This window comes from Caretta caretta, chromosome 6 (assembly GCF_965140235.1).
Source record: "Caretta caretta isolate rCarCar2 chromosome 6, rCarCar1.hap1, whole genome shotgun sequence".
Classification (NCBI taxonomy): Eukaryota; Metazoa; Chordata; order Testudines; family Cheloniidae; genus Caretta; species Caretta caretta.
The window spans coordinates 13,939,313-14,216,721 of record NC_134211.1 but is presented as its reverse complement, the minus strand read 5'-3'; the positions used below and the strand labels follow the sequence as shown (position 1 = coordinate 14,216,721).

Below are 277,409 nucleotides of genomic sequence, written 5' to 3'. Positions count from 1 at the left end.
GGGTTTTGCCATCCAGCAGGGTCCTGACATGGCCGATCTCCTGGGACGGGCACCAGTAAGGGGTTAAATCAACAGGCAGAAGGAACTTGAAATGAGGGGTTGGGGAATGATTCCCAGAGCCCAGGAGAGGGCGGAAGATTTGCCCCATCCTACACAAGGAAAAAATCTCCTTCTCAGCCCGTACTAATATCAGGGCTCAACTGGGCAAAGGCTGGATACAATCTCATAGAGTGGCAAACCTGCTGGCACCACTGGTGGATAGGACCTCAGAACTGCCATGATCCGTGTTACTCTGTGTAATGCTAAATGGGCTCTGATGGGGAGAGGGCAGCGGTGGTGGGTTGTGCCTGGCTGTTCTCTGGGGGTTGGTCCAAGTGTAGGTGTTTGTAAAGATGGAATTTTAGAGCGTGGGGGCTTTAATTTATTCTGGGGGGAGAGGGAGTTAGATAAAGGTGCTCCAAGCCACCAGCACCCGGTGGAAAAGACAGAGGGGTGAATGCAATGGCCCTTAAGTGCCCAGCCAGTATCTATTTACAATTTTATGACGCGTGAAAATAATGCAGGGAAAAGCACAGCAGAACTCAAAGCAAAAAAGTGTTCCTGTAAAAAAACAACACTCCACTGGAAAGAGATTTCTGTAAACGAACAAGACTTGCCCCTGGAGCCTTTGCAACCCACACACTGTGGGAGATACTGAAACGGAATGGCCTGTTATCAAGGATGGGGATTGCAGTTCATGGCAAGGGTCCACTTCCGAACAGTCTATAAGGGGTTGATACGTGATGGCTGGCTGTTCTAAGCAGTTTAAAAATATGACCAGTGTGTGCCAGAGCTGCTCTTGAGCACATCAGCAGAAGGTACTAGAGCTGGTTAAGTGGCTAGTAAGATTATTATGAGTACTGCCGTGTGCCGTTGCAGATGCAGAACAAGGTGCTGGTCCCTCCTCACCTCACCTAAGTCAAAGACAACAGACAGCTGGAGGAGCACCAGGAAACAATGAGGCAATATTGCTCAGTGGTCTCAGTGCACCAGTTGGCAAGTTTGTGGTAGGCAGCCCGGCAGAGCAGAGTTTGACAGGAGGATAAAGCAGATAGTTATGACGAGTAGCAGCCTGGGAGAGAGCACAAAGGTGCTTGTTTGAAAATTGACCAAGTGGGCGATTGCTGCTGGCACCACTGGCAGAGTGGCACGGGACAGAATGGACTAATGATCTATAACAAATTAATAGGGCTGTCAATTAATTGCAGTTAACTCAAGCAATTAACTCAAAACAATTAACTCAATTAAAAAAATGTGATTCATCACAATTTTAATCACACTGTTAATTGAATACCCGTTGAAATTATATTTTTGCATGTTCTTCTACATTTTCAAATCTATTGATTTCAATTACAACACAGAATACAAAGTGTACAGTGCTCTCTTTAGATTATTTTTGATTATCTTTTTTACAGTGCAAATATTTTTAAACAATAAGTAATATTTTTCAATTCACCTCATACAAGTACTGTTGTGCAATCTCTTCATGGTGAAAGTGCAGTTTTCAAATATAGATTTTTTTGTTACATAGCTGCACTCAAAACAGCTTAAAACTTTAGAGCTTGCAAGTCCACTCAGTCCTACTTCTTGTTCAGCCAATCGCTAAGACAAACAAGTTTGTTTACATTTATGGGCAATAATGCTGCCCACTTCTTATTTACAATTAAAACGAGAACAGATGTTCACATGGCATTTTTGTAGCCGGCATTGCAAGGTATTTACGTGCCAGATGTGCAAAACCAGTGGTTGGCAACCTATGGCCCATGTGCCAAAGGCGGCATGCAAGCTGATTTTCAGTGGCACTCACACTGCTCGGGTCCTAGCCACCGGTCCAGGGGGCTCTGCATTTTAATTTAATTTTAAATGAAGCTTTTTAAACATTTTAAAAACCTTATTTACTTTACATAAAATAATAGTTTAGTTATATATTATAGACTTATAGAAAGAGACCTTCTAAAAACGTTAAAATGTATTCCTGGCACACGAAACCTTAAATTAGAGTGAATAAATGAAGACTCAGCACACCACTTCTGAAAGGTTGCCGACCCCTGTGCTAAACATTTGTATGCCCCTTTGTGCTTTAGCCACCATTCCAGAGGACATGCTTCCAAGACTGATTGGACTTGTAGGCTCTAAAGTGTTACATTTTTTTATTTTTGAGTGCAGTTATGTAAAAAAAATAAATAACTCTACATTTGTAAGTTGCACTTTCAAAGAGATGGCACTACCGTACTTGTATGAGGTGAATTGAAATACAATTTCTTTTCTTTTTTACTATGCAGATATAGGTAACCAAAAATAATAATCTAAAGTGAGCATTGTACACTTTGTATTCTGTGTCTGGTGGCACCTTAAAGACTAACAGATTTATTTCAGCATAAGCTTTCGTGGGTAAAAACCCCACTTCTTCGATGCAGGAGTGAAAATGCATCATACCATGCATTTGAAGAAGTGGGTTTTTTACCCACAAAAGCTTATGCCCAAATAAATCTGTTAGTCTTTAAGGTGCCATCAGACTCCTTGTTTTTGTGGATACCGACTAACAGGGCTTCCCCCCGATATTTGTATTCTGTGTTGTAATTGAAATCAATATATTTGAAAATGTAGAAAACATCCAAAAATATTTAAATAAACGCGATTTAAAACTGTGATTAATCGTGATTTTTTTATCTCACAATAAATTTTTTTATTCATTTGCCAGCCCTACAAATTAACCATTTATCCAAGTGTCTCAGCACTCAGCTCCGTTTGTAAATGGAAACTTCAGAGCAAGGTTTATAAATCTCTCCCATTTGGGATCCCCGCATAGAGGAAGGCTCAGGGAGGGAGCCATGCTGCTACTTTTCTTGACAATGGAAAATCTAATTATAATCGATCTGATGGGCTGGGCTGTTAAAAAGGCTGAAGCTGCTGGCAGTGGGGAGGGGAGGCTGGGACCGCAGGGAGAGGGGAGCCCTGTGGCCTGGCCCAGGCCCTGAAGGAAACTTTCCCTTTTCGATGAAGGCTGTTTTTAAAAAGGTCTGTTCTCACTGTGCGGCTGTGAATCTAGTGCACGCATATTCCTGCTGACCTCACACGCAGCACGTTACTCTGTTCATGGAGGACACCTCTCACCTCTTCGAGCCTCCAGCATGGGGCTGGTGTTAAGCCACCGTCATGCTCCCTGCATTCTTGGGCTGTGCCTGGCCCAGGGATAGCTTAGAGCAGCCCCAGGGCTGCTCTGATTTATGAGCTGCTTCCTATGGCAAGCAGGTAACAGTCACAGTGAATGCAATCCAGTCACGCCCCTGATCCACCTCGCCCCGATCCACCTCGTTTGCTGGGGGCTGGTAGATAGGCCCTTCTCCCAATTCTTTACCAGCTGGGAAGGCCCCTCAGTGCAGGGGGTATTCTCAAGGGGCCATCCCCCATTCCCCTCTACAGTCCAGTGGAAGAATGGCCTACGCTGGCAGATGGGGCCAGAGAATGAGGCCGAGAGACTGGAGAAGTTTGATAGCAGAGGGAGCCTGCAGCTGGTCATCTCCTCCTTCCACCCAGGGGGTGCTCTGAGTACAAAGGCAGGGAGGGATGGAACAGGTCCCCCCATTCACCCAGGGGCTGGGTATTTGTTTTTAAATACTTTATTTTTGTAACAACATAAGAATTAAAAATCTTCCATAAATAAAGGACCCGTCGTGGCAGCCTCCCGACGCTACAGGTATAAAATGCCAGAGATCGTACAAAACGAACGCACGGCCAGGGTGAAAGGGGCCGGCTGGTGCCCCCTGGGAGGGGGCCCACCCCTGAATGGTGGGCAGGTTGGGGGGATATCCCAAGGGTCAGACCACAGGAAGGACACTCGCCATGAAAACCATCACAATCAACACAACATTGCAATGAGAGCCAAAGCAAAATTGGAATCCGGCCCCGGCTCGCCCCTCAATGGGTTGGAGATCAGCGGGGAAAGCACCCCCAGAACCTGGGCGATAACCAGGACACCTGGGTTCCAAGTTCGGGAGGTCAAACTCCCTCCAGTGAGAGGGAAAGAGGGGCCTCAGCTGGGATCAAGATAGAAACTGACGGAGCACAGGCTGGATCCCCAGGACAGAGACAAAGAGTCAGAGATAATTCTATAGGATGCAGCCCTGCATCTCAGTGATCCAGGGGCCTACAACTCATCCCTAGTGGGTAGAGCCCTGACCCCTGGCAGCAACCCCAGGGGACAGTGCTCTCCTCCTAACACTGACTGGGAGGGAGCAGGTTTGGACAGAGAATGCCCAGTGGATCCCAGGACAGATCCCTGGGAGGGTGGCCAATGGGAGCGGGGGCTGGTCCCTTACTGCTTTGCCCTGCACGGTGTCAGTGGGGTGCAGGGGCCCCGAGGTCAGGAGCTGCCCCGGATCCTCTCCATGTAGCTCCTCAGCTCGTCGGGGTCCCGCAGCCCCATGTCCTCGCATACCCAGCGGATGTCGTCCTCGCTGGCCACCAGGATGGACTGGATGGTGGGGGCAGAGGAGGGTGGGGGGGACGCGGCACCCTCAGGGGCCCGGGGTGAGGCAAAGGTCACAAACTCCACCCGCTTACGCCTGCCCCCTGGCGCAGCCACCTCCTTCCGGGACAAGGTGCTGGGGGGTGCTGGGCTCCCCAGAGCCGCAGGGAGGAAAGTGCAGGAGGAGACCCCCCCGTCGGGCCCTGTGATCTCAGGGGCACCAGCCTCCCCTTTGCCCCCCTCCATGCCCGGGGGAGTCCCGCAGCAGCAGCAGCTGCCATCTTTGGCAGCGGCGGAGGGGTCGGGGGAGGGATTGGGGCTGAGCTCTTGGTGCTGGCTGCGGCGATCCAGCTGGCGGCTCAGCTCCTCCTGGTCGGTGCCCAGCCACACCCAGTTGTGGGGCTGCTGGGTGGAGGGGGCTGGGCCGGGCCCAGCGTCGGGGGGCTCCTTGCGCTGGTAGCGCAGCACAAAGACAATGCAGTTGACGAGGAAGATGAAGATGGCCAAGCAGAAGACGCCCAGGAGAACGTACATCCCGATCTCCAGGTCCGTCACCCGCTCCGGGGCCTTCACCATCTCATCCTCCTCCTCTTCCTCCTCAGGCCAGCCATCCTCAGAGAAGGTGCCACCCTCGGGCCTCTCAGACTTGGTCAGGTTGGGTCCCACCCCGGCTGGGGCCCGCTTCCGGGGCCCCACCATGGTCTCCGTAGCTGCCGCCGTCACCGCCTCCCCCGACATGGCCCCCTCGGCCCGCTGGAAGGGGGACTCGGGGTGGGGATTGCGGGGCCGTGGGCTACCGGGGGTTGGGGGCCGTCGGCTGATGCCAACCTCCAGCCAGGAAGTGCCAGTGGCAAGCGGCGCCCGGTGCTTGCCTTTGCGGCAGGAGTCTGCGGTGTGCAGGCCCAGCTGCAGGAGGGGTCCCCGGCCCGGCCCCTCAGCTACGATCAGCGGGCGAGCTAGCTCCTCGTCCGGCCGCACCCAGGCCACGCCAGGGTCCAGGGAGGAGACAGAGAGTGCCACGTCCCGCCAGCCATAGAGCTCCACGGGGGCCAGGGTGTGGTCGGTGAATGCCAGCCAGACACTGAGTGCTGCTTCCTGGAGGGGGGACATCCGGGGCCACAGGGATCAGGCAACAAGAGTGTAGTGTTGGGGAGGGCGGGGAAAGGGGGGACAGGACACAGACGGGCAGGGGGGTGGGTGTAAACGGAGGGTGCGAGAAGAGACACACCCGTGATCCCTATGCTGCTGCCCTCCCCGCTTTGTGTGGGGGCCACAGCTGCAGCAGGCCCCACTTCCCAACTCCCCCAAGCAATGTGCGCTTGACTCCCTCCTCCCACCCGTGCTGCAGCAAGGAGAGACACTGGGCAAGGCCCAAACCCATGGGTTCTAGGGCTCTGCCGAAAGCCAGGGTCCCCACCCTCATCTGCCACCAGAGAGGTCTGGATCGCATGCCAAGGCCCAGCACTGGAGGGGCAGAAGCTGCAGCTTTAAAGGCCCGGTATAGCCAGGCTTGCTCAGCTCCAGGAGCCTGGGATGTCCCCAGGAATCACCTGGCTACACCCCGTGTTCCCAGCCCTGCGCTCTGCCTCCCAGGCCCCACGGACCGCCCCTCTCACCTGCTTTGGGGAGTGCAGGGCTGAGAGTGCCTGGCAGGTGGCGGTGAGGACATCGGGGTGTTGTGGCTCCGTGCTCAGTGCCAGCGAGAGGCCCGACACCAGCTGGGCCTGCAGCTCCAACACGGCCACCTTCTCATCCGACACCACCAGGGTCTGCTCGCCCAGGATGGAATCCGAGACAGGGGAGCGCACCTGCACCGGCGGGAGAGCAGGGGATACAGGCACTAGCAGCAGCTCTGGTCTGGACAGAAAACCTCCACAAAGCCTCCCACAATCTCCCACACTCCCTCCTGTGCCCCCAATCTCCCATGTCCCCCATCTCCCATGCTTCCCCCTCTCCCAGCCACCCCTCATCTCCCACGCTACCCCCGTGCCCCCGCAGCCACCGCCACTCACCTCTTGTGCCTCCCCCAGCCTCAGCCACCCCTCCCATCTCCCACACTTCCCCCTCCCCCCAGCCAACCCCACACCCATCCTCTGTTCCTCTCCCCTCAACCTCCCTGGTGCCCCCCACTCCATCCCTCTGCTCAGCTGTCCCCCCACACCATCCCCCTGCACCTCTCCCACACGATTCCCTGCTACTACATGCATCCCCCAGCTCACCCCACACCATCCCTCGTGCCCCTCCCCCAGCTCACCCCCCCCGCCTCCCACCTCCCTGGGCACCCTCCAGTCACCCCAGTCCCTACCTCCACTGACGTCACTCCCGGCTCGCGGCCTATCACCACGCTCCCGCCCTCCAGAGTGGCCACGCGGGGGTCCTGCACCTTGGCTTGCCCGCCCACCAGGTGGGAGACGTCCAGGAGCCAGTCAGAGCTCGGCATGTAGGTCAGGTGCCGTCCACCGTCCAGTGGGTGAGCCACGAAGTGCGCCAGGAAGCGGACACCAGCACGCTGGTACTGGAGCCGACAGCCGCGAGCTCGCCTCTCTGCCTCCTCCCCAGCCTCCTCGGGCTCCACCAGGCCACTGCTCGCAGAGGAGAGCGCCACGGTCTCAGCAGGGAGCGGCCAGGCATGGGGCTCTAACCCCACATGGTGCAGGTGGCCGAGAGCCACCTCATCCCGGTGCCATGGCCTCCAGGACCCCACGCTGCCAGCCTCTGCACTGACATGGAGAGCCTGCTCTCTGTTCATCTGCCCTATCAGAGACACTGGGACCCCCCCCGGCCTCTGCCCAATCAGCAACTCTGGGACTCCCTGTTATGAAGTGGGAATTTTTTGTATGAAGACTAGGTGTGCCTCAATTTCCCCCGTGTTACCTAGGGAGTGGAAAAGGGCTGTTTGCTCTCAGGGCAGGTGAAGAGACATAGACATGGGTGTCACCTAGCTGTCTGGATCTTGGTCCCCATACCAGTGGAGCCTCTGAGGGTATGCCCACACTGCAATTAGATGCCTGTGTCTGGCCCATGCCAGCTGACTCAGGTTTGTGGGGCTGGTTAATTGGCTCAGGCTGCTGCCCAGGCTCTGGGACCCTCCCACCTCGCAGGGTCCTAGTGCCCAGGCTCCAGCCGAAGGAGGCCAGACGGACAGAGACACACAGCTTGAAACCTGGAGGTCACTACAGCTTAGCTCGGCTATTTCATTCCTCTGTGCTAACCTAAGGCCTTCCTATGCCGCGTTCCCACTGACTAATAAACCCAGCTGTTCTGACAACACCGTTTGGTGTCACTGCTCATGCTGGGTGAGGTGCATTAATCCCTGAAGGGTGGACAGGTCTCTGCCAGGAGTCTGTCTGCATGGGACTCGCTGAACAGAGCTCACGGTGTGACGCAGGAGTGCGGAAAGCCCAGAGGTTCAGGCTGAGGACATGGTGACACCATGTGGCTTGCCCTGGAGGAAAAGTGAGACCCCTCGGGGGTCTGGCCCACTGAGAGGTTCCTCCTAGAGACTGTTCCAAAGCTGGGGCCCAGCACCAATCCTGTGGATCTGTGACACCCCACCGCAGGTCCCCCTTCCCCATCACAGAGACACCGTCTCTTCCCCGCCAGCTTCTGGCCCCCACCCCTAACTGCCTGCGCCCCGAGTGCAGAGCCTTTCACTCAGCCAGCCACTAGAGACTCTGGGCTCCTCACTCAACCGACCTGCCCGCTCCAAGGGGAAGTCTCCCCTGGGCCCCTTCTCCGCTCTAGTCCGGCCAGGTTCTTAGACTGCGCCCATCACTGTGGCATCTGAGCTGCCCCAAAGCGTACACTGGAGTCTGGACATGGCCCTGGTGCCAGCCCTGCCTGCTTCCTTCATGTCCCCACCTCCCCTATCTCCAACACATCCTTCCCATGCACCAGGCCCCAATGCCCTCTCTGCCTGCCAGGCCCTGCCCATCCTCCCACTGGACAGGCCCTGGTGTCCTCCCAACACACCATGCCCTGGCACTCTCCCTGCCCACCCACAAGGCCCCGGCACCCTTCCGGCAGCCCCAATCCCTGCTCCAGGTTGGGAGCCAGAGGGACTGACCTGTCTGGAGCGGCGCCAGGCACCCTCCAGCCGCGCACCTGCTCCAGCATGGTGTCGGTCAGCTCGATGCGCAGCGGCAGTAGTGGTACCCAGACGGTGAAGAGCAGCGAGGCGTGGAGCCGCCGGAACCAGAAATCCACTCGCGCCCCGCGGGCGCCCCGGTTCTCCTTGCCCCCCACATAGACGGAGTTGCATGTGTCCGTCACCTGGGGGCCAGGAGGACATGAAGAATGGCACATATGTGGACAAATGTCCAGACACCTTCACCCCTGCCCCGCCCCCCAAACCTCCAAGCCTGCCACTCGGGACACTCCACGGAACCAGGGAGAGGGTGTGGGGAGTAGCTTGCAAAGAGGAAACAGAGCAGAAGGGAACCAGCGAGCCCTGGCTACAGGGTGAGAGGCGGTGGGGATGGGAACCACATAGGGGCTGAGCCCCAAGCGGTAGGAGGGGGCCAAGGACATGTGGCTATGGAGCTGAAGGTGGAGAGGGCAGGGGCTGGGCCATTGGGGAGGGAACAGGAGGTGCCTGGCAGAGATGTTGAGTTGTGGAATGGGGGTGAGGGGAACCTGGGGGGCTGAAAGCCTGAAGGGGGAGCAGTGGGGAAGCCCAGACCTTCCAGATGGAAGAGGTGGTCCCACTACCGACCAGGCTGAACTATGACCTGGGGAGTGGTCACACCGGACTCCCATGTAACCTCTGCTCCTGCCCTAGCCTGAGGGGTCAGGGGAGATCTGGCATTGCAGAGGGTGAGGATGGGGATGATGGCCCAAGAGGGCACCTGAGGATGGTGAGAGGGGATCTGGTGTCTCAGAGGGCGAGGAGGGCACTTAAGGGTGATGGTGGGGGATCTGGCATTGCAGAGGGCAAGGACAGGGTATGATGGCCCAGGAGGGCACCTGAGGATGGTGAGAGGGGAGCTGGTGTCTCAGAGGGCAGAGCTAGAGAATGATGCTCTGGGAGGCAACTGACAGTGAGAGGGGGAAAAATCTGGGTCTCAGAGGGCCAGGATGAGGAATGATGGCCCAGGAGGGCACTTCCCTATGGGTCAGTGGGTGGTTCATTTGTTTCTCACCTTCAGGACCTGCTTGTTGGCAGACTCACACCCCATCTGCTCGGTGACCTCGAACACAGCTCCCCCCATCTCCACAGCGACCAGCTTCACCGGCACTGCCAGGGGGATCCCCGTCAGGGGGGCGGTGTTCACAATCTCTTGCTCCTGGGGAGACCAAAAGGGTACACAGATTGAGACCCTGCCTCTGGGGGGCTGCCTGGCGCGGGAACAGAACCACAAGGCCTTACCTTCACCAGTGGGACCAGCGCCCTGACGTCGCGCTCCGTCACCTGGATCTCCCACACCATCTTGTCCTTCTCAGCTTCAGGGTCCTGGCCAGGGTACTCCACCTGCCAGGTGACGGGGCGCGTGGAGGCCAGGCCGCTCGTGCCGTTCTCCACCGCCAAGTCCAGGTAGAGGAACTCGGGGAAATCCGCTGCCCTAGATGGAGGCAGGAGGGAAGTGAGGGGGCAGTGAAGCAGAGGACGGATACTGCGCCCCCAGGGGCTGTGGCATCTCACCCCTGCTCCATCACGAGCCACACAAATTTCACCTTCAAGCACAACCGGGAGGTGACCAGAGAGAGGGACTGTCCTGTTCAGCGGCCCATGGTTCCCTCCCTCCGATCTGATTGGTCAGTATGTGGTGGAGTAGCAACAGCCATCCCATCCCCAGGCCAACGGCATCAGACCTACAGTCTGATTGGCTGGGTCCTGGGAGAACAGCTACATTATCACTGCTCCCCCGCGTCACATGGCCTCCTGTCCCCACTGGCTGATGCCCAGGAGAATACAGGTATCAGCCCAGCCCCCCGCAGGAGTCACATGGTTCCCTACATCCTGCCCAATTGGCCAATACCCAGGAGAATAAGCGTGTCAGCCCTGTCCCCTTCAGGAGTCACGTGGTTACTACCTCCAGGCCAACTGGCGAGCGTCCAGCCGGCGACAAGTGACCACAGCGGTGTGGTGCTTTGAACCCTTGAACTTGTCCAGCTTGGCCGTCCATGCCTCGGGGACGGCAGGGCGGGCAGCTAGGACCTGCAGCCCCTTCTTCACCTTGATCCTGAAAGAAGCACGGCTCAGAGTCAGAGCATGGACTCCTGAAGAGACGTCACCCAAAGCAGAGACCCTCTGAACCCTACAGAGTCCTTGGCTGGATCCCTGGATCCCCTTGGATCCCTGGATCACCTGAGGGTCAGCAGGCCAGGGTAGGGTCCCTGAGTCTCAGGGTAGGTTCCTGGGTCCCCCGGATCTCACCTGAAGGTCAGGTAGGGTCCCCCATATCTCAGGGTGGGCCCCTCGATCTCACCTGAGGGACAGCAAGTTAGGGTAGGGTCCCCGTGCCTCAGGCTGTGTCCCTGGGTCCCCCTGGATCTCACCTCAGGGTCAGCAGGTTGGCGGTGAAGTTCTGCTGGAGGATCAGGGTGGCCGTGAAGAGCTGCCCTGGCCGGAGTGCCATGTCGGGGACCCGGATGAGCACGTTGTCATCCAGCCGCACCTCCTGGCGCCGAGGCGGGTCCGTGCCTCGCAGCTCCACAGCGCCGACATAGTGCAATCTCTCCTTGGTGCCCTCAGCACCCGGCCGGTGCCTCTCCTGGGGCCCCGCATAGCTGCACTCTGCAGACGTTTCCACAGTCCCCAGGCTGTAGTACAGCTCGGCTCGCTCGGGGGGCCGGGCGGGCTCTGCAGCTCTGCGCCGGCTGTGTGCGGAGGGGTGTGTGGCAGAGAACCAGCGTGGGGGGAACTCCAGCTCCACCACGCACACTCCCAGGGGTGCCTGAGTGGGAAGAGCAGGGAGTGGGCTCAGAGAGCATGAGTCTACCCCAACCTCATTGACCACCCACCTCTAGGGTGGGCCCTGAAGTCTCCATCACCCACCCCAGGGGGAAACCAACTCCTGCTCCAGCCCGACCTACACTGCACTGCTGTCCCCAGCACAGAGCACCCCTCTTTCCCCAAATCTAAGATCACTTAGACCCCAAGCTCAACCCCTGGAGAAGAGCTAGCCTTGTCCCAGGGAGCCCCCCAACCCCAGCTGCCCCTGCAGCCTTGCTATGGGGGACACACAACCTTCATCTTCTCCATGGTGACCCCGACACACCACGATCTGGTGCCAGGAAGGGGCGCAACGTACCCAACCAGAGGGACTTTCAGCTCCCACTGCCCCTCCCCCTTCCCCCACTCCTCCAAGGATGTCTGGGTGCTGGACCCTCTATCTCCTGGGAGGGCAGATGTTGGCGGGTCACGTACTGACCTGGAGGCGGCAGGCTCCATGCACAGCCCGTGTCTGGTGGAAAGCATGCAGGGAGACACAGGGCAGGTCATGCCGTCCCGGCAGCCAGTCCTGCCCCTTGAGGTGGAAGAGAACCCTGGCATACGGCTCAGCTGGAGACACTGTACCCTCAATGGACACGGCTCGGACGTCCCAAGCCGCGGAGCCGTACCTGTGGTGGGGATCGGCTGCTGGCACCACCTGGAGAAAGAGACACAGATTGAGACCGGGAGAGATGGGTCAGATGGGGCACCGAGATGCCCAGCTGAGCCCAGAGTGGAGGCACTGCTGGATGGGCAGGGTTACCTGTTGGGCAGTGAAGGGCAGGTAGGTGGCTTGGATGACAGGCTTTGCCGTGGGCCGGCGATGGAGGAGGAGGTAAGTCTCAGAGCGGGAGCCCAGGGAAGCATTTCCCGGCAGGTACCGATCCACCCGCTGCAGCCGGAAATGTTCTGGAATGTCCAGCACCTTGAGTTCGGCCGGCAGGTACACCAGGTCGTGGGGGTCCGATTCTCCACTCACTGCAGGGAGAAGAAAAACCAGGTCTGCGGCCGGCAGTCATGTGCCCCCTACCCTACACACTTACCAGAGCACGTGTCCTCCCCCTCACCCAACCCCTCCTGAGAGAAGGAGATGCCAGGACGTCAGCTGGAGTGGAGCGTCACTGTTCCTGAGCTATTCAAGGGGGTGGACCAAGCCTGCCTCCTGCTGGAGAAAAGGGAGCTAAATTATTTGTATTACAGCAGCATCTAGAGGTCCTGGCTGAGATCAGGGCCCTGTTGTGCCAGGCACTGCCCAGACACATAGGGAGAAAGGCCCAGCCCCAAAGAGTTCACATCTACATAAAATTATTATTTCTCCCACGTTACAGGTGGGAAACTGAGGCACAGATTTTTTTAAGTGACTCCCCCAGGGAGTCTGTGGCATAAATGGGGTTGAACCCAAACCTCCAGAGTCCCTGTCCAGTGCTTTAAATAAAAGACCAGCCTTTCTCACAACCAAGGCTCCATGGCCTATGTGATGCAGATCAGACAGGACGAGAACAGTACAGTCTGGGTGAAATCCTGGCAGCACTGAAATCAGTGGGAAATTTGACATGGGCTTCAACAGGGTCAGGATTTCACTTTCTGAATCTAAGCAAACCTTTGGCAAGCCACTTATGGCCAGATTGTCTACGGCTCAGCAACGAAGCTTACGTTCAATCTGCCAGAGTTCAGCTCTCATTCAGCATCCAAATTAGAGTCGGGTTATCAAAAGTGCTCAGCAGAGGGCTGAGCTCTTGAAAACACTGGCCTAAGCTCCCTTTACCTCAGTTCTCCATTTGGCAAATGATCCCTCTCCCCCTCCCCACCGCTTTCTCTATTGAGCTTGCTAGCTCTGCCGGGCAGGGACTGTTTCTTCCGTCTACACGTGCAGCACCTAGCACAACGGAGTCCCACTATCTCCGTTGTGGGGAGTAGGTGCAATTGTAATACAAACAGGCTTGTGCTCGCCTGCTTCTTTGTGATGTACAGAGCCAGTGGAAATTCAGATGTTGTTTCCCCAGGGTTTCCACAGACACTTGGAGATTCAGTGGGACTTTGACATGACGAGGCAGGAAGGCCAAAGCTGAGTGACAGAGAGGAAGGGGCCGTTAGCCTGACTGTTAATCATGTGCTGGTCTTTGCTTCTGTTAACATCTGAACTTAGTGGGTTCAAAAGCGTTTGAGATTGTTGCTCTCTGGGGCACGGGCTGTGTTTTTGTCCTGGGTCTGTACAGAACCTAAGCACACAAATGACACAACTGAACACACAACAACATGGCATTCTGGTGGAGCTGATTCACTTTTTCTTTTTATAAAAAAAAAAAAAAAGACACCCCCCATACCCCTCCAAACCCCACAAAAATGATGAAAATCATTGAGATTTTTCACCCACTGGGTTTCCGATAACAAAAAAAGGTCGATACCATTTTCAGTAAAAAACCCCCACCAATTTCCCCCCCGACTAATTAAAAAACAATACAAAAACGATTTCAACATGGTTTGCAAAAATGGTTATTTTATTCTTCACCCAGCCCTAGAGTTGACACAATTTGTCAAAGAGTCAATACTTTGATGGCAATGGAACCAGCCATTTGGGAGATCTCAGAAATCAGTTGATTTCAGTGTTTTTTAAGAGTCTTGGGTGTGCATTACTCTGGAATTTCCCTGCCTCTTAAAGAGAGGGCAGTTCCAAAAATAATAACCCAACCTGCTCTGATGGTCAGAAATGGGCTGATCTTTACTTAACAGCCGCAACTCAATGTTAGCACCATCTCGACCTGCAGATAGGATGCAGAGCGGGTCACTGCATGGAGCTTGAAAGCCACTTCCCTTACTGGGCCAGGACTAGCAGGAATCTCGCCTGGGCTAGCACCTTTCAGCTTGCACAGGAGCCATTTTCAAAAATGAGAAGTCTTTAGTCTTTAGCAAGTTCCCCAACTGTGCCCGATCTACAGAGGATTTGCGTCTGTTACAACCCTGGTAGTAGCAGCTCCTGCTTTTTAGCTCTGGAGGTCCCAGGTTCAATCCCCAGCATCAGCGAAGATAGGAGCCGGGGCCTAAGCAGACTAAACAATTGCTTAAGGCCCCAAGCAGCTCAAGGGGGTCCCCATTAATTATTAATATGTGCTATTCCTGTTTAGGGCCCTAATGGGCTACCATCAGCACTGGACAAGATGGTACCTGTCACAGACCGTGGGACTGGGGAGGTCACACATATGGGGTAAGAGGCTCTATGACGGTTCTGCCAGAAAAGCCAGCTCCTTCCACACAGAGGGATGGAGATCACCAAACCTTCCTCCCCAGCATGTCCAGGGCTATGATCCCCCTGCCCCACCAGCCAGCCCATTAAATTTGATTTCCCCACCGTTGTGATCTCTTATCACGCCTGCCCCAGTCCCTGACCCCCGGGGAGGGAGCAGGTGGCTGAGAGATACTGTGACATCCCCCTCTGGGTCACTACATCCCAAGATCCAGGGGATGGGAGTTGGTGGGGGGGGGGAGAAACAGGTGGGTTCTTTACAAGCCTGGTATCTGCCTCCCACAGGCAGTGACCTCTGCCATCTCCCCTCTCCCTGCTTGATTGGCCTGCTAATTACATTGCACTCTCATCTATTTCCCCTCATCATCCTGACAGCTCCAGCCTACCTCCTGCCTCCCATATCGCCCCCTCTCCTGCTGGGGGTATGGCTCCCTACCTCTCTTCCCAGACCCCTCTCCAAACCCTCCTACTCAGCCCAGGGACCCTTCTCTCTCCTATGGCCCAAGCCCCTTCTCCATTTGTCCCTGCCGAGGTCAGGATTCACCATGAAATGTCACAATCCCACCACAGGCACCAGCCCCGTGGGACAGAACAAACCCCGCAGAGATGGCTTGCTCTGAACCACAGCTCCGGTGGTGCCTTGAGATCCCAGAAGTTCCCCATCACGCTTGGGACCTAGAGGACCAGGAACGGACCCTGTAGAATCACAAGCAGGTGATTTTGCTACCAATGCAACACAGAATCGATTGGGTTTGGTGACCCCATGGAGCACAGATGGGGAAACTGACACACCTGCTCCATCAGGTCCAACCCATCCCGTCCCAGCCTGTAGGGCCACCAAGCCCTGCACAGTTCTGCTCCCATTGCCCCTAGAGCACTGGGGGCTAAACATCTCAGAGCAGGAAAGATTTTGGGGGGGAGGTGGCAGAAAGGATGTGGGGGGGCCCGGCAGGAGGGAGTAACTAGAGCTGAGAACAGTCAACATACCCAGGAGGGAGGAGGCCCCTTCAGGCTAACAGACAGCGGCTGGGACAGAAGAGGTAAGGACTGGCTAAGCTGGGAGCGTTTGCTAACAGAGAGATGCATTAACCTGGGGAGCAGCCTCCCAAGAGATGGGGGTCAGCCCCATGGCTTGAGACCTTCACAACTAAACTGCCTTGGGGAGTGCCTGCAAGGGCCCGACCTGCCCTGCAGTCAGGGCTAGCCACATCAGGAGCATTGCATGCCCCAGGGAAGATTGATTGGCCTCTTTCTAGGGGGAGTCCTGCTGTCACGGGGGCTCCAGCCTGGGCTGTGTCATGAGCAGGGGATGCAGGAAGGTGCGGATACGGCGGCTCAGGAACAGATCAGAGGAGCTGGGGAGAACTCTGGGGATCTTGTTAGCGCCTGAGGCGGACCTGGGGTTCCACCAGGACCAGACCATAAAGGGAATGTGGGGAAGCCTGTGGGGTTCCCTGCTGTGACCTAAGAGGAAAGACAAGGGGCCCTGCTAGCTCTGGACCACAGGGCATGAGGGAAACCACAGGAGTGAGATGTTGGTTCTTATGGATATTAGGAGAGGGTGCAAGTTCTGTGGGGTCCAATGGGGCTCAGAGCCAGGTCCCAGTAGCAGGAGTCACCACTAGATCCCATGGGGGTGTGGGAAGTATATGGGTCCTGCAGGATCCAATGGGGCTCAGAGTTGGGTCATTGGGGCCAGGGTACCCATTGGATCCTGGGGGGAGCCCATGGGTTCAATGGAGCTCAGAGCCAGGTACTGCAACTAGGGTCCCCACTGGATCCCATGGGGGGTGTTGCACGGGTCCTTTGGGGCTCAGAACTGAGTCACTGGGACGGGGTCCCCACTAGATACCACGGGAGGAGGGGGGGGCTCAAGGGTCCAATGGGGCTCAGACCTAGGTGATTGGGGCCGGGGCCGCACAGGTCTTATGCGGCTCAAAACCGGGTCACTGGGGCAGGGGTCCCCCCTGCATCCCACGGGGGCGGGGCGCGCAGGGCGCACGGCTCCTGCGGGGTCCGACGGAGGTCGGCGGGCCGGGGGAAGCCCGGCGCGGAGGGGTCTCAGCGGCGCTGCCGGGGTGTCCGTGGGGCGCCAAGCGAGGGGCGCACCCCGAGCCCGCACACTCACCTCTCGCCGTCTGCAGGGCCAGCAGTGCGGCCAGCAGGACAAGGCAGCCGCGTCCGGAGGCCAGGGGGGCAGCGAGCCGTGGGGGGCCCATCCCTGCCCGCCCTGGGGCCATGGGGCTGGCGCGGGACTCAGATCCCCCCGCCCGCGCCCTGCACCCGCAGCATGCCCCGGCCCCCGAGCGTCGCGCCCGCTCTGTCCGTGCGCCCGGGCCGCGCCTCCGTCTGCAGCCGGCAGCTCGGGGCTGCCGCTCCCAGACAATAGAGGGATGGGGAGGGAGGGAGCACATGGGCTGCTCGCCTGGCGCCCCGGCCGGGTCCTAAACCCCTCCTTTTCCAGCCGGCATCCTAGTGCCGCCCCCGGTACAGCGCCTAGCACTGCAGGGGGCCTGGAAAAGCGGGTAAAGTAATGCGAATCCCAGAGTAACAGCAATACACGGGGCCTAGGTGGAGCCAGAGGCAGGAGGGAAGCAGCCAGAGAGGGAGAGAAAGAGGTCGAGATGGAAAGAACAAGGCAGGGAGCAGTAGAGAGGGACAGAGGGTGAGGGAGAGATGGGAGAATGGAGAGAGCGAGATAATGGCAGAAAATGAACAAGAGAAGGTGTGAGCAAGGAAATGAAGGAGGGGAAAGAGGAAGGGGATGAGTGAGAAGCTATAGAAGGATGAAGAGACAAATGGAATGACTGCGAGCGCTGGAGACGGCCAAGCAAGGTGCAGAAGGAGCCGAGGATGGACAGGGCAAGCCAGTGAGGGGGGAGGGGACAGGCTGTGTCAGTTGGAGGCAGGATTGGTGCTTCCCTGTGCATGGGAGATTGGAAGCTGCTTGGGGCTGGGGCTGGGGCTGGCTCCCGTGCTGTGTGCACAGAGCCTGGCGCCATGGCTCCTGAAACACTGATTCGGGCTCGGGGCTCCAGTATCATACAGGCTATAACAGGGACGGGATGGATCAAGGGAGCAACAGGAGAGGAAGTGCAAAGGAGAGAGAACGTGAGCAGTAGGTAAAAACAGGCAGAAGGAGAAAGAGTAAAAGAGAGCAAGAGGCAGCAAGGAAGAGTGGTAGGAAAGAGAGTGAGGGAAGGTGAAAGGGACAGACAGGCAGACAGCAAGAGACCCACATGGACAGATAGGCAGGCAGACACAGGGCTGGATTTCCAATTAGACACAGTAGACATGTGCCTAGGGGCACCAGCATTCTAGGGGTGCCCTTCTCTCTCTAAAATTGTGTGCAACACAAAGATCAGCTGCGGGGGGAGCGCTGAAGATGTAAATCTGGCCCTGGGCAGACAGCTAGAGAGAGCCACAGGGACAGACAGAGGTGGGGACAGCTCAGCCCACAGCTCAGCCCCCTGGTGACTGGTGCTTTGTAAATAACCAGACAGCCGGGACAGAGCAAGTGGATTCTTGAGAGTGCCATAAGCCTGTTGCCCTGCGGCTCCCCCAGCCCAGCTGCAGCAGGGCCTGCGCCGAGGTCTGCAGCCTGCCAGAGCCCCCGGGCACCGGAGGAGTGCTGGGAGCCACTGAGAGCTCACACCCAGTGCTCTTGCTCTGACATGCTTCCCCCCACCGAGAGGAGCCAGCCAGCAGCAAGGAGCTGCAGCTGGTTGGCTCTGCCCTCAGGCTCTGGGAGAGCACAGGCTGCCATGGACCCTACTTCACCCGCACCCTGCCAGGGCAGAAATAAACCTGCCCAGGCACTGAAGGGTTAAAAAGGCCAAAAAGCAAGAGCTTGGAGTCTTCAGCCTGTATCATATAACAGCTGGAGACCCAGACAGGGCATGGGGAGGAATTGGAAGCTTCAGATACAGGGATAGAGAGGATAAGCAAACAAGGGACATGGGAGAGAGGTGGGGTGAGGGTGATACTGAGTCCACACAGCCTAGCCAGACGCAGCCCCCAGGACCCCACCCCTTTCCGCTCTGTGACTGTACAGTGCCTAGTGTAACGGGGCCCTGGGCCACAAGTGGGGCTGCCAGAGTCCTAGAGTTTAAGGCCACAAAGATACATCAGGTCAGCTAGCCTGACCTCCTGCACGCCACAGGCCTGCACACCACACCACCACCACCCAGCACCCACCTGCTAAACCCAACCAGCAAAGTATTACAGCCTGCAGGAGACCTGGCCAGTGTGTGCCAGAGGCAGAGACCAGGAGAGAACGAGGTGCGCCAATGTCCGAGACCCCTGGAGCAGCAGGGAATTGAGAGGCACTGATCAGCCTGCAGGGGCGAGGGGATGGGACCCCACGCAGCTGCTGGGCTATCCCAGTGCTCCATTCACATCCAAAGAGGGGGAGAGCTCTGGGGCTCCAGCCCCTTCTTGCTCCTACCCTGCTGGATGGTATCCCCACTCCCCCCTGGCATGTCCTGAACTCCCAGCCCCTGGGGGACTGTAACCCAGCAGGGGAACCGGCCCTTCTCCTACCGAGCACAGTGAGGGATGGCAGCACAACTCCTCTCCCCTGTCCTGCTACACACCCCTGTTCATCCCTGGGGTTTCTGGGGGCTCCAGGTGGTGAGGGATGAGCACAGACAGCTTCATGGACTTTAATCCTCCCTCCCTAAGACACCAGAGCTTGTTGCCTAAAACCCAACTGTAATATAAGAAGCTCTGGGAATCCCTATCCTGACAGCTGGGCACAGAGAGGAGAGGAAAGGGCTTAGCCAGGGTGTTGGCAAAGACTCCCTTCCACAAGGCTTGCAGCAGCTGTCCTTGCCTAGCAGCACCTCCCACACCATCCATCTCCCAGCAGCCAGGGCACCACTCTCTACAGCTCTACTTCCCCTCAGCGCTCCTGCCCCACTCCTTGCTGGCAGAGGCTGGGACCAGAGTAGCACATTGTTCACCCCACAGCCAGTACTCCTGTGTGCTAGTCCCCCAGCTGGGAAAGACTGGGACTGGGGTGCTGTCATTCCCTGCAGCGCCACCTGCTGGGAGTGGCAGAAGAAAGAAACCCAAACTTGCCCATGGGCTGGACAGAGTGTGGTTAAATAGATTTTATTTCGAACCTGGTAACAAAATGTCCTGTTTGTTTAAAATAGACAGAACTTTCAAAACACAGACTGGCAACTATCAGCCAACAACACATGCCCAGTCCTAGCCCCGGCCACACTGGCCTCCTCTCCAGCTCCTAGCTGGCGGGGCAGGAGAGACAACAGCTGAGCTCATTGTGGTCATGACAGGATGGGGCTACGAATCCCTGCAGCTCAGAGATGCTCGCCCTAGTTCTCATGGAGTTAGCACAGTAAAAACAGCAGCGTAGCTGGGGTAGCAGGAGCTGCAGAGAATGGTAGAAGGGTCTAGCCAGGCCGAGTCTGCACCCACGGGGTTCAGGAGGGTTTGTACTTGGCCAGGCTGTGTACACTACTGTTTTCAGCACGCTAGCGGAATGAGAGCTAGCACAAATGTCTACACAAGCTGGGAATCACACCCCTTGCTCCAAGTGTAGACGTTCCCTAGGGGCACATAGGAGGATGAACAGAAATTGCTACGTACCCCTCCTTTCTGATCAATCGTGGCCCGCTCCACCACGATCCTGGGGCAGGATTAACACGAAGGCCACCTGCCATGCTTGAGGTGGCACCAAAAGACAACTCCCACCCCAGCTGTGAGAAATGTAGGAGGAACTTCCATGTGCCCACTTCCATGTGCTGTGTGTCTTTGGCTTGGATGATGTTGGAGGGTTCTTAAAAAGAACCTGTAAACATCTTCCCATATCCACATATCCCAGTTTCCCCTCCCGCCCTACAACAAACACCATCCACTCTTAGCAAAAGAAGGCACCATTGGCTTGGATGAAGGCACTTGGGGAAACCCTTCCCCTGTACACACCCTCCCTGATCAGAGATCCCCCAGGGGTACACTACCCCCTCCTGCAATGGGATACAATGCACCTGCTCCCAGTTTATCTACCCAGCATCTGATTTCTAAAACCACTGAGCAACCCCCAGCTCCAGCTGAAGTCAATGGGAGCGGCAAGAGCTCAGAACCTCTGTGCATCAAGACCTTAGGACCCAGCCTTCTTAGTGAGACTGGTCTGGGGCTAGGTAAGGGGGTGGAGAAATGAGGATGGGGTGGTGGTGGGGAAAGGATCAGGCAGAGGTAGAGGGTGGAGGGAAAGGCCAGGAACCCCGGCGGCAGCTGTAGGGCAGCACGGGAAGGGGACAAGAGGGAGACAGCAGGGAAATAAGAAGGGGCGGAATTCAGCATCTTAGCACCCAAGACCAAACATCACTTCGTCCCACACTTCACCAACATCAAAGCAGCCCTTTTAAGCCCCAGCACGATGAGCTCCATGGCAGCAAATCTATGGGAGATGGCAGGGGTGGGGGCAGGCAGCTGAGGGAGCACCTCCCATCCCCAGTCCATGGGACCAGGGCAGGCTGGGGAAAAAAATCACACCACCTCCCACTGGTTCATTCCTCCACTCCAGAGAGCTCCCTTTTGGCTTTGTTTGTCTGTGGGGTGGGTGTGGGGGACAGAATGCAAGTGCCCTGGGGAATAGAGGTGTGGGTAAATTAATGCATGGGAGTGGGGCCTGCGAGTCCCTGAGGTGGGTAGTGTCTGTCAGTTTGTACAATGGGGAGGCACCTCAGGAGGACCATGGGGCTGGTGGGGCCTGTGAGTGTGCACAGAGGGGAGGGGCTGTGAGTACCCGAGGGTGGAGATGCCCCCATGAGCACGTGCAGAGGACCAGGGTAGCTGTGAATGGTGGAGTGAGAGTCCGTAGTGTGCTGGGAGGGGCCACCTCCTGCCCCTCACTCGTCCTGCTCCAGGTTCCTGGGGGATACCCGCCTCTGCCGGCGCCGCAGCTCCTCCACCTGCCACTCCAGGTTGCGCACCTTGGCCTCCAGTTGGCTCCCGGAGCGGCGCGCCCCGCTCAGCCTCCCCAGCAGGGCATACAGGGTGACCAGGCACAGCAGCAGCAAGGCCTGCACCGAGGGGTTGGGCGCCGCCGAGACGATCAGCAGGAAGCAGCCCAGGAAGACCACCACCTTCAGCCCCCACAGGACACGTCCCAGGATGGACAGCAACAGGCCCAGCAGCTGTGAGAGCAGCCAATAGCCCACCACAGCAGCCAGGCCCCACAGCAGCAGGGTCTGTACCTGGGCAGGGCCCAGCTTAAGGGGCTGGACCACGTGATCACCTGGAAAGGGAAGGAGGAGGAAAGTGGTTAGACACATGTGAGACGTGATGCTGTGCTGACCTTCTGTGGGGCTGGGATAACCCCCATGTGCAGGCAGGAGGATCCTCACCCTAGTGGGGCTGGGACAGGCTGGGGGAGGTGGTGGGGGGGTTAATCCCTGTGCTGGAAGGAGGATCCCCACCCCTGTAGGGCTGGGACAGGCTGCTCCTGGAGAGAAGGGCATGATGGGGAAGGAGGTGATGGTTGCAGGAGTAACCCCTCCTGCCCTGGAAGGAGAAACCATGTTGTCTCCTGATCTCCCCACACAGGCTCAGACATCCTGAGGTGGGGTACTAGGGGCTGCATGTGTGAAGTAACCCCCCTGCACTGGAAGGAGAGATCCCCTTGAGAGACACAAACCTTCACCATCAGACTGGGAGGCCCCTCTTTCCTCAGGGGAAGGACCATTTTTAACCCATCAAGTGCTGGAAGGGAAGAAGCACCATACAGTGATACAGGCACCAACTGCGGGTTGGACAAACCCCTCTTTGCTGTGGAGGGTGGGACTGGGTCCCTCGTGCTCCATTTAGAGACAATGATGAAACGGATCCTCCCTGCCAGGTAGGTGAATGAGAAACACATGCTCTCCTCCATCACATGCAGGTGAGGAATATGCCCCGATGGCTCACAAAGGCAGTGTCAAACAGGGGATCAGACACTGAACCGGGACTCAGGAGAACTGGGTTTTATTCCCAGCTCTATCACTGGCCTGATGGGCCAGCTTCCTCACACTCTTTGTGCCTCAGTTTCCCCTCCCACCCTGTGTCTATTTGATCTGTTTAGACTGTAAACTCTTTGGGGCAGGGGCTGTCTCTCACTGTGTGTCTGTGCAGCGCTTGGCACAATGGGACCCTGATCTCAGCAGAGGCAGGGACTATCTCTTACTATCTGTGCAGCGCCTGGCACAACAGGGCCTTGATCTCAGCTGGGGCAGGGACGGTCTCTCCCTGTGTGTCTGTGCAGCGCCTGGCACAATGAGGACCTGATCTCAGCTGGGGTCTCTAGGTGACACTGGTAAATAACAAACAACTTACCATTCACTCCGAAGGCGCTTAGGATCTGCCCTGTGATTCCGGACAGGATGATCAGACCTGCCGAGATGCCGGAGGACACAATCCAGAACCCGGCAGAGACATTCTGCAGGGAAGAGAGCGTGAGAATGCTTTTCTCAGTTGGCTTGGAGGTACCCAAGAGGGTGAGAGGAGACAGGGCCAGGGAGGAAAATAAGGGGAGAATGGGGGAGCACCCCACTCCTTCGTGTCTGCTAAAGGCACCGGGACAGAGCCTCGTCCCTGACTTGAGCCAAGCTCCAATTTTCTGGCTGGGCAGGTAAATTCACATGAGATTCTCAACAGGAGCTGGTGCCTGGCTGGGTGAGTACAGCCTTCCCTGCCAGTAAGGGGAGCAGCATCTGGCATGGGAGATTTGTCCAAGCTGCCTCCTACAAGGAGCCCTGTGCCCCTGCTGTGCCCCCCTCTGCTCCAGGGTGAAAGGGAGACCTTGCCATTGCTTGCCCTGTGTAGAAGCCAGGGCAAGCAGAAAAGCCCCAGCAGGTCCCTCTCCCCAGCTGCAAAGGAAGGAGGGATGGCTGGGCTGTGCTTAAAGTGCTGGCTTAGGACTCATTCTTGGCTCCAAGTTAGACCCCCCCGTGTGACCTGCAAGTCACTGCATCTCTGCAGAGCTCTGCTGCCCAGCTGTAAGATGGGGAGAACAAAGGCTATTTCTTCACATTGGCTTTGGGCCTGTCTGGAGACATGGCTGCTTTAAGATCTACCACTCCCTTGCCTTCAAGATCATAGAAACGTAGGGCTGGAAGAGCCTGGGGAATTCCCCTGGCATAGGGAGAGTCTCTGGAGAGCCTAAAGCGAGCTCTAACTACATTGGGAGCTGTTGGTGGACAGTGCTACGGTCTTCCTTGGGGAAGGGGTGGCATGGCCTGAGTGTCATTGTGCTCTGGCTATTCCTGACTGCAAGGGTAGCCTCTTGGGGCCTTGGGCAGCCTCTGAAGCTGTCCTAACTTTACCAGGGGCTGAGTCAGCCTCATCATAGGAAAACCACAAAGCTGGTGTGGAGTCCGTTTTCCCACCACCCCTGAGGCCTGGTGCCAAGCTCAGCTGGGCTGCAATCAGGGTGGATTGATTTAAATCAAGGCGATTTACATCAGTGATTTAAATCACCAAGTGAAAAGCCTCAATTTTAAATCAATTTTAATTAATGGTTTCATTTCACTAGGAGGGTGGTGAAACACTGGAATGCGTTGCCTAGGGAGGTGGTGGAATCTCCTTCCTTAGAAGTTTTTAAGGTCAGGCTTGACAAAGCCCTGGCTGGGATGATTTAATTGGGGATTGGTCCTGCTTTTGAGCAGGGGGTTGGACTAGATGACCTCCTGAGGTCCCTTCCAACCCTGATATTCTATGATTCTATGATTTGTACTTCAGTTATTTTCTAAAGAAAAGTGTTCTCATTGGTTGATCTAATCTTAGAACATGCTGATCTACAGCTAAATAGAGCCTTGACACTAGATTTGGTACATCTTTTTGCTTCCTAGTGATAAGACACATGGTAGCGGCTCCTAGAGTCGGAGGCCAGATCCCAGTGCCCATGATGACTAGATCAGTCTTGTGCGTGCAGTAGCCCAGCCCCCATGTCCCCTCTTAATACAGGACATGACCTGTTGTGCCATATGTAGAAAGCATGACCTCAAAAGTGAGATGTTTTACCCCTTATTCTTTATCTAGTAAAGCAGCCTTTAACTCACAGTTTTTGATAGAGGCTCAGGGATTTTTTTATTTAAATGTTCTAAGAGATTAATAAATGCAGGCCTTAACATATTTTGATTAAATTCAGGATTTCATTTTAGACAGGTTTATTTTTTAAAAGAAACTGATTTAAATAATTTAAAAAAATCCAATTTAAAAACAAAAGAAAAATACCCACAAATTTTTATCCATCCTGGCTGCAATCCAGCCCAGAGCAAACAGACTCCACTCAGCTCTTGCATCCAAGCGAATGCATACAAGAGGCACAAGTATTTAGGGAACGTATCCCAAACCTTCAGCTAATCGGGTGCCAATGCTGCTATTTTCAAAGCCGGCTGGCTGGTTTCCCCGGTGACAGAGACACAGCCAGTTTCCCCAACACACAAGTCAGCCTGGGTGCTTGAATCTCACTCACTTAATAAGCCTTAATGCTCTGAAGTGCTGCTGAACCAGCCAGCTCGCTCCACCACCCCGGACGAAAAACACAGGGGCTCCTTCTCTCTAACACACTTTTACAGCCCCGTTTACAGCCCCTTTATCTGAGCACCTCACAATCTTTAATGTATTTATCCTCACAGCACAGACAGGAAAGGGCTGTTGTCCCCCCATTTACAGATGGGAAGCTGAGACACAGAGAGGCTAACGGACTTGACCAGGAAAGCTAGGGCAGAGGAGGAAATTCGATCCAGGTCCCCCAGTCTCAGGCTACTGCCCTAATGATGGACCATCCTTCTGCTATAACCATTTCTGTGCACTTAACGATCCTTAATAAACCAAGGCCTAACACCCCCTACCTTGGGAGGCAATTGTCACTTGACAGATCAGGTAAGAGGTTGCAGGGGGTTGCCAGCAGAGGAGCTAGGAATAGAACCAATTGAGAGTCCCAAGACTTTGGCACACCCTGCCTTCTGCCAGAGTAGATGGCTGAGTTGATCTAAACTTCCCTGCTCTGAAATCCCTGGGGGGACATACCAAGCTACTGGAAATGGGTAAGCTGGGTTTTGGCCAATAGAGGCTGCACCGGAAATGTATTGTACCAGACTTCCTAGCCTATCGCAATGTGCTTCAGGTGGCACATGAACAGGATTTACCACCAAATTTGGTTCGCTGGTTGGATCATTAGCTTCCCCAGCTCAGGCCGGGTACTGATGGGGGAGTGTGATGTGAGCACTGATTCATGCCCCCCCTGCAGCAGTTATTTTGCCTAATGTAGATAATAAAATAATGCTACCACCACCTAGCTCATATCTATCACTTGTCATCACTAGATCTCAATATACCTTACAGTAGCTTTTGCTTCATTTTATAGATGGGGAAACTGAGGCATACCCAAGGTCACCTTGCCCAGCTGGGAATGGAACCCTGATCTGCTGAGTCCCGGTGGCTGCTCAATCCACTAGGCTATGCTGCCTCCCTCCATAGGCCTCTTTTTACAGCTCTGGCAATGCTTATAAAGTTATTTCAATGGAACTGACAGAGGAGGTGAACCTTGATCCTAGAGAGAAGTCAAGCACACCGCACAAATACATGGAGCCCCAACCCCTTTTCCTGACTTAGCTAGGATTCCTCTGTATTTTCCACTGAATGCATCCGATGAAGTGAGCTGTAGCTCACGAAAGCTTATGCTCAAATAAATTTGTTAGTCTCTAAGGTGCCAGAAGTACTCCTTTTCTTTCTGCGAATACAGACTAACACGGCTGCTACTCTGAAACCTGCCTTACCTCTGTCACTAGCTGAAGTGTGTCCCGGCCAATCCACTCCTCCAGGGTCTCCCTCATGCCCTGAGCCAGCTGGGACAGGAAGTCAGCCCGGACAGCCGCCTCTCTCCAAGCTTCCCTGTGATAGTGCTGAGTGCTCGCCACGGCTACAGGAAGGAAAGCGACTGACATCAGGATAGCCACGGCACGTTGGAGCAGGGCTTGGCGGCAGCACCAGACCGTAGGATCCCACCCAGTCATCTCTCCAGCTCTCCTCTCAGCCCCAGGAATCTCTGCCGAGAGAAAGGGCAAAAGGCACAGATCATAATGAAGTTATAGGAGCCATGTAATTTTGCTGGCCCCAGGCCAGAACTGCAATGTCAGGAATGCGGAGTAGGCAAATAACATCCTAGCAACCCCAGGGCAATTGCAATCTCTCCTTTTAGTTGAGAATCAGCCACTTACCAGTCCTCACTTATAGGCTTTGTGACCTCTCCCCAGCCCCCCCCCCACACTCATTTCCCTTTGAGCTGCATAGCCCCATGGAAAAGGAAAAGATGACTCATGTTTCAGCCTGTGAGCTGTGATGATGCAGACTGGCAGGGCACCAAGCCAGTCAGAGGAAGTCATTTGACACCCAAGTACCACCCTCTGGACCCCAAGCATTCACAGCACATGGGAATGAGGTCAAAGGTCAAACCTGCACCCATCTTAGGTAGTGACTGCATCACACAGCCCCTGCTGAGCAAGTTCACAGTAGCTCAGTACTTGGATGGGAGAAATTGAAAGAACAGCTGGGTGTTGCAGGCGGGCTGACTCAAAAGGAGGTGCTCTCTCTGCACTGGGACCAGCAATGACTCAGCAGCCAGAGGTGCCATCTTTAGGAGGTTTCAGAGTAGCAGCCGTGTTAGTCTGTATCCGCAAAAAGAAAAGGAGGACTTGTGGCACCTTAGAGAATAACCAATTTATTTGAGCATAAGCTTTCGTGAGCTACAGCTCACTTCATCGTGTAGCTCACAAAAGCTTATGCTCAAATAAATTGGTTAGTCTCTAAGGTGCCACAAGTCCTCCTCCTCTTGGGAAGAATCATCTAGGCCAGGTCCAGGACCACTCCTGACCTGACGCCAAGGCCCCACGTAGCAGCGTGTTGCAAAGCCGCAGCGTGGCACACAACAAGAGGGAACCAGCGCAGCACCACTCGCTGGCTCCAATCACTGCGTGCAGGTGGCCCAAGCTCCCCTGTGTCATTGTGAGCTCCCCCCTCCTGTCCCCTATTAGGTCAGCTGCCAGCCCGGAGCTGGTGCCGCGGCGATGCCCCAGGGCTGGCTGCCCTCCGGGCGACGGCAGAGCCAGCACAGCACGTGACACGGGGGCGCGTCGCCCCGGCGGGAGCAACGAGCGTCGTGGGGGCTGCAGGCTTCGCACGTCAGCGCCAGGCCCGTGACTCCCAGGAAACGCCCCTGGCCCAGCCGCGCGTCTCACCCTCGGAGGGCGGGGCAGCCTGGGCCTGGCCGGCTCCTGGCAGGGCGGGCCCGAGGGGAGGCTGCCCGGCTGGGGCTGCTGCTAGGAGTGAAAGTCAAATCCGGCACCGGGCCCGGGCTCGCTGGGAACTGTAGTCCCAGGGGCTGGGGGCGGGCCGGGAGGCGTCGGCCCAGTGCATTCTGGGAATTGCAGTCTCCAGTAAGAGGTGCATGCCGGGAGCGGCAGTTCCAGCCAGGCTCGTTCCCCCCTCCGGAAACGCCCGAGCGCTAGCCGGAAGATCCCGATCTATGCAGCGAGCCGGCCCGGGGCATGCCGGGAAGAGTAAAGTTCCGTTTCCGGTGGGGGCGGGACTCAGGGTCTCCCGCGCGCGCTGGGGCCCCGCGTGAGCGAGTGGACGCGGAACGGGGCTGCCCTCGGTTGGGCACGGAGAGGGGACACCCTGCCCCGGAAGCGGAGCCCGTGACCTGGAAGCAGAACCAGGAGCCGTCGGGGAGACGCCGCTATGTCCCTCATCTGCTCGAGTGAGTGACGGGCTGGGGGCTTGCGGGGGGACTTCCCCAGCCGGCCCCAGTTACGGGCCGAGCCGCACGCCCCGTGGAGCTGGTACCCCCCCCCCCACCCGCCGGCCCTGGTGTCTCCCCAGCTCAAGGAGCCCCACGAGGAAACTCTAAAAGCTGCCCCCCCCCAACGTGCCGCCCGCTCGGGGGGGCCTCGAACTCGGCTCCTCTGCAAAGCCAGTGACCCCACCCCTTCCCCCCCGCAGGGACCCGAGTCTGCGCCTGCATCCATCCCTCTGCATGGCCGCTTCTGCCTGGCGCGCTGGGGCCAGTCGCTCCCCCGCCGGCGCCGTGTGGTTCTTGAGAAAGGAGCCGTGTCTGGGTTGGGAAGGGTCAAGGACAGACAAACAGATTCCCGCCCCCCTACCTCAAGGTGTTAGGGCAAGGGAATTTCATAGCCAACACAGTGATGGGGCCGGCATCACCCGCCTTTGCCTGCCCAAGGGATCAGGTACTAATTTTGCAGCTTGGGTGAATTGAAGGTGGCCTTCCAGAGTGAGATCGAGTGGGACTCGAACTCACAACCTTCAGTATTGTGGTAGAGCACCGTAACCCCTTGGCCACTGTGCTGCTAAATAAATAAATGTGGGGAGAATCAGTGGAGCTAAAATATCAGTAGAAACATTTTAGATGTTTGGGTGGAAATCTGCATGTGCAGTTTTCAATGGTGCCAAGCTCCTACCAGTTCATGCAGAAATGAGCTCAGAGAGCTTTCCATGGTAGCTCCTTCCCCTTATGCATGTGCACCATAACAATTAAACCTCTGAGTATTTCTCACATTTTATACCTGTACAAATGTTGCATGTAGCATTGGTCTGTACACCTCTGAAAGCTTGTGATATATAAAAGCAAGTCAAGGTTTTGCAGCCTACGCTATGGATTACATGTAACAGCACAGAAGAATAGCCATGGTGTTTGTAGTTATGTTAGATTCATCATTAACTGCCTGATCTGCCCCTGAGGAAGACTGAGCTGCTGGTTGAAAGGGAAATGTGTAGCACAAAGGAACTAACAGCATTATTAGAATGCAGACCTTGGGGAGAAGGACTGAGCACAGAAGTGTAAGTCGCTAAAAATAAACTAGGCCGTGGTGTCAGTAGCGTACATAGAAAACCTGGTGACAATGCTGTACACGTAGAGGCTATAGGAAAAATTGGTCTGTGTCTTGGGGCTTCTCTGTCCTCTGGTAAGTATGGGGTACGGGTGGGGATTTAGGCTCTGTTTGTCCACTTGTCACCCCTGCAGTCTCTGTCTCTTTGCAGTCTCAAATGAAGTGCCAGAGCACCCGTGCGTGTCTCCGGTCTCAAACCACGTCTATGAGCGAAGACTGATTGAAAAATACATTGCGGAAAATGGGACTGACCCAGTGAACAACCAGCCGCTGTCTGAAGAGCAACTGATTGACATCAAAGGTATCAAGCAGATGGGAGCAGAGCTAGAGGTGTGACCTGGTAGATTCTCACCAGCTCCAGGGAGCTGGGCAGACCATTGCTACCCTGATTGCCTGAGCTCCCACAGCTCACCAAGCAATTGCCAGGTGGGCCTGACCATCACAGAAAGGGTTGGGGAAGGAAGGACACCAAGAGAATCTAGGAACCCTTATAAAAGGGGTGAATCAGTATTCATTTTATCATCACCGACACCCAAAATCTTTAGGATTTCCCCATAGTCCTTTTACTTGCCAGGCAAATCCAAAGTTTCCTGGGGAGGCAGGCCCACTCTCACCAAACTCTGTACCTTTCCCCCAAGGAGTTTGGCTCTCCTCTGGCTCCTTTCTGGAGATGCTTTTTCTCTTGACATGCCTTCAGCCTTTTTGAATGCTGCCTCTTCTTCCTCTCCCCTGTTGGAATGAGCTGGGTTTGGCTTGTATAGGCCAGAGTCCTCCCACTCCCAGCAGCCTCTGAGAGGACTGGTTAATTGGAGTCAGCTGCTTGGGGATTTCTGTTCCTCTCCATCCCATTGACAGTTCACAGTATCACAAGAATTGCATCACTGGGATTTGGGGGGGTCTCTGCTGTACCTGATACTGGCCACCATCCTAGGCAGACTATTGGGCTAGCTGGGCTACTAGCCTGATCTGGTGTGGTAGTAGTTGAGACACCAGCTTAGCTGCTGTGACCCAGTATGATGACTGCAGAGATATGGTAACAGCCTCATTTTGCAATGGGATTCTTCCACCAACAACTGATGTAGGCATAAAGTAGAGAATGAAGTGAGGGTGCAAATGGATCTGGATAAAGGGGTGAGTGAGCGGGTGTGTTTGAGGGTGGGCAGTGGGATGGAGAAGTAGGGATGCAGGAGACAGGGAAAGGGATTAATCCTCGCTGCTGAGGCTAACACCCCCATGTGTCTCATTCACAGTTGCCCACCCGATCCGGCCCAAGCCACCCTCGGCCACCAGCATCCCGGCCATTCTGAAAGCCCTTCAGGATGAGTGGGTAAGGGCTGTCATGGGGACAGTGTTGGGGGCCATTGAAGTGGGCAGCTGATGGGATGGATGCTGGGGCAGCGGAAAGAACAGGGTTCTGCTCTGATTGGGTGGGGGGACCCGCCCTCTTTTGTTGCTGAGGTTGGGTGGAGCCATTCACTCTACGTACCCAGGTGGGCGGAGCTTGCTGAGCTGGGGTGGGCAGAGCATTGAACCCTGGCTGTCTCCCTCACATTGCGGGTCCTTCCATAGGATGCTGTCATGCTGCACAGCTTCACACTCCGCCAGCAGCTGCAGACCACCCGCCAGGAGCTGTCGCACGCACTGTACCAGCATGACGCTGCCTGCCGCGTCATCGCCCGTCTCACCAAAGAGGTCACTGCTGCCAGAGAAGGTAAATCGGTGGGGGCAGGGGGTCTGACTGAGGAAAAGGCTGCAGCACCATGGGGACAGTCAGTCCAGGGAGGGATTCTGACTCTAATGCCCTGGGAGCAGGAGGGGGAGGAGCAGCTTGCGCCTCTGGAGCAGGCAGGGGTCAGTACTGATGGAAAAAGGTAGCTGTAACAAAACCTCTGTGGCACTCCTGTGAGCCTGCAGTTGGCTCCCATTTTAACCCATCGAGCTGCTGTTTGTGTCTCCGCAGCGTTGGCGACTCTGAAACCCCAGGCTGGCCTCATAGTCCCCCAGGCCATGCCGTCTTCCCAGCCCAACATCACGGTGAGTCCTCCCTGCACAGCTCTTTCTGTGTGTCTCCTGACTGTGCTCTCTCTCCTCCTCCTGGACTCATGGGCCTCTTCTTTCCCTGATCCAGGGTGCTGGCGAGCCGATGGATCTGGGAGAGTTGGCAGGCATGACCCCCGAGATCATCCAGAAGGTAAGGAGTCATCCGTCCCAGATTCACCCTTTGCTCTGCTGCAGGAGTGACTCTCATTCCTGCTTCCCATGAGGTCACTCCTTTTCCATCTCCCTGACCCATCTGTTGTGCCCTGGTGCTTGCATGGCGCAGGCAGTCAGATAGCTGCCCTCCTGTGCTAGCCTTTCGACTATTAGCGTCACATTTCCTGAGTTCACTTTCCTGTTTTCCAGCTTCAAGACAAAGCCACGGTGCTGACCACGGAGCGTAAGAAGGTGAGAGCCTGCTCCCTGAATCCCCTTCCTTCCTTGTGATGGGGGGCAGGATCTGGGGGGGCTTGAGTTGGGAGGGGACTCTCCATTGGAGCAGGGGTAAAGAAGCAGGGAGGTGAGCTCAGCGGTTTTGGAGGTCTCTATGGAGGGAATCTGTCCTGTAAGGAGGAGGATCTCTCCGCTCCCTGGGTGGGGGAGGCTGGGTGGGGGAAAGGCAGGGTGCTGGGTGCTCTCCCAGAAGCATAGTCATTTCTCTTTGGGTGCTCTTCCTTCTGCAGAGAGGCAAGACGGTTCCAGAGGAGTTGGTGAAGCCGGAGGAGCTCAGCAAATATCGACAGGTGGCCTCACATGTGGTGAGTTCGCTGATGCAGAGGGTTGAAGGTTAACTTGGGGTCTCAAACCTTACTGCTGGCAGTGAATGCCTTCCCTGGATGGCACAGTCCCTTATGCAACTACACTGGGCTGGGCTGTCCCCCTTCAGAACCTGGGCACGCTTTGTCACCACCCTGACATGGCAGCAGGGGGCGCTGTGCTGCTAGGGGATGGTCGCTGCTTCTCCCTCTTGGTCCACTGAGGCTCTGGAGTCTCCTCTCAGTAGGTGGGCCGTTAGCCCTGGTGCATCTCTTGGCACCTGGACCCTGAGCTGTCTCCTGCTTGCTTCTCCCATCATTGTTGGCCATTAACACTGCTGCTAATGATCGGAGCCGAGCAAGTGCTGGCTCGCAAGCACTGCAGGGGGGATATAACAGGGTGCGGAACAGATCTGGGTGGGAACAAAGAGCCCTGGTTATGGAATCTGTTTCCAGAGCTCTTTGTTAGGGTCCCTCCCTGTCTTGAGGGGCTCTTCCTGCTTGGCAGTGGTTCTGTCTGATCCCCTTCTCTTTGTACAGGGCTTGCACAGCGCCAGCATCCCAGGGATCCTCGCTCTGGACCTTTGTCCTTCCGACACCAACAAGATCCTCACAGGTAAGGCAACCGCCTCGGCGCCAGCTTCTCCCACTGGGCTGCCGGGGATTGTGGCCTCTGGGACCTACTGCTGATGTTCGCCAGAGGGCGGGGATATGGGTTAAAAGTCTCCCTGCTTCCTGGGGACACCCCTCTTCCGGCTGCGGGCTGGTGGGGATGAGGTAGAGGGCAGTAAGGACCTCTCTACTCACAGCTGCCGGGGATTGTGGGTCTCGTTCAGTTCCAAGGTGGTGGATGTTGAGGGGAGTCAGATCTGCACACCTCTGGGCCCCATCCCCTCTGTTTGTGTTCCAGGCGGGGCGGATAAAAACGTCATTGTCTTTGACAAGAGCTCGGAGCAGATCCTGGCGACTCTCAAAGGGCACGCCAAGAAGGTCACCAGCGTAGTGTTCCATCCATCCCAGGTAAGGGCCAGGGCCAACTCCCCATCTTCGTTATGGCCATGCCATGCCAGGGGAGGGATTGTGGGGCCACCTCTTGGGGGTCTCCAGGCCCATATCGCAGTCTGGTCCCCTCCTACAATGTGCCTTGGTATTAACCCCTTCTCGCCCCTCCCAACACTGGTGCTCTAACCCCCAGGCATGTTCTCTCCCCACACATCTAGGAGCTGGTGTTCTCTGCTTCTCCTGATGCCACTATCCGGATCTGGTCGGTCCCAAGCGCCACTTGTGTGCAGGTTGTCCGGGCCCATGAGAGCGCTGTGACGGGGCTGAGTTTGCATGCCACGGGCGACTATCTCCTGAGCTCCTCTGATGACCAGGTGAGACTCAGGTCGCCCCGGCCCCTCCTTCCCCCCATGTCGATCAGCATGTGTGGGGAAGGTGTCGATCAGCAGGTGTGGGCAGGAGGCAGCGGAGGGCTGGCAACCGTGGGATGCACTCACGCCTTGTTCCTCTCTTTCAGTACTGGGCTTTCTCTGATATCCAGACAGGCCGTGTGCTCACCAAGGTCACAGATGAGACCTCTGGCTGCGGTAAGGATTGGGTATTGAGGACCCCTGGCTCGCAGGGTCATTGTGCTCCATTTTATTTTAGCTGGATGATTTTCTAGAGCATAAGATGAGGAGCTTGTTAAGAACATCTGTTTCAGAAATAGACTGTAGAACATGGTCACTATTAACCTTGGATTACATGTTCTCACTTCTTGCATGTTAATCTAGTGTACAGTTTAAGTGGAGTCCAACATCAAAATCAGATAAAGTTGCTTTCTGTAACATTTTTAGCAGGACCTTTTAAAGAAGCTATTTTATATGTTAAAAAAATATTTTCTCCTAGATAATTTTTCCATACTCTTGCTGGGGAAGAGGCTGCAGGAAGGGCTGTATTATGTGTCACGCGAGTCCTTCAGAACCCTGTCATGGGGAAGGCTGGGAGAGGGCCTTGCTTTCTGCTGTGTCCTTTCGTTCTCCAAGTGAGATGTCCCCTCTGGCAGCGTCCCTGAATCTTTCTGTGTCTCTCTGTCTCTGCAGCTCTCACCTGTGCTCAGTTCCACCCTGATGGGCTCATTTTTGGGACGGGGACTATGGACTCGCAAATCAAGATCTGGGACTTGAAGGTAGGGCTGGCTGACTGGGTGTGCCCGATGGCTGCGGAGCCTGGTGCTGGAGGATGCTGGCATTTTGGCACCTCCAGCCTCATGGCTAGGAGTGCATTCAGACTAAGGCCTGGTCTCTATATACTTTCTAGAGCATGGGGCCATCAGGCTAGCTATGGCCTCCTCCCTGGCATACTAGGATCTCTGCTTTCATTTAAAGAAAGATGTTTCTAGCTCTTACCTTGTTGTCACAACCATTCTCCACGTGACTGGTGTGTGAGTGAGGCAGCAGTGGCTTCCTGAGTTTGCAGACAGCCTGAAACAGTGGGGGCGAAGTGCTCCATTCAGCTCAGTGATGTTAGCGCTGCAATGTAACAATGCTGTACATTAACAAAGACTGTGTTCAGCGCTGTTTGAAGCATGCAGGAAAAGAGAGGCTGATGGAGGTGCCATTGTTCTGATGAGCTCAGTGATATTAGCTCTGCAATGTAAGGGGTGCGGAGAAGGCTCCTGTCCCCTGGACCAAGCTCTCTTTGTGGGAAGAGAAGATCCAGCCTACCTGCTGCCCCCATCTTTTCCCAGCTGGCCCAGGCTCGACTCAGCGCCTGCCTTTCAGCGACGGGCGACTAACTGTCTGTCTGTCTCAGGAACGCACCAATGTGGCGAACTTCCCAGGGCACTCCGGTCCCATCACCAGCATCGCGTTCTCAGAGAATGGCTACTACCTGGCCACGGCTGCTGATGACTCCTCCGTGAAACTCTGGGATCTGCGCAAGCTCAAGAACTTCAAGACGCTGCAGCTGGACAATAACTTTGAGGTGCGTGTGACCCTCCTGCTCTGTCGAGCCCCGTGCCTGCTCTCCCACCCTGTCCCTGATATGATGAGCCAGCTGAGCGGTGTGACCTGGGGGCTTTTCCTCTACGTCCTTGTGCATCCTAGTTTGACTGGGCTTCTCCCTGCATCAGGGAGCCAGTGCCTAGTATGGGGTCTGTGCGTGCGTGTGTGGTGGGGGTCCTCTCTCTCCCCAGGTACCCAGGGTGGGTATATGGGGAGAGGTGTCCCTCTGGGAGCCAGGTGTATGGTAGCAGTAGGTGAGTGTGTGGGGGAGGGGGTTGCCCAGTATATGTGTGTGTGGGAGTACCTGGCAGCCTGGAACAGCTTCCCCCCTCCCCCCGCTCAGATATCTCTCTTCTCTGTAGGTGAAGTCCCTCATATTTGACCAGAGTGGTACCTACTTGGCCCTGGGTGGCACGGACGTCCAGATCTACATCTGCAAGCAGTGGACGGAAATCCTCCACTTCACAGGTGAGGTGCTCAGCTGGGAGAGTCATGTGCCTGTGCTGGGCTCATCGAGTGGATGAGCAAGCTGCTCCTCTCCCTGTGTTCCTGAGATCCCATTCCCGTGGAGTGCGCTATGTGAGGTGGCCTTGGGGTGGAGGGCAAGGTCTAGTAGTATGAGTTCCAAATTAACCATGTGGTGTCTCTCCCCACAGAGCACAGTGGCCTGACTACGGGTGTGGCCTTTGGCCACCATGCTAAATTCATCGCTTCCACAGGCATGGACAGGAGCCTGAAGTTCTACAGTCTGTAGCCTCTTTTCCTAGGATCTGGGGGGATGGGCTGTGTCCTTCACTGTAGTGTTGGGGTTATTGGAGGGAGGTAACGTGGGTGGGGTTATCATTGCTTTACTTTGAGGTATCGGGGCAGGCCAACCTAGCGCGCTCCCTCCCCTGTGCTCAAAGGCTTTGTTTTTCCAGTTTTGTGTTTGTCTTTCCAGCTTAATTCTGTTCTGTGATTGTAACAAACAAAATAGAACCAAACCCATCCACTGACAGACAGCTGTGAATGAGAGGCTGGGTGGGGGAAAGAAGCGGGTGATATAGGAATGGGAGAGAAGGGGGGATGAGGAAATGTGCATTTTTTTTTTTTTGTAAGCAGCTATCTACTTTCATTAAAAAAAAAAATAAAGAATGTTGAACCCTCTCAGGCTGTTTGAGTTGCATGTACCTTTTCCCAGATGAGCTGTGGGGTAGAGCATGGAGGGAAAAGAGCCCCTAGGCCTTGGGCAAGGGGATCTAAGGGTAAGAGATACTATCCACATCATCTGAGTCCCTTCTAAGTGCTCCCAGTGCTGTTTGTGTAGTGATGACAGGAAGAGAGGTTGGGGCCTGCATAAGGTCAGTATGCCCTGGCCCCATCTCCTTGCAGTTCTCAGCTGATGAGTAAAGTCCTGGTACCTGGGTGAGTTGTAAAATTATCCACCTCCTTTGAGTTTGTGGGATAGCACTGGACTTGCTGTCGTTTGTTGAACAAACAAGCACTTGCTGTTTCTCCTGTGCCCCTCAGCTAGTGATCTCCAAACCCTTTAAGGATATGAATCCTCCCCAGTCCTCTGCAAAGTAGGTATGGAACGTATCACAATTCCATGTTACAGCAAGGGCAGTGAACGTGGCAGAGGTCACATAGCAGGGCTGGGAATACCAGACTGCAGGCCTGAAGCCCTAGTCCTTGGTCTAACCACCAGATCAGGCCTCCCACAGCAATTCACAGATCCACAGAATTTAGTTTTGTTGCAGTTTGAACCACTAAAGATGAAATGGGTCATTTTAGTGGGGTTTGAAAGGGATTTGTCAAAGGGTGGCCCTGCTTGGAGGCCAGGACTAGTATGCCTGCCTCAGTTTCCCCTTCAGATTTCCCCAGAAATAGTCCTTAAAGACTTTCCAAATGTGCATAACCCTTGCAGGGTTAATTTATTACAAGAAACCACCCCAGGAAGCCAGAATTCCCCCAGCACAGTCCAAATTGTATCTGCAACACACCAAGTATAGTGCTGGCCTCTCCATGCTCAGACTCTCCAGGACAGCTCTTGTGTCTCATCACACCTCATGCCCAGCCTTGAGCCCTGTCTGGCTCTGAGTAAGCCAGCTTATCCTGTTGCTGCCTTCAGCCTTCTCCAGCGCAGGAAGGGCAGCAGGCCCAGCCCCTCCATTGGCTTCTTGACACTTCCTTCCCCCTCTCCAAGGAGGGTCTGTTGTGAGCATTTCCTGATTGGTTGCTCACAACGCATGTAACCAGGTGCACTGTATTTTGAAGGTTATACTGAAATGGCTGAACTGCAAGCCTTCTGCTGAGGAGAAGTCAGGCTGTGCTTGTGTTAGATCTTCAGTTGGTATCTAGAATGTGCTCGCTTCTGGTATTTAGGTCCTTAGAGAGAGTGATCTGGTGCTGGTAAAACAGTGCCTCACATCCTGCCTGCTCTACAGATAAAATAGATCAGATTTGCTTGTAGCAGGCCTCCAGCTGGTCCTGCAGGCCTCCAGCTGAGAGGGGTAACAGGCAGATGCACTACAGGAAATGTACACCTGAAAGCCACAAGGTAGGAGCTAGTTAGATCTGGCCAGGGCTGCCTAATGCACTGAGCCAGGTGCTGTGAGGTCCTACTTCCTAGGGGAAGCCTCATGTGTAGCATGGTTGGGGAAGGAGATAAGGAGAGTTTACCCTGCAGATAATGGTCCTAGGTTAGACAGGCCCCTAGCACTGAGTTTGAGGAGTTTCCATTACTGTGGTGATCAGTGTTTAGGAGATCCTTCCCATGGACCTCCAGCCACTGTAGGATGGAACAAATATGCTAGTGGACATCAGATCTACTCCACTAGAGGCCAGAAAGGTTTGAGAGTTACCCACAATGTTTCTGTTCAGAGGAACCAGCCTCAGTGGTGACAGAAGAGCCATGCTGCAGTGAGAGGGCACAAGGAGACCCTTACTCAGGTTACCAGCTATGCCTCAGGTTAGCTATTTGCTGGGCATCCAACAGCTAGGTGCTGCACTAGAGCATGCAGCAGGAGTGTGGGGGAAGAAATGTCTCATTGACTCAGGTAGCTAGTTTACCTTCCCCTCCTGCAGGGAAACCAGGGGTCTTCCCCCTGATAGAGGAGGAAGGGGTTCTATCCCATCACCACCCCACAAACAAGTTCCAGCAGAGTAGATAGTGCCTAGAGCCAGGGCTGCTCAGGAAGTCAATCCCAGCCTGGAGCATGGTAGGAATGACTCCTTTAGTTAGATTTCCAGCTCCTCCCTTTCCAGTCCATCAAGTGCCACCTGGGAGGCAGAGTCCACAAAGCAGCTGCTGGCTCCAGCCTCCCTCCAGACACAACGTGCGCCACAAGCCGCTGGTGCAGTTCAGCAGTTTTTATTTTCCACCCTTGTTTGACAGTGAGCCCCTAGAGAGCCTTTGGGATCTTGTCATCCAGCTCTTTCTCCTGCAGAGCAGGGTCACAACAATGAGGGAGGCCACAGCCACCAGAGACAGTACAGCCAGAAGCACAGGAGTCAGGTCCAGTCTGGAGACAGGGTCCAGAGGAGGAGGAAGAGGGTGTTAAGGCAATATTGGGTGTGTGACCTGCATTTGCACACTAAGACTAACACCCCTGCCCGTGTGATGCTGTTGCTACCCATTAACAGTGGGTTGGCCTTCACCACATCCATTTGAGGTTACACCTGATCAACTCAGTGTACCAGGCAAGCATCTGCATTAAGTCATCACCCATCTCTTCCTAGCAGGGGAGACTGATTCTTTGCAGGCTCCAGTCAGTCAATAAAGAAAGTTCATGGGGATAAATTCCATCCAGCAGAGGTCAGTGCTGATACCAGCCCAGTGCATTGTAGGCACAGTCTCCCTGGCTTGCAAGTCACCATCAAGGGGTTATTCACGCCCCACTGAGGTCTGCCTTGCTTTGAATGATGGGTTGGTTGTCCCTCACCACAGCAGGGAGGTAGTGGTGTTCTACTCCTGGGAGTCATACTATAGCAATCAACATAAGCTTAGATATTAAGATGATCACTTCTTGCTCATCCATGTGTGGCCCCAGGAACGTTTAGGACACATGGAGTAGTACCCACATTAGAGGCAGCATTGACTTGCAGGTCTCAGGCTATTATGCGAGACACCAGTTAACCATAATGGCAGGACAACTCACCTGTGTTCTCATAGACTTGCTCTCTGTGTGGCCCAGGACTCTCCTGGAAGATCACAGGTCCGTGAGAACTCACTAGGTCCTGGGGCTCTCCTGTCCCATTTCCAATATACAGAAACCGGCGGCCTCCTGGAAGATGGAAAGGGGAGAGTTGGAGAGCTCTCTGGAGACAACTCCCTAATGCTGTCCAAGGTTAGGTGGAGAGTGCAGTATTTGATGAGGCAGAGGCCACTGTAGACCCATCTGCCCAGATAAGTGGCTTCTGCTCAGTATGCCCAAAGAGCTCCTCCTGAGTTGGTCATTGGGGGTTTGGATCAGGTGGGAAGAGGCAATTTTAGCAGTAGCAGCCCACATTAGAAATCTGCTCTGGGGATCCCAGTGGCCCATTACAGTTCCTACATACTAAGGGTGTAGTTACAGAGTAGACCATAGTACCATCTAGCCTGGGTACTTGCCTCCAAATCCACAATACACCTAGCTAGTTTGGCAGGTCACATGTAGGAGATCTGGCTGAGTTCATATTGCAGTGACTACATAATGGGACAATTAGAGCTCTAGCTGTTATGCCCGAGGATATCCTCATATATTTGTTTGAGGCAGTGGGGCTGGGTGCTCTCAAACCCACATGGATGGCAGACCTTGCCACTGGTACACAGTGGAAGCTATGGAGACATACCTATAGCAGCCCCTGATGGGCACATGGTCCTGCAGAGCTCCAGCTGGGAGGGACAACAGGCAAAGGTACTACAGAAGAGGTACACCTGAAATCCACACAAATGGAAATGGAGTTAATAAGTAGCTCCGACCCAGCAGGTAGCAATTCTATTGTGACCAGCTTCCCTGCACTTAGACAGCACCAAGGGAGGGAATTTGGTCCCTTCAGCTCCAGAACAACTAGCTGCTATCACATGGCCTAAATGGAGGACCCATTTAGCTGCAGTAGGGCTTTCTTCTTTGCTGGACTCTGGTCATTGGAAAGATGCTTACCTGAACAGAGTCTATCCAGCAGGGGGCAGTACCAGCCCCAGTGCATTACACAACAAGGAAGTTCTGTTGGACTAAGCCCCATGAGAACTCTGGTTTGGTACCTTCACTGTGTACATGAAGTGTGTCTTGAGGTGTAGCAATGCCATGGAGGCTGTTGACACCTGATGTTGGTAAGTGAATATTCTCTCCAACGCAAGAGAAATCCTGGGGAGCATTATCCACTAGCCAGCTGGAGTTAGGATATTAAACAGCAGAGATGCAGAGACTCCCAGCTGGTCACTGTTCTTATACAACCTGGATCACATGTAATTCAAGGGACTGTGTCTCTAAAGCAGCTATCATTTTGGGAGTAATGGCTGTAAGTGCCAGACTCAAGCAAGGTGTTAATTTAGGAGCATCATAGGCCAGTCGGGTGACCAGATGTCCCAATTTTATAGGGACAGTCCTGATTTTGGGGTCTTTTTCTTATATGGGCTTCCATTACTTCCCCCCCCCCCATCCTGATTTTTGACACTTGCTGTCTGGTCACCCTATAGGCCAGTGAGATCAAGGGAACCAATTCCTCCAGCTTGGGGGGGGGGTGAGGCGAGGAGGAGGAAGAGAAGAGGTTTTTTTAAAGGCACACCTTCCCACTTGGCTATGGCCTCATCTAGAGGCAAGCTTCACAAAAGATGGGGACATTGCTCTTTGCTCTTTGTGAGAGGAGCGCAGAGGGCACAGGTCCCTGCCTGACCAAGAAAGGACCCTTTCCACCCCTGAGTGGATTCAGGCCATCCTTACCTCTCCATCAAGTGCTATCTGGGAGGCTGAGTCCACAAAGGCAAAGGTGGAGAGGACAAAGCGCTGGTGGTGAGTTGGGAAGGGCAGCTCAGAGCCCACGGGCACAAGCTGGGCTCTGTAGTTGTCTCCCAAGAATGGCACAAGCTGGGCTCTGTAGTTGTCTCCCAAGAATGGACACCTGAGAGCAAAAGGGACACTGTTCAGTTTTGACCAAGTACTATTCTTTCCTCCACTAATAGCCACTAGGATGCCTGTACCTCACTCACCCGTCCACCAGGATGGGCCACTGTGGCTGCTGCAGGGGGTTAGCACTTGGGTGGCCCAGCACTGGTGCAGAACCAGAACCAGGGACAGGTCTGTTCTCTGCAGGATGCGAACCTCCATGTAGACAGGGTCCCTGAGCACCTTCACCCAGGGTAGTCTCTCTCTGTGAGATAGGATCTGTAGCTCAGGTCTGTGGGAGAGAGAGCAGGAGGAGAGCAGAGCTGAGATGCCTGTGGCCCTTCAGGGGGATGGGATCTCTGTGCTGGAGTCAAAGGGGCTGCCTACCTGTGGCGATGTGCAGCTCAAGCCGGAGGGGTCCTGCCTGGGTGACTTGAGCAGGTGTGGGGGGCAAGAAGACCTCGACCTGGACTGGCAGGAAGTCACTGGCATTGTAGATGCAGCGAGCATGGAGGCTGTACAGGAGAGAGCAGAGGGAAGAGACCGGGGGGAGGTGGGGGGGGGGGGGGCGTGCTCAATGAAGTCAGATTGAGCTAATACTGCTTCTGGCAGTGACCTTATTAGTGCTTGAGACAAGCAGGGTCAGGTCCTATCAGTACTTGGATGGGAGACATCCAAGGATGCCAGCACATCAACCCTTCCAGCAACTCGTATGTTCTTCCTTACAACTCAGGGTCTCAGCAGGAGTGTCTGAGCACGGCCACATGGGGGCCTTCTCAGACAGGCTAGAAGCACCTGCTCACCTGTAGTCAAATCTCATTCCTGGCATACCGAGTGCCATGAACAGAGGGTACCTCTGGTCTGCCTCCCTAGATGAGCCCATTACAGCAGTTGTTTCTATATGCTGTTAGGTAGGTGGTGCACTGCATCTCAGAAAAGGGTTAGCTCACTTCAGAAGATGGCTTCGACTGCAAGATGCTTGGGAAACCTTCTGGATAGGAGAAGCTGTTGAAGTGGGGAATGGTGGGATCACAGTATCTCACTAGTCAGTGAGGCAGCCTATTCCCTTCCCCTTGGGAAATGGGAAGGTTGGAGTTATTTCTCCAACACCATCCCTTCAAGCAGGGAGCAGGACAACTTACACGAAGAGGCTGTCCCAGATGATGGAACCATCTGGCCCAGTCTGAATGTCAATGCCTGAGATCAGCTCGTTCTCATAGATCAGTTTGTCCCCAGTCACCTGGCAGAGTTGAAACATAAGGTGGGTTAGTCCCCGAAGACCCTGAGCAGAACACTCACCCTGGCTTCCACAGAGAGTGTCCTCACCGGGACTGTGGTGCCACACTGCATGAGAGGGAAGTGGAAAATCACAAAAGCCTCTGTCATCCTGATGGGATCACACCTCATCTGGGCATAGGCTAGCCGGACACTGTCTAGGATGATGGGGTGATCAGACATGTCCCTGGAGACCACCAGAATGAAGTGACCATCCACGAGGCACTGAACAGTGACTAACACAAGGGAGCAGGTTAAGTACAGAGGCCTTAGAGAAATAGATTTGGAACACGATGGGGCAGGAGTCCTGGATCCCACCCTGGTTTATATAGTGATTGTTGTTAAGCATCAGTATTTCATATTCCTTGTAGGGCAGCAGCTTGTATCTGTCAAGAATCAGCAGAGCTCTCGAAACAGGTTCCAGGCCATACTAACTCACAATGCATGGAGCTAGAAAATGGGGTTCCTCTGCTAGTAAGGTAGCAGCAGAATGTGTGTTGCGTAGGATCTATATACACACTGGCTATTTCTCAGCCTCAACTCTGTGGATGCCAGGCTGTGCTCCCTGGCTGCTCTCTTCTGCCACACACATTTGGTGGTGTTAGTCTTGCTTTACTCAAGACAGATCTGAAGAGCAGATAAGCGAGACCATGATCTGGGAAGTAACTCATTCTGCATGTGACTGGCACTCACTGCAACCCTCAGTAAGAGGTACATGACAGTAGTTTCCACTTGGGACAGCAGTCCTAGAGCAGCAGCTAAATCCGAGCCTAGTTCACCACATTAATAGGTGGTGACCAATCAAATCTGAGAGTGTATTGCTAGGCTTCTCAGGACAGAGAAGGTTTCCATGAGTCAACACAAGGCCAGGCCTCCTACCTGTGTTGCCATAGTAGCAGGGAGTGGTGAGGTCAGTCTCATCATAACAGCAGCCAGCCTGGAAGCAAGGAGCTTGGCCTGGGGCATCTGCACAAGGAATCTTCCCAGCCACCACATGGCACTGCTCCTGTGTGAGATGAGCCCCTAGAACAGCAGGGTGTGGATTAAGGAGAGCTGGAGATCCTCTGAAGGGATTGCACTTGGGGAGCTGCCTGCTGCTTGGGAGGGGCCGGGTGAAAAGTGCAAAGCTTAGGGTGAAAAGTCCCATGGTAACTGATGTTTTATTTCAAGCCCCATCTCCTGGAAACAAGGAACTAGCTGAGAACCTCAGTGTGCATTCAAAAGAAAAGTAAGTTTCTTGCCCTCACAGTTGCAGAGAAAAGCTTGAAAACAGGGCTCAAGCACACCCCAAGTACCCCAAAAATCAGAAGGCCAAGTTGCCTGGATAACAGCTGGTGAAACAGAGACACTTGTTCTCAGGGGATAGGTCTGAGACTCCCCCATTGAGGGGATGGATGTCCCAGGCACGTGAATAGATCACCTGGGAGAGTATCAGTCCTGGAATCGAGGGGTCTACTCAGTGTATCCTTCTGGGATCGGATGATTTAATTGGGGATTGGTCCTGCTCTGAGCAGGGGTTGGACTTGATGACCTCCTGAGGTCCCTTCCAAGCCTGATATTCTATGATTCGAAGTGGGCGGGCAGGCACAAGGTCGAGTCAGTGTGCAGGTGGCCATGGTATTGAATGAGGCCTTTTTCTTTCTTGTTCTGTGGGATTAGGTTATTGAAAAACGGAAGTAGATACAGAGAAGAGTCACAAATGCAATTTGCCGTCTGGAAGAAGTGCCGGCTAGCAAGAGACTTACAGAACTCAGTCAGTTTAGCTTATCGAAAAGGAGATCAAGAAGTGGCTCAAGTACAGTGCCCAAGTACATTCATAGGGAAAAAAGACTGCTATTAAAGGGCTCTTTAATCGAGTGGAGAAGGGTAGAACAAGATCCAGCGGTTGGAAGTAGGAGCCAGACAAATCCATGGACGGTGCGTACAATAGCCTGGGGAGGCTGTACCTCTGCAAAGAGCCCGCTCTGCCCAAGGCCTCCTCCTTCTGCTGCTGGTAGTTGGCCCCAGGCCAGGCAAGCAGCCTGCTCCTCTTCCGGGAAGCCTGCTGGGCTGGGGCTGGGGCTAGGGCGGCTAGGACTTGGGGTGGCTGGGGCCGCACCACCCAGTTCTCCAGGGCTGGGGGGAAAGGGAGGGCTGCCCGACGCCCACCCGTGGTCTGGTGCTGGGGGGCAGCCCACCCACCCAGTACTGCGGGGCTGGGGGGGCAGCCTGCCTGGTGCTCTGGAGCTTCAAGAAAAGCACAAAGTATTGCATCACTCCCAATAGCATGATGAGAGTTGGTAACTCTGTCTCTGCTTCTTCCCCACTTCCCTGTTGTGTTGTGAACACTGGGGTGGGGGGAGGAATGTAAAACTCATTCAAAGATGCTTTATCTTTGTGGCAGGCAAGGTGTGTAGAGAAACTGCTCCTGTGACTGGGGAATGGAGAACGGGCCCCTGAGCCTGATGCTAACAGATGCCAAACACGCCTCCCCCACAGCTCTGCTAGTACTCTTAACTCTGACCTACACACATGCTGTTAGTCTGGTCTTCTGTCCCACTGCTCTGCACCCCCTTGCCCTGTATGTCAATCTCTGGCTTGCAATTTTAACTGCTCCTGCTTGGGCCCACACTGAGATTTAAACTCCATGATCTTCAGAGCAAAGACCAGGCGATTTTGAACGAAAAGGACTAACCATCTCTAGGGAGTGGCTGTAGCACACTCATTAACATCCATGTGAACCAGCCCCTAGAGAGCAACAGATCCCCAAGCTCCCCTCATGCGGGTGACATCGTCATCTCCGTACAGGTGTAGTCCTGGCCCCTAGTCACCCTGGTGCTTTAGCCCATCACCAACCCCATAAGGGACACCTGCTGAGACCTAACATTACATGTCATACCTTTGGAAGGATCAGGCCTGAGTAGGGGGATCTATGGGCAAAACCCAGGAGGTCCAGAAAACAGTGGTGTTAATTCACTAGGAGTCACTGCGTTCTGTCTGAGTCAGTGTTGGAACAGGGCTCTGGCGTGGTGCCAGGGGCTGATGGAGGTGCCATTGTTCTGATGAGGTGTGGAACTGAGGCCCATGATTGTTAATGATTTTATAGCTCTTTTAAAATAAGATTAAGGGGGTTAGCCCTAGTGGCCTGTGCAGAGTCCAAGTTAGGGGTGAAACTAGTCATAAATTAGGGAGGCCTCATACCAGGCCTTGAAGAAACCTAACCTGGCCAAGTATGGAGCTCCACAGACCGAGGCAGGCCTCAGCCTGAGCTGTGTGAAACCTGAGGATGCGCTGCAAGGACACCTCAATAGGCTTAGGCCTCTTGAGCGTCTCTTTGCTGGTGATTTTCCTCGGCGCCCTCTGTCTTTTTCTCATGGCACTGCTACCCCTCAGTACATCGGCAGTATGAAATTATTTCGAAATTATTCTATTCGAATTTTCGGAAGCTATTTTATACGTTCGGTCTTCTGTGTTCCCACTAAAGCAGGTGAATTTGGCAGATTGCGTCCACAGTACCAAGGCTGGCATCAAATGTCAGAGCGGTGCACTGTGGGTAGCTATCCCACAGTTCCCACAATCCCTGCCGCCCATTGGAATTCTCTGGTAAGCTCCCAGTTAAGCATGATGGGGCAAAAACATTCTGGCGGGTGTTTCTGGGTGTGTGTCACCAGAAAGCTACGGCAGACAATCGTTTCGCCCCTTTTTGGCATGCAGACGCCATACTGCTTTCAGCAGACGGTGCACCGCTGCTCTCCTGCTACGATGAATCCACCTCTCCAACTCAACTCTGCTCGGCCATTGTGAATCGAGCAACACAGCTTCTGCCGCCAACTCTGCTCTCCCGCTATTGCCACGCTTGCGAGCTTCTCCATGTTGTCTGTCCTGGGCTCCCACCTCTGTGAAAGCCACAGAAGACAACCATTGTCAGTCTTTGTTCGGCTACCGTGACCCAAACAGCACAGCTTCCGCTGCCACTCTGCTCTCCTGCGTTTCGCACCCCTTTTCCAGGATTACCCGTGCAAGTGCCATAGCCATGGAGCCCGATCAGATCTCTGCTGCATTTTGACCATTGTAAATACCTCATGCATTATGCAGCAGTATGTGCAGTACCTGCAAGACTGGGCAAGGAAGTGATGACAGCGCGATTACTATACTGATGAGGACATGGACACAGACGGTACGGCATGTGGTGATTGGGAGATCATGGTGCTGTTGGGCCAGGTTCATGCGGTGGAATGCCGATTCTGGGCCCAGGAAACAAGCACAGACTGGTAGGACCGCATAGTCTTTCAGGTATGGGAAAGATTCCCAGTGGGTGCGAAACTTTCGTATCCGTAAGGCCACTTTCATGGTACTTTGTGACTTGCTGTCCCCTGCCCTGAAGCGGAAAGACACCAAAATGAGAGCAGCCCTCACAGTTGACAAGCGAGTGGCCATAGCCCTGTGGAAGCTTGCAATGCCCAACCGCTACCGGTCAGTCGGGAATCAGTTTGGAGTGGGGAAATCTACTGTTGGGGCTGCTGTACTGCAAGTAGCCAATGCAATCATTGACCAGCTGCCACTCCCACTCATCAAGGGGAGTGACTTTGGGAAACGTGCAGACCATTGTGGATGGCTTTAATGCACTGGGATTCCCTAATTGCGGCGGGCAATAGATGGAACACATATCCCCATCTTGGCCCTGGAACACCGGGGCAGCCAGTACATAAACTGCAAAGGGTACTTTTCCATGGTGCTGCATTTCACCGACATCAATGTGGGACGACCTGGAAAGGTGCATGACGCTCACATCTTGAGGAACTCTGGTCTGTTTGAACAGCTGCAGGAAGGAACTTACTTCCCAGACCAGAAAATTACTAATTGGGGATGTTGAAATGTCTATAGTTATCCTGGGGGACCCAGACTACCCCTAAATGCCATGGCTCATGAAGCCGTACATAGGCACCCTGGACAATAGTAAGGATCAGTTCAACTCTAGGCTGAGCAAATGCAGAAAGGTGGTAGAATGTGCATTTGGATGTTTGAAAGCACGCTGGTGTAGTTTAGTGACTTGGTTAGATCTCAGCACAACCAATATTCCAATTGTAATTGGTGCTTGATGTGTGCTCCACAATATCTGTGAGAGTAAGGGGGAGACATTTATGGCGGTGTGGGAGGTTGCGGCAACTTGCCTGGCAGCCAGTTTCACACAGCCAGACAACAGGGCGATTAGAAGAGCACAGCAGGGCGTGCTGCAGATCAGAGAAGCTTTGAAAGCCAGTTTCATGACTGGCCCGGGTACGCTGTGAGAGGAGTTGTTGTTTCTCTTAAAGTTACCTACCCCCCCCCCCCATACATATATATGAAAGGAAATAAAGTCAAAATTGTTTAAAAACCGTTCTTTATTAGGTGTTGCACAAAACATTGAGAGAAATCAGAAGCTAGAGGGGCTATTGGGTTACAGGGGCGGAGGAGGAGGAGGGAAGGACTAGTCCAGAAACGAAATCAAAATTTAGGATATGCCAGCTTTCTGCTGCTTGTGCAATCCTCTGGGGTTGACTGTGTTGGTCCTCGCAGCCTCCCCCTGGCCATGTACTTGGGTGTTTGGGTGAGGAGGCTATCGAACTTGGGGAGGAGGGAGGGCGGTTATTCAGGGGCTGCAGTGGCAGGCTGTGGTCTTGCTGCCTTTCCCGCATTGGATCCACTATACAGCGGAGCATGTCAGTGTGCTCCCCCATGAGCTTGAGAGCAGGCAGGATGCTATGGTCATCGCCCACGTCCTTCCTCTCTTCATATTCATGTAACGCTTTACACGACTCTGCAATTGTTTGCCTCCATACATTCAACTGGGCCCTATCAATGCGGGAGGACTGCAAGAGCTCAGCAATCGTTGTCCCAAGTTCATTTTTTCCACCTTCTAATCTGGACCAGCCTCTGGGATGGAGTAGATAGGGGCTGCATTGAAACATTTGCACCTGCTCCAGGAGAAGAAAAAGGGAGGGTAGTATTTTTAAAAGATACAGTTTAGAGAACAAAGGGGATGCTGTTTCTCAGTGAAACAGGCAATTCATAATACACAGCACGTGTTCTTTCTGTACAAGGTCTCATTTTGCCTCTCATACTGAAGTGCCTGCCACTTTGGTGTGAGTAAGGCATCACATGCGGCCGGGCAGCAGAATTCAGCTTGCAGCTCCTTGATTTTTTGTACAACACTGTTCTGTGGCCCTGGAGTATTCTCTTTCCGTCATGGCAGTGGAGAGTTTAATGAACGTATTTGCGTTCCTTTTTTTGGAACATAGTTGTGCCAGAAGAGATTCGTCTCCCTAACACGCAATGAGATCCAGTACCTCCCGTTCGGACCAAGCTGGAGCTCGTCTGCGAATCCGGGACTGCGTGGTCTCTTGAGATGGTGGACTCTGCACGGTCTCCTGTGATGGTGGACTGTGCTGATGGTGACCATACAGGAAATTTAAAAGTTGGAGAGGGAAGGCTTAGCTAACTGCAGTCCTGGAAAACACACTGCCCCCCCCATCACTGCCCATCAGCCAGTACTGACCCCCAGTTTTGCATCATTTAAATACACCATTGGGTTGTTGGAGGAAATAGCTTATTACTATTGTTCTATCCTGGCACAGATCAGTGCTGGCAATCCTGATGCAAAAATTGTAGCTTGCACCACTCCCTATGGATTGTTTCTGGTACCCTAAGGCAATCATGTGTCTTACTTCTGTGCTAAGATGATACCAAGTCTTTCATGTGCACACAGGCACACATCCAGTTGCATGCAACTTGTATCTCCAGTGTTGCGTTATAGCTTATAGTTGGCTGTCCACTGCCATTGTTGAGCTTTCAGGGAACCCCCTCTTTTCTGTCACAGACTTTAAGGCCAGAAGGGACCATCATGGTCATCTAGTCTGACCTCCTGCGCATTACAGGCTACAGAACCTCACCCACCCACTCCTGCAATAGACCCATGACCTCTGTCTGAGTTAGTGATGTCCTCAAATAATGATATAAAGACAAAACTAAACAGAACCCCCACGTTTACATTAGTTTAAACCTGCAAGTGACCCGTGACCTGTGCTGGAGAGGACAGCAAACTCCCACCCACAGGGTCTCTGACATGGGGGAAATTCCTTCCCAATCCCCAAAATGGTGATCAGTGAGACCCTGAACATGTGAGCAAGACCCACCAGCTAGATACCTTGGAGAAAGAATTCTCTATAGTAACTCAGAGCCCTCCCCATCTAGTGTCCTGTAACCAGCCATTGGAGAGATTTGCAGCTAGTAGTCACAGATCAGCCGTGTGCCATTGTAGGCAGTCTCATCCTACCATCCCCTTCATAAACTGATGAAGCTCAGTCTTGAGGCCAGTTATGCTTTTTACCCCCCCTCCCCAACTGCTCCCTTTCAAAGGTTGCTCCAGAACCTCACTCCTCTGATGGAGAGGAGCTTTTGTCTAATCTAAAGCCTAAACTTGTTTATGGCCAGTTTATATCTATTTGTTCTTGTGTCTACATTGCCGCTTTTGTTAATTCCTCTGTAATAGTTATCCCTCTGATGCAGTTAGAGAGAGCAGTCATCTCTCTCTCCTCAGCCTTCTTTTGGTTAGGCTAAATGAAAGTATTTCAGTCTCCTCTCCTAAGTGAGGTTTGTTAGGGGGCTTATTCCTTCACCCACTTACTTCCCTGATCCTTCTCGCATGAACAGCGAGCAACAATACCCAAAGTCCAAAGGTGCAAATAATTGGATGTTTATTGGGGGGGAACTTCCAGCAAGCATAATTCCAGTTCCATTCCTTAGTATCCTCCTTCCCAGCTCTGACACCACAGAGCCTTATACCTGTGTCCCATTCCTGCCCTTAGCCAAACATGATTCCAATTTCCTTACTTCCATTCCCCCTGCCCCACACACCCACCCACCCCCATTTCCCCCACACACACCTGCCACCCACCCACACCCTGACTGACTGCAGACTATATAGTCAAACTTGAGTTCTGCTGAGCTATACCTTAACCAATCATTTTACTTAAATTTAACTACCCAATCCTAACATATTGGTACATGATTAGCCAACCAATTATATCCCACCACCTTAATGAGTTTACACCCAGCAAAATTAATTATACAGCAGACAGAAACAATCACAGAACCAGACAGAGATTATACAGACAAACAATAGTTCTTGCCAGGCAGGATGCTATCAAACTAAGTTTCCTTTTACATTTGCTAGGCCCAATAGCACCTTATTTCAAGGTGACTAGTTTGGAATGTGAGGATGTGACTGGCTGCTTCCCAGCTTATGACTGCTTCGCCAGAGGCCTTGGCCTAAGAACAGGGCCTCAGATTGTCACAGTAAGAGAAGGACCTTACACTGGCAGACAAAGGTATAAAAGAGCATCAAAATCACTATAACTAGCTTAGTGATAAGAATACACCTAAATTCTTAAAGTACAGGCCTTTGCAGACAGGCCTGAATATCTATATCCTAACAAGGTTATCCATTTCTCTGGATATACTAGTAGCCCTTCTCCATATCTGGTCCAGTTTGAATTCATCTTACACATGGGAGACCAGAACTGCACACAGTATTCCAGATGAGGTCCCACCAGTGCCTTGTATAATGGTACTAGCACTTCCCGGTCTCTACTGGATATACCTCACCCGAGTATCCCATGACTGGGTGAGCCTTGTTCCCAGCTGCATCAGAGTGAAATCTCAGAGTCATCCTGTGATCAAGCAATACACCCAAGTCTCTCTCCTTCTCGGTTGCTTCTAGCAGATAAGTGCCCAGCTTTCAGCAATAATTCTCATGGTTAGTCCTCACGTACATGATTTAAGCACAGAAGCAACGGCCTTTACAACTACAGCACGATCTTTATGCTACTTTGAAATTTTAGCAAATGGCAAATTCATTGCCTTGTGCCTATAAGCCACCAGGCTTCCATTCATTATTGTGCCAAGCCATCACACAATGCTTTCTGGAGAAAGTAACAAAAAGCATGATCCCTGCTGCCATCTTCTTACAGTCCAAGACTCTGACCTTGCAACACTCCATTTTGGGATGCAGGAGTACACAGGTGCACCCAGTCAGGCAGAGCAGGGACTCAAACCCATGTCTCCTAGATCTCAGGTGAGTGCGCATGCATTTCCATGAAGGGTTTTGAGGCATTGGTTTTGCCTACTGCAGAATGAACATTGACATTTAATGAACAGTTTGTGTTGCTTGGCCAGCCCTCAGCACGTGCTTAACTCCATGCATGCGTGACGTCCCCATGAAGTCATTACCACATGCACATTAAGTATCTGCAGGATCCGGTCCCACAGTAGGCTACCCTAGAAGGTGCTCATAGAGGGGTTAGAACAGTTACACCACGTTAGCGTGACAGTCCCTGTGGGTTCTACAGTAGGTGGAGGGTGTTGACGTGGTAGGAGCAGTGGGAGAGAGGATTTTAGCTGTTGGAAGGGGATTTGGAGAGGAGCTGGAGGGCTGTAGTTTCCCCAGGCGAGATAGAAAGAAACTAATGCAAATGGAGAAGGGTAGATTGCCGTGTAGACAGAGGCGAGTGCGTAGATGTAGCTGAGGTAGCTTTGGCCTCGCCAGATCAAGCAGTAGAGCAACAGCAGCACAGGCTACCCACTGGAGTACGACCCAGAGTCCCAGCGAGTCTTGTATAGGCCATGCTTCTACTACCGTTATTTCAACTAGCTTGATGAAAGCTAGCTCACTTGGGTCTGTGTGTGCGCACTACAGCCACGCTTTGGAGTGCCCCATAGATATAGCTTAAGGAGAAGAAGCAGGAGATACCAGTTATGGGGCAGATCCCAGCTGTCAGGCAGGATGCTTAAGGTCTTGAAGCATCAGGTTTCCCAGTCACTAACACAATGGGGAAATCTTCTCCACCTCCTGTAAGCTAGGGGCTGGCCACAGCCCCCACAGAAGACACAAGGGTTTCTAGTTACCAGACTTAGGCTTGTCCCCCAGCTGGCTCACATGGACTTCATGTGAGACTGGCAAGCGCCAGTAGTTCTTATTGCGTGCCCAGTGGAGTTAGAATCCAGCTATTCACAGTAAAGTTAATCAAAAAGTCTCTAGTTCGGCTGAGTGGCTTCCCCTCCCCCCAGATAGGACCCCAGGAGTGAGAGAAAGCCATTTGATTTACCTTGTCTAGTGCTAGCTTGCAGTCTTCTTCCTGTCCTCTATGCCACATCCTATTCTGGTGTCTATCCCTGCAGAGAGGTCTGTTCTGCTGCTGAATGGGGAAGAGCTACAAGGCCAGTAGTAGACCCCTGGCCTCAACAACTGCTGTTCCCTCCCCCAGCGGGACACACGCTACCACAAGACATTAGTGCACTCCACAGATTTTATTTCTGCTCCTCTCCCTTATTTTACAGTCATCTGCCATGGAAGATTTGGGACCTTGTCATCCAGCTGCTTCTCCTATGGAGTAGTGTCACAGTAACGAGAGAAGCCACAACCACCAATGAAAGCATGGCCAGAAGCACCAGGGTCAGGTCCAGTCTGGAGACAGGGTCTGAAGGAGGAGGAGGAGGGGAGGTTAAGACAATCCAGATTTCTGTAGGGTCTAAAGTGTGGAGATGACACCTAGACTTCCCTGCCCCAGTGGTGCTCCCCCTACCGCTTAGGCCAGCCTTCATCAGAAAGATACTTGAATTGTCAACTCACTTTTTAGACTGAGCCAGCACCACCATCCCATTGATGGCCATCCAATAGAGGGCAGAGGCAATGCTAGCCCCAGTGCATTGAGTGCCACAGAGGCTCAGGGCATACAAGTCACCATTGAGGTGCCATAGTGTCCCCCCCGCCTCCCCCAAGTTTGCTGGTTTTTGAGACATCCTATGAATGTCCATAGGATAAGGATATAACCCAACATTGGCCCACTCATAGGAAGCACTCACAGGTATGGTGTCAGCCAGCATTAGCTTACAGATGGATCATCAAGGAGTGACTTCTGCATGTAGCCCGCCTCCCCCCCATGAACATTTATATTAGAACCCCCTAGACAGCATTGACTTGCTGTATTCCAGGTTACTGTGCAAGATGCCAGTTGTCCTACTAGGGTTTAACAGAAACCTCACCCTTGTTCTCATAGACGTGCTCTCTCCACGGCTCAGGGCTCTCCTGGAAGATCACAGGGCCAGGAGAACTCACCAGGTCCTGGGGCTCTCCTGTCCCATTGTTGATATCCAGGAACCGGCGGCCTCCTGGCAGATGGAATGGAGAGTTAGGGAGCTGTCTGTCCAGCGCACTCACAACCAGAGGGCCCATCGTGATGAAATGCAGCGTCACCATGGACTCAACCATGAGCCCTTACAGGCCTCCTGACAGGTTGTGGTACCAGGTATTAGATCTTCCTGAATTGCTTATTTGAAGTGTGGGAGAAGTTGGGAAGAAAGGCCATTTCATCAGGAGCAGCAGACACTCCACTCTCCAGAGGCAATTTCTAGTATTGTCTCCTACATAGGGCAGTTGTAGGAGATTAGGCCATTTACCTCTTCGTGTTAGCCCATCATACCCTAGCTAGCGCTACAGGACATGGTAGAGGTACAGAACGAGCTGGGCTGAACGCCTTGCAGTCAGTGTATAGCACAGGGCTGGGCAAACTTTTTGGCCTGAGGGCCACATTAGCACTGTAAAACTATATGGAGGGCCAGGTAGGGAAGGCTGTGCCTCCCCAAAGAGCCTGGCTCCCTCCCAATTCCTGCCCCCTGACTGCCCACCTCAGAAACCCCCTCTGCCCCCCAACTCCTTGTCTCCTGACTGCCCCCTCCCAGGACCCCTGCCCCTAACTGCCCCCTGGGACCACACCCATATCCAACCTCCTGCTCCCTGAGAGCCCCTGCTGGACTCCAATGACTATCCAATGCCCCCTGACTGCTCCCCCGAACCTCTGCCCAATCCAACCAGCCCGTCCCGACTGCCCTCTGGCACCCTCTGCCCCTTTTCCAATCCCAACCCCCTTATGATGCTGCTCAGAGCAGTGGGAGCTCACAGCTCCTACCGGAGCAGAGTGCTGGAGGTGTGCTGAGGCTGCGAGGGAGAGGGACAGCACAGGAGGGGCTGGGGGCTTGCCTCCCCGGCCGGAAACTCAGGGGCTGGGCATGATTGTCCTGCGGGTGGTAGTTTGCCCACCTCTGATATAGCAGGACAGGCAGATCTCTGTTCACTATGAGTCCTCTGGTATTTGGGATGGGAGCTTGTAGAAACCCACATGGATTTCAGACCACTCCGACTTACTTGTAGCAGCTCCTGATGGGCACAGGGTCCTGCAGGGCTCCAGCCGGGAGGGGTAGCAAGCTGAGGCGCTACAGTAAATGTACACCTAAAATCCACACAAGTGAGAATGGAGTTAGTGAGTGACTGGCCAGTGCTGGTAGGAGCCAGGAAGTAGATCCACAGCTATCGGTTTGGTTCTGCATGTGCAGCGCCTCAGCAGAGACTGAGGAGGTCAGGACCTGACTAAAATAGGAGCTCCTGCCCCTGCACTCCGACTTCGCCCTCCTCACCCGCTTTATATGTGGGCCCCTTCTCACCTCTCCCTCAAGTGCCACCTGGGAGGCGGAGTCCACAAAGGCAAAAGTGGAGAGGACGAAGCGCTGGTGGTGAGTCGGGAAGGGCAGCTCAGATGAGGCAGGGCCCACGGGCACAAGCTGGGTTCTGTAGTTGTCTCCCAGGAACGGGCACCTGGGAGCAAGACATGAGAGAAGGGTGGACCAAGGAAACCGCCTTCCTCCTCCCCAAGCCATGCTCCCCCTCCATCCCAGCCACTCACCCGTCCACCAGGATGGGCCACTGCGGCTGCTGCAGGGGGTTAGCGCTTGGGGTGGCCCAGCACTGGTGCAGAACCAGAACCAGGGACGGGTCTGTTCTGTGCAGGATGCGAACCTCCATGTAGACAGGGTCCCTGAGCACCTTCACCACAGGGTAGTCTCTCTCTGTGAGATAGGATCTGTAGCTCGGGTCTGTGGGGGAGAGGGTAGGAGGAGAGCAGAGCTGAGACACCCGTGGTCCTTCAGGGGGATGGGATCTCCGTGCTGGAGTGAGGGGTCACCTACCTGTGGCGATGCGCAGCTCAAGCCGGAGGGGTCCTGCCTGGGTGACTGGAGCAGGGGTGGGGGGCAAGAAGACCTCGACCTGGACTGGCAGAAAGTCACTGGCATTGTAGATGCAGCGAGCATGGAGGCTGCACAGGAGAGAGCAGAGGGAGGAGACAGGGGCTGATGCTCTGTGACTTCAGATTGAGGCCATGTGGTTTCTGGCAGTGACCTTATTAGTGCTTGAGACAAGCAGGATCAGGCCCTATCAGTACTTGGATGGGAGACATCCAAGGATGCTAGTGGATCAACCCTTTTAGTAACTCAGATGTTCTTCCCTCCAACTCAGGGACTCAGCAGGAGTGTCTGAGCACGGCCACATGGGGGCCTTCTCAGACAGGCTAGAAGCACCTGCTTACTTGTCCTCACATCTCTTTTGGCAGCATTCTCAATGTAAGCAGGGGAATAGTCCTGCTCTTGTGGGGAACTTTCCTGGCTTCTGCACTACCCCAGTGAAGTGGGCTAGCGAAAGGATCCGAGTCCTCGCTCCCACTTCCTTTACCCAGTGGCCTCCCTGCCCTTCAGGGCTCCCCTCCACTCTCCTGTCTGGCAGAGTCCTTGTAACCCCAACAAGGCTAGGCCCAGGATTCTGGGGGGGGGGCTCGACCCCCAACCCTGCTGTGGTCACCTAGGACAGGGGCTAGGGTGTCCCCACTCTGGGGTACTCTCTCTGCACTGGGCACTTCTGACCCATGACCATTACATACAAGCATTGGCCTCTCCGCATTGTTCCTGGGGACTGTCACTCTCAGGGTCCTGATTTCCCATAGATCCTTCCCCTTTTAGGACTGGGAGCTAGCCAACCAGTACACCCCACTGAATGTTAGTAAGGGGGCAACAGTCCTTACATCAAGCTTTCTTTCTACCAACCCTGTAGGCAGTTATTAGTCCCTCAGGGTGGCCCCATGGAGCCCTTCTCGGGTCAGGCTGGCTGTGCCTACTTGTCATTGGAGATCGCACAGCAAGTGGCATTTACAATCATAAGATTAGGATTGGAAGAGCCCTCAGGTGGTCAGCTAGTCCAACCTGCTGCTCAAAACGGGACCAACCCCAACTAAATCATCCCAGCCAGGGCTTGGTCAAACCAGGTATTCAGAACCTCTAAGGATGGAGATTCTGCCACTTCCCTAGGTAACCCATTCCAGTGCTTCACCATCCTCCTAGAGGGATAGTCCCGTCCTCAATAGCCATCCTAGACCTCCCCCACTGCAGCTTGAGACCATTGCTCCTTGTTCGGTCATCTGCCATCACCGAGAACAGCCAAGCTCCATCCTCCTTGGAACCCCTTCAGGTAGGGGAAGGCTGCTATCAAATCCCCCCTCACTTGTCTCTTCTGCAGACTAAATAAGCCCAGGTCCCTCAGCCTCTCCTCATAAATTGTGTGCCCCAGCCCCCTAATCATTTTTGTTGCCCTCTGCTGGGCTATCTCCAAATTTTTCCACATCCTTTCTGTTGGTGAGGGCCCAAAACTGGACACAGTACTCCAGATGGGCTTCACCACTGCTGGTGAGAGGGGAATCATCACTTCCCTCCATCTGCTGGCAATGCTCCTACTAATGCACCCCAATATACCAGTAGCTTTCTTGGCAAGAAGGGCCCACTATTCATTCGTAGCCAGCTGCTCGTACACTGTAATCCCCAGGTCCTTGTCTGTAGAACTGCTGCTTAGCCAGTCGGTCCTCAGCCTGTACCAGTGAATGGGATTCTTCCCTCCTAAGTGCAGGACTCTGCACTTGTCCTTATTGAAGCTCAGATTTCTTTTAGCCCAATTTTCCATTTTTCTAGATCTCTCCCCCCAACTTAGTGTTATCCATTAACTTACACCCTCAGCAAGCCATCCCATCATCCAGATCATTAATGATAATGAACAAAACCAACCCCAGGACAGACGCCTGGGGCATGCTGCTTGATACCAGCTGCCAACTAGACAGAGCTGTTGATTGCTACCCGTTGACCTTGATGATCTAGCCAGCTTTCGAGCCACCTTTAATTCATTCATCCAGCCCCTACTTCTTTAACTTGCTGTCAAGAACACTGTGGGAGACTGTAACAAACTTTGTTAGAGTCAAGGTATATCATGTCCACCGCTTTCCCCACATGCACAGAGCCAGTTCTCATCATAGAAAGCAATCAGGTTGGTCAGGCATGACTTGCCCTTGGTGAATCCATTTTGGCTGGTCCTGATCACCTTCCTCTCCTCCGAGAGGTTCAGAATGGATTCCTTGACAACCTGCTGCAGGATTTTTCCAGGGACTGAGGTGAGGCTGACCAATGTTGGCATTTGATCAGACAACGTAAAACCCTGACTCTTGGACAGTCAGCTGCACAGAGTGTCCTTCCCTTCACAAAGCAAGATTTTGCACCGTGCCCCATTAGGGATCAGGTGCATTGCCCCACTCAGAAAAGGGGATGTCTCTGACTGCAGGGAATCCCCTAAGTCCTTTGGTGGTCAGGAGAGGCTGCTGGAAAATTGATGGATCAGATCTTTGCCAGGGGAAAGGATCTGGCCTCACGCTTCCACTGTGGAAGGGCTGAAGACTGCTCACCATCACTTCCTTGCTAGTCAACAGAGCAGGCCAACTTACATGAAGGTGCTGTCCCGGGTGATGGAGCCATCCGGCCCAGTCCGGATGTCGATGCCAGAGATCAGCTGGTTCTCATAGATCAGTTTGTCATGGATCACCTGGAAGAGTGGAGACATGGGGCAGGTTAGTCCCCCAAGCCCCTGAGCAGAGCACTCACCCTGGCTTCCCGTGGGTGTCCCCTCACCTGGACTGTGGTGCCGCACTGCATGAGGGGGAAGCGGAAGATCACAAAAGCCTCAGTCATCCTGATGGGGTCACACCCTGCCTGGGCATAGGCTAGCCGGACACTCTCCAGGATGATGGGGTGATCAGACATGTCCCTGGAGACCACCAGAACAAAGTGACCATCCAGGAGGCACTGAACAGTGACTGCAACACAAAGGAGCAGGATTAAGTATAGGTGTTCCTGGTAGAGGAATTGGGCAAGAGTTCCATGCCACACTCAGGATGATAGATTGGAGAAGAGCCATGAGAAATATTAGAAAACAGGCCTTGTAGTGACCAAATTCTGTCTCTTTAGACAGAGAGAAGGTTAAGGGGTGACTTGATTACAGTCCAAGTATTTAAATAAGGTGTAGATCTGAGAGCGAGGGTAGTTAACTCTTGGAATGGTTTGTCCAGGGTCATGGTGGATTCTCCATCACTGATAAGGCAAGACTGGATGTCTGCTAAGAGATCTGCTGGAGGAATTATTTCAGGGAAATCCTATAGCTTGTGTTATACAGGAAGTCGGACTAGTGATCACAATGGTCCCTTCTGGCTTTGGAATCTATCAAATGAAGCCCCATGGGGGTAAGTGGGTTTGTCTGAGACAGCATGATTGCAGCTCATGTTGTGCAGGAACGGGACACAAGCCGGCAGAGTTATCCATCGATCTGATGATGGAGCACCAGCCTGTACCGTCTGATGGGTCTTCCTCTGCCACCACACATTTGGTGTTGGCTCTCAAGATCTGCCAGGCATTGGGCAACTGAGGAGAGACCGTGATGTAGGAAGGAATCCCTTTGCACACAACCGATGCCAGCTGCAGCCTAGGGTGAGAGTTACAAAGACATTGCATCCAAGTCTAGTTCACCATGCTAGTAGGTGGTGACCAAACTCATCTGAGACGTACGGTGTGTCACCAAGCTTCCCAGGACAGAGATGACAAAAGGCTCCATAAGCTGACATGAGGGCAGGTCTACCTGTGTTGCCATAGTAGCAGGGAGTGGTGAGGTCAGTCTCATCATAACAGCAGCCAGCCTGGAAGCAAGGAGCTTGGCCTGGGGCATCCGCACAGGGCATCTTCCCAGCCACCACACGGCACTGCTCCTCTGTGAGATGCGCCCCTAGAACAGCAGGGTGTGGATTAAGGAGAGCAAGAGATCCTCTAAAGGGATCGCAAGAGACCCTTCCCCAGAGACTAAGATCTGTAGTGACCTCTGGAAAAGTGGCTGACCTCAACACCAGTCCAACCCTCCTCCCCTTCCCCAAAGGGCTGCAAGAGCTCCCACAGTGGTCCTCCATCCCAACTCACCCTGCCCCCCACAACCATAACCTCAAACCACATACCACCTCAGACAGCATTGTGCTCAGATCCCCACCCCTGTCCTCCAGATGTAGGATATTGCCCTTCTCTGATAGCAGGCTTAACATGTCACTTGGAAATTCAGGCTCCTGATCTGCTGCTGTGTCAGAGGAGAGCCCCCCCCCACACCCTACAGCCCCCTCAACACAGCCAGCAGTGTGGTCAACTCTAATTTATCACTTAGCAGTTCTGGGGTGGGTTTCTCTAGCCATCTCATGAAATAGTGAGCAGACGCCTGCTCTATGAATTTTTCCTTTATTGAAGTCACCGTCTCCCTTTACGGACGATGGGGCAGAAGCTAGCAGGTTGGCTACCATTTCCCCATAGCCGATCAGAGGAAAGTGTCCCTCATAAACATGGCTGCGAATTTCTTTCATGAGACTGAAGCTGTACCTACAGGCAAAGTGGATGCCACTCTGGTTTAGGGGGAGGCCTAGACAGGACTCTAGGAGAGTGAGGGACTAAGAGCTGTGAAGAGCCTGTGTGAGACACATGGGGGGGGCGGGGGGGGGGGAGACAGATTGCAAGCAGATGTGGGGGTGAGATATGAAGGGATACAACATCAGATCCCAAACCCTGGGATACTGGAGGAACAGGGGAAGCCCCTCTGAGCAGCCAATGGCAAGGACACATTGGTGTATGTGTGACTGGATTTTGCACCAATGAAGCTCACAGACTTTGGAAGCAAGTGCCTTCCCGCTAAAGCTTTGAAAAACCAGAAGGCAAATAGCCACCCCTTCCCCTTCAAATAAACTGGGGGCGGGTGGGGGAACAGCATGATTTCTAAACGAATCTCATTTTTGATCATGGCTTACAACACTGTCAACACCAGCTCTAACATGGCAGCCACAAGCAAGAGACAAGGTTCAGCTCCTCTGAAGACCACCACAGGAGTCAGAAGTGGACCATGAAACCTTCCATTAGAGGGGACCCCCATGCACTCAAACCAGTTAGAGGTCACAGACACCCCCACACACCTATGTTGCTTGGTGGAGGATATATTTGGGGCACCGGGCGCACCAGGCCCGGCTGCGGCTGGGGCACCGGGCGCACCAGGCCCGGCTGCGGCTGGGGCACCGGGCGCACCAGGCCCGGCTGCGGCTGGGGCACCGGGCGCACCAGGCCCGGCTGCGGCTGGGGCACCGGGCGCACCAGGCCCGGCTGCGGCTGGGGCACCGGGCGCACCAGGCCCGGCTGCGGCTGGGGCACCGGGCGCACCAGGCCCGGCTGCGGCTGGGGCACCGGGCGCACCAGGCCCGGCTGCGGCTGGGGCACCGGGCGCACCAGGCCCGGCTGCGGCTGGGGCACCGGGCGCACCAGGCCCGGCTGCGGCTGGGGCACCGGGCGCACCAGGCCCGGCTGCGGCTGGGGCACCGGGCGCACCAGGCCCGGCTGCGGCTGGGGCACCGGGCGCACCAGGCCCGGCTGCGGCTGGGGCACCGGGCGCACCAGGCCCGGCTGCGGCTGGGGCACCGGGCGCACCAGGCCCGGCTGCGGCTGGGGCACGTAGCGCATGGTCTCCTCTGGGGTTAAGTCACGTTCAGTGGGCTTGGGGCAGGTCATGTTCACATCATAGGTGGCAGCGACGGCCCTGGCGCTCAGCAGTTCCTCCACTCGGACTTGCAGGTGGTTACGCCCATCCTGCAATGAAGAGACACCAATCAGTCAGTACTGTGGCCTAACAGACTCTCTGTAGGCGCTAAGCACAGCGCCTCCCAGCTGCACAGGCTGCTGTGACTGCAGGTATGGACCCATCTCCAGCTTCTGTTGTTGCTCAGGTACACTGGGGTGAGGCGTGCCAACCCCCCTCACCTTCTTCTGCACATGACAGCCATTGTAGCCAGCTGAGAAGATCATCGCTCCTTGCTCGCCAGATGTGACCCAATGGAGACAAATGGAGCAGTTGGTAACTTCGAAGGGTGTCCCAAACTCATCTGTGGAGAGAGTCATACAGGTCGTGGGTAAGGAAGAGTTCAAGCCCTTGATGAAGCTTAGCCAAGTAGCCATGTTTGGAACAGTGACTGTGGTTTGTCACATCCTTCAGTTTAGTGGAGTTTAGCATGGTGGGAAGCAGCTCCAAAGATACAGGACGGCCGTCATTTACCAAGTCTGACCTAGAGCCAGGAGTGTTAGGATATAGATGTTCAGGCCTGTCTGTAAAGGCCTATACTCTCAGAATTTAGGTGTATTCTTATCACTTGGCTAGTTCTAGAGGTATAAGAGAAAGAATCAAAATCACTGTCTGCTGGTGTAAGGGCCTTCTCTTACTGTGACAGTCTGAGGCCCTGTTCTTAGGCTAAGGCCTTTGGCTAAGCAACAGAGGCAGCCATAAGCTGGGAAGCGAACGGTCACATCCTCACATTCCAAACTAGTCACATTGAAATAAGGTGCTATTGGGTTGTTAGGCACTATCAGGACAGGATTGAATTCCTATCCCCTCCAGAGAAAGGGAAGTGCCTAGCAAATGTAAAAGGAAACTTAGTTTGATAGCATCCTGCCTGGCAAGAACTCACTCATCAAGAGCTGGGATGTGAAATCCTCACTTCTGTATTGTTTTGTCATTTATAGTTCCCACTTTGCTATTGTTTGTCTGTCTGTATAATCTCTGTCTGGTTCTGTGATTGTTTCTGTCTGCTGTATAATTAATTTTGCTGGGTGTAAACTCATTAAGGTGGTGGGATATAATTGGGTACATAATCATGTACCAATATGTTAGGATTGGTTAGTTACATTTCAGGAAATTGATTGGTTAAGGTATAGTTAAGCAGAACTCAAGTTTTACTATATAATCTGTAGTCAATAAGGAAGTGAGTGGGCGTGGGTGGGAGGGGATGGGAACAGGGGTGCGGAAATTGGAATCATGTTTTGCTAAAGGGGGAAATGGGAACAGGGGTAAGGAAATTGGAATAATATTTGGCTATGGGCAGGAATGGGAACAGGGACACAGGTGTAAGGCTCTGTGGTGTCAGAGCTGGGAAGGAGGACACTAAGGAAGGAAACTGGAATCATGCTTGCTGGAAGTTCCCCCCAATAAACTTTGAATTGTTTGCATCTTTGGACTTCGGGTATTGTTGCTCTCTGTTCATGCAAGAAGGACCAGGGAAGTAAGTGGGTGAAGGAATAAGCCCCCTAACAAGGAGGGCTGAGAGTGGCCAAGCCAGGCCAGGCCAGGCCAGGCCATCCCATCCTTGGGCATGACAACAGGGAGGTAATCGCCCACAGAGGGCACAGGATCCAGGTGTCTGGAGCTCAAAGGGCCAAGTTACACCACAGCTTGGGATACCCAGCCACATTTTGGTATGTCCTTTTACAGTCTCTCCCCAGCAGGGTTCCCTCTTTACCCTCGGCTATTTTGTGGGTCACAGTCAGCAGGCGGTTGTGAGGAAAGACTTTGCTACCTGGATTCAACCGTTAGGGCTATCTCCAGTCTTTTCTCCAGGGGACAGAAGCCACAGACTCTCACTTCAGGAGACCAGGGTACTCAAGATTTGAGGGTAACAGCCAGGCCACCAAGAAGCACTAGAGTAGGACCTTCTTGTTCCCTTCCTAAAGCTCTCATTACATACTGTAGAAGTAAGAGGTTTCCACAGGAGACCCATAAAACCCTCCTGCATGTCTAAGAGGGCAGACGAGCAGGAGGCTTCTTAGCTTTCTTATGAAGCAGCCAGGCAGCTACTTACCCACAACTTTGAAGCGGACGGTGCGGCCCTGGCTGGGAAAGACCAGCAGCTGCATCCCATAGTCTCCACAGTCATACTCATGTTGCAAGACAGAGAAACTGACCCTGTGGAAGTCCCCCTGCCCAAGGGCTATCCTTAGGGACCAGAGCAGCACTAAGCCCACAAAATACCTACAGCCCAGCCCCATAGCTGAAGATGCTAAGAAAGAAGCCCTGTCTAGCAGCCACTTCTCATAAGGGGAGAGGCTGTGGGACCCGGGCTTTGTAGGGTGAGTGAGTGGTGGGGAGGGGGCGGGGTGTGAATCAGATGAGCAGAGAGGCAGCACCTGGGGAGCTGCCTGGTGCTGGGGAGGGGCTGGGTGAAAAGTGCAAAGTTCAGGGTGAAAGGGAAACATAACCATCGAACCCTTCAGCCCTAAGACCCCCCTCCCATTGAAGCCTCCTGTTACGCTACCTTTTCAGTGTTGCCAGCTCTCAGGATTTTATTGCAAGTCCCATGGTAACTGATGTTTTATTTCAAGCCCCATCTCCTGGAAACAAGGAACTAGCTGAGAACCTCAGTGTGCATTCAAAAGAAAAGTAAGTTTCTTGCCTGCACAGTTGCAGAGAAAAGCTTAAAAACAGGGCTCAAGCACACCCCAAGTGCCCCAAAAATCAGAAGGCCAAGTTGCCTGGAATCGAGGGGTCTAGTCAGTGTATCCTTCTGGGATCGGATGATTTAGTTGGGGATTGGTCCTCCTTTGAGCAGGGGGTTGGACTAGATGACCTCTTGAGGTCCCTTCCAAGCCTGATATTCTATGATTCGAAGCGGGCGGGCAGGCACAAGGTCGAGTCAGTGTGTAGGTGGCCATGGTATTGAATGAGGCCTTTTTCTTTCTTGTTCTGTGGGATTAGGTTATTGAAAAACTGGAGTGGATACAGAGAAGAGTCACAAATGCAATTTGCCGGCTGGAAGAAGTGCCGGCTAGCAAGAGACTGGTGCTCAGTGCTCAGTCAGTTTAGGTTATCGAAAAGGAAATCAAGAAGTAGCTCAAGTACAGTGCCCAAGTACATTCATAGGGCGGAAAGACTGGCTATTAAAGGGCTCTTTAATCGAGTGGAGAAGGGTAGAACAAGATCCAGCGGTTGGAAGTTGGAGCCAGCCAAATCCATGGACGATGCGTACAATAGCCTGGGGAGGCTGTACCTCCGCAAAGAGCCCCGCGTGGCCCTGCCCATGCTCCGCCCAAGGCCCCCTCCTTCTGCTGCTGGTAGTTGGCCCCAGGCCAGGCAAGCAGCCTGCTCCTCTTCCGGGAAGCCTGCTGGGCTGGGGCTGGGGCTAGGGCGGCTAGGACTTGGGGTGGCTGGGGCCGCACCACCCAGTTCTCCAGGGCTGGGGGGAAAAGGAGGGCTGCCCGACGCCCACCCAGTGGTCTGGTGCTGGGGAGCAGCCCACCCACCCAGTGCTGCGGGGCTGATGGGGCAGCCTGTCTGGTGCTCTGGGTGTGTGTGTGTGCCCTGACGCTTTGGGGCTGGTGGTGCTTGGGCAACCCGGGATTGGAAGGGGGGGCTGGTAGCCGTGGGAGGGAGGGATTCTGGGCTTTGGGGTGGGGCCTCAGGCTGAAGGGTGGGCCGGGCCAGGGGCTAGCCTCCCCAAGCCTGTGGTTCACCCACCATCCATGGCCAAATCTAAGGTAGACATAAGGCACATATTTTGAAGGGTGACTAACCCTTGGAACAGACGACCACTGGAAGTGATGGATTCTCAGTCAGGCTATGTCTACACAGCTGCAGTGCTGCCCTGTAGTGCTGAGACATACTGCAGCAACGCTGTCGTAAATCCACCGCTCCGAGAGGTAGGACGATGGCAGAGTTCTTCCAGTGAGCTCATGGCATCTACCCTGGGAGAGAGGTTGGATTAACTACGTCTCTCAGGAGGGTGAATTTTTCACAGCCCTGAGGGACACACCTGGGTCAACCTAACTTTCTAGTGTAGACCAGCCCACAGGCGGCCTGTCTGGAAGACGCTTTACTCAGACACAAGTTATCGGGCTCCATGAATAAGTAACAGGGTGACATTCTCTGGTGCGTGCTCTGCTGGAGGTCAGATTGGTTGATCTAAGGGTCCCTTCTGGCCTGAAAATCCACGAAGCTATGAAAAAACCCCTCAAGTGTATTTTTTGTGTGAAAAATCTCATGATTTTTGCAGCAATCTCTTGATTTTTGGCTCTTTGGGGTTGGGGCTCCCTGTCTCATCTCCCTCGCTCTTTCTGCCCTTCTCACTGCTGAGAATATCGCCAACCCTGAGCCTTCAAAAATCATGAGTACCCCCCAAACTCCTGAGCTTCCCTTAAAAATCATGAGATTTTAAAAGTAACAAATTTGTGACTATTTTAAAATGCTTTTCTGGCTTTTGAATCTGCGGAGGTCATGCTTTGAAGCTTCTCTGTCTCTACAGTTATTATGTATTTGTATTCCTGCAGTGCTTAAGAGCTCCGGTCATGGAGCAGGACCCCATTGGGCCAGGCACCATACAAACATAAAACAAAAAGATGAGGCTCGAAACCCGTTTTTTAAAAGGAAAGCTGATGTTCTGGTATGTTCACCTGACTCCAGGAGCTGGAGCTTTAAGAAAAGCACAAAGTATTGCATCACTCACAATAACATGATGAGAGTTGGTAACTCCGTCTCTGCTTCCTCTCTACTTCCCTGTTGTGTTGTGAACACTGGGGCGGGGGGGGGGGGCATCGGGGGAAGAATGTAAAACTCACTCAAAGATGCTTTATCTTTGCGGCAGGGCAAGCAAGGTGTGTAGAGAAACTGCTCCTGTGACTGGGGAATGGAGAACGGGCCCCTGAGCCTGATGCTAACAGCTGCCAAACACGCCTCCCCCACAGCTCTGCTAGTACTCTTAACTCTGACCTACACACATGCTGCTAGTCTGGTCTTCTGTCCCACTGCTCTGCACCCCCTTGCCCTGTATGTCAATCTCTGGCTTGCAATTTTAACTGCTCCTGCTTGGGCCCACACTGAGATTTAAACTCCATGATCTTCAGAGCAAAGACCAGGCGATTTTGAACGAAAAGGACTAACCATCTCTAGGGAGTGGCTGTAGCACACTCATTAACATCCATGTGAACCAGCCCCTAGAGAGCAACAGATCCCCAAGCTCCCCTCATGTGGGTGACATCGTCATCTCCGTACAGGTGTAGTCCTGGCCCCTAGTCACCCTGGTGCTTTATCCCATCACCAACCCCATAAGGGACACCAGCTGAGACCTAACATTACATGCCATACCTTTGGAAGGATCAGGCCTGCTCAGTGCTGAGTAGGGAGATCTGTGGGCAAAACCCAGGAGGTCCAGAAAACAGTGGTGTTAATTCACTAGGAGTCACTGCGTTCTGTCTGAGTCAGTGTTGGAACAGGGCTCTGGCGTGGTGCCAGGGGCTGATGGAGGTGCCATTGTTCTGATGAGGTGTGGAAGTGAGGCCCATAATTGTTAATGATTTTACATCCCTTTTAAAATAAGACTAAGGGGATGGCACGGCATGTGGCGATTGGGAGATCATGGTGCTCTTGGGTCAGATTCATGCTGTGGAACACTGATTCTGGGCCCGGGAAACAAGCACAGACTGGTGGGACTGCATAGTGTTGCAGGTATGGGATGATTCCCAGTGGCTGCGAAACTTTCATATGCCTAGGGCCACTTTCATGGAACTTTGTGACTTGCTGTCCCCTGCCCTGAAGCAGAAAGACACCAAAATGAGAGCAGCCCTCACAGTTGAGAAGCAAGTGCCCATAGCCCTGTGGAAGCTTTCAACGCATATCCCCATCTTCGCACCGGAACACTGGGGTGGCCAGTAAATAAACCGCAAGGGGTATTTTTCCCTGGTGCTGCAAGCACTTGTTGATCACAAGAGACGTTTCACTCATATCAACGTGGGATGGCCGGGAAAGGTGCATGACGCTCGCATCTTCAGGAACTATGGTCTGTTTGAACAGCTGCAGGAAGGAACTAACTTACTTCCCAGACCAGAAAATTACTGTTGGGGATGTTGAAATGCCTATAGTTATCCTCGGGGACCCAGCCTACGCCTTAATGCCATGGCTCATGAAGCCGTACACAGGCACCCTGGACAGTAGTAAGGAGCAGTTCAACTCTAGGCTAAGGAAGTGCAGAAAGGTGGTAGAAGGTGCATTTCGATGTTTGAAAGTGCGCTGGCGCAGTTTACTGTCTCGGTTAGATCTCAGCACAACCAATATTCCAATTGTAATTGCTGCTTGTTGTGTGCTCCACAATATCTGTGAGAGTAAGAGGGAGATATTTATGGTGGGGTGGGAGGTTGCAGCAACTTGCCTGGCAGCCAGTTTCACACAGCCAGACAACAGGGCGATTAGAAGAGCGCAGGAGGGCGCGCTGCATATCAGAGAAGCTTTGAAAGCCAGTTTCATGACTGGCCAGGGTACGGTGTGAGAGTTGTGATTGTTTCTCTTAAAGTTACCCGCCCCCTATATGTGTGTGTATATATATATATATATATATGAAAGGAAATAAAGTCACAATTGTTTAAAAACCGTTCTTTATTATTGGTTGCACAAAACATTGAGAGAAATCAGAAGCTAGAGGGAAGTAGTTGCTCCATTTTGGCAGTCTGTGGTCTTGCTACCTTTCCCGCATTAGATCCACCATATAGCGGAGCATGTCAGTTTGCTCCCCCATGAGCTTGACTATAGCATCCTGCCTGCTCTCATCACCCACATTCCTCCTCTCTTTGTATTCATGTAATGCTTTACACGACTCAAACTTGTTCTTCTGCTGCCACCCTATTGTTTTGGCTCCAGGGTAGTTCGGTTAGCTAAGCCTTCCCTCTCCATCGCTGCAGTCCTGGAAAGCATACTGCCCCCCCATCACTGCCCATCAGCCAGTATTGATCCCCAGTTTTGCATCACTTAAATAAACCATTGGGTTGTTGGAGGAAACAGCTTATTACTATTGTTCTATCCTGGCACAGATCAGTGCTGGCAATCCTGATGCAAAAATTGTAGCTTGCACCACTCCCTGTGGATTGTTTCTGGTACCCTAAGGCAATCATGTGTCTTACTTCTGTGCCAAGATGATACCAAGTCTTTCATGTGCACACAGGCACACATCCAGTTGCATGCAACTTGTAGCTCCAGTGGTGCGTTATTCCTTATAGTTGGCTGTCTGCTGCCATTGTTGAGCTTTCAGGGAACCCCCTCTCTTCTGTCACAGACTTTAAGGCCCCAAGGGACCATCATGGTCATCTAGTCTGACCTCCTGCGCATTACAGGCTACAGAACCTCACCCACCCACTCCTGCAATAGACCCATGACCTCTGTCTGAGTTAGTGATGTCCTCAAATAATGATATAAAGACAAAACTAAACAGAATCCCCACATTTACATTAGTTTAAACCTGCAAGTGACCCATGCCCTGTGCTGGAGAGGATGGCAAACTCCAACCCACAGGGTCTCTGACATGGGGGAAATTCCTTCCCAATCCCCAAAATTGTGATCAGTTGTGGGCAAGACCCACCAGCTAGATAGCTTGGGGAAAGAATTCTCTATAGTAACTCAGAGCCCTCCCCCTCTAGTGTCCCATCCCCAGCCATTGGAGATATTTGCAGCTAGCAGTCATAGATCAGTCGTGTGCCACTGTAGGCAGTCTCATCCTACCATCCCCTCCATAAGCTTATCAAGCTCAGTCTTAAAGCCAGTTATGGCTTTTGCCCCTGCCCCCCCCAGCACCTGGCTCCCTTTGAAAGGTTGCTCCAGAACCTCACTCCTCAGATGGAGAGAAACTTTTGTCTAATCTAAAGCCTAAACTTGTTTATGGCCAACTTATATCCATTTGTTCTTGTGTGCATGTTGGTGCTTATGTTAAGTCCTCTGTGATTGTTCTCTCTAAATGCATCAGAGAGATAACTATCATCTCTCTCTCTCTGCCCTCAGCCTTCTTTTGGTTACACTAAAGAAAAGTATTTCAGTCTCCTCTCATACGTGAGGTTATCCATTTCTCTGGACATCCTAGTAGCCCTTCTCCATATCTGGTCCAGTTTGAATTCATCTTACACATGGGAGACCAGAATTGCACACAGCATTCCAGATGAGGTCTCACCAGTGCCTTGTATAATGGTACTAGCACTTCCCTGTCTCTACTGGAAATACTTCACCCGAGTATCCCATGACTGGGTTAGCCTTGTTCCTAGCTGCCTCAGAGTGAAATCTCAGTGTCATCCTGTGATCAAGCAATACACCCAAGTCTCTCTCCTTCTCGGTTGCTTCTAGCAGATAAGTGCCCAGCTTTCAGCAATAATTCTCATGGTTAGTCCCCCAGTACATGACTTAAGCACAGAAGCAACGGCCTTTACAACTACAGCACGATCTTTATGCTACTTTGAAATTTTAGCAAATGGCAAATTCATTGCCTTGTGCCTCCCTATAAACCACCAGGCTTCCATTCATTATTGTGCCAAGCCATCACACAATGCTTTTTGCAGAGAGTAACAAAAAGCATGATCCCTGCTGCCATCCTCCTACAGTCCAAGACTCTGACCTTGCAACACTCCATTTTGGGATGCAGGAGTACACAGGTGTACCCAGTCAGGTAGAGCAGGGACTCAAACCCATGTCTCCTAGATCTCAGGCGAGTGCCCATGCATTTCTAGGATACACATGCCTTTCTGCTTTTTCCATGAAAGGTTTTGAGGCATTGGTTTTGCCTACTGCAGAATGAACATTGACATTTAAATGAACAGCGTGACAGTCCCTGTGGGTTCTACAGCAGGTGGAGGGTGTTGACGTGGTAGGAGCAGTGGGAGAGAGGATTTTAGCTGTTGGAAGGGGATTTGGAGAGGAGCTGGAGGGCTGTAGTTTCCCCAGGCGAGATAGAAAGAAACTAATGCAAATGGAGAAGGGTAGATTGCCGTGTAGACAGAGGCGAGTGCGTAGATGTAGCTGAGGTAGCTTTGGCCTAGCCAGATCAAGCAGTAGAGCAACAGCAGCACAGGCTACCCACTGGAGTACGACCCAGAGTCCCAGCTAGTCTTGTATAGGCCATGCTTCCACTACCATTATTTCAACTAGCTTGATGAAAGCAAGCTCACTTGGGTCTGTGTGTGCGCACTACAGCCACGCTTTGGAGTGCCCCATAGATATAGCTTAAGGGTCAAGAAGCAGGAGATACCAGTTATGGGGCAGATCCCAGCTGTCAGGCAGGATGCTTAAGGTCTTGAAGCATCAGGTTTCCCAGTCACTAACACAATGGGGAAATCTTCTCCACCTCCTGTAAGCTAGGGGCTGGCCACAGCCCCCACAGAAGACACAAGGGTTTCTAGTTACCAGACTTAGGCTTGTCCCCCAGCTGGCTCACATGGACTTCATGTGAGACTGGCAAGCGCCAGTAGTTCTTATTGCGTGCCCAGTGGAGTTAGAATCCAGCTATTCACAGTAAAGTTAATCAAAAAGTCTCTAGTTCGGCTGAGTGGCTTCCCCTCCCCCCAGATAGGACCCCAGGAGTGAGAGAAAGCCATTTGATTTACCTTGTCTAGTGCTAGCTTGCAGTCTTCTTCCTGTCCTCTATGCCACATCCTATTCTGGTGTCTATCCCTGCAGAGAGGTCTGTTCTGCTGCTGAATGGGGAAGAGCTACAAGGCCAGTAGTAGACCCCTGGCCTCAACAACTGCTGTTCCCTCCCCCAGAGGGACACACGCTACCACAAGACATTAGTGCACTCCACAGATTTTATTTCTGCTCCTCTCCCTTATTTTACAGTCATCTGCCATGGAAGATTTGGGACCTTGTCATCCAGCTGCTTCTCCTATGGAGTAGTGTCACAGTAACGAGAGAAGCCACAACCACCAATGAAAGCATGGCCAGAAGCACCAGGGTCAGGTCCAGTCTGGAGACAGGGTCTGAAGGAGGAGGAGGAGGGGAGGTTAAAACAATCCAGATTTCTGTAGGGTCTAAAGTGTGGAGATGACACCTAGACTTCCCTGCCCCAGTGGTGCTCCCCCTACCGCTTAGGCCAGCCTTCATCAGAAAGATACTTGAATTGTCAACTCACTTTTTAGACTGTGAGCCAGCACCACCATCCCATTGATGGCCATCCAATAGAGGGCAGAGGCAATGCTAGCCCCAGTGCATTGAGTGCCACAGAGGCTCAGGGCATACAAGTCACCATTGAGGTGCCATAGTGTCCCCCCCGCCTCCCCCAAGTTTGCTGGTTTTTGAGACATCCTATGAATGTCCATAGGATAAGGATATAACCCAACATTGGCCCACTCATAGGAAGCACTCACAGGTATGGTGTCAGCCAGCATTAGCTTACAGATGGATCATCAAGGAGTGACTTCTGCATGTAGCCCGCCTCCCCCCCATGAACATTTATATTAGAACCCCCTAGACAGCATTGACTTGCTGTATTCCAGGTTACTGTGCAAGATGCCAGTTGTCCTACTAGGGTTTAACAGAAACCTCACCCTTGTTCTCATAGACGTGCTCTCTCCACGGCTCAGGGCTCTCCTGGAAGATCACAGGGCCAGGAGAACTCACCAGGTCCTGGGGCTCTCCTGTCCCATTGTTGATATCCAGGAACCGGCGGCCTCCTGGCAGATGGAATGGAGAGTTAGGGAGCTGTCTGTCCAGCGCACTCACAACCAGAGGGCCCATCGTGATGAAATGCAGCGTCACCATGGACTCAACCATGAGCCCTTACAGGCCTCCTGACAGGTTGTGGTACCAGGTATTAGATCTTCCTGAATTGCTTATTTGAAGTGTGGGAGAAGTTGGGAAGAAAGGCCATTTCATCAGGAGCAGCAGACACTCCACTCTCCAGAGGCAATTTCTAGTATTGTCTCCTACATAGGGCAGTTGTAGGAGATTAGGCCATTTACCTCTTCGTGTTAGCCCATCATACCCTAGCTAGCGCTACAGGACATGGTAGAGGTACAGAACGAGCTGGGCTGAACGCCTTGCAGTCAGTGTATAGCACAGGGCTGGGCAAACTTTTTGGCCTGAGGGCCACATTAGCACTGTAAAACTATATGGAGGGCCAGGTAGGGAAGGCTGTGCCTCCCCAAAGAGCCTGGCTCCCTCCCAATTCCTGCCCCCTGACTGCCCACCTCAGAAACCCCCTCTGCCCCCCAACTCCTTGTCTCCTGACTGCCCCCTCCCAGGACCCCTGCCCCTAACTGCCCCCTGGGACCACACCCCTATCCAACCTCCCGCTCCCTGACAGCCCCCGCTGGACTCCAATGACTATCCAATGCCCCCGACTGCTCCCCCGAACCTCTGCCCAATCCAACCAGCCCGTCCCGACTGCCCTCTGGCACCCTCTGCCCCTTTTCCAATCCCAACCCCCTTATGATGCTGCTCAGAGCAGTGGGAGCTCACAGCTCCTACCGGAGCAGAGTGCTGGAGGTGTGCTGAGGCTGCGAGGGAGAGGGACAGCACAGGAGGGGCTGGGGGCTTGCCTCCCCGGCCGGGAACTCAGGGGCTGGGCAGGATGGTCCTGCGGGTGGTAGTTTGCCCACCTCTGATATAGCAGGACAGGCAGATCTCTGTTCACTATGAGTCCTCTGGTATTTGGGATGGGATCTTGTAGAAACCCACATGGATTTCAGACCACTCCGACTTACTTGTAGCAGCTCCTGATGGGCACAGGGTCCTGCAGGGCTCCAGCCGGGAGGGGTAGCAAGCTGAGGCGCTACAGTAAATGTACACCTAAAATCCACACAAGTGAGAATGGAGTTAGTGAGTGACTGGCCAGTGCTGGTAGGAGCCAGGAAGTAGATCCACAGCTATCGGTTTGGTTCTGCATGTGCAGCGCCTCAGCAGAGACTGAGGAGGTCAGGACCTGACTAAAATAGGAGCTCCTGCCCCTGCACTCCGACTTCGCCCTCCTCACCCGCTTTATATGTGGGCCCCTTCTCACCTCTCCCTCAAGTGCCACCTGGGAGGCGGAGTCCACAAAGGCAAAAGTGGAGAGGACGAAGCGCTGGTGGTGAGTCGGGAAGGGCAGCTCAGATGAGGCAGGGCCCACGGGCACAAGCTGGGTTCTGTAGTTGTCTCCCAGGAACGGGCACCTGGGAGCAAGACATGAGAGAAGGGTGGACCAAGGAAACCGCCTTCCTCCTCCCCAAGCCATGCTCCCCCTCCATCCCAGCCACTCACCCGTCCACCAGGATGGGCCACTGCGGCTGCTGCAGGGGGTTAGCGCTTGGGGTGGCCCAGCACTGGTGCAGAACCAGAACCAGGGACGGGTCTGTTCTGTGCAGGATGCGAACCTCCATGTAGACAGGGTCCCTGAGCACCTTCACCACAGGGTAGTCTCTCTCTGTGAGATAGGATCTGTAGCTCGGGTCTGTGGGGGAGAGGGTAGGAGGAGAGCAGAGCTGAGACACCCGTGGTCCTTCAGGGGGATGGGATCTCCGTGCTGGAGTGAGGGGTCACCTACCTGTGGCGATGCGCAGCTCAAGCCGGAGGGGTCCTGCCTGGGTGACTGGAGCAGGGGTGGGGGGCAAGAAGACCTCGACCTGGACTGGCAGAAAGTCACTGGCATTGTAGATGCAGCGAGCATGGAGGCTGCACAGGAGAGAGCAGAGGGAGGAGACAGGGGCTGATGCTCTGTGACTTCAGATTGAGGCCATGTGGTTTCTGGCAGTGACCTTATTAGTGCTTGAGACAAGCAGGATCAGGCCCTATCAGTACTTGGATGGGAGACATCCAAGGATGCTAGTGGATCAACCCTTTTAGTAACTCAGATGTTCTTCCCTCCAACTCAGGGACTCAGCAGGAGTGTCTGAGCACGGCCACATGGGGGCCTTCTCAGACAGGCTAGAAGCACCTGCTTACTTGTCCTCACATCTCTTTTGGCAGCATTCTCAATGTAAGCAGGGGAATAGTCCTGCTCTTGTGGGGAACTTTCCTGGCTTCTGCACTACCCCAGTGAAGTGGGCTAGCGAAAGGATCCGAGTCCTCGCTCCCACTTCCTTTACCCAGTGGCCTCCCTGCCCTTCAGGGCTCCCCTCCACTCTCCTGTCTGGCAGAGTCCTTGTAACCCCAACAAGGCTAGGCCCAGGATTCTGGGGGGGGGGCTCGACCCCCAACCCTGCTGTGGTCACCTAGGACAGGGGCTAGGGTGTCCCCACTCTGGGGTACTCTCTCTGCACTGGGCACTTCTGACCCATGACCATTACATACAAGCATTGGCCTCTCCGCATTGTTCCTGGGGACTGTCACTCTCAGGGTCCTGATTTCCCATAGATGCTTCCCCTTTTAGGACTGGGAGCTAGCCAACCAGTACACCCCACTGAATGTTAGTAAGGGGGCAACAGTCCTTACATCAAGCTTTCTTTCTACCAACCCTGTAGGCAGTTATTAGTCCCTCAGGGTGGCCCCATGGAGCCCTTCTCGGGTCAGGCTGGCTGTGCCTACTTGTCATTGGAGATCGCACAGCAAGTGGCATTTACAATCATAAGATTAGGATTGGAAGAGCCCTCAGGTGGTCAGCTAGTCCAACCTGCTGCTCAAAACGGGACCAACCCCAACTAAATCATCCCAGCCAGGGCTTGGTCAAACCAGGTATTCAGAACCTCTAAGGATGGAGATTCTGCCACTTCCCTAGGTAACCCATTCCAGTGCTTCACCATCCTCCTAGAGGGATAGTCCCGTCCTCAATAGCCATCCTAGACCTCCCCCACTGCAGCTTGAGACCATTGCTCCTTGTTCGGTCATCTGCCATCACCGAGAACAACCAAGCTCCATCCTCCTTGGAACCCCTTCAGGTAGGGGAAGGCTGCTATCAAATCCCCCCTCACTTGTCTCTTCTGCAGACTAAATAAGCCCAGGTCCCTCAGCCTCTCCTCATAAATTGTGTGCCCCAGCCCCCTAATCATTTTTGTTGCCCTCTGCTGGGCTATCTCCAAATTTTTCCACATCCTTTCTGTTGGTGAGGGCCCAAAACTGGACACAGTACTCCAGATGGGCTTCACCACTGCTGGTGAGAGGGGAATCATCACTTCCCTCCATCTGCTGGCAATGCTCCTACTAATGCACCCCAATATACCAGTAGCTTTCTTGGCAAGAAGGGCCCACTATTCATTCGTAGCCAGCTGCTCGTACACTGTAATCCCCAGGTCCTTGTCTGTAGAACTGCTGCTTAGCCAGTCGGTCCTCAGCCTGTACCAGTGAATGGGATTCTTCCCTCCTAAGTGCAGGACTCTGCACTTGTCCTTATTGAAGCTCAGATTTCTTTTAGCCCAATTTTCCATTTTTCTAGATCTCTCCCCCCAACTTAGTGTTATCCATTAACTTACACCCTCAGCAAGCCATCCCATCATCCAGATCATTAATGATAATGAACAAAACCAACCCCAGGACAGACGCCTGGGGCATGCCGCTTGATACCAGCTGCCAACTAGACAGAGCTGTTGATTGCTACCCGTTGACCTTGATGATCTAGCCAGCTTTCGAGCCACCTTTAATTCATTCATCCAGCCCCTACTTCTTTAACTTGCTGTCAAGAACACTGTGGGAGACTGTAACAAACTTTGTTAGAGTCAAGGTATATCATGTCCACCGCTTTCCCCACATGCACAGAGCCAGTTCTCATCATAGAAAGCAATCAGGTTGGTCAGGCATGACTTGCCCTTGGTGAATCCATTTTGGCTGGTCCTGATCACCTTCCTCTCCTCCGAGAGGTTCAGAATGGATTCCTTGACAACCTGCTGCAGGATTTTTCCAGGGACTGAGGTGAGGCTGACCAATGTTGGCATTTGATCAGACAACGTAAAACCCTGACTCTTGGACAGTCAGCTGCACAGAGTGTCCTTCCCTTCACAAAGCAAGATTTTGCACCGTGCCCCATTAGGGATCAGGTGCATTGCCCCACTCAGAAAAGGGGATGTCTCTGACTGCAGGGAATCCCCTAAGTCCTTTGGTGGTCAGGAGAGGCTGCTGGAAAATTGATGGATCAGATCTTTGCCAGGGGAAAGGATCTGGCCTCACGCTTCCACTGTGGAAGGGCTGAAGACTGCTCACCATCACTTCCTTGCTAGTCAACAGAGCAGGCCAACTTACATGAAGGTGCTGTCCCGGGTGATGGAGCCATCCGGCCCAGTCCGGATGTCGATGCCAGAGATCAGCTGGTTCTCATAGATCAGTTTGTCATGGATCACCTGGAAGAGTGGAGACATGGGGCAGGTTAGTCCCCCAAGCCCCTGAGCAGAGCACTCACCCTGGCTTCCCGTGGGTGTCCCCTCACCTGGACTGTGGTGCCGCACTGCATGAGGGGGAAGCGGAAGATCACAAAAGCCTCAGTCATCCTGATGGGGTCACACCCTGCCTGGGCATAGGCTAGCCGGACACTCTCCAGGATGATGGGGTGATCAGACATGTCCCTGGAGACCACCAGAACAAAGTGACCATCCAGGAGGCACTGAACAGTGACTGCAACACAAAGGAGCAGGATTAAGTATAGGTGTTCCTGGTAGAGGAATTGGGCAAGAGTTCCATGCCACACTCAGGATGATAGATTGGAGAAGAGCCATGAGAAATATTAGAAAACAGGCCTTGTAGTGACCAAATTCTGTCTCTTTAGACAGAGAGAAGGTTAAGGGGTGACTTGATTACAGTCCAAGTATTTAAATAAGGTGTAGATCTGAGAGCGAGGGTAGTTAACTCTTGGAATGGTTTGTCCAGGGTCATGGTGGATTCTCCATCACTGATAAGGCAAGACTGGATGTCTGCTAAGAGATCTGCTGGAGGAATTATTTCAGGGAAATCCTATAGCTTGTGTTATACAGGAAGTCGGACTAGTGATCACAATGGTCCCTTCTGGCTTTGGAATCTATCAAATGAAGCCCCATGGGGGTAAGTGGGTTTGTCTGAGACAGCATGATTGCAGCTCATGTTGTGCAGGAACGAGACACAAGCCGGCAGAGTTATCCATCGATCTGATGATGGAGCACCAGCCTGTACCGTCTGATGGGTCTTCCTCTGCCACCACACATTTGGTGTTGGCTCTCAAGATCTGCCAGGCATTGGGCAACTGAGGAGAGACCGTGATGTAGGAAGGAATCCCTTTGCACACAACCGATGCCAGCTGCAGCCTAGGGTGAGAGTTACAAAGACATTGCATCCAAGTCTAGTTCACCATGCTAGTAGGTGGTGACCAAACTCATCTGAGACGTACGGTGTGTCACCAAGCTTCCCAGGACAGAGATGACAAAAGGCTCCATAAGCTGACATGAGGGCAGGTCTACCTGTGTTGCCATAGTAGCAGGGAGTGGTGAGGTCAGTCTCATCATAACAGCAGCCAGCCTGGAAGCAAGGAGCTTGGCCTGGGGCATCCGCACAGGGCATCTTCCCAGCCACCACACGGCACTGCTCCTCTGTGAGATGCGCCCCTAGAACAGCAGGGTGTGGATTAAGGAGAGCAAGAGATCCTCTAAAGGGATCGCAAGAGACCCTTCCCCAGAGACTAAGATCTGTAGTGACCTCTGGACAAGTGGCTGACCTCAACACCAGTCCAACCCTCCTCCCCTTCCCCAAAGGGCTGCAAGAGCTCCCACAGTGGTCCTCCATCCCAACTCACCCTGCCCCCCACAACCATAACCTCAAACCACATACCACCTCAGACAGCATTGTGCTCAGATCCCCACCCCTGTCCTCCAGATGTAGGATATTGCCCTTCTCTGATAGCAGGCTTAACATGTCAGCCTCACTTCAGTCCCTGGAAAAATCATGGAGCAGGTCCTCAAAGAATCAATCCTGAAGCACTTGCATGAGAGGAAAGTGATCAGGAACAGCCAGCATGGATTCACCAAGGGAAGGTCATGCCTGACTAATCTAATCGCCTTCTATGATGAGATTACTGGTTCTGTGGATGAAGGGAAAGCAGTGGATGTATTGTTTCTTGACTTTAGCAAAGCTTTTGACACGGTCTCCCACAGTATTCTTGTCAGCAAGTTAAGGAAGTATGGGCTGGATGAATGCACTACAAGGTGGGTAGAAAGCTGGCTAGATTGTCGGGCTCAACGGGTAGTGATCAATGGCTCCATGTCTAGTTGGCAGCCGGTATCAAGTGGAGTGCCCCAAGGGTCGGTCCTGGGGCCGGTTTTGTTCAATATCTTCATAAATGATCTGGAGGATGGTGTGGATTGCACTCTCAGCAAATTTGCTGATGATACTAAACTGGGAGGAGTGGTAGATACGCTGGACGGGAGGGATAGGATACAGAAGGACCTAGACAAATTGGAGGATTGGGCCAAAAGAAATCTGATGAGGTTCAATAAGGATAAGTGCAGGGTCCTGCACTTAGGACGGAAGAACCCAATGCACAGCTACAGACTAGGGACCGAATGGCTAGGCAGCAGTTCTGCGGAAAAGGACCTAGGGGTGACAGTGGACGAGAAGCTGGATATGAGTCAGCAGTGTGCCCTTGTTGCCAAGAAGGCCAATGGCATTTTGGGATGTATAAGTAGGGGCATAGCGAGCAGATCGAGGGACGTGATCGTTCCCCTCTATTCGACATTGGTGAGGCTTCATCTGGAGTACTGTGTCCAGTTTTGGGCCCCACACTTCAAGAAGGATGTGGATAAATTGGAGAGAGTCCAGCGAAGGGCAACAAAAATGATGAGGGGTCTGGAACACATGAGTTATGAGGAGAGGCTGAGGGAGCTGGGATTGTTTAGCCTGCAGAAGAGAAGAATGAGGGGGGATTTGATAGCTGTTTTCAACTACCTGAAAGGGGGTTCCAAAGAGGATGGCTCTAGACTGTTCTCAATGGTATCAGATGACAGAACGAGGAGTAATGGTCTCAAGCTGCAGTGGGGGAGGTTTAGATTGGATATTAGGAAAAACTTTTTCACTATGAGGGTGGTGAAACACTGGAATGCGTTACCTAGGGAGGTGGTAGAATCTCCTTCCTTGGAGGTTTTTAAGGTCAGGCTTGACAAAGCCCTGGCTGGGATGATTTAACTGGGAATTGGTCCTGCTTTGAGCAGGGGGTTGGACTAGATGACCTTCTGGGGTCCCTTCCAACCCTTATATTCTATGATTCTATGTCACTTGGAAATTCAGGCTCCTGATCTGCTGCTGTGTCAGAGGAGAGCCCCCCCCCACACCCTACAGCCCCCTCAACACAGCCAGCAGTGTGGTCAACTCTAATTTATCACTTAGCAGTTCTGGGGTGGGTTTCTCTAGCCATCTCATGAAATAGTGATCAGACGCCTGCTCTATGCATTTTTCCTTTATTGAAGTCACCATCTCCCTTTACGGACGATGGGGCAGAAGCTAGCAGGTTGGCCACCATTTCCCCATAGCCGATCAGAGGAAAGTGTCCCTCATAAACATGGCTGCGAATTTCTTTCATGAGACTGAAGCTGTACCTACAGGCAAAGTGGATGCCACTCTGGTTTAGGGGGAGGCCTAGGCAGGACTCTAGGAGAGTGAGGGACTAAGAGCTGTGAAGAGCCTGTGAGAGACACATGGGGGGGGGGGGGGGAGAGACAGATTGCAAGCAGATGTGGGGGTGAGATATGAAGGGATACAACATCAGATCCCAAACCCTGGGATACTGGAGGAACAGGGGAAGCCCCTCTGAGCAGCCAATGGCAAGGACACATTGGTGCATGTGTGACTGGATTTTGCGCCAAAGCTCAGACTTTGGAAGGAAGTGCCTTCCCGCTAAAGCTTTGAAAAACCAGAAGGCAAATAGCCACCCCTTCCCCTTCAAATAAACTGGGGGCGGGTGGGGGAACAGCATGATTTCTAAACGAATCTCATTTTTGATCATGGCTTACAACACTGTCAACACCAGCTCTAACATGGCAGCCACAAGCAAGAGACAAGGTTCAGCTCCTCTGAAGACCACCACAGGAGTCAGAAGTGGACCATGAAACCTTCCATTAGAGGGGACCCACATGCACTCAAACCAGTTAGAGGTCACAGACACCCCCACACACCTATGTTGCTTGGTGGAGGATATATTTGGGGCACCGGGCGCACCAGGCCCGGCTGCGGCTGGGGCACCGGGCGCACCAGGCCCGGCTGCGGCTGGGGCACCGGGCGCACCAGGCCCGGCTGCGGCTGGGGCACCGGGCGCACCAGGCCCGGCTGCGGCTGGGGCACCGGGCGCACCAGGCCCGGCTGCGGCTGGGGCACCGGGCGCACCAGGCCCGGCTGCGGCTGGGGCACCGGGCGCACCAGGCCCGGCTGCGGCTGGGGCACCGGGCGCACCAGGCCCGGCTGCGGCTGGGGCACCGGGCGCACCAGGCCCGGCTGCGGCTGGGGCACCGGGCGCACCAGGCCCGGCTGCGGCTGGGGCACCGGGCGCACCAGGCCCGGCTGCGGCTGGGGCACCGGGCGCACCAGGCCCGGCTGCGGCTGGGGCACCGGGCGCACCAGGCCCGGCTGCGGCTGGGGCACCGGGCGCACCAGGCCCGGCTGCGGCTGGGGCACGTAGCGCATGGTCTCCTCTGGGGTTAAGTCACGTTCAGTGGGCTTGGGGCAGGTCATGTTCACATCATAGGTGGCAGCGACGGCCCTGGCGCTCAGCAGTTCCTCCACTCGGACTTGCAGGTGGTTACGCCCATCCTGCAATGAAGAGACACCAATCAGTCAGTACTGTGGCCTAACAGACTCTCTGTAGGCGCTAAGCACAGCGCCTCCCAGCTGCACAGGCTGCTGTGACTGCAGGTATGGACCCCTCTCCAGCTTCTGTTGTTGCTCAGGTACACTGGGGTGAGGCGTGCCAACCCCCCTCACCTTCTTCTGCACATGACAGCCATTGTAGCCAGCTGAGAAGATCATCGCTCCTTGCTCGCCAGATGTGACCCAATGGAGACAAATGGAGCAGTTGGTAACTTCGAAGGGTGTCCCAAACTCATCTGTGGAGAGAGTCATACAGGTCGTGGGTAAGGAAGAGTTCAAGCCCTTGATGAAGCTTAGCCAAGTAGCCATGTTTGGAACAGTGACTGTGGTTTGTCACATCCTTCAGTTTAGTGGAGTTTAGCATGGTGGGAAGCAGCTCCGAAGATACAGGACGGCCGTCATTTACCAAGTCTGACCTAGAGCCAGGAGTGTTAGGATATAGATGTTCAGGCCTGTCTGTAAAGGCCTATACTCTCAGAATTTAGGTGTATTCTTATCACTTGGCTAGTTCTAGAGGTATAAGAGAAAGAATCAAAATCACTGTCTGCTGGTGTAAGGGCCTTCTCTTACTGTGACAGTCTGAGGCCGTGTTCTTAGGCTAAGGCCTTTGGCTAAGCAACAGAGGCAGCCATAAGCTGGGAAGCGAACGGTCACATCCTCACATTCCAAACTAGTCACATTGAAATAAGGTGCTATTGGGTTGTTCGGCACTATCAGGACAGGATTGTATTCCTATCACCTCCAGAGAAAGGGAAGTGCCTAGCAAATGTAAAAGGAAACTTAGTTTGATAGCATCCTGTCTGGCAAGAACTCACTCATCAAGAGCTGGGATGTGAAATCCTCACTTCTGTATTGTTTTGTCATTTATAGTTCCCACTTTGCTATTGTTTGTCTGTATAATCTCTGTCTGGTTCTGTGACTGTTTCTGTCTGCTGTATAATTAATTTCGCTGGGTGTAAACTCATTAAGGTGGTGGGATATAATTGGGCACATAATCATGTACCAATATGTTAGGATTGGTTAGTTACATTTCAGGAAAATGATTGGTTAAGGTATAGCTAAACAGAACTCAAGTTTTACTATATCATAGAATCATAGAATATCAGGGTTGGAAGGGACCCCAAAAGGTCATCTAGTCCAACCCCCTCCTCAAAGCAGGACCAATTCCCAGTTAAATCATCCCAGCCAGGGCTTTGTCAAGCCTGACCTTAGAAACCTCTAAGGAAGGAGATTCTACCACCTCCCTAGGTAACGCATTCCAGTGTTTCACCACCCTCTTAGTGAAAAAGTTTTTCCTAATATCCAATCTAAACCTCCCCCACTGCAACTTGAGACCATTACTCCTCGTTCTGTCATCTGCTACCATTGAGAACAGTCTAGAGCCATCCTCTTTGGAACCCCCTTTCAGGTAGTTGAAAGCAGCTATCAAATCCCCCCTCATTCTTCTCTTCTGCAGGCTAAACAATCCCAGCTCCCTCAGCCTCTCCTCATAACTCATGTGTTCCAGTCCCCTAATCATTTTTGTTGCCCTTCGCTGGACTCTCTCGAATTTATCCACATCCTTCTTGAAGTGTGGGGCCCAAAACTGGACACAGTACTCCAGATGAAGCCTCACCAATGTCGAATAGAGGGGAACGATCACGTCCCTCGATCTGCTTGCTATGCCCCTACTTATACATCCCAAAATGCCATTGGCCTTCTTGGCAACAAGGGCACACTGCTGACTCATATCCAGCTTCTCGTCCACTGTCACCCCTAGGTCCTTTTCCGCAGAACTGCTGCCTAGCCATTCGGTCCCTAGTCTGTAGCGGTGCATTGGGTTCTTCCGTCCTAAGTGCGGAACCCTGCACTTATCCTTATTGAACCTCATCAGATTTCTTTTGGCCCAATCCTCCAATTTGTCTAGGTCTTTCTGTATCCTATCCCTCCCCTCCAGCGTATCTACCACTCCTCCCAGTTTAGTATCATCCGCAAATTTGCTGAGAGTGCAATCCACACCATCCTCCAGATCATTTATGAAGATATTGAACCAAACCGGCCCCAGGACCGACCCTTGGGGTACTCCACTTGATACCGGCTGCCAACTAGATATGGAGCCATTTATCACTACCCGTTGAGCCCGACAATCTAGCCAGCTTTCTACCCACCTTGTAGTGCATTCATCCAGCCCATACTTCCTTAACTTGCTGACAAGAATACTGTGGGAGACCGTGTCAAAAGCTTTGCTAAAGTCAAGAAACAATACATCCACTGCTTTCCCTTCATCCACAGAACCAGTAATCTCATCATAAAAGGCGATTAGATTAGTCAGGCATGACCTTCCCTTGGTGAATCCATGCTGGCTGTTCCTGGTCACTTTCCTCTCATGCTATATAATCTGTAGTCAATAAGGAAGTGAGTGGGCATGGGTGGGAGGGGATGGGAACAGGGGTGCGGAAATTGGAATCATGTTTGGCTATGGGCAGGAATGGGAACAGGGACAGAGGTGTAAGGCTCTGTGGTGTCAGAGCTGGGAAGGAGGACACTAAGGAAGGAAACTGGAATCATGCTTGCTGGAAGTTGCCCCCAATAAACTTCGAATTGTTTGCATCTTTGGACTTCGGGTATTGTTGCTCTCTGTTCATGCAAGAAGGACCAGGGAAGTAAGTGGGTGAAGGAATAAGCCCCCTAACAAGGAGGGGGGAGAGTGGCCGAGCCAGGCCAGGCCATCCCATCCCATCCTTGGGCATGACAACAGGGAGGTGATCGCCCACAGAGGGCGCAGGATCCAGGCGTCTGGAGCTCAAAGGGCCGAGTTACACCAGAGCTTGGGATACCCAGCCACATTTTGGTATGTCCTTTTACAGTCTCCCCCCAGCAGGGTTCCCTCTTTACCCTCTGCTATTTGTGGGTCACGGTCAGCAGGCTGTTGTGAGGAAAGACTTTGCTACCTGGATTCAACCGTTAGGGCTATCTCCAGTCTTTTCTCCAGGGGACTGGAGCCACAGACTCTCACTTCAGGAGACCAGGGTACTCAAGATTTGAGGGTAACAGCCAGGCCACCAAGAGACACTAGAGTAGGACCTTCTTGTTCCCTTCTTAAAGCTCTCATTACATACTGTAGAAGTAAGAGGTTTCCACAAGAGACCCATAAAACCCTCCTGCATGTCTAAGAGGGCAGACGAGCAGGAGGCTTCTTAGCTTTCTCATGAAGCAGCCAGGCAGCTACTTACCCACAACTTTGAAGCGGACGGTGCGGCCCTGGCTGGGAAAGACCAGCAGCTGCATCCCATAGTCTCCACAGTTATACTCATGTTGCAGGACAGAGAAACTGACCCTGTGGAAGTCCCCCTGCCCAAGGGCTATCCTTAGGGACCAGAGCAGCACTAAGCCCACAAAATACCTACAGCCCAGCCCCATAGCTGAAGATGCTAAGAAAGAAGCCCGTCTAGCACCACTTCTCATAAGGGGAGAAGCTGTGGGACCGGGGCTTTGTAGGGTGAGTGGTGGGGAGGGGGCGGGGTGTGAATCAGATGAGCAGAGAGGCAGCACCTGGGGAGCTGCCTGGTGCTGGGGAGGGGCCGGGTGAAAAGTGCAAAGCTCAGGGTGAAAGGGAAACATAACCATCGAACCCTTCAGCCCTAAGACCCCCCTCCCATTGAAGCCTCCTGTTACGCTACCTTTTCAGTGTTGCCAGCTCTCAGGATTTTATTGCAAGTCCCATGGTAACTGATGTTTTATTTCAAGCCCCATCTCCTGGAAACAAGGAACTAGCTGAGAACCTCAGTGTGCATTCAAAAGAAAAGTAAGTTTCTTGCCCGCACAGTTGCAGAGAAAAGCTTAAAAACAGGGCTCAAGCACACCCCAAGTGCCCCAAAAATCAGAAGGCCAAGTTGCCTGGAATCGAGGGGTCTAGTCAGTGTATCCTTCTGGGATCGGATGATTTAGTTGGGGATTGGTCCTGCTCTGAGCAGGGGGTTGGACTAGATGACCTCTTGAGGTCCCTTCCAAGCCTGATATTCTATGATTCGAAGCGGGCGGGCAGGCACAAGGTCGAGTCAGTGTGTAGGTGGCCATGGTATTGAATGAGGCCTTTTTCTTTCTTGTTCTGTGGGATTAGGTTATTGAAAAACTGGAGTGGATACAGAAGAGTCACAAATGCAATTTGCCGGCTGGAAGAAGTGCCGGCTAGCAAGAGATTCTCAGTGCTCAGTCAGTTTAGGTTATCGAAAAGGAAATCAAGAAGTAGCTCAAGTACAGTGCCCAAGTACATTCATAGGGCGAAAAGACTGGCTAATAAAGGGCTCTTTAATCGAGTGGAGAAGGGTAGAACAAGATCCAGCGGTTGGAAGTTGGAGCCAGCCAAATCCATGGACGATGCGTACAATAGCCTGGGGAGGCTGTACCTCCGCAAAGAGCCCCGCGTGGCCCTGCCCATGCTCCGCCCAAGGCCCCCTCCTTCTGCTGCTGGTAGTTGGCCCCAGGCCAGGCAAGCAGCCTGCTCCGCTTCCGGGAAGCCTGCTGGGCTGGGGCTGGGACTAGGGCGGCTAGGACTTGGGGTGGCTGGGGCCGCACCACCCAGTTCTCCAGGGCTGGGGGGAAAAGGAGGGCTGCCCGACGCCCACCCAGTGGTCTGGTGCTGGGGAGCAGCCCACCCACCCAGTGCTGCGGGGCTGATGGGGCAGCCTGTCTGGTGCTCTGGGTGTGTGTGTGTGCCCTGACGCTTTGGGGCTGGTGGTGCTTGGGCAACCCGGGATTGGAAGGGGGGGGCTGGTAGCCGTGGGAGGGAGGGATTCTGGGCTTTGGGGTGGGGCCTCAGGCTGAAGGGTGGGCTGGGCCAGGGGCCAGCCTCCCCAAGCCTGTGGTTCACCCACCGTCCATGGCCAAATCTAAGGTAGACGTAAGGCACATATTTTGAAGGGTGACTAACCCTTGGAACAGACGACCACTGGAAGTGATGGATTCTCAGTCAGGCTATGTCTACACAGCTGCAGTGCTGCCCTGTAGTGCTGAGACATACTGCAGCAACGCTGTCGTAAATCCACCGCTCCGAGAGGTAGGACGATGGCAGAGTTCTTCCAGTGAGCTCATGGCATCTACCCTGGGAGAGAGGTTGGATTAACCACGTCTCTCAGGAGGGTGAACTTTTCACAGCCCTGAGGGACACACCTGGGTCAACCTAACTTTCTAGTGTAGACCAGCCCACAGGCGGCCTGTCTGGAAGACGCTTTACTCAGACACAAGTTATCGGGCTCCATGAATAAGTAACAGGGTGACATTCTCTGGTGCGTGCTCTGCTGGAGGTCAGATTGGTTGATCTAAGGGTCCCTTCTGGCCTGAAAATCCACGAACCTATGAAAAAACCCCTCAAGTGTATTTTTTGTGTGAAAAATCTCTTTGGGGTTGGGGCTCCCTGTCTCATCTCCCTCGCTCTTTCTGCCCTTCTCACTGCTGAGAATATCGCCAACCCTGAGCCTTCAAAAATCATGAGTACCCCCCAAACTCCTGAGCTTCCCTTAAAAATCATGAGATTTTAAAAGTAACAAATTTGTGGCTATTTTAAAATGCTTTTCTGGCTTTTGAATCTGCGGAGGTCATGCTTTGAAGCTTCTCTGTCTCTACAGTTATTATGTATTTGTATTCCTGCAGTGCTTAAGAGCTCCGGTCATGGAGCAGGACCCCATTGGGCCAGGCACCATACAAACATAAAAAGATGAGGCTCAAAACCCTTTTTTTAAAAGGAAAGCTGATGTTCTGGTATGTTCACCTGACTCCAGGAGCTGGAGCTTTAAGAAAAGCACAAAGTATTGCATCACTCACAATAACATGATGAGAGTTGGTAACTCCGTCTCTGCTTCCTCTCTACTTCCCTGTTGTGTTGTGAACACTGGGGCGGGGGGGGGGCATCGGGGGAAGAATGTAAAACTCACTCAAAGATGCTTTATCTTTGCGGCAGGGCAAGCAAGGTGTGTAGAGAAACTGCTCCTGTGACTGGGGAATGGAGAACGGGCCCCTGAGCCTGATGCTAACAGCTGCCAAACACGCCTCCCTCACAGCTCTGCTAGTACTCTTAACTCTGACCTACACACATGCTGCTAGTCTGGTCTTCTGTCCCACTGCTCTGCACCCCCTTGCCCTGTATGTCAATCTCTGGCTTGCAATTTTAACTGCTCCTGCTTGGGCCCACACTGAGATTTAAACTCCATGATCTTCAGAGCAAAGACCAGGCGATTTTGAACGAAAAGGACTAACCATCTCTAGGGAGTGGCTGTAGCACACTCATTAACATCCATGTGAACCAGCCCCTAGAGAGCAACAGATCCCCAAGCTCCCCTCATGTGGGTGACATCGTCATCTCCGTACAGGTGTAGTCCTGGCCCCTAGTCACCCTGGTGCTTTATCCCATCACCAACCCCATAAGGGACACCAGCTGAGACCTAACATTACATGCCATACCTTTGGAAGGATCAGGCCTGCTCAGTGCTGAGTAGGGAGATCTTTGGGCAAAACCCAGGAGGTCCAGAAAACAGTGGTGTTAATTCACTAGGAGTCACTGCGTTCTGTCTGAGTCAGTGTTGGAACAGGGCTCTGGCGTGGTGCCAGGGGCTGATGGAGGTGCCGTTGTTCTGATGAGGTGTGGAAGTGAGGCCCATAATTGTTAATGATTTTACATCTCTTTTAAAATAAGATTAAGGGGGTGGCACGGCATGTGGCGATTGGGAGATCATGGTGCTCTTGGGTCAGATTCATGCTGTGGAACACTGATTCTGGGCCCGGGAAACAAGCACAGACTGGTGGGACCGCATAGTGTTGCAGGTATGGGATGATTCCCAGTGGCTGCGAAACTTTCATATGCCTAGGGCCACTTTCATGGAACTTTGTGACTTGCTGTCCCCTGCCCTGAAGCAGAAAGACACCAAAATGAGAGCAGCCCTCACAGTTGAGAAGCAAGTGCCCATAGCCCTGTGGAAGCTTTCAACGCATATCCCCATCTTCGCACCGGAACACTGGGGTGGCCAGTAAATAAACTGCAAGGGGTATTTTTCCATGGTGCTGCAAGCACTTGTTGATCACAAGAGACGTTTCACTCATATCAACGTGGGATGGCCGGGAAAGGTGCATGACGCTCGCATCTTCAGGAACTCTGGTCTGTTTGAACAGCTGCAGGAAGGAACTAACTTACTTCCCAGACCAGAAAATTACTGTTGGGGATGTTGAAATGCCTATAGTTATCCTCGGGGACCCAGCCTACGCCTTAATGCCATGGCTCATGAAGCCGTACACAGGCACCCTGGACAGTAGTAAGGAGCAGTTCAACTCTAGGCTAAGGAAGTGCAGAAAGGTGGTAGAAGGTGCATTTCGATGTTTGAAAGTGCGCTGGCGCAGTTTACTGTCTCGGTTAGATCTCAGCACAACCAATATTCCAATTGTAATTGCTGCTTGTTGTGTGCTCCACAATATCTGTGAGAGTAAGAGGGAGATATTTATGGTGGGGTGGGAGGTTGCAGCAACTTGCCTGGCAGCCAGTTTCACACAGCCAGACAACAGGGCGATTAGAAGAGCGCAGGAGGGCGCGCTGCATATCAGAGAAGCTTTGAAAGCCAGTTTCATGACTGGCCAGGGTACGGTGTGAGAGTTGTGATTGTTTCTCTTAAAGTTACCCGCCCCCTGTATGTGTGTGTATATATATATATATATATATATGAAAGGAAATAAAGTCACAATTGTTTAAAAACCGTTCTTTATTATTGGTTGCACAAAACATTGAGAGAAATCAGAAGCTAGAGGGAAGTAGTTGCTCCATTTTGGCAGTCTGTGGTCTTGCTACCTTTCCCGCATTAGATCCACCATATAGCGGAGCATGTCAGTTTGCTCCCCCATGAGCTTGACTATAGCATCCTGCCTGCTCTCATCACCCACGTCCCTCCTCTCTTTGTATTCGTGTAATGCTTTACACGACTCAAACTTGTTCTTCTGCTGCCACCCTATTGTTTTGGCTCCAGGGTAGTCCGGTTAGCTCAGCCTTCCCTCTCCATCGCTGCAGTCCTGGAAAGCATACTGCCCCCCCATCACTGCCCATCAGCCAGTATTGATCCCCAGTTTTGCATCACTTAAATAAACCATTGGGTTGTTGGAGGAAACAGCTTATTACTATTGTTCTATCCTGGCACAGATCAGTGCTGGCAATCCTGATGCAAAAATTGTAGCTTGCACCACTCCCTATGGATTGTTTCTGGTACCCTAAGGCAATCATGTGTCTTACTTCTGTGCCAAGATGATACCAAGTCTTTCATGTGCACACAGGCACACATCCAGTTGCATGCAACTTGTAGCTCCAGTGTTGCGTTATTGCTTATAGTTGGCTGTCCGCTGCCATTGTTGAGCTTTCAGGGAACCCCCTCTTTTCTGTCACAGACTTTAAGGCCAGAAGGGACCATCATGATCATCTAGTCTGACCTCCTGCGCATTACAGGCTACAGAACCTCACCCACCCACTCCTGCAATAGACCCATGACCTCTGTCTGAGTTAGTGATGTCCTCAAATAATGATATAAAGACAAAACTAAACAGAACCCCCACATTTACATTAGCTTAAACCTGTAAGTGACCCGTGCCCTGTGCTGGAGAGGACGGCAAACTCCCACCCACAGGGTCTCTGACATGGGGGAAATTCCTTCCCAATCCCCAAAATGGTGATCAGTGAGACCCTGAACATGTGGGCAAGACCCACCAGCTAGATACTCTAGAGAATTCTTTATCCAAGGTAAATCAGAGCCCTCCCCATCTAGTGTCCTGTAACCAGCCATGGGAGAGATTTGCAGCTAGCAGTCACAGATCAGCCGTGTGCCATTGTAGGCAGTCTCATCCTACCATCCCCTTCATAAACTTATGAAGCTCAGTCTTGAGGCCAGTTATGCTTTTTACCCCCCCGCCCCAACTGCTCCCTTTCAAAGGTTGCTCCAGAACCTCACTCCGCTGATGGAGAGGAGCTTTTGTCTAATCTAAAGCCTAAACTTGTTTATGGCCAGTTTATATCTATTTGTTCTTGTGTCTACATTGCTGCTTTTGTTAATTCCTCTGTAATAGTTATCCCTCTGATGCAGTTAGAGAGAGCAGTCATCTCTCTCTCCTCAGCCTTCTTTTGGTTAGGCTAAATGAAAGTATTTCAGTCTCCTCTCCGAAGTGAGGTTTGTTAGGGGGCTTATTCCTTTACCCACTTACTTCCCTGGTCCTTCTCGCATGAACAGCGAGCAACAATACCCAAAGTCCAAAGGTGCATACAAGTCGATGTTTATTGGGGTGAACTTCCAGCAAGCATGATTCCAGTTCCCTTCCTTAGTATCCTCCTTCCCAGCTCTGACACCACAGAGCCTTACACCTGTGTCCCGTTCCTGCCCTTAGCCAAACATGATTCCAATTTCCTTACTCCCATTCCCCTTGCCCCACACACCCACCCACCCCCATTCCCATTTTCCCCCACACACCTGCCACCCACCCACCCCCTGATTGACTGCAGACTATATAGTCAAACTTGAGTTCTGCTTAGCTATACCTTAACCAATCATTTTACTTAAATTTAACTACCCAATCCTAACATATTGTAACATGATTAGCCAACCAATTATATCCCACCACCTTAAGTAGTTGACCCCCAGCAAAATTAATTATACAGCAGACAGAAACAATCACAGAACCAGACAGAGATTATACAGACAGACAAACAATAGCAAAGTGGGAACTATAAATGACAAAACAATACAGAAGTGAGGATTTCACATCCCAGCTATTGATAAGTGAGTTCTTGCCAGGCAGAGGATGCTATCAAACTAAGTTTCCTTTTACATTTTCTAGGCACTTCCCTTTCTCTGGAGGTGATAGGAATACAATCCTGTCCTGATAGTGCCTAACAGCCCAATAGCACCTTATTTCAATGTGACTAGTTTGGAATGTGAGGATGTGACTGTTCGCTTCCCAGCTTATGGCTGCCTCTGCTGCTTAGCCAAAGGCCTAAGCCTAAGCACAGGGCCACAAACTGTCACAGTAAGAGAAGGCCCTTACACTCGCAGACAGTGGTTTTGATTCTTTCTTTTATACCTCTGGAACTAGCCAAGTGATAAGAATACACCTAAATTCTTAAAGTATAGGCCTTTGCAGACAGGCCTGAATATCTATATCCTAACAGTATTCTTATCACTAAGCTAGTTAGAGAGGTATAAAAGAGAGCATCAAAATCACTGTCTGCCAGTGTAAGGTCCTTCTCTTACTGTGACAATCTGAGGCCCTGTTCTTAGGCCAAGGCCTCTGGCGAAGCAGCCATAAGCTAGGAAGCAAACAGTCACATCCTCACATTCCAAACTAGTCACATTGAAATAAGGTGCTATTGGGCTGTTAGGCACTATCAGGACAGGATTGTATTCCTATCACCTCCAGAGAAAGGGAAGTGCCTAGAAAATGTAAAAGGAAACTTAGTTTGATAGCATCCTCTGCCTGGCAAGAACTCACTTATCAATAGCTGGGATGTGAAATCCTCGCTTCTGTGTTGTCTTGTCATTGTAGTTCCCACTTCGCTATTGTTTGTCTGTATAATCTCTGTCTGGTTCTGTGATTGTTCCTGTCTGCTGTATAATTAATTTTGCTGGGTGTAAACTAATTAAGGTGGTTGGATATAATTGGTTACATAATCATGTACCAATATGTTAGGATTGGTTAGTTAAATTTCAGGAAAATGATTGGTTAAGGTATAGCTAAGCAGAACTCAAGTTTTACTATATAATCTGTAGTCAATAAGGAAGTGACTGGGTGTGGGTGGGCATGGGCATGTGGATGTGGGAAATGGGAGCAGGGAATGGGGGTAAGAAAATTGGAATCATGTTTGGCTCAGGGTAGGAATGGGAACAGGGACACAGGTGTAAGGCTCTGTGGTGTCAGAGCTGGGAGGGAGGATACTAAGGAAGGAAACTGGAATCATGCTTGCTGGAAGTTCACCCCAATAAACATCGAATTGTTTGCACCTTTGGACTTCGGGTATTGTTGCTCTCTGTTCATGCGAGAAGGACCAGGGAAGTAAGTGGGTGAAGGAATAAGCCCCCTAACAAATACACCTAAATTCTTAAAGTACAGGCCTTTGCAGACAGGCCTGAATATCTATATCCTAACAAGGTTATCCATTTCTCTGGATATATTAGTAGCCCTTCTCCATATCTGGTCCAGTTTGAATTCATCTTACACATGGGAGACCAGAATTGCACACAGAATTCCAGATGAGGTCTCACCAGTGCCTTGTATAACGGTACAAGCACTTCCCGATCTCCACTGGAAATACCTCACCCGAGTATCCCATGACAGGGTTAGCCTTGTTCCCAGCTGCATCAGAGTGAAATCTCAGAGTCATCCTGTGATCAAGCAATACACTCAAGTCTCTCTCCTTCTCTATTGCTTCTAGCAGATAAGTGCCCAGCTTTCAGCAATAATTCTCATGGTTAGTCCCCAAGTACATGATTTAAGCACAGAAGCAACGGCCTTTACAACTACAGCACGATCTTTATGCTACTTTGAAATTTTAGCAAATGGCAAATTCATTGCCTTGTGCCTCCCTATAAACCACCAGGCTTCCCTTCATTATTGTGCCAAGCCATCACACAATGCTTTTTGCAGAGAGTAACAAAAAGCATGATCCCTGCTGCCATCTTCTTACAGTCCAAGACTCTGACCTTGCAACACTCCATTTTGGGATGCAGGAGTACACAGGTGCACCCAGTCAGGCAGAGCAGGGACTCAAACCCATGTCTCCTAGATCTCAGGCGAGTGCCCATGCATTTCTAGGATACACATGCCTTTCTGCTTTTTCCATGAAGAGTTTTGAGGCATTGGTTTTGCCTACTGCAGGATGAACATTGACATTTAATGAACAGTTTGTGTTGCTTGGCCAGCCCTCAGCACGTGCTTAACTCCATGCATGCGTGAAGTCCCCATGAAGTCATTACCACATGCACATTAAGTGTCTGCAGGATCCGGTCCCACAGTAGGCTACCCTAGAAGATGGTAGTAGAGGGGTTAGAACAGTTACACCACGTTAGTGTGACAGTCCCTGTGGGTTCTACAGTAGGTGGAGGGTGTTGACGTAGTAGGAGAGAGGATTTTAGCTGTTGGAAGGGGATTTGGAGAGGAGCTGGAGGGCTGTAGTTTCCCCAGGCGAGATAGAAGGAAACTAATGCAAATGGAGAAGGGTAGATTGCCGTGTAGTCAGAGGTGAGTGCGTAGATGTAGCTGAGGTAGCTTTGGCCTAGCCAGATCAAGCAATAGAGCAACAGCAGCACAGGCTACCCACTGGAGTACGACCCAGAGTCCCAGCTAGTCTTGTATAGGCCATGCTTCCACTACCGTTATTTCAACTAGCTTGATGAAAGCTAGCTCACTTGGGTCTGTGTGTGCGCACTACAGCCACGCTTTGGAGTGCCCCATAGATATAGCTTAAGGGTCAAGAAGCAGGAGATACCAGTTATGGGGCAGATCCCAGCTGTCAGGGAGGATCCTTACGGTCTTGAAGCATCAGGTTTCCCAGTCACTAACACAATGGGGAAATCTTCTCCACCTCCTGTAAGCTAGGGGCTGGCCACAGCCCCCACAGAAGACACAAGGGTTTCTAGTTACCAGACTTAGGCTTGTCCCCCAGCTGGCTCACATGGACTTCATGTGAGACTGGCAAGCGCCAGTAGTTCTTATTGCGTGCCCAGTGGAGTTAGAATCCAGCTATTCACAGTAAAGTTAATCAAAAAGTCTCTAGTTCGGCTGAGTGGCTTCCCCTCCCCCCAGATAGGACCCCAGGAGTGAGAGAAAGCCATTTGATTTACCTTGTCTAGTGCTAGCTTGCAGTCTTCTTCCTGTCCTCTATGCCACATCCTATTCTGGTGTCTATCCCTGCAGAGAGGTCTGTTCTGCTGCTGAATGGGGAAGAGCTACAAGGCCAGTAGTAGACCCCTGGCCTCAACAACTGCTGTTCCCTCCCCCAGAGGGACACATGCTACCACAAGACATTAGTGCACTCCACAGATTTTATTTCTGCTCCTCTCCCTTATTTTACAGTCATCTGCCATGGAAGATTTGGGACCTTGTCATCCAGCTGCTTCTCCTATGGAGTAGTGTCACAGTAACGAGAGAAGCCACAACCACCAATGAAAGCATGGCCAGAAGCACCAGGGTCAGGTCCAGTCTGGAGACAGGGTCTGAAGGAGGAGGAGGAGGGGAGGTTAAGACAATCCAGATTTCTGTAGGGTCTAAAGTGTGGAGATGACACCTAGACTTCCCTGCCCCAGTGGTGCTCCCCCTACCGCTTAGGCCAGCCTTCATCAGAAAGATACTTGAATTGTCAACTCACTTTTTAGACTGTGAGCCAGCACCACCATCCCATTGATGGCCATCCAATAGAGGGCAGAGGCAATGCTAGCCCCAGTGCATTGAGTGCCACAGAGGCTCAGGGCATACAAGTCACCATTGAGGTGCCATAGTGTCCCCCCCGCCTCCCCCAAGTTTGCTGGTTTTTGAGACATCCTATGAATGTCCATAGGATAAGGATATAACCCAACATTGGCCCACTCATAGGAAGCACTCACAGGTATGGTGTCAGCCAGCATTAGCTTACAGATGGATCATCAAGGAGTGACTTCTGCATGTAGCCCGCCTCCCCCCCATGAACATTTATATTAGAACCCCCTAGACAGCATTGACTTGCTGTATTCCAGGTTACTGTGCAAGATGCCAGTTGTCCTACTAGGGTTTAACAGAAACCTCACCCTTGTTCTCATAGACGTGCTCTCTCCACGGCTCAGGGCTCTCCTGGAAGATCACAGGGCCAGGAGAACTCACCAGGTCCTGGGGCTCTCCTGTCCCATTGTTGATATCCAGGAACCGGCGGCCTCCTGGCAGATGGAATGGAGAGTTAGGGAGCTGTCTGTCCAGCGCACTCACAACCAGAGGGCCCATCGTGATGAAATGCAGCGTCACCATGGACTCAACCATGAGCCCTTACAGGCCTCCTGACAGGTTGTGGTACCAGGTATTAGATCTTCCTGAATTGCTTATTTGAAGTGTGGGAGAAGTTGGGAAGAAAGGCCATTTCATCAGGAGCAGCAGACACTCCACTCTCCAGAGGCAATTTCTAGTATTGTCTCCTACATAGGGCAGTTGTAGGAGATTAGGCCATTTACCTCTTCGTGTTAGCCCATCATACCCTAGCTAGCGCTACAGGACATGGTAGAGGTACAGAACGAGCTGGGCTGAACGCCTTGCAGTCAGTGTATAGCACAGGGCTGGGCAAACTTTTTGGCCTGAGGGCCACATTAGCACTGTAAAACTATATGGAGGGCCAGGTAGGGAAGGCTGTGCCTCCCCAAAGAGCCTGGCTCCCTCCCAATTCCTGCCCCCTGACTGCCCACCTCAGAAACCCCCTCTGCCCCCCAACTCCTTGTCTCCTGACTGCCCCCTCCCAGGACCCCTGCCCCTAACTGCCCCCTGGGACCACACCCCTATCCAACCTCCCGCTCCCTGACAGCCCCCGCTGGACTCCAATGACTATCCAATGCCCCCTGACTGCTCCCCCGAACCTCTGCCCAATCCAACCAGCCCGTCCCGACTGCCCTCTGGCACCCTCTGCCCCTTTTCCAATCCCAACCCCCTTATGATGCTGCTCAGAGCAGTGGGAGCTCACAGCTCCTACCGGAGCAGAGTGCTGGAGGTGTGCTGAGGCTGCGAGGGAGAGGGACAGCACAGGAGGGGCTGGGGGCTTGCCTCCCCGGCCGGGAACTCAGGGGCTGGGCAGGATGGTCCTGCGGGTGGTAGTTTGCCCACCTCTGATATAGCAGGACAGGCAGATCTCTGTTCACTATGAGTCCTCTGGTATTTGGGATGGGATCTTGTAGAAACCCACATGGATTTCAGACCACTCCGACTTACTTGTAGCAGCTCCTGATGGGCACAGGGTCCTGCAGGGCTCCAGCCGGGAGGGGTAGCAAGCTGAGGCGCTACAGTAAATGTACACCTAAAATCCACACAAGTGAGAATGGAGTTAGTGAGTGACTGGCCAGTGCTGGTAGGAGCCAGGAAGTAGATCCACAGCTATCGGTTTGGTTCTGCATGTGCAGCGCCTCAGCAGAGACTGAGGAGGTCAGGACCTGACTAAAATAGGAGCTCCTGCCCCTGCACTCCGACTTCGCCCTCCTCACCCGCTTTATATGTGGGCCCCTTCTCACCTCTCCCTCAAGTGCCACCTGGGAGGCGGAGTCCACAAAGGCAAAAGTGGAGAGGACGAAGCGCTGGTGGTGAGTCGGGAAGGGCAGCTCAGATGAGGCAGGGCCCACGGGCACAAGCTGGGTTCTGTAGTTGTCTCCCAGGAACGGGCACCTGGGAGCAAGACATGAGAGAAGGGTGGACCAAGGAAACCGCCTTCCTCCTCCCCAAGCCATGCTCCCCCTCCATCCCAGCCACTCACCCGTCCACCAGGATGGGCCACTGCGGCTGCTGCAGGGGGTTAGCGCTTGGGGTGGCCCAGCACTGGTGCAGAACCAGAACCAGGGACGGGTCTGTTCTGTGCAGGATGCGAACCTCCATGTAGACAGGGTCCCTGAGCACCTTCACCACAGGGTAGTCTCTCTCTGTGAGATAGGATCTGTAGCTCGGGTCTGTGGGGGAGAGGGTAGGAGGAGAGCAGAGCTGAGACACCCGTGGTCCTTCAGGGGGATGGGATCTCCGTGCTGGAGTGAGGGGTCACCTACCTGTGGCGATGCGCAGCTCAAGCCGGAGGGGTCCTGCCTGGGTGACTGGAGCAGGGGTGGGGGGCAAGAAGACCTCGACCTGGACTGGCAGAAAGTCACTGGCATTGTAGATGCAGCGAGCATGGAGGCTGCACAGGAGAGAGCAGAGGGAGGAGACAGGGGCTGATGCTCTGTGACTTCAGATTGAGGCCATGTGGTTTCTGGCAGTGACCTTATTAGTGCTTGAGACAAGCAGGATCAGGCCCTATCAGTACTTGGATGGGAGACATCCAAGGATGCTAGTGGATCAACCCTTTTAGTAACTCAGATGTTCTTCCCTCCAACTCAGGGACTCAGCAGGAGTGTCTGAGCACGGCCACATGGGGGCCTTCTCAGACAGGCTAGAAGCACCTGCTTACTTGTCCTCACATCTCTTTTGGCAGCATTCTCAATGTAAGCAGGGGAATAGTCCTGCTCTTGTGGGGAACTTTCCTGGCTTCTGCACTACCCCAGTGAAGTGGGCTAGCGAAAGGATCCGAGTCCTCGCTCCCACTTCCTTTACCCAGTGGCCTCCCTGCCCTTCAGGGCTCCCCTCCACTCTCCTGTCTGGCAGAGTCCTTGTAACCCCAACAAGGCTAGGCCCAGGATTCTGGGGGGGGGGCTCGACCCCCAACCCTGCTGTGGTCACCTAGGACAGGGGCTAGGGTGTCCCCACTCTGGGGTACTCTCTCTGCACTGGGCACTTCTGACCCATGACCATTACATACAAGCATTGGCCTCTCCGCATTGTTCCTGGGGACTGTCACTCTCAGGGTCCTGATTTCCCATAGATCCTTCCCCTTTTAGGACTGGGAGCTAGCCAACCAGTACACCCCACTGAATGTTAGTAAGGGGGCAACAGTCCTTACATCAAGCTTTCTTTCTACCAACCCTGTAGGCAGTTATTAGTCCCTCAGGGTGGCCCCATGGAGCCCTTCTCGGGTCAGGCTGGCTGTGCCTACTTGTCATTGGAGATCGCACAGCAAGTGGCATTTACAATCATAAGATTAGGATTGGAAGAGCCCTCAGGTGGTCAGCTAGTCCAACCTGCTGCTCAAAACGGGACCAACCCCAACTAAATCATCCCAGCCAGGGCTTGGTCAAACCAGGTATTCAGAACCTCTAAGGATGGAGATTCTGCCACTTCCCTAGGTAACCCATTCCAGTGCTTCACCATCCTCCTAGAGGGATAGTCCCGTCCTCAATAGCCATCCTAGACCTCCCCCACTGCAGCTTGAGACCATTGCTCCTTGTTCGGTCATCTGCCATCACCGAGAACAGCCAAGCTCCATCCTCCTTGGAACCCCTTCAGGTAGGGGAAGGCTGCTATCAAATCCCCCCTCACTTGTCTCTTCTGCAGACTAAATAAGCCCAGGTCCCTCAGCCTCTCCTCATAAATTGTGTGCCCCAGCCCCCTAATCATTTTTGTTGCCCTCTGCTGGGCTATCTCCAAATTTTTCCACATCCTTTCTGTTGGTGAGGGCCCAAAACTGGACACAGTACTCCAGATGGGCTTCACCACTGCTGGTGAGAGGGGAATCATCACTTCCCTCCATCTGCTGGCAATGCTCCTACTAATGCACCCCAATATACCAGTAGCTTTCTTGGCAAGAAGGGCCCACTATTCATTCGTAGCCAGCTGCTCGTACACTGTAATCCCCAGGTCCTTGTCTGTAGAACTGCTGCTTAGCCAGTCGGTCCTCAGCCTGTACCAGTGAATGGGATTCTTCCCTCCTAAGTGCAGGACTCTGCACTTGTCCTTATTGAAGCTCAGATTTCTTTTAGCCCAATTTTCCATTTTTCTAGATCTCTCCCCCCAACTTAGTGTTATCCATTAACTTACACCCTCAGCAAGCCATCCCATCATCCAGATCATTAATGATAATGAACAAAACCAACCCCAGGACAGACGCCTGGGGCATGCTGCTTGATACCAGCTGCCAACTAGACAGAGCTGTTGATTGCTACCCGTTGACCTTGATGATCTAGCCAGCTTTCGAGCCACCTTTAATTCATTCATCCAGCCCCTACTTCTTTAACTTGCTGTCAAGAACACTGTGGGAGACTGTAACAAACTTTGTTAGAGTCAAGGTATATCATGTCCACCGCTTTCCCCACATGCACAGAGCCAGTTCTCATCATAGAAAGCAATCAGGTTGGTCAGGCATGACTTGCCCTTGGTGAATCCATTTTGGCTGGTCCTGATCACCTTCCTCTCCTCCGAGAGGTTCAGAATGGATTCCTTGACAACCTGCTGCAGGATTTTTCCAGGGACTGAGGTGAGGCTGACCAATGTTGGCATTTGATCAGACAACGTAAAACCCTGACTCTTGGACAGTCAGCTGCACAGAGTGTCCTTCCCTTCACAAAGCAAGATTTTGCACCGTGCCCCATTAGGGATCAGGTGCATTGCCCCACTCAGAAAAGGGGATGTCTCTGACTGCAGGGAATCCCCTAAGTCCTTTGGTGGTCAGGAGAGGCTGCTGGAAAATTGATGGATCAGATCTTTGCCAGGGGAAAGGATCTGGCCTCACGCTTCCACTGTGGAAGGGCTGAAGACTGCTCACCATCACTTCCTTGCTAGTCAACAGAGCAGGCCAACTTACATGAAGGTGCTGTCCCGGGTGATGGAGCCATCCGGCCCAGTCCGGATGTCGATGCCAGAGATCAGCTGGTTCTCATAGATCAGTTTGTCATGGATCACCTGGAAGAGTGGAGACATGGGGCAGGTTAGTCCCCCAAGCCCCTGAGCAGAGCACTCACCCTGGCTTCCCGTGGGTGTCCCCTCACCTGGACTGTGGTGCCGCACTGCATGAGGGGGAAGCGGAAGATCACAAAAGCCTCAGTCATCCTGATGGGGTCACACCCTGCCTGGGCATAGGCTAGCCGGACACTCTCCAGGATGATGGGGTGATCAGACATGTCCCTGGAGACCACCAGAACAAAGTGACCATCCAGGAGGCACTGAACAGTGACTGCAACACAAAGGAGCAGGATTAAGTATAGGTGTTCCTGGTAGAGGAATTGGGCAAGAGTTCCATGCCACACTCAGGATGATAGATTGGAGAAGAGCCATGAGAAATATTAGAAAACAGGCCTTGTAGTGACCAAATTCTGTCTCTTTAGACAGAGAGAAGGTTAAGGGGTGACTTGATTACAGTCCAAGTATTTAAATAAGGTGTAGATCTGAGAGCGAGGGTAGTTAACTCTTGGAATGGTTTGTCCAGGGTCATGGTGGATTCTCCATCACTGATAAGGCAAGACTGGATGTCTGCTAAGAGATCTGCTGGAGGAATTATTTCAGGGAAATCCTATAGCTTGTGTTATACAGGAAGTCGGACTAGTGATCACAATGGTCCCTTCTGGCTTTGGAATCTATCAAATGAAGCCCCATGGGGGTAAGTGGGTTTGTCTGAGACAGCATGATTGCAGCTCATGTTGTGCAGGAACGGGACACAAGCCGGCAGAGTTATCCATCGATCTGATGATGGAGCACCAGCCTGTACCGTCTGATGGGTCTTCCTCTGCCACCACACATTTGGTGTTGGCTCTCAAGATCTGCCAGGCATTGGGCAACTGAGGAGAGACCGTGATGTAGGAAGGAATCCCTTTGCACACAACCGATGCCAGCTGCAGCCTAGGGTGAGAGTTACAAAGACATTGCATCCAAGTCTAGTTCACCATGCTAGTAGGTGGTGACCAAACTCATCTGAGACGTACGGTGTGTCACCAAGCTTCCCAGGACAGAGATGACAAAAGGCTCCATAAGCTGACATGAGGGCAGGTCTACCTGTGTTGCCATAGTAGCAGGGAGTGGTGAGGTCAGTCTCATCATAACAGCAGCCAGCCTGGAAGCAAGGAGCTTGGCCTGGGGCATCCGCACAGGGCATCTTCCCAGCCACCACACGGCACTGCTCCTCTGTGAGATGCGCCCCTAGAACAGCAGGGTGTGGATTAAGGAGAGCAAGAGATCCTCTAAAGGGATCGCAAGAGACCCTTCCCCAGAGACTAAGATCTGTAGTGACCTCTGGAAAAGTGGCTGACCTCAACACCAGTCCAACCCTCCTCCCCTTCCCCAAAGGGCTGCAAGAGCTCCCACAGTGGTCCTCCATCCCAACTCACCCTGCCCCCCACAACCATAACCTCAAACCACATACCACCTCAGACAGCATTGTGCTCAGATCCCCACCCCTGTCCTCCAGATGTAGGATATTGCCCTTCTCTGATAGCAGGCTTAACATGTCACTTGGAAATTCAGGCTCCTGATCTGCTGCTGTGTCAGAGGAGAGCCCCCCCCCACACCCTACAGCCCCCTCAACACAGCCAGCAGTGTGGTCAACTCTAATTTATCACTTAGCAGTTCTGGGGTGGGTTTCTCTAGCCATCTCATGAAATAGTGAGCAGACGCCTGCTCTATGAATTTTTCCTTTATTGAAGTCACCGTCTCCCTTTACGGACGATGGGGCAGAAGCTAGCAGGTTGGCTACCATTTCCCCATAGCCGATCAGAGGAAAGTGTCCCTCATAAACATGGCTGCGAATTTCTTTCATGAGACTGAAGCTGTACCTACAGGCAAAGTGGATGCCACTCTGGTTTAGGGGGAGGCCTAGACAGGACTCTAGGAGAGTGAGGGACTAAGAGCTGTGAAGAGCCTGTGTGAGACACATGGGGGGGGCGGGGGGGGGGAGACAGATTGCAAGCAGATGTGGGGGTGAGATATGAAGGGATACAACATCAGATCCCAAACCCTGGGATACTGGAGGAACAGGGGAAGCCCCTCTGAGCAGCCAATGGCAAGGACACATTGGTGTATGTGTGACTGGATTTTGCACCAATGAAGCTCACAGACTTTGGAAGCAAGTGCCTTCCCGCTAAAGCTTTGAAAAACCAGAAGGCAAATAGCCACCCCTTCCCCTTCAAATAAACTGGGGGCGGGTGGGGGAACAGCATGATTTCTAAACGAATCTCATTTTTGATCATGGCTTACAACACTGTCAACACCAGCTCTAACATGGCAGCCACAAGCAAGAGACAAGGTTCAGCTCCTCTGAAGACCACCACAGGAGTCAGAAGTGGACCATGAAACCTTCCATTAGAGGGGACCCCCATGCACTCAAACCAGTTAGAGGTCACAGACACCCCCACACACCTATGTTGCTTGGTGGAGGATATATTTGGGGCACCGGGCGCACCAGGCCCGGCTGCGGCTGGGGCACCGGGCGCACCAGGCCCGGCTGCGGCTGGGGCACCGGGCGCACCAGGCCCGGCTGCGGCTGGGGCACCGGGCGCACCAGGCCCGGCTGCGGCTGGGGCACCGGGCGCACCAGGCCCGGCTGCGGCTGGGGCACCGGGCGCACCAGGCCCGGCTGCGGCTGGGGCACCGGGCGCACCAGGCCCGGCTGCGGCTGGGGCACCGGGCGCACCAGGCCCGGCTGCGGCTGGGGCACCGGGCGCACCAGGCCCGGCTGCGGCTGGGGCACCGGGCGCACCAGGCCCGGCTGCGGCTGGGGCACCGGGCGCACCAGGCCCGGCTGCGGCTGGGGCACCGGGCGCACCAGGCCCGGCTGCGGCTGGGGCACCGGGCGCACCAGGCCCGGCTGCGGCTGGGGCACCGGGCGCACCAGGCCCGGCTGCGGCTGGGGCACCGGGCGCACCAGGCCCGGCTGCGGCTGGGGCACCGGGCGCACCAGGCCCGGCTGCGGCTGGGGCACCGGGCGCACCAGGCCCGGCTGCGGCTGGGGCACCGGGCGCACCAGGCCCGGCTGCGGCTGGGGCACCGGGCGCACCAGGCCCGGCTGCGGCTGGGGCACGTAGCGCATGGTCTCCTCTGGGGTTAAGTCACGTTCAGTGGGCTTGGGGCAGGTCATGTTCACATCATAGGTGGCAGCGACGGCCCTGGCGCTCAGCAGTTCCTCCACTCGGACTTGCAGGTGGTTACGCCCATCCTGCAATGAAGAGACACCAATCAGTCAGTACTGTGGCCTAACAGACTCTCTGTAGGCGCTAAGCACAGCGCCTCCCAGCTGCACAGGCTGCTGTGACTGCAGGTATGGACCCATCTCCAGCTTCTGTTGTTGCTCAGGTACACTGGGGTGAGGCGTGCCAACCCCCCTCACCTTCTTCTGCACATGACAGCCATTGTAGCCAGCTGAGAAGATCATCGCTCCTTGCTCGCCAGATGTGACCCAATGGAGACAAATGGAGCAGTTGGTAACTTCGAAGGGTGTCCCAAACTCATCTGTGGAGAGAGTCATACAGGTCGTGGGTAAGGAAGAGTTCAAGCCCTTGATGAAGCTTAGCCAAGTAGCCATGTTTGGAACAGTGACTGTGGTTTGTCACATCCTTCAGTTTAGTGGAGTTTAGCATGGTGGGAAGCAGCTCCAAAGATACAGGACGGCCGTCATTTACCAAGTCTGACCTAGAGCCAGGAGTGTTAGGATATAGATGTTCAGGCCTGTCTGTAAAGGCCTATACTCTCAGAATTTAGGTGTATTCTTATCACTTGGCTAGTTCTAGAGGTATAAGAGAAAGAATCAAAATCACTGTCTGCTGGTGTAAGGGCCTTCTCTTACTGTGACAGTCTGAGGCCCTGTTCTTAGGCTAAGGCCTTTGGCTAAGCAACAGAGGCAGCCATAAGCTGGGAAGCGAACGGTCACATCCTCACATTCCAAACTAGTCACATTGAAATAAGGTGCTATTGGGTTGTTAGGCACTATCAGGACAGGATTGAATTCCTATCCCCTCCAGAGAAAGGGAAGTGCCTAGCAAATGTAAAAGGAAACTTAGTTTGATAGCATCCTGCCTGGCAAGAACTCACTCATCAAGAGCTGGGATGTGAAATCCTCACTTCTGTATTGTTTTGTCATTTATAGTTCCCACTTTGCTATTGTTTGTCTGTCTGTATAATCTCTGTCTGGTTCTGTGATTGTTTCTGTCTGCTGTATAATTAATTTTGCTGGGTGTAAACTCATTAAGGTGGTGGGATATAATTGGGTACATAATCATGTACCAATATGTTAGGATTGGTTAGTTACATTTCAGGAAATTGATTGGTTAAGGTATAGTTAAGCAGAACTCAAGTTTTACTATATAATCTGTAGTCAATAAGGAAGTGAGTGGGCGTGGGTGGGAGGGGATGGGAACAGGGGTGCGGAAATTGGAATCATGTTTTGCTAAAGGGGGAAATGGGAACAGGGGTAAGGAAATTGGAATAATATTTGGCTATGGGCAGGAATGGGAACAGGGACACAGGTGTAAGGCTCTGTGGTGTCAGAGCTGGGAAGGAGGACACTAAGGAAGGAAACTGGAATCATGCTTGCTGGAAGTTCCCCCCAATAAACTTTGAATTGTTTGCATCTTTGGACTTCGGGTATTGTTGCTCTCTGTTCATGCAAGAAGGACCAGGGAAGTAAGTGGGTGAAGGAATAAGCCCCCTAACAAGGAGGGCTGAGAGTGGCCAAGCCAGGCCAGGCCAGGCCAGGCCATCCCATCCTTGGGCATGACAACAGGGAGGTAATCGCCCACAGAGGGCACAGGATCCAGGTGTCTGGAGCTCAAAGGGCCAAGTTACACCACAGCTTGGGATACCCAGCCACATTTTGGTATGTCCTTTTACAGTCTCTCCCCAGCAGGGTTCCCTCTTTACCCTCGGCTATTTTGTGGGTCACAGTCAGCAGGCGGTTGTGAGGAAAGACTTTGCTACCTGGATTCAACCGTTAGGGCTATCTCCAGTCTTTTCTCCAGGGGACAGAAGCCACAGACTCTCACTTCAGGAGACCAGGGTACTCAAGATTTGAGGGTAACAGCCAGGCCACCAAGAAGCACTAGAGTAGGACCTTCTTGTTCCCTTCCTAAAGCTCTCATTACATACTGTAGAAGTAAGAGGTTTCCACAGGAGACCCATAAAACCCTCCTGCATGTCTAAGAGGGCAGACGAGCAGGAGGCTTCTTAGCTTTCTTATGAAGCAGCCAGGCAGCTACTTACCCACAACTTTGAAGCGGACGGTGCGGCCCTGGCTGGGAAAGACCAGCAGCTGCATCCCATAGTCTCCACAGTCATACTCATGTTGCAAGACAGAGAAACTGACCCTGTGGAAGTCCCCCTGCCCAAGGGCTATCCTTAGGGACCAGAGCAGCACTAAGCCCACAAAATACCTACAGCCCAGCCCCATAGCTGAAGATGCTAAGAAAGAAGCCCTGTCTAGCAGCCACTTCTCATAAGGGGAGAGGCTGTGGGACCCGGGCTTTGTAGGGTGAGTGAGTGGTGGGGAGGGGGCGGGGTGTGAATCAGATGAGCAGAGAGGCAGCACCTGGGGAGCTGCCTGGTGCTGGGGAGGGGCTGGGTGAAAAGTGCAAAGTTCAGGGTGAAAGGGAAACATAACCATCGAACCCTTCAGCCCTAAGACCCCCCTCCCATTGAAGCCTCCTGTTACGCTACCTTTTCAGTGTTGCCAGCTCTCAGGATTTTATTGCAAGTCCCATGGTAACTGATGTTTTATTTCAAGCCCCATCTCCTGGAAACAAGGAACTAGCTGAGAACCTCAGTGTGCATTCAAAAGAAAAGTAAGTTTCTTGCCTGCACAGTTGCAGAGAAAAGCTTAAAAACAGGGCTCAAGCACACCCCAAGTGCCCCAAAAATCAGAAGGCCAAGTTGCCTGGAATCGAGGGGTCTAGTCAGTGTATCCTTCTGGGATCGGATGATTTAGTTGGGGATTGGTCCTCCTTTGAGCAGGGGGTTGGACTAGATGACCTCTTGAGGTCCCTTCCAAGCCTGATATTCTATGATTCGAAGCGGGCGGGCAGGCACAAGGTCGAGTCAGTGTGTAGGTGGCCATGGTATTGAATGAGGCCTTTTTCTTTCTTGTTCTGTGGGATTAGGTTATTGAAAAACTGGAGTGGATACAGAGAAGAGTCACAAATGCAATTTGCCGGCTGGAAGAAGTGCCGGCTAGCAAGAGACTGGTGCTCAGTGCTCAGTCAGTTTAGGTTATCGAAAAGGAAATCAAGAAGTAGCTCAAGTACAGTGCCCAAGTACATTCATAGGGCGGAAAGACTGGCTATTAAAGGGCTCTTTAATCGAGTGGAGAAGGGTAGAACAAGATCCAGCGGTTGGAAGTTGGAGCCAGCCAAATCCATGGACGATGCGTACAATAGCCTGGGGAGGCTGTACCTCCGCAAAGAGCCCCGCGTGGCCCTGCCCATGCTCCGCCCAAGGCCCCCTCCTTCTGCTGCTGGTAGTTGGCCCCAGGCCAGGCAAGCAGCCTGCTCCTCTTCCGGGAAGCCTGCTGGGCTGGGGCTGGGGCTAGGGCGGCTAGGACTTGGGGTGGCTGGGGCCGCACCACCCAGTTCTCCAGGGCTGGGGGGAAAAGGAGGGCTGCCCGACGCCCACCCAGTGGTCTGGTGCTGGGGAGCAGCCCACCCACCCAGTGCTGCGGGGCTGATGGGGCAGCCTGTCTGGTGCTCTGGGTGTGTGTGTGTGCCCTGACGCTTTGGGGCTGGTGGTGCTTGGGCAACCCGGGATTGGAAGGGGGGGCTGGTAGCCGTGGGAGGGAGGGATTCTGGGCTTTGGGGTGGGGCCTCAGGCTGAAGGGTGGGCCGGGCCAGGGGCTAGCCTCCCCAAGCCTGTGGTTCACCCACCATCCATGGCCAAATCTAAGGTAGACATAAGGCACATATTTTGAAGGGTGACTAACCCTTGGAACAGACGACCACTGGAAGTGATGGATTCTCAGTCAGGCTATGTCTACACAGCTGCAGTGCTGCCCTGTAGTGCTGAGACATACTGCAGCAACGCTGTCGTAAATCCACCGCTCCGAGAGGTAGGACGATGGCAGAGTTCTTCCAGTGAGCTCATGGCATCTACCCTGGGAGAGAGGTTGGATTAACTACGTCTCTCAGGAGGGTGAATTTTTCACAGCCCTGAGGGACACACCTGGGTCAACCTAACTTTCTAGTGTAGACCAGCCCACAGGCGGCCTGTCTGGAAGACGCTTTACTCAGACACAAGTTATCGGGCTCCATGAATAAGTAACAGGGTGACATTCTCTGGTGCGTGCTCTGCTGGAGGTCAGATTGGTTGATCTAAGGGTCCCTTCTGGCCTGAAAATCCACGAAGCTATGAAAAAACCCCTCAAGTGTATTTTTTGTGTGAAAAATCTCATGATTTTTGCAGCAATCTCTTGATTTTTGGCTCTTTGGGGTTGGGGCTCCCTGTCTCATCTCCCTCGCTCTTTCTGCCCTTCTCACTGCTGAGAATATCGCCAACCCTGAGCCTTCAAAAATCATGAGTACCCCCCAAACTCCTGAGCTTCCCTTAAAAATCATGAGATTTTAAAAGTAACAAATTTGTGACTATTTTAAAATGCTTTTCTGGCTTTTGAATCTGCGGAGGTCATGCTTTGAAGCTTCTCTGTCTCTACAGTTATTATGTATTTGTATTCCTGCAGTGCTTAAGAGCTCCGGTCATGGAGCAGGACCCCATTGGGCCAGGCACCATACAAACATAAAACAAAAAGATGAGGCTCGAAACCCGTTTTTTAAAAGGAAAGCTGATGTTCTGGTATGTTCACCTGACTCCAGGAGCTGGAGCTTTAAGAAAAGCACAAAGTATTGCATCACTCACAATAACATGATGAGAGTTGGTAACTCCGTCTCTGCTTCCTCTCTACTTCCCTGTTGTGTTGTGAACACTGGGGCGGGGGGGGGGCATCGGGGGAAGAATGTAAAACTCACTCAAAGATGCTTTATCTTTGCGGCAGGGCAAGCAAGGTGTGTAGAGAAACTGCTCCTGTGACTGGGGAATGGAGAACGGGCCCCTGAGCCTGATGCTAACAGCTGCCAAACACGCCTCCCCCACAGCTCTGCTAGTACTCTTAACTCTGACCTACACACATGCTGCTAGTCTGGTCTTCTGTCCCACTGCTCTGCACCCCCTTGCCCTGTATGTCAATCTCTGGCTTGCAATTTTAACTGCTCCTGCTTGGGCCCACACTGAGATTTAAACTCCATGATCTTCAGAGCAAAGACCAGGCGATTTTGAACGAAAAGGACTAACCATCTCTAGGGAGTGGCTGTAGCACACTCATTAACATCCATGTGAACCAGCCCCTAGAGAGCAACAGATCCCCAAGCTCCCCTCATGTGGGTGACATCGTCATCTCCGTACAGGTGTAGTCCTGGCCCCTAGTCACCCTGGTGCTTTATCCCATCACCAACCCCATAAGGGACACCAGCTGAGACCTAACATTACATGCCATACCTTTGGAAGGATCAGGCCTGCTCAGTGCTGAGTAGGGAGATCTGTGGGCAAAACCCAGGAGGTCCAGAAAACAGTGGTGTTAATTCACTAGGAGTCACTGCGTTCTGTCTGAGTCAGTGTTGGAACAGGGCTCTGGCGTGGTGCCAGGGGCTGATGGAGGTGCCATTGTTCTGATGAGGTGTGGAAGTGAGGCCCATAATTGTTAATGATTTTACATCTCTTTTAAAATAAGACTAAGGGGATGGCACGGCATGTGGCGATTGGGAGATCATGGTGCTCTTGGGTCAGATTCATGCTGTGGAACACTGATTCTGGGCCCGGGAAACAAGCACAGACTGGTGGGACTGCATAGTGTTGCAGGTATGGGATGATTCCCAGTGGCTGCGAAACTTTCATATGCCTAGGGCCACTTTCATGGAACTTTGTGACTTGCTGTCCCCTGCCCTGAAGCAGAAAGACACCAAAATGAGAGCAGCCCTCACAGTTGAGAAGCAAGTGCCCATAGCCCTGTGGAAGCTTTCAACGCATATCCCCATCTTCGCACCGGAACACTGGGGTGGCCAGTAAATAAACCGCAAGGGGTATTTTTCCCTGGTGCTGCAAGCACTTGTTGATCACAAGAGACGTTTCACTCATATCAACGTGGGATGGCCGGGAAAGGTGCATGACGCTCGCATCTTCAGGAACTATGGTCTGTTTGAACAGCTGCAGGAAGGAACTAACTTACTTCCCAGACCAGAAAATTACTGTTGGGGATGTTGAAATGCCTATAGTTATCCTCGGGGACCCAGCCTACGCCTTAATGCCATGGCTCATGAAGCCGTACACAGGCACCCTGGACAGTAGTAAGGAGCAGTTCAACTCTAGGCTAAGGAAGTGCAGAAAGGTGGTAGAAGGTGCATTTCGATGTTTGAAAGTGCGCTGGCGCAGTTTACTGTCTCGGTTAGATCTCAGCACAACCAATATTCCAATTGTAATTGCTGCTTGTTGTGTGCTCCACAATATCTGTGAGAGTAAGAGGGAGATATTTATGGTGGGGTGGGAGGTTGCAGCAACTTGCCTGGCAGCCAGTTTCACACAGCCAGACAACAGGGCGATTAGAAGAGCGCAGGAGGGCGCGCTGCATATCAGAGAAGCTTTGAAAGCCAGTTTCATGACTGGCCAGGGTACGGTGTGAGAGTTGTGATTGTTTCTCTTAAAGTTACCCGCCCCCTATATGTGTGTGTATATATATATATATATATATATGAAAGGAAATAAAGTCACAATTGTTTAAAAACCGTTCTTTATTATTGGTTGCACAAAACATTGAGAGAAATCAGAAGCTAGAGGGAAGTAGTTGCTCCATTTTGGCAGTCTGTGGTCTTGCTACCTTTCCCGCATTAGATCCACCATATAGCGGAGCATGTCAGTTTGCTCCCCCATGAGCTTGACTATAGCATCCTGCCTGCTCTCATCACCCACATTCCTCCTCTCTTTGTATTCATGTAATGCTTTACACGACTCAAACTTGTTCTTCTGCTGCCACCCTATTGTTTTGGCTCCAGGGTAGTTCGGTTAGCTAAGCCTTCCCTCTCCATCGCTGCAGTCCTGGAAAGCATACTGCCCCCCCATCACTGCCCATCAGCCAGTATTGATCCCCAGTTTTGCATCACTTAAATAAACCATTGGGTTGTTGGAGGAAACAGCTTATTACTATTGTTCTATCCTGGCACAGATCAGTGCTGGCAATCCTGATGCAAAAATTGTAGCTTGCACCACTCCCTGTGGATTGTTTCTGGTACCCTAAGGCAATCATGTGTCTTACTTCTGTGCCAAGATGATACCAAGTCTTTCATGTGCACACAGGCACACATCCAGTTGCATGCAACTTGTAGCTCCAGTGGTGCGTTATTCCTTATAGTTGGCTGTCTGCTGCCATTGTTGAGCTTTCAGGGAACCCCCTCTCTTCTGTCACAGACTTTAAGGCCCCAAGGGACCATCATGGTCATCTAGTCTGACCTCCTGCGCATTACAGGCTACAGAACCTCACCCACCCACTCCTGCAATAGACCCATGACCTCTGTCTGAGTTAGTGATGTCCTCAAATAATGATATAAAGACAAAACTAAACAGAATCCCCACATTTACATTAGTTTAAACCTGCAAGTGACCCATGCCCTGTGCTGGAGAGGATGGCAAACTCCAACCCACAGGGTCTCTGACATGGGGGAAATTCCTTCCCAATCCCCAAAATTGTGATCAGTTGTGGGCAAGACCCACCAGCTAGATAGCTTGGGGAAAGAATTCTCTATAGTAACTCAGAGCCCTCCCCCTCTAGTGTCCCATCCCCAGCCATTGGAGATATTTGCAGCTAGCAGTCATAGATCAGTCGTGTGCCACTGTAGGCAGTCTCATCCTACCATCCCCTCCATAAGCTTATCAAGCTCAGTCTTAAAGCCAGTTATGGCTTTTGCCCCTGCCCCCCCCAGCACCTGGCTCCCTTTGAAAGGTTGCTCCAGAACCTCACTCCTCAGATGGAGAGAAACTTTTGTCTAATCTAAAGCCTAAACTTGTTTATGGCCAACTTATATCCATTTGTTCTTGTGTGCATGTTGGTGCTTATGTTAAGTCCTCTGTGATTGTTCTCTCTAAATGCATCAGAGAGATAACTATCATCTCTCTCTCTCTGCCCTCAGCCTTCTTTTGGTTACACTAAAGAAAAGTATTTCAGTCTCCTCTCATACGTGAGGTTATCCATTTCTCTGGACATCCTAGTAGCCCTTCTCCATATCTGGTCCAGTTTGAATTCATCTTACACATGGGAGACCAGAATTGCACACAGCATTCCAGATGAGGTCTCACCAGTGCCTTGTATAATGGTACTAGCACTTCCCTGTCTCTACTGGAAATACTTCACCCGAGTATCCCATGACTGGGTTAGCCTTGTTCCTAGCTGCCTCAGAGTGAAATCTCAGTGTCATCCTGTGATCAAGCAATACACCCAAGTCTCTCTCCTTCTCGGTTGCTTCTAGCAGATAAGTGCCCAGCTTTCAGCAATAATTCTCATGGTTAGTCCCCCAGTACATGACTTAAGCACAGAAGCAACGGCCTTTACAACTACAGCACGATCTTTATGCTACTTTGAAATTTTAGCAAATGGCAAATTCATTGCCTTGTGCCTCCCTATAAACCACCAGGCTTCCATTCATTATTGTGCCAAGCCATCACACAATGCTTTTTGCAGAGAGTAACAAAAAGCATGATCCCTGCTGCCATCCTCCTACAGTCCAAGACTCTGACCTTGCAACACTCCATTTTGGGATGCAGGAGTACACAGGTGTACCCAGTCAGGTAGAGCAGGGACTCAAACCCATGTCTCCTAGATCTCAGGCGAGTGCCCATGCATTTCTAGGATACACATGCCTTTCTGCTTTTTCCATGAAAGGTTTTGAGGCATTGGTTTTGCCTACTGCAGAATGAACATTGACATTTAAATGAACAGCGTGACAGTCCCTGTGGGTTCTACAGCAGGTGGAGGGTGTTGACGTGGTAGGAGCAGTGGGAGAGAGGATTTTAGCTGTTGGAAGGGGATTTGGAGAGGAGCTGGAGGGCTGTAGTTTCCCCAGGCGAGATAGAAAGAAACTAATGCAAATGGAGAAGGGTAGATTGCCGTGTAGACAGAGGCGAGTGCGTAGATGTAGCTGAGGTAGCTTTGGCCTAGCCAGATCAAGCAGTAGAGCAACAGCAGCACAGGCTACCCACTGGAGTACGACCCAGAGTCCCAGCTAGTCTTGTATAGGCCATGCTTCCACTACCATTATTTCAACTAGCTTGATGAAAGCAAGCTCACTTGGGTCTGTGTGTGCGCACTACAGCCACGCTTTGGAGTGCCCCATAGATATAGCTTAAGGGTCAAGAAGCAGGAGATACCAGTTATGGGGCAGATCCCAGCTGTCAGGCAGGATGCTTAAGGTCTTGAAGCATCAGGTTTCCCAGTCACTAACACAATGGGGAAATCTTCTCCACCTCCTGTAAGCTAGGGGCTGGCCACAGCCCCCACAGAAGACACAAGGGTTTCTAGTTACCAGACTTAGGCTTGTCCCCCAGCTGGCTCACATGGACTTCATGTGAGACTGGCAAGCGCCAGTAGTTCTTATTGCGTGCCCAGTGGAGTTAGAATCCAGCTATTCACAGTAAAGTTAATCAAAAAGTCTCTAGTTCGGCTGAGTGGCTTCCCCTCCCCCCAGATAGGACCCCAGGAGTGAGAGAAAGCCATTTGATTTACCTTGTCTAGTGCTAGCTTGCAGTCTTCTTCCTGTCCTCTATGCCACATCCTATTCTGGTGTCTATCCCTGCAGAGAGGTCTGTTCTGCTGCTGAATGGGGAAGAGCTACAAGGCCAGTAGTAGACCCCTGGCCTCAACAACTGCTGTTCCCTCCCCCAGAGGGACACACGCTACCACAAGACATTAGTGCACTCCACAGATTTTATTTCTGCTCCTCTCCCTTATTTTACAGTCATCTGCCATGGAAGATTTGGGACCTTGTCATCCAGCTGCTTCTCCTATGGAGTAGTGTCACAGTAACGAGAGAAGCCACAACCACCAATGAAAGCATGGCCAGAAGCACCAGGGTCAGGTCCAGTCTGGAGACAGGGTCTGAAGGAGGAGGAGGAGGGGAGGTTAAAACAATCCAGATTTCTGTAGGGTCTAAAGTGTGGAGATGACACCTAGACTTCCCTGCCCCAGTGGTGCTCCCCCTACCGCTTAGGCCAGCCTTCATCAGAAAGATACTTGAATTGTCAACTCACTTTTTAGACTGTGAGCCAGCACCACCATCCCATTGATGGCCATCCAATAGAGGGCAGAGGCAATGCTAGCCCCAGTGCATTGAGTGCCACAGAGGCTCAGGGCATACAAGTCACCATTGAGGTGCCATAGTGTCCCCCCCGCCTCCCCCAAGTTTGCTGGTTTTTGAGACATCCTATGAATGTCCATAGGATAAGGATATAACCCAACATTGGCCCACTCATAGGAAGCACTCACAGGTATGGTGTCAGCCAGCATTAGCTTACAGATGGATCATCAAGGAGTGACTTCTGCATGTAGCCCGCCTCCCCCCCATGAACATTTATATTAGAACCCCCTAGACAGCATTGACTTGCTGTATTCCAGGTTACTGTGCAAGATGCCAGTTGTCCTACTAGGGTTTAACAGAAACCTCACCCTTGTTCTCATAGACGTGCTCTCTCCACGGCTCAGGGCTCTCCTGGAAGATCACAGGGCCAGGAGAACTCACCAGGTCCTGGGGCTCTCCTGTCCCATTGTTGATATCCAGGAACCGGCGGCCTCCTGGCAGATGGAATGGAGAGTTAGGGAGCTGTCTGTCCAGCGCACTCACAACCAGAGGGCCCATCGTGATGAAATGCAGCGTCACCATGGACTCAACCATGAGCCCTTACAGGCCTCCTGACAGGTTGTGGTACCAGGTATTAGATCTTCCTGAATTGCTTATTTGAAGTGTGGGAGAAGTTGGGAAGAAAGGCCATTTCATCAGGAGCAGCAGACACTCCACTCTCCAGAGGCAATTTCTAGTATTGTCTCCTACATAGGGCAGTTGTAGGAGATTAGGCCATTTACCTCTTCGTGTTAGCCCATCATACCCTAGCTAGCGCTACAGGACATGGTAGAGGTACAGAACGAGCTGGGCTGAACGCCTTGCAGTCAGTGTATAGCACAGGGCTGGGCAAACTTTTTGGCCTGAGGGCCACATTAGCACTGTAAAACTATATGGAGGGCCAGGTAGGGAAGGCTGTGCCTCCCCAAAGAGCCTGGCTCCCTCCCAATTCCTGCCCCCTGACTGCCCACCTCAGAAACCCCCTCTGCCCCCCAACTCCTTGTCTCCTGACTGCCCCCTCCCAGGACCCCTGCCCCTAACTGCCCCCTGGGACCACACCCCTATCCAACCTCCCGCTCCCTGACAGCCCCCGCTGGACTCCAATGACTATCCAATGCCCCCGACTGCTCCCCCGAACCTCTGCCCAATCCAACCAGCCCGTCCCGACTGCCCTCTGGCACCCTCTGCCCCTTTTCCAATCCCAACCCCCTTATGATGCTGCTCAGAGCAGTGGGAGCTCACAGCTCCTACCGGAGCAGAGTGCTGGAGGTGTGCTGAGGCTGCGAGGGAGAGGGACAGCACAGGAGGGGCTGGGGGCTTGCCTCCCCGGCCGGGAACTCAGGGGCTGGGCAGGATGGTCCTGCGGGTGGTAGTTTGCCCACCTCTGATATAGCAGGACAGGCAGATCTCTGTTCACTATGAGTCCTCTGGTATTTGGGATGGGATCTTGTAGAAACCCACATGGATTTCAGACCACTCCGACTTACTTGTAGCAGCTCCTGATGGGCACAGGGTCCTGCAGGGCTCCAGCCGGGAGGGGTAGCAAGCTGAGGCGCTACAGTAAATGTACACCTAAAATCCACACAAGTGAGAATGGAGTTAGTGAGTGACTGGCCAGTGCTGGTAGGAGCCAGGAAGTAGATCCACAGCTATCGGTTTGGTTCTGCATGTGCAGCGCCTCAGCAGAGACTGAGGAGGTCAGGACCTGACTAAAATAGGAGCTCCTGCCCCTGCACTCCGACTTCGCCCTCCTCACCCGCTTTATATGTGGGCCCCTTCTCACCTCTCCCTCAAGTGCCACCTGGGAGGCGGAGTCCACAAAGGCAAAAGTGGAGAGGACGAAGCGCTGGTGGTGAGTCGGGAAGGGCAGCTCAGATGAGGCAGGGCCCACGGGCACAAGCTGGGTTCTGTAGTTGTCTCCCAGGAACGGGCACCTGGGAGCAAGACATGAGAGAAGGGTGGACCAAGGAAACCGCCTTCCTCCTCCCCAAGCCATGCTCCCCCTCCATCCCAGCCACTCACCCGTCCACCAGGATGGGCCACTGCGGCTGCTGCAGGGGGTTAGCGCTTGGGGTGGCCCAGCACTGGTGCAGAACCAGAACCAGGGACGGGTCTGTTCTGTGCAGGATGCGAACCTCCATGTAGACAGGGTCCCTGAGCACCTTCACCACAGGGTAGTCTCTCTCTGTGAGATAGGATCTGTAGCTCGGGTCTGTGGGGGAGAGGGTAGGAGGAGAGCAGAGCTGAGACACCCGTGGTCCTTCAGGGGGATGGGATCTCCGTGCTGGAGTGAGGGGTCACCTACCTGTGGCGATGCGCAGCTCAAGCCGGAGGGGTCCTGCCTGGGTGACTGGAGCAGGGGTGGGGGGCAAGAAGACCTCGACCTGGACTGGCAGAAAGTCACTGGCATTGTAGATGCAGCGAGCATGGAGGCTGCACAGGAGAGAGCAGAGGGAGGAGACAGGGGCTGATGCTCTGTGACTTCAGATTGAGGCCATGTGGTTTCTGGCAGTGACCTTATTAGTGCTTGAGACAAGCAGGATCAGGCCCTATCAGTACTTGGATGGGAGACATCCAAGGATGCTAGTGGATCAACCCTTTTAGTAACTCAGATGTTCTTCCCTCCAACTCAGGGACTCAGCAGGAGTGTCTGAGCACGGCCACATGGGGGCCTTCTCAGACAGGCTAGAAGCACCTGCTTACTTGTCCTCACATCTCTTTTGGCAGCATTCTCAATGTAAGCAGGGGAATAGTCCTGCTCTTGTGGGGAACTTTCCTGGCTTCTGCACTACCCCAGTGAAGTGGGCTAGCGAAAGGATCCGAGTCCTCGCTCCCACTTCCTTTACCCAGTGGCCTCCCTGCCCTTCAGGGCTCCCCTCCACTCTCCTGTCTGGCAGAGTCCTTGTAACCCCAACAAGGCTAGGCCCAGGATTCTGGGGGGGGGGCTCGACCCCCAACCCTGCTGTGGTCACCTAGGACAGGGGCTAGGGTGTCCCCACTCTGGGGTACTCTCTCTGCACTGGGCACTTCTGACCCATGACCATTACATACAAGCATTGGCCTCTCCGCATTGTTCCTGGGGACTGTCACTCTCAGGGTCCTGATTTCCCATAGATCCTTCCCCTTTTAGGACTGGGAGCTAGCCAACCAGTACACCCCACTGAATGTTAGTAAGGGGGCAACAGTCCTTACATCAAGCTTTCTTTCTACCAACCCTGTAGGCAGTTATTAGTCCCTCAGGGTGGCCCCATGGAGCCCTTCTCGGGTCAGGCTGGCTGTGCCTACTTGTCATTGGAGATCGCACAGCAAGTGGCATTTACAATCATAAGATTAGGATTGGAAGAGCCCTCAGGTGGTCAGCTAGTCCAACCTGCTGCTCAAAACGGGACCAACCCCAACTAAATCATCCCAGCCAGGGCTTGGTCAAACCAGGTATTCAGAACCTCTAAGGATGGAGATTCTGCCACTTCCCTAGGTAACCCATTCCAGTGCTTCACCATCCTCCTAGAGGGATAGTCCCGTCCTCAATAGCCATCCTAGACCTCCCCCACTGCAGCTTGAGACCATTGCTCCTTGTTCGGTCATCTGCCATCACCGAGAACAGCCAAGCTCCATCCTCCTTGGAACCCCTTCAGGTAGGGGAAGGCTGCTATCAAATCCCCCCTCACTTGTCTCTTCTGCAGACTAAATAAGCCCAGGTCCCTCAGCCTCTCCTCATAAATTGTGTGCCCCAGCCCCCTAATCATTTTTGTTGCCCTCTGCTGGGCTATCTCCAAATTTTTCCACATCCTTTCTGTTGGTGAGGGCCCAAAACTGGACACAGTACTCCAGATGGGCTTCACCACTGCTGGTGAGAGGGGAATCATCACTTCCCTCCATCTGCTGGCAATGCTCCTACTAATGCACCCCAATATACCAGTAGCTTTCTTGGCAAGAAGGGCCCACTATTCATTCGTAGCCAGCTGCTCGTACACTGTAATCCCCAGGTCCTTGTCTGTAGAACTGCTGCTTAGCCAGTCGGTCCTCAGCCTGTACCAGTGAATGGGATTCTTCCCTCCTAAGTGCAGGACTCTGCACTTGTCCTTATTGAAGCTCAGATTTCTTTTAGCCCAATTTTCCATTTTTCTAGATCTCTCCCCCCAACTTAGTGTTATCCATTAACTTACACCCTCAGCAAGCCATCCCATCATCCAGATCATTAATGATAATGAACAAAACCAACCCCAGGACAGACGCCTGGGGCATGCTGCTTGATACCAGCTGCCAACTAGACAGAGCTGTTGATTGCTACCCGTTGACCTTGATGATCTAGCCAGCTTTCGAGCCACCTTTAATTCATTCATCCAGCCCCTACTTCTTTAACTTGCTGTCAAGAACACTGTGGGAGACTGTAACAAACTTTGTTAGAGTCAAGGTATATCATGTCCACCGCTTTCCCCACATGCACAGAGCCAGTTCTCATCATAGAAAGCAATCAGGTTGGTCAGGCATGACTTGCCCTTGGTGAATCCATTTTGGCTGGTCCTGATCACCTTCCTCTCCTCCGAGAGGTTCAGAATGGATTCCTTGACAACCTGCTGCAGGATTTTTCCAGGGACTGAGGTGAGGCTGACCAATGTTGGCATTTGATCAGACAACGTAAAACCCTGACTCTTGGACAGTCAGCTGCACAGAGTGTCCTTCCCTTCACAAAGCAAGATTTTGCACCGTGCCCCATTAGGGATCAGGTGCATTGCCCCACTCAGAAAAGGGGATGTCTCTGACTGCAGGGAATCCCCTAAGTCCTTTGGTGGTCAGGAGAGGCTGCTGGAAAATTGATGGATCAGATCTTTGCCAGGGGAAAGGATCTGGCCTCACGCTTCCACTGTGGAAGGGCTGAAGACTGCTCACCATCACTTCCTTGCTAGTCAACAGAGCAGGCCAACTTACATGAAGGTGCTGTCCCGGGTGATGGAGCCATCCGGCCCAGTCCGGATGTCGATGCCAGAGATCAGCTGGTTCTCATAGATCAGTTTGTCATGGATCACCTGGAAGAGTGGAGACATGGGGCAGGTTAGTCCCCCAAGCCCCTGAGCAGAGCACTCACCCTGGCTTCCCGTGGGTGTCCCCTCACCTGGACTGTGGTGCCGCACTGCATGAGGGGGAAGCGGAAGATCACAAAAGCCTCAGTCATCCTGATGGGGTCACACCCTGCCTGGGCATAGGCTAGCCGGACACTCTCCAGGATGATGGGGTGATCAGACATGTCCCTGGAGACCACCAGAACAAAGTGACCATCCAGGAGGCACTGAACAGTGACTGCAACACAAAGGAGCAGGATTAAGTATAGGTGTTCCTGGTAGAGGAATTGGGCAAGAGTTCCATGCCACACTCAGGATGATAGATTGGAGAAGAGCCATGAGAAATATTAGAAAACAGGCCTTGTAGTGACCAAATTCTGTCTCTTTAGACAGAGAGAAGGTTAAGGGGTGACTTGATTACAGTCCAAGTATTTAAATAAGGTGTAGATCTGAGAGCGAGGGTAGTTAACTCTTGGAATGGTTTGTCCAGGGTCATGGTGGATTCTCCATCACTGATAAGGCAAGACTGGATGTCTGCTAAGAGATCTGCTGGAGGAATTATTTCAGGGAAATCCTATAGCTTGTGTTATACAGGAAGTCGGACTAGTGATCACAATGGTCCCTTCTGGCTTTGGAATCTATCAAATGAAGCCCCATGGGGGTAAGTGGGTTTGTCTGAGACAGCATGATTGCAGCTCATGTTGTGCAGGAACGAGACACAAGCCGGCAGAGTTATCCATCGATCTGATGATGGAGCACCAGCCTGTACCGTCTGATGGGTCTTCCTCTGCCACCACACATTTGGTGTTGGCTCTCAAGATCTGCCAGGCATTGGGCAACTGAGGAGAGACCGTGATGTAGGAAGGAATCCCTTTGCACACAACCGATGCCAGCTGCAGCCTAGGGTGAGAGTTACAAAGACATTGCATCCAAGTCTAGTTCACCATGCTAGTAGGTGGTGACCAAACTCATCTGAGACGTACGGTGTGTCACCAAGCTTCCCAGGACAGAGATGACAAAAGGCTCCATAAGCTGACATGAGGGCAGGTCTACCTGTGTTGCCATAGTAGCAGGGAGTGGTGAGGTCAGTCTCATCATAACAGCAGCCAGCCTGGAAGCAAGGAGCTTGGCCTGGGGCATCCGCACAGGGCATCTTCCCAGCCACCACACGGCACTGCTCCTCTGTGAGATGCGCCCCTAGAACAGCAGGGTGTGGATTAAGGAGAGCAAGAGATCCTCTAAAGGGATCGCAAGAGACCCTTCCCCAGAGACTAAGATCTGTAGTGACCTCTGGACAAGTGGCTGACCTCAACACCAGTCCAACCCTCCTCCCCTTCCCCAAAGGGCTGCAAGAGCTCCCACAGTGGTCCTCCATCCCAACTCACCCTGCCCCCCACAACCATAACCTCAAACCACATACCACCTCAGACAGCATTGTGCTCAGATCCCCACCCCTGTCCTCCAGATGTAGGATATTGCCCTTCTCTGATAGCAGGCTTAACATGTCAGCCTCACTTCAGTCCCTGGAAAAATCATGGAGCAGGTCCTCAAAGAATCAATCCTGAAGCACTTGCATGAGAGGAAAGTGATCAGGAACAGCCAGCATGGATTCACCAAGGGAAGGTCATGCCTGACTAATCTAATCGCCTTCTATGATGAGATTACTGGTTCTGTGGATGAAGGGAAAGCAGTGGATGTATTGTTTCTTGACTTTAGCAAAGCTTTTGACACGGTCTCCCACAGTATTCTTGTCAGCAAGTTAAGGAAGTATGGGCTGGATGAATGCACTACAAGGTGGGTAGAAAGCTGGCTAGATTGTCGGGCTCAACGGGTAGTGATCAATGGCTCCATGTCTAGTTGGCAGCCGGTATCAAGTGGAGTGCCCCAAGGGTCGGTCCTGGGGCCGGTTTTGTTCAATATCTTCATAAATGATCTGGAGGATGGTGTGGATTGCACTCTCAGCAAATTTGCTGATGATACTAAACTGGGAGGAGTGGTAGATACGCTGGACGGGAGGGATAGGATACAGAAGGACCTAGACAAATTGGAGGATTGGGCCAAAAGAAATCTGATGAGGTTCAATAAGGATAAGTGCAGGGTCCTGCACTTAGGACGGAAGAACCCAATGCACAGCTACAGACTAGGGACCGAATGGCTAGGCAGCAGTTCTGCGGAAAAGGACCTAGGGGTGACAGTGGACGAGAAGCTGGATATGAGTCAGCAGTGTGCCCTTGTTGCCAAGAAGGCCAATGGCATTTTGGGATGTATAAGTAGGGGCATAGCGAGCCGATCGAGGGACGTGATCGTTCCCCTCTATTCGACATTGGTGAGGCTTCATCTGGAGTACTGTGTCCAGTTTTGGGCCCCACACTTCAAGAAGGATGTGGATAAATTCGAGAGAGTCCAGCGAAGGGCAACAAAAATGATGAGGGGTCTGGAACACATGAGTTATGAGGAGAGGCTGAGGGAGCTGGGATTGTTTAGCCTGCAGAAGAGAAGAATGAGGGGGGATTTGATAGCTGCTTTCAACTACCTGAAAGGGGGTTCCAAAGAGGATGGCTCTAGACTGTTCTCAATGGTAGCAGATGACAGAACGAGGAGTAATGGTCTCAAGCTGCAGTGGGGGAGGTTTAGATTGGATATTAGGAAAAACTTTTTCACTATGAGGGTGGTGAAACACTGGAATGCGTTACCTAGGGAGGTGGTAGAATCTCCTTCCTTGGAGGTTTTTAAGGTCAGGCTTGACAAAGCCCTGGCTGGGATGATTTAACTGGGAATTGGTCCTGCTTTGAGCAGGGGGTTGGACTAGATGACCTTCTGGGGTCCCTTCCAACCCTTATATTCTATGATTCTATGTCACTTGGAAATTCAGGCTCCTGATCTGCTGCTGTGTCAGAGGAGAGCCCCCCCCCCACACCCTACAGCCCCCTCAACACAGCCAGCAGTGTGGTCAACTCTAATTTATCACTTAGCAGTTCTGGGGTGGGTTTCTCTAGCCATCTCATGAAATAGTGATCAGACGCCTGCTCTATGCATTTTTCCTTTATTGAAGTCACCATCTCCCTTTACGGACGATGGGGCAGAAGCTAGCAGGTTGGCCACCATTTCCCCATAGCCGATCAGAGGAAAGTGTCCCTCATAAACATGGCTGCGAATTTCTTTCATGAGACTGAAGCTGTACCTACAGGCAAAGTGGATGCCACTCTGGTTTAGGGGGAGGCCTAGGCAGGACTCTAGGAGAGTGAGGGACTAAGAGCTGTGAAGAGCCTGTGAGAGACACATGGGGGGGGGGGGGGGGGGGAGAGACAGATTGCAAGCAGATGTGGGGGTGAGATATGAAGGGATACAACATCAGATCCCAAACCCTGGGATACTGGAGGAACAGGGGAAGCCCCTCTGAGCAGCCAATGGCAAGGACACATTGGTGCATGTGTGACTGGATTTTGCGCCAAAGCTCAGACTTTGGAAGGAAGTGCCTTCCCGCTAAAGCTTTGAAAAACCAGAAGGCAAATAGCCACCCCTTCCCCTTCAAATAAACTGGGGGCGGGTGGGGGAACAGCATGATTTCTAAACGAATCTCATTTTTGATCATGGCTTACAACACTGTCAACACCAGCTCTAACATGGCAGCCACAAGCAAGAGACAAGGTTCAGCTCCTCTGAAGACCACCACAGGAGTCAGAAGTGGACCATGAAACCTTCCATTAGAGGGGACCCACATGCACTCAAACCAGTTAGAGGTCACAGACACCCCCACACACCTATGTTGCTTGGTGGAGGATATATTTGGGGCACCGGGCGCACCAGGCCCGGCTGCGGCTGGGGCACCGGGCGCACCAGGCCCGGCTGCGGCTGGGGCACCGGGCGCACCAGGCCCGGCTGCGGCTGGGGCACCGGGCGCACCAGGCCCGGCTGCGGCTGGGGCACCGGGCGCACCAGGCCCGGCTGCGGCTGGGGCACCGGGCGCACCAGGCCCGGCTGCGGCTGGGGCACCGGGCGCACCAGGCCCGGCTGCGGCTGGGGCACCGGGCGCACCAGGCCCGGCTGCGGCTGGGGCACCGGGCGCACCAGGCCCGGCTGCGGCTGGGGCACCGGGCGCACCAGGCCCGGCTGCGGCTGGGGCACCGGGCGCACCAGGCCCGGCTGCGGCTGGGGCACCGGGCGCACCAGGCCCGGCTGCGGCTGGGGCACCGGGCGCACCAGGCCCGGCTGCGGCTGGGGCACCGGGCGCACCAGGCCCGGCTGCGGCTGGGGCACCGGGCGCACCAGGCCCGGCTGCGGCTGGGGCACCGGGCGCACCAGGCCCGGCTGCGGCTGGGGCACCGGGCGCACCAGGCCCGGCTGCGGCTGGGGCACCGGGCGCACCAGGCCCGGCTGCGGCTGGGGCACCGGGCGCACCAGGCCCGGCTGCGGCTGGGGCACCGGGCGCACCAGGCCCGGCTGCGGCTGGGGCACCGGGCGCACCAGGCCCGGCTGCGGCTGGGGCACCGGGCGCACCAGGCCCGGCTGCGGCTGGGGCACCGGGCGCACCAGGCCCGGCTGCGGCTGGGGCACCGGGCGCACCAGGCCCGGCTGCGGCTGGGGCACCGGGCGCACCAGGCCCGGCTGCGGCTGGGGCACCGGGCGCACCAGGCCCGGCTGCGGCTGGGGCACCGGGCGCACCAGGCCCGGCTGCGGCTGGGGCACCGGGCGCACCAGGCCCGGCTGCGGCTGGGGCACCGGGCGCACCAGGCCCGGCTGCGGCTGGGGCACATAGCGCATGGTCTCCTCTGGGGTTAAGTCACGTTCAGTGGGCTTGGGGCAGGTCATGTTCACATCATAGGTGGCAGCGACGGCCCTGGCGCTCAGCAGTTCCTCCACTCGGACTTGCAGGTGGTTACGCCCATCCTGCAATGAAGAGACACCAATCAGTCAGTACTGTGGCCTAACAGACTCTCTGTAGGCGCTAAGCACAGCGCCTCCCAGCTGCACAGGCTGCTGTGACTGCAGGTATGGACCCATCTCCAGCTTCTGTTGTTGCTCAGGTACACTGGGGTGAGGCGTGCCAACCCCCCTCACCTTCTTCTGCACATGACAGCCATTGTAGCCAGCTGAGAAGATCATCGCTCCTTGCTCGCCAGATGTGACCCAATGGAGACAAATGGAGCAGTTGGTAACTTCGAAGGGTGTCCCAAACTCATCTGTGGAGAGAGTCATACAGGTCGTGGGTAAGGAAGAGTTCAAGCCCTTGATGAAGCTTAGCCAAGTAGCCATGTTTGGAACAGTGACTGTGGTTTGTCACATCCTTCAGTTTAGTGGAGTTTAGCATGGTGGGAAGCAGCTCCGAAGATACAGGACGGCCGTCATTTACCAAGTCTGACCTAGAGCCAGGAGTGTTAGGATATAGATGTTCAGGCCTGTCTGTAAAGGCCTATACTCTCAGAATTTAGGTGTATTCTTATCACTTGGCTAGTTCTAGAGGTATAAGAGAAAGAATCAAAATCACTGTCTGCTGGTGTAAGGGCCTTCTCTTACTGTGACAGTCTGAGGCCGTGTTCTTAGGCTAAGGCCTTTGGCTAAGCAACAGAGGCAGCCATAAGCTGGGAAGCGAACGGTCACATCCTCACATTCCAAACTAGTCACATTGAAATAAGGTGCTATTGGGCTGTTCGGCACTATCAGGACAGGATTGTATTCCTATCACCTCCAGAGAAAGGGAAGTGCCTAGCAAATGTAAAAGGAAACTTAGTTTGATAGCATCCTGTCTGGCAAGAACTCACTCATCAAGAGCTGGGATGTGAAATCCTCACTTCTGTATTGTTTTGTCATTTATAGTTCCCACTTTGCTATTGTTTGTCTGTCTGTATAATCTCTGTCTGGTTCTGTGACTGTTTCTGTCTGCTGTATAATTAATTTCGCTGGGTGTAAACTCATTAAGGTGGTGGGATATAATTGGGCACATAATCATGTACCAATATGTTAGGATTGGTTAGTTACATTTCAGGAAAATGATTGGTTAAGGTATAGCTAAACAGAACTCAAGTTTTACTATATCATAGAATCATAGAATATCAGGGTTGGAAGGGACCCCAGAAGGTCATCTAGTCCAACCCCCTCCTCAAAGCAGGACCAATTCCCAGTTAAATCATCCCAGCCAGGGCTTTGTCAAGCCTGACCTTAGAAACCTCTAAGGAAGGAGATTCTACCACCTCCCTAGGTAACGCATTCCAGTGTTTCACCACCCTCTTAGTGAAAAAGTTTTTCCTAATATCCAATCTAAACCTCCCCCACTGCAACTTGAGACCATTACTCCTCGTTCTGTCATCTGCTACCATTGAGAACAGTCTAGAGCCATCCTCTTTGGAACCCCCTTTCAGGTAGTTGAAAGCAGCTATCAAATCCCCCCTCATTCTTCTCTTCTGCAGGCTAAACAATCCCAGCTCCCTCAGCCTCTCCTCATAACTCATGTGTTCCAGTCCCCTAATCATTTTTGTTGCCCTTCGCTGGACTCTCTCGAATTTATCCACATCCTTCTTGAAGTGTGGGGCCCAAAACTGGACACAGTACTCCAGATGAAGCCTCACCAATGTCGAATAGAGGGGAACGATCACGTCCCTCGATCTGCTCGCTATGCCCCTACTTATACATCCCAAAATGCCATTGGCCTTCTTGGCAACAAGGGCACACTGCTGACTCATATCCAGCTTCTCGTCCACTGTCACCCCTAGGTCCTTTTCCGCAGAACTGCTGCCTAGCCATTCGGTCCCTAGTCTGTAGCGGTGCATTGGGTTCTTCCGTCCTAAGTGCGGAACCCTGCACTTATCCTTATTGAACCTCATCAGATTTCTTTTGGCCCAATCCTCCAATTTGTCTAGGTCTTTCTGTATCCTATCCCTCCCCTCCAGCGTATCTACCACTCCTCCCAGTTTAGTATCATCCGCAAATTTGCTGAGAGTGCAATCCACACCATCCTCCAGATCATTTATGAAGATATTGAACCAAACCGGCCCCAGGACCGACCCTTGGGGTACTCCACTTGATACCGGCTGCCAACTAGATATGGAGCCATTTATCACTACCCGTTGAGCCCGACAATCTAGCCAGCTTTCTACCCACCTTGTAGTGCATTCATCCAGCCCATACTTCCTTAACTTGCTGACAAGAATACTGTGGGAGACCGTGTCAAAAGCTTTGCTAAAGTCAAGAAACAATACATCCACTGCTTTCCCTTCATCCACAGAACCAGTAATCTCATCATAAAAGGCGATTAGATTAGTCAGGCATGACCTTCCCTTGGTGAATCCATGCTGGCTGTTCCTGGTCACTTTCCTCTCATGCTATATAATCTGTAGTCAATAAGGAAGTGAGTGGGCATGGGTGGGAGGGGATGGGAACAGGGGTGCGGAAATTGGAATCATGTTTGGCTATGGGCAGGAATGGGAACAGGGACAGAGGTGTAAGGCTCTGTGGTGTCAGAGCTGGGAAGGAGGACACTAAGGAAGGAAACTGGAATCATGCTTGCTGGAAGTTCCCCCCAATAAACTTCGAATTGTTTGCATCTTTGGACTTCGGGTATTGTTGCTCTCTGTTCATGCGAGAAGGACCAGGGAAGTAAGTGGGTGAAGGAATAAGCCCCCTAACAAGGAGGGGGGAGAGTGGCCGAGCCAGGCCAGGCCATCCCATCCCATGCTTGGGCATGACAACAGGGAGGTGATCGCCCACAGAGGGCGCAGGATCCAGGCGTCTGGAGCTCAAAGGGCCGAGTTACACCAGAGCTTGGGATACCCAGCCACATTTTGGTATGTCCTTTTACAGTCTCCCCCCAGCAGGGTTCCCTCTTTACCCTCTGCTATTTGTGGGTCACGGTCAGCAGGCTGTTGTGAGGAAAGACTTAGCCCTAACGGTTGAATCCAGGTAGCAATCTCCAGTCTTTTCTCCAGGGGACTGGAGCCACAGACTCTCACTTCAGGAGACCAGGGTACTCAAGATTTGAGGGTAACAGCCAGGCCACCAAGAAACACTAGAGTAGGACCTTCTTGTTCCCTTCTTAAAGCTCTCATTACATACTGTAGAAGTAAGAGGTTTCCACAAGAGACCCATAAAACCCTCCTGCATGTCTAAGAGGGCAGACGAGCAGGAGGCTTCTTAGCTTTCTCATGAAGCAGCCAGGCAGCTACTTACCCACAACTTTGAAGCGGACGGTGCGGCCCTGGCTGGGAAAGACCAGCAGCTGCATCCCATAGTCTCCACAGTTATACTCATGTTGCAGGACAGAGAAACTGACCCTGTGGAAGTCCCCCTGCCCAAGGGCTATCCTTAGGGACCAGAGCAGCACTAAGCCCACAAAATACCTACAGCCCAGCCCCATAGCTGAAGATGCTAAGAAAGAAGCCCGTCTAGCACCACTTCTCATAAGGGGAAAAGCTGTGGGACCGGGGCTTTGTAGGGTGAGTGGTGGGGAGGGGGCGGGGTGTGAATCAGATGAGCAGAGAGGCAGCACCTGGGGAGCTGCCTGGTGCTGGGGAGGGGCCGGGTGAAAAGTGCAAAGCTCAGGGTGAAAGGGAAACATAACCATCGAACCCTTCAGCCCTAAGACCCCCCTCCCATTGAAGCCTCCTGTTACGCTACCTTTTCAGTGTTGCCAGCTCTCAGGATTTTATTGCAAGTCCCATGGTAACTGATGTTTTATTTCAAGCCCCATCTCCTGGAAACAAGGAACTAGCTGAGAACCTCAGTGTGCATTCAAAAGAAAAGTAAGTTTCTTGCCCGCACAGTTGCAGAGAAAAGCTTAAAAACAGGGCTCAAGCACACCCCAAGTGCCCCAAAAATCAGAAGGCCAAGTTGCCTGGAATCGAGGGGTCTAGTCAGTGTATCCTTCTGGGATCGGATGATTTAGTTGGGGATTGGTCCTGCTCTGAGCAGGGGGTTGGACTAGATGACCTCTTGAGGTCCCTTCCAAGCCTGATATTCTATGATTCGAAGCGGGCGGGCAGGCACAAGGTCGAGTCAGTGTGTAGGTGGCCATGGTATTGAATGAGGCCTTTTTCTTTCTTGTTCTGTGGGATTAGGTTATTGAAAAACTGGAGTGGATACAGAGAAGAGTCACAAATGCAATTTGCCGGCTGGAAGAAGTGCCGGCTAGCAAGAGATTCTCAGTGCTCAGTCAGTTTAGGTTATCGAAAAGGAAATCAAGAAGTAGCTCAAGTACAGTGCCCAAGTACATTCATAGGGCGGAAAGACTGGCTATTAAAGGGCTCTTTAATCGAGTGGAGAAGGGTAGAACAAGATCCAGCGGTTGGAAGTTGGAGCCAGCCAAATCCATGGACGATGCGTACAATAGCCTGGGGAGGCTGAACCTCCGCAAAGAGCCCCGCGTGGCCCTGCCCATGCTCCGCCCAAGGCCCCCTCCTTCTGCTGCTGGTAGTTGGCCCTAGGCCAGGCAAGCAGCCTGCTCCTCTTCCGGGAAGCCTGCTGGGCTGGGGCTGGGGCTAGGGCGGCTAGGACTTGGGGTGGCTGGGGCCGCACCACCCAGTTCTCCAGGGCTGGGGGGAAAAGGAGGGCTGCCCGACGCCCACCCAGTGGTCTGGTGCTGGGGAGCAGCCCACCCACCCAGTGCTGCGGGGCTGATGGGGCAGCCTGTCTGGTGCTCTGGGTGTGTGTGTGTGCCCTGGCGCTTTGGGGCTGGTGGTGCTTGGGCAATCCGGGATTGGAAGGGGGGGCTGGTAGCCGTGGGAGGGAGGGATTCTGGGCTTTGGGGTGGGGCCTGAGGCTGAAGGGTGGGCCGGGCCAGGGGCTAGCCTCCCCAAGCCTGTGGTTCACCCACCGTCCATGGCCAAATCTAAGGTAGACGTAAGGCAAATATTTTGAAGGGTGACTAACCCTTGGAACAGACGACCACTGGAAGTGATGGATTCTCAGTCAGGCTATGTCTACACAGCTGCAGTGCTGCCCTGTAGTGCTGAGACATACTGCAGCAACGCTGTCGTAAATCCACCGCTCCGAGAGGTAGGACGATGGCAGAGTTCTTCCAGTGAGCTCATGGCATCTACCCTGGGAGAGAGGTTGGATTAACTACGTCTCTCAGGAGGGTGAATTTTTCACAGCCCTGAGGGACACACCTGGGTCAACCTAACTTTCTAGTGTAGACCAGCCCACAGGCGGCCTGTCTGGAAGACGTTTTACTCAGACACAAGTTATCGGGCTCCATGCAGAGGTAACAGGGTGACATTCTCTGGTGCGTGCTCTGCTGGAGGTCAGATTGGTTGATCTAAGGGTCCCTTCTGGCCTGAAAATCCACGAACCTATGAAAAAACCCCTCAAGTGTATTTTTTGTGTGAAAAATCTCATGATTTTTGCAGCAATCTCTTGATTTTTGGCTCTTTGGGGTTGGGGCTCCCTGTCTCATCTCCCTCGCTCTTTCTGCCCTTCTCACTGCTGAGAATATCGCCAACCCTGAGCCTTCAAAAATCATGAGTACCCCCCAAACTCCTGAGCTTCCCTTAAAAATCATGAGATTTTAAAAGTAACAAATTTGTGACTATTTTAAAATGCTTTTCTGGCTTTTGAATCTGCGGAGGTCATGCTTTGAAGCTTCTCTGTCTCTACAGTTATTATGTATTTGTATTCCTGCAGTGCTTAAGAGCTCCAGTCATGGAGCAGGACCCCATTGGGCCAGGCACCATACAAACATAAAACAAAAAGATGAGGCTTGAAACCCGTTTTTTAAAAGGAAAGCTGATGTTCTGGTATGTTCACCTGACTCCAGGAGCTGGAGCTTTAAGAAAAGCACAAAGTATTGCATCACTCACAATAACATGATGAGAGTTGGTAACTCCGTCTCTGCTTCCTCTCTACTTCCCTGTTGTGTTGTGAACACTGGGGCGGGGGGGGGGCATCGGGGGAAGAATGTAAAACTCACTCAAAGATGCTTTATCTTTGCGGCAGGGCAAGCAAGGTGTGTAGAGAAACTGCTCCTGTGACTGGGGAATGGAGAACGGGCCCCTGAGCCTGATGCTAACAGCTGCCAAACACGCCTCCCTCACAGCTCTGCTAGTACTCTTAACTCTGACCTACACACATGCTGCTAGTCTGGTCTTCTGTCCCACTGCTCTGCACCCCCTTGCCCTGTATGTCAATCTCTGGCTTGCAATTTTAACTGCTCCTGCTTGGGCCCACACTGAGATTTAAACTCCATGATCTTCAGAGCAAAGACCAGGCGATTTTGAACGAAAAGGACTAACCATCTCTAGGGAAGGAGTACAGGTGCCACAAGTACTCCTTTTCTTTTTGTGAATACAGACTAACACGGCTGTTCCTCTGAAACCCATCTCTAGGGAGTGGCTGTAGCACACTCATTAACATCCATGTGAACCAGCCCCTAGAGAGCAACAGATCCCCAAGCTCCCCTCATGTGGGTGACATCGTCATCTCCGTACAGGTGTAGTCCTGGCCCCTAGTCACCCTGGTGCTTTATCCCATCACCAACCCCATAAGGGACACCAGCTGAGACCTAACATTACATGCCATACCTTTGGAAGGATCAGGCCTGCTCAGTGCTGAGTAGGGAGATCTGTGGGCAAAACCCAGGAGGTCCAGAAAACAGTGGTGTTAATTCACTAGGAGTCACTGCGTTCTGTCTGAGTCAGTGTTGGAACAGGGCTCTGGCGTGGTGCCAGGGGCTGATGGAGGTGCCATTGTTCTGATGAGGTGTGGAAGTGAGGCCCATAATTGTTAATGATTTTACAGCTCTTTTAAAATAAGACTAAGGGGGTGGCACGGCATGTGGCGATTGGGAGATCATGGTGCTCTTGAGTCAGATTCATGCTGTGGAACACTGATTCTGGGCCCGGGAAACAAGCACAGACTGGTGGGACCGCATAGTGTTGCAGGTATGGGATGATTCCCAGTGGCTGCGAAACTTTCATATGCCTAGGGCTACTTTCATGGAACTTTGTGACTTGCTGTCCCCTGCCCTGAAGCAGAAAGACACCAAAATGAGAGCAGCCCTCACAGTTGAGAAGCAAGTGCCCATAGCCCTGTGGAAGCTTTCAACGCATATCCCCATCTTCGCACCGGAACACTGGGGTGGCCAGTAAATAAACCGCAAGGGGTATTTTTCCCTGGTGCTGCAAGCACTTGTTGATCACAAGAGACGTTTCACTCATATCAACGTGGGATGGCCGGGAAAGGTGCATGACGCTCGCATCTTCAGGAACTCTGGTCTGTTTGAACAGCTGCAGGAAGGAACTAACTTACTTCCCAGACCAGAAAATTACTGTTGGGGATGTTGAAATGCCTATAGTTATCCTCGGGGACCCAGCCTACGCCTTAATGCCATGGCTCATGAAGCCGTACACAGGCACCCTGGACAGTAGTAAGGAGCAGTTCAACTCTAGGCTAAGGAAGTGCAGAAAGGTGGTAGAAGGTGCATTTCAATGTTTGAAAGTGCGCTGGCGCAGTTTACTGTCTCAGTTAGATCTCAGCACAACCAATATTCCAATTGTAATTGCTGCTTGTTGTGTGCTCCACAATATCTGTGAGAGTAAGAGGGAGATATTTATGGTGGGGTGGGAGGTTGCAGCAACTTGCCTGGCAGCCAGTTTCACACAGCCAGACAACAGGGCGATTAGAAGAGCGCAGGAGGGCGCGCTGCATATCAGAGAAGCTTTGAAAGCCAGTTTCATGACTGGCCAGGGTACGGTGTGAGAGTTGTGATTGTTTCTCTTAAAGTTACCCGCCCCCTGTATGTGTGTGTATATATATATGAAAGGAAATAAAGTCACAATTGTTTAAAAACCGTTCTTTATTATTGGTTGCACAAAACATTGAGAGAAATCAGAAGCTAGAGGGAAGTATTGGGTTAGGTGCGTGGAGCAGGAGGAGGGAAGGACAAGTCCAGAAACCAAATCAAAATTTAGGATATGCCAGCTTTCTGCTACTTGTGCAATCCTCTGGGGTTGACTATGTTGGTCCCCGTAGCCTCCCCCCCTCCATGTTCTTGGGCATCTGGGTTAGGAGGCTATGGAACTTGGGGAGGAGAGAGGGCGGTTATTCAGGGGCTGCAGCAGCAGTCTGTGGTCTTGCTACCTTTCCCGCATTAGATCCACCATATAGCGGAGCATGTCAGTTTGCTCCCCCATGAGCTTGACTATAGCATCCTGCCTGCTCTCATCACCCACATCCCTCCTCTCTTTGTATTCATGTAATGCTTTACACGACTCAAACTTGTTCTTCTGCTGCCACCCTATTGTTTTGGCTCCAGGGTAGTTCGGTTAGCTAAGCCTTCCCTCTCCATCGCTGCAGTCCTGGAAAGCATACTGCCCCCCCATCACTGCCCATCAGCCAGTATTGATCCCCAGTTTTGCATCACTTAAATAAACCATTGGGTTGTTGGAGGAAACAGCTTATTACTATTGTTCTGTCCTGGCACAGATCAGTGCTGGCAATCCTGATGCAAAAATTGTAGCTTGCACCACTCCCTGTGGATTGTTTCTGGTACCCTAAGGCAATCATGTGTCTTACTTCTGTGCCAAGATGATACCAAGTCTTTCATGTGCACACAGGCACACATCCAGTTGCATGCAACTTGTAGCTCCAGTGGTGCGTTATTCCTTATAGTTGGCTGTCTGCTGCCATTGTTGAGCTTTCAGGGAACCCCCTCTCTTCTGTCACAGACTTTAAGGCCCCAAGGGACCATCATGGTCATCTAGTCTGATCTCCTGCGCATTACAGGCTACAGAACCTCACCCACCCACTCCTGCAATAGACCCATGACCTCTGTCTGAGTTAGTGATGTCCTCAAATAATGATATAAAGACAAAACTAAACAGAATCCCCACATTTACATTAGTTTAAACCTGCAAGTGACCCATGCCCTGTGCTGGAGAGGATGGCAAACCCCAACCCACAGGGTCTCTGACATGGGGGAAATTCCTTCCCAATCCCCAAAATTGTGATCATTGTGGGCAAGACCCACCAGCTAGATAGCTTGGGGAAAGAATTCTCTATAGTAACTCAGAGCCCTCCCCCTCTAGTGTCCCATCCCCAGCCATTGGAGATATTTGCAGCTAGCAGTCATAGATCAGCCGTGTGCCATTGTAGGCAGTCTCATCCTACCATCCCCTCCATAAGCTTATCAAGCTCAGTCTTAAAGCCAGTTATGGCTTTTGCCCCCCCCCCCCCGCAACACCCTGCTCCCTTTGAAAGGTTGCTCCAGAACCTCACTCCTTAGATGGAGAGAAACTTTTGTCTAATCTAAAGCCTAAACTTGTTTATGGCCAGCTTATATCCATTTGTTCTTGTGTGCATGTTGGTGCTTATGTTAAGTCCTCTGTGATTGTTCTCTCTAAATGCATCAGAGAGATAACTATCATCTCTCTGTCTCTGCCCTCAGCCTTCTTTTGGTTACACTAAAGAAAAGTATTTCAGTCTCCTCTCATAAGTGAGGTTATCCATTTCTCTGGACATCCTAGTAGCCCTTCTCCATATCTGGTCCAGTTTGAATTCATCTTACACATGGGAGACCAGAATTGCACACAGCATTCCAGATGAGGTCTCACCAGTGCCTTCTATAATGGTACTAGCACTTCCCTGTCTCTACTGGAAATACCTCACCCGAGTATCCCATGACTGGGTTAGCCTTGTTCCTAGCTGCCTCAGAGTGAAATCTCAGTGTCATCCTGTGATCAAGCAATACACCCAAGTCTCTCTCCTTCTCTGTTGCTTCTAGCAGATAAGTGCCCAGCTTTCAGCAATAATTCTCATGGTTAGTCCCCAAGTACATGATTTAAGCACAGAAGCAACGGCCTTTACAACTACAGCACGATCTTTATGCTACTTTGAAATTTTAGCAAATGGCAAATTCATTGCCTTGTGCCTTCCTATAAACCACCAGGCTTCCATTCATTATTGTGCCAAGCCATCACACAATGCTTTTTGCAGAGAGTAACAAAAAGCATGATCCCTGCTGCCATCCTCCTACAGTCCAAGACTCTGACCTTGCAACACTCCATTTTGGGATGCAGGAGTACACAGGTGTACCCAGTCAGGTAGAGCAGGGACTCAAACCCACGTCTCCTAGATCTCAGGTGAGTGCGCATGCATTTCCATGAAGGGTTTTGAGGCATTGGTTTTGCCTACTGCAGAATGAACATTGACATTTAATGAACAGTTTGTGTTGCTTGGCCAGCCCTCAGCACGTGCTTAACTCCATGCATGCGTGAAGTCCCCATGAAGTCATTACCACATGCACATTAAGTGTCTGCAGGATCCAGTCCCACAGTAGGCTACCCTAGAAGGTGCTCATAGAGGGGTTAGAACAGTTACACCACGTTAGCGTGACAGTCCCTGTGGGTTCTACAGTAGGTGGAGGGTGTTGACGTGGTAGGAGCAGTGGGAGAGAGGATTTTAGCTGTTGGAAGGGGATTTGGAGAGGAGCTGGAGGGCTGTAGTTTCCCCAGGCGAGATAGAAGGAAACTAATGCAAATGGAGAAGGGTAGATTGCCGTGTAGACAGAGGCGAGTGCGTAGATGTAGCTGAGGTAGCTTTGGCCTCGCCAGATCAAGCAGTAGAGCAACAGCAGCACAGGCTACCCACTGGAGTACGACCCAGAGTCCCAGCTAGTCTTGTATAGGCCATGCTTCCACTACCGTTATTTCAACTAGCTTGATGAAAGCAAGCTCACTTGGGTCTGTGTGTGCGCACTACAGCCACGCTTTGGAGTGCCCCATAGATATAGCTTAAGGGTCAAGAAGCAGGAGATACCAGTTATGGGGCAGATCCCAGCTGTCAGGCAGGATGCTTAAGGTCTTGAAGCATCAGGTTTCCCAGTCACTAACACAATGGGGAAATCTTCTCCACCTCCTGTAAGCTAGGGGCTGGCCACAGCCCCCACAGAAGACACAAGGGTTTCTAGTTACCAGACTTAGGCTTGTCCCCCAGCTGGCTCACATGGACTTCATGTGAGACTGGCAAGCGCCAGTAGTTCTTATTGCGTGCCCAGTGGAGTTAGAATCCAGCTATTCACAGTAAAGTTAATCAAAAAGTCTCTAGTTCGGCTGAGTGGCTTCCCCTCCCCCCAGATAGGACCCCAGGAGTGAGAGAAAGCCATTTGATTTACCTTGTCTAGTGCTAGCTTGCAGTCTTCTTCCTGTCCTCTATGCCACATCCTATTCTGGTGTCTATCCCTGCAGAGAGGTCTGTTCTGCTGCTGAATGGGGAAGAGCTACAAGGCCAGTAGTAGACCCCTGGCCTCAACAACTGCTGTTCCCTCCCCCAGAGGGACACGCTACCACAAGACATTAGTGCACTACACAGATTTTATTTCTGCTCCTCTCCCTTATTTTACAGTCATCTGCCATGGAAGATTTGGGACCTTGTCATCCAGCTGCTTCTCCTATGGAGTAGTGTCACAGTAACGAGAGAAGCCACAACCACCAATGAAAGCATGGCCAGAAGCACCAGGGTCAGGTCCAGTCTGGAGACAGGGTCTGAAGGAGGAGGAGGAGAGGTTAAAACAATCCAGATTTCTGTAGGGTCTAAAGTGTGGAGATGACACCTAGACTTCCCTGCCCCAGTGGTGCTCCCCCTACCGCTTAGGCCAGCCTTCATCAGAAAGATACTTGAATTGTCAACTCACTTTTTAGACTGAGCCAGCACCACCATCCCATTGATGGCCATCCAATAGAGGGCAGAGGCAATGCTAGCCCCAGTGCATTGAGTGCCACAGAGGCTCAGGGCATACAAGTCACCATTGAGGTGCCATAGTGTCCCCCCCGCCTCCCCCAAGTTTGCTGGTTTTTGAGACATCCTATGAATGTCCATAGGATAAGGATATAACCCAACATTGGCCCACTCATAGGAAGCACTCACAGGTATGGTGTCAGCCAGCATTAGCTTACAGATGGATCATCAAGGAGTGACTTCTGCATGTAGCCCGCCTCCCCCCCATGAACATTTATATTAGAACCCCCTAGACAGCATTGACTTGCTGTATTCCAGGTTACTGTGCAAGATGCCAGTTGTCCTACTAGGGTTTAACAGAAACCTCACCCTTGTTCTCATAGACGTGCTCTCTCCACGGCTCAGGGCTCTCCTGGAAGATCACAGGGCCAGGAGAACTCACCAGGTCCTGGGGCTCTCCTGTCCCATTGTTGATATCCAGGAACCGGCGGCCTCCTGGCAGATGGAATGGAGAGTTAGGGAGCTGTCTGTCCAGCGCACTCACAACCAGAGGGCCCATCGTGATGAAATGCAGCGTCACCATGGACTCAACCATGAGCCCTTACAGGCCTCCTGACAGGTTGTGGTACCAGGTATTAGATCTTCCTGAATTGCTTATTTGAAGTGTGGGAGAAGTTGGGAAGAAAGGCCATTTCATCAGGAGCAGCAGACACTCCACTCTCCAGAGGCAATTTCTAGTATTGTCTCCTACATAGGGCAGTTGTAGGAGATTAGGCCATTTACCTCTTCGTGTTAGCCCATCATACCCTAGCTAGCGCTACAGGACATGGTAGAGGTACAGAACGAGCTGGGCTGAACGCCTTGCAGTCAGTGTATAGCACAGGGCTGGGCAAACTTTTTGGCCTGAGGGCCACATTAGCACTGTAAAACTATATGGAGGGCCAGGTAGGGAAGGCTGTGCCTCCCCAAAGAGCCTGGCTCCCTCCCAATTCCTGCCCCCTGACTGCCCACCTCAGAAACCCCCTCTGCCCCCCAACTCCTTGTCTCCTGACTGCCCCCTCCCAGGACCCCTGCCCCTAACTGCCCCCTGGGACCACACCCATATCCAACCTCCTGCTCCCTGAGAGCCCCTGCTGGACTCCAATGACTATCCAATGCCCCCTGACTGCTCCCCCGAACCTCTGCCCAATCCAACCAGCCCGTCCCGACTGCCCTCTGGCACCCTCTGCCCCTTTTCCAATCCCAACCCCCTTATGATGCTGCTCAGAGCAGTGGGAGCTCACAGCTCCTACCGGAGCAGAGTGCTGGAGGTGTGCTGAGGCTGCGAGGGAGAGGGACAGCACAGGAGGGGCTGGGGGCTTGCCTCCCCGGCCGGAAACTCAGGGGCTGGGCATGATTGTCCTGCGGGTGGTAGTTTGCCCACCTCTGATATAGCAGGACAGGCAGATCTCTGTTCACTATGAGTCCTCTGGTATTTGGGATGGGAGCTTGTAGAAACCCACATGGATTTCAGACCACTCCAACTTACTTGTAGCAGCTCCTGATGGGCACAGGGTCCTGCAGGGCTCCAGCCGGGAGGGGTAGCAAGCTGAGGCGCTACAGTAAATGTACACCTAAAATCCACACAAGTGAGAATGGAGTTAGTGAGTGACTGGCCAGTGCTGGTAGGAGCCAGGAAGTAGATCCACAGCTATCAGTTTGGTTCTGCATGTGCAGCGCCTCAGCAGAGACTGAGGAGGTCAGGACCTGACTAAAATAGGAGCTCCTGCCCCTGCACTCCGACTTCCCCCTCCTCACCCGCTTTATATGTGGGCCCCTTCTCACCTCTCCCTCAAGTGCCACCTGGGAGGCGGAGTCCACAAAGGCAAAAGTGGAGAGGACGAAGCGCTGGTGGTGAGTCGGGAAGGGCAGCTCAGATGAGGCAGGGCCCACGGGCACAAGCTGGGTTCTGTAGTTGTCTCCCAGGAACGGGCACCTGGGAGCAAGACATGAGAGAAGGGTGGACCAAGGAAACCGCCTTCCTCCTCCCCAAGCCATGCTCCCCCTCCATCCCAGCCACTCACCTGTCCACCAGGATGGGCCACTGCGGCTGCTGCAGGGGGTTAGCGCTTGGGGTGGCCCAGCACTGGTGCAGAACCAGAACCAGGGACGGGTCTGTTCTGTGCAGGATGCGAACCTCCATGTAGACAGGGTCCCTGAGCACCTTCACCACAGGGTAGTCTCTCTCTGTGAGATAGGATCTGTAGCTCGGGTCTGTGGGGGAGAGGGTAGGAGGAGAGCAGAGCTGAGACACCCGTGGTCCTTCAGGGGGATGGGATCTCCGTGCTGGAGTGAGGGGTCACCTACCTGTGGCGATGCGCAGCTCAAGCCGGAGGGGTCCTGCCTGGGTGACTGGAGCAGGTGTGGGGGGCAAGAAGACCTCGACCTGGACTGGCAGAAAGTCACTGGCATTGTAGATGCAGCGAGCATGGAGGCTGCACAGGAGAGAGCAGAGGGAGGAGACAGGGGCTGATGCTCTGTGACTTCAGATTGAGGCCATGTGGTTTCTGGCAGTGACCTTATTAGTGCTTGAGACAAGCAGGATCAGGCCCTATCAGTACTTGGATGGGAGACATCCAAGGATGCTAGTGGATCAACCCTTTTAGTAACTCAGATGTTCTTCCCTCCAACTCAGGGACTCAGCAGGAGTGTCTGAGCACGGCCACATGGGGGCCTTCTCAGACAGGCTAGAAGCACCTGCTTACTTGTCCTCACATCTCTTTTGGCAGCATTCTCAATGTAAGCAGGGGAATAGTCCTGCTCTTGTGGGGAACTTTCCTGGCTTCTGCACTACCCCAGTGAAGTGGGCTAGCGAAAGGATCCGAGTCCTCGCTCCCACTTCCTTTACCCAGTGGCCTCCCTGCCCTTCAGGGCTCCCCTCCACTCTGTCTGGCAGAGTCCTTGTAACCCCAACAAGGCTAGGCCCAGGATTCTGGGGGGGGGCTCGACCCCCAACCCTGCTGTGGTCACCTAGGACAGGGGCTAGGGTGTCCCCACTCTGGGGTACTCTCTCTGCACTGGGCACTTCTGACCCATGACCATTACATACAAGCATTGGCCTCTCCGCATTGGTCCTGGGGACTGTCACTCTCAGGGTCCTGATTTCCCATAGATCCTTCCCCTTTTAGTACTGGGAGCTAGCCAACCAGTACACCCCACTGAATGTTAGTAAGGGGGCAACAGTCCTTACATCAAGCTTTCTTTCTACCAACCCTGTAGGCAGTTATTAGTCCCTCAGGGTGGCCCCATGGAGCCCTTCTCGGGTCAGGCTGGCTGTGCCTACTTGTCATTGGAGATCGCACAGCAAGTGGCATTTACAATCATAAGATTAGGATTGGAAGAGCCCTCAGGTGGTCAGCTAGTCCAACCTGCTGCTCAAAACGGGACCAACCCCAACTAAATCATCCCAGCCAGGGCTTGGTCAAACCAGGTATTCAGAACCTCTAAGGATGGAGATTCTGCCACTTCCCTAGGTAACCCATTCCAGTGCTTCACCATCCTCCTAGAGGGATAGTCCCGTCCTCAATAGCCATCCTAGACCTCCCCCACTGCAGCTTGAGACCATTGCTCCTTGTTCGGTCATCTGCCATCACTGAGAACAGCCAAGCTCCATCCTCCTTGGAACCCCTTCAGGTAGGGGAAGGCTGCTATCAAATCCCCCCTCACTTGTCTCTTCTGCAGACTAAATAAGCCCAGGTCCCTCAGCCTCTCCTCATAAATTGTGTGCCCCAGCCCCCTAATCATTTTTGTTGCCCTCTGCTGGGCTATCTCCAAATTTTTCCACATCCTTTCTGTTGGTGAGGGCCCAAAACTGGACACAGTACTCCAGATGGGCTTCACCACTGCTGGTGAGAGGGGAATCATCACTTCCCTCCATCTGCTGGCAATGCTCCTACTAATGCACCCCAATATACCAGTAGCTTTCTTGGCAAGAAGGGCCCACTATTCATTCGTAGCCAGCTGCTCGTACACTGTAATCCCCAGGTCCTTGTCTGTAGAACTGCTGCTTAGCCAGTCGGTCCCCAGCCTGTACCAGTGAATGGGATTCTTCCCTCCTAAGTGCAGGACTCTGCACTTGTCCTTATTGAAGCTCAGATTTCTTTTAGCCCAATTTTCCATTTTTCTAGATCTCTCCCCCCAACTTAGTGTTATCCATTAACTTACACCCTCAGCAAGCCATCCCATCATCCAGATCATTAATGATAATGAACAAAACCAACCCCAGGACAGACGCCTGGGGCATGCCGCTTGATACCAGCTGCCAACTAGACAGAGCTGTTGATTGCTACCCGTTGACCTTGATGATCTAGCCAGCTTTCGAGCCACCTTTAATTCATTCATCCAGCCCCTACTTCTTTAACTTGCTGTCAAGAACACTGTGGGAGACTGTAACAAACTTTGTTAGAGTCAAGGTATATCATGTCCACCGCTTTCCCCACATGCACAGAGCCAGTTCTCATCATAGAAAGCAATCAGGTTGGTCAGGCATGACTTGCCCTTGGTGAATCCATTTTGGCTGGTCCTGATCACCTTCCTCTCCTCCGAGTGCTTCAGAATGGATTCCTTGACAACCTGCTGCAGGATTTTTCCAGGGACTGAGGTGAGGCTGACCAATGTTGGCATTTGATCAGACAACGTAAAACCCTGACTCTTGGACAGTCAGCTGCACAGAGTGTCCTTCCCTTCACAAAGCAAGATTTTGCACCGTGCCCCATTAGGGATCAGGTGCATTGCCCCACTCAGAAAAGGGGATGTCTGTGACTGCAGGGAATCCATACCTGTAGAACATCCCCTAAGTCCTTTGGTGGTCAGGAGAGGCTGCTGAAAAATTGATGGATCAGATCTTTGCCAGGGGAAAGGATCTGGCCTCACGCTTCCACTGTGGAAGGGCTGAAGACTGCTCACCATCACTTCCTTGCTAGTCAACAGAGCAGGCCAACTTACATGAAGGTGCTGTCCCGGGTGATGGAGCCGTCCGGCCCAGTCCGGATGTCGATGCCAGAGATCAGCTGGTTCTCATAGATCAGTTTGTCATGGATCACCTGGAAGAGTGGAGACATGGGGCAGGTTAGTCCCCCAAGCCCCTGAGCAGAGCACTCACCCTGGCTTCCCGTGGGTGTCCCCTCACCTGGACTGTGGTGCCGCACTGCATGAGGGGGAAGCGGAAGATCACAAAAGCCTCAGTCATCCTGATGGGGTCACACCCTGCCTGGGCATAGGCTAGCCGGACACTCTCCAGGATGATGGGGTGATCAGACATGTCCCTGGAGACCACCAGAACAAAGTGACCATCCAGGAGGCACTGAACAGTGACTGCAACACAAAGGAGCAGGATTAAGTATAGGTGTTCCTGGTAGAGGAATTGGGCAAGAGTTCCATGCCACACTCAGGATGATAGATTGGAGAAGAGCCATGAGAAATATTAGAAAACAGGCCTTGTAGTGACCAAATTCTGTCTCTTTAGACAGAGAGAAGGTTAAGGGGTGACTTGATTACAGTCCAAGTATTTAAATAAGGTGTAGATCTGAGAGCGAGGGTAGTTAACTCTTGGAATGGTTTGTCCAGGGTCATGGTGGATTCTCCATCACTGATAAGGCAAGACTGGATGTCTGCTAAGAGATCTGCTGGAGGAATTATTTCAGGGAAATCCTATAGCTTGTGTTATACAGGAAGTCGGACTAGTGATCACAATGGTCCCTTCTGGCTTTGGAATCTATCAAATGAAGCCCCATGGGGGTAAGTGGGTTTGTCTGAGACAGCATGATTGCAGCTCATGTTGTGCAGGAACGGGACACAAGCCGGCAGAGTTATCCATCGATCTGATGATGGAGCACCAGCCTGTACCGTCTGATGGGTCTTCCTCTGCCACCACACATTTGGTGTTGGCTCTCAAGATCTGCCAGGCATTGGGCAACTGAGGAGAGACCGTGATGTAGGAAGGAATCCCTTTGCACACAACCGATGCCAGCTGCAGCCTAGGGTGAGAGTTACAAAGACATTGCATCCAAGTCTAGTTCACCATGCTAGTAGGTGGTGACCAAACTCATCTGAGACGTACGGTGTGTCACCAAGCTTCCCAGGACAGAGATGACAAAAGGCTCCATAAGCCGACATGAGGGCAGGTCTACCTGTGTTGCCATAGTAGCAGGGAGTGGTGAGGTCAGTCTCATCATAACAGCAGCCAGCCTGGAAGCAAGGAGCTTGGCCTGGGGCATCCGCACAGGGCATCTTCCCAGCCACCACACGGCACTGCTCCTCTGTGAGATGCGCCCCTAGAACAGCAGGGTGTGGATTAAGGAGAGCTAGAGATCCTCTAAAGGGATCGCAAGAGACCCTTCCCCAGAGACTAAGATCTGTAGTGACCTCTGCACAAGTGGCTGACCTCAACACCAGTCCAACCCTCCTCCCCTTCCCCAAAGGGCTGCAAGAGCTCCCACAGTGGTCCTCCATCCCAGCTCACCCTGCCCCCCACAACCATAACCTCAAACCACATACCACCTCAGACAGCATTGTGCTCAGATCCTCACCCCTGTCCTCCAGATGTAGGATGTTGCCCTTCTCTGATAGCAGGCTTAACATGTCACTTGGAAATTCAGGCTCCTGATCTGCTGCTGTGTCAAAGGAGAGTCCCCACCCACACCCTACAGCCCCCTCAACACAGCCAGCAGTGTGGTCAACTCTAATTTATCACTTAGCAGTTCTGGGGTGGGTTTCTCTAGCCATCTCATGAAATAGTGAGCAGACGCCTGCTCTATGCATTTTTCCTTTATTGAAGTCACCATCTCCCTTTATGGACGATGGGGCAGAAGCTAGCAGGTTGGCCACCATTTCCCCATAGCCGATCAGAGGAAAGTGTCCCTCATAAACATGGCTGCGAATTTCTTTCATGAGACTGAAGCTGTACCTACAGGCAAAGTGGATGCCACTCTGGTTTAGGGGGAGGGCTAGACAGGACTCTAGGAGAATGAGGGACTAAGAGCTGAGAAGAGCCTGTGTGAGACACATGGGGGGGGGGGGAAGGAGACAGATTGCAAGCAGATGTGGGGGTGAGATATGAAGGGATACAACATCAGATCCCAAACCCTGGGATACTGGAGGAACAGGGGAAGCCCCTCTGAGCAGCCAATGGCAAGGACACATTGGTGCATGTGTGACTGGATTTTGCGCCAAAGAAGCTCAGACTTTGGAAGCAAGTGCCTTCCCTCTAAACTTTGAAAAACCAGAAGGCAAATAGCCACCCCTTCCCCTTCAAATAAACTGGGGGCGGGTGGGGGAACAGTATGATTTCTAAACGAATCTCATTTTTGATCATGGCTTACAACACTGTCAACACCAGCTCTAACATGGCAGCCACAAGCAAGCAACAAGGTTCAGCTCCTCTGAAGACCACCACAGGAGTCAGAAGTGGACCATGAAACCTTCCATTAGAGGGGACCCACATGCACTCAAACCAGTTAGAGGTCACAGACACCCCCACACACCTATGTTGCTTGGTGGAGGATATATTTGGGGCACCGGGCGCACCAGGCCCGGCTGCGGCTGGGGCACCGGGCGCACCAGGCCCGGCTGCGGCTGGGGCACCGGGCGCACCAGGCCCGGCTGCGGCTGGGGCACCGGGCGCACCAGGCCCGGCTGCGGCTGGGGCACCGGGCGCACCAGGCCCGGCTGCGGCTGGGGCACCGGGCGCACCAGGCCCGGCTGCGGCTGGGGCACCGGGCGCACCAGGCCCGGCTGCGGCTGGGGCACCGGGCGCACCAGGCCCGGCTGCGGCTGGGGCACCGGGCGCACCAGGCCCGGCTGCGGCTGGGGCACCGGGCGCACCAGGCCCGGCTGCGGCTGGGGCACCGGGCGCACCAGGCCCGGCTGCGGCTGGGGCACCGGGCGCACCAGGCCCGGCTGCGGCTGGGGCACCGGGCGCACCAGGCCCGGCTGCGGCTGGGGCACCGGGCGCACCAGGCCCGGCTGCGGCTGGGGCACCGGGCGCACCAGGCCCGGCTGGGGCACGTAGCGCATGGTCTCCTCTGGGGTTAAGTCACGTTCAGTGGGCTTGGGGCAGGTCATGTTCACATCATAGGTGGCAGCGACGGCCCTGGCGCTCAGCAGTTCCTCCACTCGGACTTGCAGGTGGTTACGCCCATCCTGCAATGAAGAGACACCAATCAGTCAGTACTGTGGCCTAACAGACTCTCTGTAGGCGCTAAGCACAGCGCCTCCCAGCTGCACAGGCTGCTGTGACTGCAGGTATGGACCCATCTCCAGCTTCTGTTGTTGCTCAGGTACACTGGGGTGAGGCGTGCCAACCCCCCTCACCTTCTTCTGCACATGACAGCCATTGTAGCCAGCTGAGAAGATCATCGCTCCTTGCTCGCCAGATGTGACCCAATGGAGACAAATGGAGCAGTTGGTAACTTCGAAGGGTGTCCCAAACTCATCTGTGGAGAGAGTCATACAGGTCGTGGGTAAGGAAGAGTTCAAGCCCTTGATGAAGCTTAGCCAAGTAGCCATGTTTGGAACAGTGACTGTGGTTTGTCACATCCTTCAGTTTAGTGGAGTTTAGCATGGTGGGAAGCAGCTCCGAAGATACAGGACGGCCGTCATTTACCAAGTCTGACCTAGAGCCAGGAGTGTTAGGATATAGATGTTCAGGCCTGTCTGTAAAGGCCTATACTCTCAGAATTTAGGTGTATTCTTATCACTTGGCTAGTTCTAGAGGTATAAGAGAAAGAATCAAAATCACTGTCTGCTGGTGTAAGGGCCTTCTCTTACTGTGACAGTCTGAGGCCGTGTTCTTAGGCTAAGGCCTTTGGCTAAGCAACAGAGGCAGCCATAAGCTGGGAAGCGAACGGTCACATCCTCACATTCCAAACTAGTCACATTGAAATAAGGTGCTATTGGGCTGTTCGGCACTATCAGGACAGGATTGTATTCCTATCACCTCCAGAGAAAGGGAAGTGCCTAGCAAATGTAAAAGGAAACTTAGTTTGATAGCATCCTGTCTGGCAAGAACTCACTCATCAAGAGCTGGGATGTGAAATCCTCACTTCTGTATTGTTTTGTCATTTATAGTTCCCACTTTGCTATTGTTGGTCTGTATAATCTCTGTCTGGTTCTGTGACTGTTTCTGTCTGCTGTATAATTAATTTCGCTGGGTGTAAACTCATTAAGGTGGTGGGATATAATTGGGCACATAATCATGTACCAATATGTTAGGATTGGTTAGTTACATTTCAGGAAAATGATTGGTTAAGGTATAGCTAAACAGAACTCAAGTTTTACTATATCATAGAATCATAGAATATCAGGGTTGGAAGGGACCCCAGAAGGTCATCTAGTCCAACCCCCTCCTCAAAGCAGGACCAATTCCCAGTTAAATCATCCCAGCCAGGGCTTTGTCAAGCCTGACCTTAGAAACCTCTAAGGAAGGAGATTCTACCACCTCCCTAGGTAACGCATTCCAGTGTTTCACCACCCTCTTAGTGAAAAAGTTTTTCCTAATATCCAATCTAAACCTCCCCCACTGCAACTTGAGACCATTACTCCTCGTTCTGTCATCTGCTACCATTGAGAACAGTCTAGAGCCATCCTCTTTGGAACCCCCTTTCAGGTAGTTGAAAGCAGCTATCAAATCCCCCCTCATTCTTCTCTTCTGCAGGCTAAACAATCCCAGCTCCCTCAGCCTCTCCTCATAACTCATGTGTTCCAGTCCCCTAATCATTTTTGTTGCCCTTCGCTGGACTCTCTCGAATTTATCCACATCCTTCTTGAAGTGTGGGGCCCAAAACTGGACACAGTACTCCAGATGAAGCCTCACCAATGTCGAATAGAGGGGAACGATCACGTCCCTCGATCTGCTCGCTATGCCCCTACTTATACATCCCAAAATGCCATTGGCCTTCTTGGCAACAAGGGCACACTGCTGACTCATATCCAGCTTCTCGTCCACTGTCACCCCTAGGTCCTTTTCCGCAGAACTGCTGCCTAGCCATTCGGTCCCTAGTCTGTAGCGGTGCATTGGGTTCTTCCGTCCTAAGTGCGGAACCCTGCACTTATCCTTATTGAACCTCATCAGATTTCTTTTGGCCCAATCCTCCAATTTGTCTAGGTCTTTCTGTATCCTATCCCTCCCCTCCAGCGTATCTACCACTCCTCCCAGTTTAGTATCATCCGCAAATTTGCTGAGAGTGCAATCCACACCATCCTCCAGATCATTTATGAAGATATTGAACCAAACCGGCCCCAGGACCGACCCTTGGGGTACTCCACTTGATACCGGCTGCCAACTAGATATGGAGCCATTTATCACTACCCGTTGAGCCCGACAATCTAGCCAGCTTTCTACCCACCTTGTAGTGCATTCATCCAGCCCATACTTCCTTAACTTGCTGACAAGAATACTGTGGGAGACCGTGTCAAAAGCTTTGCTAAAGTCAAGAAACAATACATCCACTGCTTTCCCTTCATCCACAGAACCAGTAATCTCATCATAAAAGGCGATTAGATTAGTCAGGCATGACCTTCCCTTGGTGAATCCATGCTGGCTGTTCCTGGTCACTTTCCTCTCATGCTATATAATCTGTAGTCAATAAGGAAGTGAGTGGGCATGGGTGGGAGGGGATGGGAACAGGGGTGCGGAAATTGGAATCATGTTTGGCTATGGGCAGGAATGGGAACAGGGACAGAGGTGTAAGGCTCTGTGGTGTCAGAGCTGGGAAGGAGGACACTAAGGAAGGAAACTGGAATCATGCTTGCTGGAAGTTCCCCCCAATAAACTTCGAATTGTTTGCATCTTTGGACTTCGGGTATTGTTGCTCTCTGTTCATGCGAGAAGGACCAGGGAAGTAAGTGGGTGAAGGAATAAGCCCCCTAACAAGGAGGGGGGAGAGTGGCCGAGCCAGGCCAGGCCATCCCATCCCATGCTTGGGCATGACAACAGGGAGGTGATCGCCCACAGAGGGCGCAGGATCCAGGCGTCTGGAGCTCAAAGGGCCGAGTTACACCAGAGCTTGGGATACCCAGCCACATTTTGGTATGTCCTTTTACAGTCTCCCCCCAGCAGGGTTCCCTCTTTACCCTCTGCTATTTGTGGGTCACGGTCAGCAGGCTGTTGTGAGGAAAGACTTTGCTACCTGGATTCAACCGTTAGGGCTATCTCCAGTCTTTTCTCCAGGGGACTGGAGCCACAGACTCTCACTTCAGGAGACCAGGGTACTCAAGATTTGAGGGTAACAGCCAGGCCACCAAGAGACACTAGAGTAGGACCTTCTTGTTCCCTTCTTAAAGCTCTCATTACATACTGTAGAAGTAAGAGGTTTCCACAAGAGACCCATAAAACCCTCCTGCATGTCTAAGAGGGCAGACGAGCAGGAGGCTTCTTAGCTTTCTCATGAAGCAGCCAGGCAGCTACTTACCCACAACTTTGAAGCGGACGGTGCGGCCCTGGCTGGGAAAGACCAGCAGCTGCATCCCATAGTCTCCACAGTTATACTCATGTTGCAGGACAGAGAAACTGACCCTGTGGAAGTCCCCCTGCCCAAGGGCTATCCTTAGGGACCAGAGCAGCACTAAGCCCACAAAATACCTACAGCCCAGCCCCATAGCTGAAGATGCTAAGAAAGAAGCCCGTCTAGCACCACTTCTCATAAGGGGAGAAGCTGTGGGACCGGGGCTTTGTAGGGTGAGTGGTGGGGAGGGGGCGGGGTGTGAATCAGATGAGCAGAGAGGCAGCACCTGGGGAGCTGCCTGGTGCTGGGGAGGGGCCGGGTGAAAAGTGCAAAGCTCAGGGTGAAAGGGAAACATAACCATCGAACCCTTCAGCCCTAAGACCCCCCTCCCATTGAAGCCTCCTGTTACGCTACCTTTTCAGTGTTGCCAGCTCTCAGGATTTTATTGCAAGTCCCATGGTAACTGATGTTTTATTTCAAGCCCCATCTCCTGGAAACAAGGAACTAGCTGAGAACCTCAGTGTGCATTCAAAAGAAAAGTAAGTTTCTTGCCCGCACAGTTGCAGAGAAAAGCTTAAAAACAGGGCTCAAGCACACCCCAAGTGCCCCAAAAATCAGAAGGCCAAGTTGCCTGGAATCGAGGGGTCTAGTCAGTGTATCCTTCTGGGATCGGATGATTTAGTTGGGGATTGGTCCTGCTCTGAGCAGGGGGTTGGACTAGATGACCTCTTGAGGTCCCTTCCAAGCCTGATATTCTATGATTCGAAGCGGGCGGGCAGGCACAAGGTCGAGTCAGTGTGTAGGTGGCCATGGTATTGAATGAGGCCTTTTTCTTTCTTGTTCTGTGGGATTAGGTTATTGAAAAACTGGAGTGGATACAGAGAAGAGTCACAAATGCAATTTGCCGGCTGGAAGAAGTGCCGGCTAGCAAGAGATTCTCAGTGCTCAGTCAGTTTAGGTTATCGAAAAGGAAATCAAGAAGTAGCTCAAGTACAGTGCCCAAGTACATTCATAGGGCGAAAAGACTGGCTAATAAAGGGCTCTTTAATCGAGTGGAGAAGGGTAGAACAAGATCCAGCGGTTGGAAGTTGGAGCCAGCCAAATCCATGGACGATGCGTACAATAGCCTGGGGAGGCTGTACCTCCGCAAAGAGCCCCGCGTGGCCCTGCCCATGCTCCGCCCAAGGCCCCCTCCTTCTGCTGCTGGTAGTTGGCCCCAGGCCAGGCAAGCAGCCTGCTCCTCTTCCGGGAAGCCTGCTGGGCTGGGGCTGGGGCTAGGGCGGCTAGGACTTGGGGTGGCTGGGGCCGCACCACCCAGTTCTCCAGGGCTGGGGGGAAAAGGAGGGCTGCCCGACGCCCACCCAGTGGTCTGGTGCTGGGGAGCAGCCCACCCACCCAGTGCTGCGGGGCTGATGGGGCAGCCTGTCTGGTGCTCTGGGTGTGTGTGTGCGCCCTGGCGCTTTGGGGCTGGTGGTGCTTGGGCAACCCGGGATTGGAAGGGGGGGCTGGTAGCTGTGGAAGGGAGGGATTCTGGGCTTTGGGGTGGGGCCTCAGGCTGAAGGGTGGGCTGGGCCAGGGGCTAGCCTCCCCAAGCCTGTGGTTCACCCACCGTCCATGGCCAAATCTAAGGTAGACGTAAGGCACACATTTTGAAGGGTGACTAACCCTTGGAACAGACGACCACTCGAATTGATGGAGTCTCAATCAGGCTATGTCTACACAGCTGCAGTGCTGCCCTGTAGTGCTGAAACATACTGCAGCAATGCTGTCGTAAATCCACCGCTCCCAGAGGTAGGACGATGGCAGAGTTCTTCCAGTGAGCTCATGGCATCTACCCTAGGAGAGAGGTTGGATTAACTACGTCTCTCAGGAGGGTGAATTTTTCACAGCCCTGAGGGACACACCTGGGTCAACCTAACTTTCTAGTGTAGACCAGCCCACAGGCGGCCTGTCTGGAAGACGCTTTACTCAGACACAAGTTATCGGGCTCCATGCAGAGGTAACAGGGTGACATTCTCTGGTCTGTGCTCTGCTGGAGGACAGATTGGTTGATCTAAGGGTCCCTTCTGGCCTGAAAATCCATGACCCTATGAAAAAAACCGCTCAAGTGTATTTTTTATGTGAAAAATCTTGTGATTTTTGCAGCAATCTCTTGATTTTTGGCTCTTTGGGGTTGGGGCTCCCCGTCTCATCTCCCTCGCTCTTTCTGCCCTTCTCACTGCTGAGAATTTCGCCAACCCTGAGCGCTCAAAAATCATGAGTCCCCCCAAACTCCTGAGCTTCCCTTAAAAATCATGAGATTTTAAAAATAACAAATTTGTGGCTATTTTAAAATGCTTTTCTGGCTTTTGAATCTGCGGAGGTCATGCTTTGAAGCTTCTCTGTCTCTACAGTTATTATGTATTTGTATTCCTGCAGTGCTTAAGAGCTCCGGTCATGGAGCAGGACCCCATTGGGCCAGGCGCCATACAAACATAAAACAAAAAGATGAGGCTCAAACCCTTTTTTTAAAAGGAAAGCTGATGTTCTGGTATGTTCACCTGACTCCAGGAGCTGGAGCTTTAAGAAAAGCACAAAGTATTGCATCACTCACAATAACATGATGAGAGTTGGTAACTCCGTCTCTGCTTCTTCCCTACTTCCCTGTTGTGTTGTGAACACTGGGGCGGGGGGGCATCGGGGGAGGAATGTAAAACTCACTCAAAGATGCTTTATCTTTGCGGCAGGGTAAGCAAGGTGTGTAGAGAAACTGCTCCTGTGACTGGGGAATGGAGAACGGGCCCCTGAGCCTGATGCTAACAGCTGCCAAACACGCCTCCCTCACAGCTCTGCTAGTACTCTTAACTCTGACCTACACACATGCTGCTAGTCTGGTCTTCTGTCCCACTGCTCTGCACCCCCTTGCCCTGTATGTCAATCTCTGGCTTGCAATTTTAACTGCTCCTGCTTGGGCCCACACTGAGATTTAAACTCCATGATCTTCAGAGCAAAGACCAGGCGATTTTGAACGAAAAGGACTAACCATCTCTAGGGAGTGGCTGTAGCACACTCATTAACATCCATGTGAACCAGCCCCTAGAGAGCAACAGATCCCCAAGCTCCCCTCATGCGAGTGACATCGTCATCTCCGTACAGGTGTAGTCCTGGCCCCTAGTCACCCTGGTGCTTTATCCCTTCACCAATCCCATAAGGGACACCAGCTGAGACCTAACATTACATGCCATACCTTTGGAAGGATCAGGCCTCCTCAGTGCTGAGTAGGGAGATCTGTGGGCAAAACCCAGGAGGTCCAGAAAACAGTGGTGTTAATTCACTAGGAGTCACTGCGTTCTGTCTGAGTCAGTGTTGGAACAGGGCTCTGGCGTGGTGCCAGGGGCTGATGGAGGTGCCATTGTTCTGATGAGGTGTGGAACTGAGGCCCATGATTGTTTATGATTTTACAGCTCTTTTAAAATAAGATTAAGGGGGTTAGCCCTAGTGGCCTGTGCAGAGTGCAAGTTAGGGGTGAAACTAGTCATAAATTAGGGAGGCCTCATACCAGGCCTTGAAGAAACCTAACCTGGCCAAGTATGGAGCTCCACAGACCGAGGCAGGCCTCAGCCTGAGCTGTGTGAAACCTGAGGATGCGCTGCAAGGACACCTCAATAGGCTTAGGCCTCTTGAGCTTCTCTTGCCTGGTGGTTTTCCTAGGCTCCGTCTGTCTTTTTCTCATGGCACTACTACCCCTCAGTACGTTTACAGTACAAAATTATTTCAAAATTATTCTATTCGAATTTTCGGAAGCTATTTTATACGTTCGGTCTTCTGTGTCCCTACTAAAGCGGGTGAATTTGGCAGATTGCGTCCACAGTACCAAGGCTGGCATCAAATGTCAGAGCGGTGCACTGTGGGTAGCTATCCCACAGTTCCCACAGTCTCTGCCGCCCATTGGAATTCTCTGGTAAGCTCCCAGTTAAGCATGATGGGGCAAAAACATTCTGGCGGGTGTTTCTGGGTGTGTGTCACCAGAAAGCTACGGCAGACAATCGTTTCGCCCCTTTTTAGCATGCAGACGCCATACTGCTTTCAGCAGACGGTGCACCACTGCTCTCCTGCTACGATAAATCCACCTCTCCAACTCAACTCTGCTCGGCCATTGTGAATCAAGCAACACAGCTTCTGCTGCCAACTCTGCTCTCCCGCTATTGCCACGCTTGCGAGCTTCTCCATGTTGTCTGTCCTGGGCTCCCACCTCTGTGAAAGCCACAGAAGACAACCATTGTCAGTCTTTGTTCGGCTACCGTGACCCAAACAGCACAGCTTCCGCTGCCACTCTGCTCTCCTGCGTTTTGCACCCCTTTTCCAGGATTACCCGTGCAAGCGCCATAGCCATGGAGCCCGATCAGATCTCTGCTGCATTTTGACCATTGTAAATACCTTATGCATTATCCAGTAGTATGTGCAGTACCTGCAAGACTGGTCAAGGAAGTGATGACAGCACGACTACTATACTGATGAGGACACGGACACAGATGGCACGGCATGTGGTGATTGGGAGATCATGGTGCTAATGGGGCAGGTTCATGCAGTGGAACGCCGATTCTGGGCCCAGGAAACAAGCACAGACTGGTGGGACCGCATAGTGTTGCAGGTATGGGATGATTCCCAGTGGCTGCGAAACTTTCATATGCGTAAGGCCACTTTCATGGAACTTTGTGACTTGCTGTCCCCTGCCCTGAAGCGGAAAGACACCAAAATGAGAGCAGCCCTCACAGTTGAGAAGCAAGTGGCCATAGCCCTGTGGAAGCTTGCAATGCCCGACAGGTACCGGTCAGTCGGGAATCAGTTTGGAGTGGGGAAATCTACTGTGGGGGCTGCTGTGCTGCAAGTAGCCAATGCAATCAATGACCAGCTGCTATCAAGGCGAGTGACTTTGGGAAACGTGCAGACCATTGTGGATGGCTTTAATGCGCTGGGATTCCCTAAGTGCGGTGGGCAATAGACGGAACACATATCCCCATCTTCGCCCTGGAACATCAGGGCAGCCAGTACATAAACCGCAAGGGGTACTTTTCCATGGTGCTGCAAGCACTGGTGGATCACAAGGAACGTTTCACCGACATCAATGTGGGATGACCTGGAAAGGTGCATGACGCTCGCATCTTCAGGAACTCTGGTCTGTTTGAACAGCTGTAGGAAGGAACTAGGGGCTGCATTGAAACATTTGCGCCTGCTGCAGGAGAAGAAAAAGGGAGAGTAGTATTTTAAAAGATACAGTTTAGAGAACAAAGGGGATGCTGTTTCTCAGTGAAACAGGCAATTCATAATACACAGCACGTGTTCTTTCTGTACAAGGTCTCATTTTGCCTCTCATACTGAAGTGCCTGCCACTTTGGTGTTAGTAAGCCATCACATGCGGCCGGGCAACAGAATTCAGCTTGCAGCTCCTTGATTTTTTGTACAACACTGTTCTGTGTCCCTGGAGTAGCCTCTTTCCGTCATGGCAGTGGAGAGTTTAATGTACGTATTTGCGTTCCTTTTTTGGGAACATAGTTGTGCCAGAAGAGATTCGTCTCCCTAACACACAATGAGATCCAGTACCTCCCGTTCGGACCAAGCTGGAGCTCGTCTGCGAATCCGGGACTGCGTGGTCTCTTGAGATGGTGGACTCTGCACGGTCTCCTGTGATGGTGGACTGTGCTGATGGTGACCATACAGGAAATTTAAAAGTTGGAGAGGGAAGGCTTAGCTAACTGCAGTCCTGGAAAGCACACTGCCCCCCCCCCATCACTGCCCATCAGCCAGTACTGACCCCCAGTTTTGCATCATTTAAATACACCATTGGGTTGTTGGAGGAAATAGCTTATTACTATTGTTCTATCCTGGCACAGATCAGTGCTGGCAATCCTGATGCAAAAATTATAGCTTGCACCACTCCCTATGGATTGTTTCTGGTACCCTAAGGCAATCATGTGTCTTACTTCTGTGCCAAGATGATACCAAGTCTTTCATGTGCACACAGGCACACATCCAGTTGCATGCAACTTGTATCTCCAGTGTTGCGTTATTGCTTATAGTTGGCTGTCCGCTGCCATTGTTGAGCTTTCAGGGAATCCCCTCTTTTCTGTCACAGACTTTAAGGCCAGAAGGGACCATCATGGTCATCTAGTCTGACCTCCTGCGCATTACAGGCTACAGAACCTCACCCACCCACTCCTGCAATAGACCCATGACCTCTGTCTGAGTTAGTGATGTCCTCAAATAATGATATAAAGACAAAACTAAACAGAACCCCCACATTTACATTAGCTTAAACCTGCAAGTGACCCGTGCCCTGTGCTGGAGAGGATGGCAAACTCCCACCCACAGGGTCTCTGACATGGGGGAAATTCCTTCCCAATCCCCCAAAATGGTGATCAGTGAGACCCTGAACATGTGGGCAAGACCCACCAGCTAGATACCTTGGAGAAAGAATTCTCTATAGTAACTCAGAGCCCTCCCCATCTAGTGTCCTGTAACCAGCCATTGGAGAGATTTGCAGCTAGCAGTCACAGATCAGCCGTGTGCCATTGTAGGCAGTCTCATCCTACCATCCCCTTCATAAACTGATGAAGCTCAGTCTTGAGGCCAGTTATGCTTTTTACCCCCCCTCCCCAACTGCTCCCTTTCAAAGGTTGCTCCAGAACCTCACTCCGCTGATGGAGAGGAGCTTCTGTCTCATCTAAAGCCTAAACTTGTTTATGGCCAGTTTATATCTATTTGTTCTTGTGTCTACATTGCGGCTTTTGTTAATTCCTCTGTAATAGTTATCCCTCTGATGCAGTTAGAGAGAGCAGTCATCTCTCTCTCCTCAGCCTTCTTTTGGTTAGGCTAAATGAACGTATTTCAGTCTCCTCTCCTAAGTGAGGTTTGTTAGGGGGCTTATTCCTTCACCCACTTACTTCCCTGGTCCTACTCGCATGAACAGAGAGCAACAATACCCAAAGTCCAAAGGTGCAAACAATTCGATGTTTATTGGGGTGAACTTCCAGCAAGCATGATTCCAGTTCCCTTCCTTAGTATCCTCCTTCCCAGCTCTGACACCACAGAGCCTTACACCTGTGTCCCGTTCCTGCCCTTAGCCAAACATGATTCCAATTTCCTTACTCCCATTCCCCCAGCCTCACACACCCACCCACCCCCATTCCCAATTCCCCCCACACACCTGCCACCCACCCACCCCCTGACTGACTGCAGACTATATAGTCAAACTTGAGTTCTGCTTAGCTATACCTTAACCAATCATTTTACTTAAATTTAACTACCCAATCCTAACATATTGGTACATGATTAGCCAACCAATTATATCCCACCACCTTAAGTAGTTGACCCCCAGCAAAATTAATTATACAGCAGACAGGAACAATCACAGAACCAGACAGAGATTATACAGACAGACAAACAATAGCAAAGTGGGAACTATAAATGACAAAACAATACAGAAGTGAGGATTTCACATCCCAGCTATTGATAAGTGAGTTCTTGCCAGGCAGGATGCTATCAAACTAAGTTTCCTTTTACATTTGCTAGGCACTTCCCTTTCTCTGGAGGGGATAGGAATACAATCCTGTCCTGATAGTGCCGAACAGCCCAATAGCACCTTATTTCAATGTGACTAGTTTGGAATGTGAGGATGTGACCGTTCGCTTCCCAGCTTATGGCTGCTTCGCCAGAGGCCTTGGCCTAAGAACAGGGCCTCAGATTGTCACAGTAAGAGAAGGACCTTACACTGGCCGACAGTGATTTTGATGCTCTCTTTTATACCTCTCTAACTAGCTTAGTGATAAGAATACTGTTAGGATATAGATATTCAGGCCTGTCTGCAAAGGCCTGTACTTTAAGAATTTAGGTGTATTCTTGTTGCCGGCATCCAGTGCCGAGAGGCTGAACAACAGCTTCAGTTGGTTCGTTACCCGGTGTGCTACACCCAATAATCACAACGGGGTGGAGAAGCAGAAAAGTTTATTTGCAGCTGCAAAAAGGTACAGGGAGAATAAAATCTCAAATCCTGCACACAGAGCAGGAAGTTACACAGGCTTTTATACATCCTTTTTCCCAGCATACTTATCCAATAGCAAGCTGCCCCAAGTATCCATATAGCCAGCCAATCCAGTTCCCAGCTAGTTCCCTGATTCTCTGTATCATTTGTTAAACTATACATAAAGCTGCTTTATTCAGCATTGTTCTTCCATATCTCCCCTGTTTGGCCTTGCTTAGTTTTAGGCAGTCTGACTCTGCAACATATTGTTGCAGATTCTTAGCATAACTGCTGTGTGTGCCTCCAGGCGGGGGGGCCAAGGACACTTGGGCCTAGTACGCAGAGCTGCTGCAAGTGCCTCCAGGCAGGAGGGGGGCCAAGGACACCTGGGCCTAGTGGGAGGGGGCTTTATCGACACTCGTGGTCTTCCATCCCCTCGAGTTACCTAGTGGCCATGCCCCAGTGTCCCCAACATTCTTATCACTTGGCTAGTTCCAGAGGTATAAAAGAAAGAATCAAAACCACTGTCTGCGAGTGTAAGGGCCTTCTCTTACTGTGACAGTTTGTGGCCCTGTGCTTAGGCTTAGGCCTTTGGCTAAGCAGCAGAGGCAGCCATAAGCTGGGAAGCGAACAGTCACATCCTCACATTCCAAACTAGTCACATTGAAATAAGGTGCTATTGGGTTGTTAGGCACTATCAGGACAGGATTGTATTCCTATCACCTCCAGAGAAAGGGAAGTGCCTAGCAAATGTAAAAGGAAACTTAGTTTGATAGCATCCTGTCTGACAAGAACTCACTTATCAATAGCTGGGATGTGAAATCCTCACTTCTGTGTTGTCTTGTCATTGTAGTTCCCACTTTGCTATTGTTTGTCTGTATAATCTCTGTCTGGTTCTGTGATTGTTCCTGTCTGCTGTATAATTAATTTTGCTGGGTGTAAACTAATTAAGGTGGTGGGATATAATTGGTTACATAATCATGTTACAATATGTTAGGATTGGTTAGTTAAATTTCAGGAAAATGATTGGTTAAGGTATAGCTAAGCAGAACTCAAGTTTTACTATATAATCTGTAGTCAATAAGGAAGTGATTGGGTGTGGGTGGGCATGGGCATGTGGGTGAGGGAGATGGGAACAGGGAATGGGAGTAAGGAAGTTGGAATCATGTTTGGCTAAGGGTAGGAATGGGAACAGGGACACAGGTGTAAGGCTCTGTGGTGTCAGACCTGGGGAGGAGGATACTAAGGAAGGAAACTGGAATCATGCTTGCTGGAAGTTCACCCCAATAAACATCGAATTGTTTGCACCTTTGGACTTCGGGTATTGTTGCTCTCTGTTCATGCGAGAAGGACCAGGGAAGTAAGTGGGTGAAGGAATAAGCCCCCTAACAAATACACCTAAATTCTTAAAGTACAGGCCTTTGCAGACAGGCCTGAATATCTATATCCTAAAAAGGTTACCCATTTCTCTGGATATACTAGTAGCCCTTCTCCATATCTGGTCCAGTTTGAATTCATCTTACACATGGGAGACTAGAATTGCACACAGTATTCCAGATGAGGTCTCACCAGTGCCTTGTATAATGGTACAAGCACTTCCCGATCTCCACTGGAAATACCTCACCCGAGTATCCCATGACTGGGTTAACCTTGTTCCCAGCTGCATCAGAGTGAAATCTCAGAGTCATCCTATGATCAAGCAATACACCCAAGTCTCTCTCCTTCTCTGTTGCTTCTAGCAGATAAGTGCCCAGCTTTCAGCAATAATTCTCATGGTTAGTCCCCAAGTACATGATTTAAGCACAGAAGCAACGGCCTTTACAACTACAGCACGATCTTTATGCTACTTTGAAATTTTAGCAAATGGCAAATTCATTGCCTTGTGCCTCCCTATAAACCACCAGGCTTCCATTCATTATTGTGCCAAGCCATCACACAATGCTTTTTGCAGAGAGTAACAAAAAGCATGATCCCTGCTGCCATCTTCTTACAGTCCAAGACTCTGACCTTGCAACACTCCATTTTAGGATGCAGGAGTACACAGGTGCACCCAGTCAGGCAGAGCAGGGACTCAAACCCATGTCTCCTAGATCTCAGGCGAGTGCCCATGCATTTCAGGATACACATGCCTTTCTGCTTTTTCCATGAAGAGTTTTGAGGCATTGGTTTTGCCTACTGCAGAATGAACATTGACATTTAATGAACAGTTTGTGTTGCTTGGCCAGCCCTCAGCCCGTGCTTAACTCCATGCATGCGTGAAGTCATTACCACATGCACATTAAGTGTCTGCAGGATCCGGTCCCACAGTAGGCTACCCTAGAAGGTGCTCATAGAGGGGTTAGAACAGTTACACCACGTTAGCGTGACAGTCCCTGTGGGTTCTACAGTAGGTGGAGGGTGTTGACGTAGTAGGAGCAGTGGGAGAGAGGATTTTAGCTGTTGGAAGGGGATTTGGAGAGGAGCTGGAGGGCTGTAGTTTCCCCAGGCGAGATAGAAGGAAACTAATGCAAATGGAGAAGGGTAGATTGCCGTGTAGACAGAGGTGAGTGCGTAGATGTAGCCGAGGTAGCTTTGGCCTCGCCAGATCAAGCAGTAGAGCAACAGCAGCACAGGCTACCCACTGGAGTACGACCCAGAGTCCCAGCTAGTCTTGTATAGGCCATGCTTCCACTACCGTTATTTCAACTAGCTTGATGAAAGCTAGCTCACTTGGGTCTGTGTGTGCGCACTACAGCCACGCTTTGGAATGCCCCATAGATATAGCTTAAGGGTCAAGAAGCAGGAGATACCAGTTATGGGGCAGGATGCTTAAGGTCTTGAAGCATCAGGTTTCCCAGTCACTAACACAATGGGGAAATCTTCTCCACCTCCTGTAAGCTAGGGGCTGGCCACAGCCCCCACAGAAGACACAAGGGTTTCTAGTTACCAGACTTAGGCTTGTCCCCCAGCTGGCTCACATGGACTTCATGTGAGACTGGCAAGCGCCAGTAGTTCTTATTGCGTGCCCAGTGGAGTTAGAATCCAGCTATTCACAGTAAAGTTAATCAAAAAGTCTCTAGTTCGGCTGAGTGGCTTCCCCTCCCCCCAGATAGGACCCCAGGAGTGAGAGAAAGCCATTTGATTTACCTTGTCTAGTGCTAGCTTGCAGTCTTCTTCCTGTCCTCTATGCCACATCCTATTCTGGTGTCTATCCCTGCAGAGAGGTCTGTTCTGCTGCTGAATGGGGAAGAGCTACAAGGCCAGTAGTAGACCCCTGGCCTCAACAACTGCTGTTCCCTCCCCCAGAGGGACACGCTACCACAAGACATTAGTGCACTCCACAGATTTTATTTCTGCTCCTCTCCCTTATTTTACAGTCATCTGCCATGGAAGATTTGGGACCTTGTCATCCAGCTGCTTCTCCTATGGAGTAGTGTCACAGTAACGAGAGAAGCCACAACCACCAATGAAAGCATGGCCAGAAGCATCAGGGTCAGGTCCAGTCTGGAGACAGGGTCTGAAGGAGGAGGAGGAGGGGAGGTTAAGACAATCCAGATTTCTGTAGGGTCTAAAGTGTGGAGATGACACCTAGACTTCCCTGCCCCAGTGGTGCTCCCCCTACCGCTTAGGCCAGCCTTCATCAGAAAGATACTTGAATTGTCAACTCACTTTTTAGACTGTGAGCCAGCACCACCATCCCATTGATGGCCATCCAATAGAGGGCAGAGGCAATGCTAGCCCCAGTGCATTGAGTGCCACAGAGGCTCAGGGCATACAAGTCACCATTGAGGTGCCATAGTGTCCCCCCCACCTCCCCCAAGTTTGCTGGTTTTTGAGACATCCTATGAATGTCCATAGGATAAGGATATAACCCAACATTGGCCCACTCATAGGAAGCACTCACAGGTATGGTGTCAGCCAGCATTAGCTTACATATGGATCATCAAGGAGTGACTTCTGCATGTAGCCCCCCCTCCCCCCATGAACATTTATATTAGAACCCCCTAGACAGCATTGACTTGCTGTATTCCAGGTTACTGTGCAAGATGCCAGTTGTCCTACTAGGGTTTAACAGAAACCTCACCCTTGTTCTCATAGACGTGCTCTCTCCACGGCTCAGGGCTCTCCTGGAAGATCGCAGGGCCAGGAGAACTCACCAGGTCCTGGGGCTCTCCTGTCCCATTGTTGATATCCAGGAACCGGCGGCCTCCTGGCAGATGGAATGGAGAGTTAGGGAGCTGTCTGTCCAACGCACTCACAACCAGAGGGCCCATCGTGATGAAATGCAGCGTCACCATGGACTCAACCATGAGCCCTTACAGGCCTCCTGACAGGTTGTGGTACCAGGTATTAGATCTTCCTGAATTGCTTATTTGAAGTGTGGGAGAAGTTGGGAAGAAAGGCCATTTCATCAGGAGCAGCAGACACTCCACTCTCCAGAGGCAATTTCTAGTATTGTCTCCTACATAGGGCAGTTGTAGGAGATTAGGCCATTTACCTCTTCGTGTTAGCCCATCATACCCTAGCTAGCGCTACAGGACATGGTAGAGGTACAGAATGAGCTGGGCTGAATGCCTTGCAGTCATGTATAGCACAGGGCTGGGCAAACTTTTTGGCCTGAGGGCCACATTAGCACTGTAAAACAATATGGAGGGCCAGGTAGGGAAGGCTGTGCCTCCCCAAAGAGCCTGGCTCCCTCCCAATTCCTGCCCCCCGACTGCCCACCTCAGAAACCCCCTCTGCCCCCCAGCTCCTTGTCTCCTGACTGCCCCCTCCCAGGACCCCTGCCCCTAACTGCCCCCTGGAACTACATCCCTATCCAACCCCCTGCTCCCTGAGAGCCCCCGCTGGACTCCAAAGACTATCCAATGCCCCCTGACTGCCCCCCAGAACCTCTGCCCAATCCAACCAGCCCCTGTCCCGACTGCCCCCTGGCACCCTCTGCCCCTTCTCCAATCCCAACCCCCTTATGATGCTGCTCAGAGCAGTGGGAGCTCACAGCTCCTACCGGAGCAGAGTGCTGGAGGCGTGCTGAGGCTGCGAGGGAGAGGGACAGCACAGGAGGGGCTGGGGGCTTGCCTCCCCGGCCGGGAACTCAGGGGCTGGGCAGGATGGTCCTGCGGGTGGTAGTTTGCCCACCTCTGATATAGCAGGACAGGCAGATCTCTGTTCACTATGAGTCCTCTGGTATTTGGGATGGGAGCTTGTAGAAACCCACATGGATTTCAGACCACTCCGACTTACTTGTAGCAGCTCCTGATGGGCACAGGGTCCTGCAGGGCTCCAGCCGGGAGGGGTAGCAAGCTGAGGCGCTACAGTAAATGTACACCTAAAATCCACACAAGTGAGAATGGAGTTAGTGAGTGACTGGCCAGTGCTGGTAGGAGCCAGGAAGTAGATCCACAGCTATCGGTTTGGTTCTGCATGTGCAGCGCCTCAGCAGAGACTGAGGAGGTCAGGACCTGACTAAAATAGGAGCTCCTGCCCCTGCACTCCGACTTCCCCCTCCTCACCCGCTTTATATGTGGGCCCCTTCTCACCTCTCCCTCAAGTGCCACCTGGGAGGCGGAGTCCACAAAGGCAAAAGTGGAGAGGACGAAGCGCTGGTGGTGAGTCGGGAAGGGCAGCTCAGATGAGGCAGGGCCCACGGGCACAAGCTGGGTTCTGTAGTTGTCTCCCAGGAACGGGCACCTGGGAGCAAGACATGAGAGAAGGGTGGACCAAGGAAACCGCCTTCCTCCTCCCCAAGCCATGCTCCCCCTCCATCCCAGCCACTCACCCGTCCACCAGGATGGGCCACTGCGGCTGCTGCAGGGGGTTAGCGCTTGGGGTGGCCCAGCACTGGTGCAGAACCAGAACCAGGGACGGGTCTGTTCTGTGCAGGATGCGAACCTCCATGTAGACAGGGTCCCTGAGCACCTTCACCACAGGGTAGTCTCTCTCTGTGAGATAGGATCTGTAGCTCGGGTCTGTGGGGGAGAGGGTAGGAGGAGAGCAGAGCTGAGACACCCGTGGTCCTTCAGGGGGATGGGATCTCCGTGCTGGAGTGAGGGGTCACCTACCTGTGGCGATGCGCAGCTCAAGCCGGAGGGGTCCTGCCTGGGTGACTGGAGCAGGTGTGGGGGGCAAGAAGACCTCGACCTGGACTGGCAGAAAGTCACTGGCATTGTAGATGCAGCGAGCATGGAGGCTGCACAGGAGAGAGCAGAGGGAGGAGACAGGGGCTGATGCTCTGTGACTTCAGATTGAGGCCATGTGGTTTCTGGCAGTGACCTTATTAGTGCTTGAGACAAGCAGGATCAGGCCCTATCAGTACTTGGATGGGAGACATCCAAGGATGCTAGTGGATCAACCCTTTTAGTAACTCAGATGTTCTTCCCTCCAACTCAGGGACTCAGCAGGAGTGTCTGAGCACGGCCACATGGGGGCCTTCTCAGACAGGCTAGAAGCACCTGCTTACTTGTCCTCACATCTCTTTTGGCAGCATTCTCAATGTAAGCAGGGGAATAGTCCTGCTCTTGTGGGGAACTTTCCTGGCTTCTGCACTACCCCAGTGAAGTGGGCTAGCGAAAGGATCCGAGTCCTCGCTCCCACTTCCTTTACCCAGTGGCCTCCCTGCCCTTCAGGGCTCCCCTCCACTCTCCTGTCTGGCAGAGTCCTTGTAACCCCAACAAGGCTAGGCCCAGGATTCTGGGGGGGGGGCTCGACCCCCAACCCTGCTGTGGTCACCTAGGACAGGGGCTAGGGTGTCCCCACTCTGGGGTACTCTCTCTGCACTGGGCACTTCTGACCCATGACCATTACATACAAGCATTGGCCTCTCCGCATTGTTCCTGGGGACTGTCACTCTCAGGGTCCTGATTTCCCATAGATCCTTCCCCTTTTAGTACTGGGAGCTAGCCAACCAGTACACCCCACTGAATGTTAGTAAGGGGGCAACAGTCCTTACATCAAGCTTTCTTTCTACCAACCCTGTAGGCAGTTATTAGTCCCTCAGGGTGGCCCCATGGAGCCCTTCTCGGGTCAGGCTGGCTGTGCCTACTTGCCATTGGAGATCGCACAGCAAGTGGCATTTACAATCATAAGATTAGGATTGGAAGAGCCCTCAGGTGGTCAGCTAGTCCAACCCGCTGCTCAAAGCGGGACCAACCCCAACTAAATCATCCCAGCCAGGGCTTGGTCAAACCCATTCCAGTGCTTCACCATCCTCCTAGAGGGATAGTCCCATCCTCAATAGCCATCCTAGACCTCCCCCACTGCAGCTTGAGACCATTGCTCCTTGTTCGGTCATCTGCCATCACCGAGAACAGCCAAGCTCCATCCTCCTTGGAACCCCTTCAGGTAGTTGAAGGCTGCTATCAAATCCCCCCTCACTTGTCTCTTCTGCAGACTAAATAAGCCCAGGTCCCTCAGCCTCTCCTCATAAATTATGTGCCCCAGCCCCCTAATCATTTTTGTTGCCCTCTGCTGGGCTATCTCCAAATTTTTCCACATCCTTTCTGTTGGTGAGGGCCCAAAACTGGACACAGTACTCCAGATGGGCTTCACCACTGCTGGAGAGAGGGGAATCATCACTTCCCTCCATCTGCTGGCAATGCTCCTACTAATGCACCCCAGTATACCAGTAGCTTTCTTGGCAAGAAGGGCCCACTATTCATTCGTAGCCAGCTGCTCGTACACTGTAAATCCCAGGTCCTTGTCTGTAGAACTGCTCCTTAGCCAGTCGGTCCTCAGCCTGTACCAGCGAATGGGATTCTTCCCTCCTAAGTGCAGGACTCTGCACTTGTCCTTATTGAAGCTCAGATTTCTTTTAGCCCAATTTTCCATTTTTCTAGATCTCTCCCCCCAACTTAGTGTTATCCATTAACTTACACCCTCAGCAAGCCATCCCATCATCCAGATCATTAATGATAATGAACAAAACCAACCCCAGGACAGACGCCTGGGGCATGCCGCTTGATACCAGCTGCCAACTAGACAGAGCTGTTGATTGCTACCCGTTGACCTTGATGATCTAGCCAGCTTTCGAGCCACCTTTAATTCATTCATCCAGGCCCTACTTCTTTAACTTGCTGTCAAGAACACTGTGGGAGACTGTAACAAACTTTGTTAGAGTCAAGGTATATCATGTCCACCGCTTTCCCCACATGCACAGAGCCAGTTCTCATCATAGAAAGCAATCAGGTTGGTCAGGCATGACTTGCCCTTGGTGAATCCATTTCGGCTGGTCCTGATCACCTTCCTCTCCTCCGAGTGCTTCAGAATGGATTCCTTGACAACCTGCTGCAGGATTTTTCCAGGGACTGAGGTGAGGCTGACCAATGTTGGCATTTGATCAGACAACGTAAAACCCTGACTCTTGGACAGTCAGCTGCACAGAGTGTCCTTCCCTTCACAAAGCAAGATTTTGCACCATGCCCCATTAGGGATCAGGTGCATTGCCCCACTCAGAAAAGGGGATGTCTGTGACTGCAGGGAATCCATACCTGTAGAACATCCCCTAAGTCCTTTGGTGGTCAGGAGAGGCTGCTGAAAAATTGATGGATCAGATCTTTGCCAGGGGAAAGGATCTGGCCTCACGCTTCCACTGTGGAAGGGCTGAAGACTGCTCACCATCACTTCCTTGCTAGTCAACAGAGCAGGCCAACTTACATGAAGGTGCTGTCCCGGGTGATGGAGCCATCCGGCCCAGTCCGGATGTCGATGCCAGAGATCAGCTGGTTCTCATAGATCAGTTTGTCATGGATCACCTGGAAGAGTGGAGACATGGGGCAGGTTAGTCCCCCAAGCCCCTGAGCAGAGCACTCACCCTGGCTTCCCGTGGGTGTCCCCTCACCTGGACTGTGGTGCCGCACTGCATGAGGGGGAAGCGGAAGATCACAAAAGCCTCAGTCATCCTGATGGGGTCACACCCTGCCTGGGCATAGGCTAGCCGGACACTCTCCAGGATGATGGGGTGATCAGACATGTCCCTGGAGACCACCAGAACAAAGTGACCATCCAGGAGGCACTGAACAGTGACTGCAACACAAAGGAGCAGGATTAAGTATAGGTGTTCCTGGTAGAGGAATTGGGCAAGAGTTCCATGCCACACTCAGGATGATAGATTGGAGAAGAGCCATGAGAAATATTAGAAAACAGGCCTTGTAGTGACCAAATTCTGTCTCTTTAGACAGAGAGAAGGTTAAGGGGTGACTTGATTACAGTCCAAGTATTTAAATAAGGTGTAGATCTGAGAGCGAGGGTAGTTAACTCTTGGAATGGTTTGTCCAGGGTCATGGTGGATTCTCCATCACTGATAAGGCAAGACTGGATGTCTGCTAAGAGATCTGCTGGAGGAATTATTTCAGGGAAATCCTATAGCTTGTGTTATACAGGAAGTCGGACTAGTGATCACAATGGTCCCTTCTGGCTTTGGAATCTATCAAATGAAGCCCCATGGGGGTAAGTGGGTTTGTCTGAGACAGCATGATTGCAGCTCATGTTGTGCAGGAACGGGACACAAGCCGGCAGAGTTATCCATCGATCTGATGATGGAGCACCAGCCTGTACCGTCTGATGGGTCTTCCTCTGCCACCACACATTTGGTGTTGGCTCTCAAGATCTGCCAGGCATTGGGCAACTGAGGAGAGACCGTGATGTAGGAAGGAATCCCTTTGCACACAACCGATGCCAGCTGCAGCCTAGGGTGAGAGTTACAAAGACATTGCATCCAAGTCTAGTTCACCATGCTAGTAGGTGGTGACCAAACTCATCTGAGACGTACGGTGTGTCACCAAGCTTCCCAGGACAGAGATGACAAAAGGCTCCATAAGCTGACATGAGGGCAGGTCTACCTGTGTTGCCATAGTAGCAGGGAGTGGTGAGGTCAGTCTCATCATAACAGCAGCCAGCCTGGAAGCAAGGAGCTTGGCCTGGGGCATCCGCACAGGGCATCTTCCCAGCCACCACACGGCACTGCTCCTCTGTGAGATGCGCCCCTAGAACAGCAGGGTGTGGATTAAGGAGAGCTAGAGATCCTCTAAAGGGATCGCAAGAGACCCTTCCCCAGAGACTAAGATCTGTAGTGACCTCTGCACAAGTGGCTGACCTCAACACCAGTCCAACCCTCCTCCCCTTCCCCAAAGGGCTGCAAGAGCTCCCACAGTGGTCCTCCATCCCAGCTCACCCTGCCCCCCACAACCATAACCTCAAACCACATACCACCTCAGACAGCATTGTGCTCAGATCCTCACCCCTGTCCTCCAGATGTAGGATGTTGCCCTTCTCTGATAGCAGGCTTAACATGTCACTTGGAAATTCAGGCTCCTGATCTGCTGCTGTGTCAAAGGAGAGTCCCCACCCACACCCTACAGCCCCCTCAACACAGCCAGCAGTGTGGTCAACTCTAATTTATCACTTAGCAGTTCTGGGGTGGGTTTCTCTAGCCATCTCATGAAATAGTGAGCAGACGCCTGCTCTATGCATTTTTCCTTTATTGAAGTCACCATCTCCCTTTATGGACGATGGGGCAGAAGCTAGCAGGTTGGCCACCATTTCCCCATAGCCGATCAGAGGAAAGTGTCCCTCATAAACATGGCTGCGAATTTCTTTCATGAGACTGAAGCTGTACCTACAGGCAAAGTGGATGCCACTCTGGTTTAGGGGGAGGGCTAGACAGGACTCTAGGAGAATGAGGGACTAAGAGCTGAGAAGAGCCTGTGTGAGACACATGGGGGGGGGGGGGGGGGGAAGGAGACAGATTGCAAGCAGATGTGGGGGTGAGATATGAAGGGATACAACATCAGATCCCAAACCCTGGGATACTGGAGGAACAGGGGAAGCCCCTCTGAGCAGCCAATGGCAAGGACACATTGGTGCATGTGTGACTGGATTTTGCGCCAAAGAAGCTCAGACTTTGGAAGCAAGTGCCTTCCCTCTAAACTTTGAAAAACCAGAAGGCAAATAGCCACCCCTTCCCCTTCAAATAAACTGGGGGCGGGTGGGGGAACAGTATGATTTCTAAACGAATCTCATTTTTGATCATGGCTTACAACACTGTCAACACCAGCTCTAACATGGCAGCCACAAGCAAGCAACAAGGTTCAGCTCCTCTGAAGACCACCACAGGAGTCAGAAGTGGACCATGAAACCTTCCATTAGAGGGGACCCACATGCACTCAAACCAGTTAGAGGTCACAGACACCCCCACACACCTATGTTGCTTGGTGGAGGATATATTTGGGGCACCGGGCGCACCAGGCCCGGCTGCGGCTGGGGCACCGGGCGCACCAGGCCCGGCTGCGGCTGGGGCACCGGGCGCACCAGGCCCGGCTGCGGCTGGGGCACCGGGCGCACCAGGCCCGGCTGCGGCTGGGGCACCGGGCGCACCAGGCCCGGCTGCGGCTGGGGCACCGGGCGCACCAGGCCCGGCTGCGGCTGGGGCACCGGGCGCACCAGGCCCGGCTGCGGCTGGGGCACCGGGCGCACCAGGCCCGGCTGCGGCTGGGGCACCGGGCGCACCAGGCCCGGCTGCGGCTGGGGCACCGGGCGCACCAGGCCCGGCTGCGGCTGGGGCACCGGGCGCACCAGGCCCGGCTGCGGCTGGGGCACCGGGCGCACCAGGCCCGGCTGCGGCTGGGGCACCGGGCGCACCAGGCCCGGCTGCGGCTGGGGCACCGGGCGCACCAGGCCCGGCTGCGGCTGGGGCACCGGGCGCACCAGGCCCGGCTGCGGCTGGGGCACCGGGCGCACCAGGCCCGGCTGCGGCTGGGGCACCGGGCGCACCAGGCCCGGCTGCGGCTGGGGCACCGGGCGCACCCGGCTGCGGCTGGGGCACCGGGCGCACCAGGCCCGGCTGCGGCTGGGGCACCGGGCGCACCAGGCCCGGCTGGGGCACATAGCGCATGGTCTCCTCTGGGGTTAAGTCACGTTCAGTGGGCTTGGGGCAGGTCATGTTCACATCATAGGTGGCAGCGACGGCCCTGGCGCTCAGCAGTTCCTCCACTCGGACTTGCAGGTGGTTACGCCCATCCTGCAATGAAGAGACACCAATCAGTCAGTACTGTGGCCTAACAGACTCTCTGTAGGCGCTAAGCACAGCGCCTCCCAGCTGCACAGGCTGCTGTGACTGCAGGTATGGACCCATCTCCAGCTTCTGTTGTTGCTCAGGTACACTGGGGTGAGGCGTGCCAACCCCCCTCACCTTCTTCTGCACATGACAGCCATTGTAGCCAGCTGAGAAGATCATCGCTCCTTGCTCGCCAGATGTGACCCAATGGAGACAAATGGAGCAGTTGGTAACTTCGAAGGGTGTCCCAAACTCATCTGTGGAGAGAGTCATACAGGTCGTGGGTAAGGAAGAGTTCAAGCCCTTGATGAAGCTTAGCCAAGTAGCCATGTTTGGAACAGTGACTGTGGTTTGTCACATCCTTCAGTTTAGTGGAGTTTAGCATGGTGGGAAGCAGCTCCGAAGATACAGGACGGCCGTCATTTACCAAGTCTGACCTAGAGCCAGGAGTGTTAGGATATAGATGTTCAGGCCTGTCTGTAAAGGCCTATACTCTCAGAATTTAGGTGTATTCTTATCACTTGGCTAGTTCTAGAGGTATAAGAGAAAGAATCAAAATCACTGTCTGCTGGTGTAAGGGCCTTCTCTTACTGTGACAGTCTGAGGCCGTGTTCTTAGGCTAAGGCCTTTGGCTAAGCAACAGAGGCAGCCATAAGCTGGGAAGCAAACGGTCACATCCTCACATTCCAAACTAGTCACATTGAAATAAGGTGCTATTGGGCTGTTCGGCACTATCAGGACAGGATTGTATTCCTATCACCTCCAGAGAAAGGGAAGTGCCTAGCAAATGTAAAAGGAAACTTAGTTTGATAGCATCCTGTCTGGCAAGAACTCACTCATCAAGAGCTGGGATGTGAAATCCTCACTTCTGTATTGTTTTGTCATTTATAGTTCCCACTTTGCTATTGTTTGTCTGTCTGTATAATCTCTGTCTGGTTCTGTGACTGTTTCTGTCTGCTGTATAATTAATTTCGCTGGGTGTAAACTCATTAAGGTGGTGGGATATAATTGGGCACATAATCATGTACCAATATGTTAGGATTGGTTAGTTACATTTCAGGAAAATGATTGGTTAAGGTATAGCTAAACAGAACTCAAGTTTTACTATATCATAGAATCATAGAATATCAGGGTTGGAAGGGACCCCAGAAGGTCATCTAGTCCAACCCCCTCCTCAAAGCAGGACCAATTCCCAGTTAAATCATCCCAGCCAGGGCTTTGTCAAGCCTGACCTTAGAAACCTCTAAGGAAGGAGATTCTACCACCTCCCTAGGTAACGCATTCCAGTGTTTCACCACCCTCTTAGTGAAAAAGTTTTTCCTAATATCCAATCTAAACCTCCCCCACTGCAACTTGAGACCATTACTCCTCGTTCTGTCATCTGCTACCATTGAGAACAGTCTAGAGCCATCCTCTTTGGAACCCCCTTTCAGGTAGTTGAAAGCAGCTATCAAATCCCCCCTCATTCTTCTCTTCTGCAGGCTAAACAATCCCAGCTCCCTCAGCCTCTCCTCATAACTCATGTGTTCCAGTCCCCTAATCATTTTTGTTGCCCTTCGCTGGACTCTCTCGAATTTATCCACATCCTTCTTGAAGTGTGGGGCCCAAAACTGGACACAGTACTCCAGATGAAGCCTCACCAATGTCGAATAGAGGGGAACGATCACGTCCCTCGATCTGCTCGCTATGCCCCTACTTATACATCCCAAAATGCCATTGGCCTTCTTGGCAACAAGGGCACACTGCTGACTCATATCCAGCTTCTCGTCCACTGTCACCCCTAGGTCCTTTTCCGCAGAACTGCTGCCTAGCCATTCGGTCCCTAGTCTGTAGCGGTGCATTGGGTTCTTCCGTCCTAAGTGCGGAACCCTGCACTTATCCTTATTGAACCTCATCAGATTTCTTTTGGCCCAATCCTCCAATTTGTCTAGGTCTTTCTGTATCCTATCCCTCCCCTCCAGCGTATCTACCACTCCTCCCAGTTTAGTATCATCCGCAAATTTGCTGAGAGTGCAATCCACACCATCCTCCAGATCATTTATGAAGATATTGAACCAAACCGGCCCCAGGACCGACCCTTGGGGTACTCCACTTGATACCGGCTGCCAACTAGATATGGAGCCATTTATCACTACCCGTTGAGCCCGACAATCTAGCCAGCTTTCTACCCACCTTGTAGTGCATTCATCCAGCCCATACTTCCTTAACTTGCTGACAAGAATACTGTGGGAGACCGTGTCAAAAGCTTTGCTAAAGTCAAGAAACAATACATCCACTGCTTTCCCTTCATCCACAGAACCAGTAATCTCATCATAAAAGGCGATTAGATTAGTCAGGCATGACCTTCCCTTGGTGAATCCATGCTGGCTGTTCCTGGTCACTTTCCTCTCATGCTATATAATCTGTAGTCAATAAGGAAGTGAGTGGGCATGGGTGGGAGGGGATGGGAACAGGGGTGCGGAAATTGGAATCATGTTTGGCTATGGGCAGGAATGGGAACAGGGACAGAGGTGTAAGGCTCTGTGGTGTCAGAGCTGGGAAGGAGGACACTAAGGAAGGAAACTGGAATCATGCTTGCTGGAAGTTGCCCCCAATAAACTTCGAATTGTTTGCATCTTTGGACTTCGGGTATTGTTGCTCTCTGTTCATGCGAGAAGGACCAGGGAAGTAAGTGGGTGAAGGAATAAGCCCCCTAACAAGGAGGGGGGAGAGTGGCCGAGCCAGGCCAGGCCATCCCATCCCATCCTTGGGCATGACAACAGGGAGGTGATCGCCCACAGAGGGCGCAGGATCCAGGCGTCTGGAGCTCAAAGGGCCGAGTTACACCAGAGCTTGGGATACCCAGCCACATTTTGGTATGTCCTTTTACAGTCTCCCCCCAGCAGGGTTCCCTCTTTACCCTCTGCTATTTGTGGGTCACGGTCAGCAGGCTGTTGTGAGGAAAGACTTTGCTACCTGGATTCAACCGTTAGGGCTATCTCCAGTCTTTTCTCCAGGGGACTGGAGCCACAGACTCTCACTTCAGGAGACCAGGGTACTCAAGATTTGAGGGTAACAGCCAGGCCACCAAGAGACACTAGAGTAGGACCTTCTTGTTCCCTTCTTAAAGCTCTCATTACATACTGTAGAAGTAAGAGGTTTCCACAAGAGACCCATAAAACCCTCCTGCATGTCTAAGAGGGCAGACGAGCAGGAGGCTTCTTAGCTTTCTCATGAAGCAGCCAGGCAGCTACTTACCCACAACTTTGAAGCGGACGGTGCGGCCCTGGCTGGGAAAGACCAGCAGCTGCATCCCATAGTCTCCACAGTTATACTCATGTTGCAGGACAGAGAAACTGACCCTGTGGAAGTCCCCCTGCCCAAGGGCTATCCTTAGGGACCAGAGCAGCACTAAGCCCACAAAATACCTACAGCCCAGCCCCATAGCTGAAGATGCTAAGAAAGAAGCCCGTCTAGCACCACTTCTCATAAGGGGAGAAGCTGTGGGACCGGGGCTTTGTAGGGTGAGTGGTGGGGAGGGGGCGGGGTGTGAATCAGATGAGCAGAGAGGCAGCACCTGGGGAGCTGCCTGGTGCTGGGGAGGGGCCGGGTGAAAAGTGCAAAGCTCAGGGTGAAAGGGAAACATAACCATCGAACCCTTCAGCCCTAAGACCCCCCTCCCATTGAAGCCTCCTGTTACGCTACCTTTTCAGTGTTGCCAGCTCTCAGGATTTTATTGCAAGTCCCATGGTAACTGATGTTTTATTTCAAGCCCCATCTCCTGGAAACAAGGAACTAGCTGAGAACCTCAGTGTGCATTCAAAAGAAAAGTAAGTTTCTTGCCCGCACAGTTGCAGAGAAAAGCTTAAAAACAGGGCTCAAGCACACCCCAAGTGCCCCAAAAATCAGAAGGCCAAGTTGCCTGGAATCGAGGGGTCTAGTCAGTGTATCCTTCTGGGATCGGATGATTTAGTTGGGGATTGGTCCTGCTCTGAGCAGGGGGTTGGACTAGATGACCTCTTGAGGTCCCTTCCAAGCCTGATATTCTATGATTCGAAGCGGGCGGGCAGGCACAAGGTCGAGTCAGTGTGTAGGTGGCCATGGTATTGAATGAGGCCTTTTTCTTTCTTGTTCTGTGGGATTAGGTTATTGAAAAACTGGAGTGGATACAGAGAAGAGTCACAAATGCAATTTGCCGGCTGGAAGAAGTGCCGGCTAGCAAGAGATTCTCAGTGCTCAGTCAGTTTAGGTTATCGAAAAGGAAATCAAGAAGTAGCTCAAGTACAGTGCCCAAGTACATTCATAGGGCGAAAAGACTGGCTAATAAAGGGCTCTTTAATCGAGTGGAGAAGGGTAGAACAAGATCCAGCGGTTGGAAGTTGGAGCCAGCCAAATCCATGGACGATGCGTACAATAGCCTGGGGAGGCTGTACCTCCGCAAAGAGCCCCGCGTGGCCCTGCCCATGCTCCGCCCAAGGCCCCCTCCTTCTGCTGCTGGTAGTTGGCCCCAGGCCAGGCAAGCAGCCTGCTCCTCTTCCGGGAAGCCTGCTGGGCTGGGGCTGGGGCTGGGGCTAGGGCGGCTAGGACTTGGGGTGGCTGGGGCCGCACCACCCAGTTCTCCAGGGCTGGGGGGAAAAGGAGGGCTGCCCGACGCCCACCCAGTGGTCTGGTGCTGGGGAGCAGCCCACCCACCCAGTGCTGCGGGGCTGATGGGGCAGCCTGTCTGGTGCTCTGGGTGTGTGTGTGCGCCCTGGCGCTTTGGGGCTGGTGGTGCTTGGGCAACCCGGGATTGGAAGGGGGGGCTGGTAGCCGTGGAAGGGAGGGATTCTGGGCTTTGGGGTGGGGCCTCAGGCTGAAGGGTGGGCTGGGCCAGGGGCTAGCCTCCCCAAGCCTGTGGTTCACCCACCGTCCATGGCCAAATCTAAGGTAGACGTAAGGCACACATTTTGAAGGGTGACTAACCCTTGGAACAGACGACCACTCGAATTGATGGAGTCTCAATCAGGCTATGTCTACACAGCTGCAGTGCTGCCCTGTAGTGCTGAAACATACTGCAGCAATGCTGTCGTAAATCCACCGCTCCCAGAGGTAGGACGATGGCAGAGTTCTTCCAGTGAGCTCATGGCATCTACCCTAGGAGAGAGGTTGGATTAACTACGTCTCTCAGGAGGGTGAATTTTTCACAGCCCTGAGGGACACACCTGGGTCAACCTAACTTTCTAGTGTAGACCAGCCCACAGGCGGCCTGTCTGGAAGACGCTTTACTCAGACACAAGTTATCGGGCTCCATGCAGAGGTAACAGGGTGACATTCTCTGGTCTGTGCTCTGCTGGAGGACAGATTGGTTGATCTAAGGGTCCCTTCTGGCCTGAAAATCCATGACCCTATGAAAAAAACCGCTCAAGTGTATTTTTTATGTGAAAAATCTTGTGATTTTTGCAGCAATCTCTTGATTTTTGGCTCTTTGGGGTTGGGGCTCCCCGTCTCATCTCCCTCGCTCTTTCTGCCCTTCTCACTGCTGAGAATTTCGCCAACCCTGAGCGCTCAAAAATCATGAGTCCCCCCAAACTCCTGAGCTTCCCTTAAAAATCATGAGATTTTAAAAATAACAAATTTGTGGCTATTTTAAAATGCTTTTCTGGCTTTTGAATCTGCGGAGGTCATGCTTTGAAGCTTCTCTGTCTCTACAGTTATTATGTATTTGTATTCCTGCAGTGCTTAAGAGCTCCGGTCATGGAGCAGGACCCCATTGGGCCAGGCGCCATACAAACATAAAACAAAAAGATGAGGCTCAAACCCTTTTTTTAAAAGGAAAGCTGATGTTCTGGTATGTTCACCTGACTCCAGGAGCTGGAGCTTTAAGAAAAGCACAAAGTATTGCATCACTCACAATAACATGATGAGAGTTGGTAACTCCGTCTCTGCTTCTTCCCTACTTCCCTGTTGTGTTGTGAACACTGGGGCGGGGGGGCATCGGGGGAGGAATGTAAAACTCACTCAAAGATGCTTTATCTTTGCGGCAGGGTAAGCAAGGTGTGTAGAGAAACTGCTCCTGTGACTGGGGAATGGAGAACGGGCCCCTGAGCCTGATGCTAACAGCTGCCAAACACGCCTCCCTCACAGCTCTGCTAGTACTCTTAACTCTGACCTACACACATGCTGCTAGTCTGGTCTTCTGTCCCACTGCTCTGCACCCCCTTGCCCTGTATGTCAATCTCTGGCTTGCAATTTTAACTGCTCCTGCTTGGGCCCACACTGAGATTTAAACTCCATGATCTTCAGAGCAAAGACCAGGCGATTTTGAACGAAAAGGACTAACCATCTCTAGGGAGTGGCTGTAGCACACTCATTAACATCCATGTGAACCAGCCCCTAGAGAGCAACAGATCCCCAAGCTCCCCTCATGCGAGTGACATCGTCATCTCCGTACAGGTGTAGTCCTGGCCCCTAGTCACCCTGGTGCTTTATCCCTTCACCAATCCCATAAGGGACACCAGCTGAGACCTAACATTACATGCCATACCTTTGGAAGGATCAGGCCTCCTCAGTGCTGAGTAGGGAGATCTGTGGGCAAAACCCAGGAGGTCCAGAAAACAGTGGTGTTAATTCACTAGGAGTCACTGCGTTCTGTCTGAGTCAGTGTTGGAACAGGGCTCTGGCGTGGTGCCAGGGGCTGATGGAGGTGCCATTGTTCTGATGAGGTGTGGAACTGAGGCCCATGATTGTTTATGATTTTACAGCTCTTTTAAAATAAGATTAAGGGGGTTAGCCCTAGTGGCCTGTGCAGAGTGCAAGTTAGGGGTGAAACTAGTCATAAATTAGGGAGGCCTCATACCAGGCCTTGAAGAAACCTAACCTGGCCAAGTATGGAGCTCCACAGACCGAGGCAGGCCTCAGCCTGAGCTGTGTGAAACCTGAGGATGCGCTGCAAGGACACCTCAATAGGCTTAGGCCTCTTGAGCTTCTCTTGCCTGGTGGTTTTCCTAGGCTCCGTCTGTCTTTTTCTCATGGCACTACTACCCCTCAGTACGTTTACAGTACAAAATTATTTCAAAATTATTCTATTCGAATTTTCGGAAGCTATTTTATACGTTCGGTCTTCTGTGTCCCTACTAAAGCGGGTGAATTTGGCAGATTGCGTCCACAGTACCAAGGCTGGCATCAAATGTCAGAGCGGTGCACTGTGGGTAGCTATCCCACAGTTCCCACAGTCTCTGCCGCCCATTGGAATTCTCTGGTAAGCTCCCAGTTAAGCATGATGGGGCAAAAACATTCTGGCGGGTGTTTCTGGGTGTGTGTCACCAGAAAGCTACGGCAGACAATCGTTTCGCCCCTTTTTAGCATGCAGACGCCATACTGCTTTCAGCAGACGGTGCACCACTGCTCTCCTGCTACGATAAATCCACCTCTCCAACTCAACTCTGCTCGGCCATTGTGAATCAAGCAACACAGCTTCTGCTGCCAACTCTGCTCTCCCGCTATTGCCACGCTTGCGAGCTTCTCCATGTTGTCTGTCCTGGGCTCCCACCTCTGTGAAAGCCACAGAAGACAACCATTGTCAGTCTTTGTTCGGCTACCGTGACCCAAACAGCACAGCTTCCGCTGCCACTCTGCTCTCCTGCGTTTTGCACCCCTTTTCCAGGATTACCCGTGCAAGCGCCATAGCCATGGAGCCCGATCAGATCTCTGCTGCATTTTGACCATTGTAAATACCTTATGCATTATCCAGTAGTATGTGCAGTACCTGCAAGACTGGTCAAGGAAGTGATGACAGCACGACTACTATACTGATGAGGACACGGACACAGATGGCACGGCATGTGGTGATTGGGAGATCATGGTGCTAATGGGGCAGGTTCATGCAGTGGAACGCCGATTCTGGGCCCAGGAAACAAGCACAGACTGGTGGGACCGCATAGTGTTGCAGGTATGGGATGATTCCCAGTGGCTGCGAAACTTTCATATGCGTAAGGCCACTTTCATGGAACTTTGTGACTTGCTGTCCCCTGCCCTGAAGCGGAAAGACACCAAAATGAGAGCAGCCCTCACAGTTGAGAAGCAAGTGGCCATAGCCCTGTGGAAGCTTGCAATGCCCGACAGGTACCGGTCAGTCGGGAATCAGTTTGGAGTGGGGAAATCTACTGTGGGGGCTGCTGTGCTGCAAGTAGCCAATGCAATCAATGACCAGCTGCTATCAAGGCGAGTGACTTTGGGAAACGTGCAGACCATTGTGGATGGCTTTAATGCGCTGGGATTCCCTAAGTGCGGTGGGCAATAGACGGAACACATATCCCCATCTTCGCCCTGGAACATCAGGGCAGCCAGTACATAAACCGCAAGGGGTACTTTTCCATGGTGCTGCAAGCACTGGTGGATCACAAGGAACGTTTCACCGACATCAATGTGGGATGACCTGGAAAGGTGCATGACGCTCGCATCTTCAGGAACTCTGGTCTGTTTGAACAGCTGTAGGAAGGAACTAGGGGCTGCATTGAAACATTTGCGCCTGCTGCAGGAGAAGAAAAAGGGAGAGTAGTATTTTAAAAGATACAGTTTAGAGAACAAAGGGGATGCTGTTTCTCAGTGAAACAGGCAATTCATAATACACAGCACGTGTTCTTTCTGTACAAGGTCTCATTTTGCCTCTCATACTGAAGTGCCTGCCACTTTGGTGTTAGTAAGCCATCACATGCGGCCGGGCAACAGAATTCAGCTTGCAGCTCCTTGATTTTTTGTACAACACTGTTCTGTGTCCCTGGAGTAGCCTCTTTCCGTCATGGCAGTGGAGAGTTTAATGTACGTATTTGCGTTCCTTTTTTGGGAACATAGTTGTGCCAGAAGAGATTCGTCTCCCTAACACACAATGAGATCCAGTACCTCCCGTTCGGACCAAGCTGGAGCTCGTCTGCGAATCCGGGACTGCGTGGTCTCTTGAGATGGTGGACTCTGCACGGTCTCCTGTGATGGTGGACTGTGCTGATGGTGACCATACAGGAAATTTAAAAGTTGGAGAGGGAAGGCTTAGCTAACTGCAGTCCTGGAAAGCACACTGCCCCCCCCCCATCACTGCCCATCAGCCAGTACTGACCCCCAGTTTTGCATCATTTAAATACACCATTGGGTTGTTGGAGGAAATAGCTTATTACTATTGTTCTATCCTGGCACAGATCAGTGCTGGCAATCCTGATGCAAAAATTATAGCTTGCACCACTCCCTATGGATTGTTTCTGGTACCCTAAGGCAATCATGTGTCTTACTTCTGTGCCAAGATGATACCAAGTCTTTCATGTGCACACAGGCACACATCCAGTTGCATGCAACTTGTATCTCCAGTGTTGCGTTATTGCTTATAGTTGGCTGTCCGCTGCCATTGTTGAGCTTTCAGGGAATCCCCTCTTTTCTGTCACAGACTTTAAGGCCAGAAGGGACCATCATGGTCATCTAGTCTGACCTCCTGCGCATTACAGGCTACAGAACCTCACCCACCCACTCCTGCAATAGACCCATGACCTCTGTCTGAGTTAGTGATGTCCTCAAATAATGATATAAAGACAAAACTAAACAGAACCCCCACATTTACATTAGCTTAAACCTGCAAGTGACCCGTGCCCTGTGCTGGAGAGGATGGCAAACTCCCACCCACAGGGTCTCTGACATGGGGGAAATTCCTTCCCAATCCCCCAAAATGGTGATCAGTGAGACCCTGAACATGTGGGCAAGACCCACCAGCTAGATACCTTGGAGAAAGAATTCTCTATAGTAACTCAGAGCCCTCCCCATCTAGTGTCCTGTAACCAGCCATTGGAGAGATTTGCAGCTAGCAGTCACAGATCAGCCGTGTGCCATTGTAGGCAGTCTCATCCTACCATCCCCTTCATAAACTGATGAAGCTCAGTCTTGAGGCCAGTTATGCTTTTTACCCCCCCTCCCCAACTGCTCCCTTTCAAAGGTTGCTCCAGAACCTCACTCCGCTGATGGAGAGGAGCTTCTGTCTCATCTAAAGCCTAAACTTGTTTATGGCCAGTTTATATCTATTTGTTCTTGTGTCTACATTGCGGCTTTTGTTAATTCCTCTGTAATAGTTATCCCTCTGATGCAGTTAGAGAGAGCAGTCATCTCTCTCTCCTCAGCCTTCTTTTGGTTAGGCTAAATGAACGTATTTCAGTCTCCTCTCCTAAGTGAGGTTTGTTAGGGGGCTTATTCCTTCACCCACTTACTTCCCTGGTCCTACTCGCATGAACAGAGAGCAACAATACCCAAAGTCCAAAGGTGCAAACAATTCGATGTTTATTGGGGTGAACTTCCAGCAAGCATGATTCCAGTTCCCTTCCTTAGTATCCTCCTTCCCAGCTCTGACACCACAGAGCCTTACACCTGTGTCCCGTTCCTGCCCTTAGCCAAACATGATTCCAATTTCCTTACTCCCATTCCCCCAGCCTCACACACCCACCCACCCCCATTCCCAATTCCCCCCACACACCTGCCACCCACCCACCCCCTGACTGACTGCAGACTATATAGTCAAACTTGAGTTCTGCTTAGCTATACCTTAACCAATCATTTTACTTAAATTTAACTACCCAATCCTAACATATTGGTACATGATTAGCCAACCAATTATATCCCACCACCTTAAGTAGTTGACCCCCAGCAAAATTAATTATACAGCAGACAGGAACAATCACAGAACCAGACAGAGATTATACAGACAGACAAACAATAGCAAAGTGGGAACTATAAATGACAAAACAATACAGAAGTGAGGATTTCACATCCCAGCTATTGATAAGTGAGTTCTTGCCAGGCAGGATGCTATCAAACTAAGTTTCCTTTTACATTTGCTAGGCACTTCCCTTTCTCTGGAGGGGATAGGAATACAATCCTGTCCTGATAGTGCCGAACAGCCCAATAGCACCTTATTTCAATGTGACTAGTTTGGAATGTGAGGATGTGACCGTTCGCTTCCCAGCTTATGGCTGCTTCGCCAGAGGCCTTGGCCTAAGAACAGGGCCTCAGATTGTCACAGTAAGAGAAGGACCTTACACTGGCCGACAGTGATTTTGATGCTCTCTTTTATACCTCTCTAACTAGCTTAGTGATAAGAATACTGTTAGGATATAGATATTCAGGCCTGTCTGCAAAGGCCTGTACTTTAAGAATTTAGGTGTATTCTTGTTGCCGGCATCCAGTGCCGAGAGGCTGAACAACAGCTTCAGTTGGTTCGTTACCCGGTGTGCTACACCCAATAATCACAACGGGGTGGAGAAGCAGAAAAGTTTATTTGCAGCTGCAAAAAGGTACAGGGAGAATAAAATCTCAAATCCTGCACACAGAGCAGGAAGTTACACAGGCTTTTATACATCCTTTTTCCCAGCATACTTATCCAATAGCAAGCTGCCCCAAGTATCCATATAGCCAGCCAATCCAGTTCCCAGCTAGTTCCCTGATTCTCTGTATCATTTGTTAAACTATACATAAAGCTGCTTTATTCAGCATTGTTCTTCCATATCTCCCCTGTTTGGCCTTGCTTAGTTTTAGGCAGTCTGACTCTGCAACATATTGTTGCAGATTCTTAGCATAACTGCTGTGTGTGCCTCCAGGCGGGGGGGCCAAGGACACTTGGGCCTAGTACGCAGAGCTGCTGCAAGTGCCTCCAGGCAGGAGGGGGGCCAAGGACACCTGGGCCTAGTGGGAGGGGGCTTTATCGACACTCGTGGTCTTCCATCCCCTCGAGTTACCTAGTGGCCATGCCCCAGTGTCCCCAACATTCTTATCACTTGGCTAGTTCCAGAGGTATAAAAGAAAGAATCAAAACCACTGTCTGCGAGTGTAAGGGCCTTCTCTTACTGTGACAGTTTGTGGCCCTGTGCTTAGGCTTAGGCCTTTGGCTAAGCAGCAGAGGCAGCCATAAGCTGGGAAGCGAACAGTCACATCCTCACATTCCAAACTAGTCACATTGAAATAAGGTGCTATTGGGTTGTTAGGCACTATCAGGACAGGATTGTATTCCTATCACCTCCAGAGAAAGGGAAGTGCCTAGCAAATGTAAAAGGAAACTTAGTTTGATAGCATCCTGTCTGACAAGAACTCACTTATCAATAGCTGGGATGTGAAATCCTCACTTCTGTGTTGTCTTGTCATTGTAGTTCCCACTTTGCTATTGTTTGTCTGTATAATCTCTGTCTGGTTCTGTGATTGTTCCTGTCTGCTGTATAATTAATTTTGCTGGGTGTAAACTAATTAAGGTGGTGGGATATAATTGGTTACATAATCATGTTACAATATGTTAGGATTGGTTAGTTAAATTTCAGGAAAATGATTGGTTAAGGTATAGCTAAGCAGAACTCAAGTTTTACTATATAATCTGTAGTCAATAAGGAAGTGATTGGGTGTGGGTGGGCATGGGCATGTGGGTGAGGGAGATGGGAACAGGGAATGGGAGTAAGGAAGTTGGAATCATGTTTGGCTAAGGGTAGGAATGGGAACAGGGACACAGGTGTAAGGCTCTGTGGTGTCAGACCTGGGGAGGAGGATACTAAGGAAGGAAACTGGAATCATGCTTGCTGGAAGTTCACCCCAATAAACATCGAATTGTTTGCACCTTTGGACTTCGGGTATTGTTGCTCTCTGTTCATGCGAGAAGGACCAGGGAAGTAAGTGGGTGAAGGAATAAGCCCCCTAACAAATACACCTAAATTCTTAAAGTACAGGCCTTTGCAGACAGGCCTGAATATCTATATCCTAAAAAGGTTACCCATTTCTCTGGATATACTAGTAGCCCTTCTCCATATCTGGTCCAGTTTGAATTCATCTTACACATGGGAGACTAGAATTGCACACAGTATTCCAGATGAGGTCTCACCAGTGCCTTGTATAATGGTACAAGCACTTCCCGATCTCCACTGGAAATACCTCACCCGAGTATCCCATGACTGGGTTAACCTTGTTCCCAGCTGCATCAGAGTGAAATCTCAGAGTCATCCTATGATCAAGCAATACACCCAAGTCTCTCTCCTTCTCTGTTGCTTCTAGCAGATAAGTGCCCAGCTTTCAGCAATAATTCTCATGGTTAGTCCCCAAGTACATGATTTAAGCACAGAAGCAACGGCCTTTACAACTACAGCACGATCTTTATGCTACTTTGAAATTTTAGCAAATGGCAAATTCATTGCCTTGTGCCTCCCTATAAACCACCAGGCTTCCATTCATTATTGTGCCAAGCCATCACACAATGCTTTTTGCAGAGAGTAACAAAAAGCATGATCCCTGCTGCCATCTTCTTACAGTCCAAGACTCTGACCTTGCAACACTCCATTTTAGGATGCAGGAGTACACAGGTGCACCCAGTCAGGCAGAGCAGGGACTCAAACCCATGTCTCCTAGATCTCAGGCGAGTGCCCATGCATTTCAGGATACACATGCCTTTCTGCTTTTTCCATGAAGAGTTTTGAGGCATTGGTTTTGCCTACTGCAGAATGAACATTGACATTTAATGAACAGTTTGTGTTGCTTGGCCAGCCCTCAGCCCGTGCTTAACTCCATGCATGCGTGAAGTCATTACCACATGCACATTAAGTGTCTGCAGGATCCGGTCCCACAGTAGGCTACCCTAGAAGGTGCTCATAGAGGGGTTAGAACAGTTACACCACGTTAGCGTGACAGTCCCTGTGGGTTCTACAGTAGGTGGAGGGTGTTGACGTAGTAGGAGCAGTGGGAGAGAGGATTTTAGCTGTTGGAAGGGGATTTGGAGAGGAGCTGGAGGGCTGTAGTTTCCCCAGGCGAGATAGAAGGAAACTAATGCAAATGGAGAAGGGTAGATTGCCGTGTAGACAGAGGTGAGTGCGTAGATGTAGCCGAGGTAGCTTTGGCCTCGCCAGATCAAGCAGTAGAGCAACAGCAGCACAGGCTACCCACTGGAGTACGACCCAGAGTCCCAGCTAGTCTTGTATAGGCCATGCTTCCACTACCGTTATTTCAACTAGCTTGATGAAAGCTAGCTCACTTGGGTCTGTGTGTGCGCACTACAGCCACGCTTTGGAATGCCCCATAGATATAGCTTAAGGGTCAAGAAGCAGGAGATACCAGTTATGGGGCAGGATGCTTAAGGTCTTGAAGCATCAGGTTTCCCAGTCACTAACACAATGGGGAAATCTTCTCCACCTCCTGTAAGCTAGGGGCTGGCCACAGCCCCCACAGAAGACACAAGGGTTTCTAGTTACCAGACTTAGGCTTGTCCCCCAGCTGGCTCACATGGACTTCATGTGAGACTGGCAAGCGCCAGTAGTTCTTATTGCGTGCCCAGTGGAGTTAGAATCCAGCTATTCACAGTAAAGTTAATCAAAAAGTCTCTAGTTCGGCTGAGTGGCTTCCCCTCCCCCCAGATAGGACCCCAGGAGTGAGAGAAAGCCATTTGATTTACCTTGTCTAGTGCTAGCTTGCAGTCTTCTTCCTGTCCTCTATGCCACATCCTATTCTGGTGTCTATCCCTGCAGAGAGGTCTGTTCTGCTGCTGAATGGGGAAGAGCTACAAGGCCAGTAGTAGACCCCTGGCCTCAACAACTGCTGTTCCCTCCCCCAGAGGGACACGCTACCACAAGACATTAGTGCACTCCACAGATTTTATTTCTGCTCCTCTCCCTTATTTTACAGTCATCTGCCATGGAAGATTTGGGACCTTGTCATCCAGCTGCTTCTCCTATGGAGTAGTGTCACAGTAACGAGAGAAGCCACAACCACCAATGAAAGCATGGCCAGAAGCATCAGGGTCAGGTCCAGTCTGGAGACAGGGTCTGAAGGAGGAGGAGGAGGGGAGGTTAAGACAATCCAGATTTCTGTAGGGTCTAAAGTGTGGAGATGACACCTAGACTTCCCTGCCCCAGTGGTGCTCCCCCTACCGCTTAGGCCAGCCTTCATCAGAAAGATACTTGAATTGTCAACTCACTTTTTAGACTGTGAGCCAGCACCACCATCCCATTGATGGCCATCCAATAGAGGGCAGAGGCAATGCTAGCCCCAGTGCATTGAGTGCCACAGAGGCTCAGGGCATACAAGTCACCATTGAGGTGCCATAGTGTCCCCCCCACCTCCCCCAAGTTTGCTGGTTTTTGAGACATCCTATGAATGTCCATAGGATAAGGATATAACCCAACATTGGCCCACTCATAGGAAGCACTCACAGGTATGGTGTCAGCCAGCATTAGCTTACATATGGATCATCAAGGAGTGACTTCTGCATGTAGCCCCCCCTCCCCCCATGAACATTTATATTAGAACCCCCTAGACAGCATTGACTTGCTGTATTCCAGGTTACTGTGCAAGATGCCAGTTGTCCTACTAGGGTTTAACAGAAACCTCACCCTTGTTCTCATAGACGTGCTCTCTCCACGGCTCAGGGCTCTCCTGGAAGATCGCAGGGCCAGGAGAACTCACCAGGTCCTGGGGCTCTCCTGTCCCATTGTTGATATCCAGGAACCGGCGGCCTCCTGGCAGATGGAATGGAGAGTTAGGGAGCTGTCTGTCCAACGCACTCACAACCAGAGGGCCCATCGTGATGAAATGCAGCGTCACCATGGACTCAACCATGAGCCCTTACAGGCCTCCTGACAGGTTGTGGTACCAGGTATTAGATCTTCCTGAATTGCTTATTTGAAGTGTGGGAGAAGTTGGGAAGAAAGGCCATTTCATCAGGAGCAGCAGACACTCCACTCTCCAGAGGCAATTTCTAGTATTGTCTCCTACATAGGGCAGTTGTAGGAGATTAGGCCATTTACCTCTTCGTGTTAGCCCATCATACCCTAGCTAGCGCTACAGGACATGGTAGAGGTACAGAATGAGCTGGGCTGAACGCCTTGCAGTCATGTATAGCACAGGGCTGGGCAAACTTTTTGGCCTGAGGGCCACATTAGCACTGTAAAACAATATGGAGGGCCAGGTAGGGAAGGCTGTGCCTCCCCAAAGAGCCTGGCTCCCTCCCAATTCCTGCCCCCCGACTGCCCACCTCAGAAACCCCCTCTGCCCCCCAGCTCCTTGTCTCCTGACTGCCCCCTCCCAGGACCCCTGCCCCTAACTGCCCCCTGGAACTACATCCCTATCCAACCCCCTGCTCCCTGAGAGCCCCCGCTGGACTCCAAAGACTATCCAATGCCCCCTGACTGCCCCCCAGAACCTCTGCCCAATCCAACCAGCCCCTGTCCCGACTGCCCCCTGGCACCCTCTGCCCCTTCTCCAATCCCAACCCCCTTATGATGCTGCTCAGAGCAGTGGGAGCTCACAGCTCCTACCGGAGCAGAGTGCTGGAGGCGTGCTGAGGCTGCGAGGGAGAGGGACAGCACAGGAGGGGCTGGGGGCTTGCCTCCCCGGCCGGGAACTCAGGGGCTGGGCAGGATGGTCCTGCGGGTGGTAGTTTGCCCACCTCTGATATAGCAGGACAGGCAGATCTCTGTTCACTATGAGTCCTCTGGTATTTGGGATGGGAGCTTGTAGAAACCCACATGGATTTCAGACCACTCCGACTTACTTGTAGCAGCTCCTGATGGGCACAGGGTCCTGCAGGGCTCCAGCCGGGAGGGGTAGCAAGCTGAGGCGCTACAGTAAATGTACACCTAAAATCCACACAAGTGAGAATGGAGTTAGTGAGTGACTGGCCAGTGCTGGTAGGAGCCAGGAAGTAGATCCACAGCTATCGGTTTGGTTCTGCATGTGCAGCGCCTCAGCAGAGACTGAGGAGGTCAGGACCTGACTAAAATAGGAGCTCCTGCCCCTGCACTCCGACTTCCCCCTCCTCACCCGCTTTATATGTGGGCCCCTTCTCACCTCTCCCTCAAGTGCCACCTGGGAGGCGGAGTCCACAAAGGCAAAAGTGGAGAGGACGAAGCGCTGGTGGTGAGTCGGGAAGGGCAGCTCAGATGAGGCAGGGCCCACGGGCACAAGCTGGGTTCTGTAGTTGTCTCCCAGGAACGGGCACCTGGGAGCAAGACATGAGAGAAGGGTGGACCAAGGAAACCGCCTTCCTCCTCCCCAAGCCATGCTCCCCCTCCATCCCAGCCACTCACCCGTCCACCAGGATGGGCCACTGCGGCTGCTGCAGGGGGTTAGCGCTTGGGGTGGCCCAGCACTGGTGCAGAACCAGAACCAGGGACGGGTCTGTTCTGTGCAGGATGCGAACCTCCATGTAGACAGGGTCCCTGAGCACCTTCACCACAGGGTAGTCTCTCTCTGTGAGATAGGATCTGTAGCTCGGGTCTGTGGGGGAGAGGGTAGGAGGAGAGCAGAGCTGAGACACCCGTGGTCCTTCAGGGGGATGGGATCTCCGTGCTGGAGTGAGGGGTCACCTACCTGTGGCGATGCGCAGCTCAAGCCGGAGGGGTCCTGCCTGGGTGACTGGAGCAGGGGTGGGGGGCAAGAAGACCTCGACCTGGACTGGCAGAAAGTCACTGGCATTGTAGATGCAGCGAGCATGGAGGCTGCACAGGAGAGAGCAGAGGGAGGAGACAGGGGCTGATGCTCTGTGACTTCAGATTGAGGCCATGTGGTTTCTGGCAGTGACCTTATTAGTGCTTGAGACAAGCAGGATCAGGCCCTATCAGTACTTGGATGGGAGACATCCAAGGATGCTAGTGGATCAACCCTTTTAGTAACTCAGATGTTCTTCCCTCCAACTCAGGGACTCAGCAGGAGTGTCTGAGCACGGCCACATGGGGGCCTTCTCAGACAGGCTAGAAGCACCTGCTTACTTGTCCTCACATCTCTTTTGGCAGCATTCTCAATGTAAGCAGGGGAATAGTCCTGCTCTTGTGGGGAACTTTCCTGGCTTCTGCACTACCCCAGTGAAGTGGGCTAGCGAAAGGATCCGAGTCCTCGCTCCCACTTCCTTTACCCAGTGGCCTCCCTGCCCTTCAGGGCTCCCCTCCACTCTCCTGTCTGGCAGAGTCCTTGTAACCCCAACAAGGCTAGGCCCAGGATTCGGGGGGGGGGCTCGACCCCCAACCCTGCTGTGGTCACCTAGGACAGGGGCTAGGGTGTCCCCACTCTGGGGTACTCTCTCTGCACTGGGCACTTCTGACCCATGACCATTACATACAAGCATTGGCCTCTCCGCATTGTTCCTGGGGACTGTCACTCTCAGGGTCCTGATTTCCCATAGATCCTTCCCCTTTTAGTACTGGGAGCTAGCCAACCAGTACACCCCACTGAATGTTAGTAAGGGGGCAACAGTCCTTACATCAAGCTTTCTTTCTACCAACCCTGTAGGCAGTTATTAGTCCCTCAGGGTGGCCCCATGGAGCCCTTCTCGGGTCAGGCTGGCTGTGCCTACTTGCCATTGGAGATCGCACAGCAAGTGGCATTTACAATCATAAGATTAGGATTGGAAGAGCCCTCAGGTGGTCAGCTAGTCCAACCCGCTGCTCAAAGCGGGACCAACCCCAACTAAATCATCCCAGCCAGGGCTTGGGCCAACCAGGTATTCAGAACCTCTAAGGATGGAGATTCTGCCACTTCCCTAGGTAACCCATTCCAGTGCTTCACCATCCTCCTAGAGGGATAGTCCCGTCCTCAATAGCCATCCTAGACCTCCCCCACTGCAGCTTGAGACCATTGCTCCTTGTTCGGTCATCTGCCATCACCGAGAACAGCCAAGCTCCATCCTCCTTGGAACCCCTTCAGGTAGTTGAAGGCTGCTATCAAATCCCCCCTCACTTGTCTCTTCTGCAGACTAAATAAGCCCAGGTCCCTCAGCCTCTCCTCATAAATTATGTGCCCCAGCCCCCTAATCATTTTTGTTGCCCTCTGCTGGGCTATCTCCAAATTTTTCCACATCCTTTCTGTTGGTGAGGGCCCAAAACTGGACACAGTACTCCAGATGGGCTTCACCACTGCTGGAGAGAGGGGAATCATCACTTCCCTCCATCTGCTGGCAATGCTCCTACTAATGCACCCCAGTATACCAGTAGCTTTCTTGGCAAGAAGGGCCCACTATTCATTCGTAGCCAGCTGCTCGTACACTGTAAATCCCAGGTCCTTGTCTGTAGAACTGCTCCTTAGCCAGTCGGTCCTCAGCCTGTACCAGCGAATGGGATTCTTCCCTCCTAAGTGCAGGACTCTGCACTTGTCCTTATTGAAGCTCAGATTTCTTTTAGCCCAATTTTCCATTTTTCTAGATCTCTCCCCCCAACTTAGTGTTATCCATTAACTTACACCCTCAGCAAGCCATCCCATCATCCAGATCATTAATGATAATGAACAAAACCAACCCCAGGACAGACGCCTGGGGCATGCCGCTTGATACCAGCTGCCAACTAGACAGAGCTGTTGATTGCTACCCGTTGACCTTGATGATCTAGCCAGCTTTCGAGCCACCTTTAATTCATTCATCCAGGCCCTACTTCTTTAACTTGCTGTCAAGAACACTGTGGGAGACTGTAACAAACTTTGTTAGAGTCAAGGTATATCATGTCCACCGCTTTCCCCACATGCACAGAGCCAGTTCTCATCATAGAAAGCAATCAGGTTGGTCAGGCATGACTTGCCCTTGGTGAATCCATTTCGGCTGGTCCTGATCACCTTCCTCTCCTCCGAGTGCTTCAGAATGGATTCCTTGACAACCTGCTGCAGGATTTTTCCAGGGACTGAGGTGAGGCTGACCAATGTTGGCATTTGATCAGACAACGTAAAACCCTGACTCTTGGACAGTCAGCTGCACAGAGTGTCCTTCCCTTCACAAAGCAAGATTTTGCACCATGCCCCATTAGGGATCAGGTGCATTGCCCCACTCAGAAAAGGGGATGTCTGTGACTGCAGGGAATCCATACCTGTAGAACATCCCCTAAGTCCTTTGGTGGTCAGGAGAGGCTGCTGAAAAATTGATGGATCAGATCTTTGCCAGGGGAAAGGATCTGGCCTCACGCTTCCACTGTGGAAGGGCTGAAGACTGCTCACCATCACTTCCTTGCTAGTCAACAGAGCAGGCCAACTTACATGAAGGTGCTGTCCCGGGTGATGGAGCCATCCGGCCCAGTCCGGATGTCGATGCCAGAGATCAGCTGGTTCTCATAGATCAGTTTGTCATGGATCACCTGGAAGAGTGGAGACATGGGGCAGGTTAGTCCCCCAAGCCCCTGAGCAGAGCACTCACCCTGGCTTCCCGTGGGTGTCCCCTCACCTGGACTGTGGTGCCGCACTGCATGAGGGGGAAGCGGAAGATCACAAAAGCCTCAGTCATCCTGATGGGGTCACACCCTGCCTGGGCATAGGCTAGCCGGACACTCTCCAGGATGATGGGGTGATCAGACATGTCCCTGGAGACCACCAGAACAAAGTGACCATCCAGGAGGCACTGAACAGTGACTGCAACACAAAGGAGCAGGATTAAGTATAGGTGTTCCTGGTAGAGGAATTGGGCAAGAGTTCCATGCCACACTCAGGATGATAGATTGGAGAAGAGCCATGAGAAATATTAGAAAACAGGCCTTGTAGTGACCAAATTCTGTCTCTTTAGACAGAGAGAAGGTTAAGGGGTGACTTGATTACAGTCCAAGTATTTAAATAAGGTGTAGATCTGAGAGCGAGGGTAGTTAACTCTTGGAATGGTTTGTCCAGGGTCATGGTGGATTCTCCATCACTGATAAGGCAAGACTGGATGTCTGCTAAGAGATCTGCTGGAGGAATTATTTCAGGGAAATCCTATAGCTTGTGTTATACAGGAAGTCGGACTAGTGATCACAATGGTCCCTTCTGGCTTTGGAATCTATCAAATGAAGCCCCATGGGGGTAAGTGGGTTTGTCTGAGACAGCATGATTGCAGCTCATGTTGTGCAGGAACGGGACACAAGCCGGCAGAGTTATCCATCGATCTGATGATGGAGCACCAGCCTGTACCGTCTGATGGGTCTTCCTCTGCCACCACACATTTGGTGTTGGCTCTCAAGATCTGCCAGGCATTGGGCAACTGAGGAGAGACCGTGATGTAGGAAGGAATCCCTTTGCACACAACCGATGCCAGCTGCAGCCTAGGGTGAGAGTTACAAAGACATTGCATCCAAGTCTAGTTCACCATGCTAGTAGGTGGTGACCAAACTCATCTGAGACGTACGGTGTGTCACCAAGCTTCCCAGGACAGAGATGACAAAAGGCTCCATAAGCTGACATGAGGGCAGGTCTACCTGTGTTGCCATAGTAGCAGGGAGTGGTGAGGTCAGTCTCATCATAACAGCAGCCAGCCTGGAAGCAAGGAGCTTGGCCTGGGGCATCCGCACAGGGCATCTTCCCAGCCACCACACGGCACTGCTCCTCTGTGAGATGCGCCCCTAGAACAGCAGGGTGTGGATTAAGGAGAGCTAGAGATCCTCTAAAGGGATCGCAAGAGACCCTTCCCCAGAGACTAAGATCTGTAGTGACCTCTGCACAAGTGGCTGACCTCAACACCAGTCCAACCCTCCTCCCCTTCCCCAAAGGGCTGCAAGAGCTCCCACAGTGGTCCTCCATCCCAGCTCACCCTGCCCCCCACAACCATAACCTCAAACCACATACCACCTCAGACAGCATTGTGCTCAGATCCTCACCCCTGTCCTCCAGATGTAGGATGTTGCCCTTCTCTGATAGCAGGCTTAACATGTCACTTGGAAATTCAGGCTCCTGATCTGCTGCTGTGTCAAAGGAGAGTCCCCACCCACACCCTACAGCCCCCTCAACACAGCCAGCAGTGTGGTCAACTCTAATTTATCACTTAGCAGTTCTGGGGTGGGTTTCTCTAGCCATCTCATGAAATAGTGAGCAGACGCCTGCTCTATGCATTTTTCCTTTATTGAAGTCACCATCTCCCTTTATGGACGATGGGGCAGAAGCTAGCAGGTTGGCCACCATTTCCCCATAGCCGATCAGAGGAAAGTGTCCCTCATAAACATGGCTGCGAATTTCTTTCATGAGACTGAAGCTGTACCTACAGGCAAAGTGGATGCCACTCTGGTTTAGGGGGAGGGCTAGACAGGACTCTAGGAGAATGAGGGACTAAGAGCTGAGAAGAGCCTGTGTGAGACACATGGGGGGGGGGGGGGGGAAGGAGACAGATTGCAAGCAGATGTGGGGGTGAGATATGAAGGGATACAACATCAGATCCCAAACCCTGGGATACTGGAGGAACAGGGGAAGCCCCTCTGAGCAGCCAATGGCAAGGACACATTGGTGCATGTGTGACTGGATTTTGCGCCAAAGAAGCTCAGACTTTGGAAGCAAGTGCCTTCCCTCTAAACTTTGAAAAACCAGAAGGCAAATAGCCACCCCTTCCCCTTCAAATAAACTGGGGGCGGGTGGGGGAACAGTATGATTTCTAAACGAATCTCATTTTTGATCATGGCTTACAACACTGTCAACACCAGCTCTAACATGGCAGCCACAAGCAAGCAACAAGGTTCAGCTCCTCTGAAGACCACCACAGGAGTCAGAAGTGGACCATGAAACCTTCCATTAGAGGGGACCCACATGCACTCAAACCAGTTAGAGGTCACAGACACCCCCACACACCTATGTTGCTTGGTGGAGGATATATTTGGGGCACCGGGCGCACCAGGCCCGGCTGCGGCTGGGGCACCGGGCGCACCAGGCCCGGCTGCGGCTGGGGCACCGGGCGCACCAGGCCCGGCTGCGGCTGGGGCACCGGGCGCACCAGGCCCGGCTGCGGCTGGGGCACCGGGCGCACCAGGCCCGGCTGCGGCTGGGGCACCGGGCGCACCAGGCCCGGCTGCGGCTGGGGCACCGGGCGCACCAGGCCCGGCTGCGGCTGGGGCACCGGGCGCACCAGGCCCGGCTGCGGCTGGGGCACCGGGCGCACCAGGCCCGGCTGCGGCTGGGGCACCGGGCGCACCAGGCCCGGCTGCGGCTGGGGCACCGGGCGCACCAGGCCCGGCTGCGGCTGGGGCACCGGGCGCACCCGGCTGCGGCTGGGGCACCGGGCGCACCCGGCTGCGGCTGGGGCACCGGGCGCACCAGGCCCGGCTGCGGCTGGGGCACCGGGCGCACCAGGCCCGGCTGGGGCACATAGCGCATGGTCTCCTCTGGGGTTAAGTCACGTTCAGTGGGCTTGGGGCAGGTCATGTTCACATCATAGGTGGCAGCGACGGCCCTGGCGCTCAGCAGTTCCTCCACTCGGACTTGCAGGTGGTTACGCCCATCCTGCAATGAAGAGACACCAATCAGTCAGTACTGTGGCCTAACAGACTCTCTGTAGGCGCTAAGCACAGCGCCTCCCAGCTGCACAGGCTGCTGTGACTGCAGGTATGGACCCATCTCCAGCTTCTGTTGTTGCTCAGGTACACTGGGGTGAGGCGTGCCAACCCCCCTCACCTTCTTCTGCACATGACAGCCATTGTAGCCAGCTGAGAAGATCATCGCTCCTTGCTCGCCAGATGTGACCCAATGGAGACAAATGGAGCAGTTGGTAACTTCGAAGGGTGTCCCAAACTCATCTGTGGAGAGAGTCATACAGGTCGTGGGTAAGGAAGAGTTCAAGCCCTTGATGAAGCTTAGCCAAGTAGCCATGTTTGGAACAGTGACTGTGGTTTGTCACATCCTTCAGTTTAGTGGAGTTTAGCATGGTGGGAAGCAGCTCCGAAGATACAGGACGGCCGTCATTTACCAAGTCTGACCTAGAGCCAGGAGTGTTAGGATATAGATGTTCAGGCCTGTCTGTAAAGGCCTATACTCTCAGAATTTAGGTGTATTCTTATCACTTGGCTAGTTCTAGAGGTATAAGAGAAAGAATCAAAATCACTGTCTGCTGGTGTAAGGGCCTTCTCTTACTGTGACAGTCTGAGGCCGTGTTCTTAGGCTAAGGCCTTTGGCTAAGCAACAGAGGCAGCCATAAGCTGGGAAGCAAACGGTCACATCCTCACATTCCAAACTAGTCACATTGAAATAAGGTGCTATTGGGCTGTTCGGCACTATCAGGACAGGATTGTATTCCTATCACCTCCAGAGAAAGGGAAGTGCCTAGCAAATGTAAAAGGAAACTTAGTTTGATAGCATCCTGTCTGGCAAGAACTCACTCATCAAGAGCTGGGATGTGAAATCCTCACTTCTGTATTGTTTTGTCATTTATAGTTCCCACTTTGCTATTGTTTGTCTGTCTGTATAATCTCTGTCTGGTTCTGTGACTGTTTCTGTCTGCTGTATAATTAATTTCGCTGGGTGTAAACTCATTAAGGTGGTGGGATATAATTGGGCACATAATCATGTACCAATATGTTAGGATTGGTTAGTTACATTTCAGGAAAATGATTGGTTAAGGTATAGCTAAACAGAACTCAAGTTTTACTATATCATAGAATCATAGAATATCAGGGTTGGAAGGGACCCCAGAAGGTCATCTAGTCCAACCCCCTCCTCAAAGCAGGACCAATTCCCAGTTAAATCATCCCAGCCAGGGCTTTGTCAAGCCTGACCTTAGAAACCTCTAAGGAAGGAGATTCTACCACCTCCCTAGGTAACGCATTCCAGTGTTTCACCACCCTCTTAGTGAAAAAGTTTTTCCTAATATCCAATCTAAACCTCCCCCACTGCAACTTGAGACCATTACTCCTCGTTCTGTCATCTGCTACCATTGAGAACAGTCTAGAGCCATCCTCTTTGGAACCCCCTTTCAGGTAGTTGAAAGCAGCTATCAAATCCCCCCTCATTCTTCTCTTCTGCAGGCTAAACAATCCCAGCTCCCTCAGCCTCTCCTCATAACTCATGTGTTCCAGTCCCCTAATCATTTTTGTTGCCCTTCGCTGGACTCTCTCGAATTTATCCACATCCTTCTTGAAGTGTGGGGCCCAAAACTGGACACAGTACTCCAGATGAAGCCTCACCAATGTCGAATAGAGGGGAACGATCACGTCCCTCGATCTGCTCGCTATGCCCCTACTTATACATCCCAAAATGCCATTGGCCTTCTTGGCAACAAGGGCACACTGCTGACTCATATCCAGCTTCTCGTCCACTGTCACCCCTAGGTCCTTTTCCGCAGAACTGCTGCCTAGCCATTCGGTCCCTAGTCTGTAGCGGTGCATTGGGTTCTTCCGTCCTAAGTGCGGAACCCTGCACTTATCCTTATTGAACCTCATCAGATTTCTTTTGGCCCAATCCTCCAATTTGTCTAGGTCTTTCTGTATCCTATCCCTCCCCTCCAGCGTATCTACCACTCCTCCCAGTTTAGTATCATCCGCAAATTTGCTGAGAGTGCAATCCACACCATCCTCCAGATCATTTATGAAGATATTGAACCAAACCGGCCCCAGGACCGACCCTTGGGGTACTCCACTTGATACCGGCTGCCAACTAGATATGGAGCCATTTATCACTACCCGTTGAGCCCGACAATCTAGCCAGCTTTCTACCCACCTTGTAGTGCATTCATCCAGCCCATACTTCCTTAACTTGCTGACAAGAATACTGTGGGAGACCGTGTCAAAAGCTTTGCTAAAGTCAAGAAACAATACATCCACTGCTTTCCCTTCATCCACAGAACCAGTAATCTCATCATAAAAGGCGATTAGATTAGTCAGGCATGACCTTCCCTTGGTGAATCCATGCTGGCTGTTCCTGGTCACTTTCCTCTCATGCTATATAATCTGTAGTCAATAAGGAAGTGAGTGGGCATGGGTGGGAGGGGATGGGAACAGGGGTGCGGAAATTGGAATCATGTTTGGCTATGGGCAGGAATGGGAACAGGGACAGAGGTGTAAGGCTCTGTGGTGTCAGAGCTGGGAAGGAGGACACTAAGGAAGGAAACTGGAATCATGCTTGCTGGAAGTTCCCCCCAATAAACTTCGAATTGTTTGCATCTTTGGACTTCGGGTATTGTTGCTCTCTGTTCATGCGAGAAGGACCAGGGAAGTAAGTGGGTGAAGGAATAAGCCCCCTAACAAGGAGGGGGGAGAGTGGCCGAGCCAGGCCAGGCCATCCCATCCCATCCTTGGGCATGACAACAGGGAGGTGATCGCCCACAGAGGGCGCAGGATCCAGGCGTCTGGAGCTCAAAGGGCCGAGTTACACCAGAGCTTGGGATACCCAGCCACATTTTGGTATGTCCTTTTACAGTCTCCCCCCAGCAGGGTTCCCTCTTTACCCTCTGCTATTTGTGGGTCACGGTCAGCAGGCTGTTGTGAGGAAAGACTTTGCTACCTGGATTCAACCGTTAGGGCTATCTCCAGTCTTTTCTCCAGGGGACTGGAGCCACAGACTCTCACTTCAGGAGACCAGGGTACTCAAGATTTGAGGGTAACAGCCAGGCCACCAAGAGACACTAGAGTAGGACCTTCTTGTTCCCTTCTTAAAGCTCTCATTACATACTGTAGAAGTAAGAGGTTTCCACAAGAGACCCATAAAACCCTCCTGCATGTCTAAGAGGGCAGACGAGCAGGAGGCTTCTTAGCTTTCTCATGAAGCAGCCAGGCAGCTACTTACCCACAACTTTGAAGCGGACGGTGCGGCCCTGGCTGGGAAAGACCAGCAGCTGCATCCCATAGTCTCCACAGTTATACTCATGTTGCAGGACAGAGAAACTGACCCTGTGGAAGTCCCCCTGCCCAAGGGCTATCCTTAGGGACCAGAGCAGCACTAAGCCCACAAAATACCTACAGCCCAGCCCCATAGCTGAAGATGCTAAGAAAGAAGCCCATCTAGCACCACTTCTCATAAGGGGAGAAGCTGTGGGACCGGGGCTTTGTAGGGTGAGTGGTGGGGAGGGGGCGGGGTGTGAATCAGATGAGCAGAGAGGCAGCACCTGGGGAGCTGCCTGGTGCTGGGGAGGGGCCGGGTGAAAAGTGCAAAGCTCAGGGTGAAAGGGAAACATAACCATCGAACCCTTCAGCCCTAAGACCCCCCTCCCATTGAAGCCTCCTGTTACGCTACCTTTTCAGTGTTGCCAGCTCTCAGGATTTTATTGCAAGTCCCATGGTAACTGATGTTTTATTTCAAGCCCCATCTCCTGGAAACAAGGAACTAGCTGAGAACCTCAGTGTGCATTCAAAAGAAAAGTAAGTTTCTTGCCCGCACAGTTGCAGAGAAAAGCTTAAAAACAGGGCTCAAGCACACCCCAAGTGCCCCAAAAATCAGAAGGCCAAGTTGCCTGGAATCGAGGGGTCTAGTCAGTGTATCCTTCTGGGATCGGATGATTTAGTTGGGGATTGGTCCTGCTCTGAGCAGGGGGTTGGACTAGATGACCTCTTGAGGTCCCTTCCAAGCCTGATATTCTATGATTCGAAGCGGGCGGGCAGGCACAAGGTCGAGTCAGTGTGTAGGTGGCCATGGTATTGAATGAGGCCTTTTTCTTTCTTGTTCTGTGGGATTAGGTTATTGAAAAACTGGAGTGGATACAGAGAAGAGTCACAAATGCAATTTGCCGGCTGGAAGAAGTGCCGGCTAGCAAGAGATTCTCAGTGCTCAGTCAGTTTAGGTTATCGAAAAGGAAATCAAGAAGTAGCTCAAGTACAGTGCCCAAGTACATTCATAGGGCGAAAAGACTGGCTAATAAAGGGCTCTTTAATCGAGTGGAGAAGGGTAGAACAAGATCCAGCGGTTGGAAGTTGGAGCCAGCCAAATCCATGGACGATGCGTACAATAGCCTGGGGAGGCTGTACCTCCGCAAAGAGCCCCGCGTGGCCCTGCCCATGCTCCGCCCAAGGCCCCCTCCTTCTGCTGCTGGTAGTTGGCCCCAGGCCAGGCAAGCAGCCTGCTCCTCTTCCGGGAAGCCTGCTGGGCTGGGGCTGGGGCTGGGGCTAGGGCGGCTAGGACTTGGGGTGGCTGGGGCCGCACCACCCAGTTCTCCAGGGCTGGGGGGAAAAGGAGGGCTGCCCGACGCCCACCCAGTGGTCTGGTGCTGGGGAGCAGCCCACCCACCCAGTGCTGCGGGGCTGATGGGGCAGCCTGTCTGGTGCTCTGGGTGTGTGTGTGCGCCCTGGCGCTTTGGGGCTGGTGGTGCTTGGGCAACCCGGGATTGGAAGGGGGGGCTGGTAGCCGTGGAAGGGAGGGATTCTGGGCTTTGGGGTGGGGCCTCAGGCTGAAGGGTGGGCTGGGCCAGGGGCTAGCCTCCCCAAGCCTGTGGTTCACCCACCGTCCATGGCCAAATCTAAGGTAGACGTAAGGCACACATTTTGAAGGGTGACTAACCCTTGGAACAGACGACCACTCGAATTGATGGAGTCTCAATCAGGCTATGTCTACACAGCTGCAGTGCTGCCCTGTAGTGCTGAAACATACTGCAGCAATGCTGTCGTAAATCCACCGCTCCCAGAGGTAGGACGATGGCAGAGTTCTTCCAGTGAGCTCATGGCATCTACCCTAGGAGAGAGGTTGGATTAACTACGTCTCTCAGGAGGGTGAATTTTTCACAGCCCTGAGGGACACACCTGGGTCAACCTAACTTTCTAGTGTAGACCAGCCCACAGGCGGCCTGTCTGGAAGACGCTTTACTCAGACACAAGTTATCGGGCTCCATGCAGAGGTAACAGGGTGACATTCTCTGGTCTGTGCTCTGCTGGAGGACAGATTGGTTGATCTAAGGGTCCCTTCTGGCCTGAAAATCCATGACCCTATGAAAAAAACCGCTCAAGTGTATTTTTTATGTGAAAAATCTTGTGATTTTTGCAGCAATCTCTTGATTTTTGGCTCTTTGGGGTTGGGGCTCCCCGTCTCATCTCCCTCGCTCTTTCTGCCCTTCTCACTGCTGAGAATTTCGCCAACCCTGAGCGCTCAAAAATCATGAGTCCCCCCAAACTCCTGAGCTTCCCTTAAAAATCATGAGATTTTAAAAATAACAAATTTGTGGCTATTTTAAAATGCTTTTCTGGCTTTTGAATCTGCGGAGGTCATGCTTTGAAGCTTCTCTGTCTCTACAGTTATTATGTATTTGTATTCCTGCAGTGCTTAAGAGCTCCGGTCATGGAGCAGGACCCCATTGGGCCAGGCGCCATACAAACATAAAACAAAAAGATGAGGCTCAAACCCTTTTTTTAAAAGGAAAGCTGATGTTCTGGTATGTTCACCTGACTCCAGGAGCTGGAGCTTTAAGAAAAGCACAAAGTATTGCATCACTCACAATAACATGATGAGAGTTGGTAACTCCGTCTCTGCTTCTTCCCTACTTCCCTGTTGTGTTGTGAACACTGGGGCGGGGGGGCATCGGGGGAGGAATGTAAAACTCACTCAAAGATGCTTTATCTTTGCGGCAGGGTAAGCAAGGTGTGTAGAGAAACTGCTCCTGTGACTGGGGAATGGAGAACGGGCCCCTGAGCCTGATGCTAACAGCTGCCAAACACGCCTCCCTCACAGCTCTGCTAGTACTCTTAACTCTGACCTACACACATGCTGCTAGTCTGGTCTTCTGTCCCACTGCTCTGCACCCCCTTGCCCTGTATGTCAATCTCTGGCTTGCAATTTTAACTGCTCCTGCTTGGGCCCACACTGAGATTTAAACTCCATGATCTTCAGAGCAAAGACCAGGCGATTTTGAACGAAAAGGACTAACCATCTCTAGGGAGTGGCTGTAGCACACTCATTAACATCCATGTGAACCAGCCCCTAGAGAGCAACAGATCCCCAAGCTCCCCTCATGCGAGTGACATCGTCATCTCCGTACAGGTGTAGTCCTGGCCCCTAGTCACCCTGGTGCTTTATCCCTTCACCAATCCCATAAGGGACACCAGCTGAGACCTAACATTACATGCCATACCTTTGGAAGGATCAGGCCTCCTCAGTGCTGAGTAGGGAGATCTGTGGGCAAAACCCAGGAGGTCCAGAAAACAGTGGTGTTAATTCACTAGGAGTCACTGCGTTCTGTCTGAGTCAGTGTTGGAACAGGGCTCTGGCGTGGTGCCAGGGGCTGATGGAGGTGCCATTGTTCTGATGAGGTGTGGAACTGAGGCCCATGATTGTTTATGATTTTACAGCTCTTTTAAAATAAGATTAAGGGGGTTAGCCCTAGTGGCCTGTGCAGAGTGCAAGTTAGGGGTGAAACTAGTCATAAATTAGGGAGGCCTCATACCAGGCCTTGAAGAAACCTAACCTGGCCAAGTATGGAGCTCCACAGACCGAGGCAGGCCTCAGCCTGAGCTGTGTGAAACCTGAGGATGCGCTGCAAGGACACCTCAATAGGCTTAGGCCTCTTGAGCTTCTCTTGCCTGGTGGTTTTCCTAGGCTCCGTCTGTCTTTTTCTCATGGCACTACTACCCCTCAGTACGTTTACAGTACAAAATTATTTCAAAATTATTCTATTCGAATTTTCGGAAGCTATTTTATACGTTCGGTCTTCTGTGTCCCTACTAAAGCGGGTGAATTTGGCAGATTGCGTCCACAGTACCAAGGCTGGCATCAAATGTCAGAGCGGTGCACTGTGGGTAGCTATCCCACAGTTCCCACAGTCTCTGCCGCCCATTGGAATTCTCTGGTAAGCTCCCAGTTAAGCATGATGGGGCAAAAACATTCTGGCGGGTGTTTCTGGGTGTGTGTCACCAGAAAGCTACGGCAGACAATCGTTTCGCCCCTTTTTAGCATGCAGACGCCATACTGCTTTCAGCAGACGGTGCACCACTGCTCTCCTGCTACGATAAATCCACCTCTCCAACTCAACTCTGCTCGGCCATTGTGAATCAAGCAACACAGCTTCTGCTGCCAACTCTGCTCTCCCGCTATTGCCACGCTTGCGAGCTTCTCCATGTTGTCTGTCCTGGGCTCCCACCTCTGTGAAAGCCACAGAAGACAACCATTGTCAGTCTTTGTTCGGCTACCGTGACCCAAACAGCACAGCTTCCGCTGCCACTCTGCTCTCCTGCGTTTTGCACCCCTTTTCCAGGATTACCCGTGCAAGCGCCATAGCCATGGAGCCCGATCAGATCTCTGCTGCATTTTGACCATTGTAAATACCTTATGCATTATCCAGTAGTATGTGCAGTACCTGCAAGACTGGTCAAGGAAGTGATGACAGCACGACTACTATACTGATGAGGACACGGACACAGATGGCACGGCATGTGGTGATTGGGAGATCATGGTGCTAATGGGGCAGGTTCATGCAGTGGAACGCCGATTCTGGGCCCAGGAAACAAGCACAGACTGGTGGGACCGCATAGTGTTGCAGGTATGGGATGATTCCCAGTGGCTGCGAAACTTTCATATGCGTAAGGCCACTTTCATGGAACTTTGTGACTTGCTGTCCCCTGCCCTGAAGCGGAAAGACACCAAAATGAGAGCAGCCCTCACAGTTGAGAAGCAAGTGGCCATAGCCCTGTGGAAGCTTGCAATGCCCGACAGGTACCGGTCAGTCGGGAATCAGTTTGGAGTGGGGAAATCTACTGTGGGGGCTGCTGTGCTGCAAGTAGCCAATGCAATCAATGACCAGCTGCTATCAAGGCGAGTGACTTTGGGAAACGTGCAGACCATTGTGGATGGCTTTAATGCGCTGGGATTCCCTAAGTGCGGTGGGCAATAGACGGAACACATATCCCCATCTTCGCCCTGGAACATCAGGGCAGCCAGTACATAAACCGCAAGGGGTACTTTTCCATGGTGCTGCAAGCACTGGTGGATCACAAGGAACGTTTCACCGACATCAATGTGGGATGACCTGGAAAGGTGCATGACGCTCGCATCTTCAGGAACTCTGGTCTGTTTGAACAGCTGTAGGAAGGAACTAGGGGCTGCATTGAAACATTTGCGCCTGCTGCAGGAGAAGAAAAAGGGAGAGTAGTATTTTAAAAGATACAGTTTAGAGAACAAAGGGGATGCTGTTTCTCAGTGAAACAGGCAATTCATAATACACAGCACGTGTTCTTTCTGTACAAGGTCTCATTTTGCCTCTCATACTGAAGTGCCTGCCACTTTGGTGTTAGTAAGCCATCACATGCGGCCGGGCAACAGAATTCAGCTTGCAGCTCCTTGATTTTTTGTACAACACTGTTCTGTGTCCCTGGAGTAGCCTCTTTCCGTCATGGCAGTGGAGAGTTTAATGTACGTATTTGCGTTCCTTTTTTGGGAACATAGTTGTGCCAGAAGAGATTCGTCTCCCTAACACACAATGAGATCCAGTACCTCCCGTTCGGACCAAGCTGGAGCTCGTCTGCGAATCCGGGACTGCGTGGTCTCTTGAGATGGTGGACTCTGCACGGTCTCCTGTGATGGTGGACTGTGCTGATGGTGACCATACAGGAAATTTAAAAGTTGGAGAGGGAAGGCTTAGCTAACTGCAGTCCTGGAAAGCACACTGCCCCCCCCCCATCACTGCCCATCAGCCAGTACTGACCCCCAGTTTTGCATCATTTAAATACACCATTGGGTTGTTGGAGGAAATAGCTTATTACTATTGTTCTATCCTGGCACAGATCAGTGCTGGCAATCCTGATGCAAAAATTATAGCTTGCACCACTCCCTATGGATTGTTTCTGGTACCCTAAGGCAATCATGTGTCTTACTTCTGTGCCAAGATGATACCAAGTCTTTCATGTGCACACAGGCACACATCCAGTTGCATGCAACTTGTATCTCCAGTGTTGCGTTATTGCTTATAGTTGGCTGTCCGCTGCCATTGTTGAGCTTTCAGGGAATCCCCTCTTTTCTGTCACAGACTTTAAGGCCAGAAGGGACCATCATGGTCATCTAGTCTGACCTCCTGCGCATTACAGGCTACAGAACCTCACCCACCCACTCCTGCAATAGACCCATGACCTCTGTCTGAGTTAGTGATGTCCTCAAATAATGATATAAAGACAAAACTAAACAGAACCCCCACATTTACATTAGCTTAAACCTGCAAGTGACCCGTGCCCTGTGCTGGAGAGGATGGCAAACTCCCACCCACAGGGTCTCTGACATGGGGGAAATTCCTTCCCAATCCCCCAAAATGGTGATCAGTGAGACCCTGAACATGTGGGCAAGACCCACCAGCTAGATACCTTGGAGAAAGAATTCTCTATAGTAACTCAGAGCCCTCCCCATCTAGTGTCCTGTAACCAGCCATTGGAGAGATTTGCAGCTAGCAGTCACAGATCAGCCGTGTGCCATTGTAGGCAGTCTCATCCTACCATCCCCTTCATAAACTGATGAAGCTCAGTCTTGAGGCCAGTTATGCTTTTTACCCCCCCTCCCCAACTGCTCCCTTTCAAAGGTTGCTCCAGAACCTCACTCCGCTGATGGAGAGGAGCTTCTGTCTCATCTAAAGCCTAAACTTGTTTATGGCCAGTTTATATCTATTTGTTCTTGTGTCTACATTGCGGCTTTTGTTAATTCCTCTGTAATAGTTATCCCTCTGATGCAGTTAGAGAGAGCAGTCATCTCTCTCTCCTCAGCCTTCTTTTGGTTAGGCTAAATGAACGTATTTCAGTCTCCTCTCCTAAGTGAGGTTTGTTAGGGGGCTTATTCCTTCACCCACTTACTTCCCTGGTCCTACTCGCATGAACAGAGAGCAACAATACCCAAAGTCCAAAGGTGCAAACAATTCGATGTTTATTGGGGTGAACTTCCAGCAAGCATGATTCCAGTTCCCTTCCTTAGTATCCTCCTTCCCAGCTCTGACACCACAGAGCCTTACACCTGTGTCCCGTTCCTGCCCTTAGCCAAACATGATTCCAATTTCCTTACTCCCATTCCCCCAGCCCCACACACCCACCCACCCCCATTCCCAATTCCCCCCACACACCTGCCACCCACCCACCCCCCCCCTGACTGACTGCAGACTATATAGTCAAACTTGAGTTCTGCTTAGCTATACCTTAACCAATCATTTTACTTAAATTTAACTACCCAATCCTAACATATTGGTACATGATTAGCCAACCAATTATATCCCACCACCTTAAGTAGTTGACCCCCAGCAAAATTAATTATACAGCAGACAGAAACAATCACAGAACCAGACAGAGATTATACAGACAGACAAACAATAGCAAAGTGGGAACTATAAATGACAAAACAATACAGAAGTGAGGATTTCACATCCCAGCTATTGATAAGTGAGTTCTTGCCAGGCAGGATGCTATCAAACTAAGTTTCCTTTTACATTTGCTAGGCACTTCCCTTTCTCTGGAGGGGATAGGAATACAATCCTGTCCTGATAGTGCCGAACAGCCCAATAGCACCTTATTTCAATGTGACTAGTTTGGAATGTGAGGATGTGACCGTTCGCTTCCCAGCTTATGGCTGCTTCGCCAGAGGCCTTGGCCTAAGAACAGGGCCTCAGATTGTCACAGTAAGAGAAGGACCTTACACTGGCCGACAGTGATTTTGATGCTCTCTTTTATACCTCTCTAACTAGCTTAGTGATAAGAATACTGTTAGGATATAGATATTCAGGCCTGTCTGCAAAGGCCTGTACTTTAAGAATTTAGGTGTATTCTTGTTGCCGGCATCCAGTGCCGAGAGGCTGAACAACAGCTTCAGTTGGTTCGTTACCCGGTGTGCTACACCCAATAATCACAACGGGGTGGAGAAGCAGAAAAGTTTATTTGCAGCTGCAAAAAGGTACAGGGAGAATAAAATCTCAAATCCTGCACACAGAGCAGGAAGTTACACAGGCTTTTATACATCCTTTTTCCCAGCATACTTATCCAATAGCAAGCTGCCCCAAGTATCCATATAGCCAGCCAATCCAGTTCCCAGCTAGTTCCCTGATTCTCTGTATCATTTGTTAAACTATACATAAAGCTGCTTTATTCAGCATTGTTCTTCCATATCTCCCCTGTTTGGCCTTGCTTAGTTTTAGGCAGTCTGACTCTGCAACATATTGTTGCAGATTCTTAGCATAACTGCTGTGTGTGCCTCCAGGCGGGGGGGCCAAGGACACTTGGGCCTAGTACGCAGAGCTGCTGCAAGTGCCTCCAGGCAGGAGGGGGGCCAAGGACACCTGGGCCTAGTGGGAGGGGGCTTTATCGACACTCGTGGTCTTCCATCCCCTCGAGTTACCTAGTGGCCATGCCCCAGTGTCCCCAACATTCTTATCGCTTGGCTAGTTCCAGAGGTATAAAAGAAAGAATCAAAACCACTGTCTGCGAGTGTAAGGGCCTTCTCTTACTGTGACAGTTTGTGGCCCTGTGCTTAGGCTTAGGCCTTTGGCTAAGCAGCAGAGGCAGCCATAAGCTGGGAAGCGAACAGTCACATCCTCACATTCCAAACTAGTCACATTGAAATAAGGTGCTATTGGGTTGTTAGGCACTATCAGGACAGGATTGTATTCCTATCACCTCCAGAGAAAGGGAAGTGCCTAGCAAATGTAAAAGGAAACTTAGTTTGATAGCATCCTGTCTGACAAGAACTCACTTATCAATAGCTGGGATGTGAAATCCTCACTTCTGTGTTGTCTTGTCATTGTAGTTCCCACTTTGCTATTGTTTGTCTGTATAATCTCTGTCTGGTTCTGTGATTGTTCCTGTCTGCTGTATAATTAATTTTGCTGGGTGTAAACTAATTAAGGTGGTGGGATATAATTGGTTACATAATCATGTTACAATATGTTAGGATTGGTTAGTTAAATTTCAGGAAAATGATTGGTTAAGGTATAGCTAAGCAGAACTCAAGTTTTACTATATAATCTGTAGTCAATAAGGAAGTGATTGGGTGTGGGTGGGCATGGGCATGTGGGTGAGGGAGATGGGAACAGGGAATGGGAGTAAGGAAGTTGGAATCATGTTTGGCTAAGGGTAGGAATGGGAACAGGGACACAGGTGTAAGGCTCTGTGGTGTCAGACCTGGGGAGGAGGATACTAAGGAAGGAAACTGGAATCATGCTTGCTGGAAGTTCACCCCAATAAACATCGAATTGTTTGCACCTTTGGACTTCGGGTATTGTTGCTCTCTGTTCATGCGAGAAGGACCAGGGAAGTAAGTGGGTGAAGGAATAAGCCCCCTAACAAATACACCTAAATTCTTAAAGTACAGGCCTTTGCAGACAGGCCTGAATATCTATATCGTAAAAAGGTTACCCATTTCTCTGGATATACTAGTAGCCCTTCTCCATATCTGGTCCAGTTTGAATTCATCTTACACATGGGAGACTAGAATTGCACACAGTATTCCAGATGAGGTCTCACCAGTGCCTTGTATAATGGTACAAGCACTTCCCGATCTCCACTGGAAATACCTCACCCGAGTATCCCATGACTGGGTTAACCTTGTTCCCAGCTGCATCAGAGTGAAATCTCAGAGTCATCCTATGATCAAGCAATACACCCAAGTCTCTCTCCTTCTCTGTTGCTTCTAGCAGATAAGTGCCCAGCTTTCAGCAATAATTCTCATGGTTAGTCCCCAAGTACATGATTTAAGCACAGAAGCAACGGCCTTTACAACTACAGCACGATCTTTATGCTACTTTGAAATTTTAGCAAATGGCAAATTCATTGCCTTGTGCCTCCCTATAAACCACCAGGCTTCCATTCATTATTGTGCCAAGCCATCACACAATGCTTTTTGCAGAGAGTAACAAAAAGCATGATCCCTGCTGCCATCTTCTTACAGTCCAAGACTCTGACCTTGCAACACTCCATTTTAGGATGCAGGAGTACACAGGTGCACCCAGTCAGGCAGAGCAGGGACTCAAACCCATGTCTCCTAGATCTCAGGCGAGTGCCCATGCATTTCAGGATACACATGCCTTTCTGCTTTTTCCATGAAGAGTTTTGAGGCATTGGTTTTGCCTACTGCAGAATGAACATTGACATTTAATGAACAGTTTGTGTTGCTTGGCCAGCCCTCAGCCCGTGCTTAACTCCATGCATGCGTGAAGTCATTACCACATGCACATTAAGTGTCTGCAGGATCCGGTCCCACAGTAGGCTACCCTAGAAGGTGCTCATAGAGGGGTTAGAACAGTTACACCACGTTAGCGTGACAGTCCCTGTGGGTTCTACAGTAGGTGGAGGGTGTTGACGTAGTAGGAGCAGTGGGAGAGAGGATTTTAGCTGTTGGAAGGGGATTTGGAGAGGAGCTGGAGGGCTGTAGTTTCCCCAGGCGAGATAGAAGGAAACTAATGCAAATGGAGAAGGGTAGATTGCCGTGTAGACAGAGGTGAGTGCGTAGATGTAGCCGAGGTAGCTTTGGCCTCGCCAGATCAAGCAGTAGAGCAACAGCAGCACAGGCTACCCACTGGAGTACGACCCAGAGTCCCAGCTAGTCTTGTATAGGCCATGCTTCCACTACCGTTATTTCAACTAGCTTGATGAAAGCAAGCTCACTTGGGTCTGTGTGTGCGCACTACAGCCACGCTTTGGAATGCCCCATAGATATAGCTTAAGGGTCAAGAAGCAGGAGATACCAGTTATGGGGCAGATCCCAGCTGTCAGGCAGGATGCTTAAGGTCTTGAAGCATCAGGTTTCCCAGTCACTAACACAATGGGGAAATCTTCTCCACCTCCTGTAAGCTAGGGGCTGGCCACAGCCCCCACAGAAGACACAAGGGTTTCTAGTTACCAGACTTAGGCTTGTCCCCCAGCTGGCTCACATGGACTTCATGTGAGACTGGCAAGCGCCAGTAGTTCTTATTGCGTGCCCAGTGGAGTTAGAATCCAGCTATTCACAGTAAAGTTAATCAAAAAGTCTCTAGTTCGGCTGAGTGGCTTCCCCTCCCCCCAGATAGGACCCCAGGAGTGAGAGAAAGCCATTTGATTTACCTTGTCTAGTGCTAGCTTGCAGTCTTCTTCCTGTCCTCTATGCCACATCCTATTCTGGTGTCTATCCCTGCAGAGAGGTCTGTTCTGCTGCTGAATGGGGAAGAGCTACAAGGCCAGTAGTAGACCCCTGGCCTCAACAACTGCTGTTCCCTCCCCCAGAGGGACACGCTACCACAAGACATTAGTGCACTCCACAGATTTTATTTCTGCTCCTCTCCCTTATTTTACAGTCATCTGCCATGGAAGATTTGGGACCTTGTCATCCAGCTGCTTCTCCTATGGAGTAGTGTCACAGTAACGAGAGAAGCCACAACCACCAATGAAAGCATGGCCAGAAGCATCAGGGTCAGGTCCAGTCTGGAGACAGGGTCTGAAGGAGGAGGAGGAGGGGAGGTTAAGACAATCCAGATTTCTGTAGGGTCTAAAGTGTGGAGATGACACCTAGACTTCCCTGCCCCAGTGGTGCTCCCCCTACCGCTTAGGCCAGCCTTCATCAGAAAGATACTTGAATTGTCAACTCACTTTTTAGACTGTGAGCCAGCACCACCATCCCATTGATGGCCATCCAATAGAGGGCAGAGGCAATGCTAGCCCCAGTGCATTGAGTGCCACAGAGGCTCAGGGCATACAAGTCACCATTGAGGTGCCATAGTGTCCCCCCCGCCTCCCCCAAGTTTGCTGGTTTTTGAGACATCCTATGAATGTCCATAGGATAAGGATATAACCCAACATTGGCCCACTCATAGGAAGCACTCACAGGTATGGTGTCAGCCAGCATTAGCTTACATATGGATCATCAAGGAGTGACTTCTGCATGTAGCCCCCCCTCCCCCCATGAACATTTATATTAGAACCCCCTAGACAGCATTGACTTGCTGTATTCCAGGTTACTGTGCAAGATGCCAGTTGTCCTACTAGGGTTTAACAGAAACCTCACCCTTGTTCTCATAGACGTGCTCTCTCCACGGCTCAGGGCTCTCCTGGAAGATCACAGGGCCAGGAGAACTCACCAGGTCCTGGGGCTCTCCTGTCCCATTGTTGATATCCAGGAACCGGCGGCCTCCTGGCAGATGGAATGGAGAGTTAGGGAGCTGTCTGTCCAACGCACTCACAACCAGAGGGCCCATCGTGATGAAATGCAGCGTCACCATGGACTCAACCATGAGCCCTTACAGGCCTCCTGACAGGTTGTGGTACCAGGTATTAGATCTTCCTGAATTGCTTATTTGAAGTGTGGGAGAAGTTGGGAAGAAAGGCCATTTCATCAGGAGCAGCAGACACTCCACTCTCCAGAGGCAATTTCTAGTATTGTCTCCTACATAGGGCAGTTGTAGGAGATTAGGCCATTTACCTCTTCGTGTTAGCCCATCATACCCTAGCTAGCGCTACAGGACATGGTAGAGGTACAGAATGAGCTGGGCTGAACGCCTTGCAGTCATGTATAGCACAGGGCTGGGCAAACTTTTTGGCCTGAGGGCCACATTAGCACTGTAAAACAATATGGAGGGCCAGGTAGGGAAGGCTGTGCCTCCCCAAAGAGCCTGGCTCCCTCCCAATTCCTGCCCCCCGACTGCCCACCTCAGAAACCCCCTCTGCCCCCCAGCTCCTTGTCTCCTGACTGCCCCCTCCCAGGACCCCTGCCCCTAACTGCCCCCTGGAACTACATCCCTATCCAACCCCCTGCTCCCTGAGAGCCCCCGCTGGACTCCAAAGACTATCCAATGCCCCCTGACTGCCCCCCAGAACCTCTGCCCAATCCAACCAGCCCCTGTCCCGACTGCCCCCTGGCACCCTCTGCCCCTTTTCCAATCCCAACCCCCTTATGATGCTGCTCAGAGCAGTGGGAGCTCACAGCTCCTACCGGAGCAGAGTGCTGGAGGCGTGCTGAGGCTGCGAGGGAGAGGGACAGCACAGGAGGGGCTGGGGGCTTGCCTCCCCGGCCGGGAACTCAGGGGCTGGGCAGGATGGTCCTGCGGGTGGTAGTTTGCCCACCTCTGATATAGCAGGACAGGCAGATCTCTGTTCACTATGAGTCCTCTGGTATTTGGGATGGGAGCTTGTAGAAACCCACATGGATTTCAGACCACTCCGACTTACTTGTAGCAGCTCCTGATGGGCACAGGGTCCTGCAGGGCTCCAGCCGGGAGGGGTAGCAAGCTGAGGCGCTACAGTAAATGTACACCTAAAATCCACACAAGTGAGAATGGAGTTAGTGAGTGACTGGCCAGTGCTGGTAGGAGCCAGGAAGTAGATCCACAGCTATCGGTTTGGTTCTGCATGTGCAGCGCCTCAGCAGAGACTGAGGAGGTCAGGACCTGACTAAAATAGGAGCTCCTGCCCCTGCACTCCGACTTCCCCCTCCTCACCCGCTTTATATGTGGGCCCCTTCTCACCTCTCCCTCAAGTGCCACCTGGGAGGCGGAGTCCACAAAGGCAAAAGTGGAGAGGACGAAGCGGTGGTGGTGAGTCGGGAAGGGCAGCTCAGATGAGGCAGGGCCCACGGGCACAAGCTGGGTTCTGTAGTTGTCTCCCAGGAACGGGCACCTGGGAGCAAGACATGAGAGAAGGGTGGACCAAGGAAACCGCCTTCCTCCTCCCCAAGCCATGCTCCCCCTCCATCCCAGCCACTCACCCGTCCACCAGGATGGGCCACTGCGGCTGCTGCAGGGGGTTAGCGCTTGGGGTGGCCCAGCACTGGTGCAGAACCAGAACCAGGGACGGGTCTGTTCTGTGCAGGATGCGAACCTCCATGTAGACAGGGTCCCTGAGCACCTTCACCACAGGGTAGTCTCTCTCTGTGAGATAGGATCTGTAGCTCGGGTCTGTGGGGGAGAGGGTAGGAGGAGAGCAGAGCTGAGACACCCGTGGTCCTTCAGGGGGATGGGATCTCCGTGCTGGAGTGAGGGGTCACCTACCTGTGGCGATGCGCAGCTCAAGCCGGAGGGGTCCTGCCTGGGTGACTGGAGCAGGTGTGGGGGGCAAGAAGACCTCGACCTGGACTGGCAGAAAGTCACTGGCATTGTAGATGCAGCGAGCATGGAGGCTGCACAGGAGAGAGCAGAGGGAGGAGACAGGGGCTGATGCTCTGTGACTTCAGATTGAGGCCATGTGGTTTCTGGCAGTGACCTTATTAGTGCTTGAGACAAGCAGGATCAGGCCCTATCAGTACTTGGATGGGAGACATCCAAGGATGCTAGTGGATCAACCCTTTTAGTAACTCAGATGTTCTTCCCTCCAACTCAGGGACTCAGCAGGAGTGTCTGAGCACGGCCACATGGGGGCCTTCTCAGACAGGCTAGAAGCACCTGCTTACTTGTCCTCACATCTCTTTTGGCAGCATTCTCAATGTAAGCAGGGGAATAGTCCTGCTCTTGTGGGGAACTTTCCTGGCTTCTGCACTACCCCAGTGAAGTGGGCTAGCGAAAGGATCCGAGTCCTCGCTCCCACTTCCTTTACCCAGTGGCCTCCCTGCCCTTCAGGGCTCCCCTCCACTCTCCTGTCTGGCAGAGTCCTTGTAACCCCAACAAGGCTAGGCCCAGGATTCTGGGGGGGGGGCTCGACCCCCAACCCTGCTGTGGTCACCTAGGACAGGGGCTAGGGTGTCCCCACTCTGGGGTACTCTCTCTGCACTGGGCACTTCTGACCCATGACCATTACATACAAGCATTGGCCTCTCCGCATTGTTCCTGGGGACTGTCACTCTCAGGGTCCTGATTTCCCATAGATCCTTCCCCTTTTAGGACTGGGAGCTAGCCAACCAGTACACCCCACTGAATGTTAGTAAGGGGGCAACAGTCCTTACATCAAGCTTTCTTTCTACCAACCCTGTAGGCAGTTATTAGTCCCTCAGGGTGGCCCCATGGAGCCCTTCTCGGGTCAGGCTGGCTGTGCCTACTTGCCATTGGAGATCGCACAGCAAGTGGCATTTACAATCATAAGATTAGGATTGGAAGAGCCCTCAGGTGGTCAGCTAGTCCAACCCGCTGCTCAAAGCGGGACCAACCCCAACTAAATCATCCCAGCCAGGGCTTGGGCCAACCAGGTATTCAGAACCTCTAAGGATGGAGATTCTGCCACTTCCCTAGGTAACCCATTCCAGTGCTTCACCATCCTCCTAGAGGGATAGTCCCGTCCTCAATAGCCATCCTAGACCTCCCCCACTGCAGCTTGAGACCATTGCTCCTTGTTCGGTCATCTGCCATCACCGAGAACAGCCAAGCTCCATCCTCCTTGGAACCCCTTCAGGTAGTTGAAGGCTGCTATCAAATCCCCCCTCACTTGTCTCTTCTGCAGACTAAATAAGCCCAGGTCCCTCAGCCTCTCCTCATAAATTATGTGCCCCAGCCCCCTAATCATTTTTGTTGCCCTCTGCTGGGCTATCTCCAAATTTTTCCACATCCTTTCTGTTGGTGAGGGCCCAAAACTGGACACAGTACTCCAGATGGGCTTCACCACTGCTGGAGAGAGGGGAATCATCACTTCCCTCCATCTGCTGGCAATGCTCCTACTAATGCACCCCAGTATACCAGTAGCTTTCTTGGCAAGAAGGGCCCACTATTCATTCGTAGCCAGCTGCTCGTACACTGTAAATCCCAGGTCCTTGTCTGTAGAACTGCTCCTTAGCCAGTCGGTCCTCAGCCTGTACCAGCGAATGGGATTCTTCCCTCCTAAGTGCAGGACTCTGCACTTGTCCTTATTGAAGCTCAGATTTCTTTTAGCCCAATTTTCAATTTTTCTAGATCTCTCCCCCCAACTTAGTGTTATCCATTAACTTACACCCTCAGCAAGCCATCCCATCATCCAGATCATTAATGATAATGAACAAAACCAACCCCAGGACAGACGCCTGGGGCATGCCGCTTGATACCAGCTGCCAACTAGACAGAGCTGTTGATTGCTACCCGTTGACCTTGATGATCTAGCCAGCTTTCGAGCCACCTTTAATTCATTCATCCAGGCCCTACTTCTTTAACTTGCTGTCAAGAACACTGTGGGAGACTGTAACAAACTTTGTTAGAGTCAAGGTATATCATGTCCACCGCTTTCCCCACATGCACAGAGCCAGTTCTCATCATAGAAAGCAATCAGGTTGGTCAGGCATGACTTGCCCTTGGTGAATCCATTTCGGCTGGTCCTGATCACCTTCCTCTCCTCCGAGTGCTTCAGAATGGATTCCTTGACAACCTGCTGCAGGATTTTTCCAGGGACTGAGGTGAGGCTGACCAATGTTGGCATTTGATCAGACAACGTAAAACCCTGACTCTTGGACAGTCAGCTGCACAGAGTGTCCTTCCCTTCACAAAGCAAGATTTTGCACCATGCCCCATTAGGGATCAGGTGCATTGCCCCACTCAGAAAAGGGGATGTCTGTGACTGCAGGGAATCCATACCTGTAGAACATCCCCTAAGTCCTTTGGTGGTCAGGAGAGGCTGCTGAAAAATTGATGGATCAGATCTTTGCCAGGGGAAAGGATCTGGCCTCACGCTTCCACTGTGGAAGGGCTGAAGACTGCTCACCATCACTTCCTTGCTAGTCAACAGAGCAGGCCAACTTACATGAAGGTGCTGTCCCGGGTGATGGAGCCGTCCGGCCCAGTCCGGATGTCGATGCCAGAGATCAGCTGGTTCTCATAGATCAGTTTGTCATGGATCACCTGGAAGAGTGGAGACATGGGGCAGGTTAGTCCCCCAAGCCCCTGAGCAGAGCACTCACCCTGGCTTCCCGTGGGTGTCCCCTCACCTGGACTGTGGTGCCGCACTGCATGAGGGGGAAGCGGAAGATCACAAAAGCCTCAGTCATCCTGATGGGGTCACACCCTGCCTGGGCATAGGCTAGCCGGACACTCTCCAGGATGATGGGGTGATCAGACATGTCCCTGGAGACCACCAGAACAAAGTGACCATCCAGGAGGCACTGAACAGTGACTGCAACACAAAGGAGCAGGATTAAGTATAGGTGTTCCTGGTAGAGGAATTGGGCAAGAGTTCCATGCCACACTCAGGATGATAGATTGGAGAAGAGCCATGAGAAATATTAGAAAACAGGCCTTGTAGTGACCAAATTCTGTCTCTTTAGACAGAGAGAAGGTTAAGGGGTGACTTGATTACAGTCCAAGTATTTAAATAAGGTGTAGATCTGAGAGCGAGGGTAGTTAACTCTTGGAATGGTTTGTCCAGGGTCATGGTGGATTCTCCATCACTGATAAGGCAAGACTGGATGTCTGCTAAGAGATCTGCTGGAGGAATTATTTCAGGGAAATCCTATAGCTTGTGTTATACAGGAAGTCGGACTAGTGATCACAATGGTCCCTTCTGGCTTTGGAATCTATCAAATGAAGCCCCATGGGGGTAAGTGGGTTTGTCTGAGACAGCATGATTGCAGCTCATGTTGTGCAGGAACGGGACACAAGCCGGCAGAGTTATCCATCGATCTGATGATGGAGCACCAGCCTGTACCGTCTGATGGGTCTTCCTCTGCCACCACACATTTGGTGTTGGCTCTCAAGATCTGCCAGGCATTGGGCAACTGAGGAGAGACCGTGATGTAGGAAGGAATCCCTTTGCACACAACCGATGCCAGCTGCAGCCTAGGGTGAGAGTTACAAAGACATTGCATCCAAGTCTAGTTCACCATGCTAGTAGGTGGTGACCAAACTCATCTGAGACGTACGGTGTGTCACCAAGCTTCCCAGGACAGAGATGACAAAAGGCTCCATAAGCCGACATGAGGGCAGGTCTACCTGTGTTGCCATAGTAGCAGGGAGTGGTGAGGTCAGTCTCATCATAACAGCAGCCAGCCTGGAAGCAAGGAGCTTGGCCTGGGGCATCCGCACAGGGCATCTTCCCAGCCACCACACGGCACTGCTCCTCTGTGAGATGCGCCCCTAGAACAGCAGGGTGTGGATTAAGGAGAGCTAGAGATCCTCTAAAGGGATCGCAAGAGACCCTTCCCCAGAGACTAAGATCTGTAGTGACCTCTGCACAAGTGGCTGACCTCAACACCAGTCCAACCCTCCTCCCCTTCCCCAAAGGGCTGCAAGAGCTCCCACAGTGGTCCTCCATCCCAGCTCACCCTGCCCCCCACAACCATAACCTCAAACCACATACCACCTCAGACAGCATTGTGCTCAGATCCTCACCCCTGTCCTCCAGATGTAGGATGTTGCCCTTCTCTGATAGCAGGCTTAACATGTCACTTGGAAATTCAGGCTCCTGATCTGCTGCTGTGTCAAAGGAGAGTCCCCACCCACACCCTACAGCCCCCTCAACACAGCCAGCAGTGTGGTCAACTCTAATTTATCACTTAGCAGTTCTGGGGTGGGTTTCTCTAGCCATCTCATGAAATAGTGAGCAGACGCCTGCTCTATGCATTTTTCCTTTATTGAAGTCACCATCTCCCTTTATGGACGATGGGGCAGAAGCTAGCAGGTTGGCCACCATTTCCCCATAGCCGATCAGAGGAAAGTGTCCCTCATAAACATGGCTGCGAATTTCTTTCATGAGACTGAAGCTGTACCTACAGGCAAAGTGGATGCCACTCTGGTTTAGGGGGAGGGCTAGACAGGACTCTAGGAGAATGAGGGACTAAGAGCTGAGAAGAGCCTGTGTGAGACACATGGGGGGGGGGGGAAGGAGACAGATTGCAAGCAGATGTGGGGGTGAGATATGAAGGGATACAACATCAGATCCCAAACCCTGGGATACTGGAGGAACAGGGGAAGCCCCTCTGAGCAGCCAATGGCAAGGACACATTGGTGCATGTGTGACTGGATTTTGCGCCAAAGAAGCTCAGACTTTGGAAGCAAGTGCCTTCCCTCTAAACTTTGAAAAACCAGAAGGCAAATAGCCACCCCTTCCCCTTCAAATAAACTGGGGGCGGGTGGGGGAACAGTATGATTTCTAAACGAATCTCATTTTTGATCATGGCTTACAACACTGTCAACACCAGCTCTAACATGGCAGCCACAAGCAAGCAACAAGGTTCAGCTCCTCTGAAGACCACCACAGGAGTCAGAAGTGGACCATGAAACCTTCCATTAGAGGGGACCCACATGCACTCAAACCAGTTAGAGGTCACAGACACCCCCACACACCTATGTTGCTTGGTGGAGGATATATTTGGGGCACCGGGCGCACCAGGCCCGGCTGCGGCTGGGGCACCGGGCGCACCAGGCCCGGCTGCGGCTGGGGCACCGGGCGCACCAGGCCCGGCTGCGGCTGGGGCACCGGGCGCACCAGGCCCGGCTGCGGCTGGGGCACCGGGCGCACCAGGCCCGGCTGCGGCTGGGGCACCGGGCGCACCAGGCCCGGCTGCGGCTGGGGCACCGGGCGCACCAGGCCCGGCTGCGGCTGGGGCACCGGGCGCACCAGGCCCGGCTGCGGCTGGGGCACCGGGCGCACCAGGCCCGGCTGCGGCTGGGGCACCGGGCGCACCAGGCCCGGCTGCGGCTGGGGCACCGGGCGCACCAGGCCCGGCTGCGGCTGGGGCACCGGGCGCACCAGGCCCGGCTGCGGCTGGGGCACCGGGCGCACCAGGCCCGGCTGCGGCTGGGGCACCGGGCGCACCAGGCCCGGCTGCGGCTGGGGCACCGGGCGCACCAGGCCCGGCTGGGGCACGTAGCGCATGGTCTCCTCTGGGGTTAAGTCACGTTCAGTGGGCTTGGGGCAGGTCATGTTCACATCATAGGTGGCAGCGACGGCCCTGGCGCTCAGCAGTTCCTCCACTCGGACTTGCAGGTGGTTACGCCCATCCTGCAATGAAGAGACACCAATCAGTCAGTACTGTGGCCTAACAGACTCTCTGTAGGCGCTAAGCACAGCGCCTCCCAGCTGCACAGGCTGCTGTGACTGCAGGTATGGACCCATCTCCAGCTTCTGTTGTTGCTCAGGTACACTGGGGTGAGGCGTGCCAACCCCCCTCACCTTCTTCTGCACATGACAGCCATTGTAGCCAGCTGAGAAGATCATCGCTCCTTGCTCGCCAGATGTGACCCAATGGAGACAAATGGAGCAGTTGGTAACTTCGAAGGGTGTCCCAAACTCATCTGTGGAGAGAGTCATACAGGTCGTGGGTAAGGAAGAGTTCAAGCCCTTGATGAAGCTTAGCCAAGTAGCCATGTTTGGAACAGTGACTGTGGTTTGTCACATCCTTCAGTTTAGTGGAGTTTAGCATGGTGGGAAGCAGCTCCGAAGATACAGGACGGCCGTCATTTACCAAGTCTGACCTAGAGCCAGGAGTGTTAGGATATAGATGTTCAGGCCTGTCTGTAAAGGCCTATACTCTCAGAATTTAGGTGTATTCTTATCACTTGGCTAGTTCTAGAGGTATAAGAGAAAGAATCAAAATCACTGTCTGCTGGTGTAAGGGCCTTCTCTTACTGTGACAGTCTGAGGCCGTGTTCTTAGGCTAAGGCCTTTGGCTAAGCAACAGAGGCAGCCATAAGCTGGGAAGCGAACGGTCACATCCTCACATTCCAAACTAGTCACATTGAAATAAGGTGCTATTGGGCTGTTCGGCACTATCAGGACAGGATTGTATTCCTATCACCTCCAGAGAAAGGGAAGTGCCTAGCAAATGTAAAAGGAAACTTAGTTTGATAGCATCCTGTCTGGCAAGAACTCACTCATCAAGAGCTGGGATGTGAAATCCTCACTTCTGTATTGTTTTGTCATTTATAGTTCCCACTTTGCTATTGTTGGTCTGTATAATCTCTGTCTGGTTCTGTGACTGTTTCTGTCTGCTGTATAATTAATTTCGCTGGGTGTAAACTCATTAAGGTGGTGGGATATAATTGGGCACATAATCATGTACCAATATGTTAGGATTGGTTAGTTACATTTCAGGAAAATGATTGGTTAAGGTATAGCTAAACAGAACTCAAGTTTTACTATATCATAGAATCATAGAATATCAGGGTTGGAAGGGACCCCAGAAGGTCATCTAGTCCAACCCCCTCCTCAAAGCAGGACCAATTCCCAGTTAAATCATCCCAGCCAGGGCTTTGTCAAGCCTGACCTTAGAAACCTCTAAGGAAGGAGATTCTACCACCTCCCTAGGTAACGCATTCCAGTGTTTCACCACCCTCTTAGTGAAAAAGTTTTTCCTAATATCCAATCTAAACCTCCCCCACTGCAACTTGAGACCATTACTCCTCGTTCTGTCATCTGCTACCATTGAGAACAGTCTAGAGCCATCCTCTTTGGAACCCCCTTTCAGGTAGTTGAAAGCAGCTATCAAATCCCCCCTCATTCTTCTCTTCTGCAGGCTAAACAATCCCAGCTCCCTCAGCCTCTCCTCATAACTCATGTGTTCCAGTCCCCTAATCATTTTTGTTGCCCTTCGCTGGACTCTCTCGAATTTATCCACATCCTTCTTGAAGTGTGGGGCCCAAAACTGGACACAGTACTCCAGATGAAGCCTCACCAATGTCGAATAGAGGGGAACGATCACGTCCCTCGATCTGCTCGCTATGCCCCTACTTATACATCCCAAAATGCCATTGGCCTTCTTGGCAACAAGGGCACACTGCTGACTCATATCCAGCTTCTCGTCCACTGTCACCCCTAGGTCCTTTTCCGCAGAACTGCTGCCTAGCCATTCGGTCCCTAGTCTGTAGCGGTGCATTGGGTTCTTCCGTCCTAAGTGCGGAACCCTGCACTTATCCTTATTGAACCTCATCAGATTTCTTTTGGCCCAATCCTCCAATTTGTCTAGGTCTTTCTGTATCCTATCCCTCCCCTCCAGCGTATCTACCACTCCTCCCAGTTTAGTATCATCCGCAAATTTGCTGAGAGTGCAATCCACACCATCCTCCAGATCATTTATGAAGATATTGAACCAAACCGGCCCCAGGACCGACCCTTGGGGTACTCCACTTGATACCGGCTGCCAACTAGATATGGAGCCATTTATCACTACCCGTTGAGCCCGACAATCTAGCCAGCTTTCTACCCACCTTGTAGTGCATTCATCCAGCCCATACTTCCTTAACTTGCTGACAAGAATACTGTGGGAGACCGTGTCAAAAGCTTTGCTAAAGTCAAGAAACAATACATCCACTGCTTTCCCTTCATCCACAGAACCAGTAATCTCATCATAAAAGGCGATTAGATTAGTCAGGCATGACCTTCCCTTGGTGAATCCATGCTGGCTGTTCCTGGTCACTTTCCTCTCATGCTATATAATCTGTAGTCAATAAGGAAGTGAGTGGGCATGGGTGGGAGGGGATGGGAACAGGGGTGCGGAAATTGGAATCATGTTTGGCTATGGGCAGGAATGGGAACAGGGACAGAGGTGTAAGGCTCTGTGGTGTCAGAGCTGGGAAGGAGGACACTAAGGAAGGAAACTGGAATCATGCTTGCTGGAAGTTCCCCCCAATAAACTTCGAATTGTTTGCATCTTTGGACTTCGGGTATTGTTGCTCTCTGTTCATGCGAGAAGGACCAGGGAAGTAAGTGGGTGAAGGAATAAGCCCCCTAACAAGGAGGGGGGAGAGTGGCCGAGCCAGGCCAGGCCATCCCATCCCATCCTTGGGCATGACAACAGGGAGGTGATCGCCCACAGAGGGCGCAGGATCCAGGCGTCTGGAGCTCAAAGGGCCGAGTTACACCAGAGCTTGGGATACCCAGCCACATTTTGGTATGTCCTTTTACAGTCTCCCCCCAGCAGGGTTCCCTCTTTACCCTCTGCTATTTGTGGGTCACGGTCAGCAGGCTGTTGTGAGGAAAGACTTAGCCCTAACGGTTGAATCCAGGTAGCAATCTCCAGTCTTTTCTCCAGGGGACTGGAGCCACAGACTCTCACTTCAGGAGACCAGGGTACTCAAGATTTGAGGGTAACAGCCAGGCCACCAAGAAACACTAGAGTAGGACCTTCTTGTTCCCTTCTTAAAGCTCTCATTACATACTGTAGAAGTAAGAGGTTTCCACAAGAGACCCATAAAACCCTCCTGCATGTCTAAGAGGGCAGACGAGCAGGAGGCTTCTTAGCTTTCTCATGAAGCAGCCAGGCAGCTACTTACCCACAACTTTGAAGCGGACGGTGCGGCCCTGGCTGGGAAAGACCAGCAGCTGCATCCCATAGTCTCCACAGTTATACTCATGTTGCAGGACAGAGAAACTGACCCTGTGGAAGTCCCCCTGCCCAAGGGCTATCCTTAGGGACCAGAGCAGCACTAAGCCCACAAAATACCTACAGCCCAGCCCCATAGCTGAAGATGCTAAGAAAGAAGCCCGTCTAGCACCACTTCTCATAAGGGGAAAAGCTGTGGGACCGGGGCTTTGTAGGGTGAGTGGTGGGGAGGGGGCGGGGTGTGAATCAGATGAGCAGAGAGGCAGCACCTGGGGAGCTGCCTGGTGCTGGGGAGGGGCCGGGTGAAAAGTGCAAAGCTCAGGGTGAAAGGGAAACATAACCATCGAACCCTTCAGCCCTAAGACCCCCCTCCCATTGAAGCCTCCTGTTACGCTACCTTTTCAGTGTTGCCAGCTCTCAGGATTTTATTGCAAGTCCCATGGTAACTGATGTTTTATTTCAAGCCCCATCTCCTGGAAACAAGGAACTAGCTGAGAACCTCAGTGTGCATTCAAAAGAAAAGTAAGTTTCTTGCCTGCACAGTTGCAGAGAAAAGCTTAAAAACAGGGCTCAAGCACACCCCAAGTGCCCCAAAAATCAGAAGGCCAAGTTGCCTGGAATCGAGGGGTCTAGTCAGTGTATCCTTCTGAGATCGGATGATTTAGTTGGGGATTGGTCCTGCTCTGAGCAGGGGGTTGGACTAGATGACCTCTTGAGGTCCCTTCCAAGCCTGATATTCTATGATTCGAAGTGGGCGGGCAGGCACGAGGTCGAGTCAGTGTGTAGGTGGCCATGGTATTGAATGAGGCCTTTTTCTTTCTTGTTCTGTGGGATTAGGTTATTGAAAAACTGGAGTGGATACAGAGAAGAGTCACAAATGCAATTTGCCGGCTGGAAGAAGTGCCGGCTAGCAAGAGATTCTCAGTGCTCAGTCAGTTTAGGTTATCGAAAAGGAGATCAAGAAGTAGCTCAAGTACAGTGCCCAAGTACATTCATAGGGCGAAAAGACTGGCTGTTAAAGGGCTCTTTAATCGAGTGGAGAAGGGTAGAATAAGATCCAGCGGTTGGAAGTTGGAGCCAGCCAAATCCATGGACGATGCGTACAATAGCCTGGGGAGGCTGTACCTCTGCAAAGAGCCCCGCGTGGCCCTGCCCATGCTCCGCCCAAGGCCCCCTCCTTCTGCTGCTGGTAGTTGGCCCCAGGCCAGGCAAGCAGCCTGCTCCTCTTCCGGGAAGCCTGCTGGGCTGGGGCTGGGGCTAGGGCGGCTAGGACTTGGGGTGGCTGGAGCCACACCACCCAGTTCTCCAGGGCTGGGGGGAAAAGGAGGGCTGCCCGACGCCCACCCAGTGGTCTGGTGCTGGGGAGCAGCCCACCCACCCAGTGCTGCGGGGCTGATGGGGCAGCCTGTCTGGTGCTCTGGGTGTGTGTGTGTGCCCTGGCGCTTTGGGGCTGGTGGTGCTTGGGCAACCCGGGATTGGAAGGGGGGGCTGGTAGCCGTGGAAGGGAGGGATTCTGGGCTTTGGGGTGGGGCCTGAGGCTGAAGGGTGGGCCGGGCCAGGGGCTAGCCTCCCCAAGCCTGTGGTTCACCCACCGTCCATGGCCAAATCTAAGGTAGATGTAAGGCACACATTTTGAAGGGTGACTAACCCTTGGAACAGACGACCACTGGAAGTGATGGAGTCTCAATCAGGCTATGTCTACACAGCTGCAGTGCTGCCCTGTAGTGCTGAAACATACTGCAGCAACGCTGTCGTAAATCTACCGCTCCGAGAGGTAGGACGATGGCAGAGTTCTTCCAGTAAGCTCATGGCATCTACCTGTAGCCAGCCAGCCAGTCCCCCCCCTCAGACCAGCATTGCTGGAAACACAGGAGGAAGCAGGAACAGGGCACTTAACATATATTCCAGCACAGCCTTTGAAGCTGTGAAAGCACAGGTGTGCTGCTACAATGTGCCTCTGGGAGCAGATACAACGATTAAGCTCACAGCAGGAAGAGGCCCTGTGACAGACATGGCTCTTAGCCCCTACTAAATAGCGTGATGCACACACACCAACATCCTAGGTGGGAAAATATTTACCCTGATAAAAGAAATGTCCAGTAGTCGAAACTTATTGTTTCTCTCCCTTGCAAGTGTAAACTACTCTTGCGAAAGCTGGCGTCACCCAGACAGACCAGCCTCAATTTGGCATAAGAAAGGAGAAAGAGAATAAAGGAGTACAGAGGTATAAGTAGGGGACCTACAGCACCATGATTTTTGAGTGCTTTTCACTATCTATCTGCTGGTCAGATAAGTGACAGCCTCCCAAGGCTTCTGCAGCTAAGAGGGTCCCTAAGCCTTGTCCCTTATTCGTCTTTCCGCGGAATTGAGTGACCGATCCTGGCTTGGCACCGCTGGAATCGAGAGATGCAAGGAGGGTAAGAAGCACCCACACCTGATCTCCTATCTTTAGTGTACACATATTTTGAAATAGAGCTCTATACTTTGTTTTCTTTCTTTGGGATTGTGGCTTCAGTTTTGTAACTTGTTTGTGTGTGTAACATCTCTACATTTAAATAAGTAGGCACTAGCAATTTTGTAACCACATGATTAGAATCTAGCTAAATAAATTTGGTAACCTTTTGTGCATAAGCCTGACTTGTTTTCTCTGGTTTACTGTAAAGCAGCCAACACAATTAAAGAACCTCAGCCGTTTTGGCTCTAAAGCCTGGCCATAAGGTGAGAGTACTAAGAGCCTAGCATTGAGTTGTGCCGCCTCCACGGGGCAAACTCTTGGGGCACCTGTCAGTCAATCCTGGCTGCCTGCTGCGAAGGAGCTGAGCTCTAGCAGTTAAAGTCACGGGTGTGGAGAGGCTCTTAGTGCTGCCATTGGGGCACCTGTCAGTCAGTATTGACTGCCCGCTGCGAAGGAGCTCTGAGCTCTAGCAGTTAAAGTGACGGGTGGTTAGGACCTTGGGGCATCCGTCAGCCTAGCCCGGGCTGCCCGCCGCGAAGGGACAGTGCGTCCTAGCGGTTAAAGTCACGGATGGTATAAACGGGCATAGCTGGCACCTCACCAAACATCCTTGGCCGTCGGCTAACACTACCCTGGGAGAGAGGTTGGATTAACTACGTCTCTCAGGAGGGTGAATTTTTCACAGCCCTGAGGGACACACCTGGGTCAACCTAACTTTCTAGTGTAGACCAGCCCACAGGCGGCCTGTCTGGAAGACGCTTTACTCAGACACAAGTTATCGGGCTCCATGAATAAGTAACAGGGTGACATTCTCTGGTGCGTGCTCTGCTGGAGGACAGATTGGTTGATCTAAGGGTCCCTTCTGGCCTGAAAATCCATGACCCTATGAAAAAAACCACTCAAGTGTATTTTTTGTGTGAAAAACCTTGTGATTTTTGCAGCAATCTCTTGATTTTTGGCTCTTTGGGGTTGGGGCTCCCCGTCTCATCTCCCTCGCTCTTTCTGCCCTTCTCACTGCTGAGAATATCGCCAACCCTGAGCCTTCAAAAATCATGAGTCCCCCCAAACTCCTGAGCTTCCCTTAAAAATCATGAGATTTTAAAAATAACAAATTTGTGGCTATTTTAAAATGCTTTTCTGGCTTTTGAATCTGCGGAGGTCATGCTTTGAAGCTTCTCTGTCTCTACAGTTATTATGTATTTGTATTCCTGCAGTGCTTAAGAGCTCCGGTCATGGAGCAGGACCCCATTGGGCCAGGCACCATACAAACATAAAACAAAAAGATGAGGCTCAAAACCCTTTTTTTAAAAGGAAAGCTGATGTTCTGGTATGTTCACCTGACTCCAGGAGCTGGAGCTTTAAGAAAAGCACAAAGTATTGCATCACTCACAATAACATGATGAGAGTTGGTAACTCCGTCTCTGCTTCTTCCCTACTTCCCTGTTGTGTTGTGAACACTGGGGCGGGGGGGCATCGGGGGAGGAATGTAAAACTCACTCAAAGATGCTTTATCTTTGCGGCAGGAAAGCAAGGTGTGTAGAGAAACTGCTCCTGTGACTGGGGAATGGAGAACGGGTCCCTGAGCCTGATGTTAACAGCTGCCAAACACGCCTCCCCCACAGCTCTGCTAGTACTCTTAACTCTGACCTACACACATGCTGCTAGTCTGGTCTTCTGTCCCACTGCTCTGCACCCCCTTGCCCTGTATGTCAATCTCTGGCTTGCAATTTTAACTGCTCCTGCTTGGGCCCACACTGAGATTTAAACTCCATGATCTTCAGAGCAAAGACCAGGCGATTTTGAACGAAAAGGACTAACCATCTCTAGGGAAGGAGTACAGGTGCCACAAGTACTCCTTTTCTTTTTGCGAATACAGACTAACACGGCTGTTCCTCTGAAACCCATCTCTAGGGAGTGGCTGTAGCACACTCATTAACATCCATGTGAACCAGCCCCTAGAGAGCAACAGATCCCCAAGCTCCCCTCATGTGGGTGACATCGTCATCTCTGTACAGGTGTAGTCCTGGCCCCTAGTCACCCTGGTGCTTTATCCCATCACCAACCCCATAAGGGACACCAGCTGAGACCTAACATTACATGCCATACCTTTGGAAGGATCAGGCCTGCTCAGTGCTGAGTAGGGAGATCTGTGGGCAAAACCCAGGAGGTCCAGAAAACAGTGGTGTTAATTCACTAGGAGTCACTGCGTTCTGTCTGAGTCAGTGTTGGAACAGGGCTCTGGCGTGGTGCCAGGGGCTGATGGAGGTGCCATTGTTCTGATGAGATGTGGAAGTGAGGCCCATAATTGTTAATGATTTTACAGCTCTTTTAAAATAAGATTAAGGGGGTGGCACGGCATGTGGCGATTGGGAGATCATGGTGCTCTTGGGTCAGATTCATGCTGTGGAACACTGATTCTGGGCCCGGGAAACAAGCACAGACTGGTGGGACCGCATAGTGTTGCAGGTATGGGATGATTCCCAGTGGCTGCGAAACTTTCATATGCCTAGGGCCACTTTCATGGAACTTTGTGACTTGCTGTCCCCTGCCCTGAAGCAGAAAGACACCAAAATGAGAGCAGCCCTCACAGTTGAGAAGCAAGTGCCCATAGCCCTGTGGAAGCTTTCAACGCATATCCCCATCTTCGCACCGGAACACTGGGGTGGCCAGTAAATAAACCGCAAGGGGTATTTTTCCCTGGTGCTGCAAGCACTTGTTGATCACAAGAGACGTTTCACTCATATCAACGTGGGATGGCCGGGAAAGGTGCATGACGCTCGCATCTTCAGGAACTATGGTCTGTTTGAACAGCTGCAGGAAGGAACTAACTTACTTCCCAGACCAGAAAATTACTGTTGGGGATGTTGATAGTTATCCTCGGGGACCCAGCCTATGCCTTAATGCCATGGCTCATGAAGCCGTACACAGGCACCCTGGACAGTAGTAAGGAGCAGTTCAACTCTAGGCTAAGGAAGTGCAGAAAGGTGGTAGAAGGTGCATTTCGATGTTTGAAAGTGCGCTGGCGCAGTTTACTGTCTCGGTTAGATCTCAGCACAACCAATATTCCAATTGTAATTGCTGCTTGTTGTGTGCTCCACAATATCTGTGAGAGTAAGAGGGAGATATTTATGGTGGGGTGGGAGGTTGCAGCAACTTGCCTGGCAGCCAGTTTCACACAGCCAGACAACAGGGCGATTAGAAGAGCGCAGGAGGGCGCGCTGCATATCAGAGAAGCTTTGAAAGCCAGTTTCATGACTGGCCAGGGTACGGTGTGAGAGTTGTGATTGTTTCTCTTAAAGTTACCCGCCCCCTGTATGTGTGTGTATATATATATGAAAGGAAATAAAGTCACAATTGTTTAAAAACCGTTCTTTATTATTGGTTGCACAAAACATTGAGAGAAATCAGAAGCTAGAGGGAAGTATTGGGTTAGGTGCGTGGAGCAGGAGGAGGGAAGGACAAGTCCAGAAACCAAATCAAAATTTAGGATATGCCAGCTTTCTGCTACTTGTGCAATCCTCTGGGGTTGACTATGTTGGTCCCCGTAGCCTCCCCCCCTCCATGTTCTTGGGCATCTGGGTTAGGAGGCTATGGAACTTGGGGAGGAGAGAGGGCGGTTATTCAGGGGCTGCAGCAGCAGTCTGTGGTCTTGCTACCTTTCCCGCATTAGATCCACCATATAGCGGAGCATGTCAGTTTGCTCCCCCATGAGCTTGACTATAGCATCCTGCCTGCTCTCATCACCCACATCCCTCCTCTCTTTGTATTCATGTAATGCTTTACACGACTCAAACTTGTTCTTCTGCTGCCACCCTATTGTTTTGGCTCCAGGGTAGTTCGGTTAGCTAAGCCTTCCCTCTCCATCGCTGCAGTCCTGGAAAGCATACTGCCCCCCCATCACTGCCCATCAGCCAGTATTGATCCCCAGTTTTGCATCACTTAAATAAACCATTGGGTTGTTGGAGGAAACAGCTTATTACTATTGTTCTGTCCTGGCACAGATCAGTGCTGGCAATCCTGATGCAAAAATTGTAGCTTGCACCACTCCCTGTGGATTGTTTCTGGTACCCTAAGGCAATCATGTGTCTTACTTCTGTGCCAAGATGATACCAAGTCTTTCATGTGCACACAGGCACACATCCAGTTGCATGCAACTTGTAGCTCCAGTGGTGCGTTATTCCTTATAGTTGGCTGTCTGCTGCCATTGTTGAGCTTTCAGGGAACCCCCTCTCTTCTGTCACAGACTTTAAGGCCCCAAGGGACCATCATGGTCATCTAGTCTGACCTCCTGCGCATTACAGGCTACAGAACCTCACCCACCCACTCCTGCAATAGACCCATGACCTCTGTCTGAGTTAGTGATGTCCTCAAATAATGATATAAAGACAAAACTAAACAGAATCCCCACATTTACATTAGTTTAAACCTGCAAGTGACCCATGCCCTGTGCTGGAGAGGATGGCAAACCCCAACCCACAGGGTCTCTGACATGGGGGAAATTCCTTCCCAATCCCCAAAATTGTGATCAGTTGTGGGCAAGACCCACCAGCTAGATAGCTTGGGGAAAGAATTCTCTATAGTAACTCAGAGCCCTCCCCCTCTAGTGTCCCATCCCCAGCCATTGGAGATATTTGCAGCTAGCAGTCATAGATCAGCCGTGTGCCATTGTAGGCAGTTTCATCCTACCATCCCCTCCATAAGCTTATCAAGCTCAGTCTTAAAGCCAGTTATGGCTTTTCCCCCGCCCCCCCCCAGCACCCGGCTCCCTTTGAAAGGTTGCTCCAGAACCTCACTCCTCAGATGGAGAGAAACTTTTGTCTAATCTAAAGCCTAAACTTGTTTATGGCCAGCTTATATCCATTTGTTCTTGTGTGCATGTTGGTGCTTATGTTAAGTCCTCTGTGATAGTTATCTCTCTGATGCATTTAGAGAGAACAATCATCTCTCTCTCTCTGCCCTCAGCCTTCTTTTGGTGACACTAAAGAAAAGTATTTCAGTCTCCTCTCATAAGTGAGGTTATCCATTTCTCTGGACATCCTAGTAGCCCTTCTCCATATCTGGTCCAGTTTGAATTCATCTTACACATGGGAGACCAGAATTGCACACAGCATTCCAGATGAGGTCTCACCAGTGCCTTGTATAATGGTACTAGCACTTCCCTGTCTCTACTGGAAATACTTCACCCGAGTATCCCATGACTGGGTTAGCCTTGTTCCTAGCTGCCTCAGAGTGAAATCTCAGTGTCATCCTGTGATCAAGCAATACACCCAAGTCTCTCTCCTTCTCTGTTGCTTCTAGCAGATAAGTGCCCAGCTTTCAGCAATAATTCTCATGGTTAGTCCCCCAGTACATGACTTAAGCACAGAAGCAACGGCCTTTACAACTACAGCACGATCTTTATGCTACTTTGAAATTTTAGCAAATGGCAAATTCATTGCCTTGTGCCTCCCTATAAACCACCAGGCTTCCATTCATTATTGTGCCAAGCCATCACACAATGCTTTTTGCAGAGAGTAACAAAAAGCATGATCCCTGCTGCCATCCTCCTACAGTCCAAGACTCTGACCTTGCAACACTCCATTTTGGGATGCAGGAGTACACAGGTGTACCCAGTCAGGTAGAGCAGGGACTCAAACCCATGTCTCCTAGATCTCAGGCGAGTGCCCATGCATTTCTAGGATACACATGCCTTTCTGCTTTTTCCATGAAAGGTTTTGAGGCATTGGTTTTGCCTATTGCAGAATGAACATTGACATTTAAATGAACAGCGTGACAGTCCCTGTGGGTTCTACAGCAGGTGGAGGGTGTTGACGTAGTAGGAGCAGTGGGAGAGAGGATTTTAGCTGTTGGAAGGGGATTTGGAGAGGAGCTGGAGGGCTGTAGTTTCCCCAGGCGAAATAGAAGGAAACTAATGCAAATGGAGAAGGGTAGATTGCCGTGTAGACAGAGGCGAGTGCGTAGATGTAGCTGAGGTAGCTTTGGCCTAGCCAGATCAAGCAGTAGAGCAACAGCAGCACAGGCTACCCACTGGAGTACGACCCAGAGTCCCAGCTAGTCTTGTATAGGCCATGCTTCCACTACCATTATTTCAACTAGCTTGATGAAAGCAAGCTCACTTGGGTCTGTGTGTGCGCACTACAGCCACGCTTTGGAGTGCCCCATAGATATAGCTTAAGGGTCAAGAAGCAGGAGATACCAGTTATGGGGCAGATCCCAGCTGTCAGGCAGGATGCTTAAGGTCTTGACGCATCAGGTTTCCCAGTCACTAACACAATGGGGAAATCTTCTCCACCTCCTGTAAGCTAGGGGCTGGCCACAGCCCCCACAGAAGACACAAGGGTTTCTAGTTACCAGACTTAGGCTTGTCCCCCAGCTGGCTCACATGGACTTCATGTGAGACTGGCAAGCGCCAGTAGTTCTTATTGCGTGCCCAGTGGAGTTAGAATCCAGCTATTCACAGTAAAGTTAATCAAAAAGTCTCTAGTTCGGCTGAGTGGCTTCCCCTCCCCCCAGATAGGACCCCAGGAGTGAGAGAAAGCCATTTGATTTACCTTGTCTAGTGCTAGCTTGCAGTCTTCTTCCTGTCCTCTATGCCACATCCTATTCTGGTGTCTATCCCTGCAGAGAGGTCTGTTCTGCTGCTGAATGGGGAAGAGCTACAAGGCCAGTAGTAGACCCCTGGCCACAACAACTGCTGTTCCCTCCCCCAGAGGGACACATGCTACCACAAGACATTAGTGCACTCCACAGATTTTATTTCTGCTCCTCTCCCTTATTTTACAGTCATCTGCCATGGAAGATTTGGGACCTTGTCATCCAGCTGCTTCTCCTATGGAGTAGTGTCACAGTAACGAGAGAAGCCACAACCACCAATGAAAGCATGGCCAGAAGCACCAGGGTCAGGTCCAGTCTGGAGACAGGGTCTGAAGGAGGAGAGGTTAAGACAATCCAGATTTCTGTAGGGTCTAAAGTGTGGAGATGACACCTAGACTTCCCTGCCCCAGTGGTGCTCCCCCTACCGCTTAGGCCAGCCTTCATCAGGAAGATACTTGAATTGTCAACTCACTTTTTAGACTGTGAGCCAGCACCACCATCCCATTGATGGCCATCCAATAGAGGGCAGAGGCAATGCTAGCCCCAGTGCATTGAGTGCCACAGAGGCTCAGGGCATACAAGTCACCATTGAGGTGCCATAGTGTCCCCCCCGCCTCCCCCAAGTTTGCTGGTTTTTGAGACATCCTATGAATGTCCATAGGATAAGGATATAACCCAACATTGGCCCACTCATAGGAAGCACTCACAGGTATGGTGTCAGCCAGCATTAGCTCACATATGGATCATCAAGGAGTGACTTCTGCATGTAGCCCGCCTCCCCCCCATGAACATTTATATTAGAACCCCCTAGACAGCATTGACTTGCTGTATTCCAGGTTACTGTGCAAGATGCCAGTTGTCCTACTAGGGTTTAACAGAAACCTCACCCTTGTTCTCATAGACGTGCTCTCTCCACGGCTCAGGGCTCTCCTGGAAGATCACAGGGCCAGGAGAACTCACCAGGTCCTGAGGCTCTCCTGTCCCATTGTTGATATCCAGGAACCGGCGGCCTCCTGGCAGATGGAATGGAGAGTTAGGGAGCTGTCTGTCCAGCACACTCACAACCAGAGGGCCCATCGTGATGAAATGCAGCGTCACCATGGACTCAACCATGAGCCCTTACAGGCCTCCTGACAGGTTGTGGTACCAGGTATTAGATCTTCCTGAATTGCTTATTTGAAGTGTGGGAGAAGTTGGGAAGAAAGGCCATTTCATCAGGAGCAGCAGACACTCCACTCTCCAGAGGCAATTTCTAGTATTGTCTCCTACATAGGGCAGTTGTAGGAGATTAGGCCATTTACCTCTTCGTGTTAGCCCATCATACCCTAGCTAGCGCTACAGGACATGGTAGAGGTACAGAACGAGCTGGGCTGAACGCCTTGCAGTCATGTATAGCACAGGGCTGGGCAAACTTTTTGGCCTGAGGGCCACATTAGCACTGTAAAACTATATGGAGGGCCAGGTAGGGAAGGCTGTGCCTCCCCAAAGAGCCTGGCTCCCTCCCAATTCCTGCCCCCTGACTGCCCACCTCAGAAACCCCCTCTGCCCCCCAACTCCTTGTCTCCTGACTGCCCCCTCCCAGGACCCCTGCCCCTAACTGCCCCCTGGGACCACACCCCTATCCAACCCCCTGCGAGCCCCCGCTGGACTCCAATGACTATCCAATGCCCCCTGAACGTCTGCCCAATCCAACCAGCCCCTGTCCCGACTGCCCCCTGGCACCCTCTGCCCCTTCTCCAATCCCAACCCCCTTATGATGCTGCTCAGAGCAGTGGGAGCTCACAGCTCCTACCGGAGCAGAGTGCTGGAGGCGTGCTGAGGCTGCGAGGGAGAGGGACAGCACAGGAGGGGCTGAGGGCTTGCCTCCCCGGCCGGAAACTCAGGGGCTGGGCACGATTGTCCTGCGGGTGGTAGTTTGCCCACCTCTGATATAGCAGGACAGGCAGATCTCTGTTCACTATGAGTCCTCTGGTATTTGGGATGGGAGCTTGTAGAAACCCACATGGATTTCAGACCACTCCAACTTACTTGTAGCAGCTCCTGATGGGCACAGGGTCCTGCAGGGCTCCAGCCGGGAGGGGTAGCAAGCTGAGGCGCTACAGTAAATGTACACCTAAAATCCACACAAGTGAGAATGGAGTTAGTGAGTGACTGGCCAGTGCTGGTAGGAGCCAGGAAGTAGATCCACAGCTATCGGTTTGGTTCTGCATGTGCAGCGCCTCAGCAGAGACTGAGGAGGTCAGGACCTGACTAAAATAGGAGCTCCTGCCCCTGCACTCCGACTTCCCCCTCCTCACCCGCTTTATATGTGGGCCCCTTCTCACCTCTCCCTCAAGTGCCACCTGGGAGGCGGAGTCCACAAAGGCAAAAGTGGAGAGGACGAAGCGCTGGTGGTGAGTCGGGAAGGGCAGCTCAGATGAGGCAGGGCCCACGGGCACAAGCTGGGTTCTGTAGTTGTCTCCCAGGAACGGGCACCTGGGAGCAAGACATGAGAGAAGGGTGGACCAAGGAAACTGCCTTCCTCCTCCCCAAGCCATGCTCCCCCTCCATCCCAGCCACTCACCCGTCCACCAGGATGGGCCACTGCGGCTGCTGCAGGGGGTTAGCGCTTGGGGTGGCCCAGCACTGGTGCAGAACCAGAACCAGGGATGGGTCTGTTCTGTGCAGGATGCGAACCTCCATGTAGACAGGGTCCCTGAGCACCTTCACCACAGGGTAGTCTCTCTCTGTGAGATAGGATCTGTAGCTCGGGTCTGTGGGGGAGAGGGTAGGAGGAGAGCAGAGCTGAGACACCCGTGGTCCTTCAGGGGGATGGGATCTCCGTGCTGGAGTGAGGGGTCACCTACCTGTGGCGATGCGCAGCTCAAGCCGGAGGGGTCCTGCCTGGGTGACTGGAGCAGGTGTGGGGGGCAAGAAGACCTCGACCTGGACTGGCAGAAAGTCACTGGCATTGTAGATGCAGCGAGCATGGAGGCTGCACAGGAGAGAGCAGAGGGAGGAGACAGGGGCTGATGCTCTGTGACTTCAGATTGAGGCCATGTGGTTTCTGGCAGTGACCTTATTAGTGCTTGAGACAAGCAGGATCAGGCCCTATCAGTACTTGGATGGGAGACATCCAAGGATGCTAGTGGATCAACCCTTTTAGTAACTCAGATGTTCTTCCCTCCAACTCAGGGACTCAGCAGGAGTGTCTGAGCACGGCCACATGGGGGCCTTCTCAGACAGGCTAGAAGCACCTGCTTACTTGTCCTCACATCTCTTTTGGCAGCATTCTCAATGTAAGCAGGGGAATAGTCCTGCTCTTGTGGGGAACTTTCCTGGCTTCTGCACTACCCCAGTGAAGTGGGCTAGCGAAAGGATCCGAGTCCTCGCTCCCACTTCCTTTACCCAGTGGCCTCCCTGCCCTTCAGGGCTCCCCTCCACTCTCCTGTCTGGCAGAGTCCTTGTAACCCCAACAAGGCTAGGCCCAGGATTCTGGGGGGGGGGCTCGACCCCCAACCCTGCTGTGGTCACCTAGGACAGGGGCTAGGGTGTCCCCACTCTGGGGTACTCTCTCTGCACTGGGCACTTCTGACCCATGACCATAACATACAAGCATTGGCCTCTCCGCATTGTTCCTGGGGACTGTCACTCTCAGGGTCCTGATTTCCCATAGATCCTTCCCCTTTTAGGACTGGGAGCTAGCCAACCAGTACACCCCACTGAATGTTAGTAAGGGGGCAACAGTCCTTACATCAAGCTTTCTTTCTACCAACCCTGTAGGCAGTTATTAGTCCCTCAGGGTGGCCCCATGGAGCCCTTCTCGGGTCAGGCTGGCTGTGCCTACTTGCCATTGGAGATCGCACAGCAAGTGGCATTTACAATCATAAGATTAGGATTGGAAGAGCCCTCAGGTGGTCAGCTAGTCCAACCCGCTGCTCAAAGCGGGACCAACCCCAACTAAATCATCCCAGCCAGGGCTTGGGCCAACCAGGTATTCAGAACCTCTAAGGATGGAGATTCTGCCACTTCCCTAGGTAACCCATTCCAGTGCTTCACCATCCTCCTAGAGGGATAGTCCCGTCCTCAATAGCCATCCTAGACCTCCCCCACTGCAGCTTGAGACCATTGCTCCTTGTTCGGTCATCTGCCATCACCGAGAACAGCCAAGCTCCATCCTCCTTGGAACCCCTTCAGGTAGTTGAAGGCTGCTATCAAATCCCCCCTCACTTGTCTCTTCTGCAGACTAAATAAGCCCAGGTCCCTCAGCCTCTCCTCATAAATTATGTGCCCCAGCCCCCTAATCATTTTTGTTGCCCTCTGCTGGGCTATCTCCAAATTTTTCCACATCCTTTCTGTTGGTGAGGGCCCAAAACTGGACACAGTACTCCAGATGGGCTTCACCACTGCTGGAGAGAGGGGAATCATCACTTCCCTCCATCTGCTGGCAATGCTCCTACTAATGCACCCCAGTATACCAGTAGCTTTCTTGGCAAGAAGGGCCCACTATTCATTCGTAGCCAGCTGCTCGTACACTGTAAATCCCAGGTCCTTGTCTGTAGAACTGCTCCTTAGCCAGTCGGTCCTCAGCCTGTACCAGCGAATGGGATTCTTCCCTCCTAAGTGCAGGACTCTGCACTTGTCCTTATTGAAGCTCAGATTTCTTTTAGCCCAATTTTCCATTTTTCTAGATCTCTCCCCCCAACTTAGTGTTATCCATTAACTTACACCCTCAGCAAGCCATCCCATCATCCAGATCATTAATGATAATGAACAAAACCAACCCCAGGACAGACGCCTGGGGCATGCCGCTTGATACCAGCTGCCAACTAGACAGAGCTGTTGATTGCTACCCGTTGACCTTGATGATCTAGCCAGCTTTCGAGCCACCTTTAATTCATTCATCCAGGCCCTACTTCTTTAACTTGCTGTCAAGAACACTGTGGGAGACTGTAACAAACTTTGTTAGAGTCAAGGTATATCATGTCCACCGCTTTCCCCACATGCACAGAGCCAGTTCTCATCATAGAAAGCAATCAGGTTGGTCAGGCATGACTTGCCCTTGGTGAATCCATTTCGGCTGGTCCTGATCACCTTCCTCTCCTCCGAGTGCTTCAGAATGGATTCCTTGACAACCTGCTGCAGGATTTTTCCAGGGACTGAGGTGAGGCTGACCAATGTTGGCATTTGATCAGACAACGTAAAACCCTGACTCTTGGACAGTCAGCTGCACAGAGTGTCCTTCCCTTCACAAAGCAAGATTTTGCACCATGCCCCATTAGGGATCAGGTGCATTGCCCCACTCAGAAAAGGGGATGTCTGTGACTGCAGGGAATCCATACCTGTAGAACATCCCCTAAGTCCTTTGGTGGTCAGGAGAGGCTGCTGAAAAATTGATGGATCAGATCTTTGCCAGGGGAAAGGATCTGGCCTCACGCTTCCACTGTGGAAGGGCTGAAGACTGCTCACCATCACTTCCTTGCTAGTCAACAGAGCAGGCCAACTTACATGAAGGTGCTGTCCCGGGTGATGGAGCCGTCCGGCCCAGTCCGGATGTCGATGCCAGAGATCAGCTGGTTCTCATAGATCAGTTTGTCATGGATCACCTGGAAGAGTGGAGACATGGGGCAGGTTAGTCCCCCAAGCCCCTGAGCAGAGCACTCACCCTGGCTTCCCGTGGGTGTCCCCTCACCTGGACTGTGGTGCCGCACTGCATGAGGGGGAAGCGGAAGATCACAAAAGCCTCAGTCATCCTGATGGGGTCACACCCTGCCTGGGCATAGGCTAGCCGGACACTCTCCAGGATGATGGGGTGATCAGACATGTCCCTGGAGACCACCAGAACAAAGTGACCATCCAGGAGGCACTGAACAGTGACTGCAACACAAAGGAGCAGGATTAAGTATAGGTGTTCCTGGTAGAGGAATTGGGCAAGAGTTCCATGCCACACTCAGGATGATAGATTGGAGAAGAGCCATGAGAAATATTAGAAAACAGGCCTTGTAGTGACCAAATTCTGTCTCTTTAGACAGAGAGAAGGTTAAGGGGTGACTTGATTACAGTCCAAGTATTTAAATAAGGTGTAGATCTGAGAGCGAGGGTAGTTAACTCTTGGAATGGTTTGTCCAGGGTCATGGTGGATTCTCCATCACTGATAAGGCAAGACTGGATGTCTGCTAAGAGATCTGCTGGAGGAATTATTTCAGGGAAATCCTATAGCTTGTGTTATACAGGAAGTCGGACTAGTGATCACAATGGTCCCTTCTGGCTTTGGAATCTATCAAATGAAGCCCCATGGGGGTAAGTGGGTTTGTCTGAGACAGCATGATTGCAGCTCATGTTGTGCAGGAACGGGACACAAGCCGGCAGAGTTATCCATCGATCTGATGATGGAGCACCAGCCTGTACCGTCTGATGGGTCTTCCTCTGCCACCACACATTTGGTGTTGGCTCTCAAGATCTGCCAGGCATTGGGCAACTGAGGAGAGACCGTGATGTAGGAAGGAATCCCTTTGCACACAACCGATGCCAGCTGCAGCCTAGGGTGAGAGTTACAAAGACATTGCATCCAAGTCTAGTTCACCATGCTAGTAGGTGGTGACCAAACTCATCTGAGACGTACGGTGTGTCACCAAGCTTCCCAGGACAGAGATGACAAAAGGCTCCATAAGCCGACATGAGGGCAGGTCTACCTGTGTTGCCATAGTAGCAGGGAGTGGTGAGGTCAGTCTCATCATAACAGCAGCCAGCCTGGAAGCAAGGAGCTTGGCCTGGGGCATCCGCACAGGGCATCTTCCCAGCCACCACACGGCACTGCTCCTCTGTGAGATGCGCCCCTAGAACAGCAGGGTGTGGATTAAGGAGAGCTAGAGATCCTCTAAAGGGATCGCAAGAGACCCTTCCCCAGAGACTAAGATCTGTAGTGACCTCTGCACAAGTGGCTGACCTCAACACCAGTCCAACCCTCCTCCCCTTCCCCAAAGGGCTGCAAGAGCTCCCACAGTGGTCCTCCATCCCAGCTCACCCTGCCCCCCACAACCATAACCTCAAACCACATACCACCTCAGACAGCATTGTGCTCAGATCCTCACCCCTGTCCTCCAGATGTAGGATGTTGCCCTTCTCTGATAGCAGGCTTAACATGTCACTTGGAAATTCAGGCTCCTGATCTGCTGCTGTGTCAAAGGAGAGTCCCCACCCACACCCTACAGCCCCCTCAACACAGCCAGCAGTGTGGTCAACTCTAATTTATCACTTAGCAGTTCTGGGGTGGGTTTCTCTAGCCATCTCATGAAATAGTGAGCAGACGCCTGCTCTATGCATTTTTCCTTTATTGAAGTCACCATCTCCCTTTATGGACGATGGGGCAGAAGCTAGCAGGTTGGCCACCATTTCCCCATAGCCGATCAGAGGAAAGTGTCCCTCATAAACATGGCTGCGAATTTCTTTCATGAGACTGAAGCTGTACCTACAGGCAAAGTGGATGCCACTCTGGTTTAGGGGGAGGGCTAGACAGGACTCTAGGAGAATGAGGGACTAAGAGCTGAGAAGAGCCTGTGTGAGACACATGGGGGGGGGGGGGAAGGAGACAGATTGCAAGCAGATGTGGGGGTGAGATATGAAGGGATACAACATCAGATCCCAAACCCTGGGATACTGGAGGAACAGGGGAAGCCCCTCTGAGCAGCCAATGGCAAGGACACATTGGTGCATGTGTGACTGGATTTTGCGCCAAAGAAGCTCAGACTTTGGAAGCAAGTGCCTTCCCTCTAAACTTTGAAAAACCAGAAGGCAAATAGCCACCCCTTCCCCTTCAAATAAACTGGGGGCGGGTGGGGGAACAGTATGATTTCTAAACGAATCTCATTTTTGATCATGGCTTACAACACTGTCAACACCAGCTCTAACATGGCAGCCACAAGCAAGCAACAAGGTTCAGCTCCTCTGAAGACCACCACAGGAGTCAGAAGTGGACCATGAAACCTTCCATTAGAGGGGACCCACATGCACTCAAACCAGTTAGAGGTCACAGACACCCCCACACACCTATGTTGCTTGGTGGAGGATATATTTGGGGCACCGGGCGCACCAGGCCCGGCTGCGGCTGGGGCACCGGGCGCACCAGGCCCGGCTGCGGCTGGGGCACCGGGCGCACCAGGCCCGGCTGCGGCTGGGGCACCGGGCGCACCAGGCCCGGCTGCGGCTGGGGCACCGGGCGCACCAGGCCCGGCTGCGGCTGGGGCACCGGGCGCACCAGGCCCGGCTGCGGCTGGGGCACCGGGCGCACCAGGCCCGGCTGCGGCTGGGGCACCGGGCGCACCAGGCCCGGCTGCGGCTGGGGCACCGGGCGCACCAGGCCCGGCTGCGGCTGGGGCACCGGGCGCACCAGGCCCGGCTGCGGCTGGGGCACCGGGCGCACCAGGCCCGGCTGCGGCTGGGGCACCGGGCGCACCAGGCCCGGCTGCGGCTGGGGCACCGGGCGCACCAGGCCCGGCTGCGGCTGGGGCACCGGGCGCACCAGGCCCGGCTGCGGCTGGGGCACCGGGCGCACCAGGCCCGGCTGCGGCTGGGGCACCGGGCGCACCAGGCCCGGCTGCGGCTGGGGCACCGGGCGCACCAGGCCCGGCTGCGGCTGGGGCACCGGGCGCACCAGGCCCGGCTGCGGCACGGGCACCGGGCGCACCAGGCCCGGCTGCGGCACGTAGCGCATGGTCTCCTCTGGGGTTAAGTCACGTTCAGTGGGCTTGGGGCAGGTCAAGTTAACGTCATGGGTGGCAGCAACAGCCCTGGTGCTCAGCAGTTCCTCCACTCGGACCTGCAGGTGGTTACGGCCATCCTGTACAGAAAAGGAAGTAGAAGTATTAGGTGTGTCAATCAACCCTGAGGCATTAATAGAACTAGGTGCAGGGGGACTAGTAGGGAGCCAATAGCTGTACCTCTCTGCAGGGGGTTATGGAAGAGGTCAGAGTAAGATTACTGTGGGCTGTCCAACTAAACACTTCATGGCTGCAATAGCTCAGTGACAGTTTCTGGACCAGAGCCAGGGACTGTGCTTTGCTGGGATGCAGGCACGTCTTCGTAACAGGATCACAGAGAATGCCATGAGGTCAGAAACTCACCTTCTTCAGCACATGACAGCCATTGTAGCCTGCTGAGAAGGTCACTGCCCCTTCTTGGTTAGATGTGACCCAGTGGAGGCAGATGGAGCAGTTGGTAACCTCAAAGGCTGTCCCAAACTCATCTGTGGAGATAGCATGGAAGTGGCAGGAGAAGTTTGACATGAGAGTTCCTTTGGCACCCTCCCCCCACCCCAGTAGTGCAGAAGTCTCTTAAGTACTCCTATTTGGAGGAGGGATAGTGGTCCACTACATTGTGGAGTCTCAGTGCAGCTCAGGGAGGCCTGATCCTAAAATGGGGAGATTCCCCATTTATAAGGGATCAGCTGACTCAAGTGAGGTTTTGGGACATAGCCCTTTCAGAGCACTGCAGTGACTCCAATGTCAAGTTATCCCACAAGACAAGCCTAGGCCACATAAGCAGCTGAGAACTCAAAGCCAATCCTTTGGGAGGTTACAAGAAGGCTTGTGTCCTCTGCCTTCTGTCCAGGCCTCACAACTGAGAGGCTTATTTTGGAGCAGGAGCATGTGCAATAACATAAGCTAGAAGGAAGAGAGTTACGTCTGGCAACTGTCTGTTTAGGCCATCCAGATACAGCCTAGGATATTCACAGGAAGTGCTGTGAGGCATAAAGGAGAGTGTCAGTTCAGAGTAACTACACCTGTATTCCCTCCTTGTGGTCCCCTGAGGACATCCACTCTAGGCCCTCAGCCATCACCTCTCTTGGGCAGAGGCCTGCACCTCTGTGCCTCCTGACCAGTGTGTTCCCTGCCTACACGGCAGTATCCCCAGCAAGCCAGACTGCCTAAATGGCCAGCACCTGCACTTTCCTTTCTTTCCAATAGGTAGGGTCTTACCAAATTCACAGCCATGAAAAATGAGTCACCAACCATGACATCTGGTCTTGTGTGCTTTTACCCTATACTATACAGATTTCATGGTGATACCAGCATTTCTCAAATTGGGGGTCCTGACCCAAAAGGAAGTTGCAGGGGTCACAAGGTTATTTTAGGGGTGTCACAGTATTGCCACCTTCAGTTCTGAGCTGCTTTCAGAGCTGAGAGGCTGGAGAGCAGCAGCTGTTGGCAGGGTGCCCAGCTTTGTAGGCAGTGCCCCACCAGCAGCACAGAAGTAGGAATACCACAACCCCCCCTTCCCCCATGCACCCCTTTTTGGGGCAGGACCCCTACAGTTTCAACACCACAAAGATTCAGATTTAAATGGCTGAAATCATGAAGTTTCTACAATTTTAAAAAATATGACTGTGAAAGTAGCCAAAATGGACTGAATTTGGTAGGGCCCTAGCTATGACCAGTGTATTGGCAGCTGCTGTAAGTTACCACTCAGCATCTTCTAAGCAAGCACATTTATTCTTGAGACAGAGGAGATGTTAAAAAATAAGACCCTACATGCATGCAAAGAAGCTGACCAAAGGTCACTGCAACTGCTAACTCAAGCTCTGGTAGGTGTCACTCCTTCAACCTTTCCCCAAGCATCCCCCCCGAACCCTTGGTGAGACAGGTCTGTCCCTTTGCTGAGTCAGTTTAAACTAAGGCTCTTTATCTAGCAGCCCTTTCTTGTTGGTCCCCAGAGAGCCCAGTTTGAACTAGTGTATGGGAGCCTCTCCAGGAGGTGGTACCTCTCCAGGGGAGAAGGCAAATCAGCCAGATTGCATAATGGCCATCCACTGTTTAGTTCCTGGAGGAGCTGCAGTAGCCCCTCCCCCATAAAGGGGAGCATAAGTTAGCCCTAGACCAGTCATTAGGACAATGGACACTCATATTTAATTCAACAAAGCCTCCCAAGGATATGCAGGAAATTGCCCTATCAGACTAGCCCATGAGCTCAAGATCTAAGGTTAACAGGCAGACCAGCTGAGATCATGGCAAAAGGAAGAGGTCACATCTCTTCTCCAGCCTGCCCAACAGAAGTAATTAAGTCAGAGAAGCTCCCAGTTAACACCATTAGCAGATGGAAAGGCATAGGAGGACCCCTCCAGGCAGCCACTTACCCACAACTTTGAAGCGGACAGTGCGGCCCTGGCTGGGAAAGACCAGCAGCTGCATCCCATAGTCTCCACAGTCATACTCGTATCCATGCTGCAAGACAGAGAAACTGACCCTGCGGAAGTCCCCCTGCCCAAGGGCTATCCCCAGGGACCAGAGCAGCACTAAGCCCACAAAATGCCTACAGCCCAGCCCCATAGTATCAGGAGCTGCTAGTAAAAACCCTGCCCAGCAACCACTTCCCATACAAGGAAGCTGTGGGACTGGGGCTTTATAGGATCCGTGTGGGACGGGGAGGGGTGTGAAGCATGAGAGCAGAGAGGCTGCACCTGGGGAGCTCCCTGCTGCTGCTGAGGGCCAGGTCACAAGTGCAAAGCTCAGGGGGAAAAGAAAATGTCAGCAAAGCTCCTACCCCCATCTTCAAATGCAACCCCAGCCTCCTGCCTTCCTCCCGGTTCTTGTTTTGATATTGTGATGGGAATTGAAGTTTCCTTCTCCACATGATCTTCTTCTCCACTCTGTTTCTCTGTGTTCCTCTTTCATGTAGTGGTGCAGATCTGTGCCTGCCATGCAAGTGACTGGGGGTTGATCCTCCAGTGAGGAGGCGGCATGTTTGATGAGGTTGCCTGCAATAGCAGGGGATTGCACTTTATGTCCCACAATTTCCTTTCCAGTCATATATTTTCCTCCCTTGACTACATTTATTCTCTTTCCCTCCTCCACATCCTCATCCCTCCAAGCTGCTCAGAGCTCTTGATATACATTCATTGAGTTTCACTACACCTCTGGTGAGAGAAATAAGTATCATTATCCCCATTACACAGATGGGGAAACTGAGGCACAGGGCGGCACAGCAACATGCCCAAGGTCACAGAGGGGGATTAGCGTCAGGCTTGAGATTAGACCCCAGGGGTCTTGATTGCATGTGCCGTGCACAGACCAGGAGATCACACTGCCCCTCTTTCAACATGAAAGTCTGAAAACCTCCTCTGAGGGGAGCATGACCAGAATTGAAAACAAAAAGGTGAATGGAAGAAACAGGAGAAAAGAAACTCAGCTGGTTTGCTAATATTCTTCTTAGTTTATTTCCATTTTCCATCCAAGGGTTGTATTTTGGAAAAAGCATTGAGATTCCGTCTTTTAAATGACACTTTTCAAACCTATGTAGTGTGAAAAGCTGGACACAGCAACCAGTGCCTAGATGTGATGCTGATCGGTGCCCTAGAAGTGCCTGTGAGAAATACAAGCAGTTTGGATTCCTTCAAATGCCAACAATTTCCTGCTCTACTGATAAGGGACCCTCTCCCCGCCCTTTTCCTTCTTCCCCTTCCTCTCCCCCTCCTGCACATCTGAATAAGCTGACCAGGTTGGCCTGGTTCTTCACTCCCTGCTGCTCCAGGTTGTCTGGGCCCTTCAGTTCCCAGCCCTCATACAGCAGATTAATGGACCCCAAGTCACCAAACTTCGTCTTCTGCACGATCTGCTTCTTGAGCTGATTAACTGGAGATTGGCTTCCATGCACAGTGTTCTCTAGTCTATGAAGATGATGTTCAGGATCACCCAGGTGTTGGTCGGTGGTTCAGGGCCGAAGGTGAAGGGTTGTGGGTGGGCGGCCTTTTCCAAGGGAGCCTTGCAGACATGGGTGGGATAATCCTGCGGCACTGCTGAGCAGCCGTCCTTCTGACTAACCTAACATGACAGGTGAGGAGCAGAAGAATTGGAGACATTATCACCAGAAAATGCCTATTAGGGTGTTATGCCCAACTACTGCACCCATCATGCTCACCTGCTACCCCCACACATTCCACCTGCTACACCCAGTATCCCCCCCAACCCAGCCATTATCATTACTTATTATTTTGTAGCGCCCAAAAGTGTTTTGCATTTCCCCGAAACAAATACAGACACAAACCTTGCCCCAAGAGGCTACTGATCCTAGCCCTTGTCTACACTAGGGATTTCTCTTGGTTCCAGCCCTTGGCGTCTTTCACTATTATGCTTTCCTTTTGATGGACTTGAAGCATTTCTCAGCATGGATCCATGTAGGGTATGTCTACACTGTACACTAAGCCTGCGTCTGTGGGATCCAGGCTTATGGACTCCGTGTTTCCAAGCCTGCACTTGAGCATACATACTGCACTGTAAACCTGGGTTTATAATTGCTAGACCCAGGTCTCTCAGCCACGCTAATACATCCATACCACACTACGCAGACCTTCTGACTCGGGCCTGTGCCTTGAGCGGTGTCTACACTGCAAAATGATAGAATCATAGAATCATAGAATATCAGGGTTGGAAGGGACCCCAGAAGGTCATCTAGTCCAACCCCCTGCTCGAAGCAGGACCAATTCCCAGTTAAATCATCCCAGCCAGGGCTTTGTCAAGCCTGACCGTAAAAACCTCTAAGGAAGGAGATTCTACCACCTCCCTAGGTAATGCATTCCAGTGTTTCACCACCCTCTTAGTGAAAAAGTTTTTCCTAATATCCAATCTAAACCTCCCCCACTGCAGCTTGAGACCATTACTCCTCGTTCTGTCATCTGATACCATTGAGAACAGTCTAGAGCCATCCTCTTTGGAACCCCCTTTCAGGTAGTTGAAAGCAGCTATCAAATCCCCCCTCATTCTTCTCTTCTGCAGGCTAAACAATCCCAGCTCCCTCAGCCTCTCCTCATAAGTCATGTGTTCCAGACCCCTAATCATTTTTGTTGCCCTTCGCTGGACTCTCTCCAATTTATCCACATCCTTCTTGAAGTGTGGGGCCCAAAACTGGACACAGTACTCCAGATGAGGCCTCACCAATGTCGAATAGAGGGGAACGATCACGTCCCTCGATCTGCTCGCTATGCCCCTACTTATACATCCCAAAATGCCATTGGCCTTCTTGGCAACAAGGGCACACTGCTGACTCATATCCAGCTTCTCATCCACTGTCACCCCTAGGTCCTTTTCCGCAGAACTGCTGCCTAGCCATTCGGTCCCTAGTCTGTAGCTGTGCATTGGGTTCTTCCGTCCTAAGTGCAGGACCCTGCACTTATCCTTATTGAACCTCATCAGATTTCTTTTGGCCCAATCCTCCAATTTGTCTAGGTCCCTCTGTATCCTATCCCTGCCCTCCAGCGTATCTACCACTCCTCCCAGTTTAGTATCATCCGCAAATTTGCTGAGAGTGCAATCCACACCATCCTCCAGATCATTTATGAAGATATTGAACAAAACCGGCCCCAGGACCGACCCTTGGGGCATTCCACTTGATACCGGCTGCCAACTAGACATAGGACTTGGACCTGAATCGCAGTAGGACTTGGGCTCTGACCCACCTCCCTAGCAGGGTCCTAGGACCCAGGTCCTGAGTGCTTGCTGACCTGAGTCAGACAGATTTGTGTGTGGACAGGAGTGGGGCTTGGAATCAAACCCAAGTCAGACATACCCAAAGTCTCACCACACTTGTTCTATCACTGAGGCAACTGAGGATTTGAATCCAGAAATAACATTACAGAAACATCTGCCTTCAAACAAATTCAAGCAATTCAAACAAATCCTACTGGGGTGGGGTGGGGTGGAGTGGGGTGCGGGGAAAGAAACCTAAACATTCACAAGGTGAGGATTTTAGACCTGATTGAGAATCAAGTGGCTCCTTTTACCTAATTTTTGGCGACCCAGATCGGTCTCAGTCTCAAAGGCACAAAGATCATCTCAGTGACTGATAAAAAACAGGGTCAGGGATAAGAGAAAAAGAGGGGGAAATGGTGAGAATGTGAAAAGGGAGAAAAAGGGGAGAAAAACAAAGACTGATAAAGAGAAAAGCTGGATTGTTCGCGTGGCAAGTTTGCAAAATTAAATAAACTCAACTTTATTTTAAGCTTTCTTTTGCACTGTTGTCCTTGTTCCTCCTTCACCCCTTTCTTTCAAGGTGTCCTTGTTAGTCAGCAGAACCACCTCACCCACTTACCTTAGGTAGCAGCTGACCCATATCCACAGTTTATTATTCTGATGGCTCTAGCCTGGCAGTTCTGCTGTGCTGTAGGGTTACCATAAGTCCGTATTTTCCTGGACATGTCCAGCTTTTTTGGTTCTTAAATCGCCATCCGGGAGGAATTTTTAAATATCTAAAAACGTCTGGGATTTTGCCATTATTATTTTTCCCCAAAGAAGAGTTTATCATTCAAGAAAGAGAGTGAATGTTGATCATTTGAGAAGGAAAGTGAATGTTGATTCCTCGAGAGAGTGCCTGCTTTTTCCCCCCTAGCACCCAGCGCTTGCGCCGTGAAACAGCTGTTTTGCGCAGCTGGGAGGGAGGGGGGAGGAGGGGGAATGCAGTGCGCTCAGGGGAGGAGGCAGAGCCAGGGCGGGGATTTGGGGAAGGGGTCCAATGGGGCAGGGAGGGGGCGGAGTTGGGGCACGGACTTTGGGGAAGGGGTGGGGAAGGGGTGGAGTTGGGGCAGGGCCGGGGGCGGGGGGGCATGAGCAAATCCTCCTCCTTCCCCTCCCCCCCCCCCCCCCGTGAAGTGTCCCCTTTTTTGAATATTCAAATATGGTAACCCTACTGTGCTGCTCTGTTGTCCTGGGGCATTCCCTCGGGGATGTTTGGGTTATCACCATGGAAAACCCCTGGCATTCAGACTAAAATGCCCCAGCCTGCAGAAACGGAAAGCAAAAGATGTTGTCTCAGGGTCTAAGGTACAGCAGCCAGAACTTTGGAAAGTCTGCAAGTGACAAAGAGGAATGCGGGGGGAGGGGACTTGATCCCTTTACTGTGCTTAAGAAAAAACATCACTGAGATGGGTCCTAACCAAATCCTCAGTGTGTGTTTGAAATTGAAAACATTTGCTGCTGGCGTGGGGACTTCCAGCTCCCCTCCCTGTGCAGTGTGTGGGGATTGGGCAATACCTTCTCATGCCACTCCCTGTGTTTGTCCAGCCTGGGCATGTGCGTGTTCATACCTAGGCCTCCCTGTTTGTGTGGGGTTAGTAACAGGGTTACAGGGGTGGGGAGTGCCTGGTAGCTCCTTGCCCATTGGGATGATGGAAGGGTTGTCCTGGTTCTAGCTCGGCTCCTCCTGGGGGAGGGTGGGGGTAGCTGAGTGCCCTCGCTGGGGGTGCTCTGTCTCTCCAGTCCCCCTTGTCCTGGTTTTTTCCCCCTTCCTACTGTAAAATGGAGGAGAAAAACCAGGCTGGGTAAAAAAAGGGGCGAGACTGGCTCGGGAATGGCTTTGATGGGAGAGTGGAATTTAGGTGGGAGAAATTAAAGGAGTGGGGGATGGAAGAGGCAATTTCTCACTTCTCCAGTCTAAATCTTTCCATCCTTTCCCCACCCCTCAGCCTTCCCCATCCGAAGCAACATATTCTCTCTCCCCCCACAAACAGGGAGCAGCTAATTCCATACACTCCATACAGCACTGTTCCTACCACTTATCCACCAGTTACTTCTGCCCCCACCAATTAATGAAGAGAGGTATCCAATCACCATAGCTCTGCCCTATGTAGATTTTACGGGCAGAAAAGGGACCATTCGCTCATTGCATCTGATCTCCTGTATACCAGAGAATCATGTCACCCTGTTATCCCCGTATTGAGCCCAATAACTTGTGTTTGGCAAAAGCAAGCACTGTGGTTATGCCAGGAAGGAAAAAGATCCAGTGCCTGACTCCCATATGGCAGGAGTCTGAGCCCTCAAACTCCTCTGCTGCATGATCTGCTTCTTGCTCTGATTGACAGTGTCTTGGAGGCCGACTTCCAGGCACAGGACTCCTTGGCTACAGGATATGGTCACAGGCAATCTGGTCCCATTTGGAGGGTCCAGCCTGATGACCAGGGGATGTCGCTAGGTGGCCTCTTGCTATGGAGCATCATACGCATTGGTGGTACAAGACAGCTGCCTAGGTGAGCAGCCACCCTTCAGATTAACCTAATGTGCCAGGTAGAGAAGCAAGAGAACCCAAGACATTACAGCCAGATGGGACCTCTTAAGTTATTGTCTTCACTTCCTGTCCCCACCCATTGGACTGATCTTCTGGAGCTGGAGCCTATTCTATCCTCGCTGTCAGTGTGAGATCCCTAGGAGATCAGGCGTCAGGAGTCCTAAGGGGCCATGGGTTTGTTATGCTACTTCCCTCCTTGCTCTGAGCTCAAGGAAACCACTGGTAGTTAACAAAGACCCTGAGATCAGGCAGGTCTAGACGGATTTCCATACTGCATGGAGATGTCTGCTCAAACCCCTGGCTTCACTGGATCCCACCAGTGAGATCTCCACTATCCCCATTGATCCCAGGTCATGCTTCTGAGAGTCGAGTTCTGTCCTGCCCATTGCTGCTTTGCTGCTATTGTTGCTTCTTCCCATTCCCTGGCCTGAGGCCTTTCAGTGGCTGGGCTGGGTAGCCCGGATATTTTCTTACCTGTTTCTCCTCTGGGCTGCGTTTTGCTCTCCATTGGTGGCAGTTCCATTGACCACCCCCTGTCTTTATATGGCCATGATGCATTTTGCCAGACTCCGCCCTCTGCTGGTTGCACACATCCCATTGGTTGAACCCCAAGTGGGGGGACTCTCTTGTTTCCTCTCTTCCTAGTGTAACGGACGGACGGGGCTGGGAGCACACCTGTATGTCTTTGGACTGTGTATTGTATTGTGCGCATGTGGGTCGTTTGGCTGCTGAGTTGTCTCATTAGTGCTGTTTTTAGCACATGGTTTTACTAACGTATTTTTAGGGTGTTAAAACTAACTAACTAACTCACTCTCCTGCCCCATCCAAAATGCTGCTGTTAAAATCAGTGACCTGGCTCATTGCTTCAGAAATTTCACGCACACCCCACTGGAGTCTCTGGCTTCTAGTCATGCGTCACGGCCAGTCCTGGTCCTTGCCTTTGAGGCCCTGTGTCACACAGTGTCCACCAGCGTGTTCAGCAGGGTCCATTGATCTCCCCTGCTCCCCTGCCAGTGAGGCCAACCTCCAACCGCCCTCCTTTCCTTCCCCGGCAGACTTTGTGCCTCCTTCAAGCGTTCTTGCCACCAGCATAGAAATCAAGCGCTAGAATGAAGAGTGGGAGAGGAACAGTAGAGAGGAAGATCAAGAGAGAGAAATGCAGGAGGGTGGTGAGAGTTCCTCTCTCTATATTCCTCCTTTTCTATCCCACAGGCACACAGTTTCTCTCTGTAGCTGTCAGTATCCCACCCAGCGCTGCTCCGACCTGCCTGTCTGCTAACCCTAGCAGTTTTATCTGTGTTCAAAAGCCCCGCAAGACCAAAGAGGAAACTGTTTGCTCTGCAGCCAGGCCTGGGAAAGCCCCTGAGATCAAAACCGGGGGAGGAGGACAGGAAGGGGAGATGGGGGAGGTGACTGGAGTGCTTTCTGCTGCCCCGGATCAAACATCACTAGAGACAGGCCTGCCCCAGACACCCAGATTCAAACGTGGAGGGTGTCTGAAATCTTAATTCAGCTCTGGATCTGCATTTCACCAGTGGCCCCTGGCTCCATAATAGTCTGGACCAACCCAGGAGGCCCAGTTTCCCCCCTGCAGTGTACAAATAATTCCCAATGAAGTCAAAAGGCATTACTGCTCCTCTGTAAAGCATTGGGTCCTTGGATTGCAGCACTCCCGCCTCGGAGAGCTCTGAAATCTGGATGTGGTGTTGGACTGGGACTTTGCAGCTTGAGCCAATTTCTGAACATCGCTCTGGATCCTGCCTGGAGCTACTCAGTCTCCCTGACACTCCCTTGCAATGCTCTGCAGAGCCAGGAAGATGAGGCTACAGCTTATTAGCTCGTGCATGTAAAGCGCTGTAGAGACATACAGCCAAATCTATCCCTGATGTAATCCTGCTGACAGGCAGGGCCGTCTTTAGGCATACGCAGACTACCTGGCTGCTGGCTGCGTAGGGCACCCGAAAATTTGGGGCATGCCTGGGCCTTTGTGTCCACCCTCCTGCCTCTTTCTATCCCTGTTCTAATCTGACCCCTCCTGCAGGCTCCTACCACAGCTGGCTGCTGCAGCCTGGTGAGTCTTCCTCTGGAAGAGATCTAGTACTTAAAAGTGAAAAAGCCCTTCCAGCCTTTCAGACTTATTAGCACAACACTGAAATTGTTAAAGAGCCATTCAAGGGGTAAAAAGAAAAGAAGGACTTGTGGCACCTTAGAGACTAACAAATTTATTTGAGCATAAGCTTTCGTGAGCTATAGCTCACTTCATTGGATGAATCCGATGACGTGAGCTGTAGCTTACGAAAGCTTATGCTCAAATAAATTTATTAGTCTCTAAGGTGCCACAAGTCCTCCTTTTCTTTTTGCAGATACAGACTAACACGGCTGCTACTCTGAAACCATTCAAGGGGTAATGAAGCCATTTGACAGGCATTTGCCAACCACCCGGTCTATGCTGTCAGTTTCTGAATTTACTGACAAAAACAATTGTGCATTACTGTAATAGTTACTCAGAACATGTTAGTCTACAGGACCTTAGTTTAAAATATGCTTTAAAAATATTTCATTAGTGTGTTGCTGAAGATTATAAAATCACATCTCTAAAAAAATCCTAGCATAGATTTTTAGGTGCACAATCTGAGTATTCATTTTTAGCCTTAAATGCTTGGATCTTCAGACATTTAGTTTTTTAAACAAATCCTTCAAAAGACCACCCTTATCTAAAATACACATGTGAGCCTGGGTTGCTGTTGGGCATAGGGGCACCAGTTTAATAATACTGCATAGGGCCCCATAAATCCTAAGGACAGCCCTGCTGACAGGAGTGAAGTTATACCACGGAGGCAGCGGTCCAGAAGTGCCATGGAAGCACCGAATGTGATGAAGGCCATGGGAATACTCAGGAGAAAGAAACCAGGACACTAGAGCACTCATTCAAAAGCCAAGGCCAATGTATTGGCCTCCAAGTTGATTTTCCTCACATTGTTGCCCTCTCGCTCACTCGATAGCCAATTGCAACAGTCCCTGTGACAACCGTCACCTGTCACCAGCCAAACTGGAGCTGCAGAGTTTGCAAGAGAAGATTAAAGCCATCAGTCACCTTTGAGTCAATACAGTAGAACTTCAGAGTTACCAGTCAACCACACACCCCATTTGGAACCGGAAGTACGCAATCAGGCGGCTGCAGAGACCAAAGGAAAAAAGCAAATACAGCACGGTGTTAAATATAAACTACTAAAAAAAAGGGAAAGTTTAAAAACCAAAAATTTGGCAAGGTAAGGAAACTGATTCTGTGCTTGTTTCATTTAAATTAAGATGGTTAAAAAGCATCATTTTTCTTTTGCATAGTAAAGTTTCAAAATTGTATTAGGTCAATGTTCAGTTGTAAACTTTTGAAAGAACCACCATAACAGTTTGTTCAGAGTTACAAACAAGCTCCATTCCCAAGGTGTTCGTAACTCTGAGGTTCTACTGAATCCCTATTCAAAGATGTCAGTTTCCTGGAAATGGGCCAAAGTATTATAAGGGGAGTGAGGAGTGATGCCCTATACCTGCCCAGCACGTCACTTGCTTTCAGTGGCCTACAACTTTGCCAAACTTTAACTGTTTAGGATCAAATATTCCTTGGTTGCTCCCTGCCTAAGGATTAATATTTTGGCCAACTTCCCCCAGAAACGTCTCAGCCATCACTCACAACACTGTTAGGGAAAATAGTAGTTCTACCAATTCCAGCTACACTTCCAAGTCTTCTTTTAAGAAGTGTAGTTCCTTCTCCCCCCCTCCCCTACCCCCGCCCAAGGTACAGGTACTTGAAATTTGGTAAGGGATTAGCGCTGGGGTCACAGAGGCATATTTTGCTGTCCCTGTGAAGATCAGCCCCCACTTTGGCTGAGTTATGATTGTGTCCCCTTGTGCATTTGCATTATGCTGGTCTTTAATTGAATCATCACATGCTCTTTTCCACTCCCTCATTCAATGCACCAATCACATTTTATGACAGAGGCATAATACGTCTTTTTATCCACATTCAACGTGTGTGGCCACACGCCTTGTTTACTGCCCGTCAGCCAAACCCTGCACTGAGTGCAGAATAAATTAATTTCCTCCTGGGCTTTAATATAGTAGATGTCATCCCAGCACTTGAGTGCTCCACCAGCATTAATGGGTTTATTGTAATAGCACCCCAGGTAGGTAAGGGGTACTGTTGTCCCCATTTTGCAGATGGGGAATGGAGGCACAGAGAGGGCCAGGGAAACATTCATCCACTAGTTGTGAAAGTCTCAGGATCCCAGTGCCCCATCTGAGAAGCCTAGAATCTGATTTTTCAGAGACATTGAGCATCCACACTCCCACTGGCTCTGTCTGCAAGTGCATGGGTGGTGGGTATAATAGGCAAGGGGAGGCGTTGCCTCTCCTAGCACAGCAATCCCCGCTGCCTAACACCTGGGCGGTGGTCCCCCCTGCCCTCTGCCGGCCTCTTCCCTTCCCTGCTCTGACCCTTCCCCAAGGCTCCCACAGCTTGCTGCTGCTGCCTGGGGGGAGTCTTCCTCCTCTCTTCTACCCCATCCCCTTCCCCACTCAGAGGTCCCTGCAGCTGCCGGCCTGTGTCTCTCCACAGGGCACAGGGAGTGTGTGTGTCTGTGTGTGTGTGTGTGTGTGTTAGAATGCCAGCTGGGAGTCAGTGGGGGGTGGGGGGAAGCAAGGAGGCGAGCAGAGGGGATCCCTGAGTAACTTTACACAGTGAAAAAGCCTTCCAGAGATCTAGTAGCAGAGATCACTGAAACTCTTAAAAAGCCATTAAAGTGGTAATGAAGCCATTTGCCAGTGCCCAGGAAGCCTTTGGCCACATTCAGCTGGCTTTTATATTGTAGGAAAATGTGTTATTGGGGTTAAAAAGAGTTTCCAAATGACGACCTTTCAGTTAGTCTCTGTACCCAGAAGAAGCAACTGCTGACCTGGCTGAAGGAGGAGCTGACGTAGCCAGTGAGTTTATTTCTTGATCTAGTCGTTTTATTCAAACCCTCTTTAAGTAAACGAGACTCTGGCAGGGAATTCGGTGTAAGAAATACTGCCTTAATATAGGCTGTCAATGACAAGTGCTTTTTCAAAAAGAGAGATTAAGCTTCAGGTTGGCGCAGATATCCTGGCTTTTCGTCTCTTTCTACACAGCATACACCGAACTCCCTGCCACGCAGAGGAGAATCTATTTGGCAACTCAGCTATACCTGTTCCCTGTTCAGTTCCCTTGGGGAATGTTATTAGTGCTTTAAGGTGAAAAGGGGAGAGGGTGTCATGAGGGGCTCAGCAGCAGGGTGAGTGACTATAACTGGGTTCAAAAAAGAACTAGATAAGTTCATGGAGGTCAGGTCCATCAATGGCTACTAGCCAGGAAGGGCAGGGATGGTGTCCCTAGCCTCTGTTGGCCAGAAGCTGGGAATGGGCAACAGGGGATGGATCACTTGGTGATTACCTGTTCTCTTCGTTCCCGGCATTGGCCACTGTCAGCAGACAGGATCCTGGGCTAGATGGACCTTAGGTCTGACCCAGTAGGGCCATTCTTATATTATGTTCTTATGCGAGGAGGCAAGTGGCGCGGCGAGCCAACTGCACAGCAGGTGTCTTGTAGGGGGCGGGGAAAGGGTCTGGCGGAGGGTCGAGGAGGCGAGCAGCAGGCAGGCAAGGAGATGAGCGGAGGAGGGGATCTTGAGGGGGGCTGAAGAGGTGAATGGCAAGTCGTTGGTCTGTGGGGGTGGGGTGGAGCAGGTGTGGAGTGTGGGTGGGGCTGTGGGCGGAAGAGGCAGGACTCGGAGTTCGCCTCCCCCAGGGGAAGTTTCACGCACCACCCATGTGCAAGTGTGAGTGCCCAGCACACGAAATGTGGGTGCTTGTACAGAATTAAAGTAGGAGTCCAGTGGCAGAGTGGGCCCAGGATTACGACAGTGCGGGGGAGGGATAGCAGGTCAGGATTGAGACCCTTGGCGGAATAGCAGCAGAGGTGAATCAGCAGAACTATGTGAAACCCAGGACTGGAGTAGCCAAGCACTGGGTCAGTGTCAGACTTGGAATTGGAACCCAGGAGTCGTGGCTCCTTTTTCAGTGCTCAAATCAGATCACCCTGCCCCTCCTTCAGTGAGAGTGTGTGAGGGAGAGAGACCAGGAGTCAAAAACAAGGAGAAAAGAAATCCAGCTGGGTAGCTAATTTTTCTGATCTTTATTTGCATTTCTCTGAATGGTGCAATTACAGCTGAGTTCCCGGGCAGCCTAGCATTTCACATTTATTTAGATTTCAGTTAGAAAAACTAACTAAAGAAAGTGGCTCAGCCAGTAGTCTACAAAAATTCAGTCCCAGCCTTTCAGCCTTTAGCCCTCTAGCATCCTTTAGCTCACTCAAGAGGTGGCTTTTACAGCATGGAAATGATACTTTATGAAGCAAAAATGATCATTTGGATTTGTTACCAAGGCAGCTTGTGCCTGTGCATAGCGAGCAGATACATTGGCCGGTAGCAACAAGCAGTTAGCACGTGTTCTAACGCGTGCTTCTCCCCACGAATCTTTAATCCCATTTATCCCCCATGGCATTTGTAGACAATGAGCAGTGTGGCCTGGTTCTTCACATTTTGCCGCCCCAGGATCTCCGAGCCCTGCAGTTCCCGACTCCCGTACAACAGGCTGATGGACCCCGAGCCACCAAATTTCCTCTCCTGCATGATCCGCTCCTTGATCTGATCGACCGTCTCACAGAGATCGGCTTCCAGCTGCAGGGTTCTCGGGCCGTTGCTGATGGTCAGGGACACTCTGGTGTCAGTTGCTGGGCCGATGGGGAAGGGGTGGAGGTGGGTGACCTCTTGGAAGGACCCATTGCAACCCTTGGTGGGAAGAGCTGCCTGGACTGGTGAGCAGCCATTCCTCTGCTGAAACTAACACACGAAGGAGAGAAGTGAACGAGTCAGACATGGCCACCAGAAAGGAACAATTGTGTTATCCGACCCATGTAATATGCCACATAATCATAGAATATCACAGTTGGAAGGGACCTCAGGAGGTCATCTGGTCCAACCCCCTGCTCAAAGCAGAACCAACATCCATCATTCCCACGAAATGCACCTTTGACCCCCTGTGATGCTCCCTAAGGGTATCCCGAGCTGTGAGACACCTCCGCACCCCCTGCCCTTAGCATGAAGCAGGCTTGTCTCTGCCTGCTGTGGATCCGCTTCCTGGGACCAACAGCTTCTGGCAATACAAACGCTGCCATCCAGGCCTCGGCAGGCCTCACTCCAGTGGGGGATTTAGAGTTAGTGGGGCCCTGTGCTCAGCTTCATTTTGGGGGGCCCTCCTTGGGACCCCGCCAAGAAAACGAACATTCTCGCTTATTTCCTCCCCGCCCCCGTTTTTCATTCCTTTTTTCTTCATCCTCCTCCTATAAGTAATAGGAAGTAAATGAAAATAAAGGGAGGTACCTTGATTGTTCTTGTAGTCTAACTTATTTTTCCACAGACACTTGAAAATCGCTGAGGGTCTCGGTGGACACTTAATGATCTTTCCAAATATTGTTTGTACCAAGAAGAAAAGGAGTACTTGTGGCACCTTAGAGACTAACCAATTTATTTGAGCATGAGCTTTCGTGAGCCACAGCTCACTTCATCAGATGAAGTGAGCTGTGGCTCACGAAAGCTCATGCTCAAATAAATTGGTTAGTCTCTAAGGTGCCACAAGTACTCCTTTTCTTTTTGCGAATACAGACTAACACGGCTGTTCCTCTGAAACCTGTCATTGTTTGTACCGTTAGCTAATGATTGTAAAGCGCTTGGGATAAAAGCGCTTTATAAAAAAAAATGTAAAAAAGTGTTGGGGTTTGGGGTCTGGCCAGGAGTTAGGATGAGGGAGGGGGCTCAGGGCTGGGGGTGCAGGGTCTGGGAGGAAGTTAAGGTGCAGGAGCAGGCCAGGGGTTGGGGTTCGGGGTCTGGCCAGGAGTTAGTGTGTGGGAGGGGGCTCAGGGCTGGGACGGGGTTGGGGTGTGGAGTGCTTACCTGGGGCAGCTCCTGTTTGGTGCGAGGGGTGCAGGTGGGGATGTACGGGGGTGCAGGAGTCAGGGTGGGTGGGGGTCTGGGGAGGCAGGGTTGTGGGGGGTTGCAGGAGTCAGGGAGGGCAGGGGGCTGGCTGTGTGTGAGGGGGTGCAGGAGTCAGGACTAGGAGTGTGTGAAGGGGTGCAAGAGTCAGGGCTGGGGTGCAGGGTCTGGGAGGGAGTTAGGGTGCAGGAGCAGGCTGGAGGTTGGGATGCAGAGTCTGGCCAGGAGTTAGGATAGAGGAGGGGGCTCAAAGTTGGGGCAGGAGGTTGGAGTGTGGAGCGCTTCCTTGGGGCAGCTCCTATTTGGTGCAAAGGGTGCAGGTAGGAATGTGTGGGGGAGGTGCAGGAGCTCCCTTTTGGTGCAGATGGGTGGGGGTGCGGATGTGGGGGGTGCGTGAGTCAGGACAGGGGGCTGAGGATGTGGGCTGCGGTCCTGGGGGTGCTCTCAGCCCCCTGCCCTAAGCGGCTCACGGCAGAGGGCTGGGGGCAGGTATGTGTAGGGGGAGTGCCTTTGCTCTGCCCTGCCCCGATTCCACCCCTCTTCCCCAAGGCCCCGCCTCCACCTCCTCCCCGGAGTGCCCGGAGCACGGGCAAACAGCTCTTCGGCGGCAGGGGAAGTGCTGGGAGGAAGGGGGAGGGGCAGGAAAAAGGCAAGCTCAGGGGAGGAGGCAGGGGAGAGGGGAGCTTAGCTGCCAGTGGGGGCGGAGCGTGCAGCAGGAGCCAGCAGGATCAAGCTTCTGCCCCCACAGCTGCCCAGCCCTGGGGCCCCCTGTCATCGGGGGCCCCATGCCAGGGCACCCTGTGTTTTACTGCAAATCCGCCTCTGCCTCACTCACTCTATATAGGCAGCAATAGGCGCACACCAAGTGCTGAGTCCTCTAAGTATTCCCAGCAGCGTTCAGCCCCTTATGCCCCGAGCACTGACAGAACCACCAATCCCGCTCTTCCCAAAGGAACAGAGCACACCAGCTTATAAATTTCAGCTCAGGTCCAGGCCTTTGCTGAACTCCACAGCACTCAGAGATATTTACAGTGAAAGCAGGAATGTTTGTCATCAGAGATTCAAGTAACAGGAGTAAGAATATTGGAAACAAATGGATACATATAAAATAAAGGTTTCAGAGTAACAGCCGTGTTAGTCTGTATTCGCAAAAAGAAAAGGAGTTCTTGTGGCACCTTAGAGACTAACCAATTTATTTGAGCATGAGCTTTCGTGAGCTACAGCTCACTTCATCGGATGCATGCCGTGGAAACTGCCAAATTGAGCATGAGCTTTCGTGAGCTACAGCTCACTTCATCGGATGCATACCGTGGAAACTGCATCCGATGAAGTGAGCTGTAGCTCACGAAAGCTCATGCTCAAATAAATTGGTTAGTCTCTAAGGTGCCACAAGTACTCCTTTTCTTTTTGCATATAAAATAAAGTCATAACATGCTTTCTAGAGACTAAACCTGCAGTTTTCTCTCACCCAACCTTCTCTGCAGCCCCTTCAAGCAAGCCTGGCTGAGACCCCTTTCTCATGAAGCAAAACCCCTGTCTCTTTATTTCCTTTGTGAAGGAAATTTCCTTTCTTTCCTTTTATTTCCTTTCTTCTTTAACCGCTAGAGATACCCCCAAAGTACATTGTCTTTACTCATAGACAGGATAACACCCTCCCCCTGCTCCCGGGGCTTGTTTTTTCCTGTTGATTTCACATCTCTTCATTAACATTTGATTTGAATATATATGAACATCCATTGTGTTATCTCACAATGCTTAATTTACATCCCGACTGAAGATAAATGTTTCCTAACTCCTGTCTGGAGGAACTGGTCTAGGGCATGTCACCTTTTGGTGACTCACTTTTAACAGACATACCTAAGAACGTAAGTTTCTGGTACAGACACACAGCTCCTTGCAAAGTACCTGTAGGTACATTTCACAATGATATTGATGACCAGGGAGTCATTTAAGACCTCATGTGACATTCTTTGGTGAATCAGAATGTACATTCCAGAATCAGGAGCTTCCCATAACCCCCTAGCACTCCCTTGCCAATTGGCATTAAGGGGTGCTGGGGTCACGCCTTGGCAAAATGTTTCATTTTTCATGAAAAATGAAATTGTTGCTTTCTAAGCTTCTCTTTGGTATTCATAGAATCATAGAATATAAGGGTTGGAAGGGACCCCAGAAGGTCATCTAGTCCAACCCCCTGCTCGAAGCAGGACCAATTCCCAGTTACATCATCCCAGCCAGGGCTTTGTCAAGCCTGACCTTAAAAACCTCTAAGGAAGGAGATTCTACCACCTCCCTAGGTATTCCCTCCCCTCCCATCACAAAACAAATCAAAGAGTTTACATTTACTGGAAACTGGGTTTTAAATGAGTGGGTTTAACGCCAGCCTTATGTTGGTGGCCTTATATCTGCATCCCAGATCCACAAACTCCACATTGCCTCTGGATGAGACAGGGCTGAGGGAGACTGTATTGCTGTTGCCACGTCTTGGCGCGGTCTGTCTAGCAGGGGAGGGTGTTTCACCTTCTCCTAAATGACCCTCCTGAGTTTGTTCTCAATCAGTTCAGTGCTTGGACCCTCACCTCCAAGTGAGTCTATCAGCCCTTCCGTTTTAGGGCTTGCAGTCGCCTGGCTGTTTCCTAGAGGCAGCCTGGGGCGGGGCTGTCACCATCTTACTATCCCCAGCCTTTCTGCCTCCTTTCCCTTCTCTGTGCTCTCCCCTTTAAAACAGGCCTGGTTTCCCCTCCTGATTGCAGCTGTGGGCGCTTGCCTCCATGGCTGGCCGTTCTCGAGGTGTGATCAAGGTGCTTGCTTGTAAACAGGAATGACTCTTCTCTGTCTGTGCTCAGGACGGGGTCTGTAAACCCCAGAAGAATTGCTGAGAGCCACACTGAGAAACGCTGGACCGGGACTCATCAGGATGGAAGGAAAGAATTTTGGCTTCAGACCAGCAGGGCAGGGGCTTGCTGCTCTTAGTTACTATTTGTTATTTGCACTGTTGTACTGCTTACAAACAACAGTCAGGATCAGGACCCCATGATGCTAGTGTAAGCGGGGGAATAGTCCCGCTATTATGGGGAACTTTCCTGGCTTCTGCACTACCCCAGTGAAGTGGGCTAGTGAAAAGATCTGAGTCCTCGCTCCCACTTTCTTTACCCAGAGGCCTCCCTGCCCTTGAGGACTCCCCTTCCACTCTCCTGTCTGGCAGAGTCCTCGTAACCCCAACAAGGCTGGGCCCAGGATTCTTGGGAGGCTCGACCCCCAACCCTGCTGTGGTCACCTAGGACAGGGGCTAGGGTGTCCCCAATCCGGGGTACTCTCTCTGCACTGGGCACTTCTCTGACCCACTGACCATTACATACAAGTTAAAGCAAATGCAAGTTATTTAATCAACAATTAATTTTAAAAGGAATAAGGAAAAATGGGAAGGCTAAAGGAAACCCATCACCCCGCTCTGTGGCAGGGAACATCACAAACAGTGTCTCTGGAATGTCCGGGCAGTTCACAGTCTGTTCCTTGTAAGTCCCAGGCCTCCTGCTCAGGCCCTGGCTGTGCTGCAGGGATGCTGTGGGTTGGACACTTGCTCTGGTGGTGGCCACACGCTCTCAGGCTTAGAAGTAGAAGTACTACTTAGAAGTAGTAGGACCCATCTGCCCAGTGTCGCCCCCGCCCTGTCGGGGTTACGATCCAAGTCTGGCCTGCAAAGCCTCTTGGCTGAGGAGTCCCCCTGTGCTGGGCCCACTGCCCAGGGTCTCCCTCGCTCTCCCCAGCTGCTCACCGCACCCAGCTCCAGACTGCTCCAGCCCCAGCCCCACCACTCTGCCTCAGCACTGCTGCTGCTCTGCCTCCAGCTCCCTGGGCTGTTTCTTTGGCCCCTCTGGCTCTGGTTGCTGCAGCTCTGCTCCCAGGGCAAGTCTGCTCTCTCTGGGCTGTGCCTCTGGCTTTGAGGCTGCAGCTCTGCTCCCGGCACAGGGTCTGCTCTCTCTGGATCTGTCCCAGTTCTGCTCCCCAGCTCAGCTCGGGCCCCTGCTTTCTCCTTAGCTCAGCCCCACTCTGTCTGACCCAAGCAATTCCAGTTTACACGGAGGACGGGACCCCCCTGGCCTCCTGACTCCCTGATTAGCCTGCCCGCCCTGTCATTCAAGCTGACCTGGAGCATTGGCCTCTCCCCATTGTTCCTGGGGACTATCAATCTTAGGGTCCTGATTTCCCATAGACCCTTCCCCTTTTAGTACTGGGAGCTAGCCAACCAGTACACCCCCCTGACTGTTAGTAAGGGGTAACAGTCCCCTTACACTAGACACAGAACAAAAAGATTAACATAAGCCCAAGTCTGAGTTCACAATTAGTCCACAGGAGGGCAACGCAGATTCATGGGTCTGTTCACATCGGTAATGTGAGTCCATCCGTATGGAAAGGGGGTATTTGATGCCGCTAAATCAGCTGATCCATGGTCCCTTCTGAAGCCATCAGCATTGTCAAGGGGAGCGTTTCAGACCTGATGTGGGAGCAAGTGAGTTTTTTCTCCCGATTTGGGTGCACAGGGCACTGGTACCACAGAGATTGTCTCCAGAGAGAGAGAATGAAGCGAGGGAGAGAAATAGAGAGGGAGGCCGAGACAGAAATGCAGGGAGTGGAGGGGAGAGGCTGGGAGAGCTAGAGAGGAACAACTGAGAGAAAGAAAGATGGGGGCTGGGGGGTTTGTGGTGGTGGCAGGTTTGCAACAGTGAAAATTAAAATAACATATTTTCCCTGTCTGTCCTGGTTAGCTGGCATGACCCACCCCTCACCCACTTACCTGGGGTAGACTTTGCACATCCATGGCTCTGCTGTCTGGTGTGGAGGCTCCGATCTGTCTCTTCTTAGCCCCTAGGCTGTTATCTGGGGTTCTTTATACTCTCCCTCAAAACTGAAAGTAAAAGATACACTGAAGGCCACGGCACTGTACAGCTGTTACACCAAAAGCACCTGGCAGCGCTCCCACCTGAAAGACTAGGGCGAGAAGGGGACAGGAAGGGCAGTGGGGTGAGGTAGATTGAGCCCTCTACCCTGGCCAAGCTAAAACCTAGCTAGTGGGCCGAGCCAAAGACCCAGATCTCAGTACCCCTGAACGTGGAGGGTGATTGAGATCTGAACCCAGGTCTGGAGCTGAATTTCATCAATGGCCCCCAGCTTCATAACGAGCTGGAGCAAACCGCAGGGAGGTTGCATTCTCCTACTTCAGGATACCAGTAACTGCAAGTGAAGCTGCTCGGATCCCACTGCTTGAGAACTGGGCCTGGGGGGTTTCAAAATCTGGTTGGGAGTCCAGCCCAGTGTTTTGGAGCCCATTTCGGAGCATTGCTCCTATCTGGCCTGGAGCTTTTCACTGTCCACGAACCCACCTCTCAGTGCTCAGCCAATCCAGGGCTCATTGGCTAGTGTTTGTAAAGTGCAGTGAAGACACAGGGCCAAATCTAGCCCTGTTACCACCCAGCTCCATCAGTGACGTTACACCAGGGCTGCATTTGTCACACAAGTACGGAAATGCTGAGTATGGGACTGATCAAGAGAAAGAACCCAAGAGACTGGAGCTATTATTAAAAAACGAAGACTTAATTTGTCACTGCCTTGATTTTGTTTGTATTGTTTCCCTCTCAGCTGCTCTGTGGCCAACTGCAAGCTTCGCAAGAGACATTGGAGCTCTGGGGATTTCAGATGACTCAGATTGTCACCTTTGATCACAGCTACTTGCCAACAGCATTACTCTAAGCCGCAGGTTTCCTGTAAATGGGCTGAACGTCGAATCCAGTGTGCGGCCCTATCGGTTGCCAAGAAATTCATTTGTTTTCAGTGGCTTATAACTGCCAAATTTTAACCCTTCGGAATAAAATATTCCATACTTGTTCCCGGCCTCGCAAAGGGGGCGCATGGGGTTCATGCAGGGTCACATGCCCCCCCAATTTATTGCTTGCTTGTACTGAGCATGATCTATAACACTGCTGAAGCTGCCTGCCCTCACTCTGCTCCCCCCCACCCCGATTGGCAGGCACAGAAACTGATACCAAAGTGACCCTGAACATCTTCAGTGGCCAGAAATCCCTGTGCCTGGAAGCCGATCTCCACAACACGGTCGATCAAATCAAGAAGTGGATCATCCTGGAGGGGAAATTTGGTGGCCCTCTACTCCCCCCCCCCCCCAATTGGCAGGCACAGGTTGTCTCTGCAGCCTTGGTTTAAACTGGTTTGGAAACAGTTACCAGCCATTTTGGAGAACATGAGCTGAGACAATAAGTGGCTTTGTCGCTTGTAATCCAGTTTTCCAATTGTTTTTGTTTTTAAGCTCTCTAGCACCTTAGGGGTTTTGAGCAGGAACTAGAAATTTGGCAGCCGGTTAGACCTGGGGTCAAGCAGGTACCTTTTGTTGTCCCTCTGAAAAAATAACAACCCAGATTGGGGTGAATAATAAGCCACAGCACTAAACTCTGCCCTCTTGTGCACGTGCATTGTGATCCAGTCCTTTGTTACATGATCATGCGCTATTTTCTCAACAGGCCCCTGTCTCATTCAGTGCACAGGATGGAAGGTGAAAGAAGCAGGGCTGTGTAGGGATGAGGGCGTTCTCCGTAGGCCCCTTGCCTCATTTCCAGCTGAAGGTGGAAGGTGCATGGTGAATGAGGTGGAGGTGCACACAAAATGAAAGGATGGTTTTACAGTTAAGGCTCTGCACTGAGACCTAGAAAGCCTGTAGGGTTAGGAATTTTACATCTGGGTGGGAAATGGTTTTCGCATCCTGGGAACATTTTCAAGATTTCAAAAAAATCATCCCATCCCAAACTGGAACGAAGAGTCGATGTCTTGAAAATGTTTGTGAACTGAAAATCCAAAAAAGTGGTTTGGGTCAATGACAATTTGGGTCAATGAAACCCATGTTTAAGAAGGATGAATTCAAACTGGAACAGGTACAGAGAAGGGCTACTAGGATGATCCAAGGAATGGAAAACTTGTCTTAAAAAAGGTTTCAGAGTAACAGCCGTGTTAGTCTGTATTCGCAAAAAGAAAAGGAGTACTTGTGGCACCTTAGAGACTAACCAATTTATTTGAGCAAAAGCTTTCGTGAGCTACAGCTCACTTCATCGGCATCCGATGAAGTGAGCTATAGCTCACGAAAGCTTATGCTCAAATAAATTGGTTAGTCTCTAAGGTGCCACAAGTACTCCTTTTCTTTTTGTCTTATGAAAGGAGACTCAGGGAGCTTGGCTTGTTTAGCCTAACTAAAAGAAGGTTGAAGGGAGATATGATTGCTTTCTATAAATATATCAGAGGGATAAATACCAGAGAGGGAGAGGAATTATTTAAGCTCAGTACCAATGTGGACACAAGAACAAATGGATATAAACTGGCCACTAGCAAATTTAGACTAGAAATTAGACGAAGGTTTTTAACCATCAGAGGAGTGAAGTTTTGGAATAGCCTTCCAAGGGAAGCAGTGGGGGCAAAAGATCTATCTGGCTTTAAGATTAAACTCGATAAGTTTATGGAGGAGATGGTATGATGGCATAACATGGTTTTGGTAATTAAATATTCATGGTAAATAGGCCCAATGGCCTGTGATGGGCTATTAGATGGGGTGAGATCCGAGTTACCCAGGAAAGAATTTTCTGTCGTATCTGGCTGATGAATCTTGCCCATATGCTCAGGGTTTAGCTGATCGCCATATTTGGGATCAGTAAGGAATTTTCTTCCAGGGCAGATTGGAAGAGGCCCTGGAGGTTTTTCACCTTCCTCTGTAGCATGGGGCACGGGTCACTTGCTGGAGGATTCTCTGCTCCTTGAAGTCTTTAAACTAGGATTTGAGGACTTCAATAGCACAGATATAGGTGTGAGGTTTTTTTGTAGGAGTGGTGGGTGAAATTCTGTGGCCTACGCTGTGCAGGAGGTCGGACTAGATGATCATAATGGTCCCTTCTGACCAATATATCTATGAATCTATGAAAATGTTTTGTTTTGATAATTTCAAAACCATTTTTTCCATTTCAACACTTTAAATTTAAAATAAAAAGTCATTTCAACCCCCCAGAATTGGAACTTTTTGTTGCAAAAATGTCACACTGGGACATTTCCACTATTTCAAGGCTTTTTAATTTTTTTTTTTGACCAATGTTTTTTCAAAAGCACAAGATGTTTTCCCACAAAAAGTTTCCATTTTGACCAGTCAGCATTTATCTGTGGAAAAGTGTTTTGTTGGTGAGTCCCCAACTAGCTCGAAGCAATACCTTCATGCCTTGCATAGATGTTGTGAAGAGAAACATGCTAATGCTGGTAGAGCACTCAGCAGCCCTGGAGAAAATTCAAATTCTGCATTTAGTGCAGGGTTTGGCTGGTAGACATGAGGCCACATGTTAAATGGAGAAAGATAAACAGAAATCTTGACCAGCTGCTTCATTTAGTGAAAGTTGTCCATCTGGTGCACTGAAAGGGGCAGGGGTCCCATAAGAAAAAAGATGTGATCATGTAATCGAAGACTGTATCATATGCAGAGGGGGGGCAGAATTAATTCTGGCACTTCCCAATTTGGGAGTGCCCAATCTGACACCCTTAGTGTTCCTGTAATGCAGTTATATTCGGTATACAGTAAATATCATCCTTTCACCAGCAGCATAATTCTTGACAAGGCAAGAATCCTGCATCATCACAGACCAACATTTTGCTCCATTTTGTTTCTTCCCTAAATATTATTTCTTGTGTATAATTTAAAATAGAAATGCAGTGGTACCGTGGGCCCAGGTGATAACAGTGAGGGGGTGGTAGGTCAGGACTGAGATATGTAAGGGCGTTAGACTGTAATAGCAGCTGGGGTGGGTAGAGGTCACCCAACAGAACCATGTGGGGCCCAGGACAGGACAAGCCCAGAAAAGGTTAAGGAATTGAAAACCAGAACATGAATGGAAGAAAAGAAATCCAGCCCCTTTAAAACTCCTGTATTCATTGTCTGTGTCTTTTAATGCTCACACAGCTGCTCAGCTTCTAAAACTAAGCACAGTCACTGGTGCTAAGATCAGAACACAGATTAATTTAAGGATTTAAGATTAATTTAAGCAATTTCCATTAATTTCATCAACTGCTCTCTCCCATGTTGCCTTTAACACGCTGTGGTGGCTTATCCCCCAGGGCATTTTGTGGATGATGAACAGGGTAGCTGAGCTCTTCACTCCGTGCTGGCCCAGGGTCTTTAGGCCCTGCAGTTCCTGGTTCCCATACAGCAGCCTGATGGACTCTGAGTCACCAAACTTCCTCTCCTGCATGATCTGCTCCTTGATCTGATTGACCGTGTTACAGGGATTGACTTCCAGGCACAGGGATTTCTGGCCACGGACGACGTTCAGGGTCACGTTGGTGTCAGTTTCTGGGCCGATGATGAGGGTTTGAAGGTGGGTGGCCTTCTCCCAGGGAGCCTTCCAGACACTGGTGGGAGGATCCCGCAGCACTGCTGATCAGCCAGGCTTCTGATTGACCTAACATGACAGGTGAGGAACAGAAGAATCAGATTTCAGAGTAGCAGCCGTGTTAGTCTGTATCCACAAAAAGAAAAGGAGGACTTGTGGTACCTTAGAGACTAAGCAATTTAGAATCATAGAATCATAGAATATAAGGGTTGGAAGGGACCCCAGAAGGTCATCTAGTCCAACCCCCTGCTCGAAGCAGGACCAATTCCCAGTTAAATCATCCCAGCCAGGGCTTTGTCAAGCCTGACCTTAAAAACCTCTAAGGAAGGAGATTCTACCACCTCCCTAGGTAACGCATTCCAGTGTTTCACCACCCTCTTAGTGAAAAAGTTTTTCCTAATATCCAATCTAAACCTCCCCCACTGCAGCTTGAGACCATTACTCCTCGTTCTGTCATCTGATACCATTGAGAACAGTCTAGAGCCATCCTCTTTGGAACCCCCTTTCAGGTAGTTGAAAGCAGCTATCAAATCCCCCCTCATTCTTCTCTTCTGCAGGCTAAACAATCCCAGCTCCCTCAGCCTCTCCTCATAAGTCATGTGTTCCAGACCCCTAATCATTTTTGTTGCCCTTCGCTGGACTCTCTCCAATTTATCCACATCCTTCTTGAAGTGTGGGGCCCAAAACTGGACACAGTATTCCAGATGAGGCCTCACCAATGTCGAATAGAGGGGAACGATCACGTCCCTCGATCTGCTCGCTATGCCCCTACTTATACATCCCAAAATGCCATTGGCCTTCTTGGCAACAAGGGCACACTGCTGACTCATATCCAGCTTCTCATCCACTGTCACCCCTAGGTCCTTTTCCGCAGAACTGCTGCCTAGCCATTCGGTCCCTAGTCTGTAGCTGTGCATTGGGTTCTTCCGTCCTAAGTGCAGACCCTGCACTTATCCTTATTGAACCTCATCAGGTTTCTTTTGGCCCAATCCTCCAATTCGTCAAATTTATTTGAGCATAAGCTTTTGTGAGCTACAGCTCACTTCATCAATCAGAGACATTACAGACAGAAGAGGCCTATTAGGTTATTGTGCCCACTTACCCTACCCTTCATGTCCACACATGTCAGCTCCTGTACCCACCCTCTCTATCAAAACCAGCCAGTCTCATTTTATTTAGCACCCATAAGTGTGCTGTGGACTTCCCTGAAAATAGGAAAAGGCACAGACCCCGTCCCACTGAGCTCCTTTGTCCACACCGGGGATTTGCCCCCGTTCCAACTCTCGGTGTCTTTCCCTACTCTGTTTTCCTTTGGACTTCACCCTCACACCACACCTAACTCCAGCCCGGCTCTGCTGCTGCCGCCGTTAGCCAGATCAGCTCTCCTGTTCATTGCTTCAAAAACAGCACCCCGTGCCAGCTGGGTCACGTCACTGGCTCTCAGTTCTGCCATCCACTGAGTTCAAACTCCTGATGTCTGCCTTTCAGGACGTGTATCATACAGCTCTCACCTATGCTTTGAACTTGGTCTCCTCTCTCATGTCCCCCACCCTTGCTGCTGTATCAGCCTTAGCACCCTGTCCCTCTTCTCCTCTGACAGGCATCCCATGCCTCATGTCCCCAGGCACCTCCATCTGCTAGTTCTAATCCCCCCCTCAAAGTCCCATTTCTAGCCTAGCTGGTAGAAAAAAAAAAGGGGGAGGGGGGGATTTAATAGAGCCATCAAGATTGTGCCTCATGGAGTATTTGCCTGGCCTGATTCTGGTCCCTATGGACAGGAACTGCATCATGTTAGAATTGGCCCTGTTGACCTCCCCCAGCCTTAGCCTCTGACCTTCACTCAGTTCCTGGACACTTCCTTTGTGTGAGGAGCTTCGCAGAATTGGCTTCCTCCCCAAGGCCCATTGAGGTCTCTTGCTCTGTCCTCTCTAATCCATCCCTTCCATTCATTTGTTTAGTTCTCCCTGAATCCTCTTCAGGTTGTCAGCCCCTGCCTGAGGGAAGAAGTCCAGAACCGAACTCTGTATTCAACATACAGTCCATCAGTGCTGCCTTGGAACGAAAGGCCTAAACCCCTGAGGGTCTGTCTCCCCTGGACACTAACTCAGTTTGAGCCCGAGCCTCCCTTCCATCCACACACACAAATCAATCTGACGTGGGAAGCACATAGGACCCGAGCCCTAGGTTGGCTGTGAGTGGGGAGGGCCTCAGAGCCCAGGCTCCAGACTGAGCCTGAATGCCTACACAGCAATTTTTAACCCTACATCCCAAGCTCTGCAAGCCTGAGTCAACTGGCCCTGGCTCTGAGACTTGGTGGTGCAGGTTTTTTACTGCAGTGTAGGCTTCAGCCCTGCAATATGATGCCACTGTATATACAGTCTCAAAGGCTTATTCTTCCCAGTCCACTAAAGGGCAACTATTTCTGTATCAAGATCCATACCTCCTCAGGGAGGAGATGGGAAGGCAAGATTTGATTACAGCAGGTTGAGATTTGGTTGGCAATTTTTTGCAAAAAATGAACATCCTAAACTATTTTCAGTTCATTCAGAACCTTGCACTTTCCCCCTGTTTTTCTAACAAAAAAATAATTCACACTGAGAATTTTCATTTTGTTTTGAAAATTTTATGTAGAATATTTGTTTTTTTCTCCAGCCTTTCTCTGCCATTGCTTATTTTCTTCCACTGGGAATGTGTGAATTCTTTTAAAAGTGTGAAAACAGTGAGGGAAACAGCTTTCTCTCTTCACAAGTTTCCTGTGGAAGAAGGTCAGACGGAGAAAAAACATTTTCTCACACTTTCTCTCACTTCTCTATTAAGTGAGAGAAAACAGTGTGTTTTCTTTCATTTTCTCTTAACATAGTTACCCATTTCCCCCTCCCCCCCATGGTGAAAAAGGAGGAGAATATTTAAAAAAAATAGAGTGGGAATTTGGAAACTTCAACCCCCCCCCCCCAAATTGTCATTTCAATTAGTAGTAGAGAAATGAACAAATTTAATTTTTATAAAAACCCATTTCTCAACTAAAAAACCTTACTCAAGGGAATGCCAACTAGCCCCTGTCCCCCACAGTGTCAATAATGTCAATAGCGGACTCACTGGAATGTAGAGAAACATCTGAACTTGATTCTTATTTATATTAAGGCTACTGTGCTGTGGTCACACACTGGCAAAAGATTTTTTTCATTACAAATGAAATTGTTCCTTTTTAAGCTTCTTTTTGGTATCTCCCCACATCCAATCTCTATTGCAAAAAATGTTAGAGTTGACATCTCCTGGAAACTGGGATTTAAATGAGGGGGTTTAACACCAGCAGAGGGTTTGGCCTTACTTCTGCATCCCAGATTCACAAGCTCCACATTGCCTCTGGATGCAACAGACCTGAGGGAGACTGTTGCTGCGGTTGCTGCCTCTTGGCACGGTATGTGGAGGTCTCACCTTCTTTTTACTGACCTTCCTGAGTTTCATAGAATCATAGGACTGGAAGGGACCTTGAGAGGTCATCTAGTCCAGTCCCCTGCACTCATGGCAGGACCAGCACCATCTAAACCATCCCTGACAGGTGTTTGTCTAACCTGCTCTTAAAAATTTCCAATGATGGAGATTCCACAACCTCCCTAGGCAATTTATTCCAGTGCTTAACTACCCTGACTGTTAGGAAGTTTTTCCTAATGTTCAACCTAAATCTCCCTTGCTGCAATTTAAGCCCATTGCTTCTTGTCCTATCCTCAGAGGTTAAGAAAAACTTTTCTTCCTCTTCCTTGTAACATACTTGAAAACTGTTATGTCCCCCCTCAGTCTTCTCTTTTCCAGACTAAACAAACCCAATTTTTTCAATCTTCCCTCATAGATTATGTTTTCTAGACCAGTGGTTTTCAAACTTTTTTCCCACGGACCACTTGAAAATTGCGAGGGTCTTGGTGGACCATGCAATGATCTTTCCAAATGTTGTTTGTACCATTAGCTAACTATTGTAAAACACTTTGGATAAAAGCACCATATTAAAAAAAACTAAAATAAACTATCCCTCTTGCGTGCATATTATCTGCACACATAGCTCAGCTTTAAGATGCTAAACAAATCTATGAGTCATTGCAAATATTAACACAATATTTTCTGATACTGGAAAGGAGAGTAAAAGGTATTTATCCTACAAAACACCTAGCAGCACCCACACTGAACCTAATGCTGCTTGCTACTTAAGACTCAATGGGAGTACTCCTAGGCTTAGCCCTGGTCTACACTAGGACTTTAGGTCGAATTTAGCAGCATTAAATCGATGTAAACCTGCACCCGTCCACACGATGAAGCCCTTTATTTTGACTTAAAGGGCTCTTAAAATCAATTTCCTTACTCCACCCCTGACAAGTGGATTAGCGCTTAAATCGGCCTTGCCGGCTCAAATTTGGGGTACTGTGGACACAATTCGAAGGTATTGGCCTCCGGGAGCTATCCCAGAGTGCTCCACTGTGACCGCTCTGGACAGCACTCTCAACTCAGATGCACTGGCCAGGTAGACAGGAAAAGAACTGTGAACTTTTGAATCTCATTTCCTGTTTGGCCAGCGTGGCAAGCTGCAGGTGACCATGCAGAGCTCATCAGCAGAGGTGACCATGATGGAGTCCCAGAATCGCAAAAGAGCTCCAGCATGGACCGAACGGGAGGTACGGGATCTGATCGCTGTTTGGGGAGAGGAATCCGTGCTATCAGAACTCCGTTCCAGTTTTCGAAATGCCAAAACCTTTGTGAAAATCTCCCAGGGCATGAAGGACAGAGGCCATAACAGGGACCCGAAGCAATGCTGCGTGAAACTGAAGGAGCTGAGGCAAGCCTACCAGAAAAACAGAGAGGCGAATGGCCGCTCCGGGTCAGAGCCCCAAACATGCTGCTTCTATGATGAGCTGCATGCCATTTTAGGGGGTTCAGCCACCACTACCCCAGCCGTGTTGTTTGACTCCTTCAATGGAGATGGAGGCAATACGGAAGCAGGTTTTGGGGACGAAGAAGATGATGATGATGAGGTTGTAGATAGCTCACAGCAAGCAAGCGGAGAAACCGGTTTTCCCGACAGCCAGGAACTGTTTCTCACCCTGGACCTGGAGCCAGTACCCCCCGAACCCACCCAAGGCTGCCTCCTGGACCCAGCAGGCGGAGAAGGGACCTCCGGTGAGTGTACCTTTTAAAATACTATACATGGTTTAAAAGCAAGCATGTGAAAGGATTACTTTGCCCTGGCATTCGCAGTTCTCCTGGATGTACTCCCAAAGCCTTTGCAAAAGGTTTCTGGGGAGGGCAGCCTTATTGTGTCCTTCATGGTAGGACACTTTACCACTTCAGGCCAGTAACACGTACTCGGGAATCATTGTACAACAAAGCATTGCAGTGTATGTTTGCTGGCATTCAAACAACATCCGTTCTTTATCTCTCTGTGTTATCCTCAGGAGAGTGAGATATAATTCATGGTCACCTGGTTGAAATAGAGTGGTTTTCTTCAGGGGACACTCAGAGGAGCCCATTCCTGCTGGGCTGTTTGCCTGTGGCTAAACAGAAATGTTCCCCGCTGTTAGCCACAGGGAGGGGGGAAGGTTGAGGGGGTAGCCACGCAGTGGGGGGAGGCAAAATGCGACCTTGTAACGAAAGCACATGTGCTATGTATGTAATGTTAACAGCAAGGTTTACCCTGAAAGAGTGTAGCCACTGTTTTATAAAATGTGTCTTTTTAAATACCACTGTCCCTTTTTTTTTCTCCACCAGCTGCATGTGTTTCAATGATCACAGGATCTTCTCCTTCCCAGAGGCTAGTGAAGCTTAGAAAGAAAAAAAACCGCACTCGCGATGAAATGTTCTCCGAGCTCATGCTGTCCTCCCACACTGACAGAGAACAGACGAATGCGTGGAGGCAAATAATGTCAGAGTGCAGGAAAGCACAAAATGACCGGGAGGAGAGGTGGCGGGCTGAAGAGAGTAAGTGGCGGGCTGAAGACAGGGCTGAAGCTCAAATGTGGCGGCAGCGTGATGAGAGGAGGCAGGATTCAATGCTGAGGCTGCTGGAGGACCAAACCAGTATGCTCCAGTGTATGGTTGAGCTGCAGCAAAGGCAGCTGGAGCACAGACTGCCACTACAGCCCCTGTGTAACCAACCGCCCTCCTCCCCAAGTTCCATAGCCTTCACACCCAGATGCCCAAGAATGCGGAGGGGGGGCCTCCGGCCAACCAGCCACTCCACCACAGAGGATTGCCCCAAAAAAAGAAGGCTGTCATTCAATAAATTTTAAAGTTGTAAACTTTTAAAGTGCTGTGTGGCATTTTCCTTCCCTCCTCCACCACCCCTCCTGGGCTACCTTGGTAGTCATCCCCCTATTTGTGTGATGAATGAATAAAGAATGCATGAATGTGAAGCAACAATGACTTTATTGCCTCTGCAAGCGGTGATTGAAGGGAGGAGGGGAGAGTGGTTAGCTTACAGGCAAGTAGAGTGAACCAAGGGGCGGGGGGGTTCATCAAGGAGAAACAAACAGAACTTTCACACCGTAGCCTGGCCAGTCATGAAACTGGTTTTCAAAGCTTCTCTGATGCGTACCGCGCCCTCCTGTGCTCTTCTAACCGCCCTGGTGTCTGGCTGCGCATAACCAGCAGCCAGGCGATTTGCCTCAACCTCCCACCCCGCCATAAACGTCTCCCCCTTACTCTCACAGATATTGTGGAGCACACAGCAAGCAGTAATAACAGTGGGAATATTGGTTTCGCTGAGGTCTAAGCGAGTCAGTAAACTGCGCCAGCGCGCCTTTAAACGTCCAAATGCACATTCTACCACCATTCTGCACTTGCTCAGCCTGTAGTTGAACAGCTCCTGACTACTGTCCAGGCTGCCTGTGTACGGCTTCATGAGCCATGGCATTAAGGGGTAGGCTGGGTCCCCAAGGATACATATAGGCATTTCAACATCCCCAACAGTTATTTTCTGGTCTGGGAATAAAGTCCCTTCCTGCAGCTTTTGAAACAGACCAGAATTCCTGAAGATGCGAGCGTCATGTACCTTTCCCGGCCATCCCACGTTGATGTTGGTGAAATGTCCCTTGTGATCCACCAGAGCTTGCAGCACTATTGAAAAGTACCCCTTGCGGTTTATGTACTCGGCTTGGTGCTCCGGTACCAAGATAGGGATATGGGTTCCGACTATGGCTCCACCACAGTTAGGGAATCCCTTTGCAGCAAAGCCATCCACTATGACCTCACATTTCCCAAGGTCACTACGCTTGATATCAGCAGATCTTTGATTGTGTGGGCTACTTGCTTCACAGCAGCCCCAACAGTAGATTTGCCCTCTCCAAATTGATTCCCAACTGACCGGTAGCTGTCTGGCGTTGCAAGCTTCCACAGAGCTATCACCACTCGCTTCTCAACTGTGAGGGCTGCTCTCATCTTGGTATTCATGCGCCTCAGGGCAGGGGAAAGCAAGTCACAAAGTTCCATGAAAGTGCCCTTACGCATGCGAAAGTTTCGCAGCCACTGGGAATCGTCCCAGACCTGCAACACTATGCGGTCCCACCAGTCTGTGCTTGTTTCCCAAGCCCAGAATTGGCGTTCCACAGCATGAACCTGCCCCAATAGCACCATGATGCATGCATTGGCAGGGCCCATGCTTTCAGAGAAATCTGTGTCCATGTCCTGATCACTCACGTGACCGCGCTGACGTCGCCTCCTCGCCCGGTATCGCTTTGCCAGGTTCTGGTGCTGCATATACTGCTGGATAATGCGTGTGGTGTTTAATGTGCTCCTAATTGCCAAAGTGAGCTGAGCGGCCTCCATGCTTGCCTTGGTATGGCGTCCGCACAGAAAAAAGGCGCGGAACGATTGTCTGCCGTTGCTCTGACGGAGGGAGGGGCGACTGACGACGCGGCTTACAGGGTTGGCTTCAGGGAGCTAAAATCAACAAAGGGGGTGTCTTTACATCAAGGAGTATTTCAGGCAGGACTTCACGGAGGGTTCCAATAAGAAATGGTGCACCTAAGTTATTGTTCTTATTGGAACAAGGAGGTTAGCCTGGCCTCTGATTGATACATGGCTAGATTTACCTTGCTGCACCTTCTCTGTGAGTGACTGCAGTGTGACCTAGAGGAATGAGTTCCCTAGACAGGGGAGGAGGCAAATGAGTACAAAACAAATCTGGTCTATTTCTTGTTTTGATCCACTCCATCTGTCTTTTACATCTTTGGCTGGCAGCAGATGGTGCAGAAGGACTGCATGCCATCCACATCTCATAGCTGCTCGGCAGAAGATGGTACAGTATGACTGCTAGCCATCCTCATCTCTTGCCTGCCCGGCAGAAGATGGTACAGTACGACTGCTAGCAATCCGTATCGCCTGCCTGCTCACCATAAGACGGTTCAATAGGACTGACTGCAGGACTAAAGAGAATGATCTGGTCAAGTCACTCCAAATTTAGTCCCTGCGCCCATGTCTGCCCACGCGCTCCCAGCCGACGTGGCCAGGAGCACCTCGGACACAACGAGGACGGCTACCAGTCATATTGCACCGTCTGCTGCCAAAAGGCAATGGGTTGCTGCTACTGTGTAGCAATGCCGTACCATGTCTGCCAGCACCCAGGAGACATAGGGTGACGGTTACCTGAGCGAGCTCCATGCTTGCCGTGGTATGGCGTCTGCACAGGTAACTCAGGAAAAAAGGCGCGAAACGATTGTCTGCCCTTGCTTTCACGGAGGGAGGGAGGGAACGGGGGCCTGACAATATGTACCCAGAACCACCCGCGACAATGTTTTAGCCCCATCAGAGTGCTCCATTGTGACTGCTCTGGACAGCACTCTCAGATGCTTGTTTGCTGTTGCTCTGACGCAGGGAGGGGCGACTGAGGACATGGCTTACAGGGTTGGCTTCAGGGAGCTAAAATCAACAAAGGGGGTGGCTTTACATCAAGGAGTATTTCCGGCAGGACTTCACGGAGGGTTCCAATAAGAAATGGTGCACCTAAGTTATTGTTCTTATTGGAACAAGGAGGTTAGCCTGGCCTCTGATTGATACATAGCTAGATTTACCTCGCTGCACCTTCTCTGTGAGTGACTGCAGTGTGACCTAGAAGAATGAGTCCCCTAGACGGGGGAGGGGGGAAGCAAATGAATACAGAACAAATCTGGTCTATTTCTTGTTTTGATCCACTCCATCTATCTTTTACATCTTTGGCTGGCAGCAGACGGTGCAGAAGGACTGCATGCCATCCACATCTCATGGCTGCTCGGCAGAAGATGGTACAGTACGACTGCTAGCCATCCTCATCTCTTGCCTGCCCGGCAGAAGATGGTACAGTACGACTGCTAGCAATCCGTATCGCCTGCCTGCTCACCATAAGACCGTTCAATAGGACTGACTGCAGGACTAAAGAGAATGACCTGGTCAAGTCACTCCAAATTTAGTCCCTGCGCCCATGTCTGCCCAGGCGCTCCCAGCCGACGTGGCCAGGAGCACCTCAGACATGACAATGACGGCTACCAGTCATACTGTACCGTCTGCTGCCACAAGGCAAGGGGTTGCTGCTACTGTGTAGCAATGCCGTACCGCGTCTGCCAGCACCCAGGAGACATAGGGTGACGGTTACCTGAGCAGGCTCCATGCTTGCCGTGGTATGGCGTCTGCACAGGTAACTCAGGAAAAAAGGCGCAAAACGATTGTCTGCCCTTGCTTTCACGGAGGGAGGGAGGGAACGGGGGCCTGACGATATGTACCCAGAACCACCCGCGACAATGTTTTAGCCCCATCAGGCATTGGGATCTCAACCCAGAATTCCAATGGGCAGCGGAGACTGCGGGAACTGTGGGATAGCTATCCACAGTGCAATGCTCCGGAAGTCGACTCTAGCCTCGGTACTGTGGAAGCACTCCGCCGAGTTAATGCACTTAATGCACTTAGAGCATTTTCTGTGGGGACACACACACTCGAATATATAAAACCGATTTCTAAAAAAACAACTTCTATAAATTCAACCTTATTCCATAGTGTAGACATACCCTTAGAGGGACCTATCCACGGACCACCTGAATGGAGCTCGCAAACCCTGGTGGTCCACAGACCACAGTTTGAGAACCTCTGTTCTAGACCTCTAATCATTTTTGTTGATCTTCTCTGGACTCTCTCCAATTGTCCACATCCTTCCTGAAATATGACACCTAGAACTGGATACAGTACTCCAGTTGAGGCCTAATCAGCGCATAGTAGAGCAGAAGAATTACTTTTCTTGTCTTGCTCCTGCTAATACATCCCAGAATGATGTTTGCTTTTTTTGCAACAGCATTACACTGTTGACTCATTTAACTTATGGTCTACTATGACCCCCAGATCCCTTTGCGCAGTACTCCTTCCTAGGCAGTCATTTCCCATTTTGTATGTGTGCAACTGATTGTTCCTTCCCAAGTGGAGTACTTTGCATTTGTCCTTATTGAATTTCATCCTGTTTACCTCAGACCATTTCTCCAGTTTGTCCAGATCATTTTGAATTTTAATCCTATCCTCCAAAGCACTTGCAACCCCTCCCAGCTTGGTATCATCCGCAAACTTTACAAGTGTACTCTCTATGCCATTATCTAAATCAGTGATGAATGTATTGAACAGAACTGGACCTAGAACTTATCCCTGCGAGACCCCACTCATTATGCCCTCCCAGCATGACTGTGAACCAGTAACTACTCTCTGGGAACGGTTTTCCAACCAGTTTTGCACCCACCCTATAGTAGCTCCATCTAGGTTGAATTTCCCATTTGTTCTCAGTCAGCTGTGTCTCGGACCCTCACCTCCAAATGAGTCTATCAGCCCTTCCTTTTTAGGGTTTTCAGTTTCCTGGCTGTTTTCTTGCTAACCCAGGCCTTTCTGCCTCCTTTTCCTTCTCTGTGCTCTCCCCTTTATAGCAGGCCTGGTTTCCTCTATTAATTGCAGCGGTGGGAGCTTGTCTCCATGACTGGCAGTTCTGGAGGTGTGATCAAGATTCCTGCTTGTAAATAGGAAAGACTCTCCTCTCTGTCTATGCTCAGTATGGGGTCTGTAAACCCCAGGACAATTGCTCAGAGCCACACTGAGAAATGTTGGACGTGGGCTCATCGGAACAGAAAGAAAGAGTTCTGGCTTCAGACCTGCAGGGCAGGGGCTGGCAGCCCTTAGTTACTATTTGTTATTTGCACTGTTGTACTGCTTACAAACAACAGTCAGGATCAGGACCCCCCGATGCTAGACGCAGAACAAAAAGATTAATGTAAGCCCAAGTCTGAGTTCACAGTTAGTCCACAGGAGAGTGATGCAAATTCATGGGTCCATTTACATTGGCAACGTGAGTCTATTGGTGTGGAAAGGGGGCATTTGATATCTCTAAATCAGCCAATCCGTGGTCCCTTCTGAAGTTGTCAGCATTGTCAAGGGGAGCATTTCAGACCTGATGTGGAAACAAGTTAGTCTTTCCCCGCTATTTGGTTGCACAGGATGCTGGCACCAGAGATTGTCTTCAGAGAGAGAGAATGAAGCGAGGGAGAGAAATAGAGAGGGAGGCCAAGAAAGAAATGGGGGAAGTGGAGGGGAGAGGCTGGGAGAGTGAGAGAGGAACAATGAAGAGAAAGAAAGATGGCTGGGAGGTGGGTTGTGGTGGTGGCAAGTTTGCAAGAGAGAAAATTAAAATAACATATTTTCGCTGTCTGTCCTGGTTAGCTGGCAGATCCTACCCCTCACCCGCTTACCTAGGGTAGGCTTTGCACTTCCATGGTTATCCCAGCTTTGCAGCCTGTCTGGGAGGCTCCGATCTGTCTCTTCTTAGCCCTGTCATAAATATAAAGGGAAGGGTAAACACCTTTAAATCCCTCCTGGCCAGAGGAAAAACCCTTTCACCTGTAAAGGGTTAAGAAGCTAAGACAACCTCGCTGGCACCTGACCAAAATGACCAATGAGGAGACAAGATACTTGCAAAGCTGGAGGGTGGGGGGAACAAAGGGTCTCTCTGTCTGTGTTGTCTTTTGCCGGGACCAGAGCAGGAATGCAGGTCAGAACTCCTGTAAAGGGTTAATAAGCAATCTAGTTAGATATGCATTAGATTCTGTTTTGTTTAAATGGCTGATAAAATAAGTTGTGCTGAATGGAATGTATATTCCTGTTTTTGTGTTTTTTGTAACTTAAGGTTTAGCCTAGAGGGATTCTCTATGTTTTGAATCTGATTACTCTGTAAGGTATTTACCATCCTGATTTTACAGAGGTGATTCTTTTACTTTTTTTTTAATTAAATTTCTTCTTTTAAGAACCTGATTGCTTTTTCCTTGTTCTTAAGATCCAAGGGTTTGGATCTGTGTTCACCTATGCAAATTGGTGAGGATTTTTATCAAGCCTTCCCCAGGAAAGGGGGTGTAGGGCTTGGGGGGATTTGGGGGGAAAAGACGTTTCCAAGTGGGCTCTTTTCCTGTTATATTTGTTAGACGCTTGGTGGTGGCAGCAATAAAGTCCAGGGACAAAAGGTAAAATAGTTTGTACCTTGGGAAAGTTTTAACCTAAGCTGGTAAAAATAAGTTTAGGGGTTTTTTCATGCAGGTCCCCACATCTGTACCCTAGAGTTCAGAGTGGGGAAGAAACCTTGACAAGCCCCTAGGCTGTTATCTGGGGTTCTTTATACTCTCCCCCAAACTGAAAGCAAAAGATACACTGAAGGCCACAAGGTCACGGCACTGTACAGCTGTCATGTCCAAAAACACCTGGCAGCATTCCCAGCTGAAAGACTAGGGCGAGAAGGGGACAGGAAAGGCAGCAGAGTGAGGTAGATTGAGCCCTCTACCCTGGCCAAGCTAAAACCTAGCTAGTGGGCCCAAGCCAAAGACCCAGATCTCAGTACCCCTGAATGTGGAGGGTGATTGAGATCTGAACCCAGGTCTGGAGCTGAATTTCATCAATGGCCCCATCTTCATAATGAGCTGGAGCAAACTGCAGGGAGGTTGCATTCTCCTACTTCAGGCTACTGCAGGTGAAACTGCTCAGATCCCACTGCTTGAGAACTGGGCCTGGGGGGGTTTCAAAATCTGGTTGGGAGTCCAGCCCAGTGTTTTGGAGCCCATTTCGGAGCATTGCTCCGTATCTGGCCTGGAGCTTTTCACTGTCCACGAACCCACCTCTCAGTGCTCAGCCAATCCAGGGCTCATTGGCTAGTGTTTGTAAAGTGCAGTGAAGACACAGGGCCAAATCTAGCCCTGTTACCACCCAGCTCCATCAGTGACGTTACACCAGGGCTGCATTCGGCACACAGGTGCTGCCATGCAGAGTATGGCACTGATCAAGCGAAAGAACCCCAGAGACCTGAGCTCTCATTTGAAAGCCAAAGCTAACTTGTCACTGCCTTGACTGCTTGTATTGTTTCCCTCTCAGCTGCTCTGTGGCCAACTGCAGGTCATCACAAGAGACACGGAGCTCTGAGCATTTCAGATGACTCAGATTGTCACCTTTGATCACAGGTAATTGCCAAGAGCATTACTCTAAGCCACGGGTTTCCCGTAAATGGGCTGAAAGTCTAATCTAGTGTGCGGCCCTATAGGTTTCCTAGCACATTTGTTTTCTGTGGCTTATAACTTTGCCCAATTTTAACCCTTTGGGATAAAATATTTCATGCTTGTTCCTGGCCTCGCAGAGGGACTGCATGGTGGTGGGGGGGCATGCAGGGTCACATGCCCCCCCCCATTTTGCTACTTGGCTTGTACTGAGCATGTGCTATTACACTGCTGAAGCTGGCTGCCCTCTGTCCCCCGCCCCGCCCCCCACTATCGGCAGGCATTGGTGGTCTCTGCTACCTCAGGCTAAACTGGTTTGGAAACATTTACCAGCCATTTTGGAGAACAAGAGCTGAGACAATAAGTGGCTTTGTCGCTTGTAATCAAGTTTTCCAATTGTTTTTTACAAGCTCTAGCACAGGGGTAATCAAACTGGGGGCTGGGACCTCTCACAGGGTCATGAGGTAATTACATGGGGGGGAGGGGGTCACGAGCTGCCAGCCTCCACCCCAAACCCTGCTTTGCCTCCAGCATTTATAATAGTGTTAAATATATAAAAAAGTGTTTTTAATTTATAAGGGGGGGGGTCACACTCAGAGGTTTGCTGTGTGAAGGGGGTCACCAGTACAAAAGTTTGAGAATCACTGCTCTAGCACCTTAGGGGTTTTGAGCAGGAATGAGAAATTTGGCAGCCGGTTAGCCCTGAGGTCAAGCAGGTACCTTTTGTTGTCCCTCTGTTGTCCCGCTGGAGGGGAGGGATAGGATACAGAAAGACCTAGACAAATTGGAGGATTGGGCCAAAAGAAATCTGATGAGGTTCAATAAGGATAAGTGCAGGGTCCTGCACTTAGGACGGAAGAACCCAATGCACCGCTACAGACTAGGGACCGAATGGCTAGGCAGCAGTTCTGCGGAAAAGGACCTAGGGGTGACAGTGGACGAGAAGCTGGATATGAGTCAGCAGTGTGCCCTTGTTGCCAAGAAGGCCAATGGCATTTTGGGATGTATAGGTAGGGGCATAGCGAGCAGATCGAGGGACGTGATCGTTCCCCTCTATTTGACATTGGTGAGGCCTCATCTGGAGTACTGTGTCCAGTTTTGGGCCCCACACTTCAAGAAGGATGTGGATAAATTGGAGAGAGTCCAGTGAAGGGCAACAAAAATGATTAGGGGACTGGAACACATGAGTTATGAGGAGAGGCTGAGGGAGCTGGGATTGTTTAGCCTGCAGAAGAGAAGAATGAGGGGGGATTTGATAGCTGCTTTCAACTACCTGAAAGGGGGTTCCAAAGAGGATGGCTCTAGACTGTTCTCAATGGTATCAGATGACAGAACGAGGAGTAATGGTCTCAAGTTGCAGTGGGGGAGGTTTAGATTGGATATTAGGAAAAACTTTTTCACTAAGAGGGTGGTGAAACACTGGAATGCGTTACCTAGGGAGGTGGTAGAATCTCCTTCCTTAGAGGTTTTTAAGGTCAGGCTTGACAAAGCCCTGGCTGGGATGATTTAACTGGGAATTGGTCCTGCTTTGAGCAGGGGGTTGGACTAGATGACCTTCTGGGGTCCCTTCCAACCCTGATATTCTATGATTCTATGATTCTATGAAAAAAAAAAAACAACCCAGATTAGGGTGAGTAATAAGCCACAGCACTAAATTCTGCCCTCTTGTGCACGTGCGTCGTGATCCAGTCCTTTGTTACATGATCATGCGCTATTTTCTCAACAGGCCCCTGTCTCATTCAGTGCACAGGATGGAAGGTGAAAGAAGCAGGGCTGTGTAGGGATGAGGGCGTTCTCCGTAGGCCCCTTACCTCATTTCCAGCTGAAGGTGGAAGGTGCATGGTGAATGAGGTGGAGGTGCACACAAAATGAAAGGATGGTTTTACGGTTAAGGCTCTGCACTAAGACCTAGAAAGCCTGCAGGGTTAGGAATTTTACATCTGGGTGGGAAATGGTTTTCGCATCCTGGGAACATTTTCAAGATTTCGAAAAAATGGTCCCATCCTGAACTGGGATGAAAAGTCGACGTCTTGAAAATGTTTGTGAACTGAAAATCCCAAATTGGGTCAATTAAAGTGTTTTGTTTTGATCATTTCAACAACATTTTCTTCCATTTCAACCCTTTAAAATAAAAAAAAAGACAAATTTTGAAATGAAAGACATTTCAACCACCCAGAATTGGAACTTTTTGTTGCAAAAATGTCACAACAGGACATTTTCACTATTTCAGGGCTTTTTTTTTTTTAAAAAATGTCCAATGTTTTTTCAAAAGCACAAAATGTTTTCCCACAAAGTTTCCATTTCGACCAGTCAGCATTTATCCATGGAAAAATGTTTTGTTGGTGAGTTCCCGACCGGCTCTAAACTATATCTCCCTGCTTCGCATAGGTGTTGTGAAGAGAAACCCATGAATGCTGGTGGAGGAAATTCAGAATTCTGCATTTAGCGCAGGGTTTGGCTGGTAGACATGAGGCCACATGCTAAACGGGGCAAGATAAACAGAAATCTCAATCAGCTGCTTCATTCAGTGAGTGTTGTCCACCTGGTGCACTGAATGAGGCAGGGGTTCCACAGGAAAAAATATGTGATCATGTAATCAAAGTCTGTATCATATGCAGAGTGAGGCAGAATTAAATTCTGGCACTTCCCAATTTGGGAGTGCCCAATCTGACACCTTTACTGTTCCTTTAATACAGTTCTATTCGGTATACAATAAATATGACCCTTTCACCAGCAGCGTCATTCTTGGCAAGAAATGGTGAGAATTCTGCATCATCACAGACCAGCCTTTTGCTCCTCTTTGTTTCTTTCCTAAATATAAGTGCTTATGTATAATTTAAAATAGAAATTCAGTGGCGCAGTGGGCCCCGGGTGATAACAGTGAGGGGGGTGGCAGATCAGGACTGAGGTCCAATGGCAGAATTATATAGGGGCGTAAGACTGTAATAGCAGCAGGGGTGGGTAGAGGTCAGTCAACAGAACCATGTGGGGCCCAGGACTGGACAAGCCCAGAAATGGTTAGCGTGAGACCTGAGATTAGAACGCCAGGAGTTGTGACTCCTTGTGCTGCGCTCAGGTCACATTGCTGGTTGTTAGGATATAGATATTCAAGCCTGTCTGCAAAGGCCTATACTTTAAGAATGTAGGTGTATTCTTATCACTTAGCTAGTTATAGAGGTACAAAAGAAAGAATCAAGATCACAGGCTGTCTGTTTACGGGCCTTCTCTTACAGTGACAGTCTGAGGCCCTATTCTTAGGCTAAGGCCTTTGGCTAAACAGCCAAGGGAGCCATAAGCTAGGATGGTCACATCCTCACATTCCAAACTGAAATAAGGTGCTATTGGGCTGTTAGAAAGGTGATCTGATCTATCACCTCCAGAGAAAGGGAAGAGCCTAGAGGATGTAAAAGGAAGTTTAGTTTGATCGTTTTCTATTCGGTAAGAAATCACTTATCAATAGACACAGCTGGGAAACCTTTATGTCTTTATAGATGTAGTTGTGAAATCCTCACTTCTGTATTGTTTTGTCATTATAGTTCCCACTTTGCTATTGTTTATTTGCATGGTCTCTGTCTGGTTCTGTGATTGTTTCTGTCTGCTGTATTTTGTGGGGTGTAAACTAATTAAGGTGGTGGGATATAATTGGTTAAATAATCATGTTACAATATGTTAGGATTGGTTAGTTAAATTTCAGTAAAATGATTGGTTATGGTATAGCTAAGCTGAACTCAAGTTTTACTATATAGTCTGCAGTCAATCAGGAAGTAAGGGGGGTAATGGGAATGAGGAATGGGGGTGGGGAAATTGGAATCATGTTTTGCTAAGGGAGGGAATGGGAAGAGGGACACAGGTAAGGCTCTGTGGTGTCAGACCTGGGAAGGGGGACATTAAGGAAGGAAACTGGAATTATGCTTGCTGGAAGTTCACCCCGATAAACATCTAATTGTTTGCACCTTTGGACTTTGGGTATTGTTACTCTCTGTTCATGCACGAAGGACCAGGGAAGTAAGCGGGTGAAGGAATAAGCCCTCTAACACTGGTCTTTCAACCAACAGCTGAAAAGCCACTCCGAGGGGTAGGGACAAGGAACTGAAAGCCAGAATATGAATGGAAAAAAAGAAATCCAGCCCCTTGAAGAACCTTTTATTCATTGTCTTTTAATGCTCAGGACTAACACAGCTGCTCAAGTTCTAAAACTAAGCACAATCATTGGAATTAAGGTCAGAAAACAGAGATTAATTTAAGGAAACAAGTTATTTGCATTAATTTAATCAACTGCTCTCTACAACGTT

The 277,409-nt window shown here is 51.8% G+C and overlaps 15 protein-coding genes and 2 long non-coding RNA genes across 20 annotated transcripts in view; 3 read left to right on the top strand and 14 right to left on the bottom strand.

The window, feature by feature from the left end:
* The window catches only part of SLC15A3 (solute carrier family 15 member 3), a 10,875-nt gene extending 8,185 nt beyond the window's left edge, over positions 1-2,690 (top strand). The window contains exon 8 of the mRNA XM_048855268.2: positions 1-2,690. This exon is cut by the window's left edge and continues 516 nt beyond it. The gene's annotated coding sequence lies outside the window, so the exon portion shown is untranslated.
* Positions 2,691-3,643: 953 nt separating this feature from the next.
* On the bottom strand, positions 3,644-17,082 carry TMEM132A (transmembrane protein 132A). Its single transcript, XM_048854562.2, has 11 exons — positions 16,811-17,082; positions 12,205-12,419; positions 11,881-12,099; positions 11,006-11,403; positions 10,540-10,689; positions 9,876-10,068; positions 9,649-9,792; positions 8,574-8,779; positions 6,813-7,089; positions 6,124-6,315; positions 3,644-5,602 (listed from the first exon to the last, which is right to left on the bottom strand). Exons 1-11 carry the CDS (start codon positions 16,920-16,922, stop codon positions 4,403-4,405), a joined length of 3,306 nt encoding a protein of 1,101 aa, XP_048710519.2. The 5' UTR covers positions 16,923-17,082; the 3' UTR covers positions 3,644-4,402.
* Positions 17,083-19,781: 2,699 nt separating this feature from the next.
* On the bottom strand, positions 19,782-28,052 carry TMEM109 (transmembrane protein 109). 4 transcript variants are annotated; one of them, XM_048854164.2, is made up of 5 exons: positions 27,924-28,052; positions 27,142-27,353; positions 26,466-26,734; positions 23,020-23,122; positions 19,782-21,946 (listed from the first exon to the last, which is right to left on the bottom strand). In XM_048854164.2, exons 2-5 carry the CDS (start codon positions 27,167-27,169, stop codon positions 21,558-21,560), a joined length of 789 nt encoding a protein of 262 aa, XP_048710121.2. In that variant the 5' UTR covers positions 27,170-27,353; positions 27,924-28,052; the 3' UTR covers positions 19,782-21,557. The 4 variants fall into 4 exon arrangements, with proteins under 4 accessions (XP_048710121.2, XP_048710124.2, XP_048710122.2 ...); XM_048854167.2 differs by lacking the exon at positions 27,142-27,353 and having other exon boundaries at positions 27,924-28,050; XM_048854165.2 differs by lacking the exon at positions 27,924-28,052 and having other exon boundaries at positions 27,142-27,379.
* Positions 28,053-28,241: 189 nt separating this feature from the next.
* Positions 28,242-36,516, top strand: PRPF19 (pre-mRNA processing factor 19). The gene is made up of 16 exons (XM_048854162.2): positions 28,242-28,444; positions 29,743-29,892; positions 30,842-30,918; positions 31,161-31,302; positions 31,552-31,625; positions 31,720-31,782; positions 31,995-32,036; positions 32,312-32,386; positions 32,924-32,999; positions 33,294-33,403; positions 33,604-33,759; positions 33,903-33,972; positions 34,468-34,553; positions 35,180-35,350; positions 35,733-35,838; positions 36,027-36,516. Exons 1-16 carry the CDS (start codon positions 28,426-28,428, stop codon positions 36,122-36,124), a joined length of 1,515 nt encoding a protein of 504 aa, XP_048710119.1. The 5' UTR covers positions 28,242-28,425; the 3' UTR covers positions 36,125-36,516.
* Positions 36,517-38,722: 2,206 nt separating this feature from the next.
* On the bottom strand, positions 38,723-42,908 carry LOC125638938 (zona pellucida sperm-binding protein 1). The gene is given in 10 exon segments (XM_048855248.2): positions 38,723-38,888; positions 39,512-39,635; positions 40,183-40,267; positions 41,274-41,451; positions 41,540-41,591; positions 41,594-41,686; positions 41,689-41,727; positions 41,823-41,950; positions 42,578-42,675; positions 42,762-42,908. Coding segments are annotated over 10 exon segments (1,095 nt in total). The 5' UTR covers positions 42,894-42,908.
* A 10,110-nt stretch (positions 42,909-53,018) lies between these two features.
* On the bottom strand, positions 53,019-63,833 carry LOC142072318 (zona pellucida sperm-binding protein 1-like). Its single transcript, XM_075129013.1, has 13 exons — positions 63,617-63,833; positions 61,749-61,870; positions 61,122-61,577; positions 60,914-61,070; positions 59,554-59,697; positions 58,554-58,738; positions 58,370-58,467; positions 55,746-55,873; positions 55,463-55,652; positions 55,224-55,374; positions 54,928-55,012; positions 53,769-53,894; positions 53,019-53,203 (listed from the first exon to the last, which is right to left on the bottom strand). Exons 1-13 carry the CDS (start codon positions 63,801-63,803, stop codon positions 53,064-53,066), a joined length of 2,169 nt encoding a protein of 722 aa, XP_074985114.1. The 5' UTR covers positions 63,804-63,833; the 3' UTR covers positions 53,019-53,063.
* A 7,510-nt stretch (positions 63,834-71,343) lies between these two features.
* On the bottom strand, positions 71,344-84,669 carry LOC142072467 (zona pellucida sperm-binding protein 1-like). The gene is made up of 12 exons (XM_075129247.1): positions 84,483-84,669; positions 81,385-81,506; positions 80,583-81,213; positions 77,880-78,023; positions 76,880-77,064; positions 76,696-76,793; positions 74,072-74,199; positions 73,789-73,978; positions 73,550-73,700; positions 73,254-73,338; positions 72,096-72,221; positions 71,344-71,528 (listed from the first exon to the last, which is right to left on the bottom strand). Exons 1-12 carry the CDS (start codon positions 84,667-84,669, stop codon positions 71,389-71,391), a joined length of 2,187 nt encoding a protein of 728 aa, XP_074985348.1. The 3' UTR covers positions 71,344-71,388.
* Positions 84,670-94,287: 9,618 nt separating this feature from the next.
* Positions 94,288-105,235, bottom strand: LOC125638962 (zona pellucida sperm-binding protein 1-like). Its single transcript, XM_075129012.1, has 13 exons — positions 105,019-105,235; positions 103,151-103,272; positions 102,524-102,979; positions 102,184-102,340; positions 100,825-100,968; positions 99,825-100,009; positions 99,641-99,738; positions 97,017-97,144; positions 96,734-96,923; positions 96,495-96,645; positions 96,199-96,283; positions 95,040-95,165; positions 94,288-94,472 (listed from the first exon to the last, which is right to left on the bottom strand). The coding sequence occupies exons 1-13, from the start codon at positions 105,203-105,205 to the stop codon at positions 94,333-94,335; spliced, it is 2,169 nt and encodes a 722-aa protein (XP_074985113.1). The 5' UTR covers positions 105,206-105,235; the 3' UTR covers positions 94,288-94,332.
* A 7,510-nt stretch (positions 105,236-112,745) lies between these two features.
* Positions 112,746-126,575, bottom strand: LOC142072466 (zona pellucida sperm-binding protein 1-like). The gene is made up of 13 exons (XM_075129246.1): positions 126,389-126,575; positions 123,287-123,408; positions 122,957-123,115; positions 121,990-122,173; positions 119,282-119,425; positions 118,282-118,466; positions 118,098-118,195; positions 115,474-115,601; positions 115,191-115,380; positions 114,952-115,102; positions 114,656-114,740; positions 113,498-113,623; positions 112,746-112,930 (listed from the first exon to the last, which is right to left on the bottom strand). The coding sequence occupies exons 1-13, from the start codon at positions 126,573-126,575 to the stop codon at positions 112,791-112,793; spliced, it is 1,899 nt and encodes a 632-aa protein (XP_074985347.1). The 3' UTR covers positions 112,746-112,790.
* A 7,969-nt stretch (positions 126,576-134,544) lies between these two features.
* LOC125638961 (zona pellucida sperm-binding protein 1-like) lies at positions 134,545-146,521 on the bottom strand. The gene is made up of 12 exons (XM_075129011.1): positions 146,335-146,521; positions 143,237-143,358; positions 142,408-143,065; positions 141,055-141,198; positions 140,055-140,239; positions 139,871-139,968; positions 137,234-137,361; positions 136,951-137,140; positions 136,712-136,862; positions 136,416-136,500; positions 135,257-135,382; positions 134,545-134,694 (listed from the first exon to the last, which is right to left on the bottom strand). Exons 1-12 carry the CDS (start codon positions 146,519-146,521, stop codon positions 134,555-134,557), a joined length of 2,214 nt encoding a protein of 737 aa, XP_074985112.1. The 3' UTR covers positions 134,545-134,554.
* Positions 146,522-158,403: 11,882 nt separating this feature from the next.
* Positions 158,404-169,815, bottom strand: LOC142072430 (zona pellucida sperm-binding protein 1-like). The gene is made up of 12 exons (XM_075129084.1): positions 169,629-169,815; positions 166,527-166,648; positions 166,203-166,355; positions 165,538-166,024; positions 164,179-164,322; positions 163,179-163,363; positions 162,995-163,092; positions 160,405-160,532; positions 160,122-160,311; positions 159,883-160,033; positions 159,587-159,671; positions 158,404-158,552 (listed from the first exon to the last, which is right to left on the bottom strand). The coding sequence occupies exons 1-12, from the start codon at positions 169,813-169,815 to the stop codon at positions 158,404-158,406; spliced, it is 2,079 nt and encodes a 692-aa protein (XP_074985185.1).
* Positions 169,816-181,703: 11,888 nt separating this feature from the next.
* On the bottom strand, positions 181,704-192,993 carry LOC142072429 (zona pellucida sperm-binding protein 1-like). Its single transcript, XM_075129083.1, has 12 exons — positions 192,807-192,993; positions 189,705-189,826; positions 189,346-189,533; positions 188,886-189,295; positions 187,529-187,672; positions 186,529-186,713; positions 186,345-186,442; positions 183,705-183,832; positions 183,422-183,611; positions 183,183-183,333; positions 182,887-182,971; positions 181,704-181,852 (listed from the first exon to the last, which is right to left on the bottom strand). The coding sequence occupies exons 1-12, from the start codon at positions 192,991-192,993 to the stop codon at positions 181,704-181,706; spliced, it is 2,037 nt and encodes a 678-aa protein (XP_074985184.1).
* An 11,181-nt stretch (positions 192,994-204,174) lies between these two features.
* LOC142072317 (zona pellucida sperm-binding protein 1-like) lies at positions 204,175-216,196 on the bottom strand. The gene is made up of 12 exons (XM_075129010.1): positions 216,010-216,196; positions 212,912-213,033; positions 212,083-212,740; positions 210,730-210,873; positions 209,730-209,914; positions 209,546-209,643; positions 206,905-207,032; positions 206,622-206,811; positions 206,383-206,533; positions 206,087-206,171; positions 204,927-205,052; positions 204,175-204,359 (listed from the first exon to the last, which is right to left on the bottom strand). Exons 1-12 carry the CDS (start codon positions 216,194-216,196, stop codon positions 204,220-204,222), a joined length of 2,214 nt encoding a protein of 737 aa, XP_074985111.1. The 3' UTR covers positions 204,175-204,219.
* Positions 216,197-225,252: 9,056 nt separating this feature from the next.
* LOC142072316 (zona pellucida sperm-binding protein 1-like) lies at positions 225,253-236,408 on the bottom strand. Its single transcript, XM_075129009.1, has 13 exons — positions 236,216-236,408; positions 234,207-234,328; positions 233,771-233,923; positions 233,134-233,620; positions 231,780-231,923; positions 230,780-230,964; positions 230,596-230,693; positions 227,955-228,082; positions 227,672-227,861; positions 227,433-227,583; positions 227,137-227,221; positions 225,996-226,121; positions 225,253-225,437 (listed from the first exon to the last, which is right to left on the bottom strand). Exons 1-13 carry the CDS (start codon positions 236,406-236,408, stop codon positions 225,298-225,300), a joined length of 2,202 nt encoding a protein of 733 aa, XP_074985110.1. The 3' UTR covers positions 225,253-225,297.
* An 11,912-nt stretch (positions 236,409-248,320) lies between these two features.
* On the bottom strand, positions 248,321-255,083 carry LOC142072315 (uncharacterized). Its single transcript, XR_012668712.1, has 2 exons — positions 254,983-255,083; positions 248,321-249,041 (listed from the first exon to the last, which is right to left on the bottom strand). It is a non-coding gene; the product is annotated as an uncharacterized LOC142072315 (long non-coding RNA).
* Positions 255,084-259,147: 4,064 nt separating this feature from the next.
* LOC142072314 (uncharacterized) lies at positions 259,148-273,055 on the bottom strand. Its single transcript, XR_012668711.1, has 3 exons — positions 272,970-273,055; positions 271,336-271,414; positions 259,148-259,678 (listed from the first exon to the last, which is right to left on the bottom strand). It is a non-coding gene; the product is annotated as an uncharacterized LOC142072314 (long non-coding RNA).
* Positions 264,087-265,898, top strand: LOC125639051 (uncharacterized). The gene is made up of 2 exons (XM_048855487.2): positions 264,087-264,772; positions 265,361-265,898. The coding sequence occupies exons 1-2, from the start codon at positions 264,193-264,195 to the stop codon at positions 265,879-265,881; spliced, it is 1,101 nt and encodes a 366-aa protein (XP_048711444.2). The 5' UTR covers positions 264,087-264,192; the 3' UTR covers positions 265,882-265,898.
* Positions 273,056-277,409: the final 4,354 nt, after the last annotated feature.

Excerpts from the sequence above, each read along its gene's own strand:
- LOC125639051 (XM_048855487.2), top strand. The coding sequence starts at position 264,193 with ATGCAGAGCTCATCAGCAGAGGTGACCATGATGGAGTCCCAGAATCGC. Across the intron at positions 264,773-265,360 it reads AGGCGGAGAAGGGACCTCCG|CTGCATGTGTTTCAATGATC; the intron begins GTGAGTGTACCT and ends TTTCTCCACCAG.
- LOC142072317 (XM_075129010.1), bottom strand. The coding sequence starts at position 216,196 with ATGGGGCTGGGCTGTAGGTATTTTGTGGGCTTAGTGCTGCTCTGGTCC. Across the intron at positions 210,874-212,082 it reads TCCTCCACCAAGCAACATAG|GGGCGCATCTCACAGAGGAG; the intron begins GTGTGTGGGGGT and ends CTGCTGTTCTAG. Across the intron at positions 209,644-209,729 it reads AGTGCGGCACCACAGTCCAG|GTGATCCATGACAAACTGAT; the intron begins GTGAGGGGACAC and ends CCACTCTTCCAG.
- LOC142072318 (XM_075129013.1), bottom strand. The coding sequence starts at position 63,803 with ATGGGGCTGGGCTGTAGGTATTTTGTGGGCTTAGTGCTGCTCTGGTCC. Across the intron at positions 59,698-60,913 it reads TCCTCCACCAAGCAACATAG|GGGCGCATCTCACAGAGGAG; the intron begins GTGTGTGGGGGT and ends CTGCTGTTCTAG. Across the intron at positions 55,375-55,462 it reads TGGCCCATCCTGGTGGACGG|GTGCCCGTTCCTGGGAGACA; the intron begins GTGAGTGGCTGG and ends TCTTGCTCCCAG.
- LOC142072430 (XM_075129084.1), bottom strand. The coding sequence starts at position 169,815 with ATGGGGCTGGGCTGTAGGTATTTTGTGGGCTTAGTGCTGCTCTGGTCC. Across the intron at positions 160,312-160,404 it reads TGAGCTGCGCATCGCCACAG|ACCCGAGCTACAGATCCTAT; the intron begins GTAGGTGACCCC and ends TCTCCCCCACAG. Across the intron at positions 159,672-159,882 it reads AGGTGGCACTTGAGGGAGAG|GTGTACATTTACTGTAGCGC; the intron begins GTGAGAAGGGGC and ends TGTGGATTTTAG.
- LOC142072466 (XM_075129246.1), bottom strand. The coding sequence starts at position 126,575 with ATGGGGCTGGGCTGTAGGTATTTTGTGGGCTTAGTGCTGCTCTGGTCC. Across the intron at positions 122,174-122,956 it reads CCCAGCCGCAGCCGGGCCTG|CCGGGCCTGGTGCGCCCGGT; the intron begins GTGCGCCCGGTG and ends CCCCAGCCGCAG. Across the intron at positions 118,196-118,281 it reads AGTGCGGCACCACAGTCCAG|GTGATCCATGACAAACTGAT; the intron begins GTGAGGGGACAC and ends CCACTCTTCCAG.
- TMEM109 (XM_048854164.2), bottom strand. The coding sequence starts at position 27,169 with ATGCAGTCACTACCTAAGATGGGTGCAG. Across the intron at positions 26,735-27,141 it reads ACTACCTAAGATGGGTGCAG|AGATTCCTGGGGCTGAGAGG; the intron begins GTTTGACCTTTG and ends TTCTCTCGGCAG. Across the intron at positions 23,123-26,465 it reads CACTTCAGCTAGTGACAGAG|AATGTCTCTGCCGGGTTCTG; the intron begins GTAAGGCAGGTT and ends TCTTCCCTGCAG.
- LOC142072467 (XM_075129247.1), bottom strand. The coding sequence starts at position 84,669 with ATGGGGCTGGGCTGTAGGTATTTTGTGGGCTTAGTGCTGCTCTGGTCC. Across the intron at positions 76,794-76,879 it reads AGTGCGGCACCACAGTCCAG|GTGATCCATGACAAACTGAT; the intron begins GTGAGGGGACAC and ends CCACTCTTCCAG. Across the intron at positions 73,701-73,788 it reads TGGCCCATCCTGGTGGACGG|GTGCCCGTTCCTGGGAGACA; the intron begins GTGAGTGGCTGG and ends TCTTGCTCCCAG.
- PRPF19 (XM_048854162.2), top strand. Across the intron at positions 29,893-30,841 it reads GCAACTGATTGACATCAAAG|TTGCCCACCCGATCCGGCCC; the intron begins GTATCAAGCAGA and ends TCTCATTCACAG. Across the intron at positions 33,000-33,293 it reads CACCAACAAGATCCTCACAG|GCGGGGCGGATAAAAACGTC; the intron begins GTAAGGCAACCG and ends TTTGTGTTCCAG.
- LOC125638962 (XM_075129012.1), bottom strand. The coding sequence starts at position 105,205 with ATGGGGCTGGGCTGTAGGTATTTTGTGGGCTTAGTGCTGCTCTGGTCC. Across the intron at positions 102,341-102,523 it reads CCCAGCCGCAGCCGGGCCTG|CCGCAGCCGGGCCTGGTGCG; the intron begins GTGCGCCCGGTG and ends CCGGTGCCCCAG. Across the intron at positions 96,284-96,494 it reads AGGTGGCACTTGAGGGAGAG|GTGTACATTTACTGTAGCGC; the intron begins GTGAGAAGGGGC and ends TGTGGATTTTAG.
- LOC142072429 (XM_075129083.1), bottom strand. The coding sequence starts at position 192,993 with ATGGGGCTGGGCTGTAGGTATTTTGTGGGCTTAGTGCTGCTCTGGTCC. Across the intron at positions 189,296-189,345 it reads CAGCCGCAGCCGGGCCTGGT|CCGGGTGCGCCCGGTGCCCC; the intron begins GCGCCCGGTGCC and ends CCCCAGCCGCAG. Across the intron at positions 181,853-182,886 it reads CCCATCAGGAGCTGCTACAA|GAGGCCGCCGGTTCCTGGAT; the intron begins GTAAGTCGGAGT and ends TCCATCTGCCAG.
- LOC142072316 (XM_075129009.1), bottom strand. The coding sequence starts at position 236,408 with ATGGGGCTGGGCTGTAGGCATTTTGTGGGCTTAGTGCTGCTCTGGTCC. Across the intron at positions 227,222-227,432 it reads AGGTGGCACTTGAGGGAGAG|GTGTACATTTACTGTAGCGC; the intron begins GTGAGAAGGGGC and ends TGTGGATTTTAG. Across the intron at positions 226,122-227,136 it reads CCCATCAGGAGCTGCTACAA|GAGGCCGCCGGTTCCTGGAT; the intron begins GTAAGTTGGAGT and ends TCCATCTGCCAG.
- TMEM132A (XM_048854562.2), bottom strand. The coding sequence starts at position 16,922 with ATGGCCCCAGGGCGGGCAGGGATGGGCCCCCCACGGCTCGCTGCCCCC. Across the intron at positions 11,404-11,880 it reads ATGGAGCCTGCCGCCTCCAG|GCACCCCTGGGAGTGTGCGT; the intron begins GTCAGTACGTGA and ends CTTCCCACTCAG. Across the intron at positions 8,780-9,648 it reads CCAACAAGCAGGTCCTGAAG|GTGACGGACACATGCAACTC; the intron begins GTGAGAAACAAA and ends CCTGGCCCCCAG.
- LOC125638961 (XM_075129011.1), bottom strand. The coding sequence starts at position 146,521 with ATGGGGCTGGGCTGTAGGTATTTTGTGGGCTTAGTGCTGCTCTGGTCC. Across the intron at positions 143,066-143,236 it reads GCTGTCATGTGCAGAAGAAG|GATGGGCGTAACCACCTGCA; the intron begins GTGAGGGGGGTT and ends TCTTCATTGCAG. Across the intron at positions 135,383-136,415 it reads CCCATCAGGAGCTGCTACAA|GAGGCCGCCGGTTCCTGGAT; the intron begins GTAAGTTGGAGT and ends TCCATCTGCCAG.